General features: G+C 44.3%; 3 protein-coding genes across 13 annotated transcripts in view; 1 reads left to right on the top strand and 2 right to left on the bottom strand.

Annotated features, from left to right (window-relative positions):
- LOC143816710 (formin-like protein 3) overlaps positions 1 to 8,243 on the top strand; it is a 157,870-nt gene extending 149,627 nt beyond the window's left edge. For 3 of the 5 annotated variants that reach the window (XM_077297437.1, XM_077297438.1, XM_077297435.1), the window contains 5 exons: positions 3,290 to 3,391; positions 6,149 to 6,241; positions 6,336 to 6,459; positions 6,668 to 6,779; positions 7,882 to 8,019. In XM_077297437.1, coding sequence (XP_077153552.1) covers positions 3,290 to 3,391; positions 6,149 to 6,241; positions 6,336 to 6,459; positions 6,668 to 6,759 — 411 coding nt within the window. In that variant the 3' untranslated portion in view covers positions 6,760 to 6,779; positions 7,882 to 8,019. Of the gene's footprint in view, positions 1 to 3,289; positions 3,392 to 6,148; positions 6,242 to 6,335; positions 6,460 to 6,667; positions 6,780 to 7,319; positions 7,367 to 7,881 lie in introns of all 5 variants that reach the window. The other 2 variants (XR_013223984.1, XM_077297436.1) reach the window with 2 other exon arrangements.
- Positions 8,244 to 22,186: 13,943 nt separating this feature from the next.
- Positions 22,187 to 161,397, bottom strand: PRPF40B (pre-mRNA processing factor 40B). 5 transcript variants are annotated; one of them, XM_077297430.1, is made up of 28 exons: positions 161,136 to 161,394; positions 157,378 to 157,458; positions 140,836 to 140,979; positions 138,213 to 138,281; positions 137,584 to 137,614; positions 136,268 to 136,293; positions 126,754 to 126,807; positions 111,977 to 112,087; positions 96,157 to 96,277; positions 94,297 to 94,324; positions 82,957 to 83,133; positions 80,691 to 80,799; positions 80,333 to 80,397; positions 76,106 to 76,270; positions 71,013 to 71,121; positions 65,468 to 65,618; positions 65,197 to 65,330; positions 64,822 to 64,936; positions 62,262 to 62,353; positions 62,057 to 62,173; positions 61,836 to 61,973; positions 58,845 to 58,940; positions 55,461 to 55,616; positions 35,556 to 35,658; positions 35,413 to 35,474; positions 35,159 to 35,320; positions 23,234 to 23,624; positions 22,187 to 22,497 (listed from the first exon to the last, which is right to left on the bottom strand). In XM_077297430.1, exons 1-27 carry the CDS (start codon positions 161,268 to 161,270, stop codon positions 23,532 to 23,534), a joined length of 2,844 nt encoding a protein of 947 aa, XP_077153545.1. In that variant the 5' UTR covers positions 161,271 to 161,394; the 3' UTR covers positions 22,187 to 22,497; positions 23,234 to 23,531. The 5 variants fall into 5 exon arrangements, with proteins under 5 accessions (XP_077153545.1, XP_077153547.1, XP_077153546.1 ...); XM_077297432.1 differs by lacking the exon at positions 22,187 to 22,497 and having other exon boundaries at positions 23,482 to 23,620; positions 35,159 to 35,315; positions 137,584 to 137,617; positions 161,136 to 161,397; XM_077297431.1 differs by lacking the exon at positions 22,187 to 22,497 and having other exon boundaries at positions 23,487 to 23,624; positions 35,159 to 35,315; positions 137,584 to 137,617; positions 161,136 to 161,397.
- Positions 161,398 to 243,442: 82,045 nt separating this feature from the next.
- The window catches only part of ATG101 (autophagy related 101), a 29,794-nt gene continuing 18,365 nt past the window's right edge, over positions 243,443 to 254,871 (bottom strand). For all 3 annotated transcript variants that reach the window (XM_077297426.1, XM_077297428.1, XM_077297427.1), the window contains exon 3: positions 243,443 to 245,665. In XM_077297426.1, coding sequence (XP_077153541.1) covers positions 245,261 to 245,665 — 405 coding nt within the window. In that variant the 3' untranslated portion in view covers positions 243,443 to 245,260. The remainder of the gene's footprint in view (positions 245,666 to 254,871) is intronic.

Genomic DNA, 254,871 nt, shown 5'->3' with positions numbered 1-254,871 from the left:
CAGAAATCATTGAATGAAATATTCCATTTGCAAATCTTTTTTCATTACATACTGGAATGGAATGCTTTGAGAACAATAAAACACAAAAATAATCAATGTAAATTAATATCCCCTGGAGGTCTGGGTTTGGAATGATACTCAAAATCTAAGTGGAAAATCAAATTGCCAGCTGATCCAACTTCAGTGGAAATACCTCAAGACAAGGAAGTGATGCTCAGTAGTATGTGTGGCCTCCACGTGCCTGGTCATGGTCCCGATGAGGCATCTCCTCCCAGACCTGAATTAAAGTAAAGCATCAGTAAACTCCTGGACAGTCTGTGGTGCAACGTGGCATTGGTGGATGGAACATAACATGATGTCCTAGATGTGCTCGATTTTGATTCAGGTCTGGGGAACAGGCAGGCCAGTCCATATCATCAATGCCTTCATCATGCACGAACTACTGACACACTTGAGCCACATGAGGCCTAACATTGTCATACATCAGAAGGAACCCAGGGCCCAGTGCACCTGCATATGGTCTCACAATGGGTCTGAGCATCTCACACCGGTACCTGATTTCAGTCAGGGGACCTCTGGCTAACAAATGGAGGGCTGTGCGGCTCTCCAAAGAAATGCCTCCCCACACCATTACTGATCAACTGCCAAAACGGTCATGCTGGAGGATGTTGCAGGCAGCAGACCGTTCTCCGTGGCGTCTCCAGACTCTGTCACATGTGCTCAGTGTGAACCTGCTCTCATCCGTGAAGAGTACAGGCCACCATTGACGGATCTGCTAATCTTAGTGTTCTCTGGCAAATGCCAATGGCACTGCACAGTGTTTGAGTGTAAGCACAATACCCACCTGTCTGTCCCTCATACCACCCTCATGGAGTCTGTTTGTGACAGTTTGAGCAGACACATGGATATTAGTAGCTTGCTGGAGGTCATTTTGCAGGGCTCTGGCGCTGCTCCTCCTTGAACAAAGAAGGAGGTAGCGGTCCTGCTGCTGGGTTGTTGCCCTCCTACGACCCTCTCCATGTCTCCTTGTGTGCTGGCCTTTCTCCTGGTATCTGCTCCATGCTCTGGACACTGTGCTGACACACAGCTACCCTTCTTGCCACAGCCCGCATTGATGTGCCATCCTGGATAAGCTGCACTATCTGATCAACTACTGTGGGTTGTAGAGACCGCTTCATGCAACTATACAGTACCTCTAGGGTGAGAGCAATGCCAAAATGCAAACGTGACCAAAACAATAGACAAAAGGGATGAGAACAGAGTCTGTGGTCATCCCATGCAAACCTACTCCTTTATAGGGGTTGTCTTGCTAATTCCGATCATTTCTACCTGTTGCCTGTTCCATTTGCACAACAGCAGGAGAATTTGACTCACTATCCGTGTTTCTTCATAAATGGACAGATAGATTACACAGAAGTCTGATTGACTTGGACTTACATTATGTTGTTTAAAGGGAACCTGTCACCCCCAAAATCGAAGGTGAGCTAAGCCCACCAGCATCAGGGGCTTATCTACAGCATTCTGGAATGCTGTAGATAAGCCCCCGATGTATCCTGAAAGATGAGAAAAAGAGGTTATATTATACTCACCCAGGGGCGGTCCCTGTACGATGGGCGTCGCGGTACGGAGCCTCCTATCTTCTTACATTGACGTCCTCTTCTTGTTTTCACACTGCGGCTCCGGGGCAGGCGTACTTTGTCTGCCCTGTTGAGGACAGACCAAAGTACTGCAGTGCTCAGGTGCCGGGAAATGTCAGAGAGGCCCTGCGCACTGCAGCGTGAAGACAAGAAGAGGACGTCATCATAAGAAGATAGGAGGCCCCGGACCGCGACGCTCATCGGACCGGACTGCAGCGGGAACGCCCCTGGGTGAGTATAATATAACCTCTTTTTCTCATATTTCAGGATACATCGGGGGCTTATCTACAGCATTACAGAATGCTGTAGATAAACCCCTGATGCTGGTGGGCTTAGCTCACCTTCGATTTTGGGGGTGACAGGTTCCCTTTAAGTGTTGTCTTTATTTTTTGGAGCAGTGTTGTATTCTGGAATGATAATACTGCAAATATTTGTATATATGAGCCTTATCCTTTGATAATTGTAAAATACTATTTTTATGTATTGTGAGGTTGTGACCCCTGTTACAGCTAGAGAAGTCGCTGTGTGTTCTCCCCAGGTTGTGCATGCAGACGGATGAAGTCCATAGGTGTGCAAGGGAGTCACAGATTTCCGATCCGGGTTTTCCATGTGGCTGAAGGCCACAGGTTTGTGTGTGTTAAAAGCCCTGCAGTAAGAGGTATGGGGGTGTCAGGTGTGTGAGGTGCACGTCCGTGTCATTCTGGTGTGTGCTGGTGTGCAGAGCACTGGCTGAGTGCATGGAGGCACAGGCCCAGTGGAGCCAGCACCCAGGGCAGCTGAATAGCCTGGCACCCGCAGCGTATACAGCGATGCAAGTCGTCCATGGTACTGGTCTCGGATGTGGACAGTCCTGTGCCCAAAAGAGGACTAGCATGTGTAACGATTGCAAACAGGTGGATATGGTGCCCGGCTGCTATCCGGAGGATATCCTGGGCTGTGTACGGCTGTGTGAGTAAAGAGACTGTAAGAGACTGATACAGCGATGCAGGACACCCACGAGAACTAGTCAGAGGAAGGCTGGCGTGTGTAGTGTCTGCTACATATGAGGCTGTGTGTATGGAGACTGTAATATGGCGTGCGGTCGCCCAGGGAACCTGGACAAGGGAAGTCTGGCCTGTTTAGGGACTGTAAATCTAAAGCCATATGATATGTATTGCTATGAACTGGTGTGAACTGTACACTGATAATATACACTGAAGTTATATGCATTTGTGTGAATTGGACTTTAATGCTGGGAGGAAACACATTAAAGAGACTTTTGTGTTGGAACTTTGTGGGTCACTGCCTCCTCACTGCGTACAATCTTACAGTAGTTATTTGGATTTGTCTCTGCTGGTACCAACATGTGACCAAGTGCTGTATCAGACTGTGGTTCTCCAAGAAAATCCATATTGTCTGGGCCTCTATATCCGTGTCGCTTCTCTTGCTTTCTGCCATTATTTTTAGTATTGTGTGTATTGTTTTCCCCATCAGCTGTTTTTTCCTGCTTTATGGGACTGTTCGGTGCGGGTATTTTTAGCAATCCATCCCACCGTGATTCCTCCCTCCCATCCTTCCCTCCTCTGTGCCTGCAGGAAACGTAGACTTGTGAAGTTCTGTGCGCTCTTGGAAGGGAACAGTATCTCCAGATCTCTCCTTTTTCTCCTCTGCAGGAAGCGTACGCAGCTGTGGTGCATTACTTTGGAGAAAATCCAAAGACAACGCCGCCCTCTGTTTTCTTTCCAGTGTTCGCCAGATTCATCAAATCATATAAGGTACAGAAATGAACCTCATGTCACAGACTAGTGTGCGAGCCTGTTGGATGCTGCAGAAGCACCTGCGTTTAATGTGTGTCCTCGAAACCCAGAAGAAAGGCTCTTTCCTGTGATTGTTCCAGCAGGAAAAGGTCCTTGGGGTGTGGTCACCTGAACAGCAACTGCGTAAGCGCTTTGTCCAGCGAGTGGGACTACGTTCAGGATAGACTCTGCAAGTGGGAACATAGAAACCACACGCTGCTCCATTCCAGAGTAAATGGCAGCACGATGGCTCAGTGGTTAGCACTGCAGCCTTGCAGCGCTGGGGTCCTGGGTCAAATCTCACCAAGGACAACATCTGCAAGGAGTTTGTATGTTCTCCCTGTGTTTGCGTGGGTTTCCTCCAATACTACAAAAGCATACTAATGGGGACAGTGATGATGATGTCCTTAAAGCGCTACGGAATATGATGGCGCTATACAGTGCCTACAAGTAGTATTCAACCCCCTGCAGATTTAGCAGGTTTAATAAGATGCAAACAAGTTAGAGCCTTCAAACTTCAAACAAGAGCAGGATTTATTAACAGATGCATAAATCTTACAAACCAAAAAGTTTTGTTGCTCAGTTAAATTTTTATAAATTTTAAACATAAAAGTGTGGGTCAATTATTATTCAACCCCTAGGTTTAATATTTTGTGGAATAACCTTTGTTTGCAATTACAGCTAATAATCATCTTTTATAAGACCTGATCAGGCCGGCACAGGTCTCTGGAGTTATCTTGGCCCACTCCTCCATGCAGATCTTCTCCAAGTTATCTAGGTTCTTTGGGTGTCTCATGTGGACTTTAATCTTGAGCTCCTTCCACAAGTTTTCAATTGGGTTAAGGTCAGAAGACTGACTAGGCCACTGCAACACCTTGATTTTTTGCCTCTTGAACCAGGCCTTGGTTTTCTTGGCTGTGTGCTTTGCGTCATTGTCTTGTTGGAAGATGAAATGACGACCCATCTTAAGATCCTTGATGGAGGAGCGGAGGTTCTTGGCCAAAATCTCCAGGTAGGCCGTGCTATCCATCTTCCCATGGATGCGGACCAGATGGCCAGGCCCCTTGGCTGAGAAACAGCCCCACAGCATGATGCTGCCACCACCATGTTTGACTGTAGGGATGGTATTCTTGGGGTCGTATGCAGTGCCATCCAGTCTCCAAACGTCACGTGTGTGGTTGGCACCAAAGATCTCGATCTTGGTCTCATCAGACCAGAGAACCTTGAACCAGTCAGTCTCAGAGTCCTCCAAGTGATCATGAGCAAACTGTAGATGAGCCTTGACATGACGCTTTGAAAGTAAAGGTACCTTACGGGCTCGTCTGGAACGGAGACCATTGCGGTGGAGTACGTTACTTATGGTATTGACTGAAACCAATGTCCCCACTGCCATGAGATCTTCCCGGAGCTCCTTCCTTGTTGTCCTTGGGTTAGCCTTGACTCTTCGGACAAGCCTGGCCTCGGCACGGGAGGAAACTTTCAAAGGCTGTCCAGGCCATGGAAGGCTAACAGTAGTTCCATAAGCTTTCCACTTCCGGATGATGCTCCCAACAGTGGAGGCAGGTAGGCCCAACTCCTTTGAAAGGGTTTTGTACCCCTTGCCAGCCTTGTGACCCTCCACGATCTTGTCTCTGATGGCCTTGGAATGCTCCTTTGTCTTTCCCATGTTGACCATGTATGAGTGCTGTTCACAAGTTTGGGGAGGGTCTTAAATAGTCAGAAAAGGCTGGAAAAAGAGATAATTAATCCAAACATGTGAAGCTCATTGTTCTTTGTGCCTGAACTACTTCTTAATACTTTAGGGGAACCAAACAGAATTCTGGTGGGTTGAGGGGTTGAATAATAAATGACCCTCTGAAAAGACTTTTCACAATTTAAAAAAAAAATAAACAAAGAAATAACATTCTTTTTTGCTGCAGTGCATTTCACACTTCCAGGCTGATCTACAGTCCAAATGTCACAATGCCAAGTTAATTCCAAATGTGTAAACCTGCTAAATCTGCAGGGGGTTGAATACTACTTGTAGGCACTGTATAAGTAGGAATAAATTAAATGATGTCTTGTATACACTTTAAGGTGTAGATTTACAAATCTCAGACATTATCTATATAGTGGCAAATTATTTCAACGTTCTTTAGAACGTACGAAGAAATATTAAAGAGTTAATCAAACAAGAGGAATGAGGGTGTACGCAAAGAGGTAAAAATGTTTTATACCCACTAATCCGCTAGTCATCCAGCCAGTGTCTGTGATATGACGTGCATCAGGGCATGAGAAGTGCAGGATTTAATGCCCAATAGACAGATGAGGTTCTGAGGAACAATGATGATAAAGAGCAGGAGTCACTTAATGAAATGTCATAGGCCTGCCTAAAATATGGCTATTTAGGGCACATTTAAAAGGTGGATACCGAGCATTAATTTGATTGTCTGGGGTAGAACATTTCAGAGACTTGGTGCAGCACAAGAGGAGTCCTGAAGACAGGAGTGCAGGGTTTGAATTCTGGAGTATAATAGTCTTGGATCATTAGCAGAACATAGGTAAGGCTATAGACAGGTGGGGAGGAGATACAGGGAGATGGCTTTGTGGGTGTATCATGATTTATTATTGTAGAAACCTATAGCACAGAAGGCTCCTCTGCCAGTATGATGACCATCAGGATAAGGAGCTATGAGATGTTCTGTCTCGCCATGTTTTATGGTATTACTGGTTTACAAGGCTCCTTTGTCCATACAGGATGCTGAGCAAGGTAATGAGATGAGGAAGAAGCAGGAGGAGGTGTTACGAGAGAAATTACTAGCCCAGGAGGCAAAGAAGATGGACCCTAAGGTATAAAATAGGAGATATTATCAGCCCCAGGGCACCACAGCCATGTGTTAAGTAATCAGTGATCAGTATAAAGCATCTTTTATTCTTCCTCCAGTCTCCAATGCAGAAAAACAAGCGCCAGCAACAGGACTTGATAGCTGAGCTGCGAAGGCGGCAGGCCAAGGACCACCGCCCTGTGTATGAAGGAAAGGATGGAACTATTGAGGACATTATCACAGGTGGGCTTCTTTTATAGGTGAAATCCTGTACATTTGTTTCTTCTACAGCGATCTCGAGCACCCCATGGAGTTAATGCTCTGTCCTACTGCCTGCACTCCTGGGGATGGCTACTCCTTGTGTTGAGACTTTTTTTATTACTGGTAATTGTCGTTATTTGACCATGTATGTGTATCTCTCTGTTTCCCCAAACCTCACTGATGACTGCAGTCCTGAAGAGTGTCCCCTTCACAGCCAGAACAGCCAAGAGAGGCTCTCGGTTCTTCTGTGATACTTCCCTTTTTGAGGATTCAAACTGTTAAGCCCCAGTGCCTTTTAAAAAGTATGTAACATTACCAGCACGCTCCTCCTGCATGCATTGTCGCCTGCCTCGGCCAGCCGTGGACGGCTGTCTTGGACAACGCTGGGATGCATGCCCGCTCTGTGCTTTAACTCTGTAGTCACTGTACTAATGATTTGCAATGCACCTGACTGCATGTTCTTCTCACGCCTGGATACCTACACGCATTTATACTGTTCTGCAGCCATCTCATATATGTCATATTTCTGGATATGATACATATATACATGCGCCTGATCTGATATTAGTCTGGCCAATGGAAGAGGTTTCTTTGCTTCTTATTCTATTTCTTCACCAAGATATGTGATAAGTACCGATCTGTAAGTGTTATTTTACGGGAACCAGGTGTCCTCAATGTTGTACATCTACGGGATGCCGCCGGCACGGTGATGAGACAGTGTCCAAAGACAGCAACTCTCTGCAAAGCTGAAATCCTGGTTTCGTTACTCATTTTCTTGACATTGGGAGCAGAATAGATTATTCTTGAATCTATATACATCCATGTTTTATTTTATCTCTCAGATTAGCCCCAGGAAGATCGATCTGTAGTATCCCTCCTATTGCAGAGGGTAAGAAACTGTCCAGAAACGGCTGTCTGTGCATCAGCTAATGCCGGCTATGTGGCTTCTGCTTCAGAGAGGGCTGATTCATGTACTAAGTCTGTGTTTTCTGCACTTTGCCCATCGGGACCATATACAGGTCCTCTCCAAATAAGTCCAGAGCACTTAGCTCCGTCTTTCCATTCTGTACCACCTCTAGATCGGGTGTTGCCCGGTACGCTGGTAGCACTGACATGGGACTGTACTGCAGGACTAACGTGCTAGCTTTGCAAGAATTGTTATAACTAATGCCTCAGTATATAAACCCAGCAAAGGGTAGTATAGGACTAGTAAGGAGGGTGCGATTTCATGTCCCTTCATTTATTACCCCCCTACCCCTTTAATCCAATTTTGGACACAAGCACATTTCATGTTATCTCAGAGTACTGGATAACCGCCACTAACTGCTTCTGCCGATCTGCTTTCCTCAATTGTTGCGAGCGTTTTCTTTAGCTCATCAGTTTTGACTGCTTTCTATCTTCCAGACCTCCGCAGTCAGCCCTACAGAAGAGCAGACGCGGTCCTCCGCAACGCCTGGCGACGGATCTAGCACTCCCAGAAGTCAGGCTGTGCTGTGCATTGCCCCGTGGGTCCATACAGCGCTAGAACTCTGCAGTGTATTCTGCACTCCTCCCTCCATTCCACATTGTAAGGGAAATGAAGAAGTTGGGACACTTTGCCGAGGAGAAAAAGTGCCTTATCGTTACAGTATTATAGAACTATTTTATTTTTTTTTTCTTTTTACTATTTATATATTTTTTAAAAAATGTTTTACTGTTAAAAATGTAAATATTTTGTAATATTCTTTGCTGAATCTGTACTGGCTGCTGTAGGCAATAGTTATTGCAAAGAAAAAAGTGCCTTGTAAGTGTTATAAAGTCTGCGGGAGGCTAGTGTGAACACTAAAGGGATGCAGCGAGTGGAGCAAAGCGTAGCGGAGGGGTCGGAGATTCGAAGAAACTGTAACCGGTAATGGAGATGGTAAAACACAGAATTTGCCAAGGTTGCTCCAGAAAGTTGTGAAGTGACATATCAAGTGTTAGTGTGGAAAGTAGGCAGATGTAGAACTTCATAAGAAGAACTAAGGGGAATGATAATGGTAAGTAGGTAGTGGCGGGACACCTGTCGTGAGCACAGAAATGCCATTGGTTCTGTTTCCGCCTTACTCTAGAGCCAGGATATGCATGCGTACGGTATAGCTCATCTACTATGTCTGAGGATCCTGCTCGCACTAGCTTTCTGTCATACCTTACTATCTGTGTAGATGTCCACTTTACTATGTTTGTATAGCATTTGATTTTTTTAACCCTAGATACTGTCCTATTTGTAAGTATCTATGTGCACTATCTGATAGAATGTAGTGATGAGCAAATTTGCTCGGATAAGGTGTTATCTGAGCACGCTCGGGTGCTGACTGACTGTCTTCGGCGTGCTGGAATAATATGTTCGAGTCCCCGCGGCGGCATGTCTCACTGCTGTTCAACAGCCACAACACATACAGGGATTCCTAACAAACTGGCAATCCCTCCATGTGTTTTGTCTGTGGGACAGCCATGGGACATGCCGCCGCGGGGACTCGAACATATTATTCCAGCACGCCGAAGTCACCCAGTTAGCACACGAGCGTGCCTTATCCAAGCATGGGTGCTCATCACAAATAGTCACATTGGGTGGATTATGCTGCGGGAAACGAAGAGCCTTGGAGCTGCAGATAAGATTTGTATCAGACCAACGCGTTTCGGCGTCGGAACCTATTTGGCTTTTATCAGGTCGCTGGGCACAAGCATGATCCTGCCAGTGTTACGGCATTTCTCGTCTCCTGGCACTGGCAGTCCTTGGCAAATCTAACAAGGTTTAGTAAATTGGACATGTACCTGTTAAATCCACTATGCACAGACCTCACAGTCCGCGATTTCCAGTCTGCACAGTTTTTTATTATTGTATATCAAAATATATATATATATATATGTATTTTATCTGTAGCTGAGCTGAGTATCTAGCAGCGCTCTCCCATTCCTACCCATACATACTTCACAATGAAGTTTTTCTTTATATTTTGGTAGGTTTGGGATTTGGGGTGTTATGATTTGATGTGCTACCCTACATCTATGTCTAGGGGGCAGTAGTGTGCCCTTTGTTTTTAATTTGGGTAAAGATAATTTATTTCTAAATTGTCCTAATCTGAAGCTTAATCTATACAGTCTTAGAGCAGATTGGATCGGTAATTGCCTGGAGCTTTTCGCGAACGCCCGTCGGTCCGTAACACTAATCGCCAAAGTCCTTTTTGTCAGTTTGCTCAGTTCATAAAATGAATTGTATTTTTAATATAGCGCTAAGCAAGAGGTATTTTTATTAGATGGAGAAAGAAAAGGGCTCCAACTTCTAAGTGACACATTTTGCTTTACAGGAGAGTAATGAGCTGCACGTTGTGGGGAAGCAGCTGTATGTCGTCTATGGGCCGTGTCCTGTATCGGAGACTTTCCCCGTCTGTCCTGTTTCTTAGGCTTTCGCTGCATTAGTTGCTTTGTTCAGTTATGTTTTCGCACATTCGTGTGATTCATGTAGTGAGGCCAGGGTCACGGGAAATGTGCTCCAATCTCTGCGCAGGTGAACGTAGGGACCAAACCAGCAGGCTGATAAGAGATGGTGACCGAGCTCTTCTTCCTGGAGGTGGTAGAAGCCATAGTGACATGCACCTTATGCTCCAGCTATACAATCTACCAGCTTTTAGGATGGCCGCATCCGAGATTCCTCCACACATTTGGCATTGTGTCTGTGGGCAGATCTGTGGCCGAGACATATGGCGGCTGTGCCCCGTCTGTGGCTGAGACATATGGCGGCTGTGCCCCGTCTGTGGCCGAGACATATGGCGGCTGTGGCCGAGACATATGGCGGCTGTGGCCGAGACATATGGCGGCTGTGCCCCGTCTGTGGCCCAGACATATGGCGGCTGTGCCCCGTCTGTGGCCCAGACATATGGCGGCTGTGCCCCGTCTGTGGCCCAGACATATGGCGGCTGTGCCCCTTCTGTGGCCCAGACATATGGCGGCTGTGCCCCGTCTGTGGCCCAGACATATGGCGGCTGTGGCCCAGACATATGGCGGCTGTGCCCCGGCTGTGGCCCAGACATATGGCGGCTGTGGCCCAGACATATGGCGGCTGTGCCCCGGCTGTGGCCCAGACATATGGCGGCTGTGCCCCGTCTGTGGCCCAGACATATGGCGGCTGTGCCCCGTCTGTGGCCCAGACATATGGCGGCTGTGCCCCGGCTGTGGCCCAGACATATGGCGGCTGTGGCCCAGACATATGGCGGCTGTGCCCCGTCTGTGGCCCAGACATATGGCGGCTGTGGCCCAGACATATGGCTAGCAGCAGTCTCTGTTTCCCATCCAGCCTGTATTTTAATCATTCCAGGGTATAACACTGTTGTGCATGTGACATACATTCCCAGCCTCCTCCATTGCTCGGGGCCGGTGGCCTTGTGGTGCACCCGTTTCGGCCATGGAGAGGCTCCAGTGCCTTCTCTCAGTGTGTTCATGTTGTACAGAACATTAGATGCCAGTACTTGTCTCATACAGGTCATTTTCTTTCTTTCCTTCCCTTCAGATGTCAGAAACGTATATAGCGCTCTCCTATGTTATTGTGTTTTATTTTACTGACAATAAATGTGCAGAGCCCTATTCTTCATGTGTTCGTGTGGTGTCCCTCCAGCTGTGTCATCGCCTCCACCAGAGGCGGACATACCATCGGCACGATCTGTGTAGCCACTCACGGGCCCAAGAGGTAAAGGGGCCCATTTCCACCACACCAGAAATCAGCCGATCGCAGCACTCGGCAATCTCCGGCTCTTGCATTACAATGATTGGAGCCGCAGTGCACCATTCAGCCGCAGATCTTCAGAGCCACAGTTCTTGTTAAAGCTCGGGGCCATGGTGGTCAGACCCATGGTGTTTGGAAAGTTATACCCTATTCTGTGGATAGGGAATAACTTTCATACTTAAGAACACCCCTCTAAGAAGTGTACCTGCCCAGGAAAAAGGTCTTTTAGGTTTGTTACAATTATGAATGTCATTTCAACAAACTTGGCATGAATCGATAGTACAATATTACAAGTAAATATAATTATGGTCAGTGATATGGGGTTCTTTCTCCGCTTATGAGCCACATCTTTATCTCTTTCCTGCTTCCTGAATTCACCCTGAGGACCACTCAGTACAGTGAGAGACAAGAAAACAGAGACTGGTGCAGCTGCAGCTCCTTTTTTTTTTTTTTTCTTTAGCTAACTCCAGAGCTGGATTCACAGCCACACAGCTCAGTATTGCTGTATAATGCATTTCATTCTGTTTCTTCTGACTAGTGTGTTACAGGGAAAGAAGAGGATTCCATCTCTACTGTGTATGGAAGATGTCATCGCAGCTAGTTTTAAAACCAGCTAGCTCGTAGACATCTGAAAATTAGAGTTAGAGCCTGCACAGAGGAGAACTATTGAAAATGCAGAATACACCGAGCACCAACCGTCTCCTATCTCCGTAATGCAACAGATTTTACCTGTAACTTAACACTATTGATAATGGATGATCAGTCCTGGTGGAGACAGGAGCAGCTTTCTCTGATACGATATATCACCAAGTTGCTTATTTTCACATGTACTATTGATTTGGAATAAAAATCTAAGTGATGGTTACTCTCTAAATAAATCAGACATTGTAGCAGTAGATACATTTTATTTTACTTTGCCTGACAAATTGGGCAATAATATTAGTTGTCACATGACACATGTTAATATATTTTTTTAACTACTGGTAAAATTGTCATTTTGATTGAAAGATTTTGTTACTCACTTCAAATGTGACAACCAATATGGCTGCACCTCCTATTGTCACTTTTACAGAAATGGGTGTTGCAACTAAAGAAATAAAATATTACTAAATATGAGTTCCTGAGACTAGATATACGGCGTCTGTGCACTCGGTCTAGGCGTACGGCGTCTGTGCACTCGGTCTAGGTATACGGCGTCTGGGCACTCGGTCTAGGTGTACGGCGTCTGCACTTGGTCTGGGTGTATGGCGTCTGGGTACTCTGTCTGGGTGTACGGCGCATCTGCACTCTGTCTGGGTGTACGCCGTCTGTGCACTCGGTCTAGGCGTACGGCGTCTGTGCACTCTGTCTGGGTGTACGGCGTCTGTGCACTCTGTCTGGGCGTACGGCGTCTGTGCACTCGGTCTGGGTGTACGCCGTCTGGGCACTCGGTCTGGGTGTACGCCGTCTGGGCACTCGGTCTAGGCGTACGGCGTCTGGGCACTCGGTCTAGGCGTACGGCGTCTGGGCACTCGGTCTAGGCGTACGGCGTCTGCACTTGGTCTGGGTGTACGGCGTCTGGATGTACGGCGTCTGTGCACTCGGTCTGGGTGTACGCCGTTTGGGCACTCGGTCTAGGCGTGCGGCGTCTGGGCACTCGGTCTAGGCATACGGCGTCTGGGCACTCGGTCTAGGTGTACGGCGTCTGGGCACTCGGTCTAGGTATACACCTGGTGCTTTTCCTGACATATGCTTTAGTGTTTTCATAGGATGTCCTTTTCCAGACGGAGACTAAAAATGTGTTATCTTGGCCTCCATCTGGCTGCTGTGCATCTGCATACCATTTATGTTACTGTATAGGAAAATGCTGCAGACTGTTCTTTCCTATAGAGACGGCCACTGCAAAAATGTGTTCCTGAAATTCCTATTTCCAATGGCTCTCTATTGTGTGCGGGTGCTTAGGCATCAATCTAGACTGTGGCCACTGTCGGCATACACCGCCTGAGCTGATCGTGGCCACAGACGCAGCGTGCCGAGCAGACACAAGGCTCACTGTACGTTACAACCGGAAATTCTCTCCAAACACAAGTGCAGCCATCAGATTCTAATTATGATCGGTTGCAGTCTGCATCCAATTTTGGACACTATGGACTGTAAGCAATGACAGATTGCTCTGGAATATTCATGAAACCTCTGGAAACACTTTATTTTCAGTTATTTACACTATTGGAACATTTCAGGTGAAAGGCTTATTCCGGGTTATAGGCTTGTTGTGTTTTAAAAAGAACAAAATCAACTTTATTCACCAACCGCTGCTTCAGCGCTGCCTACTCTGCTGCTTCAGCGTTACCTCTGTGCTCCTTCAGCGCTGCCTACTACAACCCCTGGCAAAAATTATGGAATCACCGGCCTTGGAGGATGTTCATTCAGTTGTTTAATTTTGTAGAAAAAAGCAGATCACAGACATGGCACGAAACTAAAGTCATTTCAAATGGCAACTTTCTGGCTTTAAGAAACACTAAAAGAAATCAAGAACAAAAAATGTGGTAGTCAGTAATGGTTCCTTTTTTTAGCCAAGCATAGGGAAAAAATTATGGAATCACTCAATTCTGAGGAAAAATTGTGGAATCACCTTGTAAATTTTCATACCCAAAAATAACACCTGCATCAAATTAGATCTGCTCGTTAGTCTGAATCTAAAAATGAGTGATCACACCTTGGAGAGCTATTGCAACAAGTGGACTGACATGAATCATGGCTCCAACACGAGAGATGTCAATTGAAACAAAGGAGAGGATTATCAAACTCTTAAAAGAGGGTAAATTATCACACAATGTTGCAAAAGATGTTGGTTGCTCACAGCTGTGTCTAAAATCTGGACCAAATACAAACAACATGGGAAGGTTGTTAAAGGCAAACATACTGGTAGACCAAGGAAGACATCAAAGCGTCAAGACCGGGAACTTCAAGCAATATGTCTCCAAAACAGGAAGTGCACAACAAAACAAATAAGGAACGAATGGGTGGAAACTGGAGTCAACGTCTGTGACCGAACTGTAAGAAACCGCCTAAAGAAAATGGGATTTACATACAGAAAAGTTAAACGAAAGCCATCATTAACACCTAAACAGAAAAAACAAGGTTAAAATGGGCTAAGGTAAAGCAATCGTGAACTGTGGATGACTGGATGAAAGTCGTATTCAGTGAATAATTGCAAATCTGCATTGGGCAAGGTGATGATACTGGAACTTTTGTTTGGTGCTGTTCCAATGAGATTTATAAAGATGACTGCCTGAAGAGAACATGCAAATTTCCACAGTCATTGATGATATGGGACTGCATGTCAGGTAAAGGCACTGGGGAGATGGCCGTCATTACATCTTCAATAAATGCACAAGTTTATGTTGATATTTTGGACACTTTTCTTATCCCATCAATTGAAAGGATGTTTGGGGATGATGAAATCATTTTTCAAGATGACAATGCATCCTGCCATAGAGCAAAAACTGTGCAAACATTCCTTGAAAAAAGACACATAAGGTCAATGTCATGGCCTGCAGATAGTCCGGATCTCAATCCAATTGAAAACCTTTGGTGCAAGTTGAAGAAAATGATCCATAAGGCTCCAACCTGCAAAGCTGATCTGGCAACAGCAATCAGAGAAGGTTGGAGCCAGATTGATGAAGAGTCCTGTGTGACACTCATTAAGTCCATGCCTCAGAGACTGCAAGCTGTTAAAAAAGTCAGAGGTGGTGCAACAAAATACTAGTGATGTTTTGGAGTGTTTTTTTGTTTGCTTATTTTTCACGATTCCATAATTTTTTCCTCACAATTGAGTGATTCCATAATTTTCCCCCTATGCTTGGTTAAAAAAGTAACCATTTCTGACTACCACATTTTTTGTTCTTGATTTCTTTTAGTGTTTCTTAAAGCCAGAAAGTTGCCATTTGAAATGACTTTAGTTTTGTGCCATGTCTGTGATCTGCTTTTTTCTTCAAAATTAAACAACTGAATGAACATCCTCCAAGGTCTGTGATTCCATAACTTTTGCCAGGGGTTGTATACTGCTTCAGCGCTGCCTCTCTGCTGCTTCTTCACTGCCTTCTCTGCTGCTTCAGCATTGGCTGCAATGGTCACGTGCGCTAACTGGGATGTCACATCTGCAGCTATTTTAACAAAGCATAGACAAGGCGTGATGGAGCAGCAATCATGGAGTAAAAATAGCTTCGTTGTTTTATAAATATTACAAAATTATAAAAGCCGACAACCCCTTTGATAACACTGTTTGGAAAGTGCACTTCGAGACAAAAATGAAAATGTCCAGTGTTTTGGAATTCTCTTAAACGCTTTTTGTTCAAAGCTCAGCTGTTTCTTCTTCTGATCTCCTAATCCCACCAGTAGGAGTATTTTTCATATTCTGGATCTAGGTTGTCCTTCAGTCCTCCGGGCTAGCCGTAATATCCCTTCTACCCCCACCCTCTGTCACAGTGTGAAGTGACGGATTGTGCCAGGTGTCAGACCCCTACCGATCTTATATGACTTATCCTATGGTCATCAATATAAGCCTGCACAATCCCTTTGTGAGACCATGCTTTTAATCACAAGCAAGTAGCTCTTACATAGGACTCTGCATTGTGGCTTAAAGGAAGGGAAGAAAAAGTGCAGCAGCCTCTAAGCAATGAATGGAGCTGCTGAGTTCTGCCCCATACACTTATATCCAGCTGCTGCCAGCGCAGATTTTAACTGATCGGTGGGGATGCTGGGGTCAGACTGATGAGCGATCCCATGTATGGGTCATTAATTGTTAACTCTTGGACAACCACTTTTAAAGTGATAGATTCTATTAAGTGGGAATGTGTGGTTAGAAAATGACCCACTGATTAAATCCGCATTTTGTGTTCGTGCATTTAAAAAAAAAATGGTGGAATATTTTTTTCTATTTTATTTATTAAAAAACTAAATTGGTAATCATCAGATTTGCACACCGGCCATTGGGCTTTTTAAAAACAGGATTAAAATGGCAGGAAACGCATCTATTCACAGCTTATTACAGCTAATATATGTGTGAATTTCCTGATACAGAATGGAAGAGTCTAAAATAGTCTGTGAAAGTATTCAATTTTTATTTCGCATAAAGATTTGTGATATAGAAAACATTTTAAGGTAATTTCTGGTGGATAATGTTTCTGATGTGACAAGATGGGCAGGTTAGGGTGATGGGATTTACAGCAGAACTTCTGATTTTTATGAATTGGTAATAAAGCTAAATGAACAGTTTTGATCTTTCACTTTCTAGTGAGCGCTGTGGATGGTGGGACACGCACATTGTCACTTGGCTTCTCCATCAGCCGACACATTTGTAAGACTCTATGAAGGATTAGCTACAGTTTGTTGGCACACACTACCCCCTTGTGGCCAATCACTGTACTGCAGCTTTAAGCTGTGCCGATAAGCAGACACACATCCATTAAGCAATTAATAATGGTTGTGGTTAACAATATTGGTACCTTTCTTTTTTTTATTGCAAAAAAAGTTAATGGATTACGTATCAACTTTATATTAGAATATTTTATTAGTATGTCCAAATACATTCAACAAAAAGAAGTTGACCTGTCATCATAAATTCAGTCCTTTGAAAACAGAAATAACGAAGAAAAATGGACAAGACTAAATTTACCTGTTCCTAACACTTGTATGTACAATTTTGGGCAAAATCAGCCTTCACATGATTGTTGCCGTCTGTGAGCTTCTTTAACATAGTAACATAGTAAGCAAAGCCGAAAAAAAAGACATTTGTCCATCCAGTTCTGCCTATATTCCTTCAGAATAAATCCCCAGATCTACGTCCTTCTAAAGAACCTAATAACTGTAAGATACAATATTGTTACGCTCCAGGAAGACATCCAGGCCTCTCTTGAACCTCTCGACTGAGTTCTCCATCATCACCTCCTCAGGCAAGGAATTCCAGATTCTCGCTGCCCTAACAGTAAGAATCATCTTCTATGTTGGTGGAAAAACCTTCTCTCCTCCAGACGCAGAGAATGCCTCCTTGTGATCGTCACCTTCCTTGGTATAACCAGATCCTCGGAGAGATATTTGTATTGTCCCCTTATATACTTATACATGGTTATTAGATCACCCCTCAATCATCTTTTTCTAGACTAAATCTAATTTTGCTAATCTCTCTGGGTATTGTAGTTCCCTCATCCCCTTTATTAATTTTGTTGCCCTCCTTTGTACTCGCTCTAGTTCCATTATATCCTTCCTGAGCACCGGGGCCCAAAACTGGACACAGTACTCCATGTGCGGTCTAACCAGGGATTTGTACAGAGGCAGTATAATGCTCTCATCATGTGTATCCAGACCTCTTTTAATGCACCCCATGATCCTGTTTGCCTTGGCATCCGCTGCCTGGCACTCGCTGCTCCAGGTAAGTTTATCATTAACTAGGATCCCCAAATCCTTCTCCATGTCAGATTTACCCAGTGGTTTCCCGTTCAGTGTGTAATGGTGATATTGATTCCCTCTTCCCATGTGTGTAACCTTACATTTATCATTGTTATACCGCATTCTTGCATCGGTCTGCTGGGAGTTTCTTCCGCTGCAATCCTCTCGAGCTCCAGAATGGTTGCAGCGTCCTTTTCCAGTAGATTTCAGACCTCTACAAACAGTTTCATTTGGTTTAAGATCCATTGTTTGAAACAATCCATTTTATTTCCTTTTTAACCATTCTGTACTTATGAATGTGTGCTGTGGGTCATTGATTATCCTGCTGTAGGGCATATTTTGGTTCCACTCAAACCTAGATTTGCACCTTCCCACCAGCTTGTTTTCTATGCATTTCCTACTTTCTCTAGCTCTATAATGCCAGAGCCGTCTATCAAAGAAGAAATTGGGTGGCGGTGGAGGTAGAGGGGGAATGAGCAGGTGCACTTAAATGTATGGCCATGTGTGTACTTTGAACAGTCATTGTGGTATGTCCTGATGAAGGGGTCACCTGAACCCTGAAACGCGCAGAATAAACCACGTTGAAACCTACAATTTTTGGAATTCTTGCGGCAGCACGGGGATGATCCTTTTTTCCTACCTAAGTGTATGTTTTTCAATCAGCTAGTGACCGTATCAAAGATAAATTAAAAGGAGTTTTGTGGATATAATCCGCACTGCTGAAAAAATGTAGGTCCAGACGTGCTTGTAAAAAGTGGTTTAATCATCGTGTTTCAAAGTCCAAATGACTTCATCATATGTATATGGTAATTTCCTGATGAAGAAGTCATTTGGAAACGCATTGATTAAACCACTTTCTACCTTTTTAGAAGCACGTCTGGACCTACATTTTTTCAGCAGCGCGGATTACATCCACGCAACACCATTTAAATTATACTCCAGAGCAATTGGCAGACGAAGCCCCCAGGGACCCGCCTGATTACTCAGACATTACCACATATGTGTTTTCTATTTGGTAAATTGGTTGCTGCTTGAGGGGGGCTTTTTAAACAAAGGGGCTGCCATGACTGCCCCCCCCCCAAAAAAAAAAAAATTGGACACCCGGCGCTCAGTCAGTGTCAGGAAGCAGACGCTGGGGGGACGCGCAGGTGAGCATGTACTGTTTGTTTTTTTTACTTTTACGCTGGTAACCAGGGTAAACATCGGGTTACTAAGCGCGGCCCTGCGCTTGGTAACCCGATGTTTACCCTGGTTACCAGTGTAAAACATCGCTGGTATCGTTGCTTTTGCTTTCAAACACAACGATACACAGCGATCGGACGACCAAATAAAGTTCTGGACTTTATTCAGCGACCAGCGACATCACAGCAGGATCCTGATCGCTGCTGCGTGTCAAACGAAACGATATCGCTAGCGAGGACGCTGCAACGTCACGGATCGCTAGCGATGTCGTTTCGTGTGAAGGTACCTTTTGAGCCTTTTCTTGATTTCAAGAAACAAAGGTTATCAGCTACCTCAGCCTGCAGTCATTGGCAGTGCACAATCTAGTCACTACTTCAGTCTTTTTTCTGGTCTCTTACCTCTCCTTTCTCCTTCCGCCTCGTACTGAGGGCCAGTTGGAGTGTTTCTCAGTGCTGCTTATAGCAACAGAGTGACCTTACCAAGCCTGATATAATAACCCAGTTCATTTGATCAATGGTGCTCTGTGGCTTTTACTTCTGCTTCCAAAAATCTTATGTTCTTCAATTCAGCCCATCCTTAACTAGTGGCTGTGAAAGCCAAAGTTCAGAATTGTAATGATCTTTTCTAAATTGGATCTCTGAATCATGCTTACGACTTCTGGATTTCGGTCCCATTAAATTTTTGTTTCCAGAATCTTGTCCTTTTCCAACCTTATTTCCCGTTTTTGGGAATAGGTTTCTGCCTTTTTAGACAATTCTTCAGGCCTTTTGTCTTCTGCATGCGGGTCCAGAATTCCTTGAGAGATGTCCCCTGTGTGCCACCCTACCACTCTCTTCTGGAATCTTGACACCTCACCTTTATTCTTTGAGGGCTCTACATTCTCCTTTCCAGCTGTTCAGCAAGGACTCTGACAAGCTTCCTTAGGGTACTGTCACACAGTGGCACTTTGATCGCTCCGACGGCACGATCCGTGACGTTGCAGTGTCGCTTGATTATCGCTCCAGCGTCGTAGACTGCGGTCACACTTTGCAATGCACGGCGCTGGAGCGATAATTTCATGACGTAGTTGCGACGTAGAAGTCATACGGGACATTGGGAATATTGTGCACACCTTTGTTACACGCTGCGATCATGCCGCCACAGCGGGACACTTGACGACAAAATAAAGTTTCAAACGATCTGCTACGACGTACGATTCTCAGCGGGGTCCCTGATCGCAGTAGCGTGTCAGACACCGCGATATCGTAACTATATCGCTGGAACGTCACGGATCGTGCCGTTGTAGCGACCAAAGTGCCACTGTGTGACAGTACCCTTAGTCAAGGGTTCGCTTTTCGTGATATTTGCCATCACTCGTATGATCTCTTAGTTGGCTGTATTCTCATGCAGATTTCTTTCTTCTTCATCAGGAACGATGTTTCGCATTTTTATGCAGTCTTTTTTTTTCTTCCAAGGGTAGCATCATCCCTTTTATGCTACTTGTTGTGGGTCTCCCTCCCATTTTCAGGAGGGTTTTCTATTCCATCTGGTTTGATCAGGACTATTGGGATATCTTATTGACTCTGGAAGCCTTTCAGAGTTCGGGTTCTCCTAATTACCAGCAATCCTCATGGATTTTGTCTTCTTTGCTAAATTACCTTATTTCTAGTGACTTTGGTCTCCGTTTACTTCAGGCCCTTTGTGGTCCCTTTGGCATCTCCACTCATACAGTAATGTTCAGAATAATAGCAGTCCAATCTGACTAACCAGATTAATCACTGTTTTTGGTATAAATTATATTACCATGTGTCAAACAATTTACCAGTTGGTGCCGTAGATTCTAAGAAAACTAACAGACTCTGCATTCATGATCTGCATGTTTTTCAGTTTGTGTATTAGAATAATTCAAAGGGTGTGTGTTCAAAATAATAGCAGAGTGGAGTTCAATCATTCTGTGAAGAAACAGGTGTGAATAAGGTGGCCCTTATACAAGGGTGAAGCAAGGGCATGCTGTACAAAGCCAGAGAAATATTGGTAGTTCGAGACATTGTTCAGAAGAACAACATACTTTGATTAAAAAGTTGATTGGAGATGGTAAAACTTATAATGAAGTGCAGACAATGATCTCGAATGCCTTAAAATGGAAAGCCAAACCAGAGAAACATGGAAGAAAATGGAAGACTATAATTTGAAAGGATGGAAGAATGGCAAAGGCTCAGCCAATGATCAGCTAGAGGATGATCAAAGACATGTCTCAAGTTACCTGTGAGTACTGTGACATTGTGAAGCTTATCTCTTAGCAAGAAGTCCCTGCAATGTCCCACTGTTAAAAAACAAACAAAAAAAACGACATGTACTGAAGTGGAAACAATTTGCCAAAGAACACATCAACTGGCCTAAAGAGAAATGGAGAAACATTTTGTGGACTGATGAAAGTAAAATTGTTCTTTTTGGGTCCAATGGCCGCAGACCGTTCATCAGACGACCCCCAAACTCTGCATTCAGGCCACAGTACACTATGAAGACAGTGAAGCATGGTGGTGCAAGCATCATGATATGGGCATGTTTCTCTTACTATGGTGCCGGACCAATTACCGCATACCAGGGATCATGGACCAGTTTTCATATATTAAAATACTTGAAGAGGTCATGTTGCCTTGTTTCACTGTAGAGGATATGCCCTTGAAATGGGTGTTTCACAACGACCCTAAACACACCAGTAAATGAGCGAAATTTTTGTTCCAGTCCAACAAAAATTAGGTTATGGGATGGCCAGCCCAATCCCTGGACCTTAATCTGATAGAAGCAGAATTTTTAATGTCACCCCACAAGTGTTCTGAGGTAATGCCAAAAAATTGTGGGATCTAGTCCAAGCATCCTGGCCTGGAATAACAGGTGAAAGAAGGTGGTTGACTCTATGCAACATAGGTGTGAAGCATTTCTAAAACAAACTGTGGGTATACAACTAAATATTAGTGATTTACAAGAATGCTAAATCATCATAAAAAAATTGTATATATTGTAAGTTTGTAAAGACAAATGCAGACACTGCTATTTTTTTAGAACAGCCCAATGTTCATTTTTGTTATTTTCTGTAAAGTAGTTAAACACTATAAACATTTCTCTTCCTGTTTTAAATTAGAAAACAGTGTGCAATGTTCCCAATGCTGGAAATAAAAACTACTATCAAGATTTTGTGATTATCTCATGTGTTTGAACACACTGCTATTATTTTGAACACTACTTGTGCATATGGAGTGGTGGAGGGTCTCTGATGTTCAGGCATCTAGCTTCCATTCCCAGATCCGCAAGGCAGTCATTTGGGCCTTGGATATACACTGCTCACCCATGTTGCTTCTTACCATGGAAAACACTGCAATGGAATGTGGTTTCTTTGGCTTTTTTAATAAACATTTTCCACTATACAACATACTGTCAGCCTGATCCTTATTGGGCACTGTACAGTGACAATGACTAATTGTGTAAAACCCTCACACTTGCTGATGATGATTTGAAAAACAGAATTAAAATTGTTATCTGGGATTAGAAAAACAAAAGGGTCTGACTTTTTTCCAGGAACAATATCATTAGCTCTTGTCCAGGAGCTTTGTGTGAAATTGTAGCTCATCTGGATTAAATTCGACGGGATTAAGATGAACTACAAAAAGAACCCAACAACGTGACTGGAGCTGTCTCTAAGGGTACCGTCACACATTGAAATTTCCATCGCTACGACGTTACGATTCGTGACGTTCTAGCGATATCGTTACGATATCGCAGTGTCTGACACGCTACTGCGATCAGACACCCTGCTGAGAATCGTACGTCGTAGCAGATCGTTTGGAACTTTCTTTCGTCGCTTGATCACCCGCTGACATCGCTGGATCGTTGTGTGTGACAGCGATCCAGCGATGTCTTCGCTTGTAACCAGGGTAAACATCGGGTAACTAAGCGAGGGCCGCGCTTAGTAACCCGATGTTTACCCTGGTTACAAGCGTAAACGTAAAAAAACAAACCGTACATACTCACCCGTCGGTGTCCTTCAGGTCCCTTGCCGTCTGCTTCCTGCTCTGAGTGCCGGCCGGAAAGTGAGAGCAGATCACAGCGGTGCTGCGATCTGCTCTCACTGTACGGCTGCACTCAGAGCAGGAAGCAGACGGCAAGGGACCTGAAGGACACCGACGGGTGAGTATGTACTGTTTGTTTTTTTACGTTTACGCTGGTAACCAGGGTAAACATCGGGTTACTAAGCGCGGCCCTGCGCTTAGTTACCCGATGTTTACCCTGGTTACCCGGGGACTTCGGCATCGCTCCAGCGCCGTGATTGCAACGTGTGACCGCAGTCTACGACGCTGGAGCGATGCTTATACGACGCTGCGACGTCACGAATCGTGCCGTCGCAGCGATGAAAATTTCAATGTGTGACGGTACCCTTATGTGAAGCTGGCCATGTTCTTCTAATCCTGGACAACTGACATTGGGCATTTTGTCTAAAAGCTAGTAGAACTGATGAACAGCAACATTACTTATGGGCAATCAATCACCTTTCCACTTCTCATTTTACACATTACAGAAAGCTTCTGATTGGTGGCCAAGGGCAAGTCTCTGTTTATAGTCTGGACTATCTTTTATACAAGACCTCCAAAGAGTGCACACGTATACAGAACCAAACTGATCAGCTCAAAACATGATCATAAAAACAGCACTCTAATGTGACAGCCAAATCTATCTACTGATCGTCATCCAGCTGCTGGAGTAAACATCGTCGCTTCTTCTCCAATTCTCCTTCACTGAGCTCGCTCTCTGATGTGTCCCAGCCTGTCTGAAACATAGACAGTAATGAAAAACAGAAAGATGGACGACATTAAGTAACCGGACACATGATTGGAATGCAGACACATAAGTAAAAGGGCTAAGAAAGAAGAATGTCTATTGCGGGTATATGTCAGACCCGTGTGCGCAAAATGACCTGTTAGTATAAATCCATACACTTCTGGTGTAATGATGGAGCTTGGGTGTATTTCATGCTCTTGAAGAAATGAGCCATTGTATTTTCATTGAAAACTTACTGCTAGGTCTCATTTAGTTGTCTTTAACTCTCGTACGAGTTCTATCAGTGTTTTCCACAGACAGATCTCAAAACCATTATTGTCTAGGGCAGGGCTCCCCAACCTGTAACTCGGGAGCCACATGTGGCTCGCGGCCCCATGAATTGTGGCTCGCGACTGTGTGCCAGCTTGATGCATTCGTTCCAGGTCTATCAAACAGGTATGGTTACCGCATCTCAAAATGGTGAATTTTGTGAGTAGTCCTGCACAGAATTGCAGATCTGGATGCACATTTACTGGTCTTAGGGGTTTAGAGATGTTTTAGGTATGGTACGCTGGAGGTTTGTACTACCTGTTAGAGGAGGTGCTCAAAGCTGGATGTGACAGTGTGTTGGGAGAATACTGAATGGGGGTGTTGTGGGAACCCCTGGATCTCAGTGTACTGCTCTGGAGTGATTTCTGTGGAAAAGCTTTGGTTATCATTATACCTGTAATGGGGTCTTTGGTTGACACTACTTTGAAGGGGGTGGGAGCTGGATGTGGCTCGTGACCCTCTCTCAATGCTGAATGTGGCTCGCGACCCTCTCTCTAAGCTGAATGTGGCTCTCAAGGTCAGAAAGGTTGGGGACCACTGGTCTAGGGGCATGTTCATTTGTATGATTTTTTTTGAGCACCGAGTGGACCACAGAAGAAAAAAAAAAAAGGAGACTTCTCTATCTATCCAAGTTTAGGATCAAATTATCCAAAGCAAGTCTGAGGTTGTGGATAGAGATGGGTGATCCTGAACAGTAAACATGGACCCCAAACACGGACGTCACCAGGAAGTCCGTTTTACTGTTTGGGTCTGGCCCCCTAAACACCACCTGCATGACAGCGCGAGAAACACTGGCAGCTCTGATCAGTGGTAAGATTAATGCCACGGGTCAGAGAGCTGAGATTCTCACATGGTCAGATGACAGCGCGAGCCCGCAGGTAAAACGTTTACCTCTGGTTACTGGAGTCGGTTGATGGGACTATTAGGGTACCGTCACACTGAGCAACTTTTGAACGATAACGACAGCGATCCGTGACGTTGCAGCATCCTGGATAGCGATCTCGTTGTGTTTGACACGCAGCAGCGATCAGGATCCTGCTGTGACATCGCTGGTCGGAGCTAGAAGTCCAGAACTTTATTTCGTCGTTGGATCTCCCGCTGACATCGCTGAGTCGGCGTGTGTGACACCGATCCAGCGATGTGTTCGCTTGTAACCAGGGTAAACATCGGGTTACTAAGGGCCGCGCTTAGTAACCCGATGTTTACCCTGGTTACCATTGTAAATGTAAAAAAAAAAATACATACTCACCTTCTCATGTCTGTCACGTCCCTCGCCGTCAGCTTCCCGCACTGACTGTGAGCGCCGGCCGTAAAGTAAAAGCAGAGCACAGCGGTGACGTCACCGCTGTGCTGTGCTTTACGGCAGGCACTGACACAGTCAGTGCGGGAAGCTAACGGCGAGGGATGTGACAGACACCGGAATGTAAGTATGTAGTGTTTGTTTATTTTTTTTACATTTACAATGGTAACCAGGGTAAATGTCGGGTTACTAAGCGCGGCCCTGCGCTTAGTAACACGATGTTTACCCTGGTTACCCGGGGACCTCGGCATCGTTGGTCGCTGGAGAGCTATCTGTGTGACAGCTCTCCAGCGACCACACAACGACTTACCGACGATCACGGCCAGGTCGTATCGCTGGTCGTGATCGTTGGTAAATCGTTTAGTGTAACGGTACCTTTACTCCCATCAATCTACACCTAATGCCACTACTTACAGTGAGAGCAGGTGGCGGTTGATGGGAGTATTCCTCAGCCAGTGCCTCCTTTCTAAATAAATAATAATAATAAACACGGCATGGGTTCTCCTGTATTTTTGATAACCAGGCAAAACAGAGCTGCCGGCTACAACCCTCAGCTGTCAGCTTTAGCACGATTGGTTATTAAGAATAGAGGGGTCCCACACTTTTTTTAAACTATTTAAATTAAAAAAACAGCATGAGGTCCCCCAACTTTTGATAACCAGCCAAGCTAAAGCAGACAGCTTGGGGGCTGGTATTCAGTGGAATGGGCGTTAGGTGAGTATAACTGTGTTTGTTATTTTTAAATAAAAAAAAGTAAAAGTGTGTTTTGTTTTATTTCAAATAAAGGACTTTATTCTGGCCGCGTCTTTATTCACCCTACAACTAGGATTAGTAATGGATAGGCGTGTTATAGACGCCTCTACATTACTAAGGTGTGGGCTTGATGTCACTGAACAATACAAAGGTGACAACCCCACAAATATGAACCCCACTTGCTACCGTCACAGGGCAAGTGGGAAGAGCCGGGCAAAGCACCAGAATTGGCGCATCTAATAGATGCGCCTTTTCTGGGCAGCTGCAGGCTGCTATTTTTAGGATGGGGGGGCAATATCCATGGCTGCTTAGCCTGAGAATACCAGCTCCCAGCTGTCTGCTTTAGCTTGGCTTGTTGTAAAAAAAAAAAAAACCAAATCATTAACCCCTTTCTGCCATCAGACATACTATTCTATCCATGTGACCTGGGACTTAATCCCCATAGTTGGAATAGTACGTCCAATGCGATCAGACTCGATCCCTGGGGGAGCGCGGCTGATCGCGGCAGGGTGTCAGCTGATTCTCAGAGCTGACACCTGGCACTAAGTGCCAGGAGCGGTCACGGACCGCTCCTGGCACTTTAACCTCTGGAACACTGCAAACAAACATGATCGCAGCGTTCCGAAGCCGGCATGACACGGGGTCCCGATCGTTCTCATGGTAACCCGATGTTGTCATGACGACATCCGGGTTACCAGAGCTGAGAGACTTCCTGCCATGCGCAGTGCATGTCAGGAAGTCTCTGAGGTCAGTGTGCACAGAGTGCAGCGCTGACCGTTTACATGGCATGCAGATCTGCATGCCATATCAGCGATCAGCCTGCACAAAGTGAGTGTCCCATAGTGGGACACAGTGTAAAAGTTAGGATGAATGAAATTATTATTTTTTTTTTAATAATTGTAAAAATATTTTAAAAATAATAAAAAAAATCAATATTTATTCTATCAATAAATATTTGAATTAAAATAAAATCTAAACCATAAAAGTACACATATTTAGTATCACTGAGTCCGTAACCACCCGACCTATAAAACTTTCCCATACTTCAGTGAACACCATTAAAAAAGGCAAAAAACCAATGCTTCATCATCATACTGCCAAACAATAAGTGGAATAACACGAGATCAAAAAGACATATAAATAAAAGTGGTACCGCTGAAACCGTCATCTTGTCCTGCAAAAAACAAGCCACCATATAGCTCCATCAGCGAAAAAATAAAAAAGTTATAGCTCTCAGAATAAAGGGATGCAAAAATAATTATTTTTTATATAAAAGTTTTTATTGTATAAAAGCGCCAAAACATTAAAAAAAATGATATAAATGAGGTATCGCTGTCATCGTACTGACCCGAAGAATAGAACTGCTTATCAATTTTACCACACATGGAACGGTATAAACGCCTCCCCCCAAAAAAAAAAAAAAAAATTCATGAATTGCTGTTTTTTGTTCATTCTGCCTCACAAAAATCGGAATAAAAAGCGATCAAAAAATGTAATGTGCCCGAAAATGGTACCAATTAAAACGTCAACTTGTCCCGCAAAAAACAAGACCTCACATGACTCTGTGGGTCAAAATATGGTGATGCAAAAACTATTTTTTGGAATAAAAAGCCTCTTTTAGTGTGCGACAGCTGTCAACATAAAAACCCGCTATAAAAACCCAATATAAATAGTAAATCAAACCCCCCCTTTATCACCCCCTTAGTTAGGGAAAAATAATAAAATTAAAATTTTTTATTTATTTCCATTTTCCCATTAGGGTTAGGGCTAAAGTTAGGGATGGGGCTAACGTTAGGGTTAGGGCTAGAGTTGGGGTTTGGATTACGGTTGGAATTAGGGGTGTGTCAGGGGTGTGGTTGGGGTTAGGGTTGGGATTAGGGTTAGGAGTGTGTTGGGGTTAGGGTTGGAGTTAGAATTGGGGGATTTCCACTGTTTAGGCAGAATAGGGACTCTCCAAACGCGACATGGCGTCCGATCTCAATTCCAGACAATTCTGCGTTGAAAAAGTAAAACGGTGCTCCTTCCTTTCTGAGCACTGCCATGTATCCAAACAGTGGTTTACCCCCACATATGGGGTATCAGCGTACTCAGGACAAATTGGACAACAACTTTTGCGGTCCAATTTCTCCTGTCACCCTTGTGAAAATAAAAATTTGGAGGCTAAAAAAAATCATTTTTGTGGGGAAAAATGATTTTTTATTTTCACGGCTCTGTTATAAATTTTAGTGAAACACTTGGGGGTTCAAAGTTCTCACAAGACATCTAGATAAGTTCCTTGGGGGGGTCTAGTTTCCAAAATTGGGTCACTTGTGGGGGGTTTCTACTGTTTAGGTACATTAGGGGCTCTGCAAACGCAACATGACGCCCGCATACCATTCTATCAAAGTCTGCATTCCAAAACGGCGCCCCTTCCCTTCCGAGCTCAGCCATGCACCCAAATGGTGGTTCTCCCCACATATAGGGTATCAGCATACTCAGGACAAATTGCACAACAAGTTTTGGGGTCCAATTTCTCAGGATACCCTTGGGAAAATAAAAAATTGCGGGCTAAAATCATTTTTGTGGAAAAAAAATGATTTTTTTTAATTTTCACAGCTCTACATTATAAACTTTAGTGAAACAATTGGGGGTTCAAAGAGCTCACCACACATCTAGATAAGTTCCTTAGGGGGTCTACTTTCCAAAATGGGGTCACTTGTGGGGGTTTTCCACTGTTTAGGCACATCAGGGGCTCTCCAAATGCGACATGGCGTCCAATATCAATTCCAGGCAATTTTGCATTGAAAAGTCAAACTGCGCTCCTTCCCCTCTGAGCTCTGCCATGCGCCAAAACCAGGGCCGGACTGGCCATAGGGCACTTCTGGCAAATGCCAGAAGGGCCGGTGCCAGTGGTGGGCCGCTCAATCCGCCGCCCCCGCCGTCGCATTCAACTATACCGGCGTATAGACGCCGGTACAGTTGAATGCAATGATGGAGGAGAGCGTCTACAGACGCTCCTCTCCCATCATTCCCCGCTCTGCCTCTGACACTGCGGGTGCGCGATGATGTCATATCATCGCGCACCTGCTGTGTCCCGGGCAGACTGCAGCTGCTGAGACAGGAGCAGGAACCAGGAAGCAACGCTGGGCACGAGGAGAGGTGAGGAGAGTTTTTTTTTTTTCTGGACTGTGGGGCCATTCTCGGAGGAGGTGAGGGGAGGAAGAGAAGAGATGTGGGCTGTATATAGTTCTCTGTGGGCTGTGCTCTGTGCTGTATACTGCTGTGGGCTGTATATAGTTCTCTGTGGGCTGTGCTCTGTGCTGTATACTGCTGTGGGCTGTATATAGTTCTCTGTGGGCTGTGCTCTGTGCTGTATACTACTGTGGGCTGTATATAGTTCTCTGTGGGCTGTGCTCTGTGCTGTATACTGCTGTGGGCTGTATATAGCTCTCTGTGGGCTGTGCTCTGTGCTGTATACTACTGTGGGCTGTATATAGTTCTCTGTGGGCTGTGCTCTGTGCTGTATACTGCTGTGGGCTGTATATAGTTCTCTGTGGGCTGTGCTCTGTGCTGTATACTGCTGTGGGCTGTATATAGCTCTCTGTGGGCTGTGCTCTGTGCTGTATACTACTGTGTGCTCTGTGCTATATATAGTTCTCTGTGGGCTGTGCTCTGTGCTGTATACTGCTGTGGGCTGTATATAGTTCTCTGTGGGCTGTGCTCTGTGCTGTATACTGCTGTGGGCTGTATATAGTTCTCTGTGGGCTGTGCTCTGTGCTGTATACTACTGTGTGCTGTATATAGTTCTCTGTGGGCTGTGCTGTATATAGTACTCTGTGGGCTGTGCTGTATATAGTACTCTGTGGCCTGTGCTGTATATAGTACTCTGTGGGCTGTGCTGTATATAGTACTCTGTGGGCTGTGCTGTGTATAGTACTCTGTGGGCTGTGCTGTATATAGTACTCTGTGGGCTGTGCTGTATATAGTACTCTGTGGGCTGTGCTGTATATAGTACTCTCTGGGCTGTGCTGTATATAGTACTCTCTGGGCTGTGCTTTATATAGTACTCTGGGCTGTGCTGTATATAGTACTCTGGGCTGTGCTTTATATAGTTCTCTGTGGGCTGTGCTGTATATAGTTCTCTGTGGGCTGTGCTGTATATATTACTTTGTGGGCTGTGCTGTATATATTACTTTGTGGGCTGTGCTGTATATATTACTTTGTGGGCTGTGCTGTATATATTACTCTGTGGGCTGTGCTGTATACTACTGTGTGGACTGTGCTGTATACTTCTACGTGGGCTGTGCTGTATACTACTGTGTGGTCTGTGCTGAATACTGCTGTGTGGGCTGTGTTATCTACTATGCGAGCTGTGCTATAGTATGCAGGCTGTGCTGTATACTATGCGGTTTGTGCTATATAATATGCGGGCTTTGCTATATACTATGGGGAGTATATTATATTCTATGGGGGAGGCCATGTTATGTACTATGTGGCTGTGTTATATACTATTGTGGGGGTATATTATATTCTATGGGGGAGGCTGCGTTATATTCTATGGGGGGCTACATTATATATTATGGGGAGGTGGGCTGTATTATATTCTATGGGGGTTACATACTCTGGGGTGGCTGCATTATACTCTGTGGGGTGGCTGCATTATACTCTGGGGTGGCTGCATTATACTCTGGGGTGGCTGCATTATACTCTGGGGTGGCTGCATTATACTCTGGGGTGGCTGCATTATACTATATGTGGGCTGCATTATACTGTATCGAGGACTATGGGGAATACGTTATACTATATGAAGAACTATGGGGTGCATTATACTATGGGAAGTGAATTGTACTACATGGATGACTGTGGCGGTGCATTATACTATATGGAGCACTATGAGGATTGCATTATGCTATATGGAGGACTATGAGGATTGTATTATGCTATATGGAGGACTATGAGGAGTGTATTATACTATGTGGAGGACTGAGCAGTGTATTTTAATATATGGAGGACTATAGGGAGTGTATTATACTATATGGAGGACTATGGAGCACATTATAATATATGGAGGACTATGGGGTGTATTTTACTAAACAAGTAAAATGCTGCATATTCGGATTGTTTTTGCTGGAACAAAAAGCCTTGTTGTCAGCAGCACATTGCCAGTGTAAACTGTAGATGTGCTGCTGAAAACATGATACTGTATGGTGATCTATTAGTGATCGTTCTGTCTCATCATTATTCCTCAGCTGGTGGAAAGAGGCCGGGAAACAAGCGTTGAACAACTTCAGTATTGTCGATCAAACTCGTTTAGCGGCCTGAACTCAGCGCACGTAAATACAACAGAAAGGCTTCTGTGTGATGTGCAATATGTTAGCATTTGGGGACCCATTTTAAACTTTGCCTAGGGCCCCACTTTGCCTAAAACCGGCCCTGCCTACAAGTGTACAAAGATATTATACAGTCACCATGTGACAAGTGGGCCTGTGTAACTTCAAATGCCAGGGCTGAATTTTAGTCCCAGTCCGGCCCTGGCCAAAACAGTGGTTTACCCCCACATATGGGGTATCAGCGTACTCAGGACAAATTGCACAACAACTTTTGGGTCCAATTTCTCCTGTTACCCTTGGGAAAATAAACATACCGTATATACTCGAGTATAAGCCGACCCGAGTATAAGCCGACCCCCCTAATTTTGCCACAAAAAACTGGGAAAACTTATTGACTCGAGTATAAGCCTAGGGTGGAAAATGCAGCAGGTACCGGTGAATTTCAAAATTAGAAATAGATACTCCATACCATTCATTATGGCCCCATAGATGCTCCACATAAAGCTGTGCCATATATAATGCTCTGCACCGTTCATTATGGCCCCATAGATACTCCACATAAAGCTGTGCCATATATACAATGATCTGCACCGTTGCCCCATAGCTGTGCCATATATACAATGATCTGCACCGTTGCCCCATAGATAGCTGTGCCATATATATAATGCTCTGCACCATTGCCCCATAGCTGTGCCATATAGTGCTCTGCACCGTTGCCCCATAGCTCTGCCATATAGTGCTCTGCACAGTTGCCTCATAGCTGTGCCATATAGTGCTCTGCACCGTTGCCCCATAGCTGTGCCATATAGTGCTCTGCACCGTGCCCCATAGCTGTGCCATATAGTGCTCTGCACCGTTGCCCCATAGCTGTGCCATATAGTGCTCTGCACCATTGCCCCATAGCTGTGCCATATAGTGCTCTGCACCGTTGCCCCATAGCTCTGCCATATAGTGCTCTGCACAGTTGCCTCATAGCTGTGCCATATAGTGCTCTGCACCGTTGCCCCATAGCTGTGCCATATAGTACTCTGCACCATTGCCCCATAGCTGTGCCATATAGTGCTCTGCACCATTGCCCCATAGCTGTGCCATATAGTGCTCTGCACCATTGCCCCATAGCTGTGCCATATAATGCTCTGCACCGTTGCCCCATAGCTCTGCCATATAGTGCTCTGCACCATTGCCCCATAGCTGTGCCATATAGTGCTCTGCACCGTTGCCCCATAGCTCTGCCATATAGTGCTCTGCACAGTTGCCTCATAGCTGTGCCATATAGTGCTCTGCACCGTTGCCCCATAGCTGTGCCATATAGTACTCTGCACCATTGCCCCATAGCTGTGCCATATAGTGCTCTGCACCATTGCCCCATAGCTGTGCCATATAGTGCTCTGCACCATTGCCCCATAGCTGTGCCATATAATGCTCTGCACCGTTGCCCCATAGCTCTGCCATATAGTGCTCTGCACCATTGCCCCATAGCTGTGCCATATAGTGCTCTGCACCGTTGCCCCATATATGCTCCACATAAATCTGTGCTGCTGCTGCTATAAAAAAAAAACAAAAACACATACTCACCTCTCTTGCTTGCAGCTCCTCGGCGCCATCTTCCCGGCGTCTCTCCGCACTGACTGATCAGGCAGAGGGCGCCGCGCACACTATATGCGTCATCGCGCCCTCTGACCTGCACAGTCAGTGCAGAGAGACGCCGGGAAGATGGCGCGACGTCCGGCGTGTGGAACGAGGACAGGTGAATATGTCATACTTACCTGCTCCCGGCGTCCCGCTCCTTCCCCCTGCCTGTCTTCGGTGCCGCAGCCTCTTTCTCTATCAGCGGTCACCGGCACCGCTTCATTAGAGAAATGAATAGGCGGCTCCGCCCCTATGGGAGGTGGAGCAGCCTATTCATTTCTCTAATGAGCGGTCCCACGTGACCGCTCAGGTGAAGAGGCTGCGGCACCCGGAGACAGTGGGACGTGCAGGGGGGAGCGCCAGGAGCCCCGGAAGCAGGTAAGTATATGACAGTGCTCACCCGCCGACCCCACCACCGATCATGACTCGAGTATAAGCCGAGAGGGGCACTTTCAGCCCAAAAATTTGGGCTGAAAATCTCGGCTTATACTCAAGTATATACGGTAATTTTTGTGAAAAAAATATGATTTTTTATTTTTATGGTTCTACATTATAAACTTCTGTGAAGCACTTGGGGGTTCAAAGTGCTCACCACACATCTAGATAAGTTCCTTAGGGGGTCTACTTTCCAAAATGCTGTCACTTTTGGGGGGTTGCCACTGTTTAGGCACATCAGGGGCTCTCTAAACGCGACATGGCGTTCAATCTCAATTCCAGGCAATTTTGCATTGAAAAGTCAAATGGCACTCCTCTTCCAAGCTCTGCCATGCACCCAAACAGTGGTTTACCCCCACATATGGTTTATCGGCGTATTCAGGACAAATTGTATAATAACTTTTGGTGTTCAATTTCTCCTGTTGCCCTTGGTGAAATAAAACAAATTGGATCTGAAGTTAATTTTTTGTGAAAAAAAGTTAATGTTAATTTAAAAAAAAAAAATCCAAAAATTCCTGTGAAGCACCAGAAGGATTAATAAACTTCTTGAATGTGGTTTTGTGCACCTTGAAGGGTGCAGTTTTCAGAATGGCGTCTCTTTTGGGTATTTTCTATCATATAGACCCCTCAAAGTGACTTAAATTGTGATGCGGTCCCTAAAAAAAAATGGTGTTGTAAAAATGAAAAATCGTTGGTCACCTTTTAACCCTTATAACTTCCTAACAAAACAAAAAAATTGGGGTTCCAAAATTGTGCTGATGTAAAGTAGACATGTGGGAAATGTTACTTATTAAATATTTTGTGTGACATATCTCTGTGATTTAAGGGCATGAAAATTCAAAGTTGGAAAATTGCGAAATTTTCAAAAGTTTCGGTAAATTTCAGTTTTTTCACAAATAAATGCAAGTCATATGAAATAAATTTTACCACTATCATGAAGTACTATATGTCATGAGAAAACAATGTCAGAATCACCGGGATCCGTTGACGCGTTCCAGAGTTATAACCTCATAAAGGGACAGTGGTCAGAATTGTAACAATTGGCCCGGTCATTAACATGTAAACCACCCTTGGGGGTAAAGGGGTTAAATACCCAGGATTCATTTGATGGAAGTGTGTAGTCTGCAGCCCATCAGTGGCCGCTCTGCCAAAAACAATGTCACAAGATCACCGGTGGACACAAGGTTCAGAGTGAAGGAATCACAGGTTGTCCAGTAGCTGACAATCTCCGTAAGACAGCTGTGCACAAATGAATGCCACAGACCTCAATGAACTTAAACAACATTGTAAATAAGAACGGGCCATAATTCCTCCAGTATAATGTGAGAGACTGATAAAGTCATACAGAAAACGATTACTGCAAGTTATTGCTGTTAAAGGCGGTACTACAGGATATTAATTTGTGGGGTGTAATTTTTCACACTGCTTCTGCATTTTTGCCTAGTTTTTGTAAAAAAGTGAAACTAATTTATATTGTGTAACTGTTCATATCAGCTTGTATGTATCTAATATTGAAGACATTCTTAAGCCAGATGTTTATTAAATAAATGTCCATATAAGTAAAACCATGGAAGCAGAAGAGGTTGAACTGATGAGGTTTTTCTCATGACTGTATGTGTCTGCAGAGAAGCCGTAAACCTAAAACTGTAGGAAATTTTTGATAAGACCTAGTGCAAAGTTCTTTTAGATGACCTAGTTCTATTTATACGGCAGATTAAAGATAAGTCTTTTCTTTTTGTACTTCTCATTGTGTATATCTGTCTGCTTTGTCCACTAAATATAACTCACTTTCTCCTTCTGTGAGACCTGTTTTAGTGATCGGCGGCGACTGTCTGCAGACTCCATCTCTTGATCATGGTCTCTGTCTTTCACTCTCTCTAGCTTCTGTTCATTATCTTGATCTCGTTCTCTCTTACTCTTTTCCTTTTCTGCTTCGCTCTCCGGACTGTTCTAAAAAAGAAACTATGTTTCATTGTTGACTTCTCTTCTGTTAACTGAACACTACAAGGTACCTTCTGCTGAAGGCTTTTGTACAGACTCACTGATTTGTGTCTTTTTTTCTTATTCTTCTTTCTCTGTCTCTTGGATTTCCGAGAGCTATGTTCTGTGTAGAAATAAAGACTAAGGAAATGACACCTGACACCAAGAACCACATCAAAGGGCATCACATAGGTACAAAGTATACCTGAATCGCCCGATGACGAGACTTCAGACCCAGACTCAGAAGGGTTTCTCTTTTTCCTTTTTTGTAACCGATGTTGGTGATTTTCTTCCTCTGTCTCTGATGTCTATGAAAAATAAATATAAGAACAAATACAAAGTAAAGGAACATCAAGTTTTCCAAATGTTAGGAAAAAATCATAATCATAACCAATTTAGCCTTTGTCATTGGACTCGTCAAGGTTTACATCCCTTCTAAAGACAAGAGTCACACTGTATACAATGCCTTGAAAACATTTTCCTATCACATGAAGATTTCCACATTTTTTCATGTTACACTCACAAACTGACGACATGTATTTTATTGGGATTTTATGTGATATACCACCACAAAGTAGCAAGTATTTGTGAAGTGTAAAGGACATGATACATGGTTTTCTAATTATTTTAAAAATACAAATCTGAAATTTGCATTGAATACTTTATAGGAAAACTTTTTGCTGCAAAACCGTTGTGAGATGTTTCTACCAGGTTTGCACATCTAGAGGCTGAAAATTTTGCCAATTCTTGTTTGCAAACTACAGTAGCTCTTGCTCAGTGAGATTGGATGGAAGAGTCTGTGAGCAGCAATATTCAAGACTTGTTACAGATTCTCAATGGAATTTACAATGGTGAGAAAGTGTTTGCCCCCTTCCTGATTTCCTATTCTTTGGCATGCTTGTCACACTTAAATGTTTCAGATCACCAAACAGATTTAAATATTAGACAAAAGATAACACACGTAATCACAAAATGCAGTTTTTAAATAAAGGTCTTTATTTTGCGATAACTGGCAATGAGTCTTTTACAACGCTTCTTATTGCTCAGCAGTGGTTTTCGTCTCGGAACTCTCAGGCAGATCATTTTTGCCCACTCTTTCTTATGGTGGAGTCATGAACACTGACCTTAACTGAGGCCTGCAGTTCTTAGGATATTGTTGAGGGGTCTTTTGTAACCTCTTGGATGAGTCGTCGCTGTGCTCTTGTGGTTAATTTGGTTGGCTGGCCACTTCTGGGAAGGTTCACAACTGTTCCATGTTTTTGCCATTTGTGGATAATGGTTCTCACTGTGGTTCAATGGAGTCCCAGAGCTTTAGAAATGGCCTTATAACATTTTCAGACTGATAGATCTCAATTACTTTGAGACTCATTTGTTCCAGAATTTCTTTGGATCGTGGCATGATGTCTAGCTTTTGAGGAACTTTTGGTCTACTTCACTTTTTTAGGCAGGTCCTATTTAAGCGATTTCTTGATTGAGAACAGGTGTGGCAGTAATCAGGGCTGCTTGTGACTAGGGAATTTGAACTCCGTTTCCCAAAGGTGTTATAAACCACAGTTAATTTATGATTTAAGGGGGCACAATCACTTTTTCACACAGGGTCCTGTAGGTTTGGATTTCTTTTTTCCTTAATCACCTTAATTTAAAAACTGCATTTTGTGGTACTTGTGTTATCTGTGTCTAATATTTAAATTTGTTTGGTGATCTGAAAAAGTTGTGTGTGACAAACACGCAATTGAATAGGAAATCAGGAAGGGGGCTAACACTTTTTCACACAACTGTAGGTCTGGACTTTACTGGGCCTTTCACACACATGAATATAGTTTGATCAAAACCATTGCATTGTAGCTCTGGCAGTATGTTTAGGTTAGTTGTCGTGCTGGAAAGTGAACCTGCGCCCCAGTCCCAAGTCTTTAGCAGTCTCTAACAGGTTTTCCTCCAAAATTGCCCTGTATTTAGCTGCATTTATCTTCCTATCAACACTGACCAGCTTCCCTGTCCCTGCTGAAGAAATGCATGGCAACATCATTATGCAGCCAACACCATGTTTAATGGTAGGAATGGTGTTTTCAAAGTGATTTGCAGTGTTAATTTAGCATCACATATGCTGTTTTGCATTTAAAAGTCTCCAAGATATTGTCTCATATATAATACTGAACTAGATTGTGTTGTGATCAATACCGTATTTAAACATTTGGGATATGGTTAAAGGGTAGTTTATAATAATTGCTAACATGCCTTGAGCCACCAACAGCCAGGGTTTATGAACAATTGTCAGCACTTTACAAGATTTTCATAACTTTTGCAAACTTTAATTTCATTTTAATGCCAATAAGTAATCCAAATATAGGAAAAGATACAATAGCCATGTCCTACTCAGGTATCCTCCTCCCGCCTAGACTCTAACGGTAGAGATATCATTCTACAAGGCACGCTAGGAGGAAATCCCATTTTACCTTGTATCATCTACGCTCCTAAAGCAGCTCAAATTAAATTCCTTAGAAAAGTCATGCTTAAGATTTCACGCCTGCAACCCTCTGTCATAATTCTTGGAGGAAATTTTAATATGATGGTCTTTGAAAACTGGGACAGACTTTCGTTAAACAGTCGACCTCCAAGCCCATCCCAAATCCACCCCTCCAGAGAATTCCGCAAGCTTATCCATAGATATTTCCTTTACCAAATATGGAGAATTTTAATCACCCTGAAGATAGATCTTTCTCCTTTTTCTCACTGCCTCATGGTACCCATACTCGCATAGACTACTTTTTTGGGAACACCCCCTCTTGCATATTCTGGCAGGTGCAGAGATGGGTTCCATGACATGATCTCACCATACCCCAATAGAGATCTCAATCAAAAATTCCTCAATCTTTACCCACTCTTATCATTGGAGACTTAAAAAGGGTTTCCCACAATCAAAAGTTTAATCAATAGATCTTGGAATAATATTAATTTCCACAATTGGATGTGCTAGAAAATAATGTTTCTGTGCTGAGATAATCTTATACATGTGTCCCTGCTGTGTACTGTGTAATGGCTGTGTCTGACCGTACAGGAACATGGTCTGATCATACCACAGCTCCAGGGCAGGGGAGGAAGCAAGAGAGTACACAGACAGGACAGCATGGGATCACAGCTGATTCCTTCTATGAGGTAAAACATTGTTTAAAAACAGGCAGGGAAATGTTTTACCTCACAAAAAGAATCAGCTGTGATCCTGTGCTGTAATGTCTGTATACTATTTTGTGTCTCTCCCCTTCCCAGGAGATGAGGTCTGATCAGACCATGTCCTGCACCGTCAGACAGGGCCATTACATAGTACACAGCAGAGGCACATTTATAAGATTATCACAGCATTTTATTTAAACACGTCCAATTGTGGAAATTATTATTATTCCAAGATCTATTGATTAAAATTAACTTTTGTTCTACATTCGACGTTTCTACACTCCTGTTATTCCAATACATTTAAGATCAGGCATTTTGCCTAATCCCTATTTCGCAGTTTACATGTTTTTATCCCGACATCTTTTGAAAGACTTTGTAGTAATAGTCCCTCAACAAAAGGCCTAATCTCTGATGTCTCTAAAGGTACCTTCACACTAAACGATAACGATCCGTGACGTTGCAGCGTCCTGGCTAGCGATATCGTTGTGTTTGACACGCAAACTCCGTAATAAAGGGAAAAACCCTAATTCTCACTCTTTTTTATTCCAATACAGCATTGAGATTAAGAATAAAATATAACTTTTAATTATATCATTAAAAACTACCTTTTATACAGAAAAGTGATTAAGTGCATGTGCAAAAATATAAAATACCACTCAGCCACTCTATGTCCAATTGGACCAAGAAATAGGTATCAGTATGCTCCTTATAAAGAACACCCTATTTAAACAAAAGGAGTCAATTCCAATTCTGGTTAACTTCTCAATTGGATACCAGCTCACATAATCACATACCGTGCTATACCAATGCAAGGGTCAACTTTATCAAGCCCTACAACATTTTTCACGGTTGCCATGTGGACATCGGATGCATATATCAAATTCCAACAAATTCAGCAAAGAAAGGAACAATCTCACCCATCAGTAGCTCAGGAGCTGTCCTTTTTCGCCTCAGCAACCGATTTCCATAGGAGTAGGGGATTCAACCTGTTATGCCCTGTAAAGGCTATTATGGCCCTGTCCCCAATTACTCCCGCCCTGACAAGGGCAGTCCACAGCTGACCTCTACAATATCAGCCCTATTTGTCCCTGTGTGTCCCAACGCGTTTCATCAGTTCATAGAATCATCAGGGGAATCCACACTCCATCCGGGTACATGACTGTTACTGGGAAAAAAAACAAAGGTTCTCCCTCTCTGACTATCGGGCTATCAGTGGTCACACTCCCTCGCCCGTGTCAGTAATTTATAAGGATTAACTCCAATCGGGTCAGAAAAGATTTGCGGATAGTTATCCAATCCGATTTACCCATTAGTATTCCGCCGCCGTTACCTGTAAGCCATAACGCTGCACGTGCATCCCCAAGATGGCCGCTACACTTCCGGTTCATGCCCCGGAAGCTCAAGCGTTAGTGTCCATGGCTCACCATGGTTACCGCAATTGCCGTAGCTATTCAGCTTATGGCCGCTTATAGTGATAGCGTTCAGCAGTTACTGCGCTGTGGCCGATTACAATCTGCGCAATTCCTATTCAGCTGCATATAGAGCAAGTACGTAAAGCATTATGCGTTACACAAGAATTTTCGTAGCGTATAATCGTAATGGCCTCAGTATTATATTCCCATCGTTAAAGTGAACATGAGGAAATAAGGGCGGAAATTTCCATATGTATTCAAATTTAAATCCATGATATATTTAGAGGGATAATTTAGATAGGATTACACGATTTTTTCCAGACATAAGACAACCTAATCAGATCTATTCATATCAACCACAAAATCAGTAGATCCCCATGTTAAACCGCCAGATCTATTATTTGCGTATGCTGGAGATAACATTTTTGATTCAAGTCCATCTTCTATCCCATCCTCATCTATCCTCTCTTAATGGGATTTTAATCCCCAGAATTGGTGCTTCAGGTAGTTTAGTACAATTACAGTATTGACAGTCTAATAGCTATCAGGAGCAGATACTCATTATCAACATTACACAAAACAGCTGTAACTCAATTGCTCATTGAGCCCTCTTGGAGCTGCCGTATTAAGGTGGAATATCCACCTGGTCTCTTTCTGTAATATTTTTTTGTCCCAATTGCCACCTCTCACCGATTTTGCCACTTTTTCAATGCCCATAAATTTGATGGAATTCACATCACCACCTTGACAGGCATTCACATGACGAGCAATAGGGGTCTCCCTCTTGTGGACAATGTCCCCAATATGCTCTCCAATCCTTCGCTTAAACTCTCTAGTGGTCTTACCCACATATTCCTTACCACATACACAGCTAGCTCTATAAATCACTCCTTTGCTACTGCAGTTGATGAATTCCCTAATTGTGTATTCTTTGCCAGTCATGCTGTTAGTGAAGTGATTACCTGTGTTGATGTGGGGACAAGCAACACAATGTCCACATTTGAAACACCCCTTGATATTACTAGTTAACCACGTCCCCACCGTTGGGCTTTTAAAGTGACTTTTGACGAATCTATCTTTCAATGAACGCCCTCTCCTATAGGTGATCAATGGGCGTTCTGTCAAGTCTCTACCTATGTCTGGATCCATAAGCAAGATAGACCAATATTTGGTTAGAATTTTGCGGACATCATCCGCTCCATTGTCAAACGTGGTCACTATTCTCATTTGCCCATCTTTCCTTGTCTTTTGGACCGGTTTTAATAGGTCCGTCCTACTCTGTTGTTTAACCTCCCTATAAGCCTTCCTCAGGACATCGGGGGGATACCCTCTCTCGATAAACTTACGACGAAGCTCTTGTGCCTGTATCTCAAATGCCTCCTCAGTGGAACAGTTCCTGCGGATCCTGAGGTACTGGCTTTTAGGAATCCCTCTCTTCAGATGAGTTGGATGGCTACTCTCCCATCTAAGTAATGAGTTTGTTGCGGTCGGTTTTTTATACGTACAGGTGGTCAGTATGCCTCCCTCATTCTTAATCAGTATGTCAAGGAAGGATAATGAAGATTGATCAATTACTGAAGTGAAAAAGAGACCCAGATCATTTTTACGGCAGCTCCAAGAGGGCTCAATGAGCAATTGAGTTACAGCTGTTTTGTGTAATGTTGATAATGAGTATCTGCTCCTGATAGCTATTAGACTGTCAATACTGTAATTGTACTAAACTACCTGAAGCACCAATTCTGGGGATTAAAATCCCATTAAGAGAGGATAGATGAGGATGGGATAGAAGATGGACTTGAATCAAAAATGTTATCTCCAGCATACGCAAATAATAGATCTGGCGGTTTAACATGGGGATCTACTGATTTTGTGGTTGATATGAATAGATCTGATTAGGTTGTCTTATGTCTGGAAAAAATCGTGTAATCCTATCTAAATTATCCCTCTAAATATATCATGGATTTAAATTTGAATACATATGGAAATTTCCGCCCTTATTTCCTCATGTTCACTTTAACGATGGGAATATAATACTGAGGCCATTACGATTATACGCTACGAAAATTCTTGTGTAACGCATAATGCTTTACGTACTTGCTCTATATGCAGCTGAATAGGAATTGCGCAGATTGTAATCGGCCACAGCGCAGTAACTGCTGAACGCTATCACTATAAGCGGCCATAAGCTGAATAGCTACGGCAATTGCGGTAACCATGGTGAGCCATGGACACTAACGCTTGAGCTTCCGGGGCATGAACCGGAAGTGTAGCGGCCATCTTGGGGATGCACGTGCAGCGTTATGGCTTACAGGTAACGGCGGCGGAATACTAATGGGTAAATCGGATTGGATAACTATCCGCAAATCTTTTCTGACCCGATTGGAGTTAATCCTTATAAATTACTGACACGGGCGAGGGAGTGTGACCACTGATAGCCCGATAGTCAGAGAGGGAGAACCTTTGTTTTTTTTCCCAGTAACAGTCATGTACCCGGATGGAGTGTGGATTCCCCTGATGATTCTATGAACTGATGAAACGCGTTGGGACACACAGGGACAAATAGGGCTGATATTGTAGAGGTCAGCTGTGGACTGCCCTTGTCAGGGCGGGAGTAATTGGGGACAGGGCCATAATAGCCTTTACAGGGCATAACAGGTTGAATCCCCTACTCCTATGGAAATCGGTTGCTGAGGCGAAAAAGGACAGCTCCTGAGCTACTGATGGGTGAGATTGTTCCTTTCTTTGCTGAATTTGTTGGAATTTGATATATGCATCCGATGTCCACATGGCAACCGTGAAAAATGTTGTAGGGCTTGATAAAGTTGACCCTTGCATTGGTATAGCACGGTATGTGATTATGTGAGCTGGTATCCAATTGAGAAGTTAACCAGAATTGGAATTGACTCCTTTTGTTTAAATAGGGTGTTCTTTATAAGGAGCATACTGATACCTATTTCTTGGTCCAATTGGACATAGAGTGGCTGAGTGGTATTTTATATTTTTGCACATGCACTTAATCACTTTTCTGTATAAAAGGTAGTTTTTAATGATATAATTAAAAGTTATATTTTATTCTTAATCTCAATGCTGTATTGGAATAAAAAAGAGTGAGAATTAGGGTTTTTCCCTTTATTACGGAGTTTGATATTTATATTTTGGTATGGCAGGTTTTCTATCAACGGGCCTTAATACAGACCAATGGCTAGTTGAGGCTAAAGAGGTATTTTCAGAGCAGAATTTTTCTCAAAAAAAGTATCTTCCGACCTACAACTCAGCGTTTAAGGAACTTACGAAAATTTACAGGGATCAAATAACCTCATGGTGGGAGGTGCAAAGCCTGGATAATTACCTGAAGGCTGGCATTGTCCCGCGGGGGTTGAGGATTAATATTTCCGCTGGGAATAGACATAAAAACCCGAATTTTATTGCTAAATGGGAGAAAGAGGCAACAGGGAGTTCCTTGCGCCTTATGCAGCTACTTCTTGATGAAGAAAAAAAGACCCTTAATACATTGAATGAAAAACTAAGAGAACAGATAGAGGTGACTAAAAAATTTTCTAACGAACCAGATTTTTCTGCTAAGGAAAATAAATTGCAAGGAAATCTCGAACGATTCCAGTATCATATCAAAGAACGGAAGCACCGCCAATATCTGAGGGATACACAAGATTTTAAAGACAATAAAGCATACATGGTCATTGGACCAAAAGCAAATTTTGTGGAGTTGGAAACAGATTTGTCATCCACCGATACTGATTTCTCAGACGCAGAGGGCAGAAATAGATCATCAAGAGGGAGAGGCAGAGGACGAGGGAGAGGACGTGGCAATAGAGGAGGATCGGATAGTACTCAAGGGGGACATTTTTTAGATCAAGGCTACCCCCTCCGGAATCGGTTACAAAATCGAAAATAAGAAGTCCATTTATTGCACCCATCCATATAGCTGGAGCTCTGCTAGATAACCACGACTCCACGGCCAATGTATCTGGTCAAAGTGATATACAAGTAGTAAATTTGTCTAAAAAAGTACTCAGTAAGGAAGCTATACAGGTTTTGAAAAAGGGCCTTACGTTTGTCCCAAGTAGCAACTTTGACTTGTTTCGTTCAGTTAAAGATCTTAACATATTTTTGCGCAAATTGCGGTGGAAAAAATTTTATCAGAAACAGGACAGTCGTACCTGTATTGATATGGGTATACCTATGGATTTATTACCTGATGTAAGGTTGCTCCAAAGTATTGGAGAAATAAACCCAAACACATTGGGTAAGGGCCCTTTTACTGACCTAAAAAATAGAAGCACAAGAATGCCTCCACAAATGGGTGATGTTTCTGCTGTGGATGTTTTTGAGAGTCTTGTGACACAGGATCTCAGACGTCTACAGGGAAGGACCACTCCTAAAAAATTTAACTGCACAAAAGAGGAGATGGTGATAATCCGGGAGTTGGAACAGGACAACCACATTGTAATTAAACCCTCAGATAAGGGTGGCAATGTGGTTGTCCTGGACGTGGACGAGTACCAGAAAATGTGTGAAACCCTGTTAAACGATCATGATACCTATGAAGTTCTGAGTAAAAATCCGACTACTGAATATGTAGCTGAGTTAAAAGGTATTTTGGATGAAGGTCTCGTTGATGGGATCATAAACAAAGTTGAATATGATTTTTTGTTGCCAAAAAATGTAGTAACAGCCACTTTTTTCTGCCTGCCGAAAATACATAAAGGGGTCTCCCCACTAAAAGGGAGGCCCATAGTGGCAGGCATAGATAACATTACCCAAAATGTGGGAGTCTATCTTGATCAGGTGTTAAAACCCTTTGTATCCTCTCTTCAATCCTTTGTACAGGATACACCTGACCTTCTTCGGAGATTGGAGGGTTTGACTGTGGATCCTGAGGTACTATTGGGGAGTGTGGATGTTGAGGCTCTCTATAGCTCAATACCCCATGACAAGGGGCTGGAAGCAATCCAGTATTTTCTCAATATGAGAGGCTGTCAGTTCCGGGCCCATAATGAGTTTGTGTTGAAATTAATGCGGTTTTGCCTCACGAGAAATTTCTTCCTCTTTGATCATAAACTGTACCACCAGCTCAGGGGCACTGCAATGGGGTGCCCTTGTGCCCCCACATATGCAAATTTGTTCCTGGGCTGGTGGGAGGAGACTCGTGTTTTTGGCAGTGAAACAGGGAGCGTCAGTGGGATTGATTTCTGGACTCGTTATATTGACGATGTGCTGGTAATATGGAGTGATGGGGTTAAAAATTTCAGACTCTTTGTGGACACCTTGAATAAAAATGATCTGGGTCTCTTTTTCACTTCAGTAATTGATCAATCTTCATTATCCTTCCTTGACATACTGATTAAGAATGAGGGAGGCATACTGACCACCTGTACGTATAAAAAACCGACCGCAACAAACTCATTACTTAGATGGGAGAGTAGCCATCCAACTCATCTGAAGAGAGGGATTCCTAAAAGCCAGTACCTCAGGATCCGCAGGAACTGTTCCACTGAGGAGGCATTTGAGATACAGGCACAAGAGCTTCGTCGTAAGTTTATCGAGAGAGGGTATCCCCCCGATGTCCTGAGGAAGGCTTATAGGGAGGTTAAACAACAGAGTAGGACGGACCTATTAAAACCGGTCCAAAAGACAAGGAAAGATGGGCAAATGAGAATAGTGACCACGTTTGACAATGGAGCGGATGATGTCCGCAAAATTCTAACCAAATATTGGTCTATCTTGCTTATGGATCCAGACATAGGTAGAGACTTGACAGAACGCCCATTGATCACCTATAGGAGAGGGCGTTCATTGAAAGATAGATTCGTCAAAAGTCACTTTAAAAGCCCAACGGTGGGGACGTGGTTAACTAGTAATATCAAGGGGTGTTTCAAATGTGGACATTGTGTTGCTTGTCCCCACATCAACACAGGTAATCACTTCACTAACAGCATGACTGGCAAAGAATACACAATTAGGGAATTCATCAACTGCAGTAGCAAAGGAGTGATTTATAGAGCTAGCTGTGTATGTGGTAAGGAATATGTGGGTAAGACCACTAGAGAGTTTAAGCGAAGGATTGGAGAGCATATTGGGGACATTGTCCACAAGAGGGAGACCCCTATTGCTCGTCATGTGAATGCCTGTCAAGGTGGTGATGTGAATTCCATCAAATTTATGGGCATTGAAAAAGTGGCAAAATCGGTGAGAGGTGGCAATTGGGACAAAAAAATATTACAGAAAGAGACCAGGTGGATATTCCACCTTAATACGGCAGCTCCAAGAGGGCTCAATGAGCAATTGAGTTACAGCTGTTTTGTGTAATGTTGATAATGAGTATCTGCTCCTGATAGCTATTAGACTGTCAATACTGTAATTGTACTAAACTACCTGAAGCACCAATTCTGGGGATTAAAATCCCATTAAGAGAGGATAGATGAGGATGGGATAGAAGATGGACTTGAATCAAAAATGTTATCTCCAGCATACGCAAATAATAGATCTGGCGGTTTAACATGGGGATCTACTGATTTTGTGGTTGATATGAATAGATCTGATTAGGTTGTCTTATGTCTGGAAAAAATCGTGTAATCCTATCTAAATTATCCCTCTAAATATATCATGGATTTAAATTTGAATACATATGGAAATTTCCGCCCTTATTTCCTCATGTTCACTTTAACGATGGGAATATAATACTGAGGCCATTACGATTATACGCTACGAAAATTCTTGTGTAACGCATAATGCTTTACGTACTTGCTCTATATGCAGCTGAATAGGAATTGCGCAGATTGTAATCGGCCACAGCGCAGTAACTGCTGAACGCTATCACTATAAGCGGCCATAAGCTGAATAGCTACGGCAATTGCGGTAACCATGGTGAGCCATGGACACTAACGCTTGAGCTTCCGGGGCATGAACCGGAAGTGTAGCGGCCATCTTGGGGATGCACGTGCAGCGTTATGGCTTACAGGTAACGGCGGCGGAATACTAATGGGTAAATCGGATTGGATAACTATCCGCAAATCTTTTCTGACCCGATTGGAGTTAATCCTTATAAATTACTGACACGGGCGAGGGAGTGTGACCACTGATAGCCCGATAGTCAGAGAGGGAGAACCTTTGTTTTTTTTCCCAGTAACAGTCATGTACCCGGATGGAGTGTGGATTCCCCTGATGATTCTATGAACTGATGAAACGCGTTGGGACACACAGGGACAAATAGGGCTGATATTGTAGAGGTCAGCTGTGGACTGCCCTTGTCAGGGCGGGAGTAATTGGGGACAGGGCCATAATAGCCTTTACAGGGCATAACAGGTTGAATCCCCTACTCCTATGGAAATCGGTTGCTGAGGCGAAAAAGGACAGCTCCTGAGCTACTGATGGGTGAGATTGTTCCTTTCTTTGCTGAATTTGTTGGAATTTGATATATGCATCCGATGTCCACATGGCAACCGTGAAAAATGTTGTAGGGCTTGATAAAGTTGACCCTTGCATTGGTATAGCACGGTATGTGATTATGTGAGCTGGTATCCAATTGAGAAGTTAACCAGAATTGGAATTGACTCCTTTTGTTTAAATAGGGTGTTCTTTATAAGGAGCATACTGATACCTATTTCTTGGTCCAATTGGACATAGAGTGGCTGAGTGGTATTTTATATTTTTGCACATGCACTTAATCACTTTTCTGTATAAAAGGTAGTTTTTAATGATATAATTAAAAGTTATATTGTGTTTGACACGCAGCAGCGATCAGGATCCCTCTGTGAAATCGCTGGTCGTTGCTGAAAGTCCAGAACTTTATTTCGTCGCTGGATCTCCCGCTGACATCGCTGGATCGGTGTGTGTGACACCGATCCAGCGATGTCTTCACTGGTAACCAAGGTAAACATCGGGTTACTAAGCGCAGGGCCGCGCTTAGTAACCCGATGTTTACCCTGGTTACCATTGTAAAAGTAAAAAAACAAAACACATACATTCCGGTGCCCGGCGTCCGCTTCCCTGCACTCCTCCTGCATCCTGTGTAAGTGCCGGCCGTAAAGCAGAGCGGTGACGTCACCGCACTGCTCTGTGGGAGATGCCGGAGATGTTCGGCGCTGACACAGGATGCAGGAGGAGTGCAGGGAAGCGGACGCCGGGCACCGGAATGTGAGTATGTGTTTTTTTTTTTACTTTTACAATGGTAACCAGGGTAAACATCGGGTTACTAAGCGCGGCCCTGCGCTTAGTAACCCGATGTTTACCCTGGTTACCAGGGGACTTCGGCATCGTTGGTCGCTGGAGAGCCGTCTGTGTGACAGCTCTCCAGCGACCACACAACGACTAAACAGCGACGCTGCAGCGATCGGCATCGTTGTCTGTATCGCTGCAGCGTCGCTTAGTGTGAAGGTACCTTTACACTATTCAAGACCCTGATGGAAACTCTTTGACTAGGCATCCACGTATGAGTAAATGCAAAAGTTATTTTAGAAGAACTCTAAGCGATGCTGATTGGAGATTTGTATAGTCGAGAGCAGCCATTTCGGCATATTGTATCACTTATAAAGAGAACCAATACAAGATCCACCACTTCTGGTACTGCACTCCTGACTGAGCTTCTACATAAATTAGATCCATCTATCCCCCCCTTCTGTTGGAGATGAGCCTTGTTGATAGAATCTATATTACACCTATTCTGGGATTGCTCCCTGATCAGATTATCCTGATCAAATGTACAAACTTTGATTAAACAGGTCTTTGACCTAGATCCAACATTACATCCTCAACACTTTATATTATTCTGCAGAATATTTTTAAAAGAATTGTTAGACTTCTCCTAAACATACGGACGGCTGCAAGATGTTTGATAACTTTGCATTAGAAACAAACCTCCCTCCGTCTATATATGACTTATACACTAGGATCAGATATAAACATTTTTGAATATATCGCACAGATCTGAATGATGAAACAGTCGAGAGATTCCACCTCATTTGGTCCCCATGGGACACCTTCTGGGTACTTCTGAATATTTAGGAACCTTATTGCCTGAACTGAACTCCTCGTGTTCTCTCCCTCTACAAACCTACCTTTGCCCGACATTGCCATCTCTGTGTGCGGTTCCACCATTACTCCAAAGCAACATGCCCGCTGCCTTGGAGTCATCCTTGATTCCGAGCTTTCATTCACCCCCCACATCCGATCACTGGCTCGCTCTTCTTATCTGCATCTCAAAAACATTTCCAGAATTCGCCCTTTTCTTACTTTCGACTCTGCAAAAACTCTTACTGTCTCACTTATTCATTCTCGTCTGGACTATTGTAACTCTCTACTAATTGGCCTACCTTTTACCAGACTCTCCCCGCTCCAATCTGTCCTGAATGCTGTTGCCAGGATCATACTCCTCGCCAACCGTTACACCGATGCCTCTACCTTGTGCCAGTCATTACACTGGCTACCCATCCAATCCAGAATCCAGTACAAAACTACTACCCTCATCCACAAAGCACTCCATGGCTCAGCACCACCCTACATCTCCTCTCTGGTCTCAGTCTACCAACCTACCCGTGCCCTCCGCTCTGCTAATGACCTCAGGTTAGCATCCTCAATAATCAGAACCTCCCACTCCCGTCTCCAAGACTTTACACGTGCGGCGCCGATTCTTTGGAATGCACTACCTAGGTTAATACAATTAATCCCCAATCCCCACAGTTTTAAGCGTGCCCTAAAAACTCATTTGTTCAGATTGGCCTACCGCCTCAACGCATTAACCTAATTATCCCTGTGTGGCCTATTAATAAAAAAACAACAACATAATCACGTTCCTCCATCATGTTCTCATACACTTTATGCAGTTAATAGCCTCTGTGTCTGTACTGTTACATACTTAGGCAGTTAACTGGTTCATGCAGCTTTACATGAACACCCGAGCCTTACACTATGGCTGGTCCAAATAACTAAAGCAATTGTTACCATCCACCTCTCGTGTCTCCCCTTTTCCTCATAGATTGTAAGCTTGCGAGCAGGGCCCTCATTCCTACTGGTATCTGTTTTGAACTGTGATTTCTGTTATGCTGTAATGTCTATTGTCTGTATAAGTCCCCTCTATAAGTTGTAAAGCGCTGCGGAATATGTTGCCGCTATATAAATAAAATTATTATTATTATTATTATTATTGCCTAGGTCGTATATCTCCTTACACCCTTTAACCCCTATGTCCTTTATTCATCCCCTTTCCCTTTCGTCTATTTGTATGTCTTTTTTTAGTCTGCTAGTGTATATATATGTAACAACTCTGCTGGCATCACGGCATGGCCTCGCATTTCTCACACTATCTTACCCACTGCTCCAGGCCATGATGTGGTTTCTGTTTCTTGCCAGCTCCATGTTCTGTGTCTCTGCTCTCTGCATGCTTCATAGTTCTGTGTATAGAGGGGCGGCGCCTGAACTCTCTGGTTCTTATAGGAATCAGGTGCATCTGTCCAATCTGTTCCTGACCAATTGCCAGGAGACCTCCAGTATTTAGTTCAGCTCCACCCAGTGTTCTGGGCCTGTGCAATGTGTTAGCTCAGTTAGTCTTGCTTCTGAGTTTGCCTGGCCTTGCTCTGAGATACTCCCTCTCTGGAGGATTCTCTGTGTTATTTCCTTGGTCTTGTTGTCCGCCCTCCAGGAGGCAGAATATCCTGGTCCTTGTGTCTTGTTCCATTGCCTTGTCTGTACTTTGTCTTACCTCGGTCTCCTAGTCTTTGGCTTCCTTCCCTGTTGTCTTTCCTTGTATTCTCAGTCTGCTTACACTCCGCACTCTTGCAGCTCTGCCTGCTCTGAACCTTTGTTACTTTACCTCTGCTCCTCACTTCTGCGTTTCTGCTCCTTTCTACTCAGCTTATCTTCTGCTGTTGCAGTTATCCCTTGCTGCAGCTTCTCTCCACATTCTTTGTGGCTCTGCTCAGCTTTGCTGCAGAGACCCCTCCCGCAGCTCCTCTCCGCTCCTTGCGGTTCTACCTGGCTCCGCTCCTTGCGGTTCTACCTGGCTCCGCTCCTTGCGGTTCTACCTGGCTCCGCTCCTTGCGGTTCTACCTGGCTCCGCTCCTTGCGGTTCTACCTGGCTCCGCTCCTTGCGGTTCTACCTGGCTCCGCTCCTTGCGGTTCTACCTGGCTCCGCTCTTTGCGGTTCTACTTCTCCTGCACTTGGCTCCGCCTCCTGCGGTTTTGCACTTGGCTCCGCCTCCTGCATTTCTGTTCTTGGCTCCGCCTCCTGCATTTCTGTTCTTGGCTCTAGCTCCTGTGCTTTCGCTCTGCATCCGCTCTTGCGGTCTTTATCTACTTATTCCTAGGTCCTCGTGTCTGAACAGGTTCTTACCCGTTCTACATACCTGCCTGCAGACCGGTCCCTACCGGTTCTTCCAGTGTACCAGTCTTGTCCACCAGTCGTGCCAGAGAGCCAGCCGTGCCCGCCTGCCTGACAGTGTTCCTGTTGTACCCGTCTGCCTGCCTATGTGCCAGCCGTGCCCACTTGCTTGTCTATGTTCCGTTCCCCGGTGGGATCAGCAGCCAAAACCAGACTCCACCCTGGAGTGGTACCTGGTAGCTTCCTATTGCACAAGTCTGACCTCACCATCAGAGGCTCCAGCGAACACCTAGGAAGCTACTTAGTTACGCCCCTTCAAGGGAGGTTTGGTCTGTGGTCCAGTGGGGCCACTCCCCCACACGCCAGCGCCAACCAGTCTGGGCGCGAGCATGACTATATATATATATATATATATATATATATATATATATATATATATACACACACACTCTGTGTTTTTCGGACTATAGGACGCACCTAGGTTTTAGAGGAGGAAATTTGAAGAAAAAATTGAATAAAAAAATGTGATAAATTCTATACTTAATATCCCCCATCCTGGTATGCATGGCTCACTTATCTCTATCCTGGTATGCAGGGGCCCCCATCTCTGTCATGGTATGCATGGTCTCATCCTTATCCTGGTATGCATGGCCCCAATCCCTATCCTGGTATGCAGGGACCCCATCTCTGTCCTGGTATACATAGCCCCATCCTTACCCTGGTATAATTGGCCCTCATCCCCATACTGGTATGCATGGCCCCATCCTTATCCTGGTATGATTGATCCCATCTCCTTCCTGGAATACATGGCCCCATCCTTATCCTGGTATGATTGATCCCATCTCCTTCCTGGTATGCATGGCCCCATCCTTATCCTGGTATGCAGGCCCCATCCTTATCCTGGTATGATTGGCCCCCTTCCCCATCCTGGTATGCATGGCCCTCAACAGAAAAAATGCAAAAATTTTTAACTTTTCTGGACGCCCTCACAGTGTCCTGCTCCGATGCCAGCAGCTGCTTTATGCTTGTAAGCAGCGCATGGCAGTGATATCATGCGCTGCTTACAAGCCACCGAGGACAGCTACCAGAATACTCAGTACAGTGAGTATTCATTGCTCTTTAGCCAGCACAGTGTCAGCCGCAGCCACCGGGTTCCGGCAGCCCCAGGGCTTTCACGTGTGCCGCTACTAAAGGGAAGGAATATTCATTGCATGCCACGCCTATGGGAGTGGAATGCAGTGAATATTCATTGCCTTAAGTAGCCGGCACATTTGAAAGCCGGGCAGCTGCAAGAAGACGGCTGCTGCTATTAAAGAGAAATTAATATTCACTCCTTTCCACACCCATGGGCATGGAATGGAGTGAATATTCATTTCTTATTAGCAGGCATAGGAGTTAGCCGCAGCAGCTGGCTCCCGCCCCGTGACCCGCTGCTCCGCCGGTACTGCTCCGCCATTGCCACTCCCCCACCTCCCCACGACAGCCAGATTAGGGACATCCGAACTATAAGACACACCTCCCCCATTTTCCTCCACATTTTTGGCATCTTCTAGTCTGAAAAATAATGTATATAAAATATACAGTACATATCAGAATAATATGCTACATCTATATAGCTGATTTACTTTGATTTCATTGTAATCTGCTAATCTTTATTTCTTTTCCCAAGTCCGTTCTTTGTTGAATATAAAAATCTTTCAATAAAAATTATATAAAACAATTAGCCTCTGTAATTTCATTTAAGCAATTTCTATGGTAATTAGTCATTAGCAAGTGTTCTGGTTTCTATAAGAAATAATGTTTTGGATACACAATTTACAAATGGGAAGTCTATGTTTTTCCTTACATGATGCCAGATGTAATCATTCAAAAGCAATGAAAGGATGGATATTCTTAGTAAACTGGCCACTGATCTGGTTGGTTCACGTACAGCTCACACATCAATTTATGTAATGCTAATCTCTATGAGCTTCCATAATTGCTTTTACACAAGGGATTAAAATGGTGACAGTTCAATTCTAGAGCTGGTGCAAATTGATTTGTAGGATCTGGTCCAATGGCTACTTCAGTAATCTGTGACCGCTGCAGGGGAGCCCTGAGAACTGCATCCTCCTCCCAGCATCTGGGGCTCTTTTTTTTACTAGGCAACCTGGCACAATGCTATCATTGCAGCGTAACACACATGTGACCTTGCGCCAGGCCAGGTAATCAAAAGCAGAGCCATGGATACTGTAAGGTAGGAGGTGGTTCTCATGGCTTCTGTGCAGCGGTCAAAGATTACTGACATGGCCGACAGATCGGGCCCTCAGAATCAATTTGCACTAACTGTTGTCAAATCTTAAGGTAAGAACAGAGCAACAAGGTTACTGATAGATATGATGAGAACATATCTGGGTGTCAATGAAGGAATAGCAATGTACTGTAGACCACCTGCAGGTCTCCTAATCCAAACTACCAGCCTCATAGATGCCTACGAGGATGATAGTTTGGTTTACGAGACCCGTACACAGCAGTGAAATGAGCTTTTATGAAAGTGAACTAAGATACACTTTTTAGTAAGAGGTCTTTCTAAAAAGTGTGAGCCTCTTATAGTTTAGAGTCAGCTTCTTCTGTGATCAAGAGGAGCACATGTACAGCATCCTTCCACATCCCTGTGAAAACTATGCAGCTGCACAGTTCTGTCTTCATGTGCTCAACACTAATCTATCAGATGAGCTGAACCTGCACATTACTAAAGCAGATTGGGATCCTGAAACAGGACGCCACTGAATACTGGAAATGAAGAACCTTCCAAGATATCACAGTCATGTGATCAGTCACATGCCTGCATGAAAATGGAATGATGTATAGAATGCCTGCAGAAAAGTTGTGTGCATGTAGCTGAGTTGTGTGTATATGTAGCTGATTTGTGTTTGTATGCAGCAGAGTTGTGTGTGTATGTAGTAGAATTGTGTGTGTATGTAATAGAGTTGTGAATTTACTGTGCATTTGGCAGTGTTGTGTGCACTGCATATTTGTGTTTATATGTACTGTTCTTGCAGCCGAGCTGTGGTTATCTGCTATGCATGTAGCAGTGTTGTGTGTGTCATGTGAATACTGCATAGAAAAATTAACAGGAGCTATAAGCTTGGCTAATACCATCCTATTGTCATGATCCAGTCCTGAGTTTATTTTCAGTTTCCTTGTCTCTGGATTGGTCATGCGGGAGTTAATCCCCTCTGCCTCGCTTTGAAGCTGGCTTGGCTATTTCAGTCCTCTGCAGCCTGTGGGCCAGACCTGTATACTTGCATTAGTGATCCTTGTGCCTCTGACTGCCTGTATGACTCGATCTGATCTCTGGACTTCGCCCCTTGTTTTCTGTCTCTGATACCATGACTGGCTTCGACTCTGGCTTGTACCCCAACTTCGTCTTACGTCTCACGTTTTGGTTGCCACGTTCCCGGTAGGCTCTGATTTCTTGCTTGTCCCTGACTTTTCTTCTGACTGCCCCTGTGTACTGCACTGACCTCTCTGTGTATGACCTTGGCTTGTCTGACTTCTCTTTCGTTACCTGTGGCACCTGTGCTGCTGTTAAAGTGTTGCTACGCTGTGTGTACAACCTCTCTTCCCTCACAAGCACCCCCTGGTGGAGGTTGCAGTATCCTGCACTGCAGCAGCACATTACACCTATATTGCCCCCCCAATACACTTTTTTGATCACTGCTGAAATTAACCCCTTTTCTTATTTAAACGAGCTGAGAAGTTTTACTTAGTAGGAAATATATATTTTTCCTATGTTCTATTTTTAAAACTGGGATGTGTCTTATAGTAGGATGTGCCAGCAAAATACAGTAAGTTACAATTTTTTTCATCTTATTACATTTTAATTGAATGCACTTCTTCCTTTTATTTTTTTATATTATGCCACTTCTTGACTTCACATTTCACTGTACCCACCGAAAGAGGCATCCACTGAGTTCAATGGAGATCTGCTCTACGGAGTAATGCAAGTCTCCAGACTCTAATCAGAAGACTCCATGCTAATAGCTGACACTGGGCCTGGTCTTATTTTCTGACACTTTTCTACTTGCATATTGCTCTATATAATCAACATATGAGCCCTGCTTGGAGCTGTCCACTTTTCCCAGCACATTTGAGGGTCAAGGCTTTTAAAATACATTATTTAGCCTGATTATTAATTTCTCCAGTACACACTTACTTTCTCCACTACTCCAGTAGTATCCCATGTAGCGATGTCTGGAACCTTCTTCCTTCCCCATTCCACAGGAGTTGGTGACTGTGAACGCTTATGGTGGTGCTTTTTGGCTTTTTTTGAGTGTTTCTTGCCCTTGAAATGATGATGCTGGCATTCATTCTGAAAATTAATAAAAAAATCTAAGATGCTAAATACAATAATGTAACAAGATCATTTAATGTATTAATGAAAACCATGCTACATTTACTACTAGTAATAAACACAAACTACAGTGTCTTGCGAACGTATTCGGCTCTGGAACTTTTCAACTTTTTCCCACATATCATGCTTCAAACATAAAGATACCAATTGTAAATTTTTGGTGAAGAATCAACAAGAAGTGGAACACAATTGTGAAGTTGAACGAAATGTATTGGTTATTTTACATTTTTGTGGATATTCAAAAACTGAAAAGTGGGTCGTGCAATATTATTCGGCCCCTATAACTTAATACTTTGTTGTGTCACCTTTTGCTGCGATTACAGCTGCAAGTCGCTTGGGGTATGTCTCTATCAGTTTTGTACATCGAGAGACTGAAATTCTTGCCCATTGTTCCTTGGCAAACAGCTCGCGCTCAGTGAGGTTTGATGGAGATCGTTTGTGAACAGCAGTTTTCAGCTCTTTCCACAGATTCTCGATTGGATTGAGGTCTGGACTTTGACTTGGCCATTCTAACACCTGGATACGTTTATTTGTGAACCATTCCATTGTAGATTTTGCTTTATGTTTGGGATCATTGTCTTGTTGGAAGACAAATCTCCGTCCCAGTCTCAGGTCTTTTGTAGACTCAAACAGGTTTTCTTCAAGAATGGTCCTGTATTTGGCTCCATCCATCTTCCCATCAATTTTAACCATCTTCCCTGTCCCTGCTGAAGAAAAGCAGGCCCAAACCATGATGCTGCCACCACCATGTTTGACAGTGGGGATGGTGTATTCAGGGTGATGAGCTGTGTTGCCTTTACGCCAAACATTTTGTTTGGCATTGTTGCCAAAAGGTTCGATTTTGGTTTAATCTGACCAGAGCACCTTCTTCCACATGTTTGGTGTGTCTCCCAGGTGGCTTGTTGCAAACTTTAAACAACACTTTTTATGTATATCTTTGAGAAATGGCTTTCTTCTTGCCACTCTTCCATAAAGGCCAGATTTGTGCAGTGTACGACTGATTGTCGTCCTATGGACAGACTGTCCCACCTCAGCTGTAGATCTCTGCAGTTCATCCAGAGTGATCATGGGCCTCTTGGCTGCATCTCTGATCAGTCTTCTCCTTGTTTGAGATGAAAGTTTAGAGGGACGGCCGGGTCTTGGTAGATTTGCGGTGGTATGATACTCCTTCCATTTCAATATGATCGCTTGCACAGTGCTCCTTGGGATGTTTAAAGGGATGGGATGTTGAAAGTTTTGGAAATCATTTTGTATCCAAATCCGGCTTTAAATTTCTCCACAACAGTATCACGGACCTGCCTGTTGTGTTCCTTGGTCTTCATGATGCTCTCTGTGCTTCTCACAGAACCCTGAGACTATCACAGAGCAGGTGCATTACCTTTATCATCATTAGGCATTTAGGACAACATTGGCTCATTCAGAGATCCACAATGAACTTCTGGAGTGAATTTGCTGCACTGAAAGTAAAAGGACCGAATACTATTGCACGCCCCACTTTTCAGTTTTTGATTTTCCACAAAAATTTAAAATAACCAATACATTTCGTTCAACTTCACAACTGTGTTCCCCTTGTTGTTGATTCTTCACCAAAAATTTACATTTGGTATCTTTATGTTTGGAGCATGATATGTGGGAAAAGGTTGAAAAGTTCCAGGGGGCCGAATACTTTCGCAAGGCACTGTAAGTTAAAGGGGTTGTTCAGGACTTAGATATTGATGACCTATCAGACTGTTTGGGATCTGCCAAATAAACCATTTCATGCACATTTGCTCACCTACTCATCTATATTGTCATCAGTTTCCTATGTTAATAATGGTAATAAATGATATCCAAAAAAGAAAAAAGATGAAGCGCACTCACCGGTAGTAAATCCAAGTCTTTATTCCAAGTCTTTATTCGGACATAACTTAATGTGCTGCAGGGAGGGTGGTGAACACTCGGACGACAGCTGTTTCGTGCTTAATGCACTTCAACAGGTCCTATAACATATATATAGGACCTGTTGAAGTGCATTAAGCACGAAACAGCTGTCGTCCGAGTGTTCACCACCCTTCCTGCAGCACATTAAGTTATGTCCGAATAAAGACTTGGAATAAAGACTTGGATTTACTACCGGTGAGTGCGCTTCATCTTTTTTGGATATCATTTATGGACTATTATACAGCAGCACCCCGGTAAATTTGTTCCATATTTCAGGCTAAAGCGGCAATTGGCAATAACATAGGGAGACTCAAGGGTCTAACTTATAACAGCAGTGCGGAAGTGTTTTTTTTTCCTTTTTCATTTTTGGTGCTTAATAATGGTAATGTATCCAGAATGCTATAAGGTTAATGTGTATGAGATCCGATTTTTTTTCTGCACCCATTGACTTGAACAGGTGAATTTCACCTGAAATACAGAAGACACTAGTGCAATCTGCAGATTTTGTCACACGTACACTCGGGTCTGTGTGTAAAATCTGTCATCTGAACAGCCCAACGGAATAACACTGATCCTAGTGCTGTCTGCTCTTTCCACAGACAGCACTCGGACCAAAAATACAGTTATGTGTATGTAGCCTCTCTGTTGCTATTTAAGTACCAACAGAAATATAGGAGAGGAGTAATGTATTCAATGATGTGGTTGTGATGTGTCACTTACTGGGCTTCTTGCCACAGATTTCATAAAATCACTGTATTCTCTTCTGCAGATCTAGCAGTTCTCTGAATGCTGAGCTCTGTATAACCCCGCCCACACCACTCATTGGCAGCTTTCTGTGTACACTGTGCATAGGCAGAAGGCAGCCAATCAATGATGGGGGTGGTGTGGTTATAAAGAGCTCATGACTATAGAGGACTACATGGCAGAGGGTTAGTAGTCCTCTAGTGATAATCTCCTGCTGATAAAACTTTGATTTTATCAAAGCTACATTAAGCGACATCGCTGGAATTCGAGTATATGTTCCTACATTATGCTGTTGTCAATTTGGATGGCAAAACCTGGTGATAGATTTTAACACTGTATACTGAAAATCCGTGGAATAAAAAAAATCTGAGGAGGTAAATAATATTTATAGGCTGCAAGCAAGGAAAGAGTGAGTGTATGAGTGTGGTATGAAGTACATCATTCACAATATTCATTCATGCATTTACTCTACAATTCAAATAAGAAAAAGAAAGATGAGGACATAGTAAGCCATGGCCAAACCTCAATAGATAGCATAAATTCCTTGAAGAGGCGAATTCTTTCCGATTCCACTGTAATCTGGTCAAAAGCACTATCACCAACAAAACGTTCTCGTACCTGCAGATATATGTAGGAGCTCACTTAAAAATTGTACAAACATAAAGCATGATGAATCCCATAAGAAATAATAAAAAGCCACCGACCATCAAAAAAAGACATCAATCCCAAATTCTTCTTTTGTGTAAATACTTTCAATACCCATAATATGCACTTACGTATGTCCAAAGAAATCCTTAGGCTATGTTCACATGTTGCATTTTTGCTGTGCTTTTTTATGCACATTTTCAGCTGCGTTTTACAGTACCAGCAAGAGCTATGAGATTTCAGAAATCTCATGCACACACATTATTTTTTCCTGACTGAATTGGAAAACCGCTGCATTTTTTTTTTTTTTTTTTTTTTTTTTTTTAAACGGCGTCATGTCACTTCTTTCAGCGTTTTTGCAGCATTTTTTCACCCATAGAAAGCAATGAGTAAGTCCAAAAAATGCAGATTTTACTGCATTTGTACTGGAAAAAAAACAGGTACAGCAGTATGTGAAACCCCTTTTATTTTTGTGATTTTCCCAAATTTACAGCATAACGTCTTGGTCTCCTCGCCTGAGAATGGTAGTTAGGATTAGTCCAGTCATTAAGCATAGATTTAAATTAATGAAGCTAACAAGTAATGTGTAAACCGCTGACACATAAGCAACATAATACCCTTATCACAATTACCAGATAATAATTTAGACCCATATGGGTATAATGGTCCATAAAAAGTGCAAAAAAAGGCAAAATGAGGCCTAAAGATAGAGAGACTGCCACTTGAGATACCAATGAACCCGTAGGACCAAATACTTTACCCTATTCTAAGGTCATGGTCGCCCCCCAAGTGGCAGAACAGTCAGAAAGCGCCATACAGAACAAAAACATTATATGATACTTTACTAGGCCTCTCAACTTCATCTGGCATTACTATACCGTGGATATAAAAAGTCTACATCCCCCTGCCAGGTTTTTGTCATGTATATAAATCACACAAAGATTAATCATTTAGAACTTTTTCCACCTTTAATGTCACCAATAAACTGTAAAATGCAATTGAAAAAATAAACTGAAACCTTTTCAGGTGGAAAAAGAAAAATAAAGAACTGAAATAATGTGGTTGCAAAATTATGCACACCCTTTGTTCACATACCTTTTGCATTTTTGATAGCTTTCAGTCTTTTTGGGTAAGAGTCTTATCAGCAAGGCACATATAGAAAAGGCAATCTTTTCTTACTCTTCTTTGCAGAAGCTCTCCAAATCTGTCAGATTGTGAGGGCATCTCCTGTGTACAGCGCCCTCTTCAGGATAATCCACAGATTTTCTATTGAATTCAGGTCTGGGATCAGGCTGGGCCATTGCAAAGGTTTGATTTTATTCTTGTGAAGGCAATTTTTTTGTTCATTTGGAGGTTGTTGTCATCCAGCAATGCGAAAATCCTCTTTATCTTCATTTTTTTAGCAGAGGCCTGAAGATATTATTGCAAAATTCACTGATATTTAAAATTGTTCATTTGGTGATGCGTAGTGTTGGCTTTGCATCAAACTTACCTTTTGGACTTACGGCCAAAAAAGTTCAACCTTGGCCTCATCAGACCATAACATCCACATGCTTTTGTCAGGATTGATTTAGGTTTTAGTAAACATAGCTGGGCTTGGATGTTTTCCTTTCTTCCGGTCTTTTTACAAATTTTGGAGAGATGTCTAATTTTTGGTAATATCACTGTTGTCTCAAATTTCAGCCACTAATGATGACCATCTTCACAGTGTTACATAGTATATCTAATGCCTTGTAAAAACGAGATTTCTGTGTACTCACCGTAAAATCTCTTTCTCTTAGCCTCTAATTGGGGGACACAGCGAAAACTATGGTCCTGTGTCCCCCAATGAGGCAACAGAGTAAACAAATGTACACTTCTCCTGACTGATAACTTGCTTTCTGCAATGAGATTCCTTTGCTATGTAGTCAGCTGTTTATGGACCATGTGTTTGCTGCTGTAAAAGCAACCAAGAAAATCCTACTAGAACAGCTAAACTTTATATGAGGTTAATCAAAAGCTCTCTGTAAATGATGGCAGCTGTGCACTGACTACTATTTACCATAAGTTTAAATATGATTGTCTAATTCTGAACACAACCACATCCCCAATTATAAGAGGGTGTTCACATTTATGCAACCACAGTATTTCAGTCTTGTTAATTTTATTTCCATTATTGAACATGATTTCTGTATGTTTCCCAATGGATTTGGACACATTAAGGCTATGTGCACGCGTTTTTTTTTCGCGTTTTTTCGGTGGTTTTCCGCTGCAAAAACGCTTAGAAAACACTTACATTAAGCATCCCAACAATTTTAATGCATTCCGCAATTTTTGTGCCCATGTTGCGTTTTTTTCCGCGAAAGAAAACGCAGCATGTTCATTAATTTTGGGGATTTTTGGCGGATTTGCCGCTATATTATTGCATTGGGAAGCTCCGGAAAAATCAGCAAAAAAACCAAGCAAAAAATGCTAGCGGATTTCCCGCGAAAGTAGTCCGGATTTGCTCAGGAAAGTTCTGCAAACTTTCCTGAACGTGTGCACATAGCCTAAAGGTGGAAAAAGGTGTGAAATGAGTCTTCTTGGTATGATTTTTTTACATGACAAAAACCTGGTATTTTAATATGGGTGTGTAGACTTTAATTAAACCTGAAAGTCCACACTTTAATTGCATCTTAGTTGTTTCATTTTAAATAAAAAATAGTGACATGCAGAGCCCAAATCATGAAGATTTTTCTGGACCTAATTGTATATCCACTCTACTTCTATAATGAGAGCCCCTAAATTATAGTAACACTCACTAAAAACAAAAAATAACATCTATAAATTAATAGCTCAGTGCTGAACATAAATTAAATCTGTATTGGCTTCCATTAATTGATTTCTTACATCATCCCAGCTGCTGTCTAATTCTAAAGCAGGAGCCGCCTGCTTCAACATGCTTTTAAATGCAGCTTCCTTCCTTCTAAACTTGCGCGCTTCCTCTTTTCCTCGCTCACGTTCCCGAGCCTCTGCTTTCTCCAGCAGCTAGATAAAATAAAGGAGAGTTTAATAAGCAACGTGGAGGTCTTTCCATCTTGTCCTTTCAGCTTATTCTCTCCCACACTTACACTATTAAATGTCAGCTTGATGTTTCCTGCGTCAAGCGTTGCCGCTCGCTTGTCAAAACTGATAACGTGTGCAAAGTCTTCAAAGGTAGTGTTCACCTCAACACTGAAGTTACGATCCTGTTGAGGGAAAAATCAAACAATGACATAGATGCAGTGATTCTGACTACACATGTACTAACATACTCAAGGAGTTTGCCATACTCACTTTCAGAATATCTTTTATTATTTTTTTCTCATCATGGAATCGAGCTTTCAGGTCCTCCACATAAAACTTAAACAGATCAAGAGGCGTAGAACCTAAAACATTGGATGAAGAACATTTTTAGATTGCTTATAAACATAATGATTCTCATTAACAATTTGTCTGATACTTGGGGTGTTTATGGTATTAAAAAAATGATCATCTTGGATAGAGCACAAATGATTGTTCATCACTCTCATTTTCACTGGTCACACTTACTGCTCATGCTTTGTAAAAATAAAAAATAAATACTTAAGAGTTCAAATTAAAAATACAATATTTCCCAAGATACACTCCTCAGCATTGAAATTACAACACCAAAAAGGAAAAGTGGAATTATAAAAAAAAAATCATAGGATCGACAGACATGTTAATGATATACAAATGCTGAAAAAATGGAAAGAAAATTTTAAAAATCTCTTTTTATTCAGCATTGAGTGTGAGCGCCACATACAAGAATACATGTGCTTACACGCCTTGACTGCTATCAGTGCGGATATTAATGGTTGTCTGAGGAATGTTATGCCATGCTGAATGCACTTGGGAATGAAAATCATCAAGATCCGCCGCTGGCAGCTTCTTTTGCAATTGCAATGATGTCCCAGAACACCTTAATCGGAGACAAGTTGCAGAGCATGGTGTCCTATTTATGCCAAGCAGGAAGCTCACAGCGGCACAAGTAACATGCAGCTTGGTGCAGTAATGTCAGAACACAACTCCTTGAACATGTTGAAAAAATGACAGTACTATTGGTTCCATGACCAAATTAATGTAACACAAAGCTATTAGTGTACCTGAAAAGATGACTACAGTAGTCTGACTACTGTGAATTTTATCACCCCACATGAGGATCCCAGGAGTAGGACTAGTGTGACGTTCCCCCATGAAGACCTGTTTATGATGTTGCCATGGTCTAGTCAGATTCGAATAATGGTGCAAAGTGATCTATTCTGTACTGCAAGTGAAATTAGACATTGCATGACAAGTCTAAGCCATCAAACAGTGTTCATACTAACTATTAGAAGGTGTTTGCAAGACATTGGACTACAAGCCAGATGTCTAGATACACGGAAATGGATGCTGAAATGGAAGTTCATCGTCTTCAGAGTCCTGCTTTTGTCTTGGATGCAGTGGTATCTGGAGATTGGTTTGGAGACCATGTGGGCAATACAATTCAAGAGGGAACATAAAAGTGTCCCAGAAACAGTTTTTTAACAGTACAATGCCAAGCGCATGTTGCTTGTGCTACTGTGAGCACACTGTGTCAACTAAACAAGCTACTATGGCCTGAAGTGTACCTGAACATGTCTCCCATCAAACACATCTGGGACGTCATTAGTCAGCAATTGCAAAGGAAACTTGATGATCTGAGGGCCCAAGTACATTCAGAGTGGAAGAATATTACTTAGACAACCATTAATAAATTCATTGATGGCATGCCAAGGGATGTAAGGGTGTGTATTTTTCTGTGTTTGTAATAAACTTATAATTAGTAGGTTTGATCATTTTAGTTACATCCACCACTCGGGGAACTCCTAAAGTGAACATAGATTATCCCTACACACATTAAATACGTAGTGTCCTCAATGCACAGGATTATTTGGCCAAGCCGAAAGTTTATATGCCTTCAAAAGGGAGAGAGGAGAAAGTCATCACCATAAAAAGGGTGGGATGTTAAAATTCAAACTGCCCATCCTTAATCTACCCCGACATCATCTGCTACGGTAGAGTCTGGAGGCCCACATTCACGTATGGCCACATTTACAGATTCAGTATTTGGTCAGTATTTTACCTCAGTATTTGTAAGCCAAAACCAGGAGTGGGTGATAAATACAGAAGTGGTGAGGTGTTTCTATTATACCTTTCCTCTGATTGTTCCTCTCCTGGTTTTGGCTACAAATACTGATGTAAAATACTGACCAAATACTGAACATGTGAATGTGCCTAAGACTGTTGCACAATTCTGGCGATATCGATGGGTTTGGCTGACTTTGGTCTAATGTGTAAGGGGCCCTTAATTGTCCACACATGATATTAAGAGAACTTGAAATTGACTGACTATGGATCAATTCACATTTCTCATTCTTTTGATAATTTTACTTCCAATTACATGTGTTTCATAGGAACTCTAACATCACTATTCATCTGCCTCTAAATATTCCCTAGATTAGAAAAAGTCAAGCAAATAATAGGTAATCTCAACAGCTGTAGGCCATTAGTAAGGTATATCCTGCTGAAACATGGAGGCCAGGTCATGGCTATTGTATTTTTTGATACCTTATTTTATCCAAGATGGTCTAAACATTGAGTCTTATGGGATAATCACTAAATTGCATTGCTGGACTTTTTCTAATTTTGGGATTGAAAAGTCTATGGATACAGGCAGATGTCTGTGCAAAATGTAAGTCCTCAACTTAATACTGTAGTGGTGAGCTAACTTTTGGTACATGTTCCCTCTAATTAATAGTCACTTTGTGATATCACCCGTTACTTAAAAGCAGAATGCAAGAGTAAGGAGAATCACCTGTCTGTCCTAGCATGCTAGCAAAGCGAGTGTCCGTGCTTACTGACGGGTACAGCTCCATCCACGTAGACATGGAGTGTAACTGTCCGGTTTCATGCAGCTCATCAAGAAAAACCTGTGAGAAGAACGTACAGAAGAATAGCGTTTTAGAATTGACTTACGGCTGCATATAAAAAAGAAAACAATGTTAGGTTTGCATAAAGAAAAGCAATGGAAAAAATATTAAACCATAAAACAAGAATCCTTTACTAATGGCGGTATCACACACTATTTTTTTACTTGACAAGAACATAAATTGGGAAGTCATGAGGAATTAAACAAAATATATTGAATATTTAACACCATTTGTAGGATTAAGATCTGTTTAGGGTGTACCTGAAAAGATTCACGATTTTTACGCTGCTGCCGCCTTTCCCGCAGCCTACTTTTTTCCTTTTCTTCAGTTTCATCTTTTTCCAGAGCTCGGATGTGCTCCTCAAAGCAAACGAGTGCATCTTCTTTATCCATATCTAGAAAAGCATCAATATCAGGTGACTACAGCACCTAGCATTTACAGGAGAATCACTAACGTAGAATGCGATATTCAACCAACCATTATTGAAGCCTTCACTCTCCCATAGATTTACCACTTGTGCTATATACTCACTCTGCAGCTCTTCATCCTCAGCAAACATTGGGTTATCCATTAAATACTGCTGGGCCTCTGACCAGGTTGTCTGGAAGCTAACATTGCTCATATTATCCAAGATATTTTTCAAGGCTTGGACATTACGTTTCCTCAGCTGCTTTGCTTGTTCCTAGACGGATATAAAATACATTAAGAAAAGTACGTCACCCCTAAAACTGAATTACTTTTACAGTCTTATACTAATTGTCTCTTCAAAGAGGAAGAGGACTAGAACTCTAGTGCCACCTATTGGAAGTAGCAATCCTAACAGTCAATGTCGACCCTTTAACGAGCCTTGTCACATGACTTAGGATAAAAGTCAAACCAGAATCTCCATTTGCAGACACTGTGTTTCGGGGTAATGCGCCTCGTCAGTGCAAAGTGGAGATCTGGTTTGGGGCCATAATCAACGTTTCTGCAGCATTATATTGGGCAAATGTGTCTATGGAGCATCTTATGGGGCCATTATTAACCTTTATGCAGCATTATATGGGGCATATTTTAATATGGAGCATCTTATGGGCCCATCATGAATATGGAGCATTATATGGGGCCCCTGATTCAATATGGATATTCAAAAACACTTAACCTACTGATGTCTCAATTAATTTTACTTTTATTAGTGTCTATTTTAACATGGAGATTCAGGAATGTACCTTGGCTTGGTCATACAGTTTCAATAGAGTTAAGGTTCAAATGGGGGAGGTTTTTTTTTGGCGGGGGCGCCAAACTGATCCTTTGCCCCGGGTGCAGGAAACACTAGACACACCTCTGGGTCAGAGGCACCCAACACCATGTTGCAGTGCAGGAGATTCCTCCTGCACGGCAACAGTCCGAGGCGTATCTAGGGGGAGGGGGCAGCCGGGGTATGTGAGAGATAGGAAGCAGCTCCAGTCAGCACGGTGAGACAGCTTCTCCTGCTCTGCAGCCCCAGGACAGAAGGCGAGAGCAGGGGGGAGGTGGGGGAGGTGCGGGACAGAGCTGCTGTAAGCAGGAGAAGCTGAGGAGCTGCAGGTTTATATCAGCCTCCCCTGTACCAGAGAGGAGAGTGTGAGATGTGTATATGAGCTGGTATCTGGTGTGTGTGTGTCTGATATCTGTAGTGTGTGTGTGTGATATCTGTAGAGTGTGAGTGTGTGTGTGTGTGTGATATCTGTAGTATGTGTGTGTGTGTGTGTCATATCTGTAGTGTGTGTGTGTGATATCTGTAGTATGTGTGTGTGTGTGATATCTGTAGTATGTGTGTGTGTGATATCTGTAGTGTGTGTGTGTGTGTGTGTGTGTGTGTGTGTGTGTGTGTGTGTGATATCTGTAGTGTGTGTGTGTGTGTGTGAGGCAGGGGCGTAACTACCACGGTCGCAGCGGTCGCCGCTGCAAGCGGCTCTGGCAGGTCAGGGGCCCGTGTGTCCCCTTGAGCCTGTCTGCCTTGTCCCCTTATGCTTGTGTCCCTTGTCCCCGTGTGCCAGTTTCCCTTGCCCATTAGTCCCTGTGTGTCCCCATGTGCCTGTCTCCTTTGTCCCCTTGTGCTTGTCAGTCTCCTTTGTCCCCTTGTGCCAGTCTCCCTTGCCGACTAGTCCATGTGTCAGTCTCCCTTTCCCATTTATCCCTGTGTGTCCCCTTGTGCTTGTATCCCTTGTCCCCAAGTGTCCCCTTGTGTCAGTCTCTCTTGCCCACTAGTCCCTGTGTGTCCCCTTGTGCCTGTCTCCCTTGTCCCCTTGTGCTTGTCCCTTGTCCCCGTGTGTCTCCTTGTCAGTCTCCATTGCCCACTAGTCCCCTTGTATCGGTCTCCCTTGCCCACTAGTCCCCGTGTGTCCCCTTGTGTCAGTCTCCCTTGCCCCCTTGTCCCTGTGTCCCCTTGTGCCAGTCTCCCTTGTCCACTAGTCCCCGTGTGCCCCTTGTGTCAGTCTCCCTTGCCCACTTGTCCCCGTGTGCCCCTTGTGTCAAGCTCCCTTGCCCTCTAGTCCCCGTGTGTCCCCTTGTGTCAGTCTCCCTTGTCCCCTTGTGTCAGTCTCCCTTGCCCACTAGTCCCCTTGTAACCTTCTCCCCTGCCTCCTAGCCCCCATGTGTCCCCTTGTGCCTGTCTTCCTTGCTCCCTAGCCCCCCTATGTTACCCTTGTGCCTGTCTCCCCTAGCCCCCTTGTGCCCTCTCCCCTGCCCCCTCGTCACCATTTGCTCGTGTCTTTCTCACTGCCCCTGTATGGAGGGGCTGCATTATACTATGAGGGGGGCTGAATTATATTCTATGGGGGTTACATTGAATTGTATGGCAGGGCTGCAGTATACTCTGTGGGGTGGCTGCATTATACTCTGTGGGGTCGCTGCATTATACTCTGGGGTGGCTGCATTATACTATGTGTGGGCAGCATTATACTGAATCGAGGACTATGGGGAATATATTATACTATATGAAGAACTATGGGGTGCATTATACTGTGGGAAGTGAATTGTGCGACATGGATGCCGATGGCGGTGCATTATAATATATGGAGCACTATGAGGAGTGTATTATACTAAATGGAGGACTGAGCAGTGTATTTTAATATATGGAGGACTATGTGGAGTGTATAATACTAAATCGAGGAATGAGGAGTGTATTATACTATATGGAGGACTGAGGAGTGTATTATACTATATGGAGGACTGAGCAGTGTATTATACTATATGGAGCACTATGAGGAGTGTATTATGCTATATGGAGCACTATGAGGAGTGTATTTTAATATATGGAGGACTATGAGGAGTGTATTATACTATATGGAGGACTGAGGAGTGTACAATACTATATGGAGGACTATGGGGAGTGTATTATACTATAAGGAGGACTATGGGGAGTGTATTATACTATAAGGAGGACTATGGGGGTGCATTATACTTCTTATATGGATCCCCATGACTTCTATGTTAGCCCCTGATGAGTATAATGGTTTATTTTCTTTTATACATTACATAACAATGGTAGTACAGGGAACAAATATAATCCAGGATGGGGCACCGGATAGTTATTCAATTGAGGTCACACTATACAACTTTGCAATAAAGCTATAGTGTGCACAATGAATAGGGAAAATATGAATTTGGGAGGAAAATATTTTGGCGTGGGGGGGGGGCCCATTTGAAAGTTCGCACCGGCGCTCATAACTTTGTAGTTACGCCACTGGGTATACCCACAGGATCTGCCATGAATGTCTGAAGGACGTGGGTCCCAGTCCCACTTCTGGAAAAAACTAAGCTCCATATGGAGCAATTTTTTCCCTGGAAATTAACTGAGAGAGTAGATTTCCATTTACAAATCACTGCCTAATATTGGAACTGTAACACCAATAAGGAAAAGTCATGGAATTATGGACATCACAAGATCAACAGATATGTTAATACTATGCACATGATGAAAAAATGGAAACAAAATTTTCAAAAATCTTGATTTATTCAGTAACAAGTATGAGCGCCATATGTAGAAACACGCACTTACACTCCTTGGCATGCTATCAATGGGGTTATCCTCCTCTTTCTCGACCTGTCCTCTGCTTTCGACACAGTCAACCACTGCCTACTGCTACAGATTCTTTCTTCCCTTGGCATCAAGGGCCTTGCCCTGTCCTGGATTGCCTCATACCTTTTCTGACCGCACATTTAGCGTTTTCCACTCCCACACTACCTCCTCACCCTGCCCTCTCTCTGTTGGAGTCCCTCAAGGCTCTGTCCTAGGGCCCCTACTTTTTTCCATCTATACCCTTGGCCTAGGACAACTCATAAATTCCTATGGCTTCCAGTACCACCTGTATGCGGCCGACACTCAGATCTACCTCTCTGGCCCAGATGTCACCTCTCTGCTGTCCAGAATCCCAGAGTGTCTATCAGCCATATCCTCCTTCTTCAACTCTCGCTTCCTAAAACTCAATGTAGACAAAACCGAACTCATCATCTTTCCTCCATCTCGCGTATCCCCCCTACCTGATCTATCTATTATGGTAAACTCTGCCCTGTCCTTCAAACCACACGTCCAAACTCTTGCCACCTCCTGTCGCCTCCAACGCAAAAACATTGCCAGAATCCGTCCCTTCCTCACCCCACAATCTACTAAAACTCTTATGAATGCCCTCATCATCTCCCGCCTCGATTACTGCAACACCCTCCTCTGTGGCCTCCCTGCTAACTCCCTTGTACCACTCCAGTCTGTCCTCAACTCTGCTGCTTGGCTAATCCACCTCTCTCCTCGCTACTCCCCTGCTTCTCCCCTCTGCAAATCCCTCCACTGGCTCACAATTCCCCAACGAATCCAGTTCAAACTACTAACACTGATCTACAAAGCCATCCACAACCTCTCCCCTCCCTATATCTCTGAACTAATCTCCCAATATCTCCCCTCACGTAATCTTCGATCCTCCCAAGACCTCCTTCTCTCCTCCACACTTATTAGTTCCTCACACAACCGCCTTCAAGATTTCTCCCGCATATCCCCCATCCTCTAGAATTCCACGCCTCAACACATCCAATTATCCACCACCCACAGATCCTTCAGACAGAACCTGAAAACGCATCTCTTCAGGAAAGCTTACAGCCTGCAATAACCACCCGAGCAGCCGCCTCACCAGCCACCAGAGCCGCTGCACCCCCGACATTCTGTCTCTTGCCCAGTATCAAATAGAATGTAAGTCCGCAAGGAAAGGGTCCTCTCCCCTCTGTACCAGTCTGTCATCGTCAATTTGTGCACTGTAAATGATATCTATAACCCTGTATGTAACCCCTTTCTCATGTACAGCACCAAGGAATTAATGGTCCTATATAAATAAATAATAATAATAATTAATGGTTGTCAATGTAATGCTTTGCCATGCAGAGTGCATTTCTCCAAGCAAATTATCCCCTGCTGGCTGCTCCCTTTGCTGACTTATGATATCCCAGATGTGCTTAATGGGATAAAAGTCCAGAGACACTGCAGGCCATGGTTGTACTTTAAGACCACATAGACTGCTCACAGTAGCTCCAGTAACATGCTTCCAACCTCAGACAATCATTAATAACCTAATAAGTGTGGATATTTCTGAGTGTGACACTCATATTCAATATTAATTAAACATGATGTTTTGAAAATGTTTCCATTTTTTCATTATTTGCATATCAGTAACATGCATATCCATGCTGTGGTTCCCATAGTTCCACAACGTGTCCTTTTTGGTGTTGCAATGCCAACGTAGTTATGGGTCCTAGAGGTTGGACTGCCAATCAGACATTTATTGTACATCTCATAGATATGCTATAAATGACTGAGATGGGGAGACCCTTGTGAAGAAGAAAAACTACAAGGACATTCTGACTCAATTCATGGTTAGAACGCGCAAGTAAAAGCGACACGTCTGACTGATGCCTAAGTATGAAACTGTAATGTTAGAGGCATTAAATGTCCCGTGGAAGCATATAATACATAGCTGCCTATTCATTTGTAATACTACATTTGAAAACTGCAATGAAAAAATATTGTGGTTACATTTTTTATGCACAAGGCATATGTTGTATTACTTGTTACCTTTTCTTTTCTTGCAAGAAAGAAGAGAACATCATCATAAATTTCTTTGCGATCTCTTTCTGGAACTACAGACCACACTTCTTGTTCTCCAAACATTTGCTCGGCTTTCCTACAAAAACAGGCATAGTTTCTGATGAGGTTTCACTAATGAAACTAGAAAGACAAAAAGAACTTCACTAATATGGCTGCTGCAATAACCAATTAGCACCTGAATCCTATTACTTGTAAGTATTGCCTTTCTCTAGTAACACAATTTTGCTCCAGAGTTTTCAGCTTTATGTTTCTGATAGCTACCACTGACAGGCATGTTAGTCTCAGTGGCCTGTTTTTCTATCAGTCTCCCCGATAGCATAGTTAGAGAACCTTCCCTTTTATCTTCACCATTATGTGAAGACATGTTTTACAAAATCTATACTAATAAAACATGATTTTTTACCATCAGAGTTTCATCAGTGGTTTTCTCGTATGAAAAAATAAATGAATTGCCAAGCTTCTACTATCCAGTACATTGCTAAAAATGAGCAGAACATAGCCTGCAGATGGACACCATCATTGGGCTATCTGTGGATTTCATGGATCCATAGGCTTTTATGGGTAGTTTTAATCTTTGACTTGCCTATAAAAAATATAATATGCCTCCATTATTGTTTGCAGACCACTCAGTCAGCAAAAAACATGGACATGTGAACAGCCACATAGACTATAATGGGTACGTGTGCTAACCATGAAAACCATGGATGATACACGTATGTGATTCGCAGACATCTGAATGAAACCACTGTCTATGATTTTTTTTTTTAAATAGATGAAGTTTGTTCTCGGCCTTGCTGCGGAGGTTGGCACCCTAATAATCGATATGGCGCAATAGACAAAGCCATAAACAATTATTAGTATTGGTGTACTTAGGTCATCTAGGTATGGTAGAACAACCATGCCCCAAGAATGAACTGCCGCCATGACCTTGGTGAACACCCTGGGGGTGGTGGCAAGTGTTATGGATCTGCAACACAGGACTAAGGTAGAAGGAGGAAAACTGACCCTGCACTATGACTAGGCTGAAACCCTACGATGGAGTGGGTGACCCATTCCTTGTTAATAGACCCACCGACGATCCTAGGTTAATCTCAAGCGAAGACCTATAAATAAGGGGAAGGGGTTCCCTAAAAGAACTAAGAACTGGGTACAAAAACAGGTCACCTCCTAATAGAAAACAAAAAAAAAGGCTGCTGAAACCAATAGAAAATAGAAAATAAGGCTAGCAGAACCAGAGGTACCAGCACTGCACAAATAACACACACAGAAGACAAAGCAAAGCACCAAGCTAGAGCTCATGCAGATAAACACTGTTGTCCAGCAAGGACTGGGAGGCAGGTGCTGGTTATTAAAGAGTGAAACAAACACCTGACCCAAGACAAACCCAGCACCAGAGGAAAAAGACCAGCAGCCAGAACACCACAAGAAAATGGCGGATAGTCACAAACTAAACAGATTCTAACAACGAGGCCGAAGGGCAAAGCCATGAACTGGAAGTGTTCGTCGTGAATCGCGAAAAGTAGGAATCTTTCGGAGATAAGTTGATCTAGTTTCTCTTCAAATAGGCGACCGCTCTGGTAAGGCAGACAGATTAGGGACTTTTTTGAAGCAGAATCCACGCGCCACTCTCTGAGCCATAATGCCCTCCTGATGGTGATGGCATTTGCGGCTGCCAACACAGCGCAATTGGCTGTGTCTAGTGAAGCGTGTACCACATAATCGCCAGCCCAGGAAATCTGATTAGCTAGACTTGATGCCTCAGGAGGGAGGTTACTTTCTTGAATGAATTTAGAAAGGTCCTTTGCCCAAGCGGCCATAGCTTTAGCCACCCATGTCACAGCAAAGGATGGAGAAAGTGCAGACCCGGAGGCTAGAAAAAGACTGATCGAGCAAGATTTTCAATCTGTCAGTCAGTGGGATTTTTAATCGATGAGCCGTCAGATAGGGATAAGAGAGTTTTTGATGAGAGGCAAGATATGTGAGGATCTACTGATGGGGACTCTATCCAGCTCTTCCTTAGATCAGGAGCAAAGGGATATCTTGTTTCAAGGGGCTTCTGCCCAGTGAAACATTTGTCCGGCCAATTCCTATGTCTCTGAACAATGTCCGTAAACTCGGGTGATTGACAAACACCCTATGGGGACGTTTAGCCCTTTTGAAGGACACCGTGTGATCTGGTATAGCGGAAGAGTCTTCCTCCACCCTCAAAGTCTTGTTGACTGCCTCGATGAGGGTATCTACGTCTCCTGATACTCCTGCGAGTCCGGGTCTTTGGAGACGTCCGACTCGTATTCTGAGTCATATTTGCTGCGAACCCCTTCAGAGGGGGAGCAGGAAATGGGACTCACGAAGCCCGAAGCACGAGAGTGCACGAGGGACGTGGTATGGGTCCGCTTCCTAGAATCTTGTGCGGATTTTACTAGGGAACGATCTCTGCTGGCTGACGATTCCCATACAGAAGGGGAGTCCGTACCAGGTAAAAGGGCACCCTCACTTGAGGAGGGGTCCCGGAGAGACTCTATTGCTTTGACCAGAGAAGACATAGACTGTGCCAGAGACGTAGCCCACTCAGGGGGACTAGGGCCACTAGGGTCGGCATTAGTGGAGGGCTCCTGGATGCATGCCGGGTCACAGGCTGCGCAGAAAGGGGTATTATGGCCCTGGGGTAATGAAGAATTGCAAGTGGTACATGAGGCAAAAAACACTGTGCGTGTTTTGTTAGCCTTCCTTGCTTTAGGCTGTGACATAATGTAACCTTGATACCCCACTCTACTCAGGGAAGTGTACTGCAGAGAAGGGGTTAAGCTCAGTTTTGTAGCTTACCCAGGTCCTGTGTCCTGTGCCCCCAAATATGATGTCCCTTGTCCACGCTCTATATGCTGTTCCTGCCCGCTCTGCTGTGCCAGACACCGCATACGAAAAATGCAGCCCCACGTATGTGTCCAAGATGGCCACCGAGATTACAGTGGCACTTCTCGTTTGATATGAGAAGCGCCTGAAGCACAGAGGGGACCGCCCCTGTGGGTAGAATTAAGGGCAGAGTCAGGCCTAGTCCTGGCAGAAGCCCGGGACTCAATTTTGGGCCATGGGTAGAGCCGCCCGGGAGGGCGGAGGAAGGAGAGAACCGCGGCCTAGTCCGGCCAGAAGCCGGGGACTAAATTTTCGGCGCCGGCCGGGGTGCAATAAGAGGGGAGCGCGGAAGCGGCGAAAATGCCGCTGGACATCGGGATACACCCCCAGGGACCAGGACCTTCTTTGAGCCTGAGGAGAGCCCTCCTGCCACCACTGGACGATGTGCCTACTCACTGTCAGGTGCTGCAGCGCAGATGTAGCAGAGCCGAAAATGTGCTGTGCTTTGTAGGCCACCTAATCCACCATCCAATTGATAGGGAGGTGGAGAGGGACAGATTGCCTCCTTCCATCATCCGCTTTCAGTCAGTGGTGATGCAGTGGGGGCTGCACGGACGCCCATGGGGACCTCTGTACATCCCATGTGTTTATTCCTTAGGGATGGGTCAGGGCTATTGTCCGGCTGTAGCCTGGCTCTGGAAGGGGGTACATGGAGGCGACAGTCCGTGTTCCCGTCCGCTGGTGGTGTGGGGAGGTCGGGACCCTAAGGGAACCATCGTCCCTAAAGCGAGCCCAGGCATGGCAAGGAAACGGTGCAGGAAGGGGTACGGGGAGGTGACACTCCGCGTTCCCACCTGTTGATGATTCGGGGAGATCGGACCCCTGAAGAGGTCCGTCGCCCCTTCGTTTTGTGAAGGAAAAAACGCAAAAATATTAAACATTTAAAACGTAAAATAATAACGTTGGGGTCTGAATCCCAGACCTAAGTGCCTCCTACGGACATTAAGCAAGAACTGATTCGATTACAGCCAGCATGAGGGTGTATACTGCAGAGGAGGAGCTAGTTTTGTTCAATTTTTGTTAGTGTCCTCCTAATGGCAGGCAGCATAACACCCATGGTCCTGTGTCCCCCAATGAGGCGATGGAGAAAAGTCTTTTAATGAAATCAAACAATAAACACAGCTTTGCGATCTTAATTAGTCTGCCATTCCAAGCAAAGCCCTCGATCTCCTGCAAAAAATTTCAAAATAAAAAACCAACAATATACATATACCTGTCCGGCGTACAGTCAGTAACACGCAGTAATACATATCTAGGGGAATGTACAGTTTACAACCGGGAGCTGTGCTAATGCAACAGCTCCTGGCTGTAAACTACTGGGGAATGAATGAGAAGCAGTGAGCACAGACTCGGCAACGTCACCGCTAGTTACTGAGCCTGTGCCCGCAGCATCTCATTTATTCCCCAGTAGTTTACAGCAGGGAGCGGTCGCATTAGCAACGCTCCCGGTTGTAAACTGTACATTTCCCAGACATGGATTACGGCGTGGGACTGACTGTATGCCGGACAGGTATGGGTATATTGTTGGTTTATTATTTTGACTTTTTTTTTTACAGGAGATCAATAGCTTCGCTTGGAATGGCAGACTAATAAAGATGGCAAAACTGTGCTTATTGTTTGATTTCATTAAAATAGTTTTTTCTTACTGTGTGGTGTTACAGTAGCGCTGCTTCCCCCGCGGCCGTCCCTGTGGTACTGATGTGGCACTCGGTTGCCACACGTGTGCCGCATGTAGTACACACACGGACACGGATATCTCCAATACCGTGTTTACCATACCAGAAATATCAGGACGTGTGAAACTGGCCTTATTTTGCTTCTGTACAGTTATTATGTATATTTCTTGATCTAATTAATTTATTAACTAGGGGATCTATAGTGGAACTGTTTACTTCATGAACTGATATTGATTGGTCTACTTTATACTTATCTTTTTAATACGGTTTATTTTTTAAAAGTTATGAATACAGGTTTAGTATTTTAAATAGGGTTTTTATTCTTGCACCTTTTTGGTGAGTATATACCTATTATTCTACTATCTATGAGCTATATTATGTATCTGCCATACTGAGAAAGACGTTGCAACAAATTAACTTTAAAAGTTGTGTTTTGCAATTTTAATTCCTGCTGAGGACATAGAATTGAAGTACCTGTATCGTGTGGTTGAAGTCATCTTTTCATGTTGCTCTAAGAAGCTCTGCAGCTTCTCTTTTGCCTCCTTAGCCCGGAGTCTAATTTCCTCTTTCTCTTCTTTTTCACGCTGTGATTTGTAAGCATTGAATGCCTGCTTCTTTTCACTCAGTTTTGTTAGTGTACTGTGTAAAAATACATTTATATTAATACACATTATAGCACTAGGGAATAACAAAATAAACAAAGTGGGATAAGTTGGGCCCACAATGGACAGCACATGAATAGCACACAGACCAATGATAGCCTAAAAATTACTGCTCATGGCTCATTTTTCATATGGAACAAGGAAAATACTCAGCATGCCGTAGTCTGATCCAATTTACCAATCAGACTATTGAATGGAAATAATAGGCATCTCCTGCACCTATCCCTATGCATATAAAGCAGCACAAGAAGCCAGCCGTCACAAATCAGAGAAATTCAGTGCCCGTGAATTTAGCCTTTGGCCATATTCAGACATCAGTCATTTAACTGGTATTTTTTGTGTGATTTTCATCCATGTTTTTGATCCGAATTTCACCAGTGTGTGGTCAGAGTTTACGTTTTTACCATTAGTCTTTTCTCAGTGATTTTCACTGATGAAAAAAAATAAATTGCAAAACTTCTCCTACCCAATGTTAAAAATCAGACAGCACCCAGACTACACACACTTAGCAATGTGTGCCGTCAGTGATTTTTACAGACTCATGAACATACATGAAAAAATTTGGATTTGTGACTCGGATCAAAACCAGACATACTTTTGTGATCTTTTTCTTTTGGACACACAGTCAGCAAAAAAAAACAGGAAATGCAAAAAGGTCCTTAGATGCGAATGGGTTCATGTTCTATCCACGAAAGACAAGGATGGAACAACTTAATGAAAAATGGAAGCCTGAATGAGGACTTAAACTGATGTTCGACATTCAGAAGATTAGTGCATACTATTTAATTGCAGCTGTGTATGGCATATTGTAAGATAAAAAGCACAGTTGCCCTAAAATTTTTTCAAAGACTCTGACCGTATTGTTCCTATGGTTTCATACATTTCTAAAGTGCTGACATACAGAAGTGTCACAAGCGGCAGCACTCCTCACTATAGCAATTTATACAATGACCAACGAAAGACCACTGAACTGGCAGTGCCAGAGTTGTGGGGGATTTTAAAAGTAAGTACGGTAGATACTTTTTTACTTATAACAAAGTGATCTAAAAACCTCAGTAATCTAAAACTTGTTCAATTAAACAAGTAAGAAGTTATATCCCAAGTAGAATCAAGAGAAACAAAAAGGGTTAGGAAAAGGAAAAGGATGTGGTAGGAAAAGTTAGGAAAGGTAGAGGGGAAGGCTAAGAAAAGGGCAAAGGGGAAGATTGGATCAGATAAACATGGAGAGTATGGACGGGGGAAAGATCTTCTATATTGAACCATTATTTATAACAAAACAGTTTTCAATTTACTTTGTTAAATATATAATTGCACTTGTACTTCTTCGCATATAATAAAGCTTTAAAACTAAAAGGGGGCATTCAGACTTGAGCCAGTTTAAATACTTTGAACCTCTGGAAACCCAAGGTGAAGTGACCATAGTAAAATCTTTTAAATTTGAGAGTCCTCAGTGGTTGACACCTCTTAATGGCTAACTGAAAAGATGGTAACAAATTGCAAGCTTTTGAGACTACTCTGGTCCCTTCATCAGGCATAGACTAATAGAAATTCTGAAGAATCAAATATTTATGCACAACACAGAAAAATGCCATAGATAAGACAGGTGATGCAAAGCAGAACTACCATTATGTGAGTGATAAACAGTTATGTCCATAAATATTGGAACAGTTCATAGATAAGGAGTGTGAATGTTTTATTGTCCTCTGACTGGGGTCTGGTTCTATGTTATGATGCCCCCACACGGTCTGAGGAGCAAATTCCTTAATTGATGTAAAAAGACATAAATCCATGCGACACATTCATTCCTGCACTGAGAGTGTCAAAGGTCATCATCAGTTTATATTCCCAGACTCTTCTTTCTCTCTGAGATTTGAAGTTACCTTTTATTACATGTAATTTCATGTCCATAATGCTATGATCAGGGAGACAAAAATGTATTGCCACAGGTAGAGCCATTCTTTTTTCTCTTACTGACTTTTCTATCCACTGGCTAACACGGTACCAAGATATATATCTTTCCTGTATCATAGTGAAATCTTAAACTTGTCACGGTTGAGACTAATCACCTCTTAGTATTCTGCCCATTGATATTTCATAAGACAAGATGATGTGAGTCTATGACTGTATTAAATGTGGTGAGCTTATTAGTATGATAAAAAAGAAAGATAAAATTACATTTACCATATATACTCGAGTATAAGCCGAGATTTTCAGCCCACTTTTTTGGGCTGAAAGTCCCCCTCTCGGCTTATACTCGAGTCATACCCAGGGATCGACAGGGGAGGGGGAGCGGGGGCTGTCTAATAATACTCACCTGCCCCTGGCGCGGTCCCTGCAGGTCCCTGGCTTCCCGACGCTGCAGTTTCTTCCTGTAGTGAGAGGTCACATGGTACCGCTCATTACAGTAATGAATATGCGGCTCCCCCTCCCAAAGGGGTGGAGACGTATATTCATTACTGTAATGAGCGGTAATGGTGACCGCTCACTACAGGAAGAAAATGCGGCGAAGGGGAACAGACGTGCAGCGACGGCGCCAGGAGCAGGTATGACAGGGGCAGTGCGCGATATTCACCTGCTCCTCGTTCCACTGTTGGCGCCGCTGTGTCTTCCGCAGTGACGCTCAGGTCAGAGGGCGCGGTGACGCGATTAGTGCGCGCCGCCCTCTTCCTGAATGTTGGTGCAAAAGATGGGAAGACACAGCGGCGGTCAGCGATGGAACGGGGAGCAGGTGACTATAGCAAGTGCCGGGGGCCAAAGAGGTGAGTATGTAATTTTTTTATTTTTTTAATCGCAGCAACAGCATATGGGGCAAATATCTGTATGGAGCATCTTATGGGGCCATGTGCACCATTATATGGGGGCAAATATCTGTATGGGGCATCTTATGTGGCCATGTGCAGCATGATATGGGGGCAAATATGTGTATGGGGCATCTTATGTGGCCATGTGCAGCATGATATGGGGCAAATATCTGTATGGGGCATTTTATGTGGCCATGTGCAGCATGATATGGGGCAAATATCTGTATGGGGCATCTTATGTGGCCATATGCAGCATGATATAGGGCAAATATCTGTATGGTGCATCTGTATGGGGCCATGTGCAGCATGATATGGGGCAAATATCTGTATGGGGCATCTGTATGGGGCCATGTATGGGGCCATGTGCAGCATGATATGGGGGCAAATATCTGTATGGAGGCATCTTATGGGGACATTATTAACCTTTGTGCAGCATTATATGGGACATAATTTAATATGGAGCATCTTATGGAGCCCATCATAAACTGTATGGAGCATTATATGGGGTGTATTTTGTATGGAGCATCTTATGGGGCCCATCATGAACTGTATGGAGCATTATAAAACACTTAACCTACTGATGTCTCAATTCATTTTACTTTTATTGGTATCTATTTTTACTTTTGAAATTTACCAGTAGCTGCTGCATTTTCCACCCTAGGCTTATACTCGAGTCATTACGTTTTCCCAGTTTTTTTGTGGCAAAATTAGGGGGGTCGGCTTATACTCGGGTCGGCTTATACTCAAGTATATACGGTATGTCTAAAGGGCTTGTCCATTAGTTTGATAACAATTAATTGATCAATAGTAATGATTTGGTTGGGGTTCGAAACCTGGCTTCCCCACCAATCATGGTGAGGAATTCGGGCATTGCCAAGAATTGCAGCTTTGGTTCTATTCAACACAATGGGAGCTGAGCTACAGCTTTCAGCGATGGCCACTGAACAGTGTATATAACTGTGCTGTTCCATACTCTGTGTCTGTGAATGTCACTGGAGCTGATTACAGCTGATCAATGTGAGTACTGAGTGTAGGACCCCCACCGATATAAAACTGATGAGCTATACATTGGATAGGTCATCAATACCAAAGTGCTGGACAAAATTTTTAACAAACAGCAAAATATATTAAAGGTCACTGCCATAAATTTACATTTGAAAAGTCTACAAATTAACAGTGAGCAGAAGAGCCATTAACTAATGTAACATTTAGAAACAAATAAATATGGATATTATTACCTGTACCGTGGATCATTTATAATCATTTTCATCGCTTGTTCCCATGATGCATTAGAAGAAACACCCTAAAACAAGCAATAATTCAATAATATTGTCTGTTCTTTAAGGAGGTCTGAAAATCTAAGCCTAAATGTTTGGACCTATGATCTTAGAATAATATAATAAATGTAATTTATGGTAGCAGAATATTTCAGAGAAAACAATAAAAAACATTGAATATTACTCAAAAGAATAGCAATATATGGCTTCTAACACAATCTCCGCAATTATTCTTGAGCTGAATTTATGAGCAAGGAATCTATTTTGGGTTGGTAACTAAATTACAGAACGTTGGGAATGTGTAGGGTCTCTGAAACACCTTGTCCTTCAGAAGGTCTTTGAATAACTGCTTAGCTTCTTCTTTTGTGCTCCAGTGATAAAATCGTTTCTCTGGTTCCATTTTGCTATCTTCCATTTGCAGGTAATCACTGCAAAACATCAGGAAAAAAAGCATGCAAGCATCCATCCACATGAATGGGTGAATACATTACAGCTACACAAAATAATTGCAAGAGCAATAAAGGCTATATGATCTGGTGAAAAGCAGTTTTCATACAATATGGAATCTTACTGCAATATCCTTTATTATTATAAACAAAGAATAATAATGATCGGCAGTATGACTTGTTAACACAAAAAGGGTTTTCAGGATTCAAACACTGATGATATATCTTAAGAATACAATGTTTGGTCAGAATGCTGGGATAATGGTAGATAAAGAGGTTGTCTAGTTTAGGAAACTAATTTTTAATATATAAGTGATGAGCCAGATGACCGTATAACTCAGACAAGGATCACAACACAATGCTCGGACTGGCCGTTGGCTCTCGTGACCCAAGCATGACAGCACGTATTTCTATGCAGCTGCCACGCTCGGGTTGGAAGAGCTGACGGCCAGTCCGAGCATTGTGTTGCGATCCTCATCCAAGCCATACGGCCTTCTGATTCTTCCCTAAGTGGGGATCCTCTGTCCAGAATCCCCATCTCTCACTGTAGAGCTATAACAAAGAACAACCCTCACTGTGCGTCTGTTCTGCATTACTAAGACAATTCTTTGATGTGAATGGCCACCAGGTAATGCTTAGCTTCTCCTGTGATTCTGCTGCAGGGAAACTTAAACGAGTATTCCCATCTCCAACATCCTATCCCAATATGTAGTAGGTGTAATAATAATAATGAGAACAAAAAGAAACAGCAGAACCGCACCAGAGCAAAAACTTCAATCACCACTGAAGATGTCCGTCCCCCATTATTACTGAAATCTAGCAGCCTAATTCAACAGGTAAATGGTGTTCAGCTCGGAAAAAATTCATGTATATCCAAAATTGTCAAATAGAAGAAAAAACAGCGGCACTCGCCAAGTTGAAAACTTGGTGAGTGCCGCTGTTTTTTCTTCTATTTGACGATTTTGGAAATAATAATAATATTAGCAAATACCTTCAATTAGAAATGTAGTATAGTTTTTTTTTATTTGCTATGTCTCTTTCCTGATGTGCAGGCATTGCAGGACCTTAGGTATTCATGGTTACGACCACTGATATAGTGACAGTTAGCTACTTGCTAATGGTCATAACCATGGATACTTAAGGTCCTGCAATGCCTGCACATGAGGAAAGAGACATAACGAATAAGACAAAACTATACTACATTTGTAATTGGAGGTATTTTCTAATATTAATATTATTATTGCACCCACTATATATTGGGATAGGATCTTGGAGATGGGAATACTCTCAGGATTCCCCACAGTTTACAAATGATTACAGGATGCCCTACTGGAGGACACTTTGTTATCAGCTTTTCTTTTTAACAAGTAGGGATTATATAAGGGGGGGGGGGGGCAGTTCCTTTTAAAGGGGATATTCAGGATATATGATTTTTTTTTTACTACCTGATAATTACCTGCCTGTTATACCCGTTGCCGGCTCAGAGCGGTTATGGACTGCTCCTACAGGCGAATCGGATGCTCCATGTCAACAGGACAGCTCTTCTACCTCCAGGCTGCACTGTCGAAGGGGAAGGACTGCTAACGTCAAGCTGATTGACAGGCTTGTGCCACACAGACAGCGGGGAGCCGGATATTAATCAGCATGACATTAGCAGTCGGGCAGCACGGTGGCTCAGTGGTTAGCACTACAGCCTTGCAGGGCTGGGGTCCTGGGTTCAAATCCCAGCAAGGACAACATCTGCAAGAAGTTTATATGTTCGCTCCGTGTTATTGTGGGTTTCGTACGGGTTTTCCGGTTTCCTTCCACACCCCAAAGACATACTGATGCCAATGATTTCTGTAAAGCGCTGTGGAATTAATGGTGATATATAAAGGAGTAAAGTAAATATACTATATATGTATATGACTGGTATGTCTGAAATATCTAGAATACTGCATCTTTGTGTGCTTCTAATACATGTGACAGATACTAAGCCTGGCCATAGACATTGGGATTATATGACAATTCAAATTATTTTTTTTTCTGTTTTCTTTTTGATTTATTCTGGCATTATAATACCTGCAGAAAACCAATAGTTCACAAATTACATGGGGGTACTTACATGACAGCCCACTGCTAACAGATAAATGATCTCACCTATTAATCAGCTCCTTCTGGTTAAATGTAGCATCGTCCAGTGAAGGTTCAGTGTCAGCTGGCTCTGGTATACTGGGTGGCAGCACTGATACCTCCTCACTAGGTGTCACTTCGGTGTCAGATAAAGCTGCAGTGGAGCGAGGACTGGAGGCTACAGACTTACTTTCATGATCAATTCTGTGAATATTTAAGGAAAGTCTATAGTTGCTTATTATATCATACCACCTTCGCTCTCAGTCATGAAATTACTGAACTATCTTTATAGCTTTGTTTTAAAATGACACGGGTACACGTTTGGACAGCATATTCCTACCTATACACTGCAAATCTTAGTTCCCGAAGAAACTGATAGAAGATCTGGAAAAATGGAATGCTCAGTGGTTTGTGTAACTTTCATAAACTTTAGGGGAGAGAACTGTACACACACGCAGCCACCATTTACTCGACTCCTATTTAAAACTCCTCCTACCCACCATGGGGTGCGGAACTGCAAGTCTCTGGGAATCCCAACCCACCTATCCGATATTAAAGATTATTATTAAATATATGTATAGATGCATGTAATGTAATGTGAGTGTGTTAATACACTCACCTACCGCCAACTTCTCCGGAATCCGGCACCATTCTGCTCCTCTTCTCAGTGACATCACTGCCCTTCAGACTCTCCAGGTCACACTGCGCTCTGGGTGACCCAGAAGTGGCTTTCACAATGCAATCCTATGGAGCGTCTGAACGAGGTTCCATAGACTTCTATTGTAAAACAAACTTCCGGCTCATGTGTAGAGCATAGCATGAGCCGGACAGTCGGAAGCGCGATGCCATCACTGAGAAAACGAGCAGAATAGTGCTGGACACCTGAGAGCAGCAGTAGGTGAGTATGTTAATACGCTCACTCTACACAACATACACACATACTCAGATTTAATTAAAAAACAAACTTCATGGGAGTCCTTCCTTAAAGGTAAATTCTGTTGACATGTCATAATTTTTTTTCGCCAGATAATTCTTTAAATAGGATATTCCGGTTTTAGTAACTTTTTTTAAATCTTTTAAAAAAAGTTAAGTTTCGTTTTTTGCACTTCCCACTAGTGGCTATATATCTACAAATGCATTACCTATCTAATTTTTCTGCATATAAAATATATATCCAATTGTGTTCCTACAACAGTAAAAAGAAGTGGTATTCTTGAGAAAGAACATAGCTGTAGGTGCCAGATGAAACGACTGTATCAGTCTAGGCCAGATCTGGGTAAACTGCGGCCAGCGGACCACATCCGGCCCTCTGACTGTTCCAGGGCTGAAATAGTGGTCCATGAGCTGCACCATGCCCTCGCCCACTCGCTGCCGCTGGTTGTCATCACTGCTACCTGAGTCCTCGGGATACAGACAGCAATGAATACATTGGTAAAGGAAGGGCCGCTGACTCCTTTTCCCACCAATCAGCGTGTGAGCCAATATACGTGATAACGTCACTTCATCTCATCTACTGTACAGAGAGTCAGTGCACAACAGACAGGAATAGAACACCGGGGGAACACAAGAGGGGGGTTATGTGTTTTTCTTTTCATTTGTGTATGGGATGCTTGCCTACAGATATGATCATCCACCAGCTCTTCTGCTTTGTCTGTCTATATGAAGTGCATATAATCCCCACCTGGTACGTCACACCACTTTCCACACAGACTCATACCTCTGCTCCTAGTATTCACATGGTATGTCTTTCAACTAACCCCAGTATTATTGAAATCCACCGCACTCCCTGTGTGGAATATCTTAGAAACAAAAGGATTTTTTGAAATTTGCTAATTTATTCAAGTGAAAGACAGAAAATCAAATGTGACAGATCAAATAGTAGGCAGTATAAGCGACTGAGTGATTGACGTTTCGACCCTCCCGGGTCTTACTCTAAAGTCGCACTTAATCCAGGATTTATGAGTGGCTCTTATGGTAATGAGGATGTTATCCCTGTAGTGTCATGGGGCAGGTACAGTCTTTTTGATACCAAGTATGGCCTGATAGTTGATTTTTCTCTGAGTATGACCTTGCTGAGGAATAGCAGCGGTGTATCAGCGTCTTGCTGCTGTTTGCATACGCGATTCAAATAGAAAGTTGGTATGTCACTGGAGACAACCTTTTTTGCAGGTGCCAATGTATCAGCCTTAAATTGCTGGTAAGTTGTATGTGGTTTAATGGATTTGTCACATTTGATTTTCTGTCTTTCACTGTTGTGAATTTGGATTCTGGGCTCCCCCGGTGGCTACTGGTGGAATTGAACTTGTGACATCATCTTCCCTGTTCACCTGTTCTGATTAGATCTGGGTGTCGCTATATAACCTGGCTTCTCTGTTAGATGCTTGCCGGTCAACAATGTTATCAGAAGCCTCTCTGTGCTTGTTCCTGCTCCCAGACATCTACTAGATAAGTTGGACATTCGTCCATGTTTTGTTTTTGTATTTTGGTTCCAGTTCACAGCTGCAGTTTCGTTACTGTGTCTGGAAAGCTCTTGTTGATCAGGAATTGCCACTCTGGTATTATGAGTTAATGCCAGAGTCCTAAAGTAATTTCTGGATGTGTTTTGTTAGGGTTTTCTACTGACCATGAAAGTATGCTTTCTGTCTTCTGCTATCTAGAAAGCGGACCTCAAATTTGCTAAAACTATTTTCCTGCTGCGTTTGTTGTTTCATCTCATATCACCGCCAATATATGTGGGGGGCTTCTGTCTCCTTTTGGGCATTTCTCTAGAGGTGAGTCAGGTCTTATATTTCCCTCTGCTAGCATTATTTAGTTCTCCGGCCGGCGCTGGGCATATAGGGATAAAAAGTAGGACATGCTACCTGGCTACTTCTAGATGATGCGGTAGGTTTAGTTCATGGTCAGTACAGTTACATCTTCCAAGAGCTTGTTCCTATAGAGGCTTATGCTAGTTCTCTGGCCATGGAGATCATGACAGTTTGACCGGCCCACTAAAGGGTTAAAATCCTTGGCTGAGAAAGGAGAGAAATAAGAAGTCTGCTGAGAGTTTTTTTTTTTTTTTTTTTTTTTTTCCTCTGTGCTCTTAATTGGATCACTTGCCAGTCTGTCTATGCTGCAGTCTTTCTTTTTTTTCTCTCTCCTTATAATCTTTGAATGGCTTTGTGTTCACCTGTTAATAATGGATCTTCAGAGTGTAACTGCAGGTTTGAATAATCTCACAACGAAAGTACAAAATTTGCAAGATTTTATTATTCATGCTCCGGTATCTGAGCCGAGAATTCCTTTGCCGGAATTCTTCTCAGGGAATAGATCTAGCTTTCAGAATTTTAGAAATAATTGTAAGCTATTTTTGTCCCTGAAATCTCGTTCTGCTGGAGACTCTGCACAGCAGGTTGGGATTGTGATTTCCTTGCTCCGCGGCGACCCTCAAGACTGGGCTTTTGCATTGGCACCAGGGGATCCTGCGTTGCGCAATGTGGATGCGTTTTTTTTGGCCTTGGGCTTGCTGTATGAGGAACCTCATTTGGAACTTCAGGCAGAAAAAACTTTGATGTCCCTATCGCAGGGGCAAGATGAAGCTGAAATTTACTGCCAAAGATTCCGTAAATGGTCTGTGCTTACTCAGTGGAATGAGTGTGCCTTGGCGGCTACTTTCAGAGAGGGTCTCTCTGATGCCATTAAGGATGTTATGGTGGGGTTCCCTGTGCCTGCGGGTCTGAATGAGTCCATGACAATGGCCATTCAGATCGATAGGCGTCTGCGGGAGCGCAAACCTGTGCACCATCTGGCGGTGTCCACTGAGAAGACGCCAGAAAGCATGCAGTGTGATAGAATTCTGTCCAGAAGCGAGCGGCAGAATTTTAGACGGAAAAATGGGTTGTGTTTCTATTGTGGGGATTCTACTCATGTTATATCAGCATGCTCTAAGCGTACTAAAAAGCTTGATAAGTCCGTTTCCATTGGCACTTTACAGTCTAAATTTATTTTGTCTGTGACCCTGATTTGCTCTTTGTCATCTATTACTACTGACGCCTATGTCGACTCTGGCGCCGCTTTGAGTCTTATGGATTGGTCCTTTGCCAATCGTTGTGGGTATGATTTAGAGCCTTTGGAAACTCTTATTCCTCTGAAGGGGATTGACTCCACCCCATTGGCTAATAATAAACCACAATACTGGACACAAGTGACTATGTGTATTAATCCGGATCACCAGGAGACTATTCGTTTTCTAGTGCTGTATAATCTACATGAGGATTTGGTGCTGGGATTGCCATGGCTGCAGTCTCACAACCCAGTCCTTGACTGGAGAGCTATGTCTGTGTTGAGCTGGGGATGTAAGGGGACTCATGGGGACGTACCTTTGGTGTCCATTTCATCATCTATTCCCTCTGAAATCCCTGAGTTCCTGTCTGATTATCGTGACGTCTTTGAAGAACCCAAGCTGGGTTCACTACCTCCGCACCGTGAGTGCGATTGTGCTATAGATTTAATTCCGGGTAGTAAATACCCAAAGGGTCGTTTATTTAATCTGTCTGTGCCTGAACATACTGCTATGCGAGAATATATAAAGGAGTCCTTGGAAAAGGGACATATTCGTCCATCGTCATCTCCCTTAGGAGCCGGTTTTTTCTTTGTGTCAAAAAAAGACGGCTCTTTGAGACCATGTATTGATTATCGGCTTTTGAATAAAATCACGGTTAAATATCAATACCCATTGCCGTTGCTGACTGATTTGTTTGCTCGCATAAAGGGGGCCAAGTGGTTCTCTAAGATTGATCTCCGTGGGGCGTATAATTTGGTGCGGATCAGGCAGGGGGATGAGTGGAAAACCGCATTTAATACGCCCGAGGGCCACTTTGAGTATTTGGTGATGCCTTTTGGTCTTTCTAATGCCCCTTCAGTCTTCCAGTCCTTTATGCATGATATTTTCCGCGATTTTTTGGATAAATTTATGATAGTGTATCTGGATGATATTCTGATTTTTTCGGATGACTGGGACTCTCATGTCCGGCAAGTTAAGAGGGTTTTTCAGGTTTTGCGGTCTAATTCTCTGTGTGTCAAGGGTTCTAAGTGCGTTTTTGGGGTTCAGAGAATTTCCTTTTTGGGATATATTTTTTCTCCCTCTTCCATTGAGATGGATCCTGTCAAGGTTCAAGCTATTTGTGATTGGACGCAGCCCTCTTCTCTTAAAAGTCTTCAGAAATTTTTGGGCTTTGCCAACTTTTATCGTCGATTTATTTCTGGTTTTTCGGATGTCGTTAAGCCATTGACCGATTTGACTAGACAGGGTGCTGATGTTGCTAATTGGTCCCCTGATGCTGTGGAGGCCTTTCAGGAGCTTAAGCGCCGTTTTTCTTCTGCCCCTGTGTTGCGTCAGCCTGATGTGACTCTTCCTTTTCAGGTTGAGGTCGACGCTTCTGAGATCGGAGCTGGGGCAGTGTTGTCGCAGAAAAGTTCTGACTGCGCCGTGATGAGGCCTTGTGCCTTCTTTTCCCGTAAATTTTCGCCCGCTGAGCGGAATTATGATGTTGGGAATCGGGAGCTTTTGGCCATGAAGTGGGCGTTTGAGGAGTGGCGCCATTGGCTCGAGGGGGCCAGACATCAGGTGGTGGTATTGACTGACCACAAAAATTTGATTTATCTTGAGACCGCCAGGCGCCTGAATCCTAGACAGGCGCGCTGGTCATTATTTTTTTCTCGGTTTAATTTTGTGGTATCGTACCTACCAGGTTCTAAGAATGTTAAGGCGGATGCCCTTTCTAGGAGTTTTGAGCCTGATTCACCTGGCAACTCTGACCCCACAGGTATTCTTAAGGAGGGAGTTATCTTGTCAGCTGTTTCTCCAGACCTGCGGCGGGCCTTGCAGGAGTTTCAGGCGGATAGACCGGATCGTTGTCCGCCTGATAGGCTGTTTGTTCCTGATGATTGGACCAGTAAAGTCATCTCTGAGGTGCATTCTTCTGCGTTGGCAGGTCATCCTGGAATTTTTGGTACCAGGGATTTGGTGGCAAGATCCTTCTGGTGGCCTTCCCTGTCACGAGATGTGCGAGGCTTTGTGCAGTCTTGTGACGTTTGTGCTCGGGCCAAGCCTTGTTGTTCTCGGGCTAGTGGATTATTGTTGCCCTTGCCTATTCCTAAGAGGCCTTGGACACACATCTCGATGGATTTTATTTCAGATCTGCCTGTTTCTCTGAAGATGTCTGTCATCTGGGTGGTGTGTGACCGTTTTTCTAAGATGGTTCATTTGGTTCCCCTGCCCAAATTGCCTTCTTCTTCCGAGTTGGTGCCCCTGTTTTTTCAAAATGTTGTTCGTTTGCATGGTATTCCTGAGAATATCGTTTCTGACAGAGGAACCCAATTTGTGTCTAGATTTTGGCGGGCATTTTGTGCTAGGATGGGCATAGATTTGTCTTTTTCGTCTGCTTTTCACCCTCAGACTAATGGCCAGACCGAGCGGACTAATCAGACCCTGGAGACATATCTGAGGTGTTTTGTGTCTGCTGACCAGGATGATTGGGTTGCTTTTTTGCCATTGGCGGAGTTCGCCCTCAATAATCGGGCCAGCTCTGCCACCTTGGTTTCCCCGTTTTTCTGTAATTCGGGGTTCCATCCTCGATTTTCCTCCGGTCAGATGGAATCCTCGGATTGTCCTGGAGTGGATGCGGTGGTGGAGAGATTGCATCATATCTGGGGGCAGGTGATGGACAATTTAAAGTTGTCCCAGGAGAAGACTCAGCTTTTTGCCAACCGTCACCGTCGTGTTGGTCCTCGGCTTTGTGTTGGAGATTTGGTGTGGTTGTCTTCTCGTTTTGTCCCTATGAGGGTCTCATCTCCTAAGTTTAAGCCTCGGTTCATCGGTCCGTATAAAATATTGGAGATTCTTAACCCTGTTTCCTTCCGTTTGGACCTCCCTGCATCCTTTTCTATTCATAACGTTTTTCATCGGTCGTTATTGCGCAGGTATGAGGCACCGGTTGTGCCTTCCGTTGAGCCTCCTGCTCCGGTGTTGGTTGAGGGTGAGTTGGAGTACGTTGTGGAAAAAATCCTAGACTCCCGTGTTTCCAGACGGAGACTCCAGTATCTGGTCAAGTGGAAGGGATACGGCCAGGAGGATAATTCTTGGGTCACTGCATCTGATGTTCATGCCTCTGATCTGGTTCGTGCCTTTCATAGGGCCCATCCTGATCGCCCTGGTGGTTCTGGTGAGGGTTCGGTGCCCCCTCCTTGAGGGGGGGGTACTGTTGTGAATTTGGATTCTGGGCTCCCCCGGTGGCTACTGGTGGAATTGAACTTGTGACATCATCTTCCCTGTTCACCTGTTCTGATTAGATCTGGGTGTCGCTATATAACCTGGCTTCTCTGTTAGATGCTTGCCGGTCAACAATGTTATCAGAAGCCTCTCTGTGCTTGTTCCTGCTCCCAGACATCTACTAGATAAGTTGGACATTCGTCCATGTTTTGTTTTTGTATTTTGGTTCCAGTTCACAGCTGCAGTTTCGTTACTGTGTCTGGAAAGCTCTTGTTGATCAGGAATTGCCACTCTGGTATTATGAGTTAATGCCAGAGTCCTAAAGTAATTTCTGGATGTGTTTTGTTAGGGTTTTCTACTGACCATGAAAGTATGCTTTCTGTCTTCTGCTATCTAGAAAGCGGACCTCAAATTTGCTAAAACTATTTTCCTGCTGCGTTTGTTGTTTCATCTCATATCACCGCCAATATATGTGGGGGGCTTCTGTCTCCTTTTGGGCATTTCTCTAGAGGTGAGTCAGGTCTTATATTTCCCTCTGCTAGCATTATTTAGTTCTCCGGCCGGCGCTGGGCATATAGGGATAAAAAGTAGGACATGCTACCTGGCTACTTCTAGATGATGCGGTAGGTTTAGTTCATGGTCAGTACAGTTACATCTTCCAAGAGCTTGTTCCTATAGAGGCTTATGCTAGTTCTCTGGCCATGGAGATCATGACATTTCACTTGAATAAATTAGCAAATTTCAAAAAATCCTTTTGTTTGATATTCCACACAGGGAGTGCGGTGGATTTCAATAATACTGATACTAGACCTTACGGTCTGTCTCACCAGCACCCCGATCTAAATTTAGAGTGCAGGCCAAATTATATTTACATTTATGTTTCAACTAACCCCAGCTTTACCCCAGTGTTATTTATGACCTTGTTTACTTTGGCTTGATTATATGCATCTGGTCCACTCTTAATTTTCTGACGAAGATGAACAGAGACCACTCCTCTCTGCTTCACACCTGATTGCACTTTGTAGCACATATATTGCATAGCTCAAGTCTGCCAAGACTTTAGTCTGCAGTGTGTATCCTATAAGTGTATCAAAAAAGTGTGAAGATCAGAATTAAAACCAGGATTGAACCAGAAGGGAACTGAAGGTAACTGGATACAGTCACTGTAGTAAACAATGTTTCTGTTTGTTTTCATTCTCACCCCTATAAACCTTCACTTTCTATTAACCCCCCTAATCCCTACACCTAGTAAGGAACTGTTAATCTCTTCTTCAATCCTCCCCATCCATCTCACCTCCTCCTCAAAACTGTTGCTCACCATACAATCCTCTGTCTCCAAACACAGACAGCCACCTCATGCCCTCTCCCGCTCCCACCTGCTAACACTTTCTCTGCTACTTCTCACTGCTGGTGATATCTCTCCAAATCCTGGTCCTCCTCACCACTTCCCCACAGTCAGTTCTACCTCCCATCCACGCTCTATCACAAATTTCCGTAACCTCTCTAACCTTATACCCATTCGCCCAGCCCCTGCTTCCCCAGTCCCACTAACAGGAGCTATGTGGAACGCTCGCTCTGTCTGCAACAAGCTTTCCTAAATCCATGATCTTTTTGTTACTACCAAACATTCCTTCCTAGCCATCACCGAAACCTGGCTCACCCCTTCTGACACAACCTTTCCTGCTGCACTTTCGTATGGTGGATTCCACCTTTCTCACACACCCTGACCCAGCAGCAAGCATGGTGGAGGAGTTGGGTTTCTCCTGTCAGATAGCTGCTCCTTCACCCCAATCCAATTACCACCCTCTGTTACCCTCCCTTCCTTTGTGCGCATCTACTCCCCCTCCAACCACCCTTCAGGGCCAGCCACCACCTTCTTTGACCACTTTACCACCTGGCTACTTCATTTCCTCCCCTCTGACATTCCCACTATCATCTTGGGTGACTTCAACATCCCCATTGACACTTCCCTCTCAGCTGCCACTAAACTTCTATCTCTAACTTCCTCCTTGAGTCTCACTCAATGGTCTTCTACAGCCGCCCACAAGGATGGCCACACACTGGACCTCATCTTCCCCTGCCTCTGCTCCCTATCTAACCTCTCTAACTCACCTCTTCCTCTTTCGGACCACAACCTACTCACATTCTCTTCCCTCTCAACTCCTTGTCTACAACCCCCAACCCACAAACTTGCACACCCTCGCAGAAATCTAAAACACCTTGATCTACACTCAATCTATGAATCCCTTCTCCCTTTTACAGAAATAAGTTTCCTACACAATGTGGATGACGCTGCTGCTCTGTATAACACTAAAATAGCTGTAGCTATGGAATCTGTTGCCCCTCTCACACATACGAAAGCTCGCAAAATCAACAGACAATCCTGGCACACCAGCCTGACCAAACAACTGAAGCGAGCTTCCATGGCTGCTGAGTGGAGATGGAAAAGATCCCAATCCAACGAGCATCGCATTCAAACAGTCCCTCACTACTTTCAAGGCCACACTTGCTGCAGCAAAACAAACGTACTTCTCATCTCTCATATCTTCACTGTCTCACAACCCTAAACAGTTATTCAACACCTTCAATTCTCTCCTCCGTCCCCCAGCTCCTCCCTCCACCTCCGCCCTACCCACTCATCTCAGCTGAAGACTTTGCCTCATTTTTCAAGCAGAAGATTGATAACATCAGAGACAGTTTTGGTTGACAACCCCCAATGCCCTTCCTCCCAACTGCCCGGCCCTCCGCCTCCAAAACCAACTTCTCCACCATTACACAACATAAACTCTCCACTCTACTTTCAAGATTGCATCTCACCACCTGTGTACTTGACCCGATCTCTTCCCACTTCATCCCAAACCTCGCCGCAGTCTTCATCCCAACCCTACCCCATCTCTTCAACCTATCATTAACAACTGGTGTTTTCCCCTCAAGCTTTAAACATGCCTCAATCACACCTATCCTCAAAATGCCCTCTCTTGATCCTCTGTATCTAGCTATCGCCCTATATCACTTTTCCCCTATGCTTCAAAACTACTGGAACAACACGTCCATCTTGAACTGTCCTCCCATCTCTCTTCCTGCTCCCACTTCGACCACACAATCTGGCTTCCGGTCACACCACTCCACTGAAACTGCCCTAACTAAGGTCACCAATGACCTATTAACCGCCAAGAGCAAGCAACAGTACTCTGTCCTCCTCCTCCTGGACCTGTCCTCTGCCTTTGACACAGTGGACCATTCCCTATTACTACAGACCCTCTCATCCCTTGGCACCACAGACTTGGCCCTATCCTGGATCTTGTCATACCTAACAGACCAGACATTCAGCGTCTCCCACTCACACACCACCTCCTCAACTTGCCCCCTATCTGTCGGAGTCCTGCAAGGTTCAGTCCTAGGGCCACTGCTCTTCTCCATTTAGACCTTTGGCTTGGGACAGCTCATAAAATCTCACGGCTTTCAGTATCACCTCTATGCTGATGACACACAGACCTACATCTCTGGACCAGATATCACCAGCCTACTAACCAGAATCCCTCAATGTTTGTCCGCTATTTCATCCTTCTTCTCTGCTAGATTTCCAAAACTTAACATGGACAAAACAGAATTCATCATTTTTCCCCCAATTTTCGCGACCAATCAGCGACGGGGGATTTCCATGACAGACAAACAAACGGAAGTCACCCTTAGACGATTATATAGATAGATATGTTAATATTAATATTAAGCAGAATTAAATTAAGCCTATTGGTTCGGCCTGCTACAACAGTCGTGGTCTCTCATCTGGCCCCTCAATTATTCAATTATTAAATTAATTGCCCACTTCTGCTCTAGGCAATAGTCTGTGAGTCAAAAGGCAGCTTGTCCTGTGGATTATATGATGTAGCAAAGTATCAGAGAGCTATGCACAGCTGCCGATGTACTTAGCTCCTAGAAAATTGTTTGCACCAAATATAATTTATTCAGACACATATGATGTAAATGGAGAGAAATTGAAACACAATGAAAATTATGACGTTGTAAACACTCTATAATTGTATACATTCTTCTACTGTAGAATAAAAGGCAATACCATTTTTGCAAGCAAGTACATCTCATATATGCCTGAAACTCACCCAAAGTCTTCCTCTTGCTTTATCAATACTGCAAATAAAACAAAGTGGTGGTATGAGCATAGCTTTCCTATATGTATATCACATTACTTGTTACATCACTACGTGACCAATCTCTTGCTAGATAAAAACAAGCGCCCAACTCACAACTCCTTCTAACTATATGTTAAGATCATACAACTTGAAGAGGAATCCCATTCACCACTAGTGGATCTCTTTGCTTACTTATATATTCCCAAAAGGCGAAACCTCATTCTTCAAGGAAACTTGTAATTCATCCTTAAAAATTCTTGCCAATGTTTTGGTTGCATATGGACATTACCAAGCATAAAAATAAATCTTTTGTGTTATTTTTGTGTTTGATAAAGGTGGTCTGGGGCCAAACCATTGCAATGCATTAATAGGGTTAAATAAAAGCTACGTTTTTTCAAAGATTAAAATTCTGCTACCTAAGAATTTTGGAATTCAATATATATTAGGATCAGTCGAGATGGCAGCATCTGCTTTCTCAGGGATGTATATTAAAAATATGGTAGGCAATGTATCTGCTCAGCATTGTTCTGCTACTTCATGCTTGTGTCAGTCAAGCAAAAAGAAAAGGCAAAGGCAGCAATGTATCTGTATTAAATTATTGAAAAGCAGCATTGCTGTGCTAGGTCAAGTTAGAAACACTACCCTCTCCAATGAAACTCTGCTTACTTCCGACCATTATTCCACAGGGCTTAATTACAAGCTTGCTGACTGTCCTACAGAGTACACTAACTTCAACTTGAACTTCCACCCTTGAAGGAATACCTCCATTTCCAAAGTACCACTGTAACAAAAAAGTTCCAACTACGATAAACATTCACATTTAAGCCAGCCAAATGTAACTAGAAGCTAGCCAAATGGAGAATGGTAACTATGTATGTAATACTCAACAAACTACCTTTTTGCTTATTCCTTACTGCATGCAACAAATGGAGGCCCACTATACACGTAAAGGGCTGAATGTTGCTTTACAGAACCAAGACTATACTGGGAGTCATGTAATTCAGAAATGAGCAAATTCTGGAACTTAGGTAATTCAGAACTAAGCATATCCTGGAACTGATATAATCCAGAACTGAATATATCCTGAGACTAATGTAATCCAGAACTGAGCATATCCTGGGATTAAAGTAATCCAGAATTGAACATATCCTGGGACTAATGTAATCCAGAATTGAGCATATCCTAGGACTCATGTAATCCAGAACTGAGCATATCCTGGGGCTAATGTAATCCAGAACTGAACATATCCTAGGACTAATATAATCCAGAACTGAGCATATCTTGGGACTAATGTAATCCAGAACTGAACATATCCTAGGACTAATATAATCCAGAACTGAGCATATCTTGGGACTAATCTAATCCAGAACTGAACATATCCTGGGACTCATGTAAGCCAGAACTGAGTGCAGGGTGGGCCATTTATATGGATACACCTGGGTGGGAAATTTATAAAGTTGCATCCAAAATGGCCGACTTCAAAATGGCCACCATGGTCACCACCCATCTTGAAAAGTTTTCCTCCTCCCTTATACTAATGTGCCACAAACAGGAAGTTGATATCACCAACCATTCCCATTTTATTTAGGTGTATCCATATACATGGCCCACCCAGGTGTATCCATATAAGTGGCCCACCCTGTATATCCTGGGACTCGTGTAATTCAGAACCAAAGATATCTTGGGAGTCTCTTAATTCAGAACCAAGCATCTGTGGAGTCTTATGTAAATCAGAAGCATATCCTGAGAGTGTCATAATTCAGAACCAAAGACTCATGTACTTCAATATCAATGTTTGCAGTCCACTACACATTACCACATACTTCTTACCCTCTAATTCGTCTAAGTCTTTGGGCTTGGTCCAACGTGACTCCTTAGTCTGGGAGTTGTAGTAATAGGGCTTTCCTGTATCTGATTTATATTCTTTCCAGCAGCACCGTGAGAGAAGAAGCTGCAGAAGAAAATGCAATACATCATCTGCTGGTTATTATACAGTTCGCACTTATCTACTGGTGATTTTGAACTATGAAATAAACACAATCACGAATCAGGATAAAGTAACTTTTAAAGTAGAAATAGTAGTAGATAGTAAATGTACTCAACTCATTGTAGATGAAGAAGTATTACAACATCTTTATCAGTGGTTTTCATGGGACTGTAGGTAAAGTCTTCTCTTTATTTCAAGTAGAAACAGACTGGTCATAAAGCCTTATAATTCAGAGGGATAGTGGGCTATGTTTAGATACCCCACAAAGAATGGACATGGCAGTAGGAGCAGATGACCAGCTAACGACATATCGAAGATCAATAGAGAACCTTTATTGGGAAGGTCTCTGAGGTATAACGTGTCTCAAGGCTCTCAGCCTCCTTTGTCAAGTAGCAGAAACAAACATATAAGTACAATAGACTGTTTGGTTATAAACATACAAAAAATGGTCACCAGTCCCAACCACAGCACGATTATAATACGTAGAAATAATAAAAATAGCTAATAGTAGAGAATCAGACCTACACGCTGTTAAGGTAAAACACTGTGGCATCACGTTTCTTAATAAGTAATATCTTTGTGAAGTAATTTACATTGCCATAGAGCTGGAACTAGGAACAGACACAAACATAAAAGGGCCCCTGTGCAGAAAATATATATGGGCCCTCTGCAACATATCGGCCTGCTTTGGAGGTGGAAGAGGGCCCCTTTACATCTGGCGATCACTATTTGTCAAGGACAGACTAAGTACAACACAAAAGGATAAGGGGAAGGGAACTCAACACTAGGGAAGGGGGGAATGGAGACCCCTACGCAGATCACCCTGTCTGCCCTAAGCATCCCTATAGAGGTTACACCCCTATCGCCGAGCAGGATACCTAACCCCTGCCTGATCATGGCGATAAGCCCTGCATAGAGGACAGGATTCACACAAGTCAATCCCCACTACCACTGAAGACAGATGGGATACACAAACAAGGGAAAGACTTTGTTTGAATAGACTCAGAGAGAAACACAGACATCCTAAAAACACCAAAGAGGTAGATAGCCGACTGCTATAGCTCCAAGACTCAATAGGGAAATGGAAATATCACCGGCAACTCCAAGCAGAAAGCTGGGAGTTATAAGCACCCCGATCCAGGTGTGTCAACTAGAGCCAAGGAAGGTTGCCATTGGGTCCTAAAGTCAGAAGGACTAGGAAGGAGTCTGCAAAGCCAACCACTGAGACCTTCTGCAGCTACTTGCAGTGCATACTGTCTGCAGCCTCTGACACACCCGTGACACTATGGGGCTGCACAAGTTGCACCAATGTTATGTGCACCTCTGGCTGGAATGCTAAGCGTGTTTCTAATGTCATCAAGGAGACTGGACGCTACCTTCTGAACTCAATACTAAGGCACGGGTGCGCCCTGGCTGATTACCTGTATGGGACGAGGACCACACATTTACAGAGCCAACACAGCCATTGCCAGGAGATAGCATGCTGTTCCTCTGTAGGCATGTATTACTAATGCAGGGATACTCCAGAGGTGACAGCATCTACTCACTAGGGCTAATCTGAAAATGTGGCTGTAACCGAAAGCCACTGCCAAACTAGATTTTACACTAATCATGGTATAGAATACAGTTATTAGTAAAACCAATGGTGCTCCTTATCTACTATATAATTGTCTAAGGGGTACTTCCGTCTTTCTGTCTGTCCTTCTGTCTGTCTGTCTTTCTGTCTGTCACAGATATTCATTGGTCGCGGCCTCTGTCTGTCATGGAATCCAAGTTGCTGATTGGTCTCGCCAGCTGCCTGTCATGGCTGCCGTGACCAATCAGCGACGGCCACAGTCCGATTAGTCACTCCCTACTCCCCTGCAGTCAGTGCCCTGCGCCCGCTCCATACTCCCCGCAGTCACCGCTCACACAGGGTTAATGCCAGCGGTAACGGACCGCGTTATGCCACGGGTAACTCACTCCGTTATCGCCGCTATTAACCCTGTGTGACCAAGTTTTTACTATTGATGCTGCCTATGCAGCGTCAATAGTAAAAACACCTAATGTTAAAATTAATAAAAAAAATAAAAAATCATTATATACTCACCTTCCGTCGCCTTTCCCGCTCCTCGCGACGCTCCGGTGACCGCTCCATGCAAGCAGCAGGTTCCGGTGGCAAGGATGTTATGCGAGAAGGACCTGCCATGACGTCACGGTTATGTGACCGCCACATCATCACAGGTCCTGCGCGCCTGCGCGAGAAGGACCTGCCATGACGTCACGGTCATGTGACCGCGACGTCATCACACCCTGGGACCGGAAGCTGCCGCCTGCACCGCACACAGGCGACAGAACTACAAGGGGCCCTCGGAAGGTGAGTAAATGTTTATTTTTTATTTTTTAACCTGTGACATACGTGGCTGGGCAATATACTACGTACCTGGGCAATATACTATGTGACTGGCCAATACACTACGTGGCTGGGCAATATACTACGTGGCTCTGGGCAATATACTACGTAACTGGGCAATATACTACGTGGCTGGGCAATTTACTACGTCACTGGGCAATATACTACGTGGCTGGGCAATATACTACGTCACTGGGCAATATACTACGTAACTGGGCAATATACTACGTGGCTGGGCAATATACTACGTCACTGGGCAATATACTACGTAACTGGGCAATATACTACGTGGCTGGGCAATATACTACGTCACTGGGCAATATACTACGTCACTGGGCAATATACTACGTCACTGGGCAATATACTACGTGGCTGGGCAATATACTACGTCACTGGGCAATATACTACGTCACTGGGCAATATACTACGTGGCTGGGCAATATACTACGTCACTGGACAATATACTACGTCACTGGGCAATATACTACGTGGCTGGGCAATTGTCAGGACTCTGAACATTTATATTACCTTTTGTGTATTACTGCCCTTTTCCAAGATGGCGTCTTTGGTCTCATGTGCACTGTGTCTTCCTGCTATAAAACTCCACCCCAGCCTTCAGTCTGTGCTAGAGTATTCTGCCTTGCATCCAGCTCCTGACTCTGGTGACTCCCTGGCTATATACCTGCTCCTGTGAACCTGTGTGGTGATCCTGCTACTCTGCTCTGAGTTCCTGCTGCATACACCAGTTTCCAGTAATCATCCTTCATCTGCTGCTCGTGTTTTCTCCATCTGCATTTGCTGGACATGTAAGCTGTTGCTGCTCTGCTTAAACCTGAGATTATCACCCAGGCCTTCCTGGTTGAGATAAGACATTGCTTGAACTGCCTTATAAGCATATCTATCTGTGTTTGGACTAAAACAAGGACTTATTCGTGTCAAGTATCCTCAAGAATAACTGTGCTTCATAGACTTTCTGCGTGATTGCATTTTCCTCTAAAGTTCCCTATAGACTGCTAAGCTGCGTTTATTATTTACACCAAGTGTTGTTGACTTGAGTTTCTCTCTGCACCTGTTTGAATCACCGTGTGATAATATAGACTTTACCACTTATAAAACTGTGTCCTGTAGTTGTCTTGTTCCACGCAAAGAGTCTCCTGAGTTATCACCTATAATTATTACAGGATACTCTAGCCTAAAAAAAAAAAGGAGACTGATGGAAGAATGACTGCAGAAAGCAGACTAGAGCAGGTGTTTTCCATAATTAGATCACTGCAGAAAGATGTGGAAGGTCTGCAAAAGAAGTTTGGAAGCTTTGAACACAATCAACAAGTGTTTGGACAGACTTTGCAGGACTTCAGCACCCACATGGCAGCCCAGGAAAACAAACTTGCTGGCATAGAGTCCCAGTATGGACGGGTTTTTCAGGACATAAGCACGCAAATAGCTGCACAAGCGACTTTTCCCTCTGGGCAACCGTCACCAGCTAGCCCACCTAAGTTGCCCCCATTCAGATTTAATGGTGATCGCGACAAATTTCATGGCTTTGTGAATCAATGTATGCTATATTTTGATGTGCATGCTGACTGTTTTCCTAATGATAGATCCAATGTATTGTGTGTAATAATGCTGCTGACCGCACGAGCGCTTGCCTGGGCGAATCCGATGATTGAGTCTCGTGACCCACGGTTAAATAACTTGGATGATTTCTTGGCCGCTATGGCATAAATGTTTGATGATCCTAATCGCCGTTCAACCGCTGAATCTGCTTTATTGTCTTTACGCCAGGCTAAACGTTCTGTTATTGAGTATGCCACTGAATTCAGGAGATTAGCGGTAGATACCAATTGGGACAGTTATGCACAATTGCCTATTTTTAAAAGGGATCTGCCTAGTATTGTAAAAGATGAACTAGCTCACTCTGAGTCACCACAAGAGCTAGAGACATTTATACAGCATTGTTTGCGCATAGACATTCGCCTTACTGAGCGTAGGCAGGAGAAGTTTGCTGCATATACCCGTATTTCTAACTTTTCCCTTCCTTCCAAAGAGCCTGCAGGTAAAACCTCTCGGGAGGTGGAGGAGGTGCCCATGCAAATTGATTCCGTTCAGAGGCGCGAGATTAATGAGCGCCGGGAGCATCGCCTTCATGAAAGTCTATGTTTCTACTGCGGTCAGTCTGACCACTTTTTAATCAACTGTCCCAAGTGTCCCAAGCGGCCTAACAAGGTGCTAGCAGCGGTAGGAGAATATGACAACTGTGATGATGAATCTGACATCTCAGAATGTAGCCTGCCTTTAAACGCTGTATTCCATTCACTTTCTATGACTTCACCCCCCAAGGAGCTGAAGGAGAAGAACTCTCACTGTTCTCTCCCTATTAAGATCCTGTGTTCAGGACAGTGGATTTCCAGTGCAGCTATGATTGACTCTGGTGCAGGTGGCAATTTCATGGATATCACATTTGCCAAGGAACATGGTATTGAAATTCAGCAAAGAGTCTCTCTAATTACCATGGAAACAGTGGATGGGTCACCTTTAATCTCTGGGCCTGTGGATCAGGAGACCGTACCCCTTGAAATTTTGTTGGAGCCTAATCATCAGGAGCAACTTTCTTTCTTGCTAATTTCTTCTCATTTTCCTGTGATTTTAGGCATTCCTTGGTTGCATTCTCAGAACCCAATTATCAACTGGAAAACCAAGGAGATTATCTTTCCAACAAGGAGCAACTCAGCGTTAACAGAAGCTGTCCCTGAGTCCACGGCTACGGAACCACATGTACAGGTATTTACTTTACCTTCAGCATATAAGGAGTTCTATGACGTCTGTGACAAAAAGAATGCAGATCAGCTTCCTCCACACAGGCATTATGACTGTCCCATTGAGATGCTTCCTGGGGCAGCTATTCCTTTTGGTAACGTATACCCTTTGGCGGCACCTGAGCTTCAAGCCTTAAAGGAGTATATTGATGAAAATCTGGCCAAAGGCTTCATACGTCCTTCTTCCTCACCAGCAGGGGCACCTATATTTTTTGTAAAAAAGGATGGGACCCTGAGACCCTGTGTTGACTATCGGGAACTTAATAAGGTAACCATACGAAACCGTTACCCTTTGCCTCTGATTCCCGAATTACTAGAAAGAGTCCACCATGCTAAGGTGTTCTCTAAACTGGATCTTCGTGGGGCTTATAATTTGGTGCGTTTTCGTCCAGGGGATGAGTGGAAGACAGCAATTCAGATGCCGGTATGGACACTTTGAATCTCTTGTGATGCCCTTCGGGCTTTGTAACGCCCCTGCAACATTTCAACACCTTGCTAATGACATTTTCAGAGATTTGTTGGACCAGTTTGTAGTGATCTATTTGGACGATATACTAATCTTTTCTGATTCTCTACAGGAACATGAAGAACATGTCAAAACTGTTTTAAGACGTCTGAAAGAGAACCATCTGTATATTAAGCCGGAGAAATGCGAGTTCCATCGTTCTGAGATACAGTTCTTAGGTTATATCATCTCTCCCCAGGGGCTGAACATGGAATCTGGTAATCTGGTAAGATTCAGGCTATCCTTGACTGGCCGGTACCCAAGAACGTTAAGGAGGTCCAACGTTTTATTGGTTTTGCATATTTCTACAGACGCTTCATTCGAAATTTTTCTGATATTGTCCGTCCCATTACTTCCTTGACAAAGGAAAAGCCCTTTAAGTGGTGATCGGCTTAAGATCTGTTTCACCTCAGCACCGCTGTTGATACACCCAGATCCAACACTTTCTTTCATTGTGGAGGTGGATGCTTCTGATAATGCTTTGAGGGCTATTCTCTCCCAAAGAACTAGAGAGAAGGGTCTGCTACATCCTTGTGCTTTCTTTTCCTGTAGACTAACCTCAGCAGAGAAGAATTACGACGCGGGAGACAAGGAATTGCTGGCTATTATTGCGGCTTTCAAAGAATAGAGGCATCATCTGGAGCTGCACAACAGATCATAGTGCTAACTGACCATTGCAATCTAGAGTTCCTTAGATCCGCTAGATGTCTTTCTCCTCATCAGGCTCGTTGGAACTTATTTTTAAATCAATTTAACTTTGTTATCTCGTACCATCCAGGTTCTCGTAATGGGAAGGCTGATGCTTTATCCCGAATCCATGCTGCGGATTCCGTACCTAGAGCCCAGTCCAAGACCATACTATCTGATGCCAATTTCATCGGAGTTATCCATGATCAGGACTTGTGGAAGGAGTGCAGGGAGGCTTATGACGGTGATGTATTTCTGGCCAACCCACCTGTGGATATTAATCTTGTCTTTAAGGGTGGCATGTGGTTCAGAGATCGACGTATCTACGTCCCTGAGGTCGTCCGTCTGCAGATCCTCAAGTGGGTACATGACTCCAAGTTGGCTGGTTACAGGGGGGTACAGAAGACACAAGAGTTCCTGAGCCGATTCTTCTGGTGGCCAACTTGCCTGAAGGATACCAAGGACTATGTTCTCTCTTGCGAGGTATGTGCTCGTTACAAGACTCCTCATGTGGCACCTACGGGTCTTCTACAACCATTACCTGTTCCGTCCGGGGGTCTATATCAATGGACTTTATTGTGGAGCTGCCTACATCGGGGGGCATGAATACAATCATGGTGGTAGTTGATCGCCTGACTAAAGCTGCTCATTTTGTTCCGTGCACCGGCCTCCCCTCAGCTAAAGATACAGTGAACTTGGTTATACAGAATGTCTTTCGGTTGCATGGGGTCCCGGATGAGATCATCTCTGACCGTGGAGTACAGTTCACTTCAAGATTCTGGAAGGGGTTTTGCTCTGCACTCAATATTAATGTCTGTCTCTCTTCCGCTTACCATCCCCAGACAAATGGTCAGACTGAGCGGACGAACCAGACGCTGGAACAATATCTAAGATGCTATGTCAGCCATCTCCAGGATGATTGGTTGGAGTTGCTGCCGTTAGCCGAATTTTCATATAACAATTCTCAGAGCGTCTCCACTAAATTTACACCTTTCTTTGCCAATCTAGGTTATCATCCGTGTATCTTACCTAGGTCTCCAATTAATTAGAGGAAAGGCTGACTGCGATGAGGCAAAATCTGGAGGTTCTGAAGGAATCCCTGACCATAGCTCAAGAACGTTATAAAAGATCGGCTGATAGATTCCGTAAACCTGCACCCATGTTCAAGGAAGGAGATTCCGTGTGGTTAGCAACTAAGAATCTGAAGTTAAATGTTCCTTCACAAAAACTTGGACAGAAATTCATTAGCCCTTTCAAGATCAACGGTATTGTGTGCTCTGTGGCCGGCCGGCTGAAGCTGCCTAGGACTATGAAGGTACACCCAGTTTTTCATGTATCTTTACTAAAGCCTGTATCTCCTAATACCTTCTAGGGACGTGTTGTGCCACCTCCACAGCCTGTGGTGATTGATGGGCAAGAACAATTTGTGGTGGAGGAAATTATTGATTCCAGGATTTGCAGGAATCGGCTCCAATATCTGATAAGATGGCAGGGATATCCCCCTGAGGAAGACTCTTGGGAACCTGTGGAAAACATCAATGCCCAACAGAAGATTTCTCGTTTTTATCAGAGATTCCCTGAGAAACCAGGTCCAGGATCGTCCTGAGGCCGCTTCTAAGGAGGGAGTAATGTCAGGACTCTGAACATTTTTATTACCTTTTGTGCATTACTGCCCTTTTCCAAGATGGCGTCTTTGGCCTCATGTGCACTGTGTCTTCCTGCTATAAAACTCCACCCCAGCCTTCAGTCTGTGCTAGAGTATTCTGCCTTGCATCCAGCTCCTGACTCTGGTGACTCCCTAGCTATATACCTGCTCCTGTGAACCTGTGTGGTGATCTTGCTACTCTGCTCTGAGTTCCTGCTGCATATGTAGCGCCCCCACTGCCGCAGGGCCGAGGGGTACCCGGTACCGGGCCTCTGAGTCTCTGCTCTGGGGTTGTCACGGTGGCTAGGCCCGATCCGTGACCCTGCCGAGGGGCGCACAGTGAATGATGTGACGGATGTAGATGGTGCGGTGCAGTAAATAACGAGGACACCAAGTTTGCAGTCTCTTTACCTCTTTACTGAAGATCTCTGGGTCCTCAGTCCGGAATCCGGATAACCAGGGTGCGCAAGTCCGGCCGGTCCAATTGCACCTCCAGAGTTCTCTTAGCAGGTGGAAATCTGTGCCTTCCTTCTAGCGCTATGTGTTGCGGTCCTTCCCTGCTGTGCTTACGGAAAGTCCCCACAACTGTTGTGTCTGTTTCTTAAGTTCCCTCACAACTCGATTAGATGATGTTCTGCTAATCCTCCGTCCCTACCTGATGTTACGGTTGGGACGGCACCCGTTTGATGGGTAGGCTCGGAGCTCTTCCGGGACCCTAGAGTCGCCCCTCTCCACAAGTTGCCCCCCAAGACTGCATAGGTGATTTAAGTGAGACAGCCCGCCTTAGACTGACTGTCCTGCCGCTGTTTAGAGTATTGCTTGAAGCTGAATATTGTAATACTCCCTCGGCGTTCCGGCCACTGGTTGTGCGCCTCAGTAGGATGTTGCCTCGGTCTTACAGCACGACTCCTACTGGTGTTCTCCTTATTGCTTTGATCTCGTTTCTCACTCAGCACAATCTATCTCGCTTCTGATCCTTCCTTGGGCACCGCCGCTATCCTGAGCAGGCACGGTCCCGTTACGTTCGCTCAAGTTGCCAAGCCTCTGTCAGGATCCCACCCCTGACAGAGACCCTACTGTATCTTCCCCCACAACACCCTCTGCCACAAGGTGTTGCCTGGTTCCAACCCAGTCAGCTTTCTTCCTAACTTCCTGCCTGACCCCCAGTTTTACCAGTGTGTGAGGAGTGGCCTAATGAATAGAACCCTTAGCTCCCACTGGAGGCCCGGCGGTGAAATGTATTGGTGTCTGTGATACCTGATCAGAGGAACTCCTTCAGTGCCATCAGACGTACCATAGCTCCCCTTAGTGGCGGAGCCACAGTACTGCAACGACCAGGACTCTGGGGCGCTGCACTCCCCCCTGGTTAAACACAGTACTCCGGGACTGGGAAGAAAACAACAATACAAGTTAGCAAAAAGACATACAGTTTTGTTGAGTGCAATAACAATAAGTATATTTGAACAAAGCTTCCCTTTATGGGAGGTGAGGACACTTGAACGTTACAAACATGGTTAACATTATAAATTACAGGCTATAAATAACTCCTGTTACCCAACCGGGTATTCTACTTAGTGCAAACTTTTGAATAATAAGTTAACATTATCCTTAAGGATGTACACTCTGAATCCGCTAAAGACCTTCTTATAATCACATTATAAGGCAATTTAACTTTTACATTCTCCTTCTTTAAATCTGCAGGACCGCCTGTCCTAACGGCACCAGACCTACTGCCTCTCCTTTCTTACAGGACCACTCCTTTCAGCCCGAGCCTTCTGTCTTTTCAACTACTATACACAGTATAGAACATAACACTACTTTCAGTTTAAGAGCACTGAGCCATCTCTATATGGCTCCTAGGAGGACTCAGGGTTCACTTTCTGTCCTCGTTGTCTATCAACATTATCAAACATTTTCTATATAACATTAAACCTTCTCATTACTTTCTTACTAACACGTATGCAGGACACTACGTCTACCCCTACGGGCCCACTGCATCCTTCTTCTAGCTTTCACTTTCATTCAGGGAACATTATCAGCATTTCTTTACAATTAACTAGTTGGATACATATAACTTTCTCATACAAACATTATCATCACTTTCTTTTCGTCAAAACATTATTGCTACCTGTCTTAAAGCAATATCACCATTTAAGTGCAACAAATGAACATCCCCTTTAAGAGGGGACCAAGTCTCTATGAGGTAGCATATCTTCTCAAGCTACCAGTCCGTACTCAGCAAAGGTTCCAGTGTGGTATCTTCACAAAGAGTCCTTTTTGAAGTAAAACCAGTAGGGAGCACCTTTAATAAGGTGCAAACTATTTACAAAAAGTTTGTATCATGCACTGTTCATGATTGCTGCAGTTCTGAAAACTTGTGCAAAAACTTAGAAAACAAACCAAAAAGAAGCAGAAACAATAGGGATCCCGGGTCAACAAAGGGATCCCCTTTAAAAGTTAACCCTGAACGGGTTTAGCAGCAAAAATCAGGAAACGAACAAACAGTTTAGGAACTATTTACATGTTTAAGAGTAGTATTATCTTGCTCATCTTGTAGTGTGGGGGGTGGTCTTCTTTCCCCGGCCGATGCAGCACCTGTACTAGTAGTTGGTCTCTCAGATGCCATCAGATCAGCCGGTGTCTGGATTTGAAGGCTAATCCTGCTTGCAAGTTCAGTAGCCGCTACAAGGCGTACGGTGGTGATAGTAACAAGATCTGGCAAATCGGGATCAGTCATGATCGGGACAACAGGGGGCACTCTCTCAGGCTCACACCGCCGAACGTTCCGGGCGCACCATCCTTGTGCATTCCGATGACGGGTGTAGGTCACCTGATCCCCCCTTTGTAATGGGTCACCATCTTGACTGCAGCAGGGGGTTTTCACGTTGTAACTAGTAACAAAGACATCAGTTGGCAGTCCCGGTTCCTGTATGGAGCCCCATCCCCTCTTCGGGTGGTAGGCCAGCACAGTTCCCCGCTTTACCACGTCTTTCCTGCCGTGCGCAGACTTTCTACGTTGTGTATCATGTGGTTCAGCCTCGTCTCGACCCTTCCAGTGGTGGATTAGACATTGCTTATATTGCTCCCAAGTGAGCACGGCAAGGGTGAGGCCATCCTCCCGGGCTCCATCCGGCCCGGTCCAGGGGGTGTCCCACCGGAGGATCACCCCGTCTGGGCCCACATCTATGGGTTCTCCCATCTTGGTTGGTAGCGGAGGCACTAGCTTCCCCATCGCGTTAGAGGTGAGGATCACCCGCTCCACCGAGAAGAAAGGATTATTGCTGGGGTGAGGAGCGCTCACAGGAGCGGGATCGGTCAGGGGAGCCGGATCGGTCGGGGGAGCAGAGGTGCCGTCCATACCTGCGCCTGATGTGATTCCACCGATGTCGATCTGTTCCGTTGACAAGGACACTGGAATCGGCTGCAGCCCGGACCGCGGCTCTTCCGGAGTCACCTCTTGATGTGGCTCCGCCCTCCATGGTTCCGTGGCTGGGATAGGTAGGCTCGGCTCCTCCACTGACGGCTCCAAGGAGTTCAGGTCCTTCACCGGCGGTGGACGCGAGTCCGCCTCTGATGGGTGAGGGCAAGCCGAGATCACCTCGCCGTTGCTCGGGCACTTGCTGCTCATCGTCGCTGTCTGGCATTCGGCGGCAACGCATGCACCTGGCTCCGCCATTTCTCCGAGGCCGGGTTCCTCCTTCACCTCGTTCCCGCCATTGCAAATCAGGGGGCGGTTCTCCTCTGCTGCTGGGTAGGTCGTCCTCTCGCAGCAGGAGTTGGAGGGGGCGGTCGCTACTTCTGGCGCCGCTTTGGTAGTCTCCTCCCATGGCACGCCCTTCTTCTTCCTCTGCGCTCCCTGTGACGCTGCAATGGCGGCGACTTTTGGCGGGAACTTTTGGCGGCAAATAGCGCAGCACAGTCCTTGCAATAAAGTACAGTCCAAGCACAGTAAATCACAGTTCCAAGGCACACATGACCTGATTCTTCAGGCTTAAGTAGATCCTGTTCGTGACGCCAAGTTTGTAGCGCCCCCACTGCCGCAGGGCCGAGGGGTACCCGGTACCGGGCCTCTGAGTCTCTGCTCTGGGGTTGTCACGGTGGCTAGGCCCGATCCGTGACCCTGCCGAGGGGCGCACAGTGAATGATGTGACGGATGTAGATGGTGCGGTGCAGTAAATAACGAGGACACCAAGTTTGCAGTCTCTTTACCTCTTTACTGAAGATCTCTGGGTCCTCAGTCCGGAATCCGGATAACCAGGCTGCGCAAGTCCGGCCGGTCCAATGGCACCTCCAGAGTTCTCTTAGCAGGTGGAAATCTGTGCCTTCCTTCTAGCGCTATGTGTTGCGGTCCTTCCCTGCTGTGCTTACGGAAAGTCCCCACAACTGTTGTGTCTGTTTCTTAAGTTCCCTCACAACTCGATTAGATGATGTTCTGCTAATCCTCCGTCCCTACCTGATGTTACGGTTGGGACGGCACCCGTTTGACGGGTAGGATCGGAGCTCTTCCGGGACCCTAGAGTCGCCCCTCTCCACAAGTTGCCCCCCAAGACTGCATAGGTGATTTAAGTGAGACAGCCCGCCTTAGACTGACTGTCCTGCCGCTGTTTAGAGTATTGCTTGAAGCTGAATATTGTAATACTCCCTCGGCGTTCCGGCCACCGGTTGTGCGCCTCAGTAGGATGTTGCCTCGGTCTTACAGCACGACTCCTACTGGTGTTCTCCTTATTGCTTTGATCTCGTTTCTCACTCAGCACAATCTATCTCGCTTCTGATCCTTCCTTGGGCACCGCCGCTATCCTGAGCAGGCACGGTCCCGTTACGTTCGTTCAAGTTGCCAAGCCTCTGTCAGGATCCCACCCCTGACAGAGACCCTACTGTATCTTCCCCCACAACACCCTCTGCCACAAGGTGTTGCCTGGTTCCAACCCAGTCAGCTTTCTTCCTAACTTCCTGCCTGACCCCCAGTTTTACCAGTGTGTGAGGAGTGGCCTAATGAATAGAACCCTTAGCTCCCCCTGGAGGCCCGGCGGTGAAATGTATTGGTGTCTGTGATACCTGATCAGATGAACTCCTTCAGTGCCATCAGATGTACCATAGCTCCCCTTAGTGGCGGAGCCACAGTACTGCAACGACCAGGACTCTGGGGCGCTGCACATACACCAGTTTCCAGTAATCCTCCTTCATCTGCTGCTCGTGTTTTCTCCATCTGCATTTGCTGGACATGTAAGCTGATGCTGCTCTGCTTAAACCTGAGATTATCACCCAGGCCTTCCTGGTTGAGATAAGACATTGCTTGAACTGCCTTATAAGCATATCTATCTGTGTTTGGACTAAAACAAGGACTTATTTGTGTCAAGTATCCTCAAGAATAACTGTGCTTCATAGACTTTCTGCGTGATTGCATTTTCCCTGAAGTTTCCTATAGACTGCTAAGCTGCGTTTATTATTTACTCCAAGTGTTGTGGACTTGAGTTTCTCTCTGCACCTGCTTGAATCACTGTGTGATAATATAGACTTTACCACTTATAAAACTGTGTCCTGTAGTTGTCTTGTTCCACGCAAAGAGTCTCCTGAGTTATCCCCTATAATTATTACAGCAATATACTACGTCACTGGGCAATATACTACGTAACTGGGCAATATACTACGTGGCTGGGCAATATACTACGTCACTGGGCAATATACTACGTCACTGGGCAATATACTACGTCACTGGGCAATATACTACGTAACTGGGCAATATACTACGTGGCTGGGCAATATACTACGTGGCTGGGCAATATACTACGTGGACATGCATATTCTAGAATACCCGATGCGTTAGAATCGGGCCACCATCTAGTAGTATTAGATAATAGGAAAGTGTCACGCTGCTGCAATGCAGGTAGGTGCAAGCTCCACTAGATGGCTATAGAGTGGAAGGGAGACTGCACCTAGACAAAGCAGGCCTGCCATGCAGCAGCGAGGCTACCACTAGGTGGCAGCAGGTCTACATTAACCACAGGATCAGATGAAAAGGAGCCATACCTAGGAGCAAATAAATGAAAAGAGAAAAGATAAATTATAGGGGTGTAGGGTTTGGCAGTGGGCTCTTGAATATGTTCTACAGGAAACACAGAAGAGTCACATTTGTGTGCCTGCAGTGGAAGAGCATGCCTATAGACCCTATGTCTAATACATTTGTTACTATCATATCAAAGATGGTTGTCTACATGTAATTGCAGGGTGAAATGAACCACATATCTATAACCAAAATGACGCATGAAACAGGGCAGCTAAAGCCAGCCATACACATTAGAGGTCTGTTGGCCGAACGATATTTCAGCCGATTGTTCCGCTGACAGCCATCTTAGCTGTTTCTCCATACATGTGAGCGCTCGTTCGACTGAGCCTTCCTGTGTTCTCTATAAGAAATCGGCCAAAATACATCTGTGCTGGCACATTATCTCTGGGTGAACAAAGCTATCAGCAGTCCAAAGCCAGACATGTCCGTTTGACATTTTCCCAGATAATCAGTTGGCTGGTGCCCCTAATACACATTAAGCATCGGCCGAACCTATATTTAGTCCACATTTAAAAAGGATGGAACGCTCTGATCGGATGCCTCTTTCCTAGGTTTAAATCTTTTGTGCGTGACAATGTTCTAGATCGTTTTGAATCCACGGTAGGTGACCCAGCGTTTCTTTCATGGGAGTAATTTATTTTAAGAGGGAATCCTTTTTAAGAGTAGACTAGTACTTGAGCAAGATGACTTTAACTATATTGTGATAGACATTGAATGCTGTAATAAAATTCATATTAAAACCGTCTTTTTTGTGTCTTTTATGTTCTTGGGGATCAAGCAATTATTTTGTGTGAAACAACTCACTTTAATTTGCGCACTAATGGCCTTGGGATAACAACGTTATAGAAGCGCTAACACAATTCCCTAGAGACACAAGCCAATGGCGAATAAAGATTCTACTTCAATTCACAAAGCAGCATATTAGATGCCTGTTTATTTTTAAATTATTTCCTTCACACATGAAGACTTCATGAAATTGTCATCAATTCTACACGTAATGACATAAATATGCTGCTTTTCAGCATTTCCACCTAAAATCTAAAGTTGTCCAGTTAAAGAATTACTCCTAACAGTAAAAGTTATCACGTATGAACAGGATAGGTGATAGTTAGTTAATGGGAGTCTTTACCACCCCACCGCTCTATCCATGGGACTGCTGGAGGGAGCCAAGTCATGTACTTGGCTTCCTTGTTTATGTCAGAAATTATTCTGACCACAATGTTCACAACATCCTTCATGTCCCAAAATATTTCCTGAGCGCATGCACAGAGCAGTGTAAGGTCCCGATAGAAAGTCTCTGAGCCTGTACGCGGAGTGGAATCAGGTCTCATAGACTTTCTGTTGAGCCCGTACACAGCTCTGTGCATGTGCTCAGTTCTTCTGCTTTGTGGAGCACCACAAAGTAGAAAAGCTTTTTTACTAATCGATGGGGGTCTCAGGACCGAAACACCCATTGATCTGCTAGACATTAGGTAGTACCTATCATTTGAAAAAAACAAAATGAATTGATAGGTATGGGTCCATTACCTATTTACCATGTACTAAATTTCTTACCTCTGTTTTAGATTTTAGCTCATCTGGCTTCTCCCAGGTGGACTGCTTGGTTTCAGTGTTGAAATAGTAGGTACGCCCATCTGGAGCTTTGTGCTCAGTCCATAGAGATTTCTGTTTAAAAAAATAAATAAATGAAAAATGCACAATTTTCAGTCTCAGACTATGTTAACTTACAAGGTTTGTCCAGTTTTCATAACTTAATAAGATTAAAGTAATTTTTCTGTATTGAAAAAAAAAATATGTATATAAATAACCATCTGGCAAACCCTGTAATGAATCCCCTCCTGAATCCATGTAACGCTTATTTTCCATGTTTAGCTCCACTTTAGCCTCATATAGCCAGTCTTTTGTTCTGCGATTGCTTACATTCTGAACCCTCCCTATGTGCCTTCTCTGTCAGACCAATATCTGTCCCACACCTGTCTCACTGCCACCCTCAGTATGCCCACTCCACCTACAAAGCACCATCCTGAGACTCTCAACCTGTCTCAAGATGGATAAATTGCTGGCCAATTTCTCTTCCCTAACAGTCTTAATATGCACTTGAGCAGCTGTGATCCTGTTCTGTCCTGTCTGTATAATCTCTTTTGCTTCCTCCCCTTCCCAGGAGCAGTGGTAGGATCAGAAGACGTTCCTGTATAATCAGACACAGACATTACACAGTACACAGCAGGGGCACACTTATCTCAGCACAGATTATCTCAGCACAGGGGCATTTTTAACACATCCAGATGTGTAACTATTCTAAGATCTATTAACCCCTTCACAACAGAGACAATTTCCGTTACTTTTTTTTTATTTTTCTGTCTATGTAGACATATGAAGCCTTATTTTTTTGTGGAATGAGTTGCACTTTTGAATGACACCATTCATTTTACTACATGGTGTACTTGAAAATGGGGGAAAAAAGAGATTGTGAAAAAAATGCTTTTCTGACATTGCTTTTTGGGAATTGCTTTTATGATGTCCATTTTGTGGTAAAAATGACCTTGCAATATGATTCTGCTCATCAGTATGATTATGGCAATACCAAATATGTCCAGTTTTTTATTATTTTAGTGGCGAAAAAGATGAGAAATTTGCAAAAACAAATTGGGGGGGGATGTGTCGATATTTTCTGACACCTGTAAGTTTCATTTTTCAGTCACTGGAGCTGTATGGCAGCTTATTTTTTGCGGGGCAAGACAACATTTTTACTGATACCATTTTGTAATTTTGTAACAGCATTTTTTGTGGTATTGCAACAACCAAAAAAAGTAATTTTGCCATTCTTGAAATGTTTTTCTTTACAGAGTTTACCCACTGGGTTAATTATTTTTCCATTTTGATAGATCTGACATTTCTTATTGTGGCGGTATCCCATATGTGTAATTTTTTTAAAATTTTTTTACTTTTAAGGGGGGTGATTTGAACTTGTTTTTTCATTTTGCTCATGGTTTAAACATTTAGTACTTTTCAGTGTTATTAATCCCCTTAGGGGACTTGAAGCTGCGATCGTCTAATCGCTTATGCAATATACAGCAATGCCACAGCAGCATTGCTGCATATAGTAAAAATCGCAGTCTCCTTTGAAGCCAGGCAACCAGGCAGGGTTTCAAATAAGCTCCATAATGACAAGCACCAAGCAAATGGGACTTCAACAGACCCCCTGCTGACATAGAAACCAAATCATGTTAATTGCCACTGTCAGCTTGACAGTGGCAGGCATTTAACAGGTTAACAATAACTGACTTTTTAGTGCTTGAAAGCTTGTGAACCAGTCAGAATTTTCCATATTCTGCATAAATTTGAACTACAACTACATCAAAGTTTGACAAAAATTCTAAAAATAAAGAGATCCAAATCAAACAAATGTGTCAAAATATTACACTTTTTTTATTGAGGAAAATGATCCAATATCACATGTCTATGAGTGGCAAAGTATGTGGACCTTTGATCTCAGTATCTGTTTCTGATTCCTTTTATGCAGCAATAATTGCATCTAAACATTTTTGTAATTATTGATTAGTCCTGCATTTCAGCTTGGAGGAATTGTAGCCCATTACTCCCCTTACAAAACAGCTTCACCTCTCTCATATTGCTGGGTTTTCTCCCGTAAATTGCTTGTTTCAGGTAGTTCCCCAACAGACCGTATATACTCGACTATAAGCCGACCCGAGTAAAAGCCGACCCCCTAATTTTGCCACAAAAAACTGGGAAAACTTAATGACTCGAGTATAAGCCTAAGGTGGGAAATGCAGCAGCTACTGGTAAATTTCTAAAGTAAAAATAGATACCAATAAAAGTAAAATGAATTGAGACATCAGTAGGTTAAGTGTTTTTGAATATCCATATTGAATCAGGAGCCCCATATAATGCTCCATACAGTTCATGATGGGCCCCATAAGATGCTCCATACAAAATACGCCCCATATAATGCTCCATACAGTTCATGATGGGCCCCATAAGATGCTACATACAAAATATGCCCCATATAATGCTCCATAAAGTTTATGATGGGCCCCATAAGATGCTGCATATTAAAATATGCCCCATATATTCCTGCATAAAGGTTAATAATGGCCCCATAAGATGCTCCATAGAGATATTTACCCCATATAGTGCTGTACAAATGTTATCGCCCCATAAGATGCTTCATAAAGATAGTTGCCCCATACAGTGCTGCACAAAGGTTGATTATGGCCCCATAAGATGCTCCATACAGACACATTTGCCCCATATAGTGCTGCACAAACGTTGATAATGGCCCCATACGATGCTCCATAAAGATATTTGCCCCATATGCTATTGCTGTGATAAAAAAAAAATCACATACTCACCTCTCGTCACTCAGGTCCCCGGCACTTTTAATATTCACCTGTCCTCGTTCCGGGCGCCGCTCTGTCTTCAGCGTCTTCTGCACTGACGTTCAGGCAGAGGGCGCCCTAACCACGTCAATGCACCCTCTGACCCGAGCGTCACTGCAGAAGACGCTGAAGATGGAGCGGCGCCCGGAACGAGGAGAGGTGAATATCGTGCAGCGCTCCCCCTCCCCATTTTATTCACCTGCTCCCGGCGCAGTCCCTGCAGGTCCCTGGTTCTCCGGCGCTGCAGCTTCTTCCTATGGGAGTGGAGTCGGGTGCATATTCATTACTGTAATGAGCGGTACCATGTGACCGCTCAGTACAGGAAGAAGCTGCGGCGCCGGGAGAACCAGGGACCTGCAGGGACCGCGCCAGGGGCAGGTGAGTATTATTAGACTCCCCTCCCCTGCCGACCCCAGGGTATGACTCGAGTATAAGCCGAGAGGGGGACTTTCAGCCCCAAAAAGTGGGCTGAAAATCTCGGCTTATACTCGAGTATATACGGTAATTATAGGATTAAGGTAAGGACTTTAACTTGGCCATTCCAAAACTTTGTAGGAAAATGAATCCAGCTCCAGAATGGTATCCTGAGGGTGTTCGGAGCTCAGAGAGACTGCATCAAGGCGTAAGAAAATGAAAAAGTAGAAAAGTCCTGCTTAACGTGGATGATTAAAGGTTAAATCATGATTAAAGGTTCGCAGTCACCTGAAACGCGTTGATGCTGCGTGTGGTGTAACTTATACTGCTGACCTTTGTACGTCCTCTAGAGCACTTCATGTGAATAAAGTATTCACTGTTCGTTGAGCTGGACTTTTCTACTTTGTGGCATTCCAAAACTTTACCTTTATTCTTTGTTAACAATTCTTTTTTAGAATGCCTTGTGTGCTTGGGTCATTGTCTTGCTGCATGACCTAACTTCTCGTGAGATTCAGCTGATAGACAGATGTCCCAACATTTTCCTTTAAAAATTTGCTGGTATACAGTTAGGTCCATATATATTTGGACAGAGACAACATTTTTCTAATTTTGGTTATAGACATTACCACAATTTATTTTAAACAAAACAATTCAGATGCAGTTGAAGTTCAGACTTTCAGCTTTCATTTGAGGGTATCCACATTAAAATTGGATGAAGGGTTTAGGAGTTTCAGCTCCTTAACATGTGCCACCCTGTTTTTAAAGGGAGCCAAAGTAATTGGACAGATTAAATAATTTTAAATAAAATGTTCATTTTTAGTACTTGGTTGAAAACCCTTTGTTGGCAATGACTGCCTGAAGTCTCGAACTCATGGACATCACCAGACCCTGTGTTTCCTCCGTTTTGAAGCTCTGCCAGGCCTTCACTGCCGTGGTTTTCAGTTGCTGTTTGTTTGTGGGCCTTTCTGTCTGAAGTTTAGTCTTTAACAACTGAAATGCATGCTCAATTGGGTTGAGATCAGGTGACTGACTTGGCCATTCAGGAATATTCCACTTCTTTGCTTTAATAAACTCCTGGGTAGCCCTGGCTTTATGTTTTGGGTCATTGTCCATCTGTAGTATGAAACGACGACCAATCAGTTTGGCTGCATTTGGCTGGATATGAGCACACAGTATGGCTCTGAATACATCAGAATTCATTCAGCTGCTTCTCTCTGAGTCACATCATCAATAAACACTAGTGACCCAGTGCCACTGGCAGCCATGCATGCCCAAGCCATCACACTGCCTCCGCCGTGTTTTACAGATGATGTGGTATGCTTTGGATCATGAGCTGTACCACGCCTTCGCCATACTTTTCTCTTTCCATCATTCCGGTAGAGGTTGATCTTGGTTTCATCTGTCCAAAGAATGTTCTTCCAGAACTGTGATGGCTTTTTTAGATGTTTTTTAGCAAAGTCCAGTCTAGCCTTTTTAGTCTTGATGCTTATGAGTGGTTGCACCGTGCAGTGAACCCTGTGTATTTACTTTCATGCAGTCTTCTCTTTATGGTAGATTTGGATATTGATACGCCGACCTCCCGGAGAGTGTTGTTCACTTGGTTGGCTGTTGTGAAGGGGTTTCTCTTCACCATGGAGATTATTCTGCGATCATCCACCACTGTTGTCTTCCGTGGGCGCCCAGGTCTTTTTGCATTGATGAGTTCACCAGTGCTTTCTTTCTTTCTTTCTTTCTCAGGATGTACCAATCTGTAGATTTTGCCACTCCTAATATTGTAGCAATTTCTCGGATGGGTTTTTTCTGTTTTTGCAGCTTAAGGATGGCTTGTTTCACCTGCATGGACAGCTCCTTTGACCACATGTTTACTTCACAGCAAAACCTTCCAAATGCAAGCACCACACCTCAAATCAACTCCAGGCCTTTTATCTGCTTAATTGAGAATGACATAACGAAGGGATTGGCCACACCTGTCCATGAAATAGCCTTGGAGTCAATTGTCCAATTACTTTTTGTCCCTTTAAAAACAGGGTGGCACATGTTAAGGAGCTGAAACTCCTAAACCCTTCATCCAATTTTAATGTGGATACCCTCAAATGAAAGATGAAAGTCTGAACTTCAACTGCATCTGAATTGTTTTGTTTAAAATTCATTGTGGTAATGTCTATAACCAAAATTAGAAAAATGTTGTCTCTGTCCAAATATATATGGACCTAACTGTAATTCAGAATTCATTGTTCAAGTGATCTTTAGCACACTGCAGACAGCAATGTTCTTTTTGAAAGGCAGTGGCTTTCTCCTTGCAATTCATGAACATTAAAGGGGTTGTCCAGTCTAAAATCAAAAGTCTGCAATCAACTAAGACTGCAGATTTATTAATCCCTCCAGCGCACGCACTGTGCGCTGGTAGGATTAACCAGTTTCTGAGCTAGGAAAGGCATTGATGTATGCGATTTGAATGCTTCCTGGCTGAGCCGTCATCACTGCCGTTCTCGGATCAGAAACTGGTGAATCCTCGCAGCGCACAGTGCATGCACTGAAGGGATTAAAAAATCTGTAGTCAGCGTGATTGCAGACTTTTCATTTTAAACTGGACAACTCCTTTAACATTTGCAAATTTGAGAGAGGCCTTTAGTTATTTATAACTTACCTTGGGGTTCTTTATCACTGTGCAGACTATTTTACTATTTTCCCTATGGAGTGTAAAACACCGGATTACGTACCGGTAATGCTCTTTTATAGAGCCACGACAGCACCCACTGAGAGAGGGGATCCGCCCCTAGGAACAGGAAACCCTATGGAGAGATAAAAAGGGGCGGTCCCCTCGCTCCCACAGTTTGGGTTACAGAGATTGCGAGGAACCGCCCACCAGTATTAGTAGGCAATTTTATTATCATTTTATCTTAGACTACTAATATTTACAAGAACCAATCACCCTTATCCGTGCTCATATGCAAACTAATATATAAGGGAGGGAAGTGAAGGGGTGCTGTCGTGGCTCTATAAAAGAGCATTACCGGTACGTAATCCGGTGTTTTCTCTTCGCCACGACAGCACCCACTGAGAGACTTTCAGAGATAGTCATTTGGGGGGGATTATCGTGTTAAGAACTGATCTACCGAAACACAGGTCAGTGGAGGCAGATAAATCTAGTCTATAGTGACTATAGAAGGTAGTAGGGGACGACCAGGTTGCGGCCTTACATATGAGTTCTATTGGAACCTCTCCCCGCTCTGCCCAGGATGATGCTATCGCCCGGGTGGAGTGTGCCTTTACAGTCTCAGGTGGATCTTCCCCTTTAGATGAATAGGCCAGGTATATCGCCTCCCGAATCCATCGGGATAATGTGCCTTTAGTAACACCAGCTCCTTTCCTTTGACCCTGGAAGGAAACAAAGAGAGCCCTGCTCTTCCTCCAGGGACTAGTCCTGTCTAGATAGGTTATCACAGCCCTTCTCACATCTAAAGTATGGTACTTTTCTTCATCCTGATTAGTAGGGTTATTATAGAAGGTAGGAAGAAGAATTTCTTGAGATCTATGGAATTTAGTACACATTTTAGGTAAGTAGGAAGGGTCTGTTTTTAGGACAATCCTATCTGGCAATATTGACATAAATGGAGGATCTACTGATAGTGCCTGTATGTCACTTACCCTTCTTGCCGATACTAAGGCGACAAGAAGAGCAGTCTTGAGGGAGACATGTTTAATGTGAGCAGAATGTAGAGGCTCAAATGGGTGATCTGTCAAGGCTTCAAGGACCAGATTAACATCCCAAGGAGGTGAGTGGGGAATTTGGACCGGTTCTGCTCTCTGGCAGGCTGAAATGAATCTGGATATCCACCTATCTCCCGCAACGTTGTGACTATACAGAGCCCCTAGCGCAGAAACTTGCACTCTTAAGGTATTAACTGAAAGGCCTAAGTCCCGTCCTTTCTGGAGAAATTCGAGAATGAGAGAGACTGGAATTTCCTTTGACAGGGCTGAGGGATAGAGGCTTAAAAATTTCTTCCATACTTTTACATAGATCGATGTAGTGGATCTTTTCCTACTCAGCAGTAGGGTATCAATTACTTTATCAGAGAAGCCCCTTAGCTTTAACAGCTGCCTCTCAAATCCCAGGCTGTCAACCGCAGACCCTTCACATGAGGGTGGTTGAAGGGCCCCTGGAAAAGCAGATCTTGATTCTCTGGGAGAATCCATGGATCCGAGATGGACATGGCTCTGAGCAGAGAAAACCATGGTCTCTTTGGCCAGAACGGGGCAATTAAGATCACATTCGCTCTGTCCTCCCTTATCTTCCTGATTACTGTTGGAAGAAGAATCATCGGGGGAAAGGCATACGCTTTCTGAAATGTCCACGGAATCTGGAGGGCGTCGAGAACATCGGGGTTGTCTGTCCGGAACATTGAGGCGAATGTTTTCACTTGCCTGTTGTCCCTTGTAGCGAAGAGATCTATGTCGGGTATACCCCATTTTATAGTTATCATATTGAATATCCGACGATTTAACATCCACTCCCCTTGATGGAGGGTATGACGACTGAGAAAGTCTGCTTTTGCGTTGTCTATCCCTCGGACATGTAGTGCTGATAAGGACAGAAGATGATTTTCGGCTATAGTCAAGATGTTTTCGGCTATAGACATGAGAGTGCCTGATCTCGTTCCGCCTTGATGGTTGACGTAAGCCACTGATGTCATGTTGTCTGAGAGTACCCTGGTATGTGTTCCGTGCAACTGTGGGAGGAATTCACATAGGGCATGATAGATGGCTTTTAGTTCTTTTTTATTAGACGAGTCGTCTAACTCCGTAACCGACCATAACCCTTGGACAACCTGGTCCCCCAAGTGTGCCCCCCAACCATGAGGGCTGGCATCCGTAAATATTATGTTTGAGGGTTTAATTTCCCAGGGAACCCCGCTAATTAGATGATCTGGTTGTAGCCACCAGGTTAGAGATTGGATTACGTCATTAGAAAGGGATATTTTACCGTCTAACCGCCCTTGTAATTTTATCTCCTCATGCAAAATTGCATACTGTAAGCACCTCGAGTGGAATTGGGCCCATGGAACCGCCGGGATACATGACGTGAAGGAGCCAAGTAAGGACATACCTTCCCGAAGGGAAATTATGGGTTTATCTAGTATAGACTGAACTTTATTCCTCACCGTTATTTGTTTAGATTCTGGGAGAAAACATCTTTGACTTATAGAATCTAATATAATCCCCAAAAATACTTGCCGAGTCGTTGGGATCAGCCTAGATTTTTCCCAATTTATTATCCATCCTAAGTTCTGTAAGGATGAAATCATGTGACTTAACCTTTGTTGACATTGTGAGGGGGATTTTCCTACCACTAAAAGGTCGTCTAGATATGGGATTATGAGGGTGTCTTTTAATCTTAGAAATGACATGACCTCTGACATTAGTTTAGTGAATACCCTTGGAGCAATTGATAGTCCAAAGGGCATTGCTGTATACTGAAAGTGCCGTATATATCCTTTTATGACAACCGCCACGCGGAGATATTGTTGATGTTCTTTAAAGATTGGGAGATGGTAATACGCATCTTTCAGGTCCAGAACCGTCATAAAGCAATGGGGAAACAGGAGTTTTATGGTGGATCGGATAGACTCCATTTTAAAGGTTTGATTTTCTAAGAAGGTGTTTAATTTCTTAAGGTTTATAATGGTTCTGAATGATCCATCCGGTTTTGGTATTAGAAATAAAGGGGAGTAAAACCCTTTGCCCTCCTGAGGAAGTGGAACTTCCACCAGAACCCCCTTGGACAGAAGACTCATTACTTCCTGCTCCAATGCCTCCTGTTGTGATTGAGATATTAATGAAGTCAATAGAAATGAGTCCGGAGGGACTCGGGAAAATCTTAATTTTAAGCCGGAGGTGACAAGATCATTTGCCCAACTATTTGATGTTATCAGCCGCCATTTATCTGAGAAGGAGGATAATCTACCTCCCACAGGTAGATCCGCTCTAACGGGGTTTGTCCTCAGGTTTGAAAGGGCGCTTCCCAAAGAATGCACCCCTTTGTTTGGTGTCTCTAGTGGCCCAGCGGTCTTGGTTCTTAAAATCTTTCCTTTTATTAAACACGGGCTTCCGGAATGCTCTCCTATAGGATGGAAGGTAATTAACGTTAGGGAAGCCCTTCTTCCTCTCTCCCGCTTTAGTTAAAATTTCGTCTAGTTTAGTACCAAACAGGTACTCACCCTGACACGGGAGGCCACACAATTTAGATTTTGTTTGGGGATCACCCTTCCATCCTTTAAGCCACAGGGCTCTACGTGCTGCATTCGTGAGTCCCGCTGACTTAGCCGCCAAGCGTATGGAGTCAGCAGATGAGTCCGCCAGGAAGGCTGTAGCCCCTCTGATCAGGGGTATAGAGGACATTAATCTGTCTCTAGAGAGACCGCTTTTTAGTCCCTCCTCCAAGTCATTTAGCCAGACTAGCATGGACCTAGCGGTGCATGTAGCCGATATTGCCGGCCTAAAGGCTCCCGTACATGACTCCCAAGCTCTTTTTAAAAGAGAGTCGGTTTTGCGGTCCAATGGGTCTTGTAATGAACCCGAATCCTCCACGGGCAGTGAGGATTTTTTGGATGTGGATGCCACTGCCGCATCCACCTTCGGGGCTTTTGACCATAATAAGAACTCGTCATCATTAAGGGATAACGTCTTTTTGAGGTTGGTGGTAAACCCCTTTGCCCCTGGCTTTCCCACTCTTTCTTGATTAGATCTTTTACCGCTGATATTACAGGAAAGGAGGGCCTTTTCTTTTCTGACAGACCAGCGAACATGATATCCTGCTGCGTTTTAGGGACCTTAGAATCTTCAATACCCATGGTGTTGCAGACTGATTTTACCAGGTTATCAATGCTATCGGTGGGAAAGCATGTATCTTGATCCTCATCAGAGGAAACGTATTCACGGGAAATGTCCGAGTCTGCATTTTCTCTGTCAGACGACTGGTCAGATATAGGGGAAACGTATCCTTTTTTCACTTTAGTACGTGGCTCTTTGTCAGAACCATGTAAGGCTCGTAATTCTTCCCTGATCATGACCCTAATATCCTCAGATCTAACCGAGGCTTCTTCCCGTAGGGTAGAGTCAATACACGGTTTACACAGCCTCTTTTTATGACTATCCGGAAGGGGCTGGAGACATAACGCACACTGTCTGTGTTTCGTTTTTTCAGTCCTTTTGGCCTAGGGTGTGAGGGAGAGGGAACAGTAATCAGCCTAAATAGGGTAGATATACACTCACCCAGTGAAGCTGTTTGTGAAGGTACCGGCTGATGGGGAGGAGACTGAGGCACGGGTTGAGGAATAGCACGATCCGACTTGCTTTTCCTAGAAGATCCGCTCTGCTTAGAGCGGCTGGTGCTGGCATGGCTGCGTGGAGTGGATGCGGTGGCTTCTAACGAAGACATCACAGCGTCCTGCGCAGAATCCATAGTGGACGCCGGAGCGACATCGCCGGCGTCCTTTCATATGGGGGCCGCCATCTTCTTCCGGTTGTACCCGGAAGCGCTAGTCACTTCCGGGTCGCGGCCACACTGTATGGGCCTGCGCTGCCGCCGGTGTCAGCGCAGGCGCTGTCCCCCTCCTCCTCCATCACCCCGGAAGTTACCTGTATTTCCGGGGGAATACACTGGGGCTCCATGCTGTGTATGCGTCCGCCGAGAACGGCGCGACGCTGACCGCATCACAGCGTTGCTCCCGCAGACGAAACCGGCTGGTATCCCGAGAGCCAGCAACCACCGTCCTGGCCTCACGGCGTCTGCCAGCAGAGGGGGGAAACTGAGCCAGGACCCCCGACGCTGCTTCCAGCCCTGGAGCCCCTGCCGTCCTCTAAGGTAAACCGCGCAGGCGGCATCCAGGCTGGGTATCCTCTTCTCTCCATGGATTCCCGTAGGAACAGGAAACCAAACTGTGGGAGCGAGGGGGACCGCCCCTTTTATCTCTCCATAGGGTTTCCTGTTCCTAGGGGCGGATCCCCTCTCTCAGTGGGTGCTGTCGTGGCGAAGAGAAAAATGGTATTGAAATTCCTCCATTTGTATAAAATCATTCTGCCTGTTAATTGCTGTAGTCGAAACTCTTTAGAGATGGTTTGTAACCTTTTCCAGATGACTAGCAAAAACAATTTTTCTTCTGAGGTCTTCAGAAATCTCTTTTGTTCATATCATGAAACACTTCCACAAACATGTGTTGTGAACATTAGCCTTTGATAGATCCCGGTTCTTTAACCCCTTCATGACATGCAATTTTCCGCTTTTTCCTCCCCTTTTTCCAAGAGTCATGCCATATGAGGGCTACATTGACGGGAATAGTGGGAAACGGGAAAAAAATTCCAAGTGCAATGAAATTGCAAAAAAGTGAAATTCCATAATTGTTTTATTTAATATGTTCATTATATGGTAAAACCGACCTGGCAATATGATTCTCCAAGTAATTATGAGTAAATAGATACCAAACATGTATAGTTTTGTTTTATTTAAGTGCTGAAATTCAGAAATTTGTAAAAAAAAAATACCATTTTGGGGTAGATAAGATGTTTTGATTGCCTCTGATTGCATTTTATTACAATGTTGTGGCTGGCAAAAAAACTTACTTTTGGCACTTTGAAAGAAGGATCATAAAGACAGGAATGCGGGTCACCATAGGACCCCTAGCTGTCATGAATACCCATCTGCACCCCGCGACCACGTCACAAGTGTGCCGATGGAAGCCTGGAATGATGCCCCCCTGCCGCAGCAAGTTAAATGCCACTGTCAGCTTGACAGAGGGATTTAACAGGTTAAAAGCCGTGGGCAGAGCTCCACTCCACCCGCGGTTGTTAGAAGCATATAATGGCTGATTAAATCAGCTATCATATGTAGGGAAAGATGAGGGCATGCCATGTAAGCCCGAACCAAAGGCAGGGATATGACATGTGACGTATATGTACATCATATGTCGTGAAAGGGTTAAATAAAACAGGCCATTGACTCATACCTGATTGATTGTCATCCTATTAAGTTATCTGCTAATCCTAAAAGTTCACATACTTTTGCCACTCACAGCTTTGGATTCTGAATAATTTTCCTAGTAAGAAAATGTCAAAGACTAATATTTGTGACACGTTTGTTTTATTTGTTTATCTTTTTTTCCTTTTAGAAGTTGTGTAAGAATGTAATGCAGTTTTAGGTCAAATTTATGCAGAAATATGAGCATTCTGAAGTATTCCAAAACTTTCAAGCACCACTGACAACCAAACAAACAAGTGTATTACATGAGAAATAAGACTAAATTTGTGGGGATTTTTGATGCTCACTTGTGTTGATGTTTTATTTTCAAAATTCAGTTAACGCTAGCATTCAGATTTTGCTTATGTATTTCCCCTTGGCTTCTCTAAAAGAATCAAAAATGCTTGTGAAAATAAAAAAAAAACAAACATAAAATTAATTGTGGCTTTACAAGCCAAAAATAAAGCCACAAAGATGTGTGACAGAAGCCCGTAAATAAGGCTGGACAATGCCTTTAATGTTTATGCCTCTTACAACGTGTTGTGTTTTTTTTTTTTATCAATTTTTAGGTATGAAGTAATAAAAACACATATTTCATATGATACCCAGATTTCACAAAGTATTGCACATGTTTAATGTAATGTCTAAATAAATCCTTATTCACCATGAAAAACATATAACATTCTATTGCTTACAATCTACTATATAATTGTCTAAGGGTCACTTCCGTCCTTCTGTCTGTCTGTCACGGATATTCATTGGTCGCGGCCTCTGTCTGTCATGGAAATCCAAGTCGCTGATTGGTCGCGGCAAAACAGCCACAACCAATCAGCGACGCGCACAGTCCGGAAGAAAATGGCCGCTCCTTACTCCACGCAGTCAGTGCCCGGCGCCCGCATACTCCCCTCTGGTCACCGCTCACACAGGGTTAATGCCGGCGGTAACGGACCGCGTTATGCCACGGGTAACGCACTCTGTAACCGCTGCTATTAACCATGTGTGTCCCCACTATGCCTATGTGGCATCAATAGTACAAAAATGTAATGTTAAAGATAATAATAAAAAAAAAAACCTGCTATACTCACCCTCCGTTGTCCGCCGAGCCGCTCGCGCCGGCCGCCATCTTCCGTTCCCGGCGATGCATTGCGAAATTACCCAGAAGATTTAGCGGTCTCGCGAGACTGCTAAGTCATCTGGGTAATTTCGCAATGCATCCTGGGAACGGAAGATGGCGGCCGGCGCGAGCGGCTCGGCGGAGCTTCGGTGGATCCCAAGCGTCCGTAACCGCTTCCTGAATCCAGGCGCCAACGGAAGGTGAGTATATAACTATTTTTTATTTTAATTCTTTTTTTTTTAACAGGGATATCATGCCCACATTGCTATATACGTGGGCTGCGCAATATACAACGTGGGCTGCGCAATATACAATGTGGGCTGCGCAATATACAACGTGGGCTGCGCAATATACTACGTGGGCTGCGCAATATACTACGTGGGCTGCGCAATATCCTACGTGGCTGCGCGATATACTACTTGGGCTGTGTGATATACTACGTGGGCTGCGCGATATACAACGTGGGCTGCGCAATGTATAATGTGGGCTGTGCAATGTACAACGTGGGCTGCGCAATATACAACGTGGGCTGCGCAATATACTACGTGGGCTGCGCAATATACAACGTGGGCTGTGCAATGTACTACGCGGGCTGCGCAATGTACTACTTGGGCTGCGCAATATACAACGTGGGCTACGCGATATACTACGTGGGCTGCGCGATATACTACGTGGGATGTGCGATATACTACGTGGGCTGCGCAATATACAATGTGGGCTGCGCAATACACAACGTGGGCTGGGCAATGTACAACATGGGCTGCGCAATATACACCGTGGGCTGCGCAATATACAACGTGGGCTGCGCAATATACTACGTGGGCTGCGCAATATACACCGTGGGCTGCGCAATATACAACGTGGGCTGCGCAATATACTACGTGGGCTGCGCAATATACTACGTGGGCTGTGCAATATACTACGTGGGCTGCGTAATATACTACGTGGGCTGCGCAATATACTACGTGGGCTGCGCAATGTACTACGTGGGCTGCGCAATGTACTGCGTTGGCTGCCCAATGTACTGCGTTGGCTGCGCAATGTACTGCGTTGGCTGCGCAATGTACTACGTGGGCTGCGCAATGTACTGTGTTGGCTGCGCAATGTACTGCGTGGGCTGCGCAATATACTGCATGGGCTGTGCTATACACTACGCATACATATTCTAGAATACCCGATGCGTTCGAATCGGGCCACCATCTAGTAAATAATAAAAACCTACAGTGTAATGATGTAAAAAGGGCCTTATAGCATAGGTGTTAAAAAAAAGACTGGAAGAAAGAGATTGCATTGATTCTCCGAGTACATATGACTGCAGCATGCATGGGAACTTATCTGTAGTGGCTATTGAAGAACATTGTGAAGAAAAGTGAATATTGAGGCAGAGAACCTTTCTTGGAATGTCCTGACAGGTTGCGCTCTCTTCCACAGCTGTTTTCTGCGTCTGTAAATACATAATGCAGAAAACATTGTTACAAACAGTGCATAGTGTCTTCCTCTTTAGAACATACATTTATACACTCCATGTGTCTGATTACATAAAATCTCATTCTGAACTTTTATTACAAGTAATTAAATATAATTAAATATAACAATAACATGAGGTTTTGAACCTACTCAAAAAGGACAGAAACAAAATCACAAAGTTCTTAAGGCAGGTCCATCAGATTTCTATTCATACAATATTAAACAGATATCTTTGACGAGATGAGACTGGTGTACTTTCTTGGAAAATTTACATCAGAATACCTATATATCGTATTTCTCAGATTATAAGACACACTTTTTCCCTAAAAAATATGGGGGTAAAATGGGGGTGCGCCTTATAATCCGAATATTAGCTTCCCCGGGGAAAACGGCTGCGGTGAAGCGGGGTCTCAGGAGGCAGGGTTGCTGCTGCAGGAAGCTGGCGGCGGGCTGCAGGAGTGGGGCAATGCCGCGGGCCCCATGCTGGGAGGACAGGGTGTACAGTGGTGCAAGGCTGTAGCAGGCTTCTGGCTTTCAGAAAATGTTGGGAGTCCCCGCACTCCCCATTCTTTTCAATGATGTGGACTTTAGGAAAATGGCCGGCAGAAGCAGTGCAGGCTCAGATTGAGATCTCGGGTTCCGTCAGTCTGTGCATGTGACACCTCCGGCAGCAATTTTCCCAAAGTCCCACCGAAGTGAAAAGGATGGGAAGTGTGGAGACTCCCAACATTTTCTGAAAGCCAGAAGCCACAAACTTCAGACAGATACCAAAATTACAAAGCAGATTGATACATTTTCATTTAACATGATTTAGCCCTTTTACCCAGTATCCCACATTCATCATTAGCGATATCATCCATACATCCCAGGAGGCAAGTCAGCGGGTTATACACAATATTTACTCCCATCACTTCTTGAATCAGATTGAGCACTTTCACCCAACAGGGCTGAATGCGAGAACACGACCACATCATGTGTAGAAGGTCGGCTCCTTCCTCAGAACACCTTGGACATTTTGAGTCTCTTGAGTCTCGTCTCAGACCTGCCTTCATCATCCATAACGGAGTCCTGTAAACTCTATAGACTAAATATAGCTGTGACACCCTTTTAGCCTCACTTAAAGAAACCTTGGGAATATATTGTAATATGGACTCCCACTGAGACTCTGATAGACTAAAATTTTCTAAAAGGATTACAGAGCCATTTTAAGGCTACTTTCACACATCAGGTTTTTGCCGTCAGCCACAATCCGGCGAATCTTGAAAAAAAATGGATCCGACAAAAGTTGCTGCCGAATCCGTTTTTTCTCACAGACTTGTATTAGCAATTAGCACCAGATTGCGACGTATGGCCTCACGTTTCATCCAATTTTAGCCGGATCCGTCGAAAAATTTTTGTTCCAGCGGCCAGAGAAAACGTACATAGGAACATTTTTTTGTCCAGTGAAAAAAAGGACAGCGACGGATTCAGCGTAAAACGGATGAAACGTGAGGTGAAATGATGGAATCCGGTGACCGTTTCCATTTTTTTTAAACAAATCATGCATTTTCCATTCAAATCATTAATTCTCTCTCTCTCTTCCCGGATCATCAACTTCAAAAAAAAATATTACCCGGAACAGCTAATTGGATCCGGCAAAAAAACGGATCCGTCGTATCAGTTTTTCACAATTTGCGACGGATTCGTTCTTTCCAAAATTCGCCGGATTGTGCCTGACGGCAAAAACCTGATGTGTGAATGTAGCCTAACCCCTTCACCCCAAAGCCTGTTTTCACCTTCCTGAGCAACCCATTGTTTTCAATTCTGACCACTGTCACTTTATGAGGTAATAACTCTGGAATGCTTCAACTGAGCCCGGTGATTCTGATAATGTTTTTTTCGAGACATATTGATAGTGGTAAAATTTCTTCAATATGACTTGCGTTTAATTGTGAAAAAACAGATATTTGCAAAAATGTGGAAAATGTAGCAATTTTTCGAACTTTGAATTCTTATGCCCTTGAATCAGAGAGTTATGTCACACAAAATAGTTAATAAAAAACATTTCCAAGAGATGGGTTAAAAGTTCACCAGTGAATTCTCATTTTCACAAAAAAATTTACAAAACCATTTTTTTGGGGACTGCATCATATTTGAAGTGAAATTAAAGGACCTATTATAACAGAAAATAACTGAGAGTGACACCATACTAGAAACTGCACCCCTCAAGGTGCTCAAAATCACATTCAAGAAGTTTATTAACTCTTCGAGTGCTTCACAGCAATTATTGGAATGTGGAAGGACAAAAAGAACATTTTACTTTTTAGTCACAAAAATGATCTTTCAGCCCAAATTTTTCTATTTTCACAAGGGTAACAAGACAAAATGGACCACAAAAGTTGTTGTGCAATTTCTGGTGAATGCACTGATACCCCATATGTGGGAGAAAACCACTGTTTGGGCGCAATTCAGGGTTCGGAAGGGAAAGAGCGCTGCCTGACTCTTTGAACTCAAAATTGGCTGGAACTGAGAGCGGTAACCATGTCGAGTTTGAAGAACCCCTAATGTGCTTGAACAGTGGAAACCCTACAAGTGACCCCATTTTAGAAATTAGACCCCCAAAGGATTTTATTTAGATATGTGGTGAGCACTGCAAAGCCCCAAGTGCCTCACAGAAAATTATAACGTGGAGTCGTGAAAATAAAAAAAAAATCACATTTTTTTCCACAAAAATTATCTTTAGCCCCAATTTTTTATTTTCACAAGGGTAACAGCAGCAAATAGACCCCAAACGTTGTTGTGCAATTTCTCCTGAGTACGCTGGTACCCCATATGTGGAGGAAAACCACTGTTTGGGCGCATGGCAGAGCTCGGAAGGAAAGGAGTGACATTTTGGAATGCAGAATTTGATAGAATGGTCTGCGAGCGTCATGCTGCTTTTACAGAACCCCTGATGTGCCTAAACAGTGGAAATCACCCACAAGTGACCCTATTTTGGAAACTAAACCCTTCAGGGAATTTATCCAGAGGCACAGCTTTATAGTAATGATTATAACGCTTTTGGTTTTACTGGTATATGAATTTATAATATGGTGTTATGTGTAAGTTGTGCAGAGTACATCAGATTATAAAAGTATGTTATGTCAACAGGGTAAAAACAAATTTTATTAATTTGTGGACATGTGGCACTCTTTGAAGCAATCCTGAATGTAAAGGCCAGGTTTCTCAGGGCAGGTTTCACAATGGTAAATTGTGTGTCCTTTCGGATTCCCCTCTTGTAGCATACTCTGCACCGTTTTTGTGATCTTTCCTTCTTCGCTGTTTGGGGAACCTCTCCTGGGAAATGTTGACCTGGGACAATACGGGCACTATCAGTTACAGAAGTACTGAGACAATTACCTCCCTGAGTGCCACACATTAGGGCCTTGATGATGTCCTCCTGAAACTGAAGGCAGGTCCCCGTATTGTCTGCAGATTGAAACAGCACAAAAGCATTGTACAGTGCCATCTGTACAGTGTGTAATGCCAATATTTTGTACCATACTTTAGCTTTTCGCATGGCACTGTATGGTTGGAGGACCTGATCTAAGAGATCTACACCCCCCCCCATGTACCGATTGTAATCCAAGACACAAACTGGCTTGTGGGACTTGTGTTGTGGTACCACGAATAGTGATAAGGGAGCTGTTTCACGGTGTATAGTGGTCAAGATAAGGACATCCCTATTGCCCTTATACTTGACCATCAGCATGTTGTCGCTGCATTGGGCTCTGCTTTTCCCCTTTCTCAGCAGTTGCCCAATTAGCGGCTTAGGGAGGCCTCTCTGGTTTGCTGCATGCAACTGTACCTCTGAGAAAGAGTGTCTTGAACAGTGGGATGCTGGTGTAAAAGTTATCTATGTAGAGGTGATAACATTAATCCAGCAGTGGGTGAAGCAATTCCCACACAATTTTCCCACTCACCCCCAGGACAGGGGGGGGCATTCAGGGGGGGTCAACCTGGGTTTCCATCCCTTCGTAGATCTTATATCTGTGGGTGTACCCTGAGGTGCTCTTGCACAATTTAATTCCGTATTGTCGGAATTTTAGCCACCCTTTGAAATGAACCAGAGATTCAACTATAGCGATGTCCCTTTGGGGTGTGTATGCCTCAGCAAATTTTCTGCTGAAGTGTTCACCTACTGGCTAAATTTTATATAGACAATCAAAGTTAGGATTGTCTCGGGGAGGACACTGCTCATTATCACTATTATGCAAAAAATTTTGGATCGCTTCAAATTGTGTCCTTGTCATGGGAATACCGGTGTACTGTAGAATGTATCAGTACTCCAGTATTGCCTAATCTCTTGTTTTCTGACTATGCCCATATGAAGCACAATTCCCCAAAATGTCATAATCTCTGCTGCATTTACAGGGGTCCATTTGGCATACGATAACGTGGGATTTAGGGTTAAAAATTGATGGGCATAAAAGTTTGTGTGGGCCATCATCAGATTTATAATTTCCTCACTGAAAAAGAATTTGAAGAAGTCAATTTCAGTGAGGCCTGTTGCTTCAAACTGGATTCCTGAGCTGCCATTGAAATCCAGAATAACAGGTAGATAATTTTCGGGTGGTGCAGTCCATATGGGATGGGTTGCTGCAGGGGTTGCCTGGGTCTTAGGGTGCATTGCTGGGGGTCCTTCCTCACTAGATGAGGAGGAAGAGGAATAGAGGAATGTGGGATGTTACCCACTGGCTGAATTCATGTCGGAGGTAAGGAAAGCGTATGCCTCCTCTGGTGAATAGCGTCTTCTTGACGAATGGGCCATTTTAATTTTATTTTTCAAAACACTGGGGATGTGTGTGCAAGTGGTGCTTTAATCTTTAATAATAATCTTTATTTATATATAGCGCTAACATATTCTGCAGCGCTTTACAGTTTGCACACATTATAATCGCTGTCCCCGACGAGGCTCACAATCTAAGTTCCCTATCAGTATGTCTTTGGAATGTGGGAGGAAACCGGAGAACCCGGAGGAAACCCACGCAAACACGGAGAGAACATACAAACTCCTTGCAGATGTTGTCCGTGGTGGGGTTTGAACCCAGGACTCCAGCGCTGCAAGGCTGCAGTGCTAACCACTGCGCCACCGCTTTTACACGTGTATTGTGTGGGGCTTGTATAAAGGGTACTATTTATTATAAAAAGTAGCGTGAAAAAAGTAAAAATTAGGAAGAAACACTTAGAAGAAAAAAATGAAAAGAAAAATCAGATGTAAAAAAAAAGTTTGTATAAAAAAAATTCACTACACTAATGCCCTCCTAATAAATTTACCCGGTGCTAACTAATCTTTTTCTATTGCTAAAGAAAAACGGACATCACCAACAATGCAATGTACGCTCCCCTAATTCACTTGCTAAAAATTTACTAGATGCAAATATTTATTTGTCTGGAAAAGAAAAAAGGAGGTCACTGACAATGCGACGTACGCTCCCTAAATGCACTAGTTAAGAAATTACCAGGCGATAACAATTTTTTTTTAAGCTACCTCCCTACTACTCTGTACTATTATTTTTTCTCTCTAAAACAAAATCGACCATCACCAAACACTGTGACGTCTGCTACTCTAACACGCTACCTCCCTACCTATGAAACTACACTCAGCAGTGAAAATGGAGGCCCTCCCGTGAAGCCAAGTATGCGGGGAGGTCTCATGGGAACACAGACCCTATAGTTTATTTTTCAGTTCTTACTTTAATATCACTTTGGTTTTATATTTGGATGGTTTCTGATATGAATTTTTAGGGTTAAATGAGCTGGTTATTTCTGGTTTTTGCTGGCGCTCTTTTTATGCCTTTTCATTGGTCAGCTGTAAAAAACCGGGAAGAATTTTGTCTATAAATAGACAGTTTTACCTCAGTTTTCCTCATATCGTTAATGAAGAGAGAAGATCCCGCCCGCCCTCCCTATTTTGTTGTGTTCCTTTCCTTGTCGTGGTTGTTTATTTGAGGGTAAAATCGCCCAACTATTGGGTGGATTGTTTCAGTTATTTATTGGTGTTATTTAATTAATTAAATTCTTGGTATTAATTTATTTATTAAGATATTTATTGGTAATATTCAATTAATTTATTTCATGTCACCCTAAATAAACACCATGGCTATTGATTTCCAATTTGAGGCTTTGTGTTTTTTTTTTAATTAAGAATGGGTTTTGTGTTACCATGATCAGCGCTCTGGCTCCACAGAAAGGGCATGAATTCTCAGTGCAAGATGCCTCGCACATGGAAAGAACGCAAAAAAGTGCGCCAAAAATTCAATTGGGAGGGGCCGGTGGGATGGGGGGACAGGAAAAGGGATTGGGGAGCTGCTGCTGCTGTGATCACAGATAGGTAACACAGCAGACAGCCCAGGAGACAGATCACAGGAGGATCTCGGCACAGCAGGATATCGCAGGAGCAGGAGGATCGCAAGGGGAATCGCACTGGCCACCAATGAATCTCTATCCCAGGTACACAAGGGTGATCTCACAACCGCTCTGCATGCCAACTCTGAGGTAAAGATAGCGTACAGAGCGGTGATCGCTATTTTAGATTAACCCCATTGGCGCTGATTGGCTGAACAATAGTTTCAGAATTGACCAGCCAATCACAACGATTGGCGACGCAGGGGGGAAAGGGCAGGGCGGTACAGACCCCCAGGACAACGTTAAGGGATGGCCTGCTGTCAGCGCTGTAGCGCGGTAACAAGAAATAACGGCGCCATATATATACGCTGCTTATATATATATATATATATATATATATATATATATATATATATATATATATATATATATATATATATATATATACACAGTTAGGTCCATATATATTTGGACAGAGGCAACATTTTTCTATTTTTGGTTATAGACATTAACACAATGAATTTTAAACAAAACAATTCAGATGCAGTTGAAGTTCAGACTTCCAGCTTTCATTTGAGGCTATCCACATTAAAATTGGATGAAGGGTTTAGGATTTTCAGCGCCTTAACATGTGCCACCCTGTTTTTAAAGGGACCAAAAGTAATTGGACAATTGACTCCAAGGCTATTTCATGGACAGGTGTGGGCAATCCCTTTGTTAAGTCATTCTCAATTAAGCAGATAAAAGACCTGGAGTTGATTTGAGGTGTGGTGCTTGCATTTGGAAGGTATTGCTGTGAAGTAAAGGTACCTTCACACGAAGCGACGCTGCAGCGATAGCGACAACAATGCCGATCGCTGCAGCGTCGCTGTTTGATCGCTGGAGAGCTGTCACACAGACCGCTCTCCAGCGACCAACGATGCCGAGGCCCCCGGGTAACCAGGGTAAACATCGGGTTGCCAAGCGCAGGGCCGCGCTTAGTAACCCGATGTTTACCCTGGTTACCAGCGTAAAAGTAAAAAAAACAAACAGTACATGCTCACCTGCGCGTCCCCAAGCGTCTGCTTCCTGACACTGACTGAGCTCGGGCCCTAACAGCACAGCGGTGACGTCACCGCTGTGCTTTCACTTTCACTTTAGGGCCGGAGCTCAGTCAGTGTCAGGAAGCAGACGCTGGAGGACACGCAGGTGAGCATGTACTGTTTGTTTTTTTTACTTTTACGCTGGTAACCAGGGTAAACATTGGGTTACTAAGCGCGGCCCTGCGCTTGGTAACCCGATGTTTACCCTGGTTACCAGTGTAAAACATCGCTGGTATCGTTGCTTTTGCTTTCAAACACAACGATACACGGCGATCGGACGACCAAATAAAGTTCTGGACTTTATTCAGCGACATCACAGCAGGATCCTGATCGCTGCTGCGTGTCAAACGAAACGATATCGCTAGCCAGGAAGCTGCAACGTCACGGATCGCTAGTGATGTCGTTTCGTGTGAAGGTACCTTAAGCATACGGTCAAAGGAGCTCTCCATGCAGGTGAAACAAGCCAGACTTAAGCTGTGAAAACAGAAAAAACCCACCCGTGAAATTGCTACAATATTAGGAGTGGCAAAATTTATAGTTTGGTACAACCTGAGAAAGAAAGAAAGCACTGGTGAACTCATCAATGCAAAGAGACCTGGGCGCCCACGGAAGACAACAGTGGTGGATGATCGCAGAATAATCTCCATGGTGAGGAGAAAACCATTCACAACAGCCAACCAAGTGAGCAACACTCTCCAGGAGGTCGGCGTATCAATATCCAAATCTACCATAAAGAGAAGACTGCATGAAAGTAAATACAGAGGGTTCACTGCACGGTGCAAGCCACTCATAAGCATCAAGAAGAAAAAGGCTAGACTGGACTTTGCTAAAAAACATCTATAAAAGCCAGCACAGTTCTGGAAGAACATTCTTTGGACAGATGAAACCAAGATCAACCTCTACCAGAATGATGGAAAGAGAAAAGTATGGCGAAGGCGTGGTACAGCTCATGATCCAAAGCATACCACATCATCTGTAAAACACGGCGGAGGCAGTGTGATGGCTTGGGCATGCATGGCTGCCAGTGGCACTGGGTCACTAGTGTTTATTGATGATGTGACACAGGACAGAAGCAGCCGAATGAATTCTGAGGTATTCAGAGACATACTATGTGCTCAGATCCAGCCAAATGCAGCCAACCTGATTGGTCGTCATTTCATACTACAGATGACAATGACCCAAAACATAAAGCTAAAGCAACCCAGGAGTTTATTAAAGCAAAGAAGTGGAATATTCTTGAATGGCCAAGTCAGTCACCTGATCTCAACCCAATTGAGCATGCATTTCACTTGTTAAAGACTAAACGTCAGACAGAAAGGCCCACAAACAAACAGCAACTGAAAACCACCGCAGTGAAGGCCTGGCAGAGCATCAAAAAGGAGGAAACACAGCGTCTGGTGATGTCCATGAGTTCAAGACTTCAGGCAGTCATTGCCAACAAAGGGTTTTCAACCAAGTACTAGAAATGAACATTTTATTTAAAATTATTGAATCTGTCCAATTACTTTTGGTCCCTTTAAAAACAGGGTGGCACATGTTAAGGAGCTGAAACTCCTAAACCCTTCATCCAATTTTAATGTGGATACCCTCAAATGAAAGCTGAAAGTCTGAACTTCAACTGCATCTGAATTGTTTTGTTTAAAATTCATTGTGGTAATGTCTATAACCAAAATTAGAAAAATGTTGTCTCTGTCCAAATATATATGGACCTAACTGTACAACGCATGTCGGGATGGGTATAACATACAACATAGAGTAGATTTTCAAGGTAAATACACCAGCCTCATCAAATCTATTCAACAATGTATGCAGTATGTATTGTGAAATCTGGTGTCAGCTTCTTTTTGAATTGCAGCATAGGACAACTGAAAGTTACACTTAGAAAAATACTGCCTGTGAGCAAATAAATACTGCCTATTAAAATTCAGTTATAAATTCTAAAGAGTGCTCAAAAATACAGCGAAGGTTAAGAAAATTACAGCTACTTACTGCAGGAGATGGCTGAATCACTGGGGCTGAAAATTACAACCAAGACATGAAAGAAGAAATAAAAAGGAAAATTAGCATTTGATGTCTTGCAGAGTTGCTACCTAGGTGCAGTAAGAATACAAATGTCTCCATTATTATATGGTGTAATTTGAAAAATGTGTAGAAATATGTGATCTAAACTATTTGCAAGGCCGTGGTTTTGACGGATAGCACTCATACCCCATGCTATTCTATGGGGCTGTGCACATGTTCTATTTTTACCTCAAACCGAGTTGTCCGAGGAAAAAAAACAGCGACTTGTCCGATTTTGATCCTAGTGTCAGATCAAAATCGCCAATGCAAGTCTATGGGTCTGTGGAAAACATCGGACTGCAGTTGGATTACATCCAAGTGCAGTCTAATATTCACAGACTGAGGCCGGTTTCACATGTCAGTGGCTCCAGTACGTGTGGTGACAGTTTTCTCACGTACCGGAGATACTGACACACGTAGACACATTAAAATAAATGTGTCTCTGCAGATGTCAGCGTGTTTTCACGGACCGTGTGTCCGTGTGCAAAACACAGAGACATGTCAGTGTTCGTGGGAGCGCACGGATCACACGGACCCATTGAAGTCAATGGGTGCGTGTAAACACATACCGCACACGGATGCCGTCCGTGTGCTTTTTTAAAGTCATAGGGTTAAAATTGAAACAAATTATTTCAATACACGGACACACGGACAGCACACGGATGACACACGGATGGCCTACGTGCACACACGGACACGGATAGCTCCGGGACCGTTTCTTCCGGTACCGGAAATATCTGGACGTGTGAGACTGGCCTGACATAAAGAAGGTGGAGAGAAAACAGTTTTGTGCACATACCATAAGGGTAAGTCTCCACGTTCAGGATTGCATCAGGATTTGGTCAGGATTTTCCATCAGTTTTTGTAAGCCAAAACCAGGAGTGGGTGATAAATACAGAAGTGGTGCATATGTTTCTATTATACTTTTCCTCTGATTGTTCCACTCCTGGTTTTGGCTTACAAAAACTGATGGAAAATCCTGACCAAATCCTGATGCAATCCTGAACGTGGAGACTTACCTTAACATTCACATGTTCAGTATTTGGTAAGTATTTTACATCATTATGTGGAAGCCAAAATCAAGAGTGGAACAATTAAAGGAAAAACAGAGACGTCACCACTTCTTTATTTATCACCCACTCCTGATTTTGGCTTACAAATACTGAGGTAAAATACTGACCAAATACTGAATGTGTGAATGTGGCCTAACCCTGTATCTCTAATAACCCCATAACAGTACTCACAGCTCACAGCCTCTGTCCCAGGAGCAGTCACCTGCTAAGAAAAAAGTATTACTAACTATGCATTCATCAACTTAGTAGTAAACATAAGCAAATTCTATGTTGTAAAGAACCACTGTATATCTCTGAACTAATCTCTTGATACCTTCAAACAAGCTCCAGTCCTCCCAAGATCTCCCCCTCTCCTCCATACTCATACGTTCCTCACACAATTGCCTCCAAGACTTCTCCTGAGTGTCCGCCAACCTCTGAAAGTCTGTGCCCCAACACATTGGATTATCCACCACATTCGCAACTTTCAGATGGACCTTGAAAACCCATCTCTTCAAGAGAGCCTACAGCCTGCATGAACCCCGCTGCCACCTCACCACCACCAGAGCTCACCAACCCATAAACCTACTGTCTATTTCCCCATTATCCTTCTCCCCTCTGTACCAGTCTGTCATTGTTATGTTGTTCACCATATTTTATATTTGTGTCTTGTACAGGTATGTGACCCCTTCTCATGGACAGCACCATGGATCAATAGTGCTCTAAAACTAAATAATAATAATAATAATAATCTGCTCTTAATGTGAATAAAACTTGCACAAAATATTTTTAATTTGACATTTTTATATGAAAATACTGACTGTAGTTGTGCTGGATGTTACAGCTGGCAGCATCATAGTTGACATCAATGGCGGCACAAGACTTGGGAGCTTTGGAGAAAAGCATAATTAGGAATGCCAATGTACATTCATTTTAGAAAATGTTAGGATATTACATGATGTCAATATAATAACATATGATATCTGATCTTTACAACTGTCAAAGGAACCTCACGTATTGTGCAATGCATCTCATAAAGTGTTTCCCCCAAACTTAAGTATTTTTTATCCTGCCCCCAATAGTAGTAATCTACTATATAATTGTCTAAGGGTCACTTCCGTCTTTCTGTCTGTCCTTCTGTCTGTCTGTCTGTAACGGAAATCCCAAGTCGCTGATTGGTCGCGGCAAAACAACCACAACCAATCAGTGACGGACACAGTCCAGCGGCAAAATGGCAGCTCCTTACTCCCCGCAGTCAGTGCCCGCTCCATACTCCCCTCCAGTCAGCGCTCACACAGGGTTAATGGCAGCGTTAACGGACCGCGTTATGCAGCGGTGTAACGCACTCCGTTAACGCTGCTATTAACCCTGTGTGACCAACTTTTTACTATTGATGCTGCCTATGCAGCATCAATAGTAAAAAGATCTAATGTTAAAAATAATAAAAAAAATAAAAAATAGTTATATACTCACCGTCCGTCGGCCCCTCGGATCCAAAACATGCCTTTCCCGCTCCTCGCGACCCTCAGGTGACTGCTCCATGCATTGCGATCTCGCGAGATGATGACGTAGCGGTCTCGAGAGACCGCTACGTCATCATCTCGCGAGACCACAATGCACTCTTGGGACCGGAGCGCGCGAGGAGCATCGGTAAACGCTTTGCCTGGATCCGGGGGCCAACGGAAGGTGAGTACATAACTATTTTTCATTTTAATTTTTTTTTTAACAGGGATATGATGCCCACATTGCTATATACTACGTGGGCTGTGCAATATACTACGTGGGCTGTGCTATATACTACGTGGGCTGTGCAATATACTACGTGGCTGTGCTATATACTAAGTGGGCTGTGCTATATACTATGTGGGCTGTGCAATATACTACGTGGGCTGTGCTATATACTACGTGGGCTGTGCTATATACTACGTGGGCTGTGCTATATGCTACGTGGCTGTGCAATATACTATGTGGCTGTGCAATATACTATGTGGCTGTGCAATATACTACGTGGCTGTGCTATATACTACGTGGCAGTGTTATACACTACCTGGGCTGCTATATACTACGTGGGCTGTGCTATATACTACGTGGGCTGTGTTATACACTACGTGGGCTGTGTTATACACTACGTGGGCTGTTATATACTACGTGGGCTGTGTTATACACTACGTGGGCTGTGTTATACACTACGTGGGCTGTTATATACTGCGTGCGTGGGCTGTTATATACTACGTGAGCTGTGTTATATGCTACGTAGGCTGTTATAAACTACGTGGCTGTGCTATATACTCCGTGGGCTGTGCTATATACTCCATGGGCTGTGCTATATACTCAATGGGCTGTGTTATATACTACGTGGCTGTGCTATATACTCCGTGGGCTGTGCTATATACTCCGTGGGCTGTGCTATATACTATGTGGCTGTGCTATATACTACGTGGCTGTGCAATATACTACGTGGCTGTGCTATATACTCCGTGGGCTGTGCTATATACTACGTGGCTGTGCAATATACTACGTGGCTGTGCTATGTACTACGTGGGCTGTTATATACTACGTGGCTGTGCTATATACTACGTGGCCGGCCGCGAACAATCAGCGACAGGCGCAGTCCGGCCGCGAATTGGTGCGGGATTTGAACCACGCTTGCTTCGCTAATCCTGTGTATTCAATGTATTATTCTAAAATCTTCATAAATAAACTACATACATATTCTAGAATACCCGATGGGTTAGAATCAGGCTACCATCTAGTAGTAAATAAAAAGCCAGTTCACAAAAAACTTCCACTGGGCTGCTATGATATTGCCAATACATAGTACACACTCAGAAGTTGAGATCCTACTCTACTATCTTTAGCAGAGACTAAATAATCGGCAGCATCGAGAACAATATGGGTTTGTACTGAGCATTGTAGCTGTAAATACAGCAGCAAATTGAAATTGAAATACAGTAGAAAGCAGAAACAATATTTCTGTGTGTAACTCTGGCTCTTCTCAGATTGTTTATTACCATAGACCACATCAGAGTTGAATGTGCAGAGAAACAAAGATACTCTAAATGTAGACCAGTACAAGTTTTTTAATGAAACTTAATAATTAAAAATTATTTTTTAGACCCAAAAACATGCATTTAGGTAAAAATATTGTTCCCAGAGGTGAACTGAGGACTAAAGTGATCTATCTGAGATTCAAAATCTTCCACAGTGTATTCTTTCAAAATGTCTTAAGAAAGTGGGATACGGTTGAGAATGACTCCTAGTTGTGACGCTACACATTAGGACTTCTGACATAAAGTACATCTGTAGCTAGAATGGAACACATGACTGACATACAAGGAAATGTGTAAATTGATGAGAGCATATTTTTTTGAAACAAAACGTACAAAGCCGTTTAAGGCCATTAGTAGAGGTTTCTATGATTTCTAGATGTTTGAAAACCCATACCTGAGAAAGTGGAGGTGGTCCAGCCATGGGTGGGATCATAGGCGGCAACATTACATGTGGTATTGGAGGCATTGCTGGAGGTCTTTGTCCTATTGGTGGTAGTCCAATCGGTGGAAAAGGAGGTGGAAGACCTGGTGGTGGCAGCTATGAGAAGACACAACAAAAAAGTGATTAACAGAGACAGAATAGAAACGCTGGACCAAATGGGAGAGTACAAATGTGCCCTGCAGTGTCATTCTTGACACTGATACTGCCAGTGTTACAGGCTTGAGTGGAGCCGCAGGGTATATGTCTTAGGGTACCGTCACACAGTACCATTTACATGCTCTCACTTTCCGGCCGGCGCTCACAGTCAGAGCGGAAAGCAGACTGCAAGGGACCTGACGGACATCAGATGGTGTGTATGTACTGTTTGGTTTTTTTTACTTTTACGCTGGTAACCACGGTAAACATCGGGTTACTAAGCGCGGCCCTGCGCTTAGTAACCCGATGTTTACCCTGGTTACCAGCGAACGCATCGCTGGATCGCTGTCACACACAACGATCCAGCGATGACAGCGGGAGATCCAGCGACGAAAGAAAGTTTCAAACGATGTGCTACGACGTACGATTCTCAGCTGGGTGCCTGATCGCAGTAGCGTGTCAGACACTGCGAGATCGTAACGATATCGCTAGAACGTCACGTCACGTCACTAAAAATGCCACTGTGTGACGGTACCCTAAAGCTGTCACACAAAGTCCTATCAGGCCCTGATAAGAGGTCCACCTTAAATCAGGATTCCACAGATCCTGCTGTCGCAATATGAGTGCTGCTGGTCATTTTCCTACCAGCTAATCACTTGATATAGTTCTCTTTCAGATTTCTAGCTGCCATCTAAAAGGTTAGCTGTCATCTCTGACACCAATGAAGATGAATAAGAGGAAGGAGAAAAGCAGCTGTCAGACACCTTTGTTTCCAACCTGTCAGATTCGTTTCCTCTGAAGGAAGACATAGAGGATGGTTGGGCTGTTACCATAGACATTGGAAAAGTGGAAATCCCTGTAAAATCAATAGAGTCCACTAACTTGCAACTAAACCCAAAAACACAACTAATGGTTTTTTTTATATTAAGTTCAAGATATAAAACACAGACACAAGGACAAATTGGTGGGTGAGTAGCTGTAGGAGCCCCAGAAAAAAAAATCCCACTCATAGAAGAACATATGTATGCATGATAAGCAATCATATAAACACAGTACAGGATATATACCACACACACCATCACACACACCTTAACATCTTAGGCTATGTTCACAGGTCCAGTATGTATTTCTGCTTTTTTCATCCATATAGAGAATACAAAAACAGAAATAAAAGGATCCAGTACTGGATCCAATCAGTGAAATAGGGATGGAAATGTTCAAAATTCTCAACAATTACAGTGGCATGTAAAGTTTGGGCACCCCTTGTCAAAATTACTGTTATTGTGAGCAGTTGAGCAAGCTAGAGATGAAATGCTCAGATCATGGGCCTGTGAGGGCCATTGTAAAACCTTCAGCTTGCGCCTTTTGAGGTAGTCTATTGTGGATTTTGACGTTTGTTTAGGATCCTTATCCATTTCTAGAAGCCATCCTCTTTTCAACTTCAGCTTTTTTACAGATGGTGTTATGTTTGCATCAAGAATTTGTAGAAATTGAATTTAATCTATTCTTCCCTCTACCTGTGAAATGTTCCCAGTGCCATTGGCTATGACACAACCCCAAAGCATGATTGATCCACCCGCATGTTTAATGGTTGATGACATGTTCTTTTCCTGAAATTCTGTGCCATTTTTTCCAAAATGCATCAGGCTTGTTTAGATGTTCTTTTGCATACTTCTAACACTGAATTTTATGGTGCAGAAGCAGGAGAGGTTTTCTTCTGATGACTATTCCATGAAGGCCATATTTGTGCAGGTGTCTCAGAACAGTAGAACAATGTACCACAACTCCAGAGTCTACTAAATCTTTTTTGAAGTTCTTTTTCACTAAGCAGGGGTTCTGATTTGCCTCTCTAGCAATCCTACCAGCAGCTCTCACTGAAACTTTGCTTGGCCTGCCAGATCTTATATTGACCTCCACTGTCCCTGTTAACTGCCAATTCTAAATTACATTTTGAACTGAGGAAAGGGAGACTTGAAAACGCTTTGCTATTTTCTTATATCCTTCTACTGCTTTGTGGTTCTCCACCATTTTCGGTGTCAGAGTGATAGACAGCTGCTTAGAAAAAACCATGGCTGCTGTTTTTTGGCACAAGGTTAGAGGAGGCTGGGTTTTTATAAAGCTGGGAAATTTGCATCACCTGGGCTTTCCCAAACATGATAGTGAACAATCCATAATCCTAACTGGCTAATTAAGGTCTGAAATCATGGTCAAAGTTATCTGAGCACACAAATCTCCAATGGTGCAGCCGAAATGGTGCAGCCAAAAAGGATGCAAGGTATCCAAAAATCACCACTCAAAGAGGTATGTAGTATTAAAATAGAATATAAATTTTATTACAAATTATCACATATTAAAAAAACTTCAATCAAAAAGTAAACCTGAAACATGTTAGAGGAATCAAGGAGGAAATTAATCAGGTATAAAAAGGTGGCAAGAGTGGAGTAAGGTCAGGCTGTACTAATAGCATAGATATACAGTTAGGTCCATATATATTTGGACAGAGACAACATTTTTCTAATTTTGGTTCTAGACATTACCACAATGAATTTTAAACAAAACAATTCAGATGCAGTTGAAGTTCAGACTTTCAGCTTTCATTTGAGGGTATCCACATTAAAATTGGATGAGGGGTTTAGGAGTTTCATCTCCTTAACACGTGCCACCCTGTTTTTAAAGGGACCAAAAGTAATTGGACAATTGACTCCAAAGCTATTTCATGGACAGGTGTGGGCAATCCCTTCGTTATGTCATTCTCAATTAAGCAGATAAAAGGACTGGAGTTGATTTGAGGTGTGGTGCTTGCATTTGGAAGGTTTTGCTGTGAAGTAAACATGCGGTCAAAGGAGCTCTCCATGCAGGTGAAACAAGCCATCCTTAAGCTGCGAAAACAGAAAAAAATCATCCGAGAAATTGCTACAATATTAGGAGTGGCAAAATTTACAGTGTGGTACATCCTGAGAAAGAAAGAAAGCACTGGTGAACTCATCAATGCAAAAAGACCTGGGCGCCCACGGAAGACAACAGTGGTGGATGATCGGAGAATAATCTCCATGGTGAAGAGAAACCCCTTCACAACAGCCAACCAAGTGAACAACACTCTCCAGGAGGTCGGTGTATCAATATCCAAATCTACCATAAAGAGAAGACTGCATGAAAGTAAATACAGAGGGTTCACTGCACGGTGCAAGCCACTCATAAGCATCAAGAATAAAAAGGCTTGACTGGACTTTGCTAAAAAACATCTAAAAAAGCCAGCACAGTTCTGGAAGAACATTCTTTGGACAGATGAAACCAAGATCAACCTCTACCAGAATGATGGAAAGAGAAAAGTATGGCGAAGGCGTGGTACAGCTCATGATCCAAAGCACACCACATCATCTGTAAAACACGGCGGAGGCAGTGTGATGGCTTGGGCATGCATGGCTGCCAGTGGCACTGGGTCACTAGTGTTTATTGATGATGTGACACAGGACAGAAGCAGCCGAATGAATTCTGAGGTATTCAGAGACATACTATGTGCTCAGATCCAGCCAAATGCAGCCAACCTGATTGGTCGTCATTTCATACTACAGATGACAATGACCCAAAACATAAAGCTAAAGCAACCCAGGAGTTTATTAAAGCAAAGAAGTGGAATATTCTTGAATGGCCAAGTCAGTCACCTGATCTCAACCCAATTGAGCATGCATTTCACTTGTTAAAGACTAAACGTCAGACAGAAAGGCCCACAAACAAACAGCAACTGAAAACCACCGCAGTGAAGGCCTGGCAGAGCATCAAAAAGGAGGAAACACAGCGTCTGGTGATGTCCATGAGTTCAAGACTTCAGGCAGTCATTGCCAACAAAGGGTTTTCAACCAAGTACTAGAAATGAACATTTTATTTAAAATTATTGAATCTGTCCAATTACTTTTGGTCCCTTTAAAAACAGGGTGGCACATGTTAAGGAGCTGAAACTCCTAAACCCTTCATCCAATTTTAATGTGGATACCCTCAAATGAAAGCTGAAAGTCTGAACTTCAACTGCATCTGAATTGTTTTGTTTAAAATTCATTGTGGTAATGTCTATAACCAAAATTAGAAAAATGTTATCTCTGTCCAAATATATATGGACCTAACTGTATATAAACCCTACATACCATAGATGCCAAAAAAAAGATAAATAATTGTATGAATATACAAATATGGGCAAAGTTTTGTAGATCCACATGGGGAGGGGTACAGAGTAAAGCTTACCCATAGTGCAGTTGGTCGACCACCCACAGTGCCAAGAACACCCCAACGCGTCTTTCGCTGATCCGCTTTCTTGAGAAAGCTGATTTGTGTTCTCAGATAACTCTGACCAAGATTTCAGACTTTAATTAGCTTTTTCCTCTTAATATATTCCAATCATCATATTATATAGCACGGTGTACTTACAATTGCTTGTTTTGCCCTTCTACCCAGCTAATTATTCTCTTTTTCCATTAGGTTCATAACATCAAATGATTAACCCCTTTACCCCCAAGGGTGGTTTGCACGTTAATGACCGGGCCAATTTTTACAATTCTGACCACTGTCCCTTTATGAGGTTATAACTCTGGAACGCTTCAACGGATCTTGGCGATTCTGACACTGTTTTCTCGTGACATATTGTACTTCATGATAGTGGTAAAATTTATTTGATATTACCTGTGTTTATTTGTGAAAAAAACGGAAATTTGGCAAAAATTTTGAAAATTTCGCAATTTTCCAACTTTGAATTTTTATGCAATTAAATCACAGAGATATGTCACACAAAATACTTAATAAGTAACATTTCCCACATGTCTGCTTTACATCAGCACAATTTTGGAACCAAAATTTTTTTTTGTGAGGGAGTTATAAGGGTTAAAAGTTGACCAGCAATTTCTCATTTTTACACCACCATTTTTTTTTAGGGACCACATCTCATTTGAAGTCATTTTGAGGGGTCTATATGATAGAAAATAACCAAGTGTGACACCATTCTAAAAACTGCACCCCTCAAGGTGCTCAAAACCACATTCAAGAAGTTTATTAACCCTTCAGGTGTTTCACAGGAATTTTTGGAATGTTTAAATAAAAATGAACATTCAACTTTTTTCACAAAAAATTTACTTCAGCTCCAATTTGTTTTATTTTACCAAGGGTAACAGGAGAAAATGGCCCACTAAAGTTGTTGTACAATTTGTCCTGAGTACGCCGATACCCCATATGTGGGGGTAAACCACTGTTTGGGCGCATGGCAGAGCTCGGAAGCGAAGGAGCATCATTTGACTTTTCAATGCAAACTTGACTGGAATTGAGATGGGATGCCATGTTGTGTTTGGAGAGCCCCTGATGTGCCTAAACATTAACCCCCCCCCCCCCCCACAAGTGACACCATTTTGGAAAGTAGACCCCCTAAGGAACTTATCTAGATGTGTGGTGAGCACTTTGACTCATTAAGTGATTCACAGAAGTTTATAATGCAGAGCCGTAAAAATAAAAAATCATATTTTTTCACAAAAATGATCTTTTCGCCCCAATTTTTTATTTTCCCAAGGGTAAGAGAAGAAATTGGACCACAAAAGTTGTTGTGCAGTTTGTCCTGAGTACGCTGATACCCCATATGTGGGGGTAAACCACTGTTTGGGCACATGGGAGAGCTCGGGAGGGAAGGAGCGCCGTTTGACTTTTCAATGCAAAATTGACAGGAATTGAGATGGGACGCCATTTTGCGTTTGGAGAGCCACTGATGTGCCTAAACATTGAAACCCTGCTGGTGCATTTGTTTGGAGGCTTCAGCAAGTAATCATCTCTGCTTTTTTCTCTGTGATTTTTTTCAATTTTCTGGAGGATTTTTAAGTCCTCTTTTTGTGTCTGTGAGCTTTTACTCAATGTTTAGCACAGGACCGGCAAAATGTAAGGACCCTTGACGCGGGTTGCCGGCTTACATATTGAGGCCCCAACATAAACTAATACCTTACATACATTGATATGTGGGGTTTTTTTTGCACTTTATCTTGCAGGGCGCAGTCGGACCAAGATGGCTCTGTAAACTGTAGGCCTCTATTCACACAGCATGCATTTTGTAGCACTGGGCGGCCCGCCTGTATGTGCGTTAGTAATAGGCTGTAAACCAGATGCTCTGCATTGCCTGTGTGAACAATGCCACATACATGTGCACCAATGCCAAACAGCCAACACTGGATTGAAAGTGGTTGTTTCATCGGTATTTTTTGCACCTGTTTTTTGCCATCATTAATCGGGTCCGATGCGCCCTGCTGGTGCATTTGTTTGGAGGCTTCAGCAGGTAATCATCTCTGCTTTTTTCTCTGTGATTTTTTTTAAACATTGAAACCCCCCACAAGTGACACCATTTTGGAAAGTAGAACCCCTAAGGAACTTATCTAGATGTGTTGTGAGAGCTTTGAACCCCCAAGTGTTTCACTACAGTTTATAACGCAGAGCCGTGAAAATAGAAATTCTTTTTTTTTTCCACAAAAATTATTTTTAGCCCCCAGTTTTGTATTTTTCCAAGGGTAACAGTTGAAATTGGACCCCAAAAGTTGTTGTCCAATTTGTCCTGAGTACGCTGATACCCAATATGTTGCGGTAAACCCGTTTGGGTGTACGGGAGTGCTCGGAAGGGAAGGAGCACTGTTTTACTTTTTCAACGCAGAATTGGCTGGAATTGAGATCGGATGCCATGTCGCGTTTGGAGAGCCCCTGATGTGCCTAAACAGTGGAAACCCCCCAATTATAACGGAAACCCTAATCCCAACGGTAACCCTAACCACACCCCTAACCCTGACACACCCCTAATCCTAATCCCAACCCTATTTCCAACCGTAAATGTAATCCAAACCCTAAGCCTAACTTTAGCCCCAACCCTAACCCTAACTTTAGCCCCAACCCTAACTGTAGCCCTAACCCTAACCCTAGCCCTAACCCTAACCCTAGCCCTAACCCTAAGGCTACTTTCTCACTAGCGTCGTACGACGCACGACGAATTGCGTCGTTGCGACGTACCGACGCAAGCAGTGAAAGCGCCGCACAACGGGGGCAGCGGATGCTGTTTTTCAACGCATCCGCTGCCCCATTGTGATGTGCGGGGAGGCGGGGGCGGAGTTCCGGCCGCGCATGCGCGGTCGGAAAAGACGGTCTCGATGCACCAAAAAAAGGTTACATGCAACGTTTTTTGGTGGCGACGGACCGACGCAACACGACGCAACCGTCGCACGACGGTTGCAACGTGTGGCAATGCATCGCACTGCGTCGCTAATGCAAGTCTATGGAGAAAAAACGCATCTTGCAAGCACTTTTGCAGGATGCACGACGTAGTGCACGACGCTAGTGTGAACGTAGCCTAACTCTAGCCCTAACCCTAACTCTAGCCCTAACCCTAGCCCTAACCCTAACGGGAAAATGGAAATAAATACATTTTTTTTTAATTTTTGAATTTTTCGCTAACTTAGGGGGTGATGAAGGGGGGTTTGATTTACTTTTATAGTGGGGTTTTTAGCGGATTTTTATGATTGGCAGCCGTCACACACTGAAAGACGCTTTTTATTGCAAAAAATATTTTTTGCGTTACCACATTTTGAGAGCTATAATTTTTTCATATTTTGGTCCACAGAGTCATGCGAGGTCTTGTTTTTTGCGGGACGAGTTGACGTTTTTATTGGTAACATTTTCGGGCACGTGACATTTTTTGGTCGCTTTTTATTCCGATTTTTGTGAGGCAGAATGACCAAAAACCAGCTATTCATGACTTTCTTTTGGGGGAGGCGTTTATACTGTTCCGCGTTTGGTAAAATGGATAAAGCAGTTTTATTCTTCGGGTCAGTACGATTACAGCGATACCTCATTTATATCATTTTTTTATGCTTTGGCGCTTTTATACGATAAAAACTATTTTATAGAAAAAATAATTATTTTTGCATTGCTTTATTCTGAGGACTATAACTTTTTTATTTGTTCTTTGATGACACTGTATGGCGGCTTGTTTATGGCGGGACAAGATGACGTTTTCAGAGGCACCATGGTTATTTAGATCCGTCTTTTTGAATGCGTGTTATTCCACATTTTGTTTGGCGGTATGATAATAAAGCGTTTTTTGCCTCGTTTTTTTTTTTTTTTTTTACGGTGTTCTCTGAAGGGGTTAACTAGTGGGACAGTTTTATAGGTCGGGTCATTACGGACGCGGCGATACTAAATATATGTACTTTTATTGTTTGTTTGTTTTTTATTTAGATAAAGAAATGTATTTATAGGAACAATAAATTTTTTTTGGGGGGGAGGGAATTTTTTTTAATGTGAATATTTTTTTTTTACACTATGACATTGCCCCAGGGAGGGGGGGGGGCATCATGTTATAGTGTAAGATCGCTGATCTGACACTTTGCTGTGCACTGTGTCAGATCGGCGATCTGCCATGCACAGCTGCTGGCTTCCTGGCGCCTGCTCTGAGCAGGCGCTGTGAAGCCACCTCCCTGCAAGACCCGGATGCCGCAGCCATTTCGGATCCAGGCCTGCTGCAGCGAGGGGGAGGTAAGAGACCCTTGGAGCAACGCGATCACATCGCGTTGCTCTGGGGGTCTCAGAGAAGTACGCAGGGAGCCCCCTCCCTGCGCGATGCTTCCCTATACCGCCGGAACACTGCGATCATGTTTGATCGCAGTGTGCCGGGGGTTAATGTGCCAGGGGCAGTCCGTGACCGCTCCTGGCACATAGTGCTGGATGTCAGCTGCGATAGTCAGCTGACACCCAGCCGCGATCGGCCGCGCTCGCTCCGTAAGCGCGGCCGATCGCATATGACGTACTATCCCGTCACTGGGAATTAAGTCCCAGGTCACCTTGACGGGATAGTACGTCATGTGGGATTAAGGGGTTAAACACTGACTAGCTGAATCCTTCTAAGCTCTATGTAGAAACAGGAGGTCAATTTTTGCTGAATGAATGAGTCAAAAGTCACTGCAAAAGTCTCTGCCAGGGAAAAGAGAGAGCAGCTGGGTAGAAAGGCAAAACAAGCAATTGTAAGTACACAGTGCTATATAATATGATGATTGAAATATATTAAGAGGAAAAACTTTGCTGTGAGGGCTTATTAAGTCGCTTTTAATATAAACCTGAGCCATCATGGTAAGAGGCAATCCTTTATTCTAATTTGCCTTTAAGCAAGCTCTTCTCAAAAGTTTACAAAGAACTTACTGTATATACTCGTGTATAAGCTATGATTTTCAGCACATTTTTTTGTGCTGAAAACACTCCCCTCGGATTATACACGAGTCATGGCCCAGAAAGCCGGCGGGGGTGGAGGAGGGGAGCAGCAGCAGGAGCCGGCAGCTGTGACATCATATTCACCCTCCTTGCGCCGTCGTTGAACGTCCTTGCATCTCCATTGCCCCGCTGCGGTAGCGCTTCCTGTGCTGAACGGTCACGTGGTACCGCTCATTAAGCTAATGAATATGCACGCGTCTCCACTACCATAGGCGTGGAACGCATATAGTGGTACCACGTGACCGCTCAGCACAGGAAGAGCTGACATCGGGACAACGGAGATGCAGGGACGTGCAGGAAGGTGAGTACGACAGGGAGGATGGGGGAGAACAGGGGAGAGCCGAGCCATGCATACAAGGATGGGACGGGGGGAGCCGAGCCATGCATACAAGATGGGACAGGGGGAGCCATGCATGCAAGATGGGACGGGGAAGCCATGCATACAAGGATGGGACGGGGGAGCCGAGCCATGCATACAAGATGGGAAGGGGGAGCCATGCATACAAGATGGGACAGAGGGAGCCATGCATACAAGGATGGGACGGGGGAGCCGAGCCATGCATACAAGATGGGAAGGGGGAGCCATGCATACAACGAGGGGACTGGGGGAGCCATGCATATAACAGGGGGAGCCACACATACCAGGACAGGGATGAGTGGACAATGCATACCCGGCTTATACTCGAGTCAATAAGCTTACCCAGTTTTCCGTGGCAAAATTAGGTGCCTCGGCTTATACTCGGGTCGGTTTATACTCGAGTATATACGGTATCCTCAAAAATGTTGAACTACTTATTAGCCTGAGAGATGGAGGAAAATAATTATTTTCAACAACCACTGGCTGTCTTAGTCCTTAAAGAAGCCCTACCATGAACTTGTTTTCCCTCTAAATCTGTGTATTTGCATATAGTGTACTCTCATTGTGTTAATGTGCTCCCCTACATCCATCTTCTCCAATATCCAGAGCCATTAGGCCATGTGCACACGTTCAGGATTTTTTGCGTTTTTTCGCTATAAAAACGTGATAAAAACGCGAAAAAAACGCTTACATATGCCTCCTATTATTTACAGGGTATTCCGCATTTTTTGTGCAAATGTTGCAATTTTTTCCGCGAAAAAAACGCATCGTGGAAAAAAAAGCAACATATTCATTAAAAATGCGGAATTGCGGGGATTCCGCACACCTAGGAGTGCATTGATCTGCTTACTTCCCGCACGGGGCTGTGCACACCATGCGGGAAGTAAGCAGATTATGTGCGGTTGGTACCCAGGGTGGAGGAGAGGAGACTCTCCTCCACGGACTGGGCACCATATAATTGGTAAAAAAAAAAGAATTAAAATAAAAAATAGTGATATACTCACCCTCTGATGGCCCCCGAAGTGTTCCCGCCTTTGCGGTGCATGCTCTCTCTTCCGTTCCTATAGATGGTGTGGTTCAGGACCTGTGATGACGTCGCTGTCTTGTGATTGGTCGTGTGACCGCTCATGTGACTCACGAGACCAATCACAAGCCGCGACGTCATCGAAGGTCCTGAACCACACCGGCATCTATAGGAACGGACGCCGCTGAGGAGATTGGCTGTCTGCAGAGGGTGAGTATAACCATTTTTTTATTTTTTTAATTATTTTTAAATATTCTATCTTTTACTATAGATGCTGCATAGGCAGCATCTATAGTAAAAAGTTGGTCACACTTGTCAAACAGTATGTTTGACAAGTGTGACCAACTTGTCAGTCAGTTTTCCAAGCGATGCTACAGATCGCTTGGAAAACTTTAGCATTCTGCAAGCTAATTACGCTTGCAGAATGCTAAAAAAAACGCGAAAAAAAAACGGAAAAAAAACGCAAAATAAAAATGCGGATTTCTTGCAGAAAATTTCCGGTTTTCTTCAGGAAATTTCTGCAAGAAATCCGGACGTGTGCACATACCCTTATGCTCCTCTTCTGAGTGACCTCCCTGCTCTTCAGACTCTTGAGGTGACACTGCGCTCTGCGTGACCTTGGAGTAGCTTTTACAGTGTAAGCCTATAGAGCGTCAGAATGAGACATGGTAGATTTATATTATAAAAGCGACTTCCAACTCACGCATAGAGCATAGAGAGAGCTGGACAGACTGAAGTGCGGTGACATCACTCAGAATAGGACCGAAACTGCGATGGATACCAAAGAAGATGGCGGTAGGAAAGCATAATAACACACTGAGAGTAAACTACATACACACAGATTTAGATTAAAAGAAGTTCTTTAACCCCTTCTTGACCCAGCCTATTTTGACCTTAATGACCTGGCCGTTTTTTGCAATTCTGACCAGTGTCCCTTTATGAGGTAATAACTCAGGAACGCTTCAACGGATCCTAGCGGTTCTGAGATTGTTTTTTCATGACATATTGGGCTTAATGTTAGTGGTAGATTTAGGTCGATAATTTTTGCGTTTAATTGTGAAAAAAATGGAAATTTGGTGAAAATTTTGAAAATTTCGCAATTTTCAAATTTTTAATTTTTATTCTGTTAAACCAGAGAGTTATGTGACACAAAATTGTTAATAAATAACATTACTCACATGTCTACTTTACATCAGCACAATTTTGGAAACATTTTTTTTGCTAGGAAGTTATAAGGGTTAAAATTTGACCAGCGATTTCTCATTTTTACAACGAAATTTACAAAACCATTTTTTTTAGGGACCACCTCACATTTGAAGTCAGTTTGAGGGGTCTATATGGCTGAAAATACCCAAAAGTGACACCATTCTAAAAACTGCACCCCTCATGGTGCTCAAAACCACATTTAAAAAGTTTATTAACCCTTCAAATGCTTCACAGCAGCAGAAGTAAAATGGAAGGAAAAAATGAACATTTAACTTTTTAGTCACAAAAATTATCTTTTAGCAACATTTTTTTTATTTTCCCAAGGGTAAAAAGAGAAACTGGACCCCAAAAGTTATTGTACAATTTGTCCTGAGTACGCCGATACCCCATATGGGGGGGGGGGGGGAACCACTGTTTGGGCGCACGACAAGGGAAGGAGCGCCATTTGACTTTTTCAATGAAAAATTGGCTCCAATCTTTAGCGGACACCATGTCGCGTTTGGAGAGCCCCTGTGTACCTAAAGATTGGTGCTCCCCCCCACAAGTGACACCATTTTGGAAACTAGACCCCCCAAGGAGATTATCTAGATGCATAGTGAGCACTTTGAACCCCCAGGTGCTTCACAAATTGATCCGTAAAAATGAAAAAGTACTTTTTTTTCACAAAACATTTCTTTTAGCCTCAACTTTTTCATTTTCACATGGGCAACAGGATAAAATGGATCCTAAAATGTGTTGGGCAATTTCTCCTGAGTACACTGATACCTCATATGTGGTCACAAACCACTGTTTGTGCACACGGCAAGGCTCGGAAGGGAAGGAGCGCCATTTGACTTTTGAATGAAAAATTTGCTCCAATCGTTAGCGGACACCATGTCGTGTTTGGAGAGCCCCTGTGTACCTAAAGATTGGAGCTCCCCCACAAGTGACCCCATTTTGGAAACTAGACCCATCAAGGAACTTATCTAGATGCATAGTGAGCACTTTGAACCCCCAGGTGCTTCACAAATTGATCCGTAAAAATGAAAAAGTACTTTTTTATCACAAAAAAATTCTTTTACCTCAATTTGTTCATTTCCACATATGCAACAGGATAAAATTGATCCTAATATTTAATGGGCAATTTCTCCTGAGTACACTGATACCTAACATGTGGGGGTAAACCACTGTTTGGGCACACGACAGGGCTCGGAAGGGAAGGAGCGCCATTTGACTTTTTCAATGAAAAATTAGCTCCAATCGTTAGCGGACACCATGTCGCGTTTGGAGAGCCCCTGTGGGCCTAAACACTGGAGCTCCCCAACATTTGACCCCATTTTGGAAACTAGACCTCCCATGGAACTAATCTAGATGTGCGGTGACCACTTTAAACCCCCAAGTGCTTCACAGAAGTTTATAACGCAGAGCCGTGAAAATACAAAATCATTTTTCCTTCCTCAAAAATTATTTTTTAGCCCTCAATTTTTTTATTTTCACAAGAGTAACAGGGGAAATTAGACCCCAAAATTTGTTGTCCAGTTTGTCCTGAGTACGCTGATACCCCATATGTGGGGGGAGCCACTGTTTGGGCACACGTCGAGGCTCGGAAGGGAAGTAGTGACGTTTTGGAATGCAGACTTTGATGGAATGGTCAAATATATTTTCTTTATTTTATTATTGTCCCTACCTATGGGGGTGATAAAGGGGAGGTTCATTTACTATTTTTTTTATTTTGATCACTGTGATAGGTTTTATCAGTGATCAAAATGTACCTGGAACGAATCTGCCGGCCGGCAGATTCGGCAGGTGCACTGCGCATGCGCCCTCCATTTTGGAAGATGGCGGCGCCCAAGGAGCAGACGGATGGATACCGGGAGGCTCGGGAAGTATGAGGGGGGGATCGGAGAATGGGGGGGTGGGATCGGAGCACGGGGGGAGCGGACAGGAGGACGGGGGAGCGGACAGGCAGATGGAGGGGAGCAGAGCACAGGACGGAGGACTGGGGAGGCGATCGGTGGCGGTGGGGCGGGGGGCAGATCGCGGTCTCCAGCCATGGCCGATGATATTGCAGCATCGGCCATGGCTGGATTGTAATATTTCACCAGTTTTCATAGGTGAAATATTACAAATCCCTCTGATTGGCTGTTTCACTTTCAACAGCCAATCAGAGCGATCGTAGCCACGGGGGGGGTGAAGCCACCCCCCTGGGCTGAAGTACCAGTCCTCCTGTCCCTGCAGATCGGGTGAAATTGGAGTTAACCCTTTCACCCGATCTGCAGGGACGCGATCCCTCCATGACGCCACATTGGCGTCACAGGTCGGATTGGCACCGACTTTCATGACGCCTATGTGGCGTCACAGGTCGGGAAGGTGTTAAACACTCTCCTGGTTTTGCTACATGCAAAAAAAAAAAAAAAGAAAACTCATTCAAAATCTTAACTGGGTAGTATAGGACCCCTGATGTTGTGAATTCTGCTCTTGGGCTACCTCCGGTGGTTATAAGTGGTAGCGCTGCTGTCTTTGGATCGCAGCATTCATCAGGTGTGTCCACTTATTGCAATTCTGACTGGGCTATTTAGTATTGCTTGATCCTTTAGTTAGTGCCAGTTGTCCATTGTTTCCTGGAGGATTCACTTCCCTGCCTGGTCTCTCTTGCTTGCTGTTCATTTCAACAAAGATAAGCTCTGGCTTTGTTTTTTGCAGTCCACATGCTGTGGGCCTGATCGTTCAAGTTATTTTCCATGTTTTGTTTTGTCCAGCTTGGTCTGTATAAGGATTTGTTCAGCCAAGCTGGTATCTCTGGAGATGCAGATATACCCTCTATGTCTTTAGTTAGATGTGGAGATTTTGTATTTTCTGTGGTGGATATTTTCTAGTGTTTTAATACTGACCGCATAGTACTCTGTCCTATCCTTTCTATTTAGCTATTTGGCCTCCTTTGCTAAATTCTGATTTCAGTCTGCGTATGTTATTTCCCTCTCCTCTCACAGTCAATATTTGTGGGGGGCTGTCTATCCTTTGGGGATTTTCTCTGAGGCAAGATAGTTTTCCCTTTTCTATCTCTAGGGGTAATTAGTCCTCCGGCTGTGTCGAGATGTCCAGGGAGTGTTAGGTACATTCCACGGCTACTTCTAGTTGCGGTGTTAAGTTCAGGGTCTGCGGTCAGTACAGGTACCACCTTCTCCAGAGTACGTTTCATGCTGCTCCTAGGCCACCAGATCATAACAGTACAACTGGCACTAACTAAAGGGTCAAGCAAGACTAAATAGCCCAGTCAGAATTGCAATAAGTGGACACACCTGATGAATGCTGCGATCCAAAGACAGCAGCGCTACCACTTATAACCACCGGAGGGAGCCCAAAAGCAGAATTCACAACACCCTGAGCTCCTTCACAAAGGAAATCTCTACATCTGCTGGAATTGGCAAAAATCCTCCCCTACACCAACTGGTTAACATTTGGGCACCTTCAATGTGCCACAGAACTGACAAATATAATGTAAGCACAATTATGGCAGCTGAGCTTCTTAACTCACACCTTTGGGGATCAAAAGACCCTCCTCCCTGTACAGCTATGTGGTGTAACAAAACCAACCAGCGGTACCATCTTGAGAAGTTGGGAAGACAAGTGGCACAATGTGCTTATCAAGACATGGCAACCCAGGTGGACTTTAGAAACAAGGACATCCTACTATTATGCCTTCTATAGATTATTGTGAAACATACCACTACCAGCTTCTTTATGTAGTCTGTAGGTAGACCATCTCTAACTCTCCCTCTCCCAAACCAGGACCTTTCATTGTTTAATGGATGTACAACCCCCAGGCTCTGTTAGCTCCCCACCTCTATACCTTTTACAGTTCACATTCCCACATTATGTTGTTTCCTATACTGGTCTAAAATTCTTGAATTGTTTCTGTTTTGTCTGATTCATCTTTACTAAATAGAGAATTAAGAACAACCTATTATGTTCTGCATATGAAGAGTTCATGAACACAGGGAAGCAAGCCTTTATGGAGAACTGAAGCCACAGATATACCAGCCTGTTACATGTACTAACAACGCTAGGAGCCCGATTAATCATTTGCATTTTTGTTTTAAGTCACTTTTCTTTTCTACCTTACATTATTCACTGATATTGATTGCACCAAAATATGTCCCCTATCTGTCACCATTTTTGCAACATTCTGAGCAAAAGGTTGCAACTTTTTCAAAATGTCACAAAACATTTTTTGAAAATATTTGCAGAAATCCACATAGGGGATGGAGAAGACTTGCGCCGACTTTTTGAAAAGTTGCAATTGATGAATCAGCTGAAAACACGTAGAATTGCTAAACTCTGCCTACAAATCAGAAAAAAATAGGGGAGCACAGATAAAATAGACTGCAAATAAAATAGAATAATTAAATGGGCACAAGAAAGGGGGCAACATGCACAGAAGAAATAGAAAAACAGGCGCAAAAGCAATGATGAATCAGGACCTTCGGACTTAAGACCGAGCACACAGTGGTAAGAGTTGTCCACTTACAAAAGGTGGAGGCATCAGAGGAGGAGCATTAGGGAAAGGGACCGTCTGACCAGGTGGAGCTGTTCCTGAGTCTGGTGCTGACTGGAAAATAAGGAGATAATACAAATTCTCAGAAATATTTACAGTTTGGATTCTGAGACAACGCAATGAGAAAAATACAGCACAGAAAAAAGGAAAATATAACATGAATTCCGCCAATATTTGGGGTAACCGCCTTTTGCCTTCAAAACAGCCATATAAATGGCCCACCCTGTATATACAGCTGTATCTCACAAAATTATAATATCATCAAAAAGTTAATTTATTGCAGTTCAAAAAGTGAAACTCGTATATTAGATAGAGTCATTACAAACAGAGGGATCTATTTCAAGTGTTTATTTCTGTTAATGTTGATGATTACGGCTTGCAGCCAATGAAAACCCAAAAGTCATTATCTCAGTAAATTAGAATATTTTATAACACCAGCTTGAAAAAAATATTATAACATCCGAAATGTTGGCCTGCTGAAATGTATGTTCAGTAAATGCGCTCAATACTTGGTCAGGGCTCCTTTTGCATCAGTTACTGCATCAATGCGGTGTAGCATGGAGGCGATCAGCCTGTGGCACTGCTGAGGTGTTATGGAAGCCCAGGTTGCTTTGATAGCAGCCTCCAGCTTGTCTGCATTGTTGGGTCTGGTGTCTCTCATCTTCCTCTTGACAATACCTCATAGATTCTCTGTGGGGTTAAAGTCAGGCGAGTTTGCTGGCCAATCAAGCACAATAATACTGTTGTTTTTAAACCAGGTATTGGTACTTTTGGCACTGTGGACAGCTGCTAAGTCTTGCTGGAGAATTTAAAGGGAACCTGTCACCCCCAAAATCGATGGTGAGGTAAGCTCACCGTCATCAGGGGCTTATCTACAGCATTCTGTAATGCTGTAGATAAGCCCCCGATGTTACCTGAAAGAGGAGAAAAACAGGTTATATTATACTCACCCAGGGGCAGTCCCGCTGCGGTCCGGTCAAATGAGTGTCTCAGGTCCGCTCCAGCGCCTATCTTCATTCCATGACGTCCTCTTCTGGTCTTCACGACGCGGCTCCGGCGCAGGCGTACTTTGTCTGCCCTGTTGAGGGCAGAGCAAAGTACTGCAGTGAGCAGGTGCTGGGCCTCGCTGACCTTTCCGGCGCCTGCGCACTGCAGTACTTTGCTCTGCCCTCAGCAGGGCAGACAAAACACGCCTGTGCCGGAGCCGCGGCGTGAAGACCAGAAGAGGACGTCATGGAATGAAGATGGGAGGCGCTGTACCGGACCTGAGATGCCCATCGGAGCGGGACCACCCCTGGGTGAGTATAATCTAACGTCTTTTTCTCCTCTTTCAGGTAACATCGGCGGCTTATCTACAGCATTACAGAATGCTGTAGATAAGCCCCTGATGACGGTGAGCTTACCTCACCATCGATTTTGGGGGTGACAGGTTCCCTTTAATTTCCATCTCCAGAAAGGTTGTCGGCAGAGGGAAGCACGAAGTGCTCTAAAATTTCCTGGTAGACGGCTGAGCTGACTTTGGTCTTGATAAATCAGTGGACCTACACCAGCAGATGACATGGCTCCTGAACCCATCATTGATTGTGGATACTTCATACTAGACCTTGGAAATCAAGGTCCCAGAGTCTGGAGGAAGAGTGGAGAGGCCACAATCCATGCTGTTTGAGGTCTAGTGTGAAGTTTCCACAATCAGTGATGGTTTGGGGAGCCATGTCATCTGCCACTGTGTTTTATCAAGACCAAAATCAGAGAAGTCGTCTACCAAGAAATTTTAGAGCACTTCATGCTTCCCTCTGCCAACAAGCTTTTTGGAGATGGAAATTTAATTGTCCAGCAGGACATGGCACCTGTCCACACTGCCAAAAGTACCAATACCTGGTTTAAAAACAACAGTATCACTGTGATTGATTGGGGAGCAAACTCGTCTGACCTTAGACCCATAGAGAATCTATGAGGTATTGTCAAGAGGAAGATGAGACACCAGACCCAACAATGCAGACGAGCTGACATCTGTTATCAAAGCAACCTGGGCTTCCATAACACCTCAGCAGTGCCACAGGCTGATCGCCTCCATGCAAAGCCGCATTGATGCAGTAACTGATGCAAAAGGAGCCCGACCAAGTATTGAGTGCATTTACTGAACATACATTGCAGTAGGCCAACATTTCGGATGCTAAAATAATTTTTTCAAGCTGGTGTTATAAAGTATTCTAATTTACTGAGATAATGACTTTTGGGTTTCCACTGGCTGTAAGCCATAATCATCAACATTAACAGAAATAAACACTTAAAATAAACAATGCAATTTGTAATGACTCTATCTATGAGTTTCACTCTTTGTATTGAAGAACTGAAATACATTAACTTTTTGATGATATTCTAATTTTGCGAGATGCACCTGTATATGTGTGTTTGTTCATGCATTGGTGCATTACTCATCTCAGAAGTTGTGGATAAAGCGACTCTCTGTACAACATGAAAGAACTCTAGTAACTTTGTGTAAGGAGGAGCCGTGTTGCCACAGTCTGTCGTGTACCCCGATATAGGGTGTGGGCGCCCTGATGTAGGTCCATATAGTGCAGGCCTCCGTCAGTCTGCGATGAGGGGGCTGCGTACGTACCTTACACTATAATGGCTCAGTTGCTTCTGAATACGGGATGTATAAATCCAGTCGTACTACTGCACTGCGCCAGGTATGGGCACACTGTGCCAGGGTGTGGGCGCACTGTGACAGGTATGGGCACACTGTGCCAGGGTGTGGGCGCACTGTGCCAGGTATGGGCACACTGTGCCAGGGTGTGGGCGCACTGTGCCAGGGTGTGGGTGCACTGCACCATGTATGGGAACACTGTGCCAGGGTGTGGGTGCACTGTGACAGGTATGGACACACTGTGCCAGGGTGTGGGTGCACTGCACCATGTATGGGCACACTGTGCCAGGGTGTGGGTGCACTACACCATGTATGGACACACTGTGCCAGGGTGTGGGTGCACTGTGACAGGTATGGGCACACTGTGCCAGGGTGTGGGTGCACTGCACCATGTATGGGAACACTGTGCCAGGGTGTGGGTGCACTGTGACAGGTATGGGCACACTGTGCCAGGGTGTGGGTGCACTGCACCATGTATGGGCACACTGTGCCAGGGTGTGGGTGCACTGCACCATGTATGGACACACTGTGACAGGTATGGGCACACTGTGCCAGGGTGTGGGTGCACTGCACCATGTATGGACACACTGTGCCAGGGTGTGGGTGCACTGCACCAGGTATGGGCACTGTCACCGTCACCACGGGCTGATCTCACATATTAGACTTTTCCTGAAGTTGTGTCCCATTTATTTGCACTTTATAGCACAGATTACGTCCTCGCCCGTCTGACTCCTGGCGTCTGTAGTGAACGCTCCTTAAGGCTATTAATACATGATGCCCACAATGCCCCAGTAATGCACCCAGGGGCCAGGTCCCACGCCACTGGTGACACACTGCTGACATGCCCCAGCAGCAGTAGGTGCCAGCACAGGCTCACAGTGCCCTGTATGGATGGCTATGGCAGGATACACCCCCTGCACCAGGGTCTGACACCATGCCCTGCACCCATGCCCCCTACATACTGGGCACAGCTATCCTCCCAGTGATGTACCCCGCAGCCCGGACGCCCCCAGCACCGCTGCCCCCCGCAGTGACGCCACCATTCCCTGCACCGGGACCCACATAAACAAAGCTGCCTTACCATCCCTGCTCCTGCCGACAGCTGCCGCAGGCTCCGCCCCCTCAACAAGCTGCACGCCCATTGGCGGCGGCTGTCACTGAGGGCGTGTCCAGCGGTGTCACTGGCGTCGTGCCGGGGCCATCTGTCAGTGGGCATCTCGGTGATGTCTGTGTGTGCGCACGGGACTGGTGGAATGCCCACTCGTGTACAGGGACTTGTCCCAGAGCCGGAATGGTGGACATCTCCCAACTTCCCGACTACTGAAGATGGACACGAACATCAGCGTCCTATTGTGTAGCACGTGACCAATCCATGACTCTATCTCCACACCCCAACATAACGGTGCAGCACCAAGAAGTCCTGGCCCCGTGGAGATCACGTCTAGGCCATCGCTCCCCGGTTCTGGCCCGGTTTTTCCGTACATGCGGCATAAAGAGCTGTAAAGTTTCTTTTCTTGTTCGGATATTCAATACATTTTTGCATTTTTCAGGGGACATGTTGGGCATTATTATTATTATTATTATTATTATTATTATTATTATTATTATGTTATTTTCATACATGCTTTTTTATTTTTTGCTGACAGTAGTGGGAAAATAAAGGAAGCAAATGTCTGTTTTTTACATTTTTAGGACCACGGAAATACTTTTGAACATTTGCTCCCCTTTGTGTAAGAATTATTTTTATATATCGGACACATGGTGTTTTTTTTAACAGAGTCGTAGCTATTAATGCAGCTAGTAACAGGTTTGGATCCTCAGGGGCTTTGTTCATTTAATCTTTACTGCTTTTTACTTATTTTTCATTTATTGCATATAATGTGTGACGCATTGAAATGACGCACCTCTCGGCCACATGATGCTGCTGGACATCTTCTGACTGAGAAGGAAATTAACCATGATGTGTCCTTTATCTGCCGCACTAAGCTTCCTTGGTTGACCACTACGTCTACAGTCCTCAGTAGGGTTGAGCGAAACGGATCGGTCATTTTCAAAAGTCGCCGACTTTTGGCAAAGTCGGGTTTCGTGAAACCCGACCCGACCCCAGCGTGGGATCGGCCACACGGTCGGCAATCTTCGCGCCAAAGTAGCGTTTCGTATGACGCTTTCCCCGCCATTTTTTCAGCCAATGAAGGAGTGTGTGCAGCGTGATGACATGGGTTCCGGCTCGCTTTGTGCGGCGTCACAAGGGGTAAAACCGCCATCTTAACGTTTGGGATATAGCGATTCCCACAGTGAAACACAAATTTTGCAGGGACGGAGGGGAGAGAGAGAGAGGGAGAGAGAGAGGGAGGGAGGGAGAAAAAAATTAAATAAAAAAAAAATCCCCATTGACTTGCATTGGGTTTCGTGTTTCGGTCGGCCCCCCGACTTTTCACAATAATTGGCCGATTTCACACGATCCGCTTTCGAGACAGTCGGGTTTCACGAAACCCGACTCGATCCTAAAAAAGCAAAAGTCGCTCAACCCTAGTCCTCAGTATTGGCCATTTTTTTGTTGCTTCTTCCAAAGAGCTTGAACATCTCATCATGAAGACCAAGTCTGATGTGAAATCTTTGACTGGGAGAGACCTTGCTTAGGCCTGTTTCACACGTCAGTGGCTCCGGTACGTGTGGTGACCGTTTCCTCACGTACCGGAGACACTGACACACGTAGACACATTAAAATCAATGTGTCTCTGCACATGTTAGTGATTTTTCGCGGACCGTGTGTCCGTGTGCAAAACACGGAGACATGTCTACGTTTCTCCGGCAGCACGGTTGCAAAGCGTCCCGCACACGTGCACACGGAGAACAGTGTGCACTCTCCTCTGTGTGCACGTACCGCCGCAGGAGAAACAGCGCTACAGTAAGCGCTGTCCCCCCTGCGTGTGGTGCTGAAGCCGGCATTCATTCCTTCTCCCCAGCAGCGTTTGCTGGAGAGAAGGAATGAAAAATCAAGATTTTTTTTGTGCTTAAAATAAAGTTCGTGGTCGCCTCCCACCCCCTGTGCGCCCGCCCGCTTGCATTAAAATACCCAGCTCCCGCGATGCTTCCTCTCAGCGCCGGCAGCTTGCCCTGTGTGAACGGTCACGTGGTACCGCTCATTACAGTGATGAATATGCAGCTCCACCTCCCATAGGGGTATATAACAGCCCACGTAGTAAATAGCACAGCCACATAGTATATTGCACAGCCACGTAGTATATAGCACAGCCACGTAGTATATAGCACAGCCACGTAGTATATAGCACAGCCACGTAGTATATAGCACAGCCCACCGAGTATATAGCACAGCCACAGAGTATATAACACAGCCCACGGAGTATATAGCACAGCCACGTAGTATATAGCACAGCCCATGGAGTGTATAACAGCCCACATAGCATATAACAGCCACGTAGTTTATAACAGCCCACGTAGCATATAACACAGCTCACGTAGTATATAACAGCCCACGCACGCAGTATATAACACAGCCCACGTAGTGTATAACACAGGCCACGTAGTGTATCACACAGGCCACGTAGTGTATAGCACAGCCCACGTATATTTCACAACCCACATAGTATATAGCACAGCCCACGCAGTATATTGCACAGCCCACGTAGTACATTGCACAGCCCATGTAGTACATTGCACAGCCCACATAGTATATTGCACAGCCCACGCAGTATATTGCACAGCCCATGTAGTACATTGCACAGCCCACGTAGTATATAGCATAGCCCACGCAGTATATTGCACAGCCCATGTAGTATATTGCACAGCCCATGCAGTACATTGCACAGCCCATGCAGTATATTGCACAGCCCACGTAGTACATTGCACAGCCCACGTAGTATATAGCACAGCCCACGCAGTATATTGCACAGCCCACATACTACATTGCACAGCCCACGTAGTATATTGCACAGCCCACGTAGTATATTGCACAGCCTACGCAGTATATTGCACTGCCCACATTGTACATTGCACAGCCCACGTAGTACATTGCACAGCCCACGTAGTACATTGCACAGCCCACGTAGTATATTGCACAGCCCACGCAGTATATTGCACAGCCCACGCAGTATATTGCACAGCCCACGCAGTATATAGCACAGCCCACGCAGTATATAGCACAGCCCACGCAGTATATAGCACAGGCCACGCAGTATATTGCACAGCCCACACAGTATATTGCACAGCCCACGTAGTATATTGCACAGCCCACGTAGTATATTGCACAGCCCACGCAGTATATAGCACAGCCCACGCAGTATATTGCACAGCCCACGTAGTATATTGCACAGCCCACGTAGTATAGTGCACAGCCCATGTAGTATATAACACAGCTCACGCAGTATATAGCACAGCCCATGCAGTATATAGCACAGCCCATGCAGTACATTGCACAGCCCACGTAGTATATTGCATAGCCCACGTAGTATATTGCACAGCCCACGTAGTATATAGCACAGGCCACGCAGTATATAGCACAGCCCACGTAGTATATAGCACAGCTCACGCAGTATATAGCACAGCCCACGCAGTATATAGCACAGCCCACACAGTACATTGCACAGCCCATGTAGTATATTCCACAGCCCACGTAGTATATTGCACAGCCCACGTAGTATATTGCACAGCCCACGTAGTATATAGCACAGGCCACGCAGTATATAGCAGAGCCCACGCAGTATATTGCACAGCCCACGTAGTATATTGCACAGCCCATGTAGTATATTGCACAGCCCACGTAGTATTTTGCACAGCCCACGTAGTATATAGCAATGTGGGCATCATATCCCTGTTAAAAAAAGAATTAAAATAAAAAATAGTTATATACTCACCCTCTGTTGGCCCCCGGATCCAGGCGAAGCGTTTACCGATGTGTTATGGTTCTCAATGGCAAGAGAACATAGCCCAGCAAACATAAGAACTAGCTCTTGGAAGGATGGAAACTAATCTGACCATGAACTAAACCTGTCGCACAACTAACAGTAGCCGGGTAGCGTAGCCTGCGTTTTATCCCTAGACGCCCAGCGCCGGCCGGAGGACTAACTAATCCTGGCAGAGGAAAATATAGTCCTGGCTCACCTCTAGAGAAATTTCCCCGAAAGGCAGACAGAGGCCCCCACAAATATTGGCGGTGATTTTAGATGAAATGACAAACGTAGTATGAAAATAGGTTTAGCAAAATTGAGGTCCGCTTACTAGATAGCAGGAAGACAGAAAGGGCACTTTCATGGTCAGCTGAAAACCCTAAAAACACCATCCTGAAATTACTTTAAGACTCTAGTATTAACTCATAACATCAGAGTGGCAATTTCAGATCACAAGAGCTTTCCAGACACAGAAACGAAACTACAGCTGTGAACTGGAACAAAATGCAAAAACAAACAAGGACTGAAGTCCAACTTAGCTGGGAGTTGTCTAGCAGCAGGAACATGCACAGAAAGGCTTCTGATTACAATGTTGACCGGCATGGAAGTGACAGAGGAGCAAGGCTAAATAGCGACTCCCACATCCTGATGGAAACAGGTGAACAGAGAGGATGATGCACACCAGTTCAATTCCACCAGTGGCCACCGGGGGAGCCCAAAATCCAATTTCACAACAGTACCCCCCCCTCAAGGAGGGGGCACCGAACCCTCACCAGAACCACCAGGGCGATCAGGATGAGCCCTATGAAAGGCACGGACCAAATCGGAGGCATGAACATCAGAGGCAGTCACCCAAGAATTATCCTCCTGACCGTATCCCTTCCATTTGACCAGATACTGGAGTTTCCGTCTGGAAACACGGGAGTCCAAGATTTTTTCCACAACGTACTCCAACTCGCCCTCAACCAACACCGGAGCAGGAGGCTCAACGGAAGGCACAACCGGTACCTCATACCTGCGCAATAATGACCGATGAAAAACATTATGAATAGAAAAAGATGCAGGGAGGTCCAAACGGAAGGACACAGGGTTAAGAATCTCCAATATCTTGTACGGGCCGATAAACCGAGGCTTAAACTTGGGAGAAGAAACCCTCATAGGGACAAAACGAGAAGACAACCACACCAAGTCCCCAACACAAAGCCGAGGACCAACCCGACGCCGGCGGTTGGCAAAAAGCTGAGTCTTCTCCTGGGACAACTTCAAATTGTCCACTACCTGCCCCCAAATCTGATGCAACCTCTCCACCACAGCATCCACTCCAGGACAATCCGAAGATTCCACCTGACCAGAAGAAAATCGAGGATGAAACCCCGAATTACAGAAAAAGGGAGACACCAAGGTGGCAGAGCTGGCCCGATTATTGAGGGCAAACTCCGCTAAAGGCAAAAAAGCAACCCAATCATCCTGATCTGCAGACACAAAACACCTCAAATATGTCTCCAAGGTCTGATTCGTCCGCTCGGTCTGGCCATTAGTCTGAGGATGGAAAGCAGACGAGAAAGACAAATCTATGCCCATCCTAGCACAGAATGCTCGCCAAAATCTAGACACGAATTGGGTACCTCTGTCAGAAACGATATTCTCCGGAATACCATGCAAACGGACCACATTTTGAAAAAACAGAGGAACCAACTCGGAAGAAGAAGGCAACTTAGGCAGGGGAACCAAATGGACCATCTTAGAGAAACGGTCACACACCACCCAGATGACAGACATCTTCTGAGAAACAGGAAGATCCGAAATAAAATCCATCGAGATGTGCGTCCAGGGCCTCTTCGGGATAGGCAAGGGCAACAACAATCCACTAGCCCGAGAACAACAAGGCTTGGCCCGAGCACAAACGTCACAAGACTGCACGAAGCCTCGCACATCTCGAGACAGGGAAGGCCACCAGAAGGACCTTGCCACCAAATCCCTGGTACCAAAGATTCCAGGATGACCTGCCAACGCAGAAGAATGAACCTCAGAAATGACTTTACTGGTCCAATCATCAGGAACAAACAGTCTACCAGGTGGGCAACGATCAGGTCTATCCGCCTGAAACTCCTGCAAGGCCCGCCGCAGGTCTGGAGAAACAGCAGACAATATCACTCCATCCTTAAGGATACCTGTAGGTTCAGAATTACCAGGGGAGTCAGGCTCAGAACTCCTAGAAAGGGCATCCGCCTTAACATTCTTAGAACCCGGCAGGTAGGACACCACAAAATTAAACCGAGAGAAAAACAACGACCAGCGCGCCTGTCTAGGATTCAGGCGTCTGGCGGACTCAAGATAAATTAGATTTTTGTGGTCAGTCAATACCACCACCTGATGTCTAGCCCCCTCAAGCCAATGACGCCACTCCTCAAAAGCCCACTTCATGGCCAAAAGCTCCCGATTCCCAACATCATAATTCCGCTCGGCAGGCGAAAATTTACGCGAGAAAAAAGCACAAGGTCTCATCACGGAGCAATCGGAACTTCTCTGCGACAAAACCGCCCCAGCTCCGATTTCAGAAGCGTCGACCTCAACCTGAAAAGGAAGAGCAACATCAGGCTGACGCAACACAGGGGCGGAAGAAAAGCAGCGCTTAAGCTCCCGAAAGGCCTCCACAGCAGCAGGGGACCAATCAGCAACATCAGCACCCTTCTTAGTCAAATCAGTCAATGGTTTAACAACATCAGAAAAACCAGCAATAAATCGACGATAAAAGTTAGCAAAGCCCAAAAATTTCTGAAGACTCTTAAGAGAAGAGGGTTGCGTCCAATCACAAATAGCCTGAACCTTGACAGGATCCATCTCGATGGAAGAGGGGGAAAAAATATATCCCAAAAAGGAAATCTTCTGAACCCCAAAAACGCACTTAGAACCCTTCACACACAAGGAATTAGACCGCAAAACCTGAAAAACCCTCCTGACCTGCTGGACATGAGAGTCCCAGTCATCCGAAAAAATCAAAATATCATCCAGATACACAATCATAAATTTATCCAAATAATCACGGAAAATGTCATGCATAAAGGACTGAAAGACTGAAGGGGCATTTGAAAGACCAAAAGGCATCACCAAATACTCAAAGTGGCCCTCGGGCGTATTAAATGCGGTTTTCCACTCATCCCCCTGCTTAATTCGCACCAAATTATACGCCCCACGGAGATCTATCTTAGAGAACCACTTGGCCCCCTTTATGCGAGCAAACAAATCAGTCAGCAGTGGCAACGGATATTGATATTTAACCGTGATTTTATTCAAAAGCCGATAATCAATGCACGGCCTCAAAGAGCCATCTTTCTTAGCCACAAAGAAAAAAACGGCTCCTAAGGGAGATGACGAAGGACGAATATGTCCCTTTTCCAAGGACTCCTTTATATATTCTCGCATAGCAGCATGTTCAGGCACAGACAGATTAAATAAACGACCCTTAGGGTATTTACTACCCGGAATCAAATCTATGGCACAATCGCACTCCCGGTGCGGAGGTAATGAACCAAGCTTAGGTTCTTCAAAAACGTCACGATATTCAGTCAAGAATTCAGGAATCTCAGAGGGAATAGATGATGAAATGGAAACCACAGGTACGTCCCCATGCGTCCCCTTACATCCCCAGCTTAACACAGACATAGCTTTCCAGTCAAGGACTGGGTTATGAGATTGCAGCCATGGCAATCCAAGCATCAACACATCATGTAGGTTATACAGCACAAGAAAGCGAATAATCTCCTGGTGATCCGGATTAATCCGCATAGTTACTTGTGTCCAGTATTGTGGTTTATTGCTAGCCAATGGGGTGGAGTCAATCCCCTTCAGGGGTATAGGAGTTTCAAGAGGCTCCAAATCATACCCACAGCGTTTGGCAAAGGACCAATCCATAAGACTCAAAGCGGCGCCAGAGTCGATATAGGCATCCGCGGTAATAGATGATAAAGAACAAATCAGGGTCACAGATAGAATAAACTTAGACTGTAAAGTGCCAATTGAAACAGACTTATCAAGCTTCTTAGTACGCTTAGAGCATGCTGATATAACATGAGTTGAATCACCGCAATAGAAGCACAACCCATTTTTTCGTCTAAAATTCTGCCGTTCACTTCTGGACAGAATTCTATCACATTGCATATTCTCTGGCGTCTTCTCAGTAGACACCGCCAAATGGTGCACAGGTTTGCGCTCCCGCAGACGCCTATCGATCTGGATAGCCATTGTCATGGACTCATTCAGACCCGCAGGCACAGGGAACCCCACCATAACATCCTTAATGGCATCAGAGAGACCCTCTCTGAAATTCGCCGCCAGGGCGCACTCATTCCACTGAGTAAGCACAGCCCATTTACGGAATTTCTGGCAGTATATTTCAGCTTCGTCTTGCCCCTGAGATAGGGACATCAAGGCCTTTTCCGCCTGAAGTTCTAACTGAGGTTCCTCATAAAGCAACCCCAAGGCCAGAAAAAACGCATCCACATTGAGCAACGCAGGATCCCCTGGAGCCAATGCAAAAGCCCAATCCTGAGGGTCGCCCCGGAGCAAGGAAATCACAATCCTGACCTGCTGAGCAGGATCTCCAGCAGAGCGAGATTTCAGGGACAAAAACAACTTGCAATTATTTTTGAAATTTTGAAAGCAAGATCTATTCCCCGAGAAAAATTCAGGCAAAGGAATTCTAGGTTCAGATATAGGAACATGAACAACAAAATCTTGTAAATTTTGAACTTTCGTGGTGAGATTATTCAAACCTGCGGCTAAACTCTGAATATCCATTTTAAACAGGTGAACACAGAGCCATTCCAGGATTAGAAGGAGAGAGAAAGAGAAAGGCTGCAATATAGGCAGACTTGCAAGAGATTCAATTACAAGCACACTCAGAACTGAAGGAAAAAAAAAAAAAAAAAATCTTCAGCAGACTTCTCTTTTCTCTCCTTTCTCTGTCAATTAATTTAACCCTTTTTGGCCGGTCAAACTGTTATGGTTCTCAATGGCAAGAGAACATAGCCCAGCAAACATAAGAACTAGCTCTTGGAAGGATGGAAACTAATCTGACCATGAACTAAACCTGTCGCACAACTAACAGTAGCCGGGTAGCGTAGCCTGCGTTTTATCCCTAGACGCCCAGCGCCGGCCGGAGGACTAACTAATCCTGGCAGAGGAAAATATAGTCCTGGCTCACCTCTAGAGAAATTTCCCCGAAAGGCAGACAGAGGCCCCCACAAATATTGGCGGTGATTTTAGATGAAATGACAAACGTAGTATGAAAATAGGTTTAACAAAATTGAGGTCCGCTTACTAGATAGCAGGAAGACAGAAAGGGCACTTTCATGGTCAGCTGAAAACCCTAAAAACACCATCCTGAAATTACTTTAAGACTCTAGTATTAACTCATAACATCAGAGTGGCAATTTCAGATCACAAGAGCTTTCCAGACACAGAAACGAAACTACAGCTGTGAACTGGAACAAAATGCAAAAACAAACAAGGACTGAAGTCCAACTTAGCTGGGAGTTGTCTAGCAGCAGGAACATGCACAGAAAGGCTTCTGATTACAATGTTGACCGGCATGGAAGTGACAGAGGAGCAAGGCTAAATAGCGACTCCCACATCCTGATGGAAACAGGTGAACAGAGAGGATGATGCACACCAGTTCAATTCCACCAGTGGCCACCGGGGGAGCCCAAAATCCAATTTCACAACACCGATGCTCCTCGCGTGCTCCGGTCCCAAGAGTGCATTGCGGTCTCGCGAGATGATGACGTAGCGGTCTCTCGAGACCATTACGTCATCATCTCGCGAGACCGCAATGCATGGAGCAGTCACCGGAGCGTCGCGAGGAGTGGGAAAAGCCTGTTCTGGATCCGAGGGGCCGACGGACGGTGAGTAACTATTTTTTAAATTATTTTTAACATTAGTTCTTTTTACTATTGATGCCGCATAGGCAGCATCAATAGTAAAAAGTTGGTCACACAGGGTTAATAGCAGCGTTAACGGATTGCGTTACACCGCGGCATAACGTGGTCCGTTAACGCTGCCATCAACCCTGTGTGAGCACTGACTAGGGGGGAGTATGGACTGCGGGCATTGACAGCGGGGAGTAAGGAGCTGCCATTTTACCGCTGGACTGTGCCCGTCGCTGATTGGTCGTGGCCGTTTTGCTGCAACCAATCAGCAACTTGGGATTTCCGTGACAGAAAGAAAGACAGAAAGACGGAAGTAGACCTTAGACAATTATATAGTAGATTCATTAAGGAGCCTTTATTCTATCTATCTATAAAATCATCTAAGGGGTACTTCCGTCTGTCTGTCTGTCTGTTTGTCTGTAACTGAAATCCCGTGTCGCTGATTGATCAGCGACAGGCTTAGTTCGGCCGCGAATTGGCCCCTCCCTACTCTCCTCCAGTCAGTGCCCCCCTCCCTTCTTCCCTCCAGTCAGTGCCAGTGTGTCGCCCCATCCCGGACCAACTTTTTACTATTGATGCTGGCTATGCAGCATCAATAGTAAAAAAATATAATCTTAACAATAATAAAAAAAAAAAAAAATCATGCTATTCTCACCTTCCGTCGCCTCCGCAGCTTTCCCGCTCCTCGCGATGCTCTCGGCAGCTTCCGTTCCCAGTGATGCATTGCGAAATTACCCAGATGACTTAGCGGTCTCGCGAGACCTCTACGTCATCACGGGTTATGGCGAGGGATTTAAACACTGCTTTGCTGATTGGTCGTGCCCGGCCGGCTGCAACAAATCAGCGACCATCCCGGACCAACTTTTTACTATTGATGCTGCCTATTGTTGTGAATTCCGTTCTTAGGCTCCCTCCGGTGGTTGTAAGGAGCACTTTTGTGAATTCTGCTCTTGGGCTCCCTCCTGTGGTTTTGAGTGGTATAGCTGCTTCTTGGATTTAGCATTAGCAGCTGCTTCCACTGATCGTCTTTCTGGCTCGGCTATTTTAGTCTGGCCTTATCCCTCAATCAATGCCAGTTGGCAATTGTTCCTGCTTGGAGCCACTGCTCTTTTGGATTTCCCTGACACTCTGTCCAGTTCAGCAAAGATAAGTCCTTGCTTGTCCTTTTGCAGTCTACTTGTTGTGGACTTTATTGTTCAGCACATTCTATGTTTTCCTCATTTGTCCAGCTTATCAGTATGGATCTATTCAGCTAAGCTGGAAGCTCTGGGCTGCAGATTTTGCCCTCCACACCTTTAGTCAGGTGTGGAGATTTTTGCATATCTCTGCGGTGGTCTTTTTCTAGTTTTTATTCCTGACCTCACAGTGTTCTTTCCTTACTGTCTATCTAGCTAGAACTGGCCTCCTTTGCTAAATCTTTGTTATGATCCTTAGTGGTTGAGGATCACGAATTACTCCAGCTAAGTAACAAACATAGGACAAGCTCTAGGGAGGTGGCAAACTGGACTGACCGCAAATCTGAACCTATCCAAGCACACTAGAAGTAGCCGGTGAACGTGCCTAAAAAAATCCTAGACATCTCGAGCCAGCCTGAGGAACTAACTACCCCTAGAGAGAAAGAAAGACCTCTCTTGCCTCCAGAGAAATAATCCCCAAAGATATAGAAGCCCCCAACAAATAATAACGGTGAGGTAAGAGGAAGGCACATACACAGGGGTGAAAACAGATACAGCAAATGAGGCCCACTAATACTAGATAGCAGAAAATAGTAAAGGGGTCTGTGCGGTCAGTAAAAAACCCTTACAAAATATCCACACTGAGATTCAAGAACCCCCGCACCAACTAACGGTGTGGGGGGAGAAACTCAGTCCCCTAGAGCAACCAGCAAGCGAGGAAATCACATCTTAGCAAGCTGGACAAGAAACATGATGAATGCTGATAATCAAAAATGAACGGACAAAAACTTAGCTTGTCTTGGAGAGGCTGGGAGCAAGGTAATCACAAGGAATCAGAGGAGCACTGAATACATTGATAGCAGGCAAGGAACTGAGTATCCAGGTGAGCTAAATAGGAAACCAACCAAGGATAACGAACCAGGTGATACAGCCAACCTGCAAAAGACAACACTACACAGTACCGCTTGTGACCACTAGAGGGAGCCTAAAAATAGAGTTCACAACAGTACCCCCCCCCTTGAGGAGGGGTCACCGAACCCTCATCAAGACCCCCAGGGCGATCAGGATGAGCCACGTGGAAGGCACGAACCAAATCGGCCGCATGAACATCAGAGGCGACAACCCAGGAATTATCCTCCTGACCATAGCCCTTCCACTTCACCAAATACTGAAGCCTCCGTCTAGAGATACGAGAATCCAAAATCTTCTCCACCACGTACTCCAATTCTCCCTCGACCAGCACCGGAGCAGGAGGCTCAACAGAAGGAACCACAGGTACCACATACCTCCGCAACAAAGACCTATGGAACACATTATGGATGGCAAACGATGCCGGGAGATCCAAACGAAAAGACACCGGGTTAAGGATTTCCAAGATCTTATAAGGACCGATGAAGCGAGGCTTAAACTTAGGAGATGAGACCTTCATAGGAACATACCGAGAAGACAGCCACACCAAATCCCCAACACGAAGTCGGGGACCCACACCGCGGCGGCGGTTGGCAAAGCGCTGAGCCCTCTCCTGTGACAATTTCAGATTGTCCACCACATGGCTCCAAATCTGCTGCAACCTATCCACCACAGAATCCACCCCAGGACAGTCAGAAGACTCAACCTGACCCGAGGAAAAACGAGGATGGAAACCAGAATTGCAGAAAAAAGGCGAAACCAAGGTAGCAGAACTAGCCCGATTATTAAGGGCAAACTCGGCCAATGGCAAAAAAGTCACCCAATCATCCTGATCAGCAGAAACAAAACATCTCAAATAAGTCTCCAACGTCTGATTAGTTCGCTCGGTTTGGCCATTAGTCTGAGGATGGAAGGCCGACGAAAAAGACAAATCAATGCCCATCTTAGCACAAAAAGTTCGCCAAAACCTGGACACAAACTAGGATCCTCTATCAGACACAATATTTTCAGGAATGCCGTGCAAGCGAACCACATTCTGAAAAAATAGAGGAACCAAATCGGAGGAGGAAGGCAGCTTAGGCAAGGGCACCAAATGGACCATTTTGGAAAAACAATCACACACCACCCAGATGACAGACATTTTCTGAGATACTGGCAGATCCGAAATAATATCCATGGAAATGTGCGTCCAAGGCCTTTTCGGGACAGGCAAAGGTAAAAGCAAACCGCTGGCACGAGAACAGCAAGGCTTAGCCCGAGCACAAATCCCACAAGACTGCACAAAGGAACGCACATCCCGTGACAAGGAAGGCCACCAGAAGGACCTAGCCACCAAATCTCTGATACCAAAAATCCCAGGATGACCCGCCAACACCGAAGAATGAACCTCGGAAATAACTCTACTGGTCCATCTATCCGGGACAAACAGTCTCTCTGGTGGACAACGGTCAGGTCTATCCGCCTGAAATTTCTGCAGCACTCGTCGCAAATCTGGAGAAATGGCAGACAAAATCACTCCCTCTCTGAGAATACCAGCCGGCTCAGAAACTCCCAGAGAGTCAGGCACAAAACTCCTAGAAAGTGCATCAGCTTTCACGTTCTTCGAACCAGGCAGGTATGAGACCACGAAGTTGAAACGGGAGAAAAACAACGACCAACGAGCCTGTCTAGGATTCAGGCGCTTAGCAGACTCGAGGTAAATCAGATTTTTGTGATCAGTCAGGAACACCACACGATGTTTAGCTCCTTCGACCCAATGTCGCCACTCCTCAAATGCCCACTTCATAGCCAACAACTCCCGATTACCAACATCATAATTTTGCTCGGCAGGCGAAAACTTTCTTGAAAAGAAAGCACACGGCTTCATCACAGAGCCCTCAGAGCTTCTCTGTGACAAAACAGCCCCTGCTCCAATATCGGAAGCATCAACCTCGACCTGGAAGGGGAGAGAGACATCTGGCTGACATAAGACTGGAGCTGAAGAAAACCGGTGCTTAAGCTCCCGAAAGGCCTCCACGGCCGCAGAAGACCAATTAGTCACATCAGAGCCCTTCTTGGTCAAATCCGTCAAAGGCTTAACCACACCAGAAAAATTAGCGATGAAACGACGGTAAAAATTAGCAAAACCCAAGAACTTCTGAAGACTCTTAACAGACGTGGGCTGAGTCCAGTCATGAATAGCCTGGACCTTGACTGGGTCCATCTCCACAGTAGAAGGAGAAAAATAAAACCCAAAAAGGAGACCTTCTGTACTCCGAAGAGGCATTTTGAGCCCTTCACAAATAAAGCATTAGCACGCAGGACCTGAAACACCATCCTGACCTGCTTCACATGGGACTCCCAATCATCAGAAAAGACCAAAATGTCATCCAGATAAACAATCATAAATTTATCCAGATATTCCTGGAAAATGTCATGCATGAAGGACTGAAACACAGAAGGAGCATTAGAGAGTCCAAAAGGCATCACCAAGTACTCAAAATGGCCTTCGGGCGTATTAAATGCTGTTTTCCATTCATCTCCCTGCTTAATGCGCCCAAGATTATACGCACCACGGAGATCTATCTTGGTGAACCAACTAGCACCCTTAATCCGAGCAAACAAATCAGACAATAGTGGCAAAGGATACTGAAATTTGACTGTGATTTTATTCAGAAGACGATAATCTATACATGGTCTCAAAGAACCATCCTTCTTGGCCACAAAAAAGAATCCTGCACCAAGAGGGGAAGAGGATGGGTGAATATGTCCCTTCTCCAAAGACTCCTTTATATAACTCCGCATCGCGGCATGCTCTGGTATAGACAAATTAAAAAGTCGTCCCTTAGGGAATTTACTACCAGGAATTAAATTTATAGCACAGTCACAATCCCTATGGGGGGGCAGGGCACTGGACCTGGGCTCATCAAATACATCCTGGTAGTCAGACAAAAACTCAGGGGCCTCAGAAGGAGTGGAAGAAGCAATAGACACCAATGGAGTATCGCCATGAATTCCCTGACAACCCCAACTAGAAACAGACATAGCTTTCCAATCTAAAACTGGATTATGAGCCTGCAGCCATGGCAGACCCAACACGACAACATCATGTAAATTATGCAGAACAAGAAAACGAATCACCTCCTGATGAACGGGAGTCATGCACATGGTCATTTGCGTCCAATACTGAGGTTTATTCTCAGCCAATGGCGTAGCATCAATTCCCCTCAGAGGAATAGGAAATTCCAAAGGCTCCAGGACAAAACCACAGCGCCTGGCAAATGACAAATCCATCAGATTCAGGGCAGCACCCAAATCCACAAAGGCCATAACCGAGCAGGACAACAAAGAACAAATCAAAGTAACAGACAAAATAAATTTAGGCTGTATAGTACCAATGGTGAGAGGTTTAGCGACCTTTTTTAAGCGTTTAGAGCATGCTGAGATAACATGAGCAGAATCTCCACAGTAAAAGCACAACCCATTTTGACGTCTATGACTTTGTCGCTCAATTCTGGTCCGAGTTCGATCACATTGCATAGACTCAGGTCTCTGTTCAGAAAATACTGCCAAAGGATGAGCAGATTTGCGCTCCCGCAAACGCCGATCAACCTGAATGGCTAAAGCCATAGAATCACTCAGACTTGTAGGGGTGGGGAACCCCACCATAACATCCTTAATGGCTTCAGAAAGACCTTCTCTGAAATTTGCAGCCAGGGCACACTCATTCCATTGAGAAAGCACTGACCATTTCCGAAATTTTTGACAATACACCTCTGCTTCATCCTGCCCTTGAGAGAGGGCCAGCAACGCTTTTTCTGCCTGATTCTCAAGATTAGGCTCCTCATAAAGCAGTCCAAGAGCCAGAAAAAACGCATCCACGTTAAGCAATGCAGGATCTCCTGGAGCCAGAGAGAAAGCCCAATCCTGAGGGTCGCCACGCAACAAGGAGATAACAATTTTTACTTGCTGAGCGGAATCACCAGAGGAACGAGGTCTCAGAGATAGAAATAACTGACAATTATTCTTAAAATTCTGAAACCTAGATCTATCTCCAGAAAACAACTCAGGAATGGGTATCTTTGGTTCTGACATAGGGCTATGAATAACAAAATCCTGAATACTTTGCACCCGTGCAGCAAGATGATCCGCACTAGAAGTCAGAGTCTGAACATCCATGTCTGCAGCTGAGCTCAAAACCACTCAGAGTTCAAGGGGAAGAAAGAAGCTAGACTGTCATGATCTCCATGGCCAGAGAACTAGCATAAGCCTCAATAGGAACAAGCTCTTGGAAGATGTAACTGTACTGACCATGAACTAAACCTACCGCATCATCTAGAAGTAGCCAGGTAGCATGTCCTACTTTTTATCCCTATATGCCCAGCGCCGGCCGGAGAACTAAATAATGCTAGCAGAGGGAAATATAAGACCTGACTCACCTCTAGAGAAATGCCCAAAAGGAGACAGAAGCCCCCCACATATATTGGCGGTGATATGAGATGAAACAACAAACGCAGCAGGAAAATAGTTTTAGCAAATTTGAGGTCCGCTTTCTAGATAGCAGAAGACAGAAAGCATACTTTCATGGTCAGTAGAAAACCCTAACAAAACACATCCAGAAATTACTTTAGGACTCTGGCATTAACTCATAATACCAGAGTGGCAATTCCTGATCAACAAGAGCTTTCCAGACACAGTAACGAAACTGCAGCTGTGAACTGGAACCAAAATACAAAAACAAAACATGGACGAATGTCCAACTTATCTAGTAGATGTCTGGGAGCAGGAACAAGCACAGAGAGGCTTCTGATAACATTGTTGACCGGCAAGCATCTAACAGAGAAGCCAGGTTATATAGCGACACCCAGATCTAATCAGAACAGGTGAACAGGGAAGATGATGTCACAAGTTCAATTCCACCAGTAGCCACCGGGGGAGCCCAGAATCCAAATTCACAACAGTACCCCCCCCTCAAGGAGGGGGCACCGAACCCTCACCAGAACCACCAGGGCGATCAGGATGGGCCCTATGAAAGGCACGAACCAGATCAGAGGCATGAACATCAGATGCAGTGACCCAAGAATTATCCTCCTGGCCGTATCCCTTCCACTTGACCAGATACTGGAGTCTCCGTCTGGAAACACGGGAGTCTAGGATTTTTTCCACAACGTACTCCAACTCACCCTCAACCAACACCGGAGCAGGAGGCTCAACGGAAGGCACAACCGGTGCCTCATACCTGCGCAATAACGACCGATGAAAAACGTTATGAATAGAAAAGGATGCAGGGAGGTCCAAACGGAAGGAAACAGGGTTAAGAATCTCCAATATTTTATACGGACCGATGAACCGAGGCTTAAACTTAGGAGATGAGACCCTCATAGGGACAAAACGAGAAGACAACCACACCAAATCTCCAACACAAAGCCGAGGACCAACACGACGGTGACGGTTGGCAAAAAGCTGAGTCTTCTCCTGGGACAACTTTAAATTGTCCATCACCTGCCCCCAGATATGATGCAATCTCTCCACCACCGCATCCACTCCAGGACAATCCGAGGATTCCATCTGACCGGAGGAAAATCGAGGGTGGAACCCCGAATTACAGAAAAACGGGGACACCAAAGTGGCAGAGCTGGCCCGATTATTGAGGGCGAACTCCGCCAATGGCAAAAAAGCAACCCAATCATCCTGGTCAGCAGACACAAAACACCTCAGATATGTCTCCAGGGTCTGATTAGTCCGCTCGGTCTGGCCATTAGTCTGAGGGTGAAAAGCAGACGAAAAAGACAAATCTATGCCCATCCTAGCACAGAATGCCCGCCAAAATCTAGACACAAATTGGGTTCCTCTGTCAGAAACGATATTCTCAGGAATACCATGCAAACGAACAACATTTTGAAAAAACAGGGGCACCAACTCGGAAGAAGAAGGCAATTTGGGCAGGGGAACCAAATGGACCATCTTAGAAAAACGGTCACACACCACCCAGATGACAGACATCTTCTGAGAAACAGGCAGATCTGAAATAAAATCCATCGAGATGTGTGTCCAAGGCCTCTTAGGAATAGGCAAGGGCAACAATAATCCACTAGCCCGAGAACAACAAGGCTTGGCCCGAGCACAAACGTCACAAGACTGCACAAAGCCTCGCACATCTCGTGACAGGGAAGGCCACCAGAAGGATCTTGCCACCAAATCCCTGGTACCAAAAATTCCAGGATGACCTGCCAATGCAGAAGAATGTACCTCAGAGATGACTCTACTGGTCCAATCATCAGGAACAAACAACCTATCAGGCGGACAACGATCCGGTCTATCCGCCTGAAACTCCTGCAAGGCCCGCCGCAGGTCTGGAGAAACGGCTGACAAGATAACTCCCTCCTTAAGAATACCTGTGGGGTCAGAGTTGCCGGGTGAATCAGGCTCAAAACTCCTAGAAAGGGCATCCGCCTTAACATTCTTAGAACCCGGTAGGTACGATACCACAAAATTAAACCGAGAGAAAAATAATGACCAGCGCGCCTGTCTAGGATTCAGGCGCCTGGCGGTCTCAAGATAGATCAAATTTTTGTGGTCAGTCAATACCACCACCTGATGTCTGGCCCCCTCGAGCCAATGGCGCCACTCCTCAAACGCCCACTTCATGGCCAAAAGCTCCCGATTCCCAACATCATAATTCCGCTCAGCGGGCGAAAATTTACGGGAAAAGAAGGCACAAGGCCTCATCACGGCGCAGTCAGAACTTTTCTGCGACAACACTGCCCCAGCCCCGATCTCAGAAGCGTCGACCTCAACCTGAAAAGGAAGAGTCACATCAGGCTGACGCAACACAGGGGCAGAAGAAAAACGGCGCTTAAGCTCCTGAAAGGCCTCCACAGCATCAGGGGACCAATTAGCAACATCAGCACCCTGTCTAGTCAAATCGGTCAATGGCTTAACGACATCCGAAAAACCAGAAATAAATCGACGATAAAAGTTGGCAAAGCCCAAAAATTTCTGAAGACTTTTAAGAGAAGAGGGCTGCGTCCAATCACAAATAGCTTGAACCTTGACAGGATCCATCTCAATGGAAGAGGGAGAAAAAATATATCCCAAAAAGGAAATTCTCTGAACCCCAAAAACGCACTTAGAACCCTTGACACACAGAGAATTAGACCGCAAAACCTGAAAAACCCTCTTAACTTGCCGGACATGAGAGTCCCAATCATCCGAAAAAATCAGAATATCATCCAGATACACTATCATAAATTTATCCAAAAAATCGCGGAAAATATCATGCATAAAGGACTGGAAGACTGAAGGGGCATTAGAAAGACCAAAAGGCATCACCAAATACTCAAAGTGGCCCTCGGGCGTATTAAATGCGGTTTTCCACTCATCCCCCTGCCTGATCCGCACCAAATTATACGCCCCACGGAGATCAATCTTAGAGAACCACTTGGCCCCCTTTATGCGAGCAAACAAATCAGTCAGCAACGGCAATGGGTATTGATATTTAACCGTGATTTTATTCAAAAGCCGATAATCAATACATGGTCTCAAAGAGCCGTCTTTTTTTGACACAAAGAAAAAACCGGCTCCTAAGGGAGATGACGATGGACGAATATGTCCCTTTTCCAAGGACTCCTTTATATATTCTCGCATAGCAGTATGTTCAGGCACAGACAGATTAAATAAACGACCCTTTGGGTATTTACTACCCGGAATTAAATCTATAGCACAATCGCACTCACGGTGCGGAGGTAGCGAACCCAGCTTGGGTTCTTCAAAGACGTCACGATAATCAGACAGGAACTCAGGGATTTCAGAGGGAATAGATGATGAAATGGACACCAAAGGTACGTCCCCATGAGTCCCCTTACATCCCCAGCTCAACACAGACATAGCTCTCCAGTCAAGTACTGGGTTGTGAGACTGCAGCCATGGCAATCCTAGCACCAAATCATCATGTAGATTATACAGCACCAGAAAACGAATAGTCTCCTGGTGATCCGGATTAATACACATAGTCACTTGTGTCCAGTATTGTGGTTTATTATTAGCCAATGGGGTGGAGTCAATCCCCTTCAGAGGAATAAGAGTCTCCAAAGGCTCTAAATCATACCCACAACGATTGGCAAAGGACCAATCCATAAGACTCAAAGCGGCGCCAGAGTCGATATAGGCGTCCGTAGTAATAGATGACAAAGAGCAAATCAGGGTCACAGACAAAATAAATTTAGACTGTAAAGTGCCAATGGGAACGGATTTATCAAGCTTTTTAGTACGCTTAGAGCATGCTGATATAACATGAGTAGAATCCCCACAATAGAAACACAACCCATTTTTCCGTCTAAAATTCTGCCGCTCGCTTCTGGACAGAATTCTATCACACTGCATGTTTTCTGGCGTCTTCTCAGTGGACACCGCCAGATGGTGCACTGGTTTGCGCTCCCGCAGACGCCTATCGATCTGAATGGCCATTGTCATGGACTCATTCAGACTTGCAGGCACAGGGAACCCCACCATAACATCCTTAATGGCATCAGAAAGACCCTCTCTGAAAGTAGCCGCCAAGGCGCACTCATTCCACTGAGTAAGCACAGACCATTTACGGAATCTTTGGCAGTAAATTTCAGCTTCATCTTGCCCCTGCGATAGGGACATCAAAGTTTTTTCTGCCTGAAGTTCCAAATGAGGTTCCTCATAAAGCAAGCCCAAGGCCAGAAAAAACGCATCCACATTGCGCAACGCAGGATCCCCTGGTGCCAATGCAAAAGCCCAATCTTGAGGGTCGCCGCGGAGCAAGGAAATCACAATCCCAACCTGCTGTGCAGGGTCTCCAGCAGAACGAGATTTCAGGGACAAAAATAACTTACAATTATTTCTAAAATTCTGAAAGCTAGATCTATTCCCTGAGAAGAATTCCGGCAAAGGAATTCTCGGCTCTGATACCGGAGCATGAACAACAAAATCTTGCAAACTTTGTACTTTCGTGGCGAGATTATTCAAACCTGCAGTTACACTCTGTAGATCCATTATAGACAGGTGAACATAGAGCCATTCAAAGATTAGAAGGAGAGAGAAAAAAAAAGAAAGACTGCAGCATAGACAGACTGGCAAGTGATCCAATTAAGAGCACACTAACTACTAGAGAAAAAAAAAAAAAAAAAAAAAAAAATTTTCAGCAGACTTCTTATTTCTCTCCTTTCTCAGCCAAGGATTTTAACCCTTTAGTGGCCGGTCAAACTGTCATGATCTCCATGGCCAGAGAACTAGCATAAGCCTCAATAGGAACAAGCTCTTGGAAGATGTAACTGTACTGACCATGAACTAAACCTACCGCATCATCTAGAAGTAGCCAGGTAGCATGTCCTACTTTTTATCCCTATATGCCCAGCGCCGGCCGGAGAACTAAATAATGCTAGCAGAGGGAAATATAAGACCTGACTCACCTCTAGAGAAATGCCCAAAAGGAGACAGAAGCCCCCCACATATATTGGCGGTGATATGAGATGAAACAACAAACGCAGCAGGAAAATAGTTTTAGCAAATTTGAGGTCCGCTTTCTAGATAGCAGAAGACAGAAAGCATACTTTCATGGTCAGTAGAAAACCCTAACAAAACACATCCAGAAATTACTTTAGGACTCTGGCATTAACTCATAATACCAGAGTGGCAATTCCTGATCAACAAGAGCTTTCCAGACACAGTAACGAAACTGCAGCTGTGAACTGGAACCAAAATACAAAAACAAAACATGGACGAATGTCCAACTTATCTAGTAGATGTCTGGGAGCAGGAACAAGCACAGAGAGGCTTCTGATAACATTGTTGACCGGCAAGCATCTAACAGAGAAGCCAGGTTATATAGCGACACCCAGATCTAATCAGAACAGGTGAACAGGGAAGATGATGTCACAAGTTCAATTCCACCAGTAGCCACCGGGGGAGCCCAGAATCCAAATTCACAACACTAGACAGACTGCAGCACAAAAAAAAAAAAAATGTACTCAGGTCTTCTTTTAATCCCACTTCTGCGATGCATTAAACATTTTTTGGCCTGCTATACTGTTATGATCCTTAGTGGTTGAGGATCACGAATTACTCCAGCTAAGTAACAAACATAGGACAAGCTCTAGGGAGGTGGCAAACTGGACTGACCGCAAATCTGAACCTATCCAAACACACTAGAAGTAGCCGGTGAACGTGCCTAAAAAAAATCCTAGACGTCTCGAGCCAGCCTGAGGAACTAACTACCCCTAGAGAGAAAGAAAGACCTCTCTTGCCTCCAGAGAAATAATCCCCAAAGATATAGAAGCCCCCAACAAATAATAACGGTGAGGTAAGAGGAAGGCACATACACAGGGGTGAAAACAGATACAGCAAATGAGGCCCACTAATACTAGATAGCAGAAAATAGTAAAGGGGTCTGTGCGGTCAGTAAAAAACCCTTACAAAATATCCACACTGAGATTCAAAAACACCCGCACCAACTAACGGTGTGGGGGGAGAAACTCAGTCCCCTAGAGCAACCAGCAAGCGAGGAAATCACATCTTAGCAAGCTGGACAAGAAACATGATGAATGCTGATAATCAAAAATGAACGGACAAAAACTTAGCTTGTCTTGGAGAGGCTGGGAGCAAGGTAATCACAAGGAATCATAGGAGCACTGAATACATTGATAGCAGGCAAGGAACTGAGTATCCAGGTGAGCTAAATAGGAAACCAACCAAGGATAACGAACCAGGTGATACAGCCAACCTGCAAAAGACAACACTACACAGTACTGCTTGTGACCACTAGAGGGAGCCTAAAAATAGAGTTCACAACAATCTTGTTTCATACTATGTATGTCATTTCCTTCTCCTCTCACAGTCAATATTTGTGGGGGGCTGTCCTATCCTTTGGGGATTTTCTTTGAGGCAAGATAGCTTTCCTGTTTCTACCTTTAGGGGTAGCTAGTTCTCCGGCTGTGTTGAGGTGTCCAGGGAGTGACAGGAACATCACACGGCTACTGCTAGTGTGTTAAGATCAGGAACTGCGGTCTGTATAGTTACCACCTGCTCAGAGCTAGTCGCATGTCGCTCCTAAATTACCAGTCCATAACAGTACAACTGGCCAAGCATGAGTTGAATGCATCTCAAAAGAAGGAAAAGAAAAGGAGTTCTGAGCCATTTTTTTTTCCTTTAGTCTGTTTTGTCTTTTTCCTTCCTCTTAATCTCTGGGTGGATTTAGGCACGGACATGGATGTTCAGGGTTTTCTCGTGTGGATCAGCTTGCTGCAAGAGTTCAGAGTATCCAAGATTATGTTGTTCAGACTCCAGCCTTAGAGCCTAGAATTCCTACTCCAGATTTGTTTTACGGGAATAGATCTAAGTTTTTGAACTTTAAAAATAACTGCAAATTGTTTTTTGCTCCGAAACCCCTTTCCTCTGGTGACCCCACTCAGCAAGTTAAAATAGTTATTTCTCTGCTGCATGGTGATCCTCAGGACTGGGCATTCTCCCTTGAGTCAGGGGATCCGGCATTGCTTAATGTAGATGCATTTTTTCAATCGCTCGGATTATTGTATGACGAACCTAACTCTGTGGATCATGCGGAAAAAACCTTGTTGGCTCTGTGCCAGGGTCAGGAAGTGGCAGAATTATACTGCCAGAAATTTAGAAAATGGTCTGTGCTCACTAAATGGAATCAGGACGCTCTGGCAGCAATTTTCAGAAAGGGTCTTTCTGAAGCCCTTAAAGATGTTATGGTGGGGTTCCCCACGCCTGTTGGTCTGAGCGAATCTGTGTCTCTAGCCATTCAGATCGATCGGCGCCTGCGCCAGCGCAAAGTGGTGCACCATATGGCAGCATCCTCTGAACAGAGTCCTGAGCCTATGCAATGTGATAGGATTCTGACTAGAGCGGAACAGAGGGGATACAGACGTCAGAATGGGCTGTGTTTTTACTGTGGTGATTCAGCTCATACTATCTCTGATTGCCCTAAGCGTATTAAGAGGGTCGCTAGATCTGTTACCATTAGTACTGTACAGCCTGTTTCTCCTGTCTGTGACCCTGATTTGCTCATTGTCATCTTTCTCTGTCATGGCATTTGTGGATTCAGGCGCTGCCCTGAACTTAATGGACTTTGCCAGGCGCTGTGGTTTTTCTTTGCAGCCTTTGCAGAGCCCTATTCCTTTGAGGGGTATTGATGCTACACCGTTGGCCAAGAATAAACCTCAGTATTGGACTCAGCTGACTATGTGCATGGCTCCAGCACATCAGGAAGATTGTTGTTTTCTGGTGTTGCATAATTTACATGATGTTTTTGTACTGGGTTTTCCATGGTTACAAGTACACAATCCAGTGTTGGATTGGAAATCGATGTCTGTGACTAGTTGAGGTTGTCAAGGGGTACATAGTGACGTTCCTTTAATGTCAATTTCCCCTTCCCCCTCTTCTGATGTTCCTGAATTTTTGTCAGATTTCCAGGATGTATTCGATGAGCGCAAGTCCAGTTCCCTTCCTCCACATAGGGACTGTGATTGTGCTATTGACTTGATTCCAGGCTCTAAGTTCCCTAAGGGCCGACTTTTCAAGCTGTCTGTGCCAGAACATACCGCTATGCGGAGCTATGTTAAGGAGTCCTTGGAGAAGGGGCATATTCGGCCGTCTTCGTCACCATTGGGAGCGGGATTCTTTTTTGTTGCCAAGAAGGATGGCTCCTTGAGACCCTGTATTGATTATCGCCTTCTTAATAAGATCACGGTCAAATTTCAATACCCTTTACCTTTGCTCTCTGATTTGTTTGCTCGGATTAAGGGGGCTAGTTGGTTTACCAAGATTGACCTTCGAGGAGCATATAATCTTGTTCGTATTAAACAGGGTGACAAATGGAAAACTGCATTTAATACCCCCGAAGGCCATTTTGAATACCTGGTGATGCCTTTTGGGCTTTCTAATGCTCCTTCTGTATTTCAGTCCTTCATGCATGACATTTTCCGCAATTATCTTGATAAATTCTTGATTGTGTATTTGGATGATATTTTGATTTTTTCCAATTATTGGGAGTTTCATGTGAAGCAGGTCAGGATGGTATTCCAGATCCTTCGTGATAATGCTCTATTTGTGAAGGGGTCTAAGTGCCTATTTGGAGTTCAGAAGGTCTCTTTTTTGGGGTTTATTTTTTCTCCTTCATCTATAGAAATGGATCCTGTTAAGGTCCAAGCACATTCATGACTGGATTCAACCCACATCTGTGAAGAGCCTTCAGAAATTTTTGGGCTTTGCTAATTTTTATTGCAGTTTAATTGCCAACTTCTCTAGTGTGCTTAAGCCCCTGACCGATTTGACGAAGAAAGGCGCTGATGTGACTAATTGGTCCTCTGAGGCTGTTGAGGCCTTTCAGGAGCTTAAGCGCCGATTTATTTCTGCCCCTGTCTTGCGTCAGCCGGATGTGTCTCTTCCTTTTCAGGTTGAGGTTGACGCTTCTGAGATTGGGGCAGGGGCCGTTTTGTCACAGAGGAATTCTGATGGTTCCTTGATGAAACCATGTGCCTTCTTTTCCCGAAAGTTTTCGCCTGCGGAACGCAATTATGATGTCGGCAATCGGGAGTTGTTGGCTATGAAGTGGGCATTTGAGGAGTGGTGACATTGGCTTGAGGGAGCCAAGCACCGCGTTGTGGTCTTGACCGATCATAAGAATTTGATTTACCTCGAGTCGGCCAAGCGGCTGAACCCTAGACAGGCTCGATGGTCCCTGTTTTTCTCCTGTTTCGATTTTGTGGTTTGATATCTTCTGGGATCTAAGAATGTTAAAACGGATGCCCTCTCTAGGAGTTTTTTGCCTGATTCTCCTGGAGTTCTTGAGCCGGTTGGCATTCTTAGGGAAGGGGTGATTCTTTCTGCCATCTCCCCTGATTTACGGCGGGTGCTTCAGGAATTTCAGGCTGATAAACCTGACCGCTGTCCTGTGGGGAAGCTGTTTGTTTCTGATAGATGGACAAGTAAGGTAATTTCTGAGGTCCATTGTTTGGTGTTGGCTGGTCATCCTGGGATTTTTGGTACCAGAGATTTGGTGGCTAGGTCCTTTTGGTGGCCTTCCTTGTCGCGGGATGTGCGTTCTTTTGTGCAGTCCTGTGGGACTTGTGCCCGGGCTAAGCCTTGCTGTTCCCGCGCTAGTGGGTTGCTTTTGCCTTTGCCTGTCCCTGAGAGGCCCTGGACGCATATTTCCATGGATTATATTTCGGATCTACCTGTGTCCCAGAGGATGTCTGTTATCTGGGTGGTTTGTGACCGGTTCTCTAAATGGTCCATTTGGTACCTTTGCCTAAATTGCCTTCCTCCTCTGATTTGGTTCCATTGTTTTTTCTGCATGTGGTTCGTTTGCATGGCATTCCGGAAAATATTGTGTCTGACAGAGGTTCCCAGTTTGTTTCCAGGTTTTGGCGGGCCTTTTGTGCTAGGATGGGCATTAGTTTGTCTTTTTCTTCGGCGTTCCATCCTCAGACAAATGGCCAAACTGAGCGAACTAATCAAACCTTGGAAACCTATTTGAGATGCTTTGTGTCTGCTGATCAGGATGATTGGGTGGCTTTCTTGCCGTTGGCCGAGTTTGCCCTTAATAATCGGGCCAGTTTGGCTACTTTGGTTTTGCCTTTTTTTTGTAATTTTGGTTTCCATCCTCGTTTTTCTTCAGGGCAGGTTGAGCCTTCTGATTGTCCTGGTGTAGATTCTGTGATGGACAGGTTACAGCAGATTTGGACTCATGTGGTAGACAATTTGACGTTGTCTCAGGAAAAGGCTCAGCGTTTTGCTAACCGCCGTCGGTGTGTTGGTCCTCGGCTTCGTGTGGGGGACTTAGTCTGGTTATCTTCTCGTCATGTTCCTATGAAGGTTTCTTCCCCTAAGTTCAAGCCTCGGTTTATTGGTCCTTATAAGATCTCTGAGATTATCAATCCAGTGTCTTTTCGTTTGGCCCTTCCAGCCTCTTTTGCCATCCACAATGTTTTCCATAGATCTTTGTTGCGGAGATATGTGGTACCCGTTGTTCCCTCTGTTGATCCTCCTGCCCCGGTGTTGGTTGAGGGGGAGTTGGAATATGTGGTTGAGAAAATTTTGGATTCTCGTTTTTCGAGGCGGAGGCTTCAGTATCTTGTTAAGTGGAAGGGTTATGGCCAGGAGGATAATTCTTGGGTGGTTGCCTCCGATGTCCATGCTGCCGATTTGGTTTGTGCTTTTCACTTGGCTCGTCCTGATCGGCCTGGGGGCTCTGGTGAGGGTTCGGTGACCCCTCCTCAAGGGGGGGTACTGTTGTGAATTCCGCTCTTGGGCTCCCTCCTGTGGTTTTGAGTGGTATAGCTGCTTCTTGGATTTAGCATTAGCAGCTGCTTCCACTGATCGTCTTTCTGGCTCGGCTATTTTAGTCTGGCCTTATCCCTCAATCAATGCCAGTCGGCAATTGTTCCTGCTTGGAGCCACTGCTCTTTTGGATTTCCCTGACACTCTGTCCAGTTCAGCAAAGATAAGTCCTGGCTTGTCCTTTTGCACTCCACTTGTTGTGGACTTTATTGTTCAGCACATTCTATGTTTTGCTCATTTGTCCAGCTTATCAGTATGGATCTATTCAGCTAAGCTGGAAGCTCTGGGCTGCAGATTTTGCCCTCCACACCTTTAGTCAGGTGTGGAGATTTTTGCATATCTCTGCGGTGGTCTTTTTCTAGTTTTTATTACTGACCGCACAGTGTTCTTTCCTTACTGTCTATCTAGCTAGAACTGGCCTCCTTTGCTAAATCTTGTTTCATACTATGTATGTCATTTCCTTCTCCTCTCACAGTCAATATTTGTGGGGGGCTGTCCTATCCTTTGGGGATTTTCTCTGAGGCAAGATAGCTTTCCTGTTTCTACCTTTAGGGGTAGCTAGTTCTCCGGCTGTGATGAGGTGTCCAGGGAGTGACAGGAACATCCCACGGCTACTGCTAGTGTTGTGTTAAGATCAGGAACTGCGGTCTGTATAGTTACCACCTGCTCAGAGCTAGTCGCATGTCGCTCCTAAATTACCAGTCCATAACAGCCTATGCAGCATCAATAGTAAAAGGATATAATGCTAAAAATAATAAAAAATAAAAAAAATCGTGATATTCTCACCTTTCGGCGTCCGCGGCAGCTTTTCCTGCTCTTCGCGATGCTCCGGTCCCACCGTTTCGCTGATTGGTCGCGGCTGGCCAGGCCGCGACCAATCAGCGACATTGGCGCGGGATTTAAATCACGCTTCGCTGATTGGTCGCGACCAATTAGTGACATTGGCGCGGGATTTAAACACCGCTTCGCTGATTGGTCGTGCCTGGCCTTCCACGACCAATCAGCGACATTGGCATGGGATTTAAATCACGCTTCGCTGTTTGGTCGCGCCCAGCTGGCCGCAACCAATCAGCGACAGGCGCTGTCCGGCCGCGAATTGGCGGAGGATTTAAACCACGCTTCGCTGATTGGTTGCGCTCGGCTGGCCGCGACCAATCAGCGACCATCCCGGACCAACTTTTTACTATTGATGCTGCCTATGCAGCATCAATAGTAAAAAGATATCATGTTAAAAATAATTTAAAAAAAACAAAAAACATTATTTATATTCTCACCTTCCGAAGTCCGCCACAGCCTTTCCCACTCCTCGCGCTCCAGTCCCAAGAATGCATTGCGGCAATGCCCCGAGATCACGTGGCGGTCTCGCGAGACCACTACATGATCACGGGTTATTGCCCCTAGGCATTACTGGGAACGGAGCGTCTCGAGGAGCATCAGTAAAGGCCTCAGCTTGATCCGGGGGCTGACGGAAGGTGAGTATATAACTATTTTTTATTTTAATTGTTTTTTTAACAGGGATATGGTGCCCACACTGCTATATACTACGTGGGCTGTGCAATATACTACGTGGCTATGTTATATACTGCGTGGGCTGTTATATGCTATGTGGCCTGTGTTATATTCTGCTTGGGCTGTGCTATGTACTACATGGCCTGTGTTATATACTGCGTGGGCTGTGCTATATAATACGTGGCATACTGCATGGGCTGTGTTATATACTGCATGGGCTGTGTGATATACTGCGTGGGCTCTGTTATATATTGCGTGGGCTGTGTTATATACTACATGGGCTGTGCTATATTCTATGTGCCTGTGCAATATACTACATGGCTGTGTTATATACTGCGTGGGGTGTGCTATATACTGCGTGGGCTGTGCAATTTACTACGTGGCTATATTATATACTGCGTGGGCTGTGTTATATACTACGTGGGCTGTGTTATATACTGTGACTGTGCAATATACTATGTGGCTATATTATATACTGAGTGGGCTGTGTTATATACTGCATGGGCTGTGTTATATACTACGTGGGCTGTGTTATATACTACGTGGCTGTGCATTCTAGAATACCCGATACGTTAGAATCGGGGCACCATCTAGTATAATATAAGCAGGTCCCAAATAGTGAACCCCTCAGATTAGGTGACGTCCATGTTTTACAGCAGTTCTTCCAATAGTAAAGGGAGATAAATCCCGTTACATCCTATATATCCAAGTACAGAAATGACAGTGATTTACCGATTCTCCATCACATCTTAATGGTTTCTGACTTTCTTGCTCATCACATCCATAGAATAGTTATAACTGAGAGAATCCCGTCAGACATAACTGGAAAACAATGACTAGTCAATTTTTGGTAAACATAGGAAAACCGACTGAACAGCAACCAGTCTGAACTGGTGCATAACCAAAAAAAGTCTTACATAGCAAATAGATAATGGCTGCACTCAATTTTACTGTGCTAAAGCAAGGAAATGTGCGATACATGAAATGTGAATAGCATAATGGCTTGTGAAATCTATGAAAAAACACATGAGATGCTTAGCACAAGATTTGGCCAAAAATTGTGAGCCCATCCACCAAACGTCAAGGTAATCTCAGATCGGATGGGTAACTAACCTGTCTGCCTAGTGTGAACACTTACCTATGGCTAATAACATGGTAAAGCCTGCATTTATAGGAAGGTCAGACTCAACTGTGTTTGGATGTAATTAAAATCACAGCATGGTGAAGGGCGGGGCGTTCAAGTCAGAAAAAATAGTACATAGTAAATATAGGAAAACTGACTGAACATCAATCTAGTCTGAACTGGTGCATAACAAAAAAAAGTCTTACATAGCAAATAGATAATGGCTGCACTAAATTTTACTGTGCTAAAGCAAGAAAATGTGCGATACATGAAATGTGAATAGCATACTGGCTTGTGAAAGCTATGAAAAAACATATGAGATGCTTAGCACAAGATTTGGCCAAAAATTGTGAGCCCATCCACCAAACATCAAGGTAAAATTGAGTGCAGCCATTATCTATTTGCTATGTAAGACTTTTTTTGGTTATGCACCAGTTCAGACTAGATTGCTGTTCAGTCAGTTTTCCTATATTTACTATGTACTATTTTTTCTGACTTGAACGCCCCGCCCTTCACCATGCTGTGATTTTAATTACATCCAAACACAGTTGGGTCTGACCTTCCTATAAATGCAGGCTTTACCATGTTATTAGCCATAGGTAAGTGTTCACACTAGGCAGACAGGTTAGTTACCCATCCGATCTGAGATTACCTTGATGTTTGGTGGATGGGCTCACAATTTTTGGCCAAATCTTGTGCTAAGCATCTCATGTGTTTTTTCATAGATTTCACAAGCCATTATGCTGTTCACATTTCATGTATCGCACATTTCCTTGCTTTAGCACAGTAAAATTGAGTGCAGCCATTATCTATTTGCTATATAGTCAATTTTTGGGCCATGCATTGTTTTACAATCATCCAAATCTGGGAGATGAATGTCATATTATATAAAACAAACACATGTAACCTGGATATAATTATCTAATTATCGCGTGTTATTGAGACATATAGTGATATACAATCCAGATCAAAAATATGAATCTAATTAATATTGGGAAATCCTTGTAAAACACTGATATACTGTATATACAGTACATATTAGCTCCATGTATAGTGAAACTATTCAAATATCCCTCCATGTTGGGAGGATTCATATTGTTTGATCTCCAGTATATTTGGCAATGTACTTCAATGGAAGCCGGCAGTAACAGCCCCCACTTGGAAGGTTGCGGAATGTAATGGTTGTTGGCTCCTCCCCTAATTAGCTCTTTTTTGTCTTGTCTCCCAATGTTTCGGTTGTTGGTTACTCCTCCATCAGTTGATTGACTTGATTTGGCGCCATCTGAGCCGAGCTCAAGATGATAATAGACTTTATCATGACAAGCTCATGAACATTCTTGACGTTGCCCCTTGAGAGGGGGCCAGTTGGTTTTTAGTTGTTTAGTTATATAAAATGTGCTACTTATCTGATGTTTACTGCTGCGCTCAACTCACTGCACATGAGTGCATTTTTCTATCACTTGTTGTAATAAATTTTCTTTTAATTTGGAACAGCCCTTATCATGTTGGTTTCTTATCCATAAATAGGTGAGAACTCTCATTTGCTCTCGCTACTCAAATCCCAGTCTCTGTCTCACTGTCCTGAGTGCAAATTCTAAGAACCTGAAACAGCCATGAAGTGTCACTAATATCTTTGGATATGTATGTGTGAATGAATTTGGATGTTGGTACTCCTACCACATCCAAAATATATTGAGCCCCAGGATGGGGGCACCACTCCTGAATTTGTCTCTTCCCATCCTACCCCTGGTATATGGGGAGAGATATCTATTCCTGTGGGAGGGTTTGTTGTAGAGTGGATGGAGAATTCCTGATCACTTCAAAAAATACACCAGGAGGAGATTGGTAAAGGAGCTACAACAAAAAGCTAGAGATATATCCAAGAAGGGATGAAATCCCTTCTCCTGGATGGAGTCTCTATCAAAGTTTGGTTAAACAATATACTCTTATATTAGCCAAAGCCCATAATGGTAGTAATAGGATTGATTGTATTCATCTTGATTACCTGGAAATTATTAATGTGCTGTGTTTCACATTGCACGAAATGAATTATATATTGGAATCACTGGCGGACACAGACAGAAGAGGACCAATAGTATGACCGCCCCTGATTTGAACCATAGGGAGGATGACACTACAGCTACAGAGATGACCGTCTGTTAGCCTAGCTCGACTACCCACCTCTCCTGAAGACCCTTTCAGCCTTTTGAGACTTGGGTGGAGGACATCATCTCTGAAAATAGGGTCCCACAGTTGCACCCCAACAGTTTGAGTAGCACTCTTAGAATAAGAGTCAATGTCCTGAGATCAAAGAGGGAAATAGTACCTCTATTGATCGCTGAGGATGAATTTATTCTTCAGGGATTACTCTGTAGTGGTTCTTGTGGTAGGATGCAGGTCTGGACAGCTGTCGTCATCCTATTAGATAGATAAGAATGAATGTGTGTGCATGCTTTAATAAAGATTGTGTGAATGCTTAGATGAAATGGCAACTATAAGGCAGCCAGGAATGGATGTCTGACATCCCATGATCTATGCAGACTAGCTGCATATTTTGCATAGTATGGGCTGCCATCAGGGTTCATTTCACGATAGGCAGGAACATAGCTATTTTACATAATGTGTGATAGTGAAACTATCAAAGAGTGAGGTACCATGGTAGAAATTATAATCCCATTGTCTTCTCTTTGATGTTAACATCTCTCCATTTTGTATAATAATTAGGAAATGTTCAAAAAAAAAACACTTTAAACACGAAATAGAATATCTGTTTATTAAGGAAATGTTTTTGTGACTCCTTCGTGAACATCATGTGCTAAATACTGTAAGTGCCGCCCCCAGCTGAGCCAAGGTGAAGGATGAGAATGGACTTTGACTCTGACTCTGGTCACTTCATGGACATTCTTGATGTTGCCTCTCAGGACGGGACCAATTGGCATTTTAGTTGTGTTTGACTTTATAAAATCTGTCGCTTATCTGATAGTTAGTGCTGCGCTCACTCATTACATGTAAGCGCATTACTCTGTCATTAAGGGCTCACTCACACGGTCATCGATTCTCTCATGCGAGAGAATCGGGCCAATTATGCTAATGTCACTTGGATGAAACTCTGTCGTAGTTTGAGCAGACTAATCTTAGTGTGATCTAATTCTCTTGCATAAGACAATTGTGTCACAGGTGAGGAAAGGACGGAGAACTTAATTTCTCCATATTCTCCATTCTCTGTGTCCACGGCAGTGGGACTGCACTCATGACATCCGAGTACAGTCTGATATTTTACACGCAGACTGTAGAATATAAGACATAATTTCAGTTGTTTCACACTTTTTTGTTAAGTATATAATTCCACATGTGTTAATTCATAGTTTTGATGCCTTCAGCGTGAATGTACAATTTTCATAGTCATGAAAATTCAGAAAAATCTTTAAATGAGAAGGTGTGTCCTAACTTTTGGTCTGTACTCTACATCCCTACAGTAATTACTTACATTTCCCATGTGTAATGTGATTGTGGGAGAAATTGTGAGCAGGACTCACCCAAGTAGATGATAAATGAAACACGGCACTCTGTAAAGTATGGGTGTCGGTGCTCGAGTAGGGTATCCCACCCTTAATAGCAAATGTCCAAAATAACTTGGCACTCAATTGTTCATGAAAAGAAGAAAATTCAATTTATTTTACGTCCAGACACAGAACCAATTGTTGTCGAACGTTTTCGGTCCAAGATGGACCTTCCTCAGAACAGTTCAATGTTATCTGGGTTATGGGAATAATCTGTGTGGTCAGATGGGAATTCTCTCTGTCCTATAAGATCATTCACAATGCTGTGTGCAGTATATTGACCCGGGGCTGGTAGCGTACTTAGTCGCTGGGTGTTCCGGTGGTCAGCACTCGCTGTGGTGCTCCAGAACTGGCGGCGTTCTGTGTCGCCTGGGGAAGCGCGCTGTCCGGCGCTGAAGCATTGTTCTGAGGAAGGTCCATCTTGGACCGAAAACGTTCGACAACAATTGGTTCTGTGTCTGGACGTAAAATAAATTGAATTTTCATCTTTTCATGAACAATTGAGTGCCGAGTAATTTTGGACACAGGACTCACCCAAGTCATCTCTCTCTCCAATACCTATGGAACGAATGGGATTCAAATTTACAAACATTCAGTCCTCTCTTCCTTATATACACTTATAACACCCTAAAAGACACGCAGAGGAGTGCCTCAGAAAACATTTTTTTTAATTTTTAAGGACTGGGTGTCATGACTGTTATTGGGTAACCCGGGACCAGGAGCTCCTTCCCTGTCCCTAATGCTAGGGGAAGCCCTAACTCGCCTTGTAAATTTTGAAGGTGAAGATGCTGGGCCATGTACCTTGCTTTAGCTCCTGAATCCGCCCTCCTTCTGTACCCTTCCCCCACCAGGAAAGAGGGGAGTAGTTGTGCACTGTAGTCCACAAACGAACAAGTTAATATGAACAGAGGAAACGGAAAATATCAGGCAACAAATATACTCTCACATATAACAGAGGAATGCACCAGCCAGTGGAGGATGGAGGTAAAACCAAAATAGGAGAAGGAAGGGAATTATCACACTCACTGAACCAAGCAACAGTCACAAATAAGTCCACCAAACACCTACTCTTATAACCACATCCCTACTTAGCTGAGAGCCCTAGCTCTCATAACTCTCAACAGTGAGAATTAACCCCTGCACTGTCAAAACAAATTTACACTGTTTAAAAAGAAGGTGAAGTGGAGACAGTTTTGGTCAACAACCCTCAGAGCCCTTCCTCCCAACTTCCCAGCCCTCCACCTCCAAAACCATCTTCTCCACCATTACAGAAGATCTACTCTCCACTCTCAAGATCGCATCTCACCACCTGTGCACTTGACCCAATCCTATCCCACTTCATCCCAAACCTCGCGACAGTCTTCATCCCAACCCTAACCCATCTCTGCAACCTATCATTAACAACTGGTGTTTTCCCCTCAAACTTTAAACATGCCTCAATTACACCTATCCTCAAAAAGCCCTCTCTTGACCCATCCTCTGTGTCTAGCTATCGCCCTACTGTATATCACTTCTCCCCTATGTCTCAAAACTACTAGAACAACACGTCCATCTTGAACTGTCTTCCCATCTCTCTTGCTGCTCCCTCTTTGACCGCTTACAATCTCGCTTTCGGTCACACCATTCCACTGAAACTGCCCTAAGGTCACCAATGACCTATTAACCGTCAAGAGCAAGCAACACTACTCTATCCTCCTCCTCCTGGACCTGTGCTCTGCCTTTGACACAGTGGACCATTCCCTATTACTACAGACCCTCTCATCCCTTGGCATCACAGACTTAACCCTATCCTGGATCTCGTCATACCTAACAGACCGGACATTCAGCATCTCCCACTCACATACCACCTCCTCACCTCGCCCCCTATCCGTCGGAGTCCCGCAAGGTTCAGTCCTAGGGCCCCTGCTCTTCTCCATTTACACCTTTGGTCTGGGACAGCTCATAGAATCTCACGGCTTTTAGTATCACCTCTATGCTGATGACACACAGATCTACATCTCTGGACTAGATATCACCACCCTACGAACCATAATCCCCCAATGTCTGTCCGCTATTTCATCCTTCTTCTCCACTAGATTTGTAAAACTTAATATGGACAAAACCGAATTCATCATCTTTCCCCCATCTCACGCGACGCCCCCAATGGATCTATCCATTACAGTAAACGGCTGCCCACTCTCCCCAGATCCACAGACTCGCTGCCTCGGGGTAATCCTTGAAACTGATCTCTCCTTCAAAACACATATCCAAGCCTTTTCCACTTCCTGCCGCCTTCAACTCAAAAATATTTCACGGATCCGTACATTCCTAAACCAAGAATCTGCAAAAACCCTAGTCCATGCCTTGACTACTGCAACCTCCTGCTCTGTGGCCTCTCCTCGAACACTCTCGCACCCCTCCAATCTAAACTCTGCTGCCTGACTAAACCACCTGTCCCCCGGCTATTCCCCGGCCTCTCCCCTCTGTCAATCCCTTCACTGGCTCCCCATTGCCCACAGACTCCAGTACAAAACCCTAACCATGACATACAAAGCCATCCACAACCTGTCTCCTCCATACATATGTGACCTTGTCTCCCGGGACTTACCTGCACGCAACCTCCGATCCTCACAAGATCTCCTCCTCTTATCTCTTCTTCCCACAATCTCATACAAGATTTCTCTCTCGCATCACCCCTACTCTGGAACTCTCTACCACAACATATCAGACTCTCGCCTACCATCGAAACATTCAAAAAGAACCTGAAGACCTACCTCTTCCGACAAGACTACAATCTGCAGGAACCGCCGATCGACCAAACCGCTGCACGACCAGCTCTACCCTCACCTACTGTATTCTCACCCATCCCTTGTAGATTGTGAGCCCCCACAGGCAGGGTCCTCTCTCCTCCTGTACCAGTTGTGACTTGTGTTGTTTAAGATTATTGTACCTGTTTTTATTATGTATACCCCTCCTCACATGTAAACGCCATGGAATAAATGGCGCTATAATAATAATAAATAATAATAAAAAAGTGCTTCTATTCAGCACAGGAGTAGGAGAAATCTCTGTCATGGCAATCCCATGACACTTGAACTCCTAGACTGGTAAAGCCAATGCACTCAGTGCAAGGGCTGCCAAAAATTAGGAGGGACTGCAATACACCCTGGAATACACGTATTGGAGGGCCTCAGAAAACATTTTTTCCCCTTTTTAAGGAGTGAAGTCCTAGACTGGTAATTCCCATGCACTAAGTGCAAGGGCTGAAAAACATTTACCCCTGGGGGGTGTATATATATATATATATATATATATATATATATATATATATATATATATATATATATATATATATATATATAAATATAAATATATATATATATATATGTAGGAGAATTTGATTGTGGTGTGTTTGACAACTGAAGCAAATGTCTCATCATAGTCTTCTCCATATTTCTGAGAATAGCCTTTAGCTACGAGTCTTGCTCGGTATCAATCAGCTGTGCCATCTGATTGGTATTTTACCTTAAAAACCCATTTACATCCTATAGCCTTTTTTCTTTTGGTAGTTCTGTCAGTGTCGATGTCTTTGAATCATGCATGGATTTTATTTCTGTTTCTGCAGCCTTTATCCATTTGTTGGCCTCTTCTTCTGAAAGTTGAGATATGTCCTCCCAAGATGTAGGTTAATAAATTTTATTTGTACTTGCCTTGTATGAAAGACGTTGAGGTGGTCTTTCCTTGTTTTCTCTTATTGAGCATCTTGGTTCTGTGTCTATATGGAGCTGTATCTCTTGACTTTCATTTTTTTTTTTTTTTTCATCAATTTCCACTTCTTTCTCATCAGATGTTCCTGCAGTTATGTCACTGTTATTTCTCTCATTTTTCATTTCCAGTGATGTCATTATGTCATCATTTAGATCTTCAATGAATGTTACACTGGTACTCACTGTGATTCTGTCTGTCTTGAGATCTAGGATTCTGTATCCTTTGCAATTGTCACTATATCTGACAAATTTATTCCTTCAATGGCTCTGTTTATAAGTTTGAAGCATTTTTCTTTTGGAATAAACACAAAAACTTTGCAACTAAAAACTTTTACATGATTCACACTTGGTTTCTTACATTGCCACAGTTAATATGTTGGTTTTTTTCAGTTTTCTTGAAAAAAGTCTGTTTTGCAGATTAGTAGCTGTCATTGCTGCATCACCCCAGTATTTCTCTGGTAGTTTGGAGTCTGTTAGCATACATCTTATCATTTCAGTCAGAGTTCTGTTTTTCCTTTCTGCTACCCCGTTCTGCTCAGGTGTTTATGGAACAGTCTTTTGATGCTCTATTCCATTCTGTCTTAAGTAGTTTTCTATTTGGTGTCCTGTAAATTCACCTCCATTATTACTTCTGATGATTGGCTTCCTCTGAAACTTGTTACTTGACTTTGTTACATAGCCTTCTAATTTTTCAAAAACTTCACTGTTTTTCTTTATCAAGTACATGACTGTGTATCTTGAGTAGTCATCTATGAAGGTCACCATATATCTATTAACTCCTGATGTGGTCACTTTCTTGGGTCCACGTACAGTACATCAGTGTGTACCAAGTCAAGTGGTCTGGTGCTTTTTGTTTCACTGTCTTTAGGTATAGACACTCTTGTAGCTTTAGATTTTATACAATGTTCACATTTTAGAAACACAGAATTCCACCAAATAATCTACCATAAATCTCCAACTCAAATAATCCGTATCACACAAAAAGACCCAAGTTGTAAAGTCTTTACCTGGTTTACTGAAGATGTAATAGTCCACAGTCCAGGGTACCAGGCACAGGTGTCCTATGGTCCGGCCGGCTCAAAGGCAATGGGAGAATCCCTTTTCCAGTTGAGGTCCATTAGCCTTTCTAACTAGCACCATTCCATGTGAGGTCCCTGCTGCCTGAAGCTTACTGGCAAAGTCCTCTTTTCCCCTGTCCTGGGACAGGCACCTGCATGACGGGCAGCTTGAGCCGTTTTACAGGGACCCTATCATGCCCCGGGCTCTTCAGGTGCTGCTCCATCTCAGGTGTGGTGTGGACCAATTACATACAGTTCTGGGCCCTCCAGTTCTGCTCTGTGTCTTAGAGTCCCACAAAAGCCTCGGGCTCCCGATACCCGGCTGCTGCGCTCTGGCTCTGAAGGTGTCCTTCCGCTGTTCCCCTTTGAGCCCTTGTTCTCACCTTTGCTCTTTCCCTCTGTAGCTCCATTACATACAACCCTTCAGGTTATCTCTCACTCCTTCCAGAGGCGGCAGCTCCCTCATGGCTGCTCGGCCTCTTTGTCTGCTCTCAGTTCCAGACTTCCTTCTCCTTCAGTGTCTCTGAATAACTCACTAGCTCCTCCCACAGATCAGGATACCTAAAGCCTAGGGGAAGCTCCCCTGGATCCGGGTCCTGAGCTCCCCCTCCTGGCCTGGATTTAGAATGTGTTGTGTGTGGGTGCCTTAACTGGTAAGCATGATATTGCCCTCCCCGAAGGGAAGGCAACATCACTGTAGCAACCGGTTACCTGGGGTGCTACACTCCCCCCCCCCCCCCTGTTAACACCAGTACTCCCGGACTGGGAAAAGAAAACATAAATAACAGGTTAAAAGACAATTTTTGGATATGCATATCAACAGGTGAAAAACTTAAACATCCCTTTATGGGAGGTACGGTTCTTAAACGTTGCAAACATTAATTAAGTGCACGCAGGAAAAAGTGCAAACATCTGAATAACAATAAGGTATATTGATCAGTCCTGGTCTCCGCTATGCCATGCAGTTCTGCTTTGAGTCTGTAAAGAAACAAGGCCCTACCCACGCCGGCAAGTGGGCAGAACCATGGTGCACCTTAACAGGTGCCAAACTATTTACAAAGACAGTTTTTGGGTAATCCACTGTCCATTACCCCATTGTTCTTAAACTGGAAAGAAAACATATGTACACATTTCAAACAGGTAACGCCAATTATTGACATTTTTAGTACCTGTAATGGGCTGGGATTTGACCCTTGATGCTACGAGTAGATCTACGTAGTTCCTGGTCTAATATGTTTGCTATTGTGTACCCACTAGTGCCTGTACTACTTGTAGGCCTGCATTGTGTAGCTAAACTGGGAAATTGTCTGCGACTTCTCAGATTCACCAGTGGTCTGACAGATTCCTCGATAAAAGAGGGTGGGTTCTCTGGTTCCACTGCTGGGGTGACGTTTGCTGCTTGAACTTGCTGGTGCAAAGTCTCTTCTGGTTCAGGATGCTCTGGAATCACATTTTGTTCTGGTATTTCCAGTTGGGGAAAAGTCAAGACAGGTATCTCTATGGCCTTATGTATTTGAGTCCAAGACTGGGGAAAATCTCCAAGAACTGTGTGGATTTTCTCTTCTTCTTCCTCCATGGGTGGAGAAGTTCCTGGATTTTCTTCTTTGTTCCTCAGTTTGTCAGGGCATACTTTAAAGGGAACCTGTCACTTGAATTTGGCGGGACCAGTTTTGAGTCATATGGGCGGGGTTTTCGGGTGTTTGATTCACCCTTTCCTTACCCGCTGGCTGCATGCTGGCCGCAATATTGGATTGAAGTTCATTCTCTATCCTCCGGAGTACACGCCTGCGCAAGGCAATGAATCAGGGTGAATCAAACACCGAAAACCCCGCCCATATGACCCAAAACTGGTCCCGCCAAATTCAGGTGACAGCTTCCCTTTAAGGTGATCTGTGGATACTGCAGTTGAAGTTTCTCCTCCATCTTTGCTGATAAGACACACGTTAGTATTGTCAAAGTTGGATGGTAAGATGGTATATGGTTCAGCTTCCCACTGGTCGTCAAGTTTATGCATTCATCTCTTACGCTTTAGCACTTGTTTGCCTGGTGACAAGGGAATTACAGGGGCACATTGGTTATAGTCTCTCTCTTGTTTCTGTCTTGCCTGGGACAAGCTTCTTTCTACACACTCTTGTACTTGGTGGTACTTCTGTTGTCGCTCAGTATCCCAATCTGCATCTGGTGAGGTAGTTTCTGGTGTGAAGACTCCCATATCAAGATCAACAGGTAATTTGCTAGATTTTCCTCTCATCAGGTATGCTGGAGTGCAGTTGGTGGAATTCACTGGGATGTGATTGTACAGATCTAGTCTGGAAACATCTCTGGCCATAAGTTTCTTTCATGCAAAGGCAAGGTTTTCAGTAAGTCAATCACCACTTGGTTCATCTTTTCACACATACCGTTGGTTTGTGGGTGATACGGTGTTGTTCTGATCTTTTTACATCCGTACAGGTTGCAAAACTCTTGGAACACTTCCGCTTCAAAGGTTGGGCCTTGGTCAGTAAGCACCTTCTCAGGGTATCCGTGTGGTCTGCAAAAGTGTTGCTGGAAGGCTTTGGCTGCCGTTTTCGCTGTCTGGTCCTTGACAAATACTGCTACCAGGAATCTCGAGTAATGGTCCACAATATCAGAGCATAAACATAGCCTTATCGGCTTGGTGTTAGCTTCACGTGGTCTAAGGCCATCAGTTCAAGTGGCTGTTTGGTGACTATGGGCTGTAGGGGAGCCCTCTGGCTGTTACGGCCCTTTCTGTGCAGGTTGCATGGGCCACACTCTCTGCACCACTTTTCGATGGCTTTTCTCATGCCAAACTGTTATGGATTGGTAATTTAGGAGCGACATGCGACTAGCTCTGAGCAGGTGGTAACTATACTGACCGCAGTTCCTGATCTTAACACAACACTAGAAGTAGCTGTGGGATGTTCCTGTCCCTCCCTGGACACCTGGTCACAGCCGGAGAACTAACTACCCCTAAAGGTAGAAACAGGAAAGCTATCTTGCCTCAGAGAAAATCCCCAAAGGACAGATAGCCCCCCACAAATAATGACTGTGAGTGGAGAAGGAAATGACACACGTAGAATGAAACAGGATTTAGCAAAGGAGGCCACTTCTAGCTAGATAGACAGTACAGGAAATAACACTGTGCGGTCAGTAATAAAAACTAGAAAAAGTCCACCGCAGAGAAATGCAAAAATCTCCACACCTGACTAAAGGTGTGGAGGGAAAAATCTGCTGCCCAGAGCTTCCAGCTTAGCTGAATAGATCCATACTGATAAGCTGGACAAATGAGCAAAACATAGAATGTGCTGAACAATAAAGTCCACAAGAAGAGGACTGCAAAAGGACAAGCAAGGACTTATCTTTGCTGAACAGGTCAGAGTGTCCGGGAAATCCAAAAGAGCCGTGACTCCAAGCAGGAACAATTGACAACTGGCATTGATTGAGGGATAAGGCCAGACTAAAATAGCCGAGCCAGAAAGACGATCAGTGGAAGCAGCTGCTGATGCTAAATCCAAGAAGCAGCCATACCACTCAAAACCACCAGAGGGAGCCCAAGAGCAGAACTCACAAAAGTGCTACTTACAACCACCGGAGGGAGCCCAAGAGCGGAATTCACAACAGTACCCCCCCTTGAGGAGGGGTCACCGAACCCTCACCAGAGCCCCCAGGCCGATCAGGACGAGCCAAGTGAAAAGCACGAACCAAATCGGCGGCATGAACATCGGAGGCAACCACCCAAGAATTATCCTCCTGGCCATAACCCTTCCACTTGACAAGATACTGAAGCCTCCGCCTCGAAAAACGAGAATCCAATATTTTCTCAACCACATATTCCAACTCCCCCTCAACCAACACCGGGGCAGGAGGATCAACAGAAGGAACAACGGGTACCACATATCTCCGCAACAAAGATCTATGGAAATCATTGTGGATGGCAAAAGAGGCTGGAAGGGCCAAACGAAAAGACACTGGATTGATAATCTCAGAAATCTTATAAGGACCAATAAACCGAGGCTTGAACTTAGGGGAAGAAACCTTCATAGGAACATGACGAGAAGATAACCAGACTAAATCCCCCACCCGAAGCCGAGGACCAACACACCGACGGCGGTTAGCAAAACGCTGAGCCTTTTCCTGAGACAACGTCAAATTGTCTACCACACGAGTCCAAATCTGCTGTAACCTGTCCATCACAGAATCTACACCAGGACAATCAGAAGGCTCAACCTGCCCTGAAGAAAAACGAGGATGGAAACCAAAATTACAAAAAAAAGGCGAAACCAAAGTAGCCGAACTGGCCCAATTATTAAGGGCAAACTCAGCCAACGGCAAGAAAGCCACCCAATCATCCTGATCAGCAGACACAAAGCATCTCAAATAGGTTTCCAAGGTTTGATTAGTTCACTCAGTTTGGCCATTTGTCTGAGGATGGAACGCCGAAGAAAAAGACAAATTAATGTCCATCTTAGCACAAAAGGCCCGCCAAAACCTGGAAACAAACTGGGAACCTCTGTCAGACACAATATTTTCCGGAATGCCATGCAAACGAACCACATGCTGAAAAAACAATGGAACCAAATCAGAGGAGGAAGGCAATTTAGGCAAAGGTACCAAATGGACCATTTTAGAGAACCGGTCACAAACCACCCAGATAACAGACATCCTCTGGGACACAGGAAGATCCGAAATAAAATCCATGGAAATATGCGTCCAGGGCCTCTCAGGGACAGGCAAAGGAAAAAGCAACCCACTAGCGCGGGAACAGCAAGGCTTAGCCCGGGCACAAGTCCCACAGGACTGCACAAAAGAACGCACATCCCGCGACAAGGAAGGCCACCAAAAGGACCTAGCAACCAAATCTCTGGTACCAAAAATCCCAGGATGACCGGCCAACACCGAACAATGGACCTCAGAAATTACCTTACTTGTCCATCTATCAGGAACAAACAGCTTCCCCATAGGACAGCGGTCAAGTTTATCAGCCTGAAATTCCTGAAGCACCCGCCGTAAATCAGGGGAGATGGCAGAAAGAACCACTCCTTCCCTAAGAATGCCAACCGGCTCAAGAACTCCAGGAGAATCAGGCAAAAAACTCCTAGAGAGGGCATCCGCTTTAACATTCTTAGATCCCGGAAGATATGAGACCACAAAATCGAAACGGGAGAAAAACAGGGACCATCGAGCCTGTCTAGGGTTCAGCCGCTTAGCCGACTCGAGGTAAATCAGATTCTTATGATCGGTCAAGACCACAACGCGGTGCCTGGCTCCCTCAAGCCAATGTCGCCACTCCTCAAATGCCCACTTCATAGCCAACAACTCCCGATTGCCGACATCATAATTGCGTTCCGCAGGCGAAAATTTTCGGGAAAAGAAGGCACATGGTTTCATCAAGGAACCATCAGAATTCCTCTGTGACAAAACGGCCCCTGCCCCAATCTCAGAAGCCTCAACCTCAACCTGAAAAGGAAGAGAAACATCCGGCTGACGCAACACAGGGGCAGAAGTAAATCGGAGTTTAAGCTCCTGAAAGGCCTCAACAGCCGCAGAGGACCAATTCGTCACATCAGCGCGTTTCTTCGTCAAATCGGTCAGGGGTTTAACCACACTGGAGAAGTTGGCAATGAAACGGTGATAAAAATTAGCAAAGCCCAAAAATTTCTGAAGGCTCTTCACAGATGTGGGCTGAATCCAGTCATGAATGGCTTGGACCTTAACAGCATCCATTTCTATAGACAAAGGAGAAAAAATAAACCCCAAAAAAGAGACCTTCTGAACTCCAAATAGGCACTTAGACCGCTTCACAAATAGGGCATTATCACGAAGGATCTGGAATACCATCCTGACCTGCTTCACATGAGACTCCCAATCATCGGAAAAAATCAAAATATCATCCAAATACACAATCAAGAATTTATCAAGATAATTGCGGAAAATATCATGCATGAAGGACTGAAATACAGAAGGAGCATTAGAAAGCCCGAAAGGCATCACAAGGTATTCAAAATGGCCTTCGGGCGTATTAAATGCAGTTTTCCATTCGTCACCCTGTTTAATACGAACAAGATTATATGCCCCTCGAAGGTCAATCTTGGTAAACCAACTAGCCCCCTTAATCCGAGCAAACAAATCTGAAAGCAAAGGTAAAGGGTATTGGAATTTGACCGTGATCTTATTAACAATGCGATAATCAATACAAGGTCTCAAGGAGCCATCCTTCTTGGCAACAAAAAAGAATCCCGCTCCCAATGGTGATGAAGACGGCCGAATATGCCCCTTCTCCAAAGACTCCTTAACATAGCTCCGCATGGCGGCATGCTCTGGCACAGATAGATTGAAAAGTCAGCCCTTAGGGAACTTACAGCCAGGAATCAAGTCAATAGCTAAATCACAGTCCCTATGTGGAGGAAGGGAACTGGACTTGGGCTCATCGAATACATCCTGGAAATCTGACAAAAATTCAGGAACATCAGAAGAGGGGGAAGAGGAAATTGACATCAAAGGAACGTCACTATGTACCCCTTGACAACCCCAACTAGTCACAGACATAGATTTCCAATCCAGCACTGGATTGTGTACTTGTAACCATGGAAAACCCAGTACAACAACATCATGTAAATTATGCAACACCAGAAAACGGCAATCTTCCTGATGTGCTGGAGCCATGCACATAGTCAGCTGAGTCCAATACTGAGGTTTATTCTTGGCCAACGGTGTAGCATCAATACCCCTCAAAGGAATAGGGCTCTGCAAAGGCTGAAAAGAAAAACCACAGCGCCTGGCGAATTCTAAGTCCATTAAGTTCAGGGCAGCGCCTGAATCCACAAATGCCATGACAGAAAAGGATGACAATGAGCAAATCAGGGTCACAGACAGGAGAAATTTAGGCTGTACAGTACTGATGGTAACAGATCTAGCGACCCTCTTAATACGCTTAGGGCAATCAGAAATAGCATGAGCAGAATCACCACAGTAAAAACACAGCCCATTCTGACATCTGTATCCCCTCTGTTCTGCTCTAGTCAAAATCCTATCACATTGCATAGGCTCAGGACTCTGTTCAGAGGACGCTGCCATATGGTGCACCACTTTGCGCTCGCGCAGGCGCCGATCAATCTGAATGGCTAGAGACATAGATTCGCTCAAACCAACAGGCGTGGGGAACCCCACCATAACATCTTTAAGGGCTTCAGAAAGACCCTTTCTGAAAATTGCTGCCAGAGCGTCCTCATTCCATTTAGTGAGCACAGACCATTTTCTAAATTTCTGGCAGTATAATTCTGCCGCTTCCTGACCCTGACACAGGGCCAACAAGGTTTTTTCCGCATGATCCACAGAGTTAGGTTCGTCATACAATAATCCGAGCGATTGAAAAAATGCATCTACATTAAGCAATGTCGGATCCCCTGACTCAAGGGAGAATGCCCAGTCCTGAGGGTCACCACGCAGCAAAGAAATAACTATTTTAACTTGCTGAATGGGATCACCAGAGGAACGGGGTTTCAGAGCAAAAAACAATTTGCAGTTATTTTTAAAGTTCAAAAACTTGGATCTATACCCATAAAACAAATCTGGAGTAGGAATTCTAGGCTCTAAAGACGGAATCTGAACAACATAATCTTGGATACTCTGTACTCTTTCAGCAAGCTGATCCACACGAGAAAACAAACCCTGAACATCCATGCCCGCGCCCAAATCCTGAACCACCCAAAGATTAAGAGGATGGAAAAAGACAAAACAGACTAAAGAAAAAAAATGGCTCAGAACTCTTTTTCTTTTCCTTCTTCTGAGATGCATTCAACTCATTTTTGGCCAGTTGTACTGTTATGGACTGGTAATTTAGGAGCGACATGCGACTAGCTCTGAGCAGGTGGTAACTATACTGACCACAGTTCCTGATCTTAACACAACACTAGAAGTAGCCGTGGGATGTTCCTGTCACTCCCTGGACACCTCGTCACAGCCGGAGAACTAGCTACCCCTAAAGGTAGAAACAGGAAAGCTATCTTGCCTCAGAGAAAATCCCCAAAGGACAGATAGCCCCCCACAAATAATGACTGTGAGTGGAGAAGGAAATGACACACGTAGAATGAAACAGGATTTAGCAAAGGAGGCCACTTCTAGCTAGATAGACAGTACAGGAAAGAACACTGTGCGGTCAGTAATAAAAACTAGAAAAAGTCCACCGCAGAGAAATGCTAAAATCTCCACACCTGACTAAAGGTGTGGAGGGCAAAATCTGCAGCCCAGAGCTTCCAGCTTAGCTGAATAGATCCATACTGATAAGCTGGACAAATGAGCAAAACATAGAATGTGCTGAACAATAAAGTCCACAAGAAGAGGACTGAAAAGGACAAGCAAGGACTTATCTTTGCTGAACAGGTCAGAGTGTCCGGGAAATCCAAGAGCCGTGACTCCAAGCAGGAACAATTGACAACTGGCATTGATTGAGGGATAAGGCCAGACTAAAATAGCCGAGCCAGAAAGACGATCAGTGGAAGCAGCTGCTGATGCTAAATCCAAGAAGCAGCCATACCACTCAAAACCACCAGAGGGAGCCCAAGAGCAGAACTCACAAAAGTGCTACTTACAACCACCGGAGGGAGCCCAAGAGCGGAATTCACAACACCAATCCAGTAGAACCTTCCACATAGCAGGATCTCTAACTTCTTCTATCCGAAGTGTCCTGCTCCATCGTGGTATGCTTCCAGAACCATTGTCGCATTTTGTCTTGGGACCACTATCTGCCAGACCAACTCGTGGGTGCGTGGGTCGACATTTCTCCGGCACAGCTTACTGTCATAGATAAACAGTATGCCTTTCTCCTTCCATAGCTGTCGAGTCTCCAGTGGATCATCTGGACCAGGGTGTGAATCCGCTTGCGTCAGCAGCTCTTTGACCAGACGGACCACGGGGTCACTGTCTTGTGTCTCTGCCCACCCATGGTGGGGCAATGGGTCCAGCATGGCTTCTTGCTTGTTACTGCGCCTGTTCCTCACATAATTAGAATACTGAGTCACTCCTGGGCGATGGAAAGCTGGTAACTCTATCTCTTCAAGTATCTCTGGATCTTCTCTCACCTCTGGTAAGTTGGGCATCCGGGACAACGCATCGGCATTGGCATTCTTGTGCCCTGCACGGTACTTGATGGTGAATTCATAGTTGGACAACCGGGCCATCCATCGCTGCTCCAAGGCACCTAGTTTAGCCATCTCCAGATGAGTCAGCGGATTGCTGTCCATGTAAACTGTGAATCTTGCTGAGACCAGGTAGTGCTTGAACCGCTCTGTTACCGCCCAGACGATGGCAAGGAACCCCAGCTTGAAGGAACTGTAATTTTCGGGGTTCCTTTCCGTGGGATGAAGCTTCCTGCTGGCATAGGCAATTACCCTTTCTTTGCCTTTCTGTACCTGGGACAGTACTGCTCCCAATCCCACGTTGCTGGCATCCATGTACAACACAAACGGTTGGTCATATTCTGGGTAGGCCAGTACCTCATCTCCCGTGAGAGCCAACTTCAGCCGAGTGAAAGATCCCTCCAGCCTGTCGTTCCAGTCAAACGGATTATTCTTACCCTTGGTTTTCTTAGATTGGCCCACTAACAGGTCTTGCAGTGGTGCGGCTATCTTGGTGAAGTCTTTAATAAATCTTCTGTAGTAGCCTACCAACCCGAGGAACTGTCAGACTTCGTGGATGTTACTGGGCTTCGGCCAGTCTCTGATCACTGTGCCACTCCTTCAGAACTTACCACGTGGCCCAGGTACTGCACTTTGGGTTTCAACAGGTGACATTTAGATGGTTTTACCTTCAGGCCAAAGTTGAACAGAGCTTCATACACTTCAACCAGGTGCTTCAGGTCGTCCTCATAAGTCTTGGAGAATACGAAAACATCGTCCAGGTACAACAAGACGGTTTCAAAGTTCTTGTGCCAGAGACAGCACTCCATCATCCTCTGGAACGTTCCTGGGGCGTTGCACAGTCTGAACGACATGTAATTGAATCCAGAGAGACCCATTTGTGTTGTGAAGGCCATCTTCTCCTTATCTGCCTCTGCTACGGGGACCTGCCAGTACCCACTGGTGAGATCCAAGGTGGAAAAGTAGTTAGCAGATTTTAAAGCAGCTAATGATTCTTCTATTCTGGGCAACGGGTGTGCATCCTTATGTGTAATGCGGTTTATCTGCCTATAATCAACACACATTCTCATGGTGCTATCCTTTTTCCTGACGAGGACTAATGGTAGAGTAGCTGAAATCTAATCTTTTGCTCAATAAAAAGATGACATTTTGGAACAAATGCCTTGCATTTCTGAGCTACAGCTACATAGAAATCCTGGAAAATTAGAATTTTAGATTCATGGATAGTCAATTCTCTTTGCCGTCGATATGCTCTTAAGATCTTTTTGTTTACAGCCCAACTGAGGTATTTTGCTGTAACCGGGCAGATGCAGATTGCTGCAGCAATCTCTGTTTTTCAAGTCCTCTCTAGCTTATCACTCATTTCTTGCTCTGTGGCTTGACTTTGTTGGAGAGAGGTGCTCAGTTCTGTAAGCTCGGTTTCATTGGACTGGACTCTGTTTTCCAGTTCTGCAATTTTTTTGAGAATTGGTGGTAATTTGAGCCATGGCTGCAGTGATGGATGCGTGCAGGACGTCAAACCATTTGTCAAATAGTGGCATCAGTAGCTTGGAGACTTCTTGGGCTACCAAAGTCACAGTCTGTATACAGTCTTGCACAGAGGATTCAGAGCACCTCTGTAGCGTAGATAGCTGAAGCGGGGGTAAACTGTCATCTATCAGTTACACAGGAGGGATCCCAGCGATGGAGAAGCAGGTTGGTGGCGTGAGCCTTTAGAAGGTTGTTTAGGTGGTTTCAGGGCGGGTTTATTTTTGTGCATTGTAGATGGCGATTATGCACTGAGAGGTAAAAGCACTTGCAAGTGGGTGGATTTCTCTGCTGGGTTCTTATTAGATATTTGTCCATTACAACTCCCCACTAGAAGGGGAAAGTAGCAGGTCAGTGGGCAGCAGAGGAGGTTAGGGAATTAACAGGTTACAGGCCACAGTGGGGCAGGGTAGAGGAAGACTGTCGATAGTCCGATTATAATATCATAGTCTTGGATGGTGGGATCCATGTGGGTAAGTAGTGATGCTTATTTGCCGCATTTATGCCCAGGCAGTAGGTTAGAGAAGATCAGTGTGGCAGGCAGGTAGTGTGTTTAGCTTTGATCTTAGGGTACTGTCACACAGTGCAATTTTGATCGCTACGACGGTACGATTCGTGACGTTCTAGCGATATCCATACGATATCGCAGTGTCTGACACGCAGCAGCGATCAGGGACCCTGCTGAGAATCGTACGTCGTAGCAGATCGTATGGAACTTTCTTTCGTCGCTTGATCACCCGCTGACATCGCTGGATCGTTGTGTGTGACAGCGATCCAGCGATGTGTTCGCTTGTAACCAGGGTAAACATCGGGTAACTAAGCGCAGGGCCGCGCTTAGTAACCCGATGTTTACCCTGGTTACCAGCGTAAACGTAAAAAAACCAAACAGTACATACTCAAATTCCGGTGTCTGTCCTCCGGCGTCTCAGCTTCTCTGCACTGTGAGCGCCGGCCAGCCGGAAAGCGAGCACAGCGGTGACGCGGTGACGTCACCGCTGTGCTTTCCGGCTATGGTGCTTACACAGTGGAGAGAAGCAGAACGCCGGGGGACAGACACCGGAATGTAAGTATGTACTGTTTGTTTTTTTTACGTTTACGCTGGTAACCAGGGTAAACATCGGGTTACTAAGCGAGGCCCTGCGCTTAGTAACCCGATGTTTACCCTGGTTACCCGGGGACTTCGGCATCGCTCCAGCGCCGTGATTGCACAGTGTGACCGCAGTCTACGACGCTGGAGCGATAATCATACGACGCTGCGACGTCACGAATCGTGCCGTCGTAGCGATCAAAATTGCACTGTGTGACAGTACCCTTAATGATCATTTTGAAATTATTCCTTATAGCTGTAAGGGGGTGACCTGGTTCATCACATGCTTCCCCTGGTCTGAATAAGTACATAGGTGTCACCTGTGGCACACTGAAGTGTTAGTAATACTGATGTAATGTGTGGTTCCCTACTGTTAGTTAATGTGTATTATATGTTGTGATGTGATGTATTTAATATGCCTAAGATTAGGGAGGGATTAGTAATAGGTGCAGTACTATAAGGAGATTAGTTTAGAGGGGGCATATTAGAGCAGGAACAGGCAAGGAAGATTAGTTAGATAAAGGCAACAAAGGAGTTAAGCAGTTGGGAGGGGCTGTAGAGCAGAGCAGCAGGCAGCAGGGAAATAAGGCTAAAGGCCATGTTCACACGCTGCGGTTTTTACCGCGGAACCGCCGCGATTTTGATGCTGCGGGTCCGCAGCAGTTTCCATAGCGTTTACATTAACATGTAAACCCTATGGAAACCGCAAACCGCAGTGCACATGCTGCGGGAAAAACCGCGCAGAAACGCAGCGGTTTACAACCCGCAGCATGTCACTTCTTTGTGCAGAATCGCTGCGATTCTGCACCCATAGGAATGCATTGAACCGCTTACTTCCCGCATGGGGCTGTGCCCACGTTGCGGGAAGTAAGCGGATAATGTGCGGGTGGTACCCGGGGTGGAGGAGAGGAGACTCTCCTCCAGGCCCTGGGAACCATAAAATAGTGTAAAAAAAAAGAATTAAAATAAAAAATGAAGCTATACTCACCTCTCAGCGCTGCCCGCGGCCGTCCGGTCTCAGTTGCTGTGCCGAACAGGACCTGTGGTGACGTCGCGGTCACATGACCGTGATGACGCCGCGGTCACATGACCGTGACGTCACGAAGGTCCTTGTCGGCACAGCCGCTTGCAGCGCCGGGGAGATCGCGACGTCAGAGGGTGAGTATAAGGCCAATTTTTATTATTTTTTACATTACTATTGATGCTGCATATTGCTGCATATGCAGCATCAATAGTACAGCAGTAATCCCGCAGCGGAAACCGCGGAACAAACCGCGATAAATCTGCAGGGATAACCACAGCGGTTTTGCCCTGCAGATTTTCAATTCCGCTGCGGGATTAACCCGCAGAGGAACCCGCAGCGTGTGAACATGGCCTAAAAGTGCACATGTTGCAGAATTGCCTCAAAAATTTCCACGGCAATCCTGCAACTCCTGCCGGATCAATGCATTCTTATATGTGCGGAATCCCCGCGATTCCGTACAAAGAATAAACATGCTGCGTTTTTTTCCAGAATGCGATTCCGCCACGGAAAAAAACGCAGCATGTGCACAAAAAATGCGGAATGCATTCTAAAAATAGGATGCTTAATGTGAGCTTTTTTTCGCGTTTTTATAGCATTTTTATAGCGAAAAAACTTGAAAAAAAGCGAAAAAACATGAACGTGCCCACATAGCCTAAGGGAAACACTTCCTGATTAAGTTCAGTTGCAGCCTAGGGCATCCTGCCCTGAGGGCAAGGAACATATTGCTTATGGAACAGCCTCAGGCTGGGAAGAGAAAGCTATTATGAAGGAGAGGGGCCTCAGGCCTTAGGACACTGCGAGAACCAGTTTAGTGGAACTATCTCCAGGAAAGATCCAGTGTCTATGACCAGGACAGGAGCAGCTATAAGGCTGTGTGCACATGTTGCAGATTTAAATGCGGATCCGCAGCATTTTTGGCCGCACAGATTCGCATCAAATCTGCAGTGTAGTGCACAGCCAAAGTTAATCTATGGGAAAAGGAGATTTGTTGTGCACATGCTGCAGAAAAATCAGCGCAGAAACATAGTGGGTTTTTTTCTGCAGCATGTCAAATCTTTTTGCGGATCTGCAGCGTTTCTGCACCCTTTGACTTCCATTGAGTGAGGCACATCCGCAGGAAAACCGCAGATGAAACCCCTGCGGATTTGCTGCGGATGTGGGTGCTAGAAACGATGCAGATCGGGAGGAGGGAAGAGTGTGGGCGGAACTATGTTCGTGTATGTGTGTGCGGGGGTCTGCGTGTATGTGTGTGTGCAGGTGTCTGCATGAATCTGTGTCTGTGTGCGGGGCTGTGTCTGTGTGTAGGCAGGCATCGTCTTATGGGACTACTAATCCCATCCGGCTATGCCTGCTACAGTGACACCATTATGTGCTGAATGTAAAAAAAAACCCACATACAATACACATAGTACATACTTACCATATACACCTAATCCCCAAAGCCATCGATCATCGGCAAATAAAATTAAAATAATAAACAAACAATATTCTCCCTTTGACCAACGTAATCCAATTAATAACGATTGTCCCATGACGATCCCCAGTGGAGAGCTGTCACATCAGCAGATGCAACCGCTCTCCAGGGGCTCCGGTGATACAATGACAGAGATAATCCTCCGCACTGTATTCCTCCACCGCCGACAGGTCACCTGAGTTAACCTGTCACTTGCAGCACTACAGCGTGAGAATTTTCTCACGGCTGTAGTGCCGTAAAGTGAACTCCAATGAAACACTGCTGGAGGGTTATCTCCGATCAGTGTGTCATCAGAGGCCCAATAGAGTGGTCACATCTGCTCATGTGACCACTCTATAGGGGAGATCATCGTGGGACACTTGTTATTAAATGGACTGCGTCAGAAGAGGGAGTATTTGTGGTTGTTTTCCTTTTTTAATTTTTTGACAGGTGATCGATGGCTTCGATTGGATTAGGCATGGAATAAAAATTATAAAAAAATGTGTAGTGTTTCATTAAAATACTTTTTTCTTGCTGTGCCTTTTTTTTAACCCATTCGTGCAGAATTATTAGGCAAGTTGTATTTTAGAGGATTATTTTTATTGTTGATCAACAACTATGTTCTCAATCAACCCAAAAGACTCAGAAATAGCAAAGCTTAATATTTTTGGAAGTTGGAGTGGTGTTTTTTTTTATTTGGCTATCTTAGGAGGATATCTGTTTGTGCAGGTAACTATTACTGTGCAGAATTATTAGGCAACTTAATAAAAAACAAATATAATCTCATCTCGCTTGTTTATTTTCACCAGGTAAACCAATATAACTGCACAAAATTTAGAAATAAACATTTCTGACATGCAAAAACAAAACCCCCCAAAATAGTGACCAATATAGCCACCTTTCTTTATGATGACACAACCTTCCAACCATAGATTCTGTCAGTTGCTTGATCTGTTTACGACCAACATTGCGTGCAGCAGCCACCACAGCCTCCCAGACACTGTTCTGAGAGGTGTACTATTTTCCCTCCCTGTAGATCTCACATTTTATGAGGAACCACAGGTTCTCTATGGGGCTCAGATCAGGTGAACAAGGGGGCCATGTCATTATGTTTTCTTCTTTGAGACCTTTACTGGCCAGCCACGCTGTGGAGTAGTTGGAGGCATGTGATGGAGCATTGTCCTGCGTGAAAATCATGTTTTTCTTGAACGATACCGACTTCTTCCTGTACCACTGCTTGAAGAAGTTGTCTTCCAGAAACTGGCAGTAGGTCTGGGAGTTGAGCTTCACTCCATCCTCAACCCAAAAAGGTCCCACAAGTTCATCTTTGATACCAGCACATACCAGTACCCCACCTCCACCTTGCTGGCGTCTGAGTTGGAGTGGAGCTCTCTGCCCTTTACTGATCCAGCCTCTGGCCCATCCATCTGGCCCATGAAGAGTCACTCTCATTTCATCAGTCCATAAAACCTTTCAAAAGTCAGTCTTAAGATATTTCTTGGCCCCGTCTTGACGTTTTATCTTATGTTTCTTGTTCAAAAGTGGTCATTTTTCTGCCTTCCTTACCTTGGCCATGTCCCTGAGTATCGCACACCTTGTGCTTTTTGATACTCCAGTAACGTTGCAGCTCTGAAATATGGCAAAACTGGTGGCAAATGGCATCTTGGCAGCTTCATGCTTGATTTTCCTCAATTCATAAGCAGTTATTTTGCACCTTTTTTGCCCAACACGCTTCTTGCGACCCTGTTGGCTATTTGCCATGAAACACTTGATTGTTCGGTGATCACGCTTCAAATGTTTGGCAATTTCAACACTGCTGAATCCCTCTGCAAGATATCTCACAATTTTGGACTTTTGAGAGCCCGTAAAATCTCTCTTCTGACCCATTTTACCAAAGGGAAGGAAGTTGCCTAATAATTACGCACACCTTATATAGGGTGTTGATGTCATTAGACAACACCCTTCCTCATTACAGAGATGCACATCACATGATTTACTTAATTGGTAGTTGGCTCTCAAGCCTGAACAGCTTGGAGTAGGACAACATGTATAAAAAGTATCATGTGATCCAAAAAAAAACTTGCCTAATAATTCTGCACGCAGTGTATCTATAGATATATCTGTCTATAGATATATCTATCTATCTATAGATAGATAGATACAGTACAGACCAAAAGTTTGGACAAACCTCATTTAAAGATTTTTCTGCATTTTCATGACTATGAAAATTGTACATTCACACTGAAGGCATCAAAACTATGAATTAACACATGTGGAATTATATACTTAACAAAAAAGTGTGAAACAGCTGAAATTATGTCTTATATTCTAGGTTCTTCAAAGTAGCCACCTTTTGCTTTGATGACTGCTTTGCACACTCTTGGCATTCTCTTGATGAGCTTCAAGAGGTATTATATTCTAGGTTCTTCAAAGTAGCCACCTTTTGCTTTGATGACTGCTTTGCACACTCTTGGCATTCTCTTGATGAGCTTCAAGAGGTAGTCATTGGGAATGGTTTTCACTTCACAGGTGTGCCCTGTCAGGTTTAATAAGTGGGATTTCTTGCCTTATAAATGGTTTTCGGACCATCAGTTCTGTTGTTCAGAAGTCTGGTAGATACACAGCTGTTAGTCCTACTGAATAGACTCTTAGAATTTGTATTATGGCAAGAAAAAAGCAGCTAAGTAAAGAAAAACGAGTGGCCGTCATTACTTTAAGAAATGAAGGTCAGTCAGTCCGAAAAATTGGGAAAACTTTGAAAGTGTCCCCAAGTGCAGTGGCAAAAACCATCAAGCGCTACAAAGAAACTGGCTTACAAGAGGACCGCCCCAGGAAAGGAAGACCAAGAGTCACCTCTGCATCTGAGGATAAGTTTATCCGAGTCACCAGCCTCAGAAATCGCAGCTTAACAGCAGCTTAAATTAGAGACCAGGTCAATGCCACGTAGAGTTCTAGCAGCAGACACATCTCTACACCAACTGTTAAGAGAAGACTTTGTACAGCAGGCCTTCATGGTAAAATAGCTGCTAGGAAACCACTGCTAAGGACAGGCAACAAGCAGAAAAGACTTGTTTGGGCTAAAGAACACAAGGAATGGACATTAGACCAGTGGAAATCTGTGCTTTGGTATGATGAGTCCAAATTTGAGCTCTTTGGTTCCAACCACCGTGTCTTTGTGCAACGCAGAAAAGGTAAACGGATGGACTCTACATGCCTGGTTCCCACCGTGAAGCATGGAGGAGGAGGTGTGATGGTGTGGGGGTGCTTTGCTGGTGACACTGTTGAGGATTTATTCAAAATGAAGGCATACTGAACCAGCATAGCTACCACAGCATCTTGCAGCGGCATGCTTTTCCATCCGGTTTGCATTTAGTTGGACCATCATTTAATTTTCAACAGGACAACGACCCCAAACACACCTCCAGGCTGTGTAAGGGCTATTTGACCAAGAAGGAGAGTGATAGGGTGCTACGCCAGATGACCTGGCCTCCCCAGTCACCAGACCTGAACCCAATCGAGATGGTTTGGGGTGAGCTGCACCGCAGAGTGAAGGCAAAAGGGACAACAAGTGCTAAGCATCTCTGGAAACTCCTTAAAGATTGTTGGAAGACCATTCCCGGTGACTACCTCTTGAAGCTCATCAAGAGAATGCCAAGAGTGTGCAAAGCAGTCATCAAAGCAAAAGGTGGCTACTTTGAAGAACCTACAATATAAGACATAATTTCAGTTGTGTCACACTTTTTTTGTTAAGTATATAATTCCACATGTGTTAATTCATAGTTTTGATGCCTTCAGTGTGAATGTACAATTTTCATAGTCATGAAAATACAGAAAAATCTTTAAATGAGAAGGTGTGTCCAAACTTTTGGTTTGTACTGTATATCTATAGATAGATGGATAGATAGATAGATAGATAGATAGATAGATAGATAGATAGATAGATAGATAGATAGATCTTACCAAGTCCGATGTTTAGTAATAAACATAATAAAATGGTACATAAAGAGCTAAATAAAGACTCACACACAGGGCCGGACTGGGACTAAAATTCAGCCCTGGCATTTGAAGTTACACAGGCCCACTTGTCACATGGTGACTGTATAATATCTTTGTACACTTGTAGGCAGGGCCGGTTTTAGGCAAAGTGGGGCCCTAGGCAAAGTTTAAAATGGGTCCCCAAATGCTAACATATTGCACATCACACAGAAGCCTTTCTGTTGTATTTACGTGCGCTGAGTTCAGGCCGCTAAACGAGTTTGATCGACAATACTGAAGTTGTTCAACGCTTGTTTCCCGGCCTCTTTCCACCAGCTGAGGAATAATGATGAGACAGAACGATCACTAATAGATCACTAACAGATCACCATACAGTATCATGTTTTCAGCAGCACATCTACAGTTTACACTGGCAATGTGCTGCTGACAACAAGGCTTTTTGTTCCAGCAAAAACAATCCGAATATGCAGCATTTTACTTGTTTAGTAAAATACACCCCATAGTCCTCCATATATTATAATGTGCTCCATAGTCCTCCATATAGTATAATACACTCCCTATAGTCCTCCATATATTAAAATACACTGCTCAGTCCTCCACATAGTATAATACACTCCTCATAGTCCTCCATATAGCATAATACAATCCTCATAGTCCTCCATATAGCATAATACAATCCTCATAGTGCTCCATATAGTATAATGCACCGCCACAGTCATCCATGTAGTACAATTCACTTCCCATAGTATAATGCACCCCATAGTTCTTCATATAGTATAACGTATTCCCCATAGTCCTCGATACAGTATAATGCAGCCCACATATAGTATAATGCAGCCACCCCAGAGTATAATGCAGCCACCCCAGAGTATAATGCAGCCACCCCAGAGTATAATGCAGCCACCCCAGAGTATAATGCAGCCACCCCACAGAGTATAATGCAGCCACCCCAGAGTATGTAACCCCCATAGAATATAATACAGCCCACCTCCCCATAATATATAATGTAGCCCCCCATAGAATATAATGCAGCCCCCCATAGTATATAACGCAGCCTCCCCCATAGAATATAATATACCCCCACAATAGTATATAACACAGCCACATAGTACATAACATGGCCTCCCCCATAGAATATAATATACTCCCCATAGTATATAGCAAAGCCCGCATATTATATAGCACAAACCGCATAGTATACAGCACAGCCTGCATACTATAGCACAGCTCGCGTAGTAGATAACACAGCCCACACAGCAGTATTCAGCACAGACCACACAGTAGTATACAGCACAGACCACACAGTAGTATACAGCACAGCCCACGTAGAAGTATACAGCACAGTCCACACAGTAGTATACAGCACAGCCCACAGAGTAATATATACAGCACAGCCCACAAAGTAATATATACAGCACAGCCCACAAAGTAATATATACAGCACAGCCCACAGAGAACTATATACAGCACAGCCCACAGAGAACTATATACAGCACAGCCCACAGAGAACTATATAAAGCACAGCCCACAGAGAACTATATAAAGCACAGCCCAGAGTACTATATACAGCACAGCCCAGAGTACTATATAAAGCACAGCCCAGAGAGTACTATATACAGCACAGCCCAGAGAGTACTATATACAGCACAGCCCAGAGAGTACTATATACAGCACAGCCCACAGAGTACTATATACAGCACAGCCCACAGAGTACTATACACAGCACAGCCCACAGAGTACTATATACAGCACAGCCCACAGAGTACTATATACAGCACAGCCCACAGAGTACTATATACAGCACAGCCCACAGAGTACTATATACAGCACAGCCCACAGAGTACTATATACAGCACAGCCCACAGAGAACTATATACAGCACACAGTAGTATACAGCACAGAGCACAGCCCACAGAGAACTATATACAGCCCACAGTAGTATACAGCACAGAGCACAGCCCACAGAGAACTATATACAGCCCACAGTAGTATACAGCACAGAGCACAGCCCACAGAGAACTATATACAGCACAGAGCACAGCCCACAGAGAACTATATACAGCCCACAGTAGCATACAGCACAGAGCACAGCCCACAGATAACTATATACAGCCCACAGTAGTATACAGCACAGAGCACAGCCCACAGAGTACTATATACAGCCCACAGTAGTATACAGCAGAGCACAGCCCACAGAGTACTATATACAGCCCACAGTAGTATACAGCACAGAGCACAGCCCAGAGAACTATATATAGCACACAGTAGTATACAGCACAGAGCACAGCCCACAGAGTACTATATATAGCACAGAGCACACAGTAGTATACAGCACAGAGCACAGCCCACAGACAGCTATATACAGCCCACAGTAGTATACAGCACAGAGCACAGCCCACAGAGAGCTATATACAGCCCACAGCAGTATACAGCACAGAGCACAGCCCACAGAGTACTATATACAGCCCACAGTAGTATACAGCACAGAGCACAGCCCACAGAGTACTATATACAGCCCACAGTAGTATACAGCACAGAGCACAGCCCACAGAGTACTATATACAGCCCACAGTAGTATACAGCACAGAGCACAGCCCACAGAGTACTATATACAGCCCACAGTAGTATACAGCACAGAGCACAGCCCACAGAGTACTATATACAGCCCACAGTAGTATACAGCACAGAGCACAGCCCAGAGAACTATATATAGCACACAGTAGTATACAGCACAGAGCACAGCCCACAGAGTACTATATATAGCACAGAGCACACAGTAGTATACAGCACAGAGCACAGCCCAGAGAACTATATATAGCACACAGTAGTATACAGCACAGAGCACAGCCCACAGAGTACTATATATAGCACAGAGCACACAGCAGTATACAGCACAGAGCACAGCCCACAGAGAGCTATATACAGCCCACAGTAGTATACAGCACAGAGCACAGCCCACAGAGAGCTATATACAGCACAGAGCACAGCCCACAGAGAACTATATACAGCCCACAGAGTACTATATATAGCACAGAGCCCACAGTAGTATACAGCACAGAGCACAGCCCAAAGAGAGCTATATACAGCCCACAGCAGTATACAGCACAGAGCACAGCCCACAGAGTACTATATACAGCCCACAGTAGTATACAGCACAGAGCACAGCTCACAAAGAACTATATACAGCCCACAGCAGTATACAGCACAGAGCACAGCCCACAGAGAACTATATACAGCCCACAGCAGTATACAGCACAGAGCACAGCCCACAGAGAACTATATACAGCCCACAGTGGTATACAGCACAGAGCACAGCCCACAGAGTACTATATACAGCCCACAGTAGTATACAGCACAGAGCACAGCCCACAGAGAACTATATACAGCCCACAGCAGTATACAGCACAGAGCACAGCCCACAGAGAACTATATACAGCCCACAGTAGTATACAGCACAGAGCACAGCCCACAGAGAACTATATACAGCTCACAGTAGTATACAGCACGGAGCACAGCCCACAGAGAGCTATATACAGCCCACAGCAGTATACAGCACAGCCCACAGAGAACTATATATAGCACACAGTAGTATACAGCACAGAGCACAGCCCAGAGAACTATATACAGCCCACAGTAGTATACAGCACAGAGCACAGCCCACAGAGTACTATATATAGCACAGAGCACACAGTAGTATACAGCACAGAGCACAGCCCACAGAGAGCTATATACAGCCCACAGAAGTATACAGCACAGAGCACAGCCACAGAGAACTATATACAGCCCACAATAGTATACAGCACAGAGCACAGCCCACAGAGAACTATATACAGCCCACAGTAGTATACAGCACAGAGCACAGCCCACAGAGAACTATATACAGCCCACAGTAGTATACAGCACGGAGCACAGCCCACAGAGTACTATATACAGCCCACAGCAGTATACAGCACAGAGCACAGCCCACAGAGAACTATATACAGCCCACAGCAGTATACAGCACAGAGCACAGCCCACAGAGAACTATATACAGCCCACAGTAGTATACAGCACAGAGCACAGCCCACAGAGAACTATATACAGCCCACAGTAGTATACAGCACGGAGCACAGCCCACAGAGTACTATATACAGCCCACAGTATACAGCACAGAGCACAGCCCACAGAGAACTATATACAGCCCACAGTAGTATACAGCACGGAGCACAGCCCACAGAGAGCTATATACAGCCCACAGCAGTATACAGCACGGAGCACAGCCCACAGAGAACTATATACAGCCCACAGCAGTATACAGCACGGAGCACAGCCCACAGAGAACTATATACAGCCCACAGCAGTATACAGCACAGCCACAGAGAACTATATACAGCCCACAGTAGTATACAGCACAGAGCACAGCCCACAGAGAACTATATACAGCCCACAGCAGTATACAGCACAGAGCACAGCCCACAGAGAACTATATACAGCCCACAGCAGTATACAGCACAGAGCACAGCCCACAGAGAGCTATATACAGCCCACAGCAGTATACAGCACAGCCCACAGAGAACTATATACAGCCCACAGTATACAGCACAGAGCACAGCCCACAGAGAACTATATACAGCCCACAGCAGTATACAGCACAGAGCACAGCCCACAGAGAACTATATACAGCCCACAGTAGTATACAGCACAGAGCACAGCCCACAGAGTACTATATACAGCCCACATCTCTTCTCTTCCTCCCCTCACCTCCTCCGAGAATGGCCCCACAGTCCAGAAAAAAAAAAAACTCTCCTCACCTCTCCTCGTGCCCAGCGTTGCTTCCTGGTTCCTGCTCCTGTCTCAGCAGCTGCAGTCTGCCCGGGACACAGCAGGTGCGCGATGATATGACATCATCGCGCACCCGCAGTGTCAGAGGCAGAGCGGGGAATGATGGGAGAGGAGCGTCTGTAGACGCTCTCTCCTCCATCATTGCATTCAACTGTACCGGCGTCTATACGCCGGTATAGTTGAATGCGACGGCGGGGGCGGCGGATTGAGCGGCCCACCACTGGCACCGGCCCTTCTGGCATTTGCCAGAAGTGCCCTATGGCCAGTCCGGCCCTGCTCACACATACACACACACAAAATCTGCGTTAGGCCGGGGTCACACTTTCAAGAAACTCGCACGAGTCACTCGCATCAATAACCGGCACTGAGGCCGGCACTTGGGACCGGAGCGTTCAGCTACATAAAAAATACATGCAGCCGCACACTCCGGTCCCGAGCGCAGGAGGCAGTGCCAGGTATGGAGGTGGGAGACTCGTGCGAGTTTCTCGCATGTGTGACCCCAGCCTGAAATGCAATATCTGTTTATTTAAAAAAAATGGCATGGTCTCCTGTGCAATTTTCTGCGCCAGAGAAGGAAAGCCAGCGACTGGGGGCTGATGTTTATAGCCTGGGAAGGGGTTAATACCCATGGATCTTCCCAGGCTATGAATCTCAGCCCGCAGCTGTATATTTAGCCTTTACTGGATATCAAAATGGGATGCCCCAAAAAAATGACGTGGGTCCCCCTGTAATTGATAGCCAGAAAAGGCTATGCAGACAGCTGCGGTCTGATATTCATAGCCTAGGAAGGAACCATGAATATTGCCCCTCCGGTTATAAACACCAGCAAACAGCCGCCCCAGAAATGGTGCATCTGTAAGATGCGCCAATTCTGGCACTTAGCCTCTCTCTTCCCACTGCCCTGTAGCGGTGGCATATGGGGTAATAGGAGGTTAATATCACCTTTATATTGTAAGGTAACATCAAGCCAGCTTAGGAATGGAGAGGTGTCAATAACATACCTATCCATTACTAATCCTATAGATGTTAAATGGTTAAATAAAGACACAGCCAGAATAAAGTATTTTAATGAAATAAAATACTAAACAGTTTTGCCATCTTTATTGTTACTGGTAATCCATGCGACACACTCGATCTCCTGCAAAAAAAAGGAAAAATTAATAAACCAGCACAAATACTCCCTGGTCCGAAGCAGTCCATGTAATAACGAGTGTCCACAACGATCTCCCCTATAGAGCAGTCTGTTATGATCTGGTGGCCTAGGAGCAGCATGGGACGTACTCTGGAGAAGGTGGAACCTGTACTGACCGCAGACCCTGAACTTAACACCGCAACTAGAAGTAGCCGTGGAATGTACCTAACACTCCCTGGACATCTCGACACAGCCGGAGGACTAATTACCCCTAGAGAAAGAAAAGGGAAAACTATCTTGCCTCAGAGAAAATCCCCAAAGGATAGACAGCCCCCCACAAATATTGACTGTGAGAGGAGAGGGAAATAACATACGCAGACTGAAATAAGAATTTAGCAAAGGAGGCCACTTCTAGCTAAATAGAAAGGATAGGACAGAGTACTATGCGGTCAGTATTAAAACACTAGAAAATATCCACCACAGAAAATACAAAATCTCCACATCTAACTAGAGACATGGAGGGTATATCTGGATCTCCAGAGATACCAGCTTGGCTGAACAAATCCTTATACAGACCAAGCTGGACAAAACAAAACATGGAAAATAACTTGAACGATCAGGCCCACAGCATGTGGACTGCAAAAAACAAAGCCAGAACTTATCTTTGTTGAAATGAACAGCAAGCAAGAGAGACCAGGAAGAGAAGTGAATCCTCCAGGAAACAATGGACAACTGGCACTAACTAAAGGGTCAAGCAAGACTAAATAGCCCAGTCAGAATTGCAATAAGTGGACACACCTGATGAATGCTGCGATTCAAAGACAGAAAGATTCACAACAGCAGTCATATCAGGAGATGTGAATGCTCTATAGGCCTCCAGTGACACACTGACAGGAGACAATGGCTCCTGTAGAGTTATCACTGAGGGTTCAATGGCCTCTCACTTTACGGCACTGCTGCGTGAGAATTTTCCAATGCAGCGGTGCCGCAAGTGATAGTATGAACTCTACACTCACAACGGCGGAGGGATACAGTTCGGAAGGATACCTTCTGTCTTTTTATCGCTGGAACCCCTGGAGAGCGGTCACATCAGCCGATGTGACGGCTCTCTACGGGAGATCGTCGTGGGACACTTGTTATTAAATGGATTACATTGGATCAGGGAGTATACTGTTGGTTTATTATTTTATTTTTTTACAGGTGATCCGAGGGCTTAGGGGACTAGGTGATTGGTGAGTATATACTGTATGTTGTATGTACTGTATGTCTATATGTGTGTATGTGTGGTTTTTTTTTTACACTTGAACACAGTAGTCGGATGATGGGACTACTGCTGTCCCATCATCTGGCTAGTTGTCACCCTAGCAGGCATAGCTGGATGGGACTAGTAGTCCCACCGGACGAAGCCTGCCTACACAGCCCTGCACACACACAGCCCCGCACACACCCATGCACACACACAGACACACACAGCCCCGCAGACCCCCGCACACACACACACAGCTCCGCACACACACACACAGCCTCGCACACCCCCGCGCACACAGTCTCCGCCCACACACATAGTCTCCACCCACACTCCATCCACGCTCTTCCCCCTCCCGATCTGCATTGTTTCTCGCAGGTACATCCGCAGCAAATACGCAGATCTTTTTTAAACCTGTGGTTTTGCTGTGGGTTGGCCTGACACAATGGAAGTCAATGGGTGCAGAAACGCTGCAGATCCGCAAAAAGAATTGACATGCTGCGGAAAATAAAATGCTGCAAATCTGCACGTTTTTTCTGGAGCAGGTGCACAACAAATCTCAATTTCATATTGACTAACATTGCTTGTGCACTACACTGCGGATTCAATTTGGAAGCGGAAACGCATCAAAATCCGCAACGTGTGCACATAGCCTAATAGTGTTTCTGACACCTTTTCCTATGGAAACTGGACAAGGGGATTGTGAAGAGCTGGTGACACAGAAAGGACAGAAGGGACAAGGAGAGTCCATAGAGACAGATGGGACTACTGATAGATTGAAGGAAGAGGTCACAGAAGAGTTAAAGTTCACCTGGGAGTCAGGGAAAGAACAGGATATGAAACTGTGTATGGAATGTGCTGCTAAAGTGTTATGTGCCTGTATTTCCAGTAAAGTTGAAATGTTTGTAAAAGACTGTGACTCCTCAGTGATTCTTGGAACTTGAAAGCCTGAAGTCAGAATGGCAGAAACCGTAAGTACTATGTACCTAGAGGAACTTTATATTTCACCTGTGAGGCGCCAGGGTGAGGGAACACTAACCCCTGTTGTCACGGCTACCACTCTGGTCTCCTTACAGAATTGGCGTAGTCAGCAGGATCCAGATGCCTTGCATATTGCGAGTGGAGGAGCCTTAAAAGTGACAGCCGTGAGTAAAACCAAGATGGCGGCTGAGAGTGACTTTGTAATGGAGCCAAATATCACCAAGATAGCTAATGACGCGCAAACTGCGCGCCGTGCCGCCCATCGTGGACATTTCCAAGGGAAACACGTGAAAATGGAAGGTTGATGCCTGCCCAAAATGGGTGAGGCTGAAGAAAAGACCCTGACCCCTGCAACAGAGAAGGAAGAAATGGGTGGAGCAGTTGGAAGTGACTCCACCCATGAAGCGGTGGGAACCAGAAGAATTATTCACCGTGGTTGAAGAGAAGACGCCATTGCATGCTGTGACAGAAAGGATGGAGATCCTGTAGAGAGAAGTCGTTGTGGCTGTGATTTCCCACCCGCATGGCCACCGAGGAGGATCGTCGCCGCAGACCAAGGCTTTGGTGAGTGAGCGGCCATCACCCATCCCGGGTCCTGTACCTTCCTCGGCCCCGCCACCCATGTTGGCCCCACCACCTGTGCCAGCCCCGCTACCTGCCTCAGTCTCTGTCATACCCGGCCTTGTGTACCTTGGGGAGCCCCGGGTGCCTACTGAATAGGAGGCCAGGTGGATTAGAGCGGTCATCGGAGAGAAGAAGCAGCGGGAACGCTAAATCTTAAAGGAGCTGTGACGCCCCAGGGGAGGAAGTATGTCTGGCCAGATGATCCGCAGATCTGCACTGACTAGTGAGGACCCCTTTAAGAAGAGTTGTGCTGGTTTCACCAAGAGAGAGACTGTTCTGCGTCTCCTGAGGAGCCCTAGTCCGCACCAGAAGGTGGTGCAGTTGAGTGTCAGTGGTGACCAGTCCGGACACGGTTAAGAGACTATGTTTTGTTTTCTTTTCCCCCCTGCTGGATTACGGGACTAAGACCCTGAAAGGGTTAATTGCTATGGACTGTGTATATGGCTGTTCTAAGTGCTGGACTCTTTTGCCTTAATTAAACTTTTATATAAACAGCCCACTTGTTTTTTTTTGTGATACTGTGGTCTGCTGAAGGAGGGAGGGGGAAAACCCAAACCGGAGGACCCGAGTAATAAGCCGGGTCAGGACTAAATAGACTGCTGCTGAGTTGGCCACTGGCCAGTAAATGTGTTTGAAGTGACTTTCTATGTTTTATTGTTTCCTGTGTTTGGATACCCGGAGTAGGAAAGGACTGGCTCTATGGGCCCCAAATTGTTTTTTTATGTGTATTGGTTCCAGGAGCCAATAAACTGGGGTCAGCATGGCCCATGTTAAAAAAATTAAACTCTTTGTTCCCGGGCTGCAATCGAGTGGAGCCGGGGTCACGGATGACCCCCAGAAGCCAACAGAGACTGTGTCAATTTTATTAATGTTCTTAGATGTCAAATTTAAGAATGTGTTTTAACCATTTTAAGGTTGCAGGTGTTGCTATGGTTGGGGACGACCATATTTAAGAAGAGAGGAATGTAAGGGGGTGACCTGGTTCATCACCTGCTTCCCCTAGTCTGAACAAGTACATAGGTGCCACCTGCAGCACACTGAAGTGTTAGTAATACTAATGTAATGTGTGGTTCCCTACTGTTATTTAATGTGTATTATATATTGTGATGTGATGTATTTAATATGCCTAAGATTAGGGAGAGATTAGTAATAGGAGCAGTACTATAGGGAGATTAGTTTAGAGGGGGGCATATTAGAGCAGGATCAGGCAAGGAAGATTAGTCTGATACAGGTAACAAAGGAGTTAAGCAGTTGGGAGGGGCTGTAGAGCAGAGCAGCAGGGAAATATAGGAGAGACACTTCCTGATTAAGTTCAGTTGCAGCCCAGGGCATCTGCTCTGAGGGCAAGAAACATATTGCTTATGGAACAGCCTCAGGCTGAGAAGAGAAAGCAGTTATCAAGGAGAGGGGCTCCAGGCCTTAGGACACTGCAGAGGACAGAGGGGACAAGGAGAGTCAATATAGACAGATGGGGCTACTGATAGATTGAATGAAGATATCACAGAAGAGTTAAAGTTCGCCTGCAAGCCAGGGAAAGAACAGAATATGAAACCGTGTATGGAATGTGCTGCTAAAGTGTTATGTGCCTGTGTTTCCAGCAAAGTTGAAATGCTTGCAAAAGACTGTGACTCCTCAGTGATTCTTGGAACTTGGAAGCTTGAAGTCAGAATGGCAGAAACCGCAAGTACTATGCACCTAAAGGAACTTTTTATTTCACCTGTGAGGCGCCAGGGTGAGGGAACGCTAACTGTCATGATTCTCAATGGCGAGAGAACATAGCCCAGCATATATAAGAACTAGCTCTTGGAAGATGGAATCTAAACTGACCATGAACTAAACCTGCCGCACAATTAACAGTGGCCGGGTAGCGTGCCTACGTTTTATCCCTAGACGCCCAGCGCCAGCCGGAGGACTAACTAATCCTAGCAGAGGAAAATACAGTCCTGGCTCACCTCTAGAGAAATTTCCCCAAAAGGCAGACAGAGGCCCCCACATATATTGGCGGTGATTTTAGATGAAATGACAAACGTAGTATGAAAATAGGTTTAGCAAAATCGAGGTCCGCTTACTAGATAGCAGGAAGACAGAAAGGGCACTTTCATGGTCAGCTGAAAACCCTATCAAAACACCATCCAGAAATTACTTTAAGACTCTAGTATTAACTCATAACACCAGAGTGGCAATTTCAGATCACAAGAGCTTTCCAGACACAGTAACGAAACAGCAGCTGTGAACTGGAACAAAATGCAAAAACAAACAAGGACGAAAGTCCAACTTAGCTGGGAGTTGTCTAGTAGCAGGAACATGCAAAGAAAGGCTTCTGATTACATTGTTGACCGGCATGAAACTGACAGAGGAGCAAGGTTATATAGAGACTCCCACATCCTGATGGGAACAGGTGAACAGAGAGGATGATGCACACAAGTTCAATTCCACCAGTGGCCACCGGGGGAGCCCAGAATCCAATTTCACAACAGTACCCCCCCCTCAAGGAGGGGGCACCGAACCCTCACCAGAACCACCAGGGCGATCAGGATGAGCCCTATGAAAGGCACGGACAAGATCGGAGGCATGAACATCAGAGGCAGTCACCCAAGAATTATCCTCCTGACCGTATCCCTTCCATTTGACCAGATACTGGAGTTTCCGTCTGGAAACACGGGAGTCTAAGATCTTTTCCACAACGTACTCCAACTCACCCTCAACCAACACCGGAGCAGGAGGCTCAACGGAAGGCACAACCGGTACCTCATACCTGCGCAATAATGACCGATGAAAAACATTATGAATAGAAAAAGATGCAGGGAGGTCCAAACGGAAGGACACAGGGTTAAGAATCTCCAATATCTTGTACGGGCCGATGAACCGAGGCTTAAACTTAGGAGAAGAAACCCTCATAGGGACAAAACGAGAAGACAACCACACCAAGTCCCCAACACAAAGCCGAGGACCAACACGATGACGGCGGTTGGCAAAAAGCTGAGTCTTCTCCTGGGACAACTTCAAATTGTCCACTACCTGCCCCCAAATCTGATGCAACCTCTCCACCACAGCATCCACTCCAGGACAATCCGAAGATTCCACCTGACCGGAGGAAAATCGAGGATGAAACCCCGAATTACAGAAAAACGGGGACACCAAGGTGGCAGAGCTGGCCCGATTATTGAGGGCGAACTCCGCCAATGGCAAAAAAGCAACCCAAGCATCCTGATCCGCAGACACAAAACACCTCAAATATGTCTCCAAGGTCTGATTAGTCCGCTCGGTCTGGCCATTAGTCTGAGGATGGAAAGCAGACGAAAAAGACAAATCTATGCCCATCCTAGCACAGAATGCCCGCCAAAATCTAGACACGAATTGGGTCCCTCTGTCAGAAACGATATTCTCCGGAATACCATGCAAACGAACAACATTTTGAAAAAACAGAGGAACCAACTCGGAAGAAGAAGGCAACTTAGGCAAGGGAACCAAATGGACCATCTTAGAGAAACGGTCACACACCACCCAGATGACAGACATCTTCTGAGAAACAGGCAGATCCGAAATAAAATCCATCGAGATGTGCGTCCAAGGCCTCTTCGGAATAGGCAAGGGCAACAACAATCCACTAGCCCGAGAACAACAAGGCTTGGCCCGAGCACAAACGTCACAAGACTGCACAAAGCCTCGCACATCTCGTGACAGGGAAGGCCACCAGAAGGACCTTGCCACCAAATCCCTGGTACCAAAGATTCCAGGATGACCTGCCAACGCAGAAGAATGAACCTCAGAGATGACTCTACTGGTCCAATCATCAGGAACAGTCTACCAGGTGGGCAACGATCCGGTCTATCCGCCTGAAACTCCTGCAAGGCCCGCCGCAGGTCTGGAGAAACGGCAGACAATATCACTCCATCCTTAAGGATACCTGTGGGCTCAGAATTACCAGGGGAGTCAGGCTCAAAACTCCTAGAAAGGGCATCCGCCTTAACATTCTTAGAACCCGGTAGGTATGACACCACAAAATTAAACCGAGAGAAAAACAACGACCAGCGCGCCTGTCTAGGATTCAGGCGCCTGGCAGACTCAAGGTAAATTAAATTTTTGTGGTCAGTCAATACCACCACCTGATGTCTGGCCCCCTCAAGCCAGTGACGCCACTCCTCAAAAGCCCACTTCATGGCCAAAAGCTCCCGATTCCCAATATCATAATTCCGCTCGGCGGGCGAAAATTTACGGGAAAAAAAAGCACAAGGTCTCATCACGGGGCAGTCGGAACTTCTCTGCGACAACACCGCCCCAGCTCCGATTTCAGAAGCGTCGACCTCAACCTGAAAAGGAAGAGCAACATCAGGCTGACGCAACACAGGGGCGGAAGAAAAGCGGCGCTTAAGCTCCCGAAAGGCCTCCACAGCATCAGGGGACCAATCAGCAACATCAGCACCCTTCTTAGTCAAATCACTCAATGGTTTAACAACATCAGAAAAACCAGCAATAAATCGACGATAAAAGTTAGCAAAGCCCAAAAATTTCTGAAGACTCTTAAGAGAAGAGGGTTGCGTCCAATCACAAATAGCCTGAACCTTGACAGGATCCATCTCGATGGAAGAGGGGGAAAAAATGTATCCCAAGAAGGAAATCTTTTGAACCCCAAAAACGCACTTAGAACCCTTCACACACAAGGAATTAGACCGCAAAACCTGAAAAACCCTCCTGACCTGCTGGACATGAGAGTCCCAGTCATCCGAAAAAATCAGAATATCATCCAGATACACAATCATAAATTTATCCAAATAATCGCGGAAAATGTCATGCATAAAGGACTGGAAGACTGAAGGGGCATTTGAAAGACCAAAAGGCATCACCAAATACTCAAAGTGGCCCTCGGGCGTATTAAATGCGGTTTTCCACTCATCCCCCTGCTTGATTCGCACCAAATTATACGCCCCACGGAGATCAATCTTAGAGAACCACTTGGCCCCCTTTATACGAGCAAACAAATCAGTCAGCAGTGGTAACGGATATTGATATTTAACCGTGATTTTATTCAAAAGCCGATAATCAATACACGGCCTCAAAGAGCCATCTTTCTTAGACACAAAGAAAAAACCGGCTCCTAAGGGAGATGACGAAGGACGAATATGTCCCTTTTCCAAGGACTCCTTTATATATTCTCGCATAGCAGCGTGTTCAGGCACAGACAGATTAAATAAACGACCCTTAGGGTATTTACTACCCGGGATCAAATCTATGGCACAATCGCACTCCCGGTGCGGAGGTAGTGAACCAAGCTTGGGTTCTTCAAAAACGTCACGATAGTCAGACAAGAATTCAGGAATCTCAGAGGGAATAGATGATGAAATGGAAACCAAAGGTACGTCCCCATGAGTCCCTTTACATCCCCAGCTTAACACAGACATAGCTTTCCAGTCGAGGACTGGGTTATGAGATTGCAGCCATGGCAATCCTAGCACCAAAACATCATGTAGATTATACAGCACCAGAAAGCGAATAATCTCCTGGTGATCCGGATTAATACGCATAGTTACTTGTGTCCAGTATTGTGGTTTATTACTAGCCAATGGGGTGGAGTCAATCCCCTTCAGAGGTATAGGAGCTTCCAAAGGCTCCAAATCATACCAACAGCGTTTGGCAAAGGACCAATCCATAAGACTCAAAGCGGCGCCAGAGTCGACATAGGCGTCCGCGGTAATAGATGATAAAGAACAAATCAGGGTCACAGATAGAATAAACTTAGACTGTAAAGTGCTAATTGAAACAGACTTGTCAAGCTTCTTAGTACGCTTAGAGCATGCTGATATAACATGAGTTGAATCACCACAATAGAAGCACAACCCATTTTTTCGTCTAAAATTCTGCCGCTCGCTTCTGGACAGAATTCTATCACATTGCATATTTTCTGGCGTCTTCTCAGTAGACACCGCCAAATGGTGCACAGGTTTGCGCTCCCGCAGACGCCTATCGATCTGAATAGCCATTGTCATGGACTCATTTAGACCCGCAGGCACAGGGAACCCCACCATAACATCCTTAATGGCATCAGAGAGACCTTCTCTGAAAATCGCCGCCAGGGCGCACTCATTCCACTGAGTAAGCACAGACCATTTACGGAATTTTTGGCAGTATATTTCAGCTTCATCTTGCCCCTGAGATAGGGACATCAAAGCTTTTTCCGCCTGAAGCTCTAAATGAGGTTCCTCATAAAGCAACCCCAAGGCCAGAAAAAACGCATCCACATTGAGCAACGCAGGATCCCCTGGTGTCAATGCAAAAGCCCAATCTTGAGGGTCGCCCCGGAGCAAGGAAATTACAATCCTGACCTGCTGTGCAGGATCTCCGGCAGAGCGAGACTTCAGGGACAAAAACAATTTGCAATTATTTTTAAAATTTTGAAAGCAAGATCTATTCCCTGAAAAAAATTCAGGCAAAGGAATTCTAGGTTCAGACATAGGTGCATGAACAACAAAATCTTGCAAATTTTGTACCTTCGTGGCGAGATTATTCAAACCTGTAGCTACACTCTGAAGATCCATTTCAAACAGGTGAACACAGAGCCATTCAAGGATTAGAAGGAGAGAAAGAGAGGAAGGCTGCAGTATAGGCAGACTAGCAAGTGATTCAATTATGAGCACACTCAGAACTAGAGAAAAAAAAAAAAAAAAAAAAAATTTTCAGCAGACTTCTTTTTTCTCTCCTTTCTCAGCCAATAATTTAACCCTTTTGGGCCGGGTAAACTGTCATGATTCTCAATGGCGAGAGAACATAGCCCAGCATATATAAGAACTAGCTCTTGAAAGATGGAATCTAAACTGACCATGAACTAAACCTGCCGCACAATTAACAGTGGCCTACGTTTTATCCCTAGACGCCCAGCGCCAGCCGGAGGACTAACTAATCCTAGCAGAGGAAAATACAGTCCTGGCTCACCTCTAGAGAAATTTCCCCAAAAGGCAGACAGAGGCCCCCACATATATTGGCGGTGATTTTAGATGAAATGACAAACGTAGTATGAAAATAGGTTTAGCAAAATAGACGTCCGCTTACTAGATAGCAGGAAGACAGAAAGGGCACTTTCATGGTCAGCTGAAAACCCTATCAAAACACCATCCAGAAATTACTTTAAGACTCTAGTATTAACTCATAACACCAGAGTGGCAATTTCAGATCACAAGAGCTTTCCAGACACAGTAACGAAACAGCAGCTGTGAACTGGAACAAAATGCAAAAACAAACAAGGACGAAAGTCCAACTTAGCTGGGAGTTGTCTAGTAGCAGGAACATGCAAAGAAAGGCTTCTGATTACATTGTTGACCGGCATGAAACTGACAGAGGAGCAAGGTTATATAGAAACTCCCACATCCTGATGGGAACAGGTGAACAGAGAGGATGATGCACACAAGTTCAATTCCACCAGTGGCCACCGGGGGAGCCCAGAATCCAATTTCACAACAGCTAACCCCTCTTAACACGGCTACCACCCTGGTCCCCTTACATAGCCTGCAGAAATGGTCACCGGGAAAATTACACCAGTCTTTTTGTGTGCTCGATAGCCCCCTCTTTTCTGATGTCATGTGATCTTCACACAGGGCTTCCGGAAAAAGAAAAAGGCCGCAGCTCCTTCAAGTCAGCAGGGTCAGGGGGGCAAATCCTCTTCACAGTCAATCAGATTTTCTGCTGATAGTGGTGGTTTTCAACAGATTAGGCTGTATATGCAGGAGCTGGTTTGCTGGATGTTCCGTTACTGGAAGTCCTCAGTGTACTATTTTAGTTATGAGCAGTAGATGGAAGCAGAGGTCCAACTTAACACTCCTAGTATAGGATGTCAGGAACCAGCAGCCTCTGGAACAAAGTTTTATTTTTCCTGCTTCATATGTGCAATTAAAGTGTTCCGTTTTCGCACATGTGGGGACAAGTAAGTTCTGTCCTGGTAGCTGCCCCCACCAAAGGCAGCTAGCGCTGCGGGTTATGTGTTGGAACTCAGGTCCCTCCAAAACCTGTCACTGATGTTAGGAAATGGAGGGGGGATCTCTCCCTTATGCTCCTGTGCTCAGCTCTCCGGGTCCTCCCCAGCCTCCTATCCCACAGTCCCTACTCACACCTCTACCGAATGCTGGCGTACAGGGAAACAAAGTCCGCAAGCAGCGCATCATCTCTCCAGTGCAGCTCACCGCTCGGCGTATTCTCCCAGCAGCTGAGGTACGGTGAAGTCGCAGCCATGTAAGATGGAAACCAGGTCGTTCAGACCTCCAAGTCTGCGCGGCGATGTGGTACCGTCCAGTCCTCTCAAGGGACCCTCTGGGCCAGGTGATGCCCAAGGTGGAGGCGAATGGCTTCCCTTCAATAGGTGTCCATCAGTGGGCCTAACTCTAGGCCAGAGACTCGTGTCTTGTGCAGACCTCAGGAACGGGGCTCTGCACGTGGTCTCTATTCGGGCCCAGGAGGTGGCTTAACACTGGTGGGATCTTCAGGGAATGAGCAGCTAAATATGTTTTGCTGTCTGGTCAGGGGATTCTTTTTTTGTTTTTTTTCAATAGCTGTTCAGGAGCTCTCTCAGACACGTCTGGCAGGGTCAGCAGCCATCTTGGATATCCTCATGTCTGTACTGTAAAGAGAAAGACCTTGATTCATCAAGCGTATGGCATTTTCTAAGCCAGTCTTGAAAAATTGAGAACTGGAGTAAGATACTCCCAACAAATTAGATGTGCGCCTCTTAATGAATTTGTCCATATAAAGAAGAAAGGTGGCACTCACCGTCCCATAAAAGTTACTTTATTGTATCATGTTAAAACATGAATGCAGGACAGTCTATGGAACACATGTCGGACAACGGCCGTCTCATGACATATTTTGACTTGTTTTTTTTCTTTTGGTGAGCACCCGAGATCCAAGGGTCTCGGCCTACTTTATTATCCCTAGAAATGTAATTACGCTGTCAATATGTACAACAGTGTTGCTGGTCCTACTATCTTGTGCATTACTCTCTTAATAAATTTGGTACATCTTTCAGCTGCTGTGCACCAGCGTAAGAAATGGAAAACGGTCAGGGAATTTTGAAACTGTCTATCTTTATTTACACCACTTACAATAAATTAGTTGGGTGCACTTGACTAAGCACCCACCTGGTCAAGCCCTCTACCCTTAAAGGGAACCTGCCACCCCCCCAGGCGTTTGTAACTAAAAGAGCCACCTTGTGCAGCACTAATGCTGCATTCTGACAAGGTGGCTCTTTTAGTTCTGGTCCCTGCCAACACTGCAATAATCTCTTTTATAATGTGCCCCTCATACCTGGAAATCGCCAGGGGGGCAGGTCTTTCCCCTAACACAGATGCACTACAGCCGTCACTCAGGGCCTCTGCACGCAGGGTGCCGTCTCCTCTTCTTTAGTGCCCTGGCGCCTGTGCATGCCCGAAAAAAAACTTACAGCGCAGGCGCCAGAGACGCTAATGAAGGAAGAGGAGGGAGGGCCTGGAGCGCAGAGGCCCTGAGTGACGGCTGCGGTGCGTCTGTGTTAGGGGGGAAAGACCTGCCTCCCTGGCGATTTTAAGGTATGAGGGGCACATTATAAACGCGATTATTGCAGCGTTGGCAGGGACCAGAACTAAAAGAGCCACCTTGTCAGAATGCAGCATTAGTGCTGCACAAAGTGGCTCTTTTAGTTACAAACGCCTGGGAGGGTGACAGGTTCCCTTTAATGAAGGCAGAGGAGGCGGAGCCCTGCGCACAGAGTATTGAGTGACGGCTGGGAGGCGTTTCTGGGGAAAAGACAAGCCCCCAGGTCTAATTCGAGGTATCAGGGACAAATTATAAAAGCGATTATTTCAGCGTTTGCAGGGACCCGAACTAAAAGAGCCACCTTGACAGAATGCAGCATTAGTGCTGCACAAGGTGGCTCTTTTAGTTAAAAACGCCTGGGGGGGGGGGTGACAGGTTCCCTTTAAAAATAGCAGGATTGCACGGTTCTGGCAAAAAACTGTCACATCACAATCATTTTGCATATCTGTGAATTGGCTAAAAAAATTATGACATTTCAAGCAATTTTACAATAGAAAACAGGCAAAAACTGCTTGATGGATTGGCCTCAAAGTTTGGTGAACTGAGAAGAGGTAACTGGTTTAAAGTTTATTCACAAAAGTGTTTTGCAGCTCTAAAAAATCTCCCTGTCCTAGGAAATTGTAGAAAGGCACTCATAGAAGTTTGTAAGGTCATACAGTTTTTCAATATCTACCATTTCATAAGAAGTTATCCAGATTTTTGTTTGTAGGTGTCTCTATGGATGACTAATTGAATATAAATTTTTCAAAGCTTATTTGCAGTCTTATGTGCACCAAAATGTAACAGAGAGCACCTAATACTCTATGGATGACTAACTGAATACAGACAAATTTTTCAACACATTTTTGGAGTCTTATATACAGACACATTCTTCCTTGCTTTTTGGGGGTCTTATGTACTTCCAAAATGCAACAGAGAGCACCTAATACTCTATGGATGACTAATTGAATACAGAGAAATTTTTCAACTTTTTTAGTGTTATATACCACAGAAATGTACCACAAGGCATGTAATACTCTATGGGTGACTAATTTAATTAAGAATAAAATTTGATCACTTTCTTGGAGTTTTACACACCACTGCAATGTAACAATAACTGCGTTAAACTGTATGGATGACTAATTGAATCCAGAAAAAATGTTGGAAAGTAAATATTTTGAATGTGTGGTTGATGTACTGTGACACTCATAGTCCAAAGTGCAAAGCCAGGAAACATTTTTTTAAGGAGGGTCACCCATACACCCTTGAAGGCAACACCTGGAAGGTCTCATTCAAATATTGAATATTAAAAACAGTTTATGTGCTGCTGTGGCGTGTCGTGGAAAAGTGATGGCTAATCTAGGCTTTGTTCATTTTTATAAGAGTGAGCCTGTCAGCATTCTCTGTTGAGTCTGTTATGACCCCCATGCGGCACTAAAAACTACGCTAGTGGTAGGGTGGCACAACACCTCCAAGGCATAGAGGGACAGCTCATGCCAGGCGTCCTCAGCTGGGGACTGAATATCAACTCACAGCGGCCGCCATAAGTCAGCTGAAATCCTCCATGTCAACAAGCCTAAGGGTCCCTTTCCACTTGCGAGATAAAAAACGGTCCGCAATCTGGACCGAAAAAACGGATGGAACGTATGCGATTTTCATGCGAGTGTCATGCGAGTACAATGCGATTTTTAATCGCATCATCCGTTTTTTATAATCGCATCATCCGTATGACATCCGTATTACTGTCCGATTTGTACGCACCGGTGTCCTTTGAAAAGCCGGCAATTCAGCGCAGTGTACAGTAAAATCACACTGACAGGTTAGAATAGACTAGATATATACACATAGAATAGGTATATATACATATATATATGTCAGTGAGACACCTATATATGTATATTTAATGCAGCGCTAGATAGCATAAAAGCCGCTAATTCAATTGCCGGCTTTTAATTTCACCTTCACAAACCCGACATGATATGAGACATGGTTTACATACAGTAAACCATCTCATATCCCTTTTTTTTTGCATATTCCACACTACTAATGTTAGTAGGGTGTATGTGCAAAATTTCAGCGCTGTAGCTATTAAATTTAAGGGTTAACTCGCGGAAAAAATTGGCGTGGGCTCCCGCGCAATTTTCGCCGCCAGAGTGGTAAAGCCAGTGACTGACGGCAGATATTAATAGCCAGGAGAGGGTCCATGGTTATTGGCCCCCCCGTGGCTAAAAACATCTGCCCCCAGTCACCCCAGAAAAGGCACATCTGGAAGATGCGCCTATTCTGGCACTTGGCCACTCTCTTCCCACTCCCTGTAGTGGTGGGATATGGGGTAATGAAGGGTTAATGCCACCTTGCTATTGTAAGGTGACATTAAGCCAGATTAATAATGGAGAGGCGTCAATTATGACACCTATCCATTATTAATCCAATTGTAGGAAAGGGTTAAAAACACACACACACACATGATTACAAAGTAGTTTAATGAAATAAACACAGCGGTTGTTGTAATAATTTATTGCTCTCTCAATCCATCAGGAACACCCTCGCTTGGCAACATAATAAACGCACAAGATACATACCCTCAGATGTCAGATCACGTCCCACGATGTAATCCATCTGAAGGGGTTAACTAATATTACAGGCAGGAGCCCTGCTAATGCAGCGGTGTGCTCGTGCCTGTAATTCCCGGCGAATGAATGAAATGTAGGTCATTGACCTACATTTCCTTCAGTCGCGGTGATGCGCCCCCTGGTGGATGTCCTCATATGACCTGGAGCGTGGGAAAAAGTTCCCAGGCTGCAGTTCATGAGAACATCCACCAGAGGGCGCCTCACCGCGACTCAATGTAAGTACAGATCCTGCTTTCCTTTCAGCACCCGGGGATTACAGGCACGAGTGAGTGGTTTATTGCAGCTCGTGCCTGTAATATTAGTTAACCCCTTCAGATGGATTACCTCGTTGGACGTGATCTGACATCAGAAGGTATGTATCTTGTGCGGTTATTATTTTGCCAAGCGAGGGTTTCCTGATGGATTGAGAGAGCAATAAATTATTACAACAACCGCTGTGTTTATTTCATTAAACTACTTTTTAATCATGTGTGTGTGTGTTTTTTTAACCCTTTCAAACAATTGGATTAATAATGGATAGGTGTCATAATTGACGCCTCTCCATTATTAATCTGGCTTAATGTCACCTTACAATAGCAAGGTGGCATTAACCCTTCATTACCCCATATCCCACCGCTACAGGGAGTGGGAAGAGAGTGGCCAAGTGCCAGAATAGGCGCATCTTCCAGATGTGCCTTTTCTGGGGTGGCTGGGGGCAGATGTTTTTAGCCACGGGGGGGCCAATAACCATGGACCCTCTCCTGGCTATTAATATCTGCCCTCAGTCACTGGCTTTACCGCTCTGGCGGAGAAAATTGCGCGGGAGCCCACGCCAATTTTTTCCGCCATTTAACCCTTTATTTTAGCAGCTACAGCGCTGAAATTTTGCACATACACACTACTAACATTAGTAGTGTGGAATATGCCAAAAAAAAAAAGGGATATGAGATGGTTTACTGTATTTAACCATGTCTCATATCATGTCGGGTTTGTGAAGGAGAGAGCAAAAGCCGGCAATTGAATTAGCGGCTTTAATGCTATCTAGTGCTGCATTAAATATAAATATACATATATAGGTGTCTCACTGACATATATATATGTATATAGACACATTCTATGTGTATATATCTAGTCTATTCTAACCTGTCAGTGTGATTTTACTGTACACCGTGCTGAATTACCGGCTTTTCAAAGGACACCGGTGCGTAAAAATCGGACAGAACTCGCATGGTGCGAGTGCTGTGCGATTTTTTTCTCGCACCCATTGACTTGCATTGGCGAGTCTCGTCCGAGAATCGCAGCAATACGCAGCATGCTGCGATTTTTTTCTCAGCCGATCCAGATTTTTCTCAGTCCGATTTCGGCTGAGAAAAAAAATCGCAAATCAAAAGACACCTATTAACTAACATTGGTCCGAGTGCAATCCGATTTTTTATCGGATTGCACGCGTCCGTTTTCCTCGCAAGTGGAAAGGGACCCTAAACAACATTTCCACAGCAAACAGTCAGGATATCTGCCCATTTAGTCTTTGGGCCTGTGGGTAGCTGGAAACTTTCTCTTTCGTTTCAAGGCCTGGGTTATGGACAGCTGAACGCTGTGCTGGGACAAGGAGTTGGAAGTGCCTGATGATGATGCATCAGAATGTGCAAGGACAGGTACAGGGTGGGTGGCATCTGCACCAGTGTCATGGACAGGGGACTGGGAAGCACCTAGCACAGGGTAAGAGGCAGTGGTGTGATCCGCTGACAGTGCAGGCACCAATCGTAGATCCAGGCATTTGGCCCACCGAGTCGGTGTTACATGACATGTGCTTGATGATGCTGGTGATAGTTAGGCTCTTAGTGGTCTGGACCCTGCTGATCTTGGCATGGCACAGGTTGCAAATGACAATTTTTTTTTGTCTCAGAACTCTCTCTAAAAAAGTCCCAGACTGGGGAACATTTAAATCTTTGACAGAGAAAATAAAGAATGACGTTGCTCTGCGGAACAGTTGTCAGTCTTCTCCCTCTAGTCACCTCACTGCCTCTTCTTGCCTGTTTCGGTGCTGCCAATCCCTCCCCCTCAGTGCTGCTGACCTCGCTCTGCATGCCAGATTCCCAGATTAGGTCAGTGACTTTGTCATCCACCACCTCTTCTTCCTCTGCTGCACCCTGATCCTCCTGACTTGGTGGCTTAAGAACAACCTGATTTATGAGCAACCGTGTCTCATCATCATCTTCCTCCTCCGTAGACAAAAATTTGCCGTTCCTCATCGTCATTTTCTGATGGCCATGGCTGCTCTAAGTCTTGCGCAGCACTAAACAGCATCTCCTCAGTCCTTCTTGGAACATTCAGAGTGAGAGGCCACAATCAAGAAGCATTGTTGTAAAGAGCTCCTCGGAGTGGCCTAGTGTGGGATCACTAGTCTCCTGGGACTCAACATGGTGGAAGGAAGGAGGCTCAGGGTTATGATTACATGATCCTGGATTGAGAGGCTGGACAACTTCTGTCTGAGATGGTTTAGTGAATCCTACATTGAGCAGGGGGTTGGAAAAGATGACCCTGCTGTTCCCTTCTGACTCTAACATTCTATAATCGAGACTGTTGGCTGGAGAGACTGGACCGTGTCGAAGCCCCAAACCCTGACTTTTCCACTACGTTTCACTGTAGGTGCTTAGTACCTTGCATCATTACATTTTCCAATTGAGCTGTATATATAGTGCTTGCCATCACTACCAAACAGACTAAACTTGGATTCATCCAATCAAAACAACTTAGACCAATTTGACTCTTTCCATTGGCTGTGTTCTTTGGAAAACTCAAGTCGGACCTTCTAGTTCTTTGCAGATGAAAGGCTACTTGACTAGAACTTGTGCATTCAACCCTACTGCTCTTGCACAGTTTGGTGTCTCACTTTGACCCCACATTCTTCATTCATTTCATGAGAAATCTGTACAGCACTTTTATCGACATCAGATACTGACTTTTTCTCAATAATGTGTTAAGCTTTGGGGGAAGTTTTCTGTGGTGGTCCACTTCTAAGATTGTCAGCTGTTCCATAATCATCTTTTTCTTTATTATATGTGACACTTGACTCTGAGAACAGTAGAATTCCATAGCTCCCTCTTTTTGGCTTTTGTCTGTCTTCACTCTCAGAATAATAAGCCTTCTGACATCTGCTGATAAATAATGCTTTGTCTTTGTGTTTTTAGGTTAAAACATGGCAAACAAAAACATTTTTTTGAACTACCCATGACAAACTATGCAAAATATTTGGCCCTGCAAATGTTGAAAACTAACAAATAAAGGGATAAAACTATGTCAAACAATTTTCATCCTTATAGCTGACAACCACTTGTTTCCGGTTTACTAAAATCACTGAAAATGGCATCACAACAACCTAACAGAAGTAATCACACTTTAAAAAAAAAAAAAAGCAGCAAAACTTTTGGTTGCTACTGTATATGCCACCAAAATGTACTACAGAGCATGTAATAGTATATGGATGAGTAATTGAATCCAGAAAAACGTTTCAATGCTTTTTTGGAGTGTTATTTAACATAGAAATGTACCACAAAGCACCTAGTACTCTATGAATGATAATATAGTCAATTTTTTCACCTCAAAAATAAAAAATGTGGTCAACTGCCGCAGCAGGTATATATTTAGTAAACTACACATGCACTGCACTAATTATATACCTCACTGACATTTCTATCTATTCTATTCTGACAGTTCCGTCTGTGAATTTACTGAACTTGGCTGATAAACTGTCGGGTATACCTTGACATGTGTGCGTAAAAATCAGATGGCACACGCTTGGTCCACGTACCGTGCAATTTTTTCCTCGCACCCATTGACTTGCATTGGTGAGTCTCAGCAGGTTTATGTGGCCATACACAGCATGCTGCAATTTTCTCCTTGCCCAATTCCAGGTGAGGAAAAGCTAGCAGATAACACTGCCTCCTTGAATAACATTGGAGTGAGTGCAATGTGATTTTTTCCCACATTACACTCGCCGATTTTATACACAGATGTGAGAGAACCCTAAAGGCCCATTTTGATGAGCCAATAATTGAAAATAAGTTGATTACAGCGGTCATTGGCTGATTATCAGAATGTGTAAACATGCAAAATGCTCATTCATCGGGTGGTTGGAATGCAGGCATTAAAATCATTGTTATTGACTGCACCTTGTCCTGTGTAATCATAACAATGATCTTCTATGAATGCAATAACGATCACAGTGTACAGTTAAAGGGAACCTGTCACCCCCAAAATCGAAGGTGAGCTAAGCCCACCGGCATCAGGGGCTTATCTACAGCATTCTGTAATGCTGTAGATAAGCATCCGATGTCAACCTGTCTAAAAAGTCCATTAAATGACCAATGCTACTTGTATATAGCTTATTGACAGCTGTTTAACATCTGTGGCCAACAGGTATAAATTAACTTTTAGTCCTCATTCACAGATTTTTTCACGGATGCAAAATAAAAATATGGTATAGTATCAGCGTTTTGGATCCATGTGTGTTTGTTTGGTACGTGTATTCGTTTTTACCATCAGTGTTTTTCATGGATTGATAAAATGACAAAGCCTTTGCAATGTTAAATATGGACAGCACATGGGTGACATACGGGTGCCATTCATATGCTGAACTTGTTTTTGACTGACCCACAGAGTAGTTATGGGCACTTTTCACTCAAGATGGAAATAAAGAAAGGACATATCTCCATGAGTTTTGCATGGACATATGGTCAGTAAAAAAATACTGACTTGTGAACAGCCCCAAAGACTACATGTTCTATCCATGAAAAACATTAGTACATTACGCAAGTGCAACATGGACATCTAAAGGCGGCCTTAGTTTTCATAAAACAATTCTGAGTCATCTTATCTTATAACTCTGTTGTGATGTTACCCCTAGAAATTTACAAAAAAAATTGACAACTTGGAACTAACATTTGGGGAGTGTCCCTCCAAAGTCTGACACTGTACAATCAGCGCTGGCCACGTAGGGATAACCATACTGACAATTTTAATGGAAACATTCAGTTGCCAATTTATTTACACATTTCTATTCGGAATAACAAGAAAAGCACAACGTTTAGTTAAAAAAAGAAGATGGCATTTCATGGTGAGTGAAAGGAATACTACAACAGAAATACTGTTACGGGGATAGTGTGACAGTGAGGGGTAAGAAGATCGCGGCATCTGGCTACACGTACACCTGCACTTAATGGTTCTGTTTTACCTTCCAGTTTGCTAGTGCAGATTTCCCTTGTCCTAGTGTTGCAAGGGTTAGGTTGTGCAGATTTCTCTTGATCTGTTGCTGAAAGGGTTAAACAGTTATGTTGGTCTCTCAGATCTCTCTGTCCTGAATTCTTAGGTGTTCTGATTTCTCCACTCCCCTCTGGTATAAATACTCAGCTTTTAAAAGCTTGATTAGTTGCCAATGATAGCTTCCTATAACCTGGTTTGGAGCTGAAGGTGTGAGCTGTGTGAAAAGAGGTCGTTATTGATGAGCGACTGTGCACGGATAAAGTGGTATTTGAGCATTCTCGTGTGCTAACTGAGTGTCTTTGGCATGCTTGAAAAATATGTTCGAGTCACCGAGGCTGCCTGTCTTGCGGCTGTTAGACAGCCACAACACATGCAGGGATTTTCTGTTTGTTATTCAAATGCTGCAGGTGTTTCGGCTGTCTAACAGCCACAAGACAGGCAGCTTCGGAGACTCGAACATATTTTTCGGGCACACTGAAGACACTCTGTTAGCATATGAGCAAGCTCAGATAACGCCATATCCGAGCATGTTCGTGGATCACTAGAGATCATCTAAGAATTGTCTCTGGAGATATCTGGAAGTTTGAATGCATTTCTTTACCTTATCTCCCACTTGGTTTTCCTCACCTTATGCTTGCCCTTTCTCTACTCTGGGAGTGCGCATTGAGGGATTGCAGTTTCTTTTTACCTTGTCCGCTTCTCTTTGTATCTTTGTTATAGCAGGACTTGTGTTCATGCTTCTAGATCTACTAGTCAAGGTCGTTCACAGGGTAAGATACGGATAGGGACGTGATTGCCACACATTGTGAAAGAACCCTTTTAGGGATGTTAGGGAGCTTAGGATTGTGCAGGGCAAGTGTCCTGGGTGCCCCCATTTAATCTTTCCCTGGTGGCAGAGATCCCCTTCCCTTCAGTCTCACCGTTCGCAGTCTTGCCTCAGGCAAGAGAATCAACATGTCTACGAAATCATCTTAATTCTTAAGAGGCCCTGTCAACCTGCATAGTTATTTAATTTGGATTGCAAATAGCACCATTTCTCTTTAACAGTAGGTTTTACAATTCAAAGTAAGAGTGGGGTTAAAAGGAGAAGCTCCTTTAGTTTGCAGGATGAATTTTCAGAAAACATTGTGCTGCACTGACATTGGGGAGGGATCCTGGAGCACCACTTGCGCAGAGCACCATTAAAACACCCTATTGTGTATGAACTACTATATTTTTTTTATATTTTTTTATTTGCAAAGGAAGCAAATGTTCTTTAAACTTTTAGCTAAAAACGAGCAGATTTCTTCAGGGTAAACAATCCTTCTCTGACAGAATCCATTATACAATAAAACATCCATTTCAGAATTTGAACTTTATCTGCAGTTACAGTATATACAGGAAATCTCAAATACCCAATGCCATAGATTAGTCTGTACAGGACTGTTATTATAAGAATTACAGAACTTTACAGTAAAATATCTATATACATAGGACACTATTATAACATTTTGTAATTAATAGCCAGAAAATGATTTGTGTCCTTTCTATAAATCTAGCAGCTGTGATATGTGCTGCTACAGAGCCAAAGTGTCTTTAATAAGTCTCCGCATTGTGGTGGTGACTGACGTTCCCAGTGAGTCAGTTATCTGAAAAGAGATTTTGTACAAATAGGGTTGCACATCCTTCAGGCTAGTATCAAATACATTGTCCACCTCGGATTGTGTAGGCATTTTTGGCAGATATTCATGTCTGTTCATCACTTCCACAATGTTAATAATCTTTTCCCCAAGTTTCTCTCCAACTTTCTCCCTACAGATTTGCCGCTCCTGTTCAGTAGCTAGTGACACAATGTTGATTTTGATGGTCCAAACCTCCCATGGGATGCACTCATCTGAGAATGGCCAGCGGGACTTTTTCTTCTGATAGAATTCCAGAGATACTTGACCGATCCCATCACTTCCCGAATTCCTCAATGCATCCTGAAATAAAAGAAAATGAAAAAAGAAATAGATCTGGGTCAAGAACGTAAATCTTTGCAGTAAGTATTAAATCTATATGGGTAACTGAAAACCAATGTTTTACACAAGAAAAAGTCACATGAAGATTTTTGTTAAAAAAAGGAATGGTGGTATGGACAAGGCTAATCAAGAACACTGGCATTATTCACAGCTTCAATAACCACCCAAAGATCACGATCTGAGACTCATCCAATTCACACTGGTCTCTATTCCCAGTTACCATCTCAACATGCACTGGAAATGCACTGGCTGAAGTGGGTCACCACTAGGGCCAGTGTTTGCCAGGTATCATCTTCTACCAGATTAGGCCATGTTAAGAAAGGAACCAGCGAGAACTGAGAAATTGTTTAACAAGAGGGTGATAAGAACTACTTACCAGACTGAGCCATTGTAAAAAATAAAACATGGAAAACACCTTCAAGGGGTCAATAAAAATAAGAGGCCTTTCAATTATTTCTATATGACACCAGTACATCATGGTGTGGGGGTAAGCGTATGGGGCAGGGGCTAATATACAGTGTGACAAAGTAACTGGCAAGGTGCTGGAGGGGAGATATGTTTCAGTGAGGCTTATGGCTTCAGTAATTTAAAAACACAGAAATTTTTCCTTCAGCACATTAAGTGTTGCAAGGGGTTAACGGCCAATTTGTTTAAAGGGATGGGGTTTTTATCTCTACCCCAGGGTGTGGTCTGGGGCTTAAGTAGCTGGCCTCCAGAGGCAGTCGGGGTTCAGTGTCTGTAGAGGAACACTAAGGAGAAGTGCTTGTGTATTCTAAAACCTGAACCGTGGGTCTAGTTAAGCCTGAGCGGGCTGATCCCCGCTACCACAAGGACTGTGCTTTGTGCTACTACTTTGTTTTGTTGGTTTTGCCCAGAGGGCCGCATTTACTTTGTGCTTCACCTTGGTTTATGCTGAATCTAATAAAACAAGGAAGTTCTAAAAGAGACAGAATTCCCGTGTCTACCTCTGTGTACAGATGAGTGAGCTAATCTACCACAACAGCCAGGAACCTAATGCTAACTAACTTAAATTTCTGCTAACCTTTTTAACACCACTTTCTAACATCCATGGCTACCCCCTTCATCACTCCCTTAGCCACCGCCATCTTTGTACTTCTGTGAAGATCAGTCCTCAATGGCGCCATTCAAAACCAATGTATCATGTATAAAAACAAGCCCTTGTTAAAACACAAAAACGTACATTGGCAGTATCCTGAAGGGGTTAAAAAAGCATAATATATAAATATATATAAATTTGGGATCGGGAAGCTCCCTCCCAATCAGTAATGCCAATAGTGCTGGAGTCTGTATACAGGCATCCAAAACATTGTATAATATATGGGACATTTGCAGGAGGCATAAAGCCTGTCCTCCCTCCCCCCCAGCCACAGCCAGATGCCATTCAGGTAAGCGACTTTCTTTTCCTTCACAAATTTCTTTTCGGTCTTTTCAGGGATTCAGTTTTATGCAAATAAGTCTGAAGCCTTGAGCGTCAGCAAAGGCTCTGGCTCATCGCCGGGAAATTAAGAATCTTTCTGTGGTGCAAAAACAAAATTATGTTCAGTGATTGCAAGATATGGTCTCTTCATTGTTCTCATTTATTAGGACACAAATAACCCTAAATGTATTCTTCATATTCATTACTCAGAAAGGACTATCCATTCAGTTTGTGCTCGATTTTCCACGCAATAGGCAGAGGTGTATGGATAGTGAAGGGGTAATTATGAAAGCCATTCACATTTCGCTTAACTACTTTTTCTGGTTCTTTTATAGCCCTGAAGAAACTATGGAGAATTCCTGATCTAAAAAGTAAAAAAAATAATTACCTAACAAAAAATTTGTAATTAAAGTCCACTCATGTGACAGAATGACTGGCAACTGTCAAACCACCCTAGTATCGACTACACCGCCTTAAACCTGCACGTGTGCTGATCTCGGTGGGCACTCCTGGCAGCGGATCATGTGAGATGTCTCATGTCATTAGCTGCACACAGCCTTGTGACTAAATCAGACGAGCGTAGCTTCAGCCAGATACAGCGTTAACATTGGCAGCAGTCCTAGGACTGCCTGTGGCTAAACACGCTGACCTCAATCTTGTAATACGCCACATTTAAATATACATTATAAAATCCAAACACCCAGGCTCATCTCTTTTCAGATGGCAGATGTTTCTATAGCTGCCCCCATTAATAACCTTATTACACTAAAATGCCGACAGATGTACGAAGTCCTTATATAACTCATCACAAGTATTAAAGCATATACAGATTTGTTTTGCAAGGTCTCAATGAAAAGCAAGTGGAGAACCAAGGATCTCTTCCAGAATCTCATTAACTCGCCATATATTTCAATGTAAAGCGAGTAAGAGGATCTTCAAACCTCTTATTCCCAAGTGCAGGCACCTGTGCACTTCCTATTCTAGAAAAAGCTAGCAAAACTATGCGGTGCAACATTATAAAAGACTAGGTGACTGTATTAAGTTGTGGGACATTTATTTCAGATGCATTGCCACTGAAAAGATGGCGAGTCATAGACCTGGCCCTAAAACCACACAGAACAGACAGCATCACAATGTCAATCTTTCTTGTTTTATAGTGTCGTTTGAGCAATGAAGAATAGTCCGATTACAAGGACCCAGTTGTTAGATCAGGCAGAAATACCTGACAGTGTGCACCCAGCTATGTATGCTTCCTCCCAGGCCTGAGAGGGTTACGGCACACTGTAAGGCTCTGGATGTCTGAATCCCAGGTTTGTGTCTGCTTACTAACAATTCTTACACTAGACATAACTTTTTTTCATGAGATATTGTTATAAATTATCCACAAGACAAGCGAAAAACCTATAATTGAGAAGTCCACCAAAGTTATGAAGTTCAATGCCCTCCATGTGAATGTAGTGCACATGTGTGACCAATGCTGTAAGGGTATGTTTCCACGTTCAGGAAACCCAGTGCTTTGGATGCAGCGGATACCCCACTCCCACCCCCAGTTGTACACGTGCTGATTCCGGATGTGTTCATTGAGCACATGTTGAATCACCGCATTGATTCATTGACTGTGGTATTTATAAATTGACATGATGCAGTCTATAAAGACGCGCCGCATGTCCGGATACGCAGGGCTGCCGGATGCGGCCGTGCACACATAGTGGAGACGGGATTTCATAAACTCCTCTCCACTATGCTGTAACAGCTGGACGCTGCGGATTGGATGCTGCGGCTGTACGCAGTGTCCAATCCACAGCAAATCCACATGCAAATCCTGGACACAGGCGAGCACAATACTGCTCCATTTACACTGGAAACACTGGTCCATGTTCTAGAAATTGGCGAGGGTCCCATTAATTCAACCCCATTCATCACCTATCCCCTGGTTAATTGATAAAAGTTATTCATGGGATAACTAAACAAAAATAAACAAAAAGGTATCAATATCTATGATCCAATAAACTATTCAGGCAGCCTTTTCTTTGGGCTCTCTATAGGCACACAATGAACTCATTGAACCTGTCAGATCACTTTTTTCCCCTCAAGCAGCAATGGAAAATTAAATTTAAAGCCAGATTTAGATTTGTAGTTTAACGGCTCTACTAGTTTTTACACTAGAAGCAGAATGATTTAATTATGCTTTGCATTCTAAAAGACATTACAGGAGATTACTGAAAGCGCACAGAAGCCAGAAGAATGGTATTGGCGGTAGTAACCAACGCAGTTCTACAGTTCCTTTTAAGCTGAACCATACACTTCCAATAGCCGTCCACTGCTCAATGACTTATTTGGCAGACAGATATTCCAAATTAGCTCTCCATACTCATGGACACTTGGTATGGCAGAGCATGTATTCTCAATGGAAGAGGGGAGAAACCCACTGACATACATTTGGGGCAATTTATCTCCAAGAGCAAATGAGTAGCGATACAGAGTCATTATGTCCAATCCTTTACTAACATTCAGAGTGTAGAATTCTCAAGTCCATATATACAGTGACATGCACACATCTGGGCACTCCTCGTCTAAATTACTGTTATTGTGAACAGTTAAGCAAGTTGAAGAAGAAATGACCACTAAAAGCCCTAAAGTTAAAGATGACACATTTACTTTGTATTTTAGGCAAAATACATATTATTTATATATATATATATATATATATATATATATATATATATATATATATATTTATTATACACACACATTTTTTACATGTTAAAAATTACAAAAAGGAAAATGGATGTGTTTTGGATGTATCACAGCTTGTAAACGCTTTTTGTAGTTAGCCAAAAGTCTTTCAATTCTTGTTTGAAGGGTTTTCATCCATTCTCCCTTAGAAAATTCTTTCAGTTCTCTGAGATTCCTGGGTCGTCTTACATGCACTGTTATTTTGAGGTCTAGCCACAGATTTTCAATGTTGTTCAGACTGTGGGGGCCACTATAAGCTGTTGTGCATTTTGAGGCAGTCTATTGTGGATTTTGATGCGTGTTGAGAATCATTATCCATTTATAGAAGCCATCCTCTTTTCAACTTCAGCTTTTTACAGATGGTGTTAGGTTTGCATCAAGAATTTGTTGAAATTTCATTGAATCCATTCTTCCCTCTACCTGTGAAATGTCCCCAATGCCATTGGCTGCAACACAACCCGAAAGCCTGATTGATCCACCTCTATACTTAATGGTAGGGGAAATGTTCTTTTCCTGAAATTATGTGCCCTCTTTTCTCCACACATACCTTTTATCATTGTGGCCAAAGAGTTCTATTTTAACCTCTTTGGTCCACAAGACTTGTTTCCAAAATGCATCAGGCTTGTTTAATGTCCCTTTGCATACTTCTGACGCTGAATTTTATGGAGAGGATGTAGGAGAGATTTTCTTCTGATGACTTTTTCATAAAGGTCATATTTGTGCAGGTGTTTCTGAACAGTAGAACAATGTACCACAACTCCAGAGTCTGCTAAAGCTTTCTAAAAGGTTCTTTGCAGTCAAGCGGGGGTTCTGATATGCCACTTTAGCAATCCTACGAGAAGCTCACTGAAATTTTGCTTGGTGTTCCACACCTTATTTTGATGTCCACTGTTCCAGTTACATGCCATTTCTGAATTACATTTCGAACTGAGGAAAAGGAATTTGAAAACGCTTTATCTTCTTATCTCCTTCTGCTTTGTAGGACTCCATCATTTTCATTTTCAGAGTGCTATGCTGTTTTTGGCACAAGGTTAGGAGTCTGGGTTTTTATTAAGCTGGAAAATTTGCAGCACCTGGCCTTTACCAACGATTATAGTGAACAAGCCATAACCATGACAGGCTAATTAAGGTCTGAAACCTTGATCAAAGCTATCGGAGCACACAAATCTCCAAGAGTGCCCAAACTTTTGCATTGGCCAATTTTCCTTTTTGTAACTTTTAAGATGTAAAAAGTGACACACACATACATATTATAACATATATACATAGTGTGGTATGGTGACTGGTCTTGTGATTAATGGGCGGTATGTATAGCAGAGGTGGGTGGGCCTGTGATGGAAGCCTGGGCGTGTTTTGCTCAGCAGATCTGCTGAGGGATTTGTTTTACATTGGGAAGGCTTCCAGGTGACTTGGAGAGATGGGTGGGTCCATTCACCTACATACCCACCCAAAGGGGTGTGTCTGAGTACCTAAGATGGTTATGTGTTTAAAGACATGCGGTGATGTCACGATCACCTGAATAGCCATGTGATAGGTAACTGGGTGTGGTTACAACTATGTAATGGAGGTGTGTTTGGCATATGGAAGCGAGTGATGGCTAGTCTGAGCCAGAGCAAGGAGGCCTGTGAGATACCTCCGGAGTGGACGGTCTTATAATAGTGAGTGATACTGACCGGGGTCAGTGAGAGATGTCTGTGGGATACCTCTGAGGATAAGAGGCATCCGGGAACCTGTGTGGCCAACACCAACAGGTAACGGACAGAGATCCATGTTATACTGACCGGGGTCAGAGAGAAAGAGAGAGACTGTGTTTACTCTATGTTTATGGGATATCTCTGAGGATAAGAGGCATTCGGAAACCTGTGTGGCTGACACCAACAGGTAACGGACAGGGATCCGTGTTATGCTGACCGGGGTCAGTGAGAACCTGTTTTTATGCTATAGAGCCGAATGAGTAACGGACTGTGTACTGGCTGCTGCATACTACTTGGTTCCTGAGGAGCGGTTTATGCTGCTTACTAATAAACCAAATGGACTTTAACCCTGAGTATCCCTGCATTTGCCTCAGCGACCAGCAAAACGAGTAATCCCTGTCCACAGACAGTGTGGGACGTTACAATAGATATTGTCAAAATAATAACAAAGTGGCTTAGGGTATGTGCACACGCTGCGGATTTTGCTGCGGATCCGCAGCGTTTCCGCAGCTGCGGGTCCGTAGCAGTTTCCCATGAGTTTACATTACAATGTAAACCTATGGGAAACAAAAAACACTGAGCCCATGCTGCGGAAAAAAAGGAGCGGAAACACAGCGGTTTACATTCCGCAGCATGTCACTTCTTTCTGCGGATTCCACAGCAGTTTTACAGCTGCTCCTATAGAAAACAGCAGTTGTCAAACCGCAGAAAAACCATGGTAAATTTGCGATAAATCTGCAGCAAAAACGCAGCGTTTTTGCCCTGCAGATTTATCAAATCCGCTGCGGAAAAATCCGCAGTGGACCATTATACGTGTGCACATACCCTTAAGGATAACAAAGTTAATGTTTTGGAGTGGCCATCACAAAGCCCCGATCTCAATCCTATTGAAAATATATGGGCGAAGCTGAAAAAGCAGGTGCGAGCAAGGTAACCTACAAACCTGGACAGTTACATTAGTTTTGTCAGGAGGAATGGGCCCAAAGTCTGACCAACTATTGTGAGAAGTTTGTGGAAGGATATCCCAAACGTTTGACCCAAGTCATTCAGTTTAACCCCTTTCTAATAATACACCGATGTCGGACAACCTCCCTTTGATGTGGGCTCCGGCGGTGAGCCCACATCTTTTCCGGCACATGTCAGCTATTTTGAACAGCTGACATGAGCCGCTAACAGCCGCTGAAGGAATCGCAATCCTCCTGACACTGTTAACCCAATAAATGCCATGTTTGGTGTCTATCAACTCGTAATGACCTGGAGAATCATCATGGCAGGTCAGTTTTGGCATTTAGTGAACATAGTAAAAAAAAAGCAAAACAAAATACAACTGTGGGATTCTACTTTTTTTTGCAATTTCACCATACTTGGAATTTTGTTCACATTTTCCAGTAAACTATGTTAAAACCAATGGTTTCGTTCAAAAGTACAACTATTCCCGCAAAAAACAAAAAATAAAAAAAATTATGGCTTTGGGAAGAAGGGAAGCAAAAAATGAAAAACGCAAAAAAGAAAATACCTCCGGTCATGAAGGTGTTAAGGGCAATGGTACCAAACAAATACTAATGAAATGCATGTAAACTTTTGACTTAACAAGAACGAGGGAGTACAAAACACCTATACAAAATATATCAAATATTTATTAATTGTTTGTTAACCCCTTTCTGACATCTGACGTACTATCCCGTCGAGGTGGGGTGGGCCCGTATGACCACCGACGGGATAGTACGTCATCACCGATCAGCGGCGCTCACGGGGGGAGCGCGGCCGAGTGTCAGCTGCATATCGCAGCTGACATCCGGCACTATGTGCCAGGAGCGGTCACGGACCGCCCCCGGCACATTAACCCCCGGCACACCGCGATCAAACAAGCCCTGCGGGCTTCCCTGAGACCCCCGGAGCAACGCGATGTGATCGCGTTGCTCCGAGGGTCTCCTATCTCCCTCCTCGCCGCAGGTCCCGGATCCAAGATGGCCGCGGCATCCGGGTCCTGCAGGGAAGGAGGTGGCTTACCGAGTGTCTGCTCAGAGCAGACACTTGGTAAGCCTGCAGCCCTGCACAGCAGATCGCAGATCTGGCAGAGTGCTGTGCACACTGCCAGATCAATGATCTGTGATGTCCCCCCCTGGGACAAAGTAAAAAAGTAAAAAAAAATTCCCCACATGTGTGTAAAAAAAAAAAAAAAAAAAAATATCCTAAATAAAGAAAAAAATATATATATATTATTCCCATAAATACATTTCTTTAGCTAAATAAAATTAAAAAAAACAATAAAAGTACACATATTTAGTATCGCCGCGTCCGTAACGACCCAACCTATAAAACTGCCCCACTAGTTAACCCCTTCAGTAAACACCGTAAGAAAAAAAAAAAAACGAGGCAAAAAACAACGCTTTATTATCATACCGCCGAACAAAAAGTGGAATAACACGCGATCAAAAAGACTGATATAAATAACCATGGTACCGCTGAAAACGTCATCTTGTCCCGCAAAAAACGAGCCGCCATACAGCATCATCAGCAAAAAAATAAAAAAGTTATAGTCCTGAGAATAAAGCGATACCAAAATAATTATTTTTTCTATAAAATAGTTTTTATCGTATAAAAGCGCCAAAACATAAAAAAAATGATATAAATGAGGTATCGCTGTAATCGTACTGACCCGACGAATAAAACTGCTTTATCAATTTTACCAAACGCGGAACGGTATAAACGCCTCCCCCAAAAGAAATTCATGAATAGCTGGTTTTTGATCACTCTGCCTCACAAAAATTGGAATAAAAAGCGATCAAAAAATGTCACGTGTCCGAAAATGTTACCAATAAAAACGTCAACTCGTCCCGCAAAAAACAAGATCTCACATGACTCTGTGGACTCAAATATGGAAAAATTACAGCTCTCAAAATGTGGTAACGCAAAAAATATTTTTTGCAATGAAAAGCGTCTTTCAGTGTGTGACAGCTGCCAATCATAAAAATCCGCTAAATAACCCGCTATAAAAGTAAATCAAACCCCCCTTCATCACCCCCTTAGTTAGGGAAAAATGTATTTATTTCCATTTTCCCATTAGGGTTAGGGTTAGGGCTAGAGTTAGGACTAGAGTTAGGGCTAGGGTTAGGGTTAGGGCAAGGGTTAGGGCTAGGGTTAGGGTTAGGGTTGGGGCTAGGGTTGGGGCTAGGGTGGGGGCTAGGGTTGGGGCAAGGGTTGGGGCTAGGGTTGGGGCTAAAGATAGGGTTAGGGTTTGGATTACATTTGCGGTTGGGAATAGGGTTGGGTGTGTCTGGGTTAGAGGAGTGGTTAGG

Source organism: Ranitomeya variabilis, chromosome 3 (genome assembly GCF_051348905.1).
Source record: "Ranitomeya variabilis isolate aRanVar5 chromosome 3, aRanVar5.hap1, whole genome shotgun sequence".
In the NCBI taxonomy this organism is placed as follows: domain Eukaryota; kingdom Metazoa; phylum Chordata; class Amphibia; order Anura; family Dendrobatidae; genus Ranitomeya; species Ranitomeya variabilis.
The sequence above is the reverse complement of the archived record's forward strand: the minus strand, read 5'-3'. Positions and strand labels throughout refer to the sequence as shown.

Coding starts and splice junctions, on each gene's coding strand:
- PRPF40B (XM_077297430.1), bottom strand. CDS start 161,270: ATGCCCACTGACAGATGGCCCCGGCACGACGCCAGTGACACCGCTGGA. Junction 136,294..137,583: donor TGGGACAGAGGCTGTGAGCT/GTGAGTACTGTT, acceptor TGTAATTTTCAG/CCCCAGTGATTCAGCCATCT. Junction 62,174..62,261: donor TAATAAAAGATATTCTGAAA/GTGAGTATGGCA, acceptor TTCCCTCAACAG/GATCGTAACTTCAGTGTTGA.